This window comes from Balaenoptera acutorostrata, chromosome 13, assembly GCF_949987535.1.
Source record: "Balaenoptera acutorostrata chromosome 13, mBalAcu1.1, whole genome shotgun sequence".
NCBI lineage: Eukaryota > Metazoa > Chordata > Mammalia > Artiodactyla > Balaenopteridae > Balaenoptera > Balaenoptera acutorostrata.
In genome coordinates this window covers 75,112,291-75,399,371 of record NC_080076.1, presented here as the reverse complement: position 1 = coordinate 75,399,371, position 287,081 = coordinate 75,112,291, and the positions used below count along the sequence as shown (strand labels likewise).

Below are 287,081 nucleotides of genomic sequence, written 5' to 3'. Positions count from 1 at the left end.
AATAGCTAAAACCGAATTGAAAGAAAGTTCTGAGTCAGATGTTGGTGTTGACAAGCTCAGATTTTGGGCAGGAGAGAGGACCTCTGAGACCTCTGGTCATCAAAAAGGTAGTCCAAGTCGAGGATGGCAAAACGAAGAACTTACTGAAACCAGGAGGTAGAGTGTGCAGTTCTCTCATTTTCTGGATTGGTATCATCAGCTTCCTGAAAAACCTGTACTGAAATGGCACGTGAGGGATTAATGTGGGGGCTGTGTCTTTGGCTTTGAAGGCTGCACAGTGGAAGAGTGTGTTTGCTCTGATCCAGGACCCACATCTCACTATGGAACAATCACAGAAGGCTGTGCATGATTCAGGCACACCAAAGGTTATTCCCGACAGCCTTGTGGGCTGGATAAAAGGCCCTGTGAAGTCTGTTTCCCCTGAGAAGAAAGACTGTCTGACTCCCCCTATAAATGCCAACTAGTACATCTCAGATGAAGCAGCTGAAATGCTTTGCACACAAGCCATGCCACACTGGCTTTATGGAGATCAGGATTTTAATCCACAGAGTATGCCCCTTACCCAAGACATGGTAAGTGCTGTGATTAAAGGGCCTCTTTTGCATGGACACGCCATGTAACCTAACTGCTGCCAAATCAAAGAGCGCCCCAAAATGATTTATGAGATTTTTCTGTCTCAGTTTCCCCTTACGGGTCTTATAGATGCTAATTAAAAAATAGACTAACTTTAAACAATGGCAAAAGGCAGAAGGGAGAGTCAAGGGACTCATTCCAGCAGAATGGAAATCTTTGCATGGTTTTGAGGAATGGGATGAATAAAGCTGACCTTAATGGCATTGAAACAAAAGTCTTAATGGAGCACCATCAAACGATGAGTGGACCAATGGGACGCGGGTCCTCAAACATGTCTTTCCACTCTATTTAACCCAGTTTGGAGCAATTTTAAAAGTCAGGAGGCAAAGACTACAGTGAGAAACCCAACTGGGAGTCACCTGGGATGACAGTCAAGCAGACTCACCTAGATAAAGACTGACAAAGGGGCCAGTGTATCTTGGCTCAAGGCTCTGCTGGGGGACCCAAAGCCTTATGCACATGAGTGGGTGGAATGATTGGGGAGGGAGGAATGGAAGTTTCCTGGGCTCCTTGACAAAAGAACTTCATGAACTGTGTAGCACCCAAATCTGTGGGTGAGACAGGACCTCAAAGAGCCTACAATTAAACTGAGAAAATAACAAAAATGCATGAGTTAATCAGATTAAGGTGGAAAGTTTGGATGAAAACTGGAATGTTTATGCAGGCTCTGTGTGAAGTGGCTGTGTCTGTTTTACCTGAACATATTATGGGGATGGATATTGGGTCTGACTGAGGAATGTTTCCCTTGCCTGGCATAAAACAGAAGGCACATAAGTCCACCCTTCAAGCAATACTAATTGCTAAACGGGAAGCAGTAAAAATGTCAGAACCTACAGAGTATAAAATAGAAGCTTAAGTGTTGGTACAGACGAATTCTCGCTACAGTAGACCCATGTAGAGTGTAGACTGGGGTTTATGGCAAAACCCTGTGATCCCCTCCCAGTGACCACTGCTGGGATAACGGACTAGAGAATTTCCATATGAGGAGCAATTATTATCTTGCTATCGGACATTAACTGACTCTGCCCTACAACTGAAGGACATAAAATAATCTTGAAACCTGAAATACCCATAATATCTTGGGTGACAGTAGAGGGACATTCTAATAGGGAGGGCAAAGCCCAGATGAGTTCCATAATAAAATGGAAATGGTTTGCACAGGAGCATGCTGTGAGGGGATTGCAAAGACTTGTTCAGTGTATTCGTGGGGAAGTACACTCATTTTCTCTAGGACTGACTTTGGAATCACATGAGGAGCTACTGATTCCATTGCCACTTGGGACAGGGCCCTACAAACAGCTCTTGACTGACCAAAAAAGAGCGGCTTAGCTTTTAGATGACAGTTCCAAGATGAAGAGATAGTTTCCTGTTTGGAAGACCATCACTCTGATCAAAGAAGGTAAAAATAAACTAGCTCCATGCCCCTATATTGCATGCCGTTTGGGTTTTTACTGATGCATGGGTGGTGACCAATAGCTTGGCCATATGGTCAGGCCAAAAGGCAATGGAAAACTGGCCTATCAGAAGGATGCCCAGATGGGGCATGGCCCTATGGAAATTTGAAGACTGAATTAAAGTAGGATATGTCAACGCCCATCAGAAAAACCAATCTTCAGATTTGTAAGATGACTGGAATCGATGAGTTTGGATATACTAATGTGCTTGCCTGAGGTGGCCTCCTCAGTCCACGGACTGTAGTAATGGACTGAATCTGCATGCATTCCTCTTGTGCCCTCTGAGACACAAAATGCCAAGAAGAACTGTTCTGTCTGTCGACAAGAGAGACACAGACTGCTGATGGCCGTGGAGTGGATTCCCCAGGGGGAAAGCTGGCAAGTGGATTACACTGGACTAATGCTGGGGCCCCCGTGGGCTATACCTAAGTCCTGACAGGAATAGATACTGACTATGGACTGGAGTGATGTTATCAGGTGGTACATGCCAATGCTCACACTACAACAAAAGAGTCAGAACAGAAGGTCCTGCACTGAGCAACACAATGCTCATCCTCAGAGGAATGGTTTGGTAGAGAACTGGAATAGGCAATTAAAGCATTGATTTGTCTAAAACAGGGGGAGATAGAGGCATTAACAGACTTGCTTATGTGCCCTCACAAGTGTTTGCTCACACTCACTGTGACAGGCACCAAAGGCATTTCCCCATTAGATAGATCCTTCTGCTTTTTTGGTGGATCTGAGGGAGAGGGCGTGGGAGAGGATGCTGCTTTGACTATGCAGTTCTCCCCACTGGGGGAAGATGATGGTAGGATTATATATTTTTCTTTTCCTCACCCATCACCTCAACTTTCTTCCCCTACCTGATGTAAACAGTAGTCACAGGACTGGGCTGCAACTACAATCAGAAGCAGGCACGGGTCCTAGGCAAGAAACTGTAACTCTACTTTTACACGTTTATGTCAATTTTCCTAAGGGCCTGATTGAGTGAGTCCTGCTTTCACTCCCTCAAGCCAAAATGGGGTTAATGGTGAATGCGCTTATATTGCCCAGTGGTAGAAATAGCCCATTCATTCTGTACAAATGGAGAGAAGCAGAAATAATAGCCGAAGGTAAAGGAATGAATACATGGGTTATGCAGAGAGGGAAATCCAATATTCTTCTAAAAAGGCCCTTAGCTCAATTATGCCAGATGCCTAAAAGGCTGAAGCCACATAGAGCTGAGACCACTCCTTCTTTTGGAACCTGACAATCTCAAACAGAAGCCTGCAAACCTGTGTGGCCCTGGCCCAGGAGACATTTGGTCATGTAATATGATGACGGGCTGGACTATTTATTCATAACTAAAAGGAACTCATTTTTCAGGTTACATCTATAATATTGAGATGCGGTCTAACACTGGCATTGTTGGCAAGATTATAATACTGATACTGATAGTTAAATGTATTGGGAAATACATTTGAGTTAAAAACCTACTATCTGTACCCTACACTTGCTCCTCCAAACATGAGCTATATTCACATCAGTACTATTGCTGTATCTATTATGTAAATGCTATTCCAAATGTAGATGCTCAGACAGGTATGATCATTTTGCTATAAGGTAACCATGGTCAAAGACTAGGAGAGGGGAGGGCAGACAGAGATTGGCTTCAATCAATGGGCCAGTGTTTAAATCAATTATGCCTGCAGAGTGAAACCCCAATAAAAATTACGGACACCAAAGCGCGGTGGAGTTTTTTGTTTGGGGAACAGACAGATGTGCTGGGACGGTGACGTGCCTGACTCCACAGGGAGAGGGGATGGGAGCTCTGCTTCCAGGACCCCCCCAGGCCTCGCCCTATGTGTATCCTTTATAATAAAACTGTAATAACAAGTATAGCACTTTCTTGAGTTTTTTGAGTCATTTATAGCGAATTATCAAACCTGAGGGGGTCATGGGAACCCCTGAATTTACAGCCGGTCTTTTGGAAGTTTGGGTAGCCTGGGAACCCACAAAATGTGGCTGGTATCTGAAGAAACGGCAGTCATATGGAGGACTTTGTCCTTAACTTGTGGGATCTGATAGTAACTCTTGGTGGTTAGCGTCAGAATGACATTGCAGTGCACCTAACACATATATCCGTGAGGCAATGGCAATGGGATATTTTACCGAGAACGTTGACACCTGCAATTTTGCTGTGTAAAAGGAATATAGGGGAAAGACACACACACGCACACACACACAAAACTGCACCACACAGACTCACATACAGACACACCCCACCCCCTAGGACACAAACCTGTACCATCTAAAGGGATTACAATGGCTTGCAGAAACACGGCCAAAGTTCTTTACCTAGAAAATTCACCTATATCCTCCTGTTTGACTAGATATCTAAGGGCTTGAGATTCTATAATTGTCAGAATCATAAAGATCTTTTAAATATTTTAAAAATTAAATGTAGAACTAAAAACATGGAAAGGAATCACAGATGATCAGAAATGTCCAGACAGATTATTAAAGGAAACAACAGAACTACTAGAAGTGAAAAATACAGAAATTAAAATTAAAAACTCATTTAATGAGCTATAGCAGAAGATTAGAGATAGGTGAAGAAAGAAACATAGAAATGGACATTAGGTCTGACATATTTTCCCAATTCAGTATACAAAGAAATGGAATGTTCAAATAAAGAGGTAAAACAATATGAAACACAGAATGAGAAGCTCTGATCATCTTCCAACTTTATTCCAAGGAGAAAATGAAGAGAATGGGAGAAAGAAAACACTGGAAGTAATCACGGCCGAGCATTTCCTAGATTTGATAAAAATATGTGAATTCTCACCTTCAGAAAGCAGGATGAAAACCCTAGCACGTGAATCAATAAAAAATCCACGTAGAGCTATATTGCGGTGCATCTCAAGAAAAACAAATGGAGCGACCAGAAAGGGCTATTCTTATCCTGTAAGAACAACCAGCAGAAGTACAAACAAAAGGAACTGAAATAACACTTTCATATGTTAAGATTCAAAAGAAGATCAGTGTAGAATTATAGACTTTTACTTGTATTCAAATTACAGTGAAAAGAAACAGTAAAGATGATTTTTCAGAGACAAACTGAGGTAATTAAAGGGACAATGATCTCAGAATGAAAGTTTGAGATGTTGGGATGTTTAGTGAAGACTGGTGAGCAGAAATGAAGTACTCACCAAATGAAATAATAGTATTTTCCAAACTGGGAGTTAAAAAAAAAAAAGAAGCAAACTACTAGACAAAAGTAACATGTAGGGTGAGAAGGATGGCAATCAGATTTGAAGAGTTCTCATTTTGTTCAGAGTGAGGTAGGCACAAAGATTACGTTGCATTGTAAGCTAATTCTGCATGTTAAACTTTTAAGAGTAACTTTAAATACACAATAGTACTATGGTAAAAATTACAGTTGGTCAATCCAAAAGAAAAAAGAAAAGGAGAAAGGAAGCATCAAACCATCAGGACAAATAGCAAAAAACATAGTAGAAATAAATACAAATATATCAAAATTATAATAGAAATAAATACGATTATAAAAATATTCACTCATACTAAATTTAAATGGGCTTAACATGAGAGTTAAAAAGCCTGTATCCAGATTAGATAAACCATACAAGACATGACTACATATAAGTAGTCCACATACATACTTTTGATTAAAATGTTGGGAAGTTATACTAGGCAAACACTGGCGAAAGAGAAAGATTATTGAAGCTACATGAATAAATAGCAAACTAAATATGGTTGGAGACCAAAAGCACTGTTTTGTCTTTAGAAGGTCAATACCTAATAATAAATTGTGTGATTCAAAAAAAAAGAATCGTAATTCTCAACTCCAACACCAACTAGCTTGGACAAATCACTTTCCTTCTCTGGGCTTCATTTTCCAGATACAACCCTTGGGGATAACAGCACCCATAGCTTGGTGGTGGTGAATGAAAGGACACAGTGAGTCCCCTATAGTAAGTGGAGTAACGGACGGCTTGTGTGATGGAGAATGAGCTCTTTGGGGGCAGGGGTGGCTCCTACTCTCCCACCCGCCCCTCGGGCCCCACTCAGTGCCAGGCACACAGTAGGTGCTCAGATGCCCGAAGGAAATGAATCTTGTTTCAGTTCTTTGTGCTGCAGCCCCAGAGAGCCAGCGCCAGCTCCTGAGCGCCCTCCCCTCCCAGGCCAACTCTCCTGTGTTTTTCCATCCCATTTCCCATGAGGTGGAGACAGAGCACCAGCCCCGCCCCTGCCTCTGTGCTGAGCCTGGTGGAGGTGGGGTGGCAGCTGCTCCTCCAGGGCACACCTCCCAGTGGAGGCTGGCAAGGAGGGAGGAGGGAGGGGGAGAGGAAGTCCCTCCAGAGTTAGCCCTGCTTTCCCAGGGGCCCAAGGTCCTCAGACAGGAGAGTGAGGCTTCAAGCCCACCACCCCTACTCCTAGCTGTGTGACTGTGGACATGTCACCTCACCTCTCTGAGCCTCCCTTCCTGTACAGTGGGGCTGTTGATGACACTGGCAGCCCCTTAGGATTGTGGGGAAGGTGGTGAAGTGTGGAGCATACCGTTGGCACTCCATAAATGCACCAGGCACTGCTGTCTCTCATTTTTTACAGTACAGCTCTTGTCTTCCACAGATGGAGAAACTGAGATCCAGAGACGGCCAGTGTCTTGTCCAATGTCGCTGAGCCTATACCTTGCTGGTTCCAGCTCTGGCCTTAGCCATTCTCCCTGCGCAACCCCAAACAACCAGCAGGGCTGGGCCTCCGGGTAGACCAGGCAGGGGTCTCCTGGGCTGAGGGAGTGGGGAGGGTGTGGCGTGGAGGAGAGCATCAACAGTAATACCGCCTTGCTGAGGGCCTTACTTGTATTCTCATTAAATCCTCAAAAAGCTATGAAAGTGGTGTTACTGTCTTCTTCATTTTACAGATGAGGAAACTGAGGCTCAGAGAGGTGAAGTCACTTGCTCAAATCACACAGTGGTGGGAAGAAGGTCTTACTTAACCCCAGCCCCAGATCTATTTGTTGAATGAAGGAAGAGACAGTGGATGATCCGGGGACATACAGTGAATTCTTGGTTTGGGGGAGTTCAGCCTGCCTCCCCCAACCCTGAAATGGTGAAGGGCTACAATGCCAGCATCTTCTGGGCTTCTGGCTCTTTTGAAGCTCTCAGAGCTCCAGAAGAGGACAGCCCTAACCTCACCCCACTCCCCATGCCCACCTCTAGCTGGCAGAAGCCTCCCCTGCACAAGCTCAGCCCCAAGGAGCAGCAGCAGGGCAGCATTTAGAACTGCAGGGGGCCACACCCACACGGCACCTGCCCAACCAACGTCTGCTCTGTGCAACCAGGCAACGTTCAGAGGCCCATCAGTCTTTCTCCCCAGGACTGCTCCAGCTCCAGCCATGGACCTGGAGTCTTAGCACCTGGTCCCATTGTATATGTTGTCTCCTCCAAGCCTGGCACCTCCCCCCACCCCCCAGTCTCCTACAGCCCTCCAGCCTCCAGGAGGAGGGTCCTGGCTGTGGACCCCATGCGCCTGCAGGCCTCCAGGTGCACTGTTTGCAGTGCACCCTCAAGGAGACACAGGGAGGTGTCTCAGCCTCTGATTCCCCAAGTGGGAAGGCCAGTCCCAAAGTCTCATAGGAAGAAAGCAGAATCCCCCACCTGAAAAGATATTCACAGTAAGCCTCCCAGGAGGTGCTGTGACCCCATTTTATGTGAAAACTGAGAGTCACGAGTGAGTGGATGAGAGTTTCGGAAATGGAAACTGGAGTCTCCCACCCCCTGTCTTATCAGTAACTGGCCCTGCTTCATGGGGCTGGGGATGTCAGCAGGGGCCTCACCCTGATGATGTAGTGGAAAGAGACTGAACTGTGGCTCCACGGTTTCAAGCCAACCTCACTTTCTTCAGTCTGTAAAATGGGAGGATAAGGTTTCTGTATCAGTTTTCTAGTGCCGTGTAACAAACCATCCCAAAGTGTAGTGATGGGGTCCTAAGTAGCAATAAAAATAATAGCAATTATTTGTTCATAGTAGGAACTCAAAACGTGTTACATTAACAATTCTCATTTTACAGATGAGGATCAGAGAAGTTGAATAACTTACCCAGGGTCACACGGCTAATTAGTGGAAGAGCTGGAATTTGCACCCAGGGCTATCTGATTCCCAAGCTCATGTTCACGGCTGCTATCCTCTGCAGCTGTGCCAGAGCGTGTTATTCAGTTCCAACATTAATAGGGATTAATCATTTACGGTACTTATTCTGGGTTGCAAGCCCTGTTTCTCCCTTCTGACCCTCTCCCTCATTGTTCTCAGACAATGAGAATGTCTGGCCACATTTCAAAGAAGCCAGTTGACTGCTCTGCTTCTCATCTATATCCCAGGGTCAAGGGCAGTTGATCCAGGCACAAAGTAGAAACCAGGGGTAATTAGTCTGAATAAGTCACCCACCCATACCTGCAAAGACTGAGTAAATAAACTCGACTTCCACTCTCTCCAGGCTGTAATGAGGCACTCCAACCCCCTTCTGGCGGGACAGGGGTATGGTGGTGCCAGAGAAGGCTGAGTATGGAGTCAGGACTTTCATCCCTGCCAGATGATGAGGAAGTCCTCCACTCCTCAGTGTCAGTGGATTTTGGAGAGAGCCTGGACTTCCAACAACACCCAGACATAAAGAGGTGGCCTCCCTCGCCCCACTGGGGTGATGTCAGAGGAGGCTTTTACCACCACTCAGTGTTACTGAGGCCACTCTCCCTACCCTTGATGTCAGTGAGGTCACATGGGGAGCACTAATGAGGCACTCATACCCCTCCCTCCCACCGATGTATCACTGGAGCCCTAGTGGGGAGCTGGAACTCCACTCTCCTGTCCCATCCTGACCAGCAGTAAGGAGAACCTCAGCCCTCGAGGGTTAATGGAGGCCAACTGGGAGACCTGGATTCCACACTCAACTGGCAGTAATGAGGCAAGACCCTCTTCCCCTTGAGCAGGGCCAGAAAATCCAGCTAAAACAGAACATTTAAATAAGATCCAGAGTCTCATCATACTCATAATGTCCAGGTTTCAACAGATAATTACTCATCACATCAAGAACTAGGAAGATTTCAAACGGACTGAACAAAGACAATCCGTCGATGCCCACACTGATGTGACAGGGGTGTTGAAGTATCTGACAAGGATTTTAAAGCAGCCATCGTAAAAATCCTCAAATAAGCCATTAAGAATATACTTGGGGGCTTCCCTGGTGGCGCAGTGGTTGAGAATCCGCCTGCCAATGCAGGGGACACGGGTTCGAGCCCTGGTCTGGGAAGATCCCACATGCCGCGGAGCAACTGGGCCCGTGAGCCACAACCACTGAGCCTGCGCGTCTGGAGCCTGTGCTCCGCAACAAGAGAGGCCGCGATAGTGAGAGGCCCGCGCACCGCGATGAAGAGTGGTCCCCGCTTGCCACAACTGGAGAAAGCCCTCGCACAGAAACGAAAACCCAACACAGTCAAAATTAAATAAATAAATTAATTAATTAATTAAAAAAAAAAAAAGAATATACTTGAAATCAATGAAAAAATAGAAAATCTCGGCAAAGAAAGAGAAGATATAATGAAGAACCAAACTAAAAGTTTAGAACTGAAAAATACAATAATGAAAAATTAAAAGAAATTAATGGGTGGGTTTAAGATTAGGATAATGGAGACACAGGGAAATATCAATGACCTTGAAGACACAGCAATAGAAATTACTCCATCTGCAGTCAAATGCTCTACCACTGAGCTATACCCCCAGAAATTACCCCAACTGAACAACAAGGAACATAGTCTCAGGGACATGTTATATTCACATCATCAGAGTCCCGGAAGAAGAAAAAGAAGGCGGGGTGAATAAATACTTGAAAAAGTAATGGCTGAAAAGTTCTCAAATTTGACAAAAGACATAAACCTATAGATTCAAGAAGCTGCGTGAACTTCAAGCTGAACAAACCCAAAGAAATGCACACCAAGACACATCGTAGTCAGATTTCTGAGAACCAATGACAGAGAAAACAGTCTGGAAAGCAGTGAAAGAGAAATGACACACTATTTATCAGTGAAAAACTAAGTGATGGCGAATTTCTCATCAAAAATCATGCGAGCCAGAAGAAAGTGGTACACCATTTCTTGAGTACTGAAAAATAAGAACTGTCAACCTAGAATCCTAGATCTAGTGAAAATGTCCCTTAGGAATGTATGGGAAATGAAAACATTCTCAGATGAAGGAAAGGAAGAATAAAAGTGCTTTATTTGCAGGTGACTTGATTGTCTATAGAGAAAAATCCCAAGGAATCTACCAAAAAAGAAAAACCAACACAAAACAAACAAAAAAAGCACAACAACCCAGAGAACAACAAAACTCTAGAATAAATAAGTGACTTCAGCGGTTTGCAAGATAGACATAAACTTACATAAAGATTAATTAAAATCAATTACATTTCAATAAACTACTATCAAAAATCCAGAAGTAACAAAAATAAAATCACCGTATCAATAAAATAGTAATTAGGAGGAGGTGATCGGTTTATCCTGCACATAAGAACAGTCTGTGAGCTGGAAGCATTCAGACCCACAGTGGAATGAAGCTCAGAGTTACATTGCTATAGAACTGCTTATACAGTGAAAATGCAGAAGCTGTTTATTCTTTACAAAGGTTGTTTATAGCATTGGGGTTTTTCCTAATGACAGGGGATTAGTTAAAAGCGGTTATCTTATTCCAATTTTGGAAAACAGTTTGTTTCATTTATGATTTTCAGAGGCATTTACAAGAAACAACCCAAGTTGAGTTTTGGTTACACAGCAGGATAAGCTAATCTAAGTATCACTTATGTGGCTTAACAGGTTTTGTCTACTCAAGAGAATTTTCAAGTCCAGTCTCCATTTTGTATTTAATTTTAACACCAGCAATGAACACACGGACAAAATTTAAAAATATTGATACAATTAACATTTACAACAGCTGAAAAAAAGAGAAATTCTTAGGTGTATTTCTAATAAAACATACACAGGACTTGCATGCTGAAAACCACACAACACTGTGAAAGAAATCAAAGAAGATGTAGACAAAGGAAGCTGCATACCATGGTCATGAATCGAAAGAGTCAACCTAGTAAACATATCAATTGCCTATGGACGATTTACAGGTTTAATGTAATTCCTATTGAAATACCAGCAAGATTTTTATCGTTATAGATGAGATTATTACAATATTTATATGGAAAAGCAAAGGAACTAGAATAGCTAAAACAAAAATTTTTTTAAAGAAGAAAATGGGAGGAATCAGTCACCTGATTTCACAACTTATTTTATAGGTACAGTAATCAAGACTTTGTGGTATTGACAGAAGAACAGGTGCATAGATCAATGCAAAATGATAGATAACTCAGAAATAGACCCATAGCAATATTCCCAACTGAGTTTTGACAAAGGGCCAAAAGGAATTAATGGATGAAAGATGTTCCTTTTCCAGAAATGATGCTGGAGCAATTGGACATCCAAAAAAAAAAGAAAAAAAAAAACTACAACCTAAGTGTCACATGATATACAAAAAGTAATCAAAATGGATCACAGATATAAATGTAAAACTATAAAACTTTTTGGAAAAACTTCTGTAAGAAAATCTTTAAGATGTGAGGCTAGGCAGAGGCTTAGAACTGACACACCCAAAGCAAAAACCTTAAAAGGAAAAACTGATAAACTGGACTTCATCAAAATTAAAATATTTTTGCTCTGTGACCTTGTTAAGAGGAGGAAATAAACTGTAGATTAAGAGAAAATATTAGCAACAAACATCCAAAAAAGCAGTATTGTCTAAATATGTAAAGAACTCCAGACATATCAGACATTACACTGAAGAACTGACAAGTACAGATTCTTTTAAAGCATAGATGTTTCTAATTAAAAAATCTTATAATGTTTTAGGTCATAAGGAAAGTCTCAGTAGATTCCAAAGACTCAGCATCATACAAACACATTATCTGTGTATAAAATAACTCTCAAATATCAACAATAAAAAACAAACACCCCAATTTAAAAATTGGTAAAAGACACGAAGAGTCATTTCACCAAAGAGGAATTTACAGAGAAAAAATAATTTTTGACATTCATTAGCCATCAAGGATGAAAACCACAATGAGATACCACTATATATCTATCAGAACGGCTAAAATAAAAAATAGTGAGAACACCAAATTTTGCTGAGGTTGGAGAGGATCTGGATCATTCATAGATTGCTGGTAGAATGTAAAATGGTACAGCCATTCCAGGAAACATTTGGGCAGTTTTTACCAGTAAACTAAACATGCCCCAGCAATTGCGCATCTCTTTTTTTCCCAGAGACATGAAGACTTATGTTTACACAGAAACCTTGTACATGGATGTTTATAGCAGCTATATTCATAATAGCTAAAAACTAGAAAGAACCCACATGTCCTTCAGTGGGTGAAAGGCTAAACTAACTGTAGAACGTCCATACTACCAAATACTAGTTAGCCATAAAGAGGAAGAGACTATTTATTTACCTAACATCTTGGATGAACCTTCAGAGGATTACGTGAGTGAAAAAAGCCAATCTCAAAAGGACTGTATGGTGTATTTACACAACATTCTTGCAACTACAGAGAAAAAAAAGTAGTGGAATCCAGGGGTTAAGGAGAGGCTGCATGGAGAAGGGAAGGGGATGTGGGAATTAAAGGGATATGAGGGACCCTTGTAGTGATGGATCAATTCTGTATCCTGACTGGACCAATGTCAATATCCAGGTTGTGACATTGTACTATTGTTTTGCAAGATGTTACCATTAGGGGAAACTGGGTCAAAGATCCGTGGGATCTCTTTGTATTATTTCTCACAACTGCGTGTGAATCGACAGTGATCTCAAAATAAAAACTTTGATTACAAAAAAATGAGGCATCTCATTCGCAGCGGGATCATTCGGTACTTTTCCAGCCCCCTGTTTTCCAGAAGGAAGCACCCCCATTGCAGTGAGACTCCAAGATTATTAAAGTAGGATTAATTTTAATATTCTCCAAGCTTTGTCCACGTCTATCACTCAGTGAGGCGTCCTGCCTACTCAAATTACTCTACGGGCTTCTAGTCTCTCATTTATGTCATATTATTATTCGTTAATGCATCCAAAGGACTAATTGACTCACCTTCCAGGGTCCAGGACTGTTGAGGAGATTTCAGGTGATTACGCAAATAAAGTACTCAGCGTAGCATCTGGCACATATAAGTAGAGCTTAATGTTAGTCAAAAAGGGCAAAGTCTAGCTGGGGAAAGCCTGCTGGGACTCCATTTGGGCCCAGCCTTCCTCCTTGGCACACCTGCCTCCCTCAGACAGACAAGAGCCGGCGCAAAATGGCGCGGGTCTTGGCGGAGGAATTGGCCTTCTCTCCGGGATGCGGGCGGGGCGGGGTGGGGCGGGGGCGGGGACGCCCCAGTCCAGCCCCAGTCAGGAGGCCCTGGTTGGACAGGGTGTTGAGGGGGCGGGGCCTCAGCGCAGGGCGTGGTCTGCATTGCCCGCGCTTTTTCGTCCAGGCCCTCAGCAGGGAGGAGGCAGAGGTACCGCTTTAAAGTAGCCCACCTAGAGTCCGTCATACAGAGTGAAGTAAGTCAGAAAGATTAAAACAAATACGGTATGCTAACACATATATATGGAATCTAAAAAAGAAAAAAAAAGGTTCTGAAGAGCCTAGGGGCAGGACAGGAATAAAGACGCAGACGGAGAGAATGGACTTGAGGACACGGGGAGGGGGAAGGGTAAGCTGGGACGAAGTGAGAGAGTGGCATGGACATATATACACTACCAAATGTAAAATAGCTAGCTAGTGGGAAGCAGCCGCATAGCACAGGGAGATCAGCTCGGGGCTTTGTGACCACCTAGAGCGGTGGGATGGGGACGGTGGGAGGGAGACGCAAGAGGGAGGGGATATGGGGATGTATGTATACGTAGAGCTGATTCACTTTGTTATACAGCAGAAACTAACACGCCATTGTAAAGCACTTATACTCCAATAAAGATGTTTAAAAAAAAAAAAATCTCCTGACAAAAAAATAAAATAAAGTAGCTGAGGCTTCACAGACGACGCCTCAGGCATCTTGGCCCTTGTGAACGGAAAGCGCTGAGGGGAGTGTATTGTGGTGAATGATAGTCCTGTGAACTGAGGGTTGAACAAAAACCGGTATAAAGGACAGGTACACACCTTTTGACAAATGCGAAATGCCTTTGTTTTTGAATGCCCGTGGAACGTTCTACATTAAAGCCTGATAATTTTACTTTTCTAAATTTTTAAAAAACTTTTTTATTGAAGTACAGTTGATATATAATAAATACCATATAAGTTACAGGTGTACAATATAGTGATTCACAACTTTTAAAGGTTATACTACATTTATAGTTATTCTAGAATATTGCCTATATTTCCTGTATTGTGCAATGTATCCTTGTAGCTTATTTTATACATAATAGTCTGTACCTCTTATTCCCCTACTTCTATCTTGATGCTCCCCCCTTTCCCACTGGTAACCATCAATTTGTTCTCTATATCTGTGATTCTGTTTCTTTTTTTGTTATATTCACTAGTTTGTTGTATTTTTTAGATTCCATATTTAAGTGATATCATATATTTGTCTTTCTCTGCCTGACTTACTTCATCCAGCGCAATACCCTCCAAGTCCATCCATGTTGTTGCAAACGGTTCTTTCTTTTTTTATGGCTGAGTAGTATTCCAGTATTCCTGCACGTACATACCACGTCATCTTTATCCGTTCATCTGTAGACAGACACTTAGGCTGCCCCCGTGTCCTGGCAGCTGTGAACAGTGCTGCTGTGAACACCCAGGTGCATGCATCTTTCCAAGCCTGATGAATTTTAATAGATACATGGCCATGAAATATCACTGCATGCAGTGTTGAATTTTCATGATTATTGGTTAGTTTGCCTGCTGGTTGCACTGATCCGCATTTATGTCTGTTATTTTATACATGGTTTAGAATTAGATTCAGGGTCAACAAATACAGTAGCCTTTTTAACACACTTTTGATTCTTCTGAGTTTTATCCTTAAGCATCTGTCACTTCCTGGAATCCACTCCAACCAGGAGGAAGAGAGGCATTCCAATGCCTATGAAATGGAATCTGAGTTTTTAAAACTACAAATTTGCATGATTCAGTTCTTCATGATTGCAAAACATTTATTTCTTGATATTTTGGTTTTTCGAAAACTGGTGCTTTCGAAAGAGATGTTAATTGAGCTGTTTTAATTTGACATCATTTTGACGTCAGTAATAATTTGGATAGCAGTAGTGAATTTGGGTCCAATTTCATATTCAGGGTGTAGGTTCATGTAATCGGAACTTTTCCACTTATTTTCAATTTGATAACTTCCCTGTGTTACCCTCTCCCTGAGTTATGATAATTCTTTTCTGACACTTTTGAATATGTTTTATTAAACTTTAGGTGACTTTTTTTTTTTTTTTGGTAAATTAAAACATGGAAATCCTCATGAGTATTTCAGTATGTCATAGTGCATTGAACATTAACTAAAAGAATTCCTCTGGGGTTTCATTGCCCTCGTTTTGGTCCTTTAAACTGAGTGAACAAGATTCTGTACTCTCTTCTGGGGGCTTACTTTATATGTTGGCAATACATAATGCAGTCTTTTAATCATTGTAACAGCTTTATTGAGATACAGTTCACTTACAATACAAGTCACACTTTAAGGTGTGAAATACGTCATTTTTTAGAATATTTACAGAATGCTGCAATATCACCACAATCAATTTTAGAAGCTTTACATAATTCCCCCCAAAGAAATACCTTACTCATTAGCAGACAACCCCTATTTCTCCTAACCCCTAAGGCCTAGGCAAACACTAATTTACTCTCTATTTCTGTGGATTTACTTATTTTGAACATTTCATATATATGGAATAACGCAATGTATGACCTCTTGTGTCAGGCTTCTTGGCTTAGTGTAATGTTTTCAAGATCCATCCATATTGTAGTGTGTATCAGTACTTGATTTATTCTTTATTGCTGAATAATATTCCGTTGTATAGCTAGAGCACAGTTTACTTATCCATTCCTCAGTTGATGGACGTTTGGGTTGTTTATACTTTTTGGCTATTATGAGGAATGCTGCTGTGAACATTCATGTACAGGGTGTTGCGTGAACATACGCTTTTATTGCTTTTGAGTGTATACCCAGTAGTGAAATTGCTGGGCCATATGGTAAATCTCCGTTTCACTGTTTGAATGAATACCTGCAAGACTTTTTTCCAAAGTGACTGCACCATTTTACATTCCTGCCAGCAGTATGTGAGGGTTCCAATTTCTCCACATCCTCACCAATACTTATCATCTGTCTTTTTGATTATAGCCATCCTATGGGTGTGAAATGATATCTCATTGTGGTATTGATTTGTATTTCTCTGATGGCTAATGTTGTATTACATCCTTTCATGTGCTTAAGGGCCATTTGTCTATCTTCTTTGGAGAAATGTCTGTTCAACTCATTTTCCCATTTAAAAAATCAGGTTATATGTCTTTTATAACTGAGTTGTAATAGTTCTTAAATATTCTAGATTTATTTTATCAGGCATATGAGTTGCAATTTTTTCTTTATATTGGGGGTTGTCTTTTCACTTTCTTAATGGTGTCCTTTGAATCACAACGGTTTTACATTTTAGTGATGTGTCATTTATGCATAAGGGAGTCTTACTGGCTGGGAATTATTTAGACATTAAATCACATCCTCATCAGTATTTTGGTTATATAAATTAAAAGCTAAATGTGAAAGGGTTAGGGAAAGATTTGAATTAGTTCATTTCAAAATTTGCTATAGATGCTAAAGAACTCATCAGGGACATGTCATTCCCCTGTTCAAACATTTCTTTTTTTTTTTTTTTCTTATTTACAATGTTGTGTTTAATTTCTGCTGTACAGCAAAGTGACTCAGTTATACACATGTATAGTCTTTTTCATATTATTTTCCATTATGGTTTATCACAGGATATTGAATATAGTTCCCTGTGCTATACAGTAGGACCTTGTTTTTTATCCATCCTATATATAATAGTTTGCATCTTCTAATCCCAAACTCCCAATCCTTCCCTCCCTCACCCTCCCCTTGTCAACCGTAAGTCTTTTCTCTGTATTTGTGAGTCTGTTTTTGTTTCGTAGATATGTTCATTTGCGTTGTATTTTAGATTCCACATATAAGTGATATCATATGGTACCCTGTTCAAATATTTCTTGATTATCCTTTTAATGTCCATGTGATTAGTAATAATAGTCCCTCTCTCACTTCTGATATTAGTAATTTGTGCCTTCTCTCTATTTTTTTTAAAAGTTTGCCTAGCTAGTTTATCAATTTTTAAAAATCTTTTCAAAGAACTAGTTTTGGTTTTAATGATTTCTCTATTGATTTCCCATTTTTTCAATTTCATTAATTTCTGCTGTAATTTGTATTATTTCTTCTTTTTTGCTTTGGGCTTAACGTTGTTCTTCTTCCTCTAAGTTTCAGATCTTTCTTTTTTCTAATATATGCATTTAATGCTATAAATGTCCCTCTAAGTGCTGCTTTTACTGCATTGCATAAATTTTGATAAGTTGTATGTTTATATTCATTTTCATTTAGTGAAAAATATGTAAAATTTCTCTGGAGACTTTTTTTTTTGATCCATGTGTCATTTAATCTCCAAATATTGGGGCATTTTGCAGGTATTTTTCTGTTTTTGTTTTCTACTTTAAAGTTGTGTGTTTTTTTGTTTTTTGTTTTTTGTTTTTGGGTTTGAGAACATATTTTGTATAATTCATATTGTTTTAAGTTTTTTGAGGTGTGAGGGTTTTTTTACCCAGAATGTGGCCTATCTGGTGAATGTTTCATATCAGCTTGAGAAGACTGTATTCTGTTGTTGTTGGACGTAGTATTTTATTAATGTTAATTAGATCTAGTGGATTGATGATGCTGTTCTGTTCATCCTTACTGATTTTCTGCCTCCTGCATCTACTCGTTACTGAAAGAGCAGTGTTTAGTGCTACGATAGTAGATTTGTCTATTTCTATGTCTATCCAATATGATAGTGGACTTGTCTCTTTCTCCGTGCAATTTTTAAAAACTTATTTATTTACTTATTTATTTTTGGCTGTGTTGGGTCTTCGTTGCTGCGTGCGGGCTTTCTCTAGTTGCGGTGAGCGGGGGCTGCTCTTCATTGTGGTGCGCAGGCTTCTCAATGCCGTGGCTTCTCTTGTTGCGGAGCATGGGCTCTAGGCACGCGGGCTTGCTTCTGTAGTTGTGGCGCACGGGCTCAGTAGTTGTGGTGCACGGGCTTAGTTGCTCCATGGCATGTGGGATCTTCCCAGACCAGGGCTTGAACCCATGTCCCCTGCATTGGCAGGCGGATTCTTAACTACTGTGCCACCAGGGAAGTCCCATTATTTTCCTTTTCCTTCTCTGAAGAACTTCTTTTAACATTTCTTTCTTTCTTCCTTTCTTCCTTCCTTTCTTTCTTTCCTTCTTTCTTCCTTCCTTCCTTCCTCCCTCCCTCCCTCCCTCTCTCTCTCTCTCTCTCTCTCTCTCTCTCTCCTTTCTTTCTTTCTCTTTCTTCTTTTCGTAGTCCCTTTACACAAATGTTACCTGTTATAATTGTTCCACAGTTCCTTGATATTCTTTTCTATTTTCCTCAGTCTTTTTTTCTCTTGTTTTTTAGTTTGAGAAATTTCTGTTGCCCTATCTTCAGGCTCACTGATTCTTTCCTCAGTCATATCCAGTCTACTCAGGAGCTCATAAAAAGCATTCTCCATTTCTGTTACAGTGTTTTCAACTTCTACCATTCCCTTTGATTTTTTCTTAGAATTTCTCTCTCTCTGCTCGCACAGCCCATCCGTTCTTACATACTGTCCAGTTCTTCCATTGGAGCCCTTATCATATTAATTTTACTTATTTTAAATTCCCAGTCTAGTAATTCCAAAATCTCTGTCATATCCCAGTCTGGTTCTGATGCTCGCTCTTCAAACTTTTTTTTCTCTTTTTTTGCCTTTGAGTATGGCTTCTGATTTTTGGTTGAAAGCTAGACATAATGTACTGGGTAAAAACAACTGAGGTAAATAGGTCTTTAATGTGAGTTTTTATGTTCTAGGGATTAAATTGTTTACCATTTGTTGCTAGTCATAGGTGCCAGAAGCTATCGTTTCTTCTGGGGTCCTTTGTTTTTTTCAGGGGTTTCTTTTTTTCAGTTTATTTTGTGTTCCCTGTTCTCTTTGGGTTTTCCTTGAGACTTCTTCATTAAGATCTGAGACTTGAAGTTCTTTCCGTTGAAATCCCATTTTGATACAGGAGCCCTATTAATGCAGTGGAAGGGGAATGTAGGGGAAGGGGAAGTGTCTACAGTTCTGTCATTAGATCTCAGCCTGTGTCCCTGGGATTTAACCTTTACAGGTGCTTTTCAAATTATTTTTCCCATTAGGTAAGAGAATGCTAGAGGGAGCTGGAGTTGAGTATTTCCTTTCCTCCACATGGAAAGCTCAAGAGGACTAGATTTGGGGACTTCCTTTCTCCAGGCTAGTTATGATCTGATAGAAACTAGGGTGGGTGCTCTGGTAAAACAGTTTCCCTTGAGGGAAGGCTTTCTTACGGAGAACAGACTGCGGTGGGCTGTTGCTCTTCTTCTCTCCCTGCCAGAAGTATGAAGGACTTTTCTATGATCTTCACCCTGAGAACGTGGTGGGACTCCTGGTGGCATAATCCATGAAAGGGTGGAGGCCCCGTAAGACTGCCCCCTCCCCTGGAGTTTTTAAGCATGTCCACAATGAGCCTCCAGAAATTCATCAATTGCAGTTTAAGTTTTGTTACCCAGATCTAGGCTCTAGCAGAGTCCTGTGCTTTGTGAAGGTGTGATTCTCTGTATTCACTTATCTAGTTCTTGTGGTGGTAACTTGCCATGTGATCTCAGTTCTCTGAAGGATTTAAGAACTGTTGATTTTCAGTTTGTTCAGCTTTTCTCTTATTGTGATGACAGGAACGATGATCTCTAAGCTCCAAACATATTGGACCACAAACTGGAAGTCTTAATCTTTTATAATTAAAATTAATGTTTGCTTCTTTCCTCTGCAAATAGTTCCCTTTCATCTTTATTTGTTGGAAAAGGGAAGAGATGTATTCATGGAGTCCTTCTGCTTTTTTTAAAGCAGAATGTCACAGATTGCTCCAGGAGATGTCACATCCTAGAATTAAAGCTTTCCTTGTTGGCCCCATTCCAGAAGCTTTGATGCCAAGCCCATACTCTTTAGGGCAGATATGTATGTAGGTGATTTGCCTAGGACTCTAAAAGTAAAAAAGTAGAAAATAAAAAAGAGATTTGCTGCATTAGAAAAGACTAGTGTGTAGAGTGTGGGCTCCTGTTGTACACTCGGGATGATCTAGCCCCCTCCAAGTCAGAGAGGTGGGTGAGAAGTAGCAATTCCAACAGACAAGGATGATCCTCCCTATTTATCCCTACCTTGGGCTCATTTTATCCTGGGCTGCATCACTTAAACTCAAAACACACTTTTAATATTCAGGGGTCAGTCCTTGTAGCCATCACATTGTGCTATTCTCCACACCCTATGAATGGGTCCACAGGAAACTGGAAACAGGTCTGGCTTTCCGTGTCACCACTCATACAAGCCAGTGCTTTTCCACACTTGATCTACAGATCACACACAGGTGAGGATTATGCAAAAAAACAAGAACAAAGCTTTATTATAAATTATGAACACAACACAAGGGTTCTGGAAGGAAAACAGGGAGAGGGGAGGACTCAGCTCCAGGCAACAGGGGGCATCCCCTTGTTCCAGGACTGAAGGAGACGAGGCTAGGGCCTCTGTCTACTGTCCTGAGGGCTCTGACCGCTGGGATGGGACAAGAGCCTCAAACCACCCACCTTTGGGGGGAAGACTGCAGGCCGGGGGTGGAAAGGAATGCTGTATCTCTGGGTGCCCAGTTTGCTCCATGATTACAGAGGTTAGGGCTAAGATGTCCGTTTCACATGGAAACAGGGTCCACACAAGGCCCAGCCTGGGAGGAGGTGGACACTGATGGCTTCTCCCCAAAATTATTGGCTCAGGCCAACTTTCTCTTCTTACACCTCAAGGTAATGAATCCCGACCTGGAGGAGAATGACTTGGTCGATGGTCCAATGGTTTTCTGTCCCCTGGGCAGGTGATGAGGGGGCCCTAACAGGAAGGCTGCACCTTGCTGTGCCCACCGCGGAGGCGGGGCTACTAGGAGTAGAGGCTGGAACCGACATGCCCCTAAAGGCAGCCTTGGCTGGCATGGGCTGGGCCCTCCGCTGGAAGTAGGCGCGCCCCCAGAGATGTGACTTAAGATGGGGGCAGTAGTGCCTCCAAACCCAGGCTTATTCTTAGTGCTGGGTCCCGTGGTCACCATGGGGGTGCTCTGGTGAGGAGGGCCCCAGGAGTTCAGGCCCACGCTTTCCCCATTGCTGTGTGTGGTGCTCGGGGGCCCCCTGGTTCCTGCTGTGATGCGGAGAGCTGCAAAGATGCAGCTCAGATCTAGGGCAGCCGCTCCACTCCCAAAACCCAGCTGGGTGCTGGCATGGGTGCCCACGGTGGAATTTGTGGATGATGAACTCCCAGAAGATGCTTGTGTGGGGCTGCCCGAAGCTGGGGGGCCCGGAGCAGAGGCTAAGGCTGGAGCTGTCCGTTTTCTATGGTGGGGAGAGCTGCCACAGGCGGTGGTTCCTCGCTGCTGCCCATCAGGGGCCCCAGAGATGGGCTGGGTAGTGGCTCCAGGCTGAAGAGGAAATCTCAGAGTCTGGGCAGGGCCGCAGAACCTGAGTGCAGGCAGGCCTCTGGTGACTGTGACTGAGGGTGTGCTGTCACTGGGTGGGGCGTCTGCAGGGCCTGGGTAGACAAGAAGAGGTTCCCATTGGAGCCAGGGGCGGACCCCAAGAGGAGAGGCTGGGAGGGTGGAGGGGTGTCCATGGGGGTGACCTCAGGGTCAGAAGCGGCCTGGGGAGCCAGGTCTGCAGATGTGCTGGTTGAGGGTCTGGAACTGACAGTACACATAATGGGCAGGCTGCGGGGGGGGGCAGTAGGGTTGGTGACGGGAGGGAGGCTCTGTGGGGTGAAGACAGGAGACCCCACGCACACGGGTGTGCGGGACTCCATTCGGGAGGTGCTGGGAGCTGCAGGGAAGGCAGGTCTGGCATCCACGGCAGCTGTGACGGATGCCTTGGGCTGTAAACGGCCTCCTCCTGCCCCATTCGTAGGAGGCCCCGAGATGAGCTTCAACTTGAAGCAGGGAAGGGAAGCCGCAGCAGCGGCAGGAGCGGGCCAGTCAGGAGCCAGGCTTCTGATCGCACCGGCCATGCCTGGCACGGGGGAGGGAGTAGGGGCGGAGGGGTCTGGGGGCCTAGCACACAGGCCAGCCCTGCCTGATACTGGGGGGGGAAGCGGGGGTCAGCAAGGTGAGAGGGGCTGAGGGCCGTGAGTGTGAAGAGGTGCCTGGAAGAGGCTGCGGCAGGGAGAAGAGGCGGCCGGGTGAGCTGTGCTGCCTCCCAGACAAGGGATGCACAGAGGAGGCCCCTCCAGCGGATGCCGGGATGTCCACTGGGGCTGGGGAGTCCTGCTTCCTACCGCATCTCTCCAGCGGTGGATCCCTGCTGGGGTCTGGAGGGACGGCTGGCGGAGAAGCAGCCCCTGTGGCAGGCAGGGGGAAGGGACAGGAAGGCTGCGTGGCGCCGAGGCCCCCGATGGCCTGGGTCTCACCTCAGCGCACTGTTGATGCGCCGGAGCGCTGCTTCCTTCTCCGCGTCTAGGTGTTCAGCGGTGACCCGGAAACCCAGCTCAGGGGGTGAGGGCAGCCTCAGAGGCTCGCCTCGCCTGTGCAGCAGCAGAGGAATCCTGCGTTTTCGGGGCCTGGGACTGTCAGATGTGGGTGAGCAGTTCCTCCAGGTCCGTTTCTGCCCTCTTGTTGCCTCTGCATCCTTGTCAGGCTGGCTTTTGCTCTGGGAAACCACCGGAGCTGCAGAGGGCGATGGACGGCCCTCCTCGCTCCCTTTCTTTGAGGACTTCTGGGGCAGCCCTTGCGGTATGGCGGGACCCCTCCTTCTCTGCACTGGCGGGAAACCTCGGGTGGAGCTATATGAGCTCGTGATGGCGTTTCTTTGGCGGCAGGAGCTCATAAAAGAGATCTGGAGTTTCCTCTTGTACCTGTCTTCTGCCCTCTTGGCGTCGAGGTGTATCTGCAGAGGTCCAGGCCTGGGCACGAAGAAAGAGACCCCCAGGGGCCTAAATGCAGATCGTGTGCCCCCGGTGCCATCGGGGCCGCTTCTCCGGTCGTCATTCCTCCCGGTGACTGTGGGGACTTCCTCCTGCTTGGCCATCCCTTTCCCGCTCTCTCCCAGGGCCCTCAATGCCGTCTTCTCTGTGCACCGACTACTGTTCGGAACACACCTGGGTGTCGTGGGCGGCACTGGCTGCCCCCGCGCCACACTGACAGGGACTGTGTCCACTGCAGACACTGAGCTGCGGGACATCGTGGAGCTGTGAGCACCCATCACTGCCTTCTTCCGATGGCCTCGCCTGCAGATGGCGATAAGGACCCCCAGAAAGGAGCGCAGGGTCTGCGGGATGCTGTAATGTGGTCTCAGAGACTCTGTGGCAAAGCGCAGATGCAGAGTCACTGGACACTTGTGGGCTGGCCTGCGAGTGGATAGCGGGCCATGGACAGCTGGGTGACCCGGGCCGGCCACGGGAAGTCGGTGGGCGCGGGGAGCGGGCTGGGGGTGGCCGAGCCCTCCTGGGAGGTGCTAGTCCCCCAGTGCCCTGGGCGGGGGTGAGGGGCAGGGCCTGCCTAGGTAACTGTCCCTAGAGAACTTGGGTGAGGTCGGTCCTTGGACAGAGAGCTGGGCTCCGAGCGCTCTCCTTCAGCTGCCAACTCGGCCAAAGGCGAAGTGCGCACTGTTTGGCCTGTTGCTGGGACGCAGCTCTGGAACCTGTGAGCGAAGAATGGGCTCGCGTTCGCGGAGCGCAACAGGTTAGGGAGGGGTGGCGCATGCGCAGAGGACATGTGAGGCCCTGGGGCGCACAGGTGAGGATGCGCCCCTGGACCGTCTAGCGCTTCTGAAGCCCCCGGGGTCTGAGGGTTGGAGGTGTCTGCCTTGAGGGTGATGAGCTTCTTGGCAGGACAGCTGGCCCTTCTCCCCTGGCCGGGCCCCAGTGCTGTCGGGGGAACTAACTGTACTGGACGGGGTCCCTGCCCAGCAAAGTGGAGCAAGGTTGCTGGCTGTGCAGCTCCCACAAGAGGCGGCAGCTTTGGCAGCAGCGCCTCTGCGTCCTCCTGCCCTTTCCCCTGGCGGCACCGGAGGGGAGAGCCGCTAAGAACAGAAGTGCCCACACCACCCAGATCCTGCTGGGGTGACACCTGAAGTGGTGGCCAGGGCTGGCTGAGAGGGCCATACTTACCATATGACCCCAAAACCCACTCCTAGGCAATTAACCAAGAGAAAAACTTTTCACAAAACACGTATGTGAACGTTTTAGCTATCTTGTCCACAATTCCTAAATATAGTACTATTGAGGTTACCCAGTTTTCTTGAGTTTGTCATTTTTTAATTGTTCTTGGAATAACTCTATGTATACATATTGTTTCACAGTCTAGAGTTAATATTTTACCAATTAAATAAAATTCAGAAGGCTTACATCCATATAGATTCTTTAACCTTCCACTCTTTGTTATAGTTGTCATATGTGTCACCTTTATATGACTTGAACCCCACCCTCTGAGACTGTGGTATCCTTTTTTCATACATATACAGGGAATTCCCTGGCAGTCCAGTGGTTAGGACTCAGCACTTTCACTGCTGGGGCCCTGGGTTCAACCCCTGGTAGGGGGAACTAAGATCCCGCAAGCCATGCAGGCACAGCCAAAAAAAAAAAAAAAAAAAAAGTCATACATATATAAAATAATGTAAGAGGATAATTTTTCCAGATACTTGCCATTTTTGTTGCCCTTCTTTTGTTTCTGAAGTTGCAAGCTTACTTCTTTCTTGTGTCATTTCACTTCAGCCTGAAGTAGTTCCTTTCATGTAATATTTTTATAGCAAATTGTCTGGTGATGAATTCTCTTAGTTTTCTCTCATCTCCATCAGCCTTCATTTTGGGTTTTGTTTGGCTTTCAATCTTTAAGGATATCTTTGCTTTAAGGATATAATATCCTGGGCTTCCCTGGTGGCGCAGTGGTTGAGAATCTGCCTGCCAATGCAGGGGACACGGGTTCGAGCCCTGGTCTGGGAAGATCCCACATGCCGCGGAGCAACTAGGCCCGTGAGCCACAACTACTGAGCTTGCGCGTCTGGAGCCTGTGCTCCTCAACAAGAGAGGCCGCAACAGTGAGAGGCCCGCGCACCGCGATGAAGAGTGGCCCCCACTTGCCGCAACTAGAGAAAGCCCTCACACAGAAACGAAGACCCAACACAGCCAAAAATAAAAATAAATAAATAAATAATAAGGATATAATATCCTGGTTTGGTCTTTTCCCTTAATGCTTTAAAGATGTTATTCCATTCTTTCCTGGTCTCTATGTTTTCTGATGAGAAATCACAGTCCTTCAAGTTGACATTCTGTGATGTATAACAGGTCGTTTTCCTTGACTGCTTTCAAGATTATTCTTCACCTTTGCTTTTTTATCAGATTGTGTGTCAGGGTGAGGCTTTCTGAGCTTAGATCTGTGTCTCTAAATCAGTGATGTTTTCAACCATTCTTTTCCTCATATATTTTCTTCTGCACCTTTCCTTCAGACCCTCCAACGGCACAAAAGGTAGAACTTGCAATATTGTTTCACATATCTCTGAGACTTAATTTTTGTTCATTTTTCCTCTTTGTTTTTCAGATTGTGCCATTTCTATTGATCCATTATTTTTCTGAATCTTTCCTCTGTCTTCTCTGTTCTGTTATTCAGCCCATCCAGTGAATGTTTGCTTTTGGATATTGCATGTTAAGTTCTAAAATTTCCATTTGCTTCTTTTTCATAGTTTTTACTTCTCTGTGAAGAACTTCTTTCCAGTAATTTCAAGAGGATTTACCTTTACCTCATTGAGCATGGTTGTAATGGATGCTTTGTCTGCTAATTCCTTCATGTGGGTTATTTCAGGGCTGGGTCTGTTGATTGCCTTTTTCTCTTGAGAATTGGTCACATTTTCCTAGTTCTTTGTATGCTCTGTTGTGTGATTTTGGGTGGTATCCTGGAAAGTTTGCTTATTATGTTTCAAGACTCTGGTTCCTATTAAAATCCTCCAGAGATTGTTACTTTTTCTTTTTCTGTTGTTTTAATGAAGCAATTCATGAACAGTAAGTCAAACACGTATTGTGCCTTGTCTTCTGAGTTGTTCCAGTCTTGGTGCAGTTTTCAGGACACTGCTGTGCTGTTTGTGTCCACATGGTGCACGTACCACTCAGGGGTTAATCTGGGAATTGAGTGGCAGTTTATACTGTAGTTCACTTCTGCAAGCCTCTACTCTGCCTCGTTGGGTCTGTCTGTGCATGAGGCTCAGGGGGATCCCAGGACTTATGTTGGCTCATACACAGACCTAAATGGTCTCCTCCTCTAGCTCTCTCCTCTTTGGGCTTCTACCCACATTCTCAGGCTTCAGGGACCGCTCCTACATGTTCCTCAAAGTGTTTCAGCCTCCATGCTGTCATGTAGTTCCATATGGCCAGGTTGACCTTTCAGGTGAAATAGCAAGAGAAAAGAAAGGAAAATAACAGGCATTCCCCCACACTCTTCAGACAATAGGAGCCTCTTTACCTGTTCCTTTGTCCAGAGACACAGGTCATTTCTCAGTGAAGGTCTCTGCCATCACTGAGGTTGCAGGGGAGATGTGGTAACTGGGGAGAAAAAATCAAATGGGGATGACCCCCTCACTCCTCAACATGCAAGCCCCCCACTATCTCACTTGTCTGGCTAGAAATAAAGGGTTGATCCCACGGTTTTAACTTTCAGCTGCTGCTGGACTTTGCATGCCTTGCGTAAGCTGGGAGACAGAGGCAGGAAAAAAGCCACCATAATCACCCTGTTATGGGCTGTTATTCAACTTTGGACTTTCAGGCCCCATCTGCCTATTAGTGTTCACTTCTCAGAGTTTCAAGTGCATGCTTTTTGTCCTCTATCTTGAGTTTCATTTGTAATCTGCGTGAGAGAGCTTGTATGGGGCTTTCTCCGTCTTGGCCCAACCAGAAGTCTACCGTTACTTTAAAAATAAATATATTTAGGTTGTCGCATATAGCAAGATAGCCTCCTCTTTTTAGGCTGAATAGTGTTCCATTGTGTGTATGCCACATTTTCTTTATCCATTCATCTGTTTATGGACATTAAGTTGTTTCCATACCTTGGCTATTGTGGCTAATGCTGCCATAAAAATGGGAGTGCAGATGTCTCTTTTGAGATCCTAATTTCGATTCTTTTGGATATAGACCCAGGAGTGGGATGGCTCGATCATGCTACGTGAAATAAGCCAGTAACAGAAGGAAAAATATTGCGTGGTTCCACTTTTATTAAGTATCTAAAATAGTCAAACTCACTCCAGTTGATAACACTGAATTGTATAACTGATATTTGCTGAGAGAGTAGAACTTAAATGTTTTCACTCCCACCCCATTAACTTGATGGGGGAAATCCTTTCACAATGTATCAAATCATCGGGTCACTGAACAAGGGCTAGCTGCCTGATGTGCGTAGAAGCCAATACTATGGCACTGGGTTTTGAGGAGAGAGCTTTATTGTGAGGTCAATCGACAAGGAGACAGGAGGCAAGGCTCTCAAATCTGTCTCCTTGATCTAGGGTTTGGGGTGAAATTTAAGGAGTCAGGGGAACTTCAAACTTGGAAGCTGATCAGCTAGTGTTGAATCAGTCCATAGAAACAGCTACTCCTGCACCTGGAAGCCAGCTTTTCCTTACTGAAGGACTCCTCGCTTTGTAAAGGGCTCTGGTGGCAACATTTCTATTCTTTAAGTTCTGTAGACTGAAGATTCTGGGTCATGCTGGAGACATGGGTTCCCATCTTCTACGTGCACAGTGCTGTCTCTGTAAAATAACTCAAGGTTTGATTACTCAACCTATATAAGGAGGCAAAACCAGTTTAAGCTGGTATTGTTTCAGTTTGATTATTCAGCAGTCTCTTTAAGGAGGCAAAACCAGTTTAACCAGTTTAATGTTTTACATGCTTTTTCAACCACGTTGTAAGTGGCTCACAACTGTGTTTGTCAATTATACTCCAATAAAGCTGAAAAAAAGGACCCCTTCCTCCCAAAAAAGAAAAAAATGTCAAACTCATACAGAGAGTAGAATGGTGATTGCCAGGAGCTGGCGGGGGCGGGGAAATGGGGAGTTGTTGTTAAACAGGCATAAAATTTCAGTTCTGCAAAGCAATACGTTCTAGAGATCTGCTGTACAACATCTAACAATATCGTTTGTGCATTTAAATATTTAAGAGGGGAGATCTCAAGTGTTCTTACCACAATAAAAAATGTTAGGCAATTTCTGGTTATCACAGAATGCTTGGAATATATAACTAAAGCAGTAATATGCTAAATATCAAACTCGATAATGAGGTAATTCCCAAGAAATAAAAATTAGGATTGTTTGACAATAGAAGAATAAGTATGTCTCTCCATGTGCACTCTGAAAAAAAGATGTTTTTATAAATGCATGTGAAAGAAAATGTTTCATAGTTATTTCTATTTTAATATGATCATGGTACATTAAAATGTATTAGTGCTTGCCTGTGAACACTAAGGTCACTTGATTTGAAATTTTCTATATTGTTCTATATTTTTGTGACTAAAGGCATTACTTGGGGGAATTAAAAGAATATCTTGAAGCGATTTTGGCTTTGGATCTGCCACTAATTCCTATTTAACCTTAATTCAGGGGTCGGATTGTTTGACCCAAGGAAACAGAATAGTATAAAAAGAAAGAATGTGAGTGTCAGATGGTGGCAGTGATTAAGTATAGCAAGAGATGTCTTTGCAAAAGTTACTGTTGGTCCCAGAAGACTCTCACTTAGCTGTGTGACCCTGGGCAAGTCACTTCACCTAAATCTGTGAATTATAGGGCTGTGGTGATGATTTAAAAGTAACTGGGCACGGTGGACACTCGGAAATCCTGGGTTCTTAATAAAGCCACTGCCCTGCTCCTTGGTCCTTTGGAATTACTATATTAGTAAAATGTATACTTGACAGTAATTTTAGCTTAAAGTTTATTTTGTCTATTTCGTCTCAGCCTTTTGGCTAAGATCAAGTGTAGTATCTGTTCTTGTCAATTTAAAGTTTATTTTCTCTGATATCATTGCAGCTGTTCCCACTTTTGCTTTCCACTTGCATTGACTATCTTTTTCCATCCCTTCACTTTGAGCCTATATGTGTCCTTAAAGCTGAAGCGATTCTACTGTAGGCAGCATACAGTTGCATCTTTTTTTAAAATCTATCCATATGCCTTTGGATTGGTGAATTCAATCCATTGAATTTAGAATTATTGAGAACTTACTAATGCCATCTTACTGTTTTCTGGTTGTTTTGTATTCCTGTTGTTTCTTTTCCCCTCTGTTTCTGCCTACCTTTGTAAATTGGTTATTTTCTGTGGTGGTGTGCTGTTTCCCCTTTCTTTATCTTTGGTTCATCTGCTCTAGGTTTTGCTTTGTGGTTACCATGAAGCTTACGTAAGACATCTCATAGATTAAAATCGTCCATTTTAAGCTGACAGCGTCTTAACTTCAGTTGCCTACAAAAACTTTACCTTTTTACTCCCCACTCTTGTTTTTGATGTCGTTATTTACGTCTTTTTATATTGTGTGTTTGTTAATACATTACAGTGGCTATAATTATTTTAAATACTCTTTTCCTTTGACCTTTATAATTAAGTGGCTAACACACCTTCCTCTTACAGATTTAGAGTTTTCTGATTGTATATTTACCTTTAGCAATGTGTTGTATACTTTTATACGTTTTCATGTTGCTGATTACTGTCTTTTCATTTCAGCTTGAAGAATTCTTTTCAGCATTTCTTTCAAGGCAGGTCTAATGGTGATGGACTCCCTCAGCTTTTGTCTGCCTAGAAAAATCTTTATTTCTCCTTCATATCTGAAGGATAACTTTGATGGATAGAGTATTTTTGGTTGGCTTTTTTTTTTTTCTTTCAACATGTTGAATATGTCATTCCACTCTCTCCTGGCCTGTCGGGTTTCTGCTGAGAAATCTGCTGATAGTGTAATGGGGGTTCCTTTGTAAGTTAAAATCTTTTTCCCCTGACTGCTTTTAGAATTCTTTATCCCTTGATTTTTGACAATTTCATTATAATGTGTCTTGGAGAAGGTCTTTTGCATTGAGATAGTAGGACACTCTTTTAGCTTCAAGAACCTGGATGTTGTTGAGATTAACCTGGTATAAATTCAAGTTAGAGTGTTTTAATTTTAGGATGTTAAAGGTAATCCCCATGGTAAACACAAGGAAAATAGCTATAGAATATACCCAAAAGGAAGTGAGAAAGTAATTTAAATATTTTACTGTAAGAAATCAGCTAAACACACACAAAGAAAGATAGGAATGCAGGAAATGAGGGGCAAAAAAGCTTTGGGCATATGGAAAACAAATAGCACAATAGCAGAAATAAGTCTTTTTTTTAATCAGTAATTACTTTAAATGTAAATGGATTAAACTCCCCAATCAAAATACAGAGATTGGCGGAATAGGTAAAAACATATGATCCAACTATATGCTGTCTACAAGAGACTCACTTGAGATCAAAAGACTCAAACAGGTTGAAAGGATAGAAAAAGGAATTCCAAACTCAGTGAGAAAACTCAAATAATAACCAAAAGAGAGCAGGAGTGTCTATACCAATATCAGACAAAATAGACTTTGAATTTAAAATGGATCAAAGACTTAAATATAAGAGCTATACAAATTTCTGAAAAAAAAAGGGATAAATCTTCATAGTCTTGGATTTGGCAACGAACTCTTAAATATGATGGCAAAAGCACAAGCAACAAAAGGAAAAAGAAATAGTACTTTATCAAAATTAAAATCCTTTGTGTTTCAAAGAACACGACATAATAGAGATAGCCTCAACCACCAGAGGGCAGACAGCAGAAGCAAGAAAAACTACAATCCTGCAGCCTGTGGAACAAAAACCACATTTACAGAAAGATAGACAAGATGAAAAGGCAGAGGGCTATATACCAGATGAAGGAACAAGAAAAAAACCCAGAAAAACAACTAAATGAAGTGGAGATAGGCAACCTTCCAGAAAAAATTCGGAATAATGATAGTGAAGATGATCCAGGACCTCGGAATAAGACTGGAGGCAAAGACTGAGAAGATGCAAGAAATGATTAACAAAAACCTAGAAGAATTAAAGAACAAACAAACAGAGATGACCAATACAATAACTGAAATGAAAACTACACTAGAAGGAATCAATAGCAGAATAACTGAGGCAGAAGAACGGATAAGTGACCTGGAAGACAGAATGGTGGAATTCACTGCTGCAGAACAGACTAAAGAAAAAAGAATGAAAAGAAATGAAGACAGCCTAAGAGACCTCTGGGACAACATTAAACGCAACAACATTCGCATTATAGGGGTCCCAGAAGGAGAAGAGAGAGAGAAAGGACCAGAGAAAATATTTGAAGAGATTATAGTCGAAAACTTCCCTAACATGGGAGAGGAAATAGCCACCCAAGTCCAGGAAGCGCAGAGAGTCCCATACAGGATAAACCCAAGGAGAAACACGCCGAGACACATAGTAATCAAAGTGGCAAAAATTAAAGACAAAGAAAAATTATTGAAAGCAGCAAGGGAAAAAAGACAAATAACATACAAGGGAACTCCCATAAGGTTAACAGCTGATTTCTCAGCAGAAACTCTACAAGCCAGAAGGGAGTGGCATGATATACTTAAAGTGATGAAAGGGAAGAACCTACAACCAAGATTACTCTACCTGGCAAGGATCTCATTTAGATTTGATGGAGAAATCAAGAGCTTTACAGACAAGCAAAAGCTAAGAGAATTCAGCACCACCAAACCAGCTCTACAACAAATGCTAAAGGAACTTCTCTAAGTGGGAAACACAAGAGAAGAAAAGGACCTACAAAAACAAACCCAAAACAATTAAGAAAATGGTCATAGGAACATACATATTGATAATTACCTTAAACGTGAATGGATTAAATGCTCCAACCAAAAGACACAGGCTTGCTGAATGGATACAAAAACAAGACCCATATATATGCTGTCTACAAGAGACCCACTTTAGACCTAGGGACACATACAGACAAAGTGAGGGGGTGGAAAAAGATATTCCATGCAAATGGAAATCAAAAGAAAGCTGGAGTAGCTATACTCATATCAGATAAAATAGACTTTAAAATAAAGAATGTTACAAGAGACAAGGAAGGACACTACATAATGATCAAGGGATCAATACAAGAAGAAGATATAACAATTATAAATATATATGAACCCAACACAGGAGCACCTCAATACATGAGGCAAATGCTAACAGCTATAAAAGAGGAAATCAACAGTAACACAATAATAGTGGGAGACTTTAACACCTCACTTACACCAATGGACAGAGCATCCAAAATGAAAATAAATAAGGAAACAGAAGCTTTACATGACACAATAGACCAGATACATTTAATTGATATTTATAGGACATTCCATCCAAAAACAGCAGATTACATGTTCTTCTCAAGTGCGCACGGAACATTCTCCAGGATAGATCACATCTTGGGTCACAAATCAAGCCTCAGTAAATTTAAGAAAACTGAAATCATATCAAGCAACTTTTCTGACCACAACGCTATGAGATTAGAAATGAATTACAGGGAAAAAAACGTAAAAAACACAAACACATGGAGGCTAAACAATATGTTACTAAATAACCAAGAGATCACTGAAGAAATCAAAGAGGAAATCAAAAAATACCTAGAGACAAATGACAATGAAAACACCATGACCCAAAACCTATGGGATGCAGCAAAAGCAGTTCTAAGAGGGAAGTTTATAGCTATACAAGCCTACCTAAAGAAACAAGAAAAATCTCAAGTAAACAATCTTACCTTACACCTAAAGAAACTAGAGAAAGAAGAACAAACAAAACCCAAAGTTAGCAGAAGGAAAGAAATCATAAAGATCAGAGCAGAAATAAATGAAATAGAAACAAAGAAAACAATAGCAAATATCAATAAAACTAAAATCTGGTTCTTTGAGAAGATAAACAAAATTGATAAGCCATTAGCCAGACTCATCAAGAAAAAGAGGGAGAGGACTCAAATCAATAAAATCAGAAATGAAAAAGGAGAAGTTACAACAGACACCACAGAAATACAAAGCATTCTAAGAGACTACTACAAGCAACTCTATGCCAATAAAATGGACAACCTGGAAGAAATGGACAAATTCTTAGAAAGGTATAACCTTCCAAGACTGAATCCCTATCAAATTACCAATGGCATTTTTTACGGAACTAGAACAAATCATCTTAAAATTTGTATGGAGACACAAAAGACCCCGAATAGCCAAAGCAGTCTTGAGGGAAAAAAACGGAGCTGGAGGAATCAGACTCCCTGACTTCAGACTATACTACAAAGCTACAGTAATCAAGACAATATGGTACTGGCACAAAAACAGAAACATAGATCAATGGAACAAGATAGAAAGCCCAGAGATAAACCCACACACCTATGGTCAACTAATCTATGACAAAGGAGGCAAAGATATACAATGGAGAAAAGACAGTCTCTTCAATAAGTGGTGCTGGGAAAACTGGACAGCTACATGTAAAAGAATGAAATTAGAATACTCCCTAACACCATACACAAAAATAAACTCAAAATGGATTAGAGACCTAAAGTAAGACTGGACACTATAAAACTCTTAGAGGAAAACATAGGAAGAACACTCTTTGACATAAATCACAGCAAGATCTTTTTTGATCCACCTCCTAGAGTAATGGAAATAAAAACAAAAATAAACAAATGGAACCTAATGAAACTTCAAAGCTTTTGCACAGCAAAGGAAACCATAAACAAGACGAAAAGACAACCCTTAGAATGGGAGAAAATATTTACAAACGAATCAACGGACAAAGGATTAATCTCCAAAATATATAAACAGCTCATTCAGCTCAATATTAAAGAAACAAACACCCCAATCCAAAAATGGGCAGAAGACCTAAATAGACATTATTCCAAAGAAGACATACAGATGGCCACGAAGCACATGAAAAGATGCTCAACATCACTAATTGTTAGAGAAATGCAAATCAAAACTACAATGAGGTATCATCTCACACCAGTTAGAATGGGCATCATCAGAAAATCTACAAACAACAAATGCTGGAGAGGGTGTGGAGAAAAGGGAACCCTCTTGCACTGTTGGTGGAAATGTAAATTGATACAGCCACTATGGAGAACAATATGGAGGTTCCTTAAAAAACTAAAAATAGAATTACCATATGACCCAGCAACCCCACTACTGGGCATATACCCAGAGAAAACCGTAATTCAAAAAGACACATGCACCTGAATGTTCATTGCAGCACTATTTACAATAGCCAGGTCATGGAAGCAACCTAAATGCCCATCAACAGACGAATGGATAAAGAAGTTGTGGTACATATATACAATGGAATATTAGCCATAAAAAGGAACGAAATTGAGTCATTTTTTGAGACGTGGATGGATCTAGAGACTGTCATACAGAGTGAAGTAAGTCAGAAAGAGAAAAACAAATATCGTATATTAACGCATGTATGTGGAACCTAGAAAAATGGTACAGATGAACCGGGTTGCAGGGCAGAAGTTGAGACACTGATGTAGAGAACAAACGTATGGACACCAAGGGGGGAAAACTGCAGTGGGGTGGGGATGGTGGTGTGCTGAATTGGGTGATTGGGATTGACATGTATAAAGTGATGTGTATAAAATTGATGACTGATTAAAAAAAAGAAAGAAAGACATAATACAACCTTCAGAATGAAGGGAAATGTTTGCAAATCATATATTTGATAAAGCCTAGTATTCAGAATATGTAAAGAACACTGGCAACTCAACAATAAAATGTCAAATAATCCAAATTTTAAAAATGAGAAAAAGAATTTGCATAGATACTGCTCCAAAGAAGAGACACAAATTGCCAATAAACACATGAAAACATGGCCAACATTATTAGTCAAAATTATGCAAACTGAAACCACAGTGAGATACCACTTCACACCCACTAGTATGCATATAATTTTTTAAAAAACAAGGGTTGGCAATGATGTGGGGAAATTGGCACTTTCAAGCATTGCTGGTGTAAATATGAAAAAGAAAATACTTTGGCAGTTCCTCAAAAAGTTAAACACAGACATACAATATGGCCCAGGAACTCCACTCCCAGGTATATGTCCAGGAGAAATAAAAAACATATGTTCACACAAAAACTTGTACATGAGTGTTATATTGTCGTATCATTACTCATAATAGCCAAAAAGTGGAAACAACCCAACTACTCGTCAACTGATGAATGGAAAAATAAAATGTTTTATATCCATACAATGAATATTATTCAGCCATAAAAAGGGTGAAGGACAGATACATGCTACAACCTGGATGCATCTTGAGTACATTTTGCTTACTGCAAAAGTCAGACACAAAAGTCCGCACATTGTGTGGTTCTATTCATATGAAATGTCCAGCATAGGAAAATCAATAGAGACAGAAAGACCCAGGGCTGGGGTGAAAGGGGAGGAGAGAATGAGAATGACTGATACTAGGTATGAGATTTCTCTTGGGGATGATGAAAATGTACTGGAATTAGAGATGTTGATTGCAAAACCTGAGTATACTAAAAGCAGCCGAATCACACAGTTCAAAACAAATGTGAATTGATGGAATGTGAATTATATCTCAATAAAAAGATAATATGACTTAACATTTTTATAGTCATTACTCTTTTTTTTTTAAAATAAATTTATTTATTTATTTTTGGCTGTGTTGGGTCTTCGTTTCTGTACGAGGGCTTTCTCTAGTTGCGGCGAGCGGGGGCCACTCCTCATCGCGGTGCGCGGGCCTCTCACTATCGCAGCCTCTCTTGTTGTGGAGCACAGGCTCCAGACACGCAGGCTCAGTAGTTGTGGCTCACGGGCTTAGTTGCTCCGCGGCATGTGGGATCCTCCCAGACCAGGGCTCGAACCCATGTCCCCTGCGTTGGCAGGCAGATTCTCAACCGCTGCACCACCAGGGAAGTCCCTATAGTCATTACTCTTGATCAGTTTCATGATGGAATTCCCACAGTGACTTCAATGGAGTGGCTTGTATGGGATGATATTTGAGGCTCAACCCTTTGGGACCAGATGCTCATCTTGAGCTGTTGAATGACAGTGAGGGCCAGCCAGTATATTTTCTTCACTGAGGATCAATCCCCATATGTATCCTTGGTTTGAATCCTTGTCTTTTTTTCTTCATATTCCTGAAGCAAGTTCCTAGGAAATACATTCACAATAGCGAGAGGGGTTGACATCTTCCTGGCAAAAGTCTTAACTTATTCACAGGTCAAACTTCAGATCTCCTTATTACTAGCTGACCGGGGAGCCCCCTGAATCAAAGTAGAGCTTACGAAGATGGACCTTGCATTTTAGCGTGCCCTTAAAATACGCAACAGGCTGATCGCATGGGGAAAATAACTTTATTTACATGAGACAAGTACAAAGTCAGCACAACACAATGAGGGAGAGTATGGGTGCTGGTGCCTGATGGCCTGAAATCAAATCCTATTTGAAAGCCACTTGTACCTGGGAAGGTTAGTTATTTAGCCCTTCTGTTTCTCAGTTCCCTGGCCAGTGATATGGAAACTTTAATAGGACCTGCTTATTTGTATTATGTTCTGAGGCTAAAAATTAGTAAATACAAAGCCTGAAGAAAAATGATGGGTACTTCATAAGTGCTACCTACATAAATGTTCAAGTATTAAATGCCTGGAAGAATAAGCAGGTTGTCTCCAGAAAGGGAACCTAGGAGGCTACAAACAGGAGGATAGAGCCTACTTTTTCACATTGATGACATGAGTAAGAAGTTTTAGAGCTCATGGAAAGAATATTATTTCTTGTGATGCACTGTGGGGTGGGCAGAGTAGGGGCTGTGGCCCATATTTTATAGTTTAGGGCACTGAAATTTAGAGAGATTGAATAACTTGCCCAGAGTCACAACACTGATGAGTGATGGGTCTGAGGCAGGGGAGGGAGTTGATTTCCTGGGGATAGAGATTCCTGAACACATGGACATGAGATCATGCCCTGGATACACAAACCAAGAACTCTCCTCACTCCCTTTCCCACATCCTCCTGCCCCAAGGATGCTGCAGGGAGACAGCTGGTACCTGGAGGAGGTGCCTGGCCCACGAGAATGGCTCAAATCTGGACCCAACTCCTGGCTCTACGTTTCAATCCCTGACCCCAAATACAATGCCTTTCCCCCAAATGAAGACCCCCTGATGGACCGGGGTATCCAAATATGTGTGCATCTCCCCTCCCTTCCCCCTCAGCACTTGAGTCTAGCAGCTGATTTGCAGTGACACTTCCTGGTGGTCAGGTAACCACCCTGAACGACCAGTAGTCTTCTTGACTCCCTAACTGACTCAGAACCCAGCACATTCCAAACCAACTGCCCACATGACAGTTGCACAGAGAATCAGCATCATCTTCAACTGACCAAACCTGGATGATGAGCAGTTAATATTCATTAGCTGGGAACAGGGTCTACTGGGCTGGTGTTTTGGTGGCTTAACAGATGAAGCTTACAGGCCCCCAGGGTCTCACTGGCTAGAAACTGACCAGCTGAGCAGCTTGGACTAAGGCCTGGCTAAGAGCGGGCAGTGGCTGCACGGGCTCTGAGTGGGCACCTTCCCTGCCCAACCCTCCCTCAGCCAGATCCAGGCTCTGCTGCACAAACTATAGCCATTACTCCTGAATCTACTTACTGGTATTACTTCCACAGTACCTTCAATGGAGTGGTTAGTGGGGGTGATATTTGTGTCCTTACCCTGTTGTTTGGCCAGATGCTGATTCTGATGTGTCTGAACCACCGCTGCGGATGGCCAGCAGATTATCTTGATCGCATCTGATATGATATTCTTGTGCATCCTGTGTTTGATTCCTTTATAATCTTCCTTTTCTTCTTGGTACCCAAGTCATGATCCTGGAAAACACAACAAAAATTGAGAGAACTATTGATATGTTGCTGGGAGAAGACCATGCGGAGGTGTCAATTCATTCCCAGGTCACACGTCTGTCCTCTTTGTTCACCAGCCTCCTAGGGGAGTCTAGGGGAGTCAAGTGAATCAAAGCTGGCCTTGGGAAGAGGGTGTTGCAATGTGGTGTGCACTTAAAATAGCCAGCGGGCTGACTGCACGGGGACATGACTTTATTTAGTGAGATAATATAGAAAGGGAGCACAGCACAGTGACCGAGAGAGTGGGGGCTGGTGCCTGATGGTCTGGATTCAAATCATACCAGAAGCCACATGAACCTGGGAAAGTTATGCAGACCCTCTGTCCTCAGTTCCTTGTTCTGTGATAATGGAAATGTTAATAGGGCCCACTTATTAGTATTACATGATGAAGCTTAATACAACAAATCAGGTAGACCCTGACGAAAAATGATGGGTACTTCGTAAGTGCTACCTAAATGTTCAAATATTACATGTCTGGAAGAATTAAGCAAGAAATGTGGTAGTGCTGCCTCCAGAGAGGGTACCTGGATGCCACAGGGCAGGGGAGCGGGGAAGGTTATGGGTGTGATGCTTTAGAGCTTGTGAAGAATATCTGTTATCATCTCCTGTGGTCCCCACATCAGCCCCGTAGGGAACTCACGGCACGTGCTGTGATCCATATTTTATGGTACATGGCACTAAAATGTTGAGATTTTAAGTGACTTTCCCGGAGTCACAAAGCTGATGACAGATGGATGTGGGACAGGAATGTAGTTGGTTTCCTGGGACAGAAATCCCTGAACCCCTGAATCCTCTAGATGGTGCCCTGGACTCCTGAGCCCAGGGCTCCCCTCCCTCCATCCCCCCAATCCTCCTGCCTGCCCCATGGTTGCTCCAAGGACAGGAGGGGTCTGAGCCAACAGGAGGGCCCATGCCTGACCCAGCTGCCTCCCTTACATGTTGATCCCTGACCCCACAGCTGTTAAATATCCCTGAAAGAAGGTCCCTTGAAGGGTCAGGGGGTCCCATCTACGCCCCTCCTCCCTCAGCATCGTCACACACCGGGTGAGCCTCCTGGTGGTCTGACCAGCGGTCGGCTTGTCTCCACGTGGCTCAGAGCCCCGGTCTCTCCAAGCCAGCTGCCCACGTGGCACGTCTCTAACAAATTAGCTTGGTCTTCAACAACCAGCCCTGGATGCACAGTTACTGCTGATTAGTGAGGACAGTGGCCTGCTGGGCCGTGCTTGGTGGCTTAGTGGGTGAGGCTGGCGTGCCCCACTGTCGCCTGACCATTGATGTGAGCAGCTGTCAGAGCAGCCTGGGCTACGGCCTGGCTGGGGAGGGGCCGTGGCTGCACTGGCTCTGAGGGCGCACCTTCCCTGCTCATCCTTCCTCATCAAAATCCAGCCCCTACAAACTCCTCATCCATCCGTAGACCCTGCAGCGGCACAGGAGAGAGGCCCATGTCCTCCTGGAGGGACCCCTCCATAGCCACAGCCTAGAGACCCCATCCCAGGACTGTCTCTGAGGATGACTCAGGCCCTCCTAATCTCTGTCACCAAACGTTCATTCCACTAACCCGATGGCATTGCCCCTTCTCTCCACGTTCCCAGGCAGCACCCAAACACCCAGTGATCCTGCCCACATCAACCACTGGAAATACCACCATGAAATCCCAGCTTCCCCCCTTTCTAAAAACCTCTAGATTTAGACGGCTAATATTTGCTTTTGGATTTTGACATCGACATTCAGAAGTGTTTAGCCTGTAATTTCTCCTGTCCTGTACTATCTGCTGCTGGTATGACATCAGTATTCTCCTGGTCCGATGAAAGCAGTGTGGGTACGTTCCCTCTGTATCTGTTCTCTGGAAGAGTGTGTAGCAGACGGGCATCATTTGTGTCTTAAATGTTTGGTAGAAATCACAGGAAGCCACCTGGGCCTGAAGTTTGTTTTGTGGGAAAATTTTTTTTGCATCTCTTTCTAATTGAAGTTTACTTGGTGTATTGTACAGGGCACAGATCTTAAGCGTAGAGCTTTATGGTTTCTTGTAAATATAAACACATCTGTTACTAACACTCAGTTCAATATACAGGCCGTCCCCAGCACCCTGGCAGCCCCCTGTAGAAGGGGAGAAGAATTAAGTGCTAACTTATTCGGTTATAAGCATGACATCAGTTACTCCATGTATATTCCAAGTGCAATGATTTACACACAGATAACTCAAAATTAGTGTGGCAGCACACTCAGAAAGTAGTGGAGGGCGCTGGAGGGCTGGGAGAATCCAGTCCCTTTGGGATTTCCGCTGTGGAGGTCTGGGGCCAGAGTAAGGAAGCTGAGAGGAGCTTCTCAGAAGCATCTGGGCTTTTACAGAGGGAAAAACTACTGCTTCCCAGAGTGGAGCGCCCATTGTAATTCACTGAGCCCTCCCTTTGCTGAGGGTGCTTTCCTATACTTGTGTGTTATTTTACATAGAAATGTTTAAAAATTAAACCAAGTAGGAGATCAATTTTGCTTGATGTAAAAGCCTCCAGTGTTAAAAATAAAACATATATCTAAAATTATGCTGAATCTGTACAGTTCAGACAGGCGATAACTGGCACTAAATAGCTGACTCAGGAGAGGAGGAGCAGAGAGGCGGCCCTCCTTCCTTGGCCTCGTGTCTCATTTAAGCTTCCAGACACTGTACAAGCTCCATCCCCTCTGAGTCTCAGGCTGAGGCCTCCAGGTCACGGTCTTCACAGGTGTCAGACCAGAACCTGCCGCACAAAGGCAGGGACTGGAGTCAGCGGGGAGGTGGGCTCCCTCGGGTCGGTGTGTGGGACCCAGGGGGCTACTCAGACCCTGGAAGTGACTTTGGGCCCTGACATCCCCAGGGGTCACATCCCCAGGGCACTGGGTGCGGCCTGTTTGCTGCTCTTTGCCAAGTGCGCTCTGGTAGCAGAGAGACATGTCCTACCGGGGCGATTTAACCTGGGCATTTGGCCGGGCGGCGTTCAAGTGACTGGTCCCCTGAACAGTGAAAGTGATGCAGAGGAAAGGGAAGGCTCTGGGGCTCCAGGGTGAAAAGTGTGGGTCCCTCCCACCTGGGCACTGTGAGGAGTGGGAGGTCTGATGACACAGGTGGGAGTAGTGACCCTGTCCCTCCAGCCCTGCTCAACCCGACCCATCAGGAGACCTGCACAGTGGAAATGAACAATTGTTAAGTCACATTTTACCCCCAATAATTTTTTTCCTAACATCCCCACCAAGCCTTGCTTGCTTCATTCAGTTCTGAGATAGATTATTCAGTGGTAATAAAAAAATAAGGCTTATGGCCTAAGTACTCCAATGTGAAAAGGTTATAGGAAACACTGCTATGTAAAATATAATGAGGGCTTCCCTCATGGTGCACTGGTTAAGAGTCTGCCTGCCAATGCAGGGGACACGGGTTCGAGCCCTGGTCTGGGAAGATCCCACATGCTGCGGAGCAACTATGCCCATGTGCCACAACTACTGAGCCTGTGCTCTAGAGCCTGCGAGCCACAACTACCAAGCCCACATGCCACAACTACTGAAGCCTGTGCGCCTAGAGCCCGAGCTCCGCAACAAGAGAAGCCACCGCAATGAAAAGTCCGCACACCGCAACGAAGAATAGCCCCCGCTCGCCACAACTAGAAAAAGCCCGCGTGCAGCAACGAAGACCCAATGCAGCCAATAAATAAATAAATAAATAAATAAAATTTATTTTAAAAATAATAATAACAAAAGAAAATAAAATATAATGAAATAGGGACTTCCCTGGTGGGCCAGTGGCTAAGACTCCGTGCTCCCAATGCAGGGGGCCCAGGTTCGATCCCTGGTCAGGGAACTAGATCCCACATGCCCCAACTAAGAGCTTGTATGCCGCAACTAGGAGTCCGCATGTCACAACTAAAGATCCTGCGTGCTACAACTAAAGATCCCACATGCCACAACCAAGACCTGATGCAGCCAAATAAATAAATATTTAAAAAATAAATAAAAAATGAAATATAATCAAATATATAATTTTTTTTTACTTATTTACAAATTTGGAAATTAAAGAAACATAAGCAATTTATAATTCTGCCCCCTTACCCTGTCCCAGATGAGTATGGCATTGAGTTTCTTTCCATTTTTTTGTGTGTGTTTTGTTTTTACATACATGTGACCAATCTACAGAACCTCAGCCTGAGAAACGTGGCCATGAGGTGACTCAGGCCCTCCGCAGGGCTCTGTAGAGGCTGAGGGGCCCCCAGGGGTTGGCTCCCTCCCAGCTGGGTGTGGATCCTGCAGAGTCCCCTACTTGATGCTGAGACTACTACGGGCAGACAGGGCTCAAAGCTGGCCCAGGTGAGCTGTCCTGATTGCATGAGAAGGAGTCCCAGGTGCCTCTGTCCTTCTCACCCTTTTCCCAGGAAGCCTGAAGGAGGGGGAGGGTCAGGGTCACGCCATGCTATCTCATCATATCCAATGTTAGCGGATCTAGCATTCAGCCGCTGAGTGGGGGATGCCCCCTTGCTGATGTTAAGGGGGTTGGTGGAGCAGAGCTGGGTCCCGCACGACCAAGATATTAAATAAATCCTGGAAGACTCTTACAAACGTGTATGATGTGAACAACGCAGCCTGGAGTCAGGCACAGGTGGCCTTACAGTAACCTACAGCCCTCTCCTCCAAATGGAGGAGCCATTGGAGGCTTTGGCCCAGCAACCTTAAAAGTTTATGTGGAGTGGGTTATCGCTTCCAGGAAAGATGTTCTCAGGGCACCCTTCATTTGTCTGCATGGGTTTTTACCATCCTCTTGTCTCCCTTGCATGCAATACTGGTCACCCCAGTGTGCTCCTCAGTTTTGCTGGTTCTACCAAAGTGCCAGAAAGAAAGTTAGGAAGCAATGGAACCCACCTGCCCTTATTTGCCTCCCCTTCCCTCCGCAGTTTACTTGGTTCATACTCCCATTTCCTCTTTTTCTTCCACTTTATCTCCTTCCTTCATTCTAATAGAGTAGGAGAGAATTTCTTGACAGCTGGAGAGAAAACAATGGCACGTGTCAGAGGCGCCCAGGGCAGGACTACACCCATCGGTGGTAGTGGTGGGAGGGGGCAGGGCAGAGCCAGACTTCACAGGCGGGGCTGGGGTGGCTCCAGCAGGGTGGGCCCGGTCCTTCTGACTCTGCCCTGCCTCCTGCCCCAGGGAGGGCGGCACTCAGGGTTGCTCAACACGATTCAGTGACACAGACAGGGTGGTGGGCGGGGACTCTGGAGCCAGGGCAATGCTAAGAAAGTGGAGGAGGACGGCTGCAGAGGGTTTGTACAGATTTTATAGAAGATCCCAGGACCTCAAGTGCCTGGATGAGAACAGGTCCTTCTGGATGAGAATCATTAAAAAGAAGGAAGGAGGGGACGGGGAAGAGCTACATAGAGGAGCTTATGGATTAGAAAAAGAGAGAAAATGTAAAGGAGATGAAAGAGTAAGTAAGTTACATGCAGATTGTTGCCCTCCCGTTCAGAGTCTTCACTGTCAGCAAAGGAGTGTTTTAGTGCCCAAGGACAGCAATGATGCTGGGGGTGGGGGCATGCGAAAGGAGAGCTGAGAATCAGAGTCAAGGTCAGGACTCGGGGCCCCTTCTGTCCCCATCTCTCCCAGGGCCTTGATGGCTTCACCTCTGCAATGAGGGAGAGGGTCTAGGATCTCTAGGGCCCCTTTTCCAGCCCTCGAATTCTGTAACTATGACCAGGACGCCATGCCTGTGTCCTCCTGTGCCTCCGACAGCCAGTCACATCTCCACGGCTTTCTGTGCATAACACTGCCCTCCTCCCAGCTCCCTCCTCTTCCTTCCTTCTTCCCTGCCTTGTCGGCTTAAAGTCCCTTCTCCTTGACAACCTCCACCAACCATATTGTTCTCCAACATATGGGAACATTGCAGGAACAATTGTGGGTGTCCTGCCACTCTCCCTAATCAATCAATGGATCCATGAACCAATCCAACCAAATGCAGGAAGCACCTGTCATGGACCCAGGGTTTCGATGGGCCTCCTGGGAGAGAATGGCAGCCAATTCCACGTACAGTTTATCTGTCCTGTGCCTGAGGCGATGACCTTAGCTACTTGCTAGATACTTAGTCCTCACAACAACCCTGTAAGTTTTCTAGCTCCTTAGAGGGGATGAACACAAGATTAAAGGTAAAGTAACTTGTCCAAATTCTCTTGGTCTGCAAGTGATGCAACAAGAGTTCTCCAGCAGGAGGATATATGCCCACATGAGTAAACAGTACCTGCTAGATTCTCCCGGAGTCCTGGAAGGACTGGGGAGAAGGGCACAGGGTGGGCATGGCTGGGGTATGGGGGAGCAGGGGCAGCGCTGCCGGGCTGCAGCGGTGGGTTCTGAGAGGAGAAGCGACCCCCTGGCCCTGCCTCCCAGATGCTCTGTCCTGGGGCAGGTCAATCCCAGAGGACCAGGTCAGCAGGGCTATGAGGGCAAGTGTGTGGAGCCAGCCCGGCAACCCTTCACAGCATCCTCGAGAATTCCTGCCAGCCATGGAGGGGCTCGAGGGGCAGCTGAACATGGGCCTTATTCCTGGTCCCAGGATTTGCGTTGTAGGTGAGGAGTGGAGGTGAGAAATGGGTTCCAGGGTGTGCTCCCCCCTCACCTCTCCAGGAGGACCCAGGAACCTGTGCAGGAAGCTGGGAGGACATCATCTCTAACCTCCCCACCCCTGGGAGCGCCCTTAAACCAGGAGTAAACCTGAGGGCAGGACATGAAGGTGCCGCCACAAGACCTGAATGTGCAGAGGGAGAGCGTCTGCTTCTCACCCAGCACCGGGATCACACACGAAGAACTGTGTCTCCAGGTTCAAGTGTTCGTGGGGGAGTCGTGTCCCACCAGATGGCCTCATCCCAGCTCAACCCCCAAACCCCAACCCAGTAACACTTGTGCTTTATTCCCAAGAGATGCGAACCAAATGTAAGCAAAGGCTTTACTTTGGCAAAGGCAGAAAAGACCAATTCTTATGGGAAAGATAATCTTAAATAGCAAAAGACATTTGAATGCCATAGGCTTAGTATCTCCCACTATTATGTCATGAATATATGAAAAGAGCAAAACAAGCCCTCACACATATTTCCTTCTTCTTTCTTATTTCATATGCATCTTCCTCAGTCTCCAAAGGGGCATGTGTAACCTGATTGCTGCTGGGGACCCTCACCCATTGGATTCTACCTGAGTGGTTCCCTACCTAGAGAGTCTTCGTCCTCGCTTGAGTCGTATATGCTCTCCACAAGCCATTCTTTAGATACATAAACATGAGCAATAAAGTTATTAGAGAGAGTGGCTCACCCGTGCCTCCCCCTCCAGTGCAGGCCATGCTGGCTCACTCAGCATCACCCGGCTCCTTCCTCTGGGTTCTCAGCCTTCCCTGGGCTCCCTGGAGCCAGAGCCCTTCACCAAGACGTTGACCACATTTGCAAACCCTCACTGAGAAAGAGGATCCGCTTTCAACTTGTCACTTCCCCGTTTCCACCAGATCCTTCTAGCTCTAGCTTCCAGTCTTATTCGCCTGCAAATCCAACTGTGATGCACATGCTTTGGGTTAAATGACTTCAAGGAACAGATCCAGTGGTGGGCAGCTGCCCAAGAGAATGTTCTGTGAGGATGGAAATGTTCTCTATTGATTGGGCCCTTGAAACGGGGCTAGTGTGATGGGGGACTGAATGTTTCATTTGATTTGCTTTCATTAATTTAAATATGAGCAGGCATCTCTGACTCGTGGCCACCATGGGACAGTGCAATACTAGAGATCAGAAGATGAGGAAGACACAAGCTCCCCTCCCCTGGTTGCTCCTTGCTTTGGAGTAGTTAGATGGCCTGATCTGACCATGCATTTGTAGGTTCTTCCTGGGCTCACGTACACATGCCAGGCACTAAGTGAAGCCCTGGGGACACAGACAGTAAGGTCAACACCCAGGTCCTAGAGGATTCCCAGCAGGGGGCCCACCTGTCAGCAGAGATGAAGAGCAAGGCCGGGCACACCTGTGCTAGATGTAATCAGAACAGCAGGGTCAGGGGTGAGGGAGGGATGCTTCAGGAGCCCACCCGTCTCATTCCTGATCTGGATTAGAGCCTGGGCAGGCCCCTGGCTTGGTGTGGACCCAGCAGGCCTGGACAAGCTGAGGAGGGACCCTCTCCACCCCTGAACTGGATCCCAGTCCGGGGTGGGGGGATGTACATTAGACATTTTTGGGGCCTAAGATGGGTTGTCCAGGGCTGAGCACTGGGGTGAGAACTGATGAGGAAGATACAGGCAGTGCCCTTGCAGTGGTCACCTACGTCCAAGGTTCCTGTCCCCACAAGTGGGAGGACACAGAATTTGGGCCTGAGAATTCCAAGACAATTTTGAAGAAACTCTCAGATTGATGCCTCTTGGTCATAGAGAAGAGTAGGAAGGACCACCTCAACTCTGGGATCAGCCCCCATCTCTTTCCTGAACTCCACTGGGGCCCATGCCTGTCTCATCTCCTTTGCAACTAGAATGTTCTATAGCTGCCCTGGCCACGCAGTGTGAAGGCTCTTCAGTTTAAATGTGTTTCTGAGCCAGACAACACTTGGCCAACAGTGTGTAGACAAGGACTGGTTGTCAGGCAACTTCCAGAAACAGGTGAAAACTAGAAACTTGTCCTTCCTAGCCCCAGGCGGAAGAGGCCTGGGGAATTCCATGTCTCTGGCCCGACCCTGTATTCTGACCCATCCCTGTGGACTCATCTCCTGGCCAATCCCAGCTGGAACCTGGATGAGGCCAGCTCTGCCCACGAAAGCCAGCATGTTTTTTTTTCCCAGCAAGTGAGTGACTCCAGACTACGTTGCACTTTCCCTTGTTCCTGACACCACCTGCAATTGCAAAGAAAACACAGTGAGGACCTGTTCACACAGGTCTTCGTTCTGTTCTCTTGGTGACTTTAGGAAACCAGATGGGAAGCTGTGGTCAGGTCAAAGGTCCCAAAAGCAAGGGTAGAGGACACCTTTGGAAAAGGCACAAGCTTTCCTGAAGGATGTGTCTCTCGAGTCCAGTTTGGTCGGTGATGCCAAAGTTCTTCATCCAAGGAGGAATATTGCTGCCAAGCGAAAGTTCCCCCACAGTGTAGTTTATGACTGATGCTGTCATTTGTAAATGCCCTCTTGGATCAGGTATCAGTCGGTAAAAGACTCTCATTCAATACTCCCCTTCCCTGCCCACCATGGAAATGGTATATATCATCCCTAATGTACCTGGTCAGCTTTCAAATTTGATTGAAAAGGAAAGAAACCAAGAAAGCAGCGTTTCTATCTCAAAGAGAGGCGAGCTTACCTTGGCTCTAGACGGGGCCTCTTCCTCTGCTCTGTCACTGGGAAGATCCTCTAACAGGTCCTGCATGGGGTCGGGGGGGTCTAAGAGAACCCACAGTGACCATCAGGACATTGGTGGTGCCTCTCAGAAATTACTCAGGGGGCTTTGCTTGATGCGGACCCGGGGTGGGGGGTTGTGGATATGGTTGATTAACAAGTATGGACCAAGGTGCTGCTGGGCCATTCTTCTTGGTGAATTGAAGGAAGTCAAAGGAGAGGAACGTGAAAGAAATGAGAAACAGAGCCCTTGGTTTGGCTTTGTTGCTCAAGGTGACCTAAAGCAATGCGAATGAATCAGTCTACGTGTGGTCCTGACCTGCAGGCTGTGATTCAATGGCGTGGTCCCCATCGCCTCTCCTGCCCGTTCTGAAGCTCATCTCGATCACCACTGTCTTCCTCACCTCTTCCAAGACCATTTCAGTCTCCACGATGCAACGATGGTGCAACGACATCGGCCATCTGTGGCATGGGATCTCACACTTGTTTAAAAGACTTTTCTTGGTGGGAGAGATTTAATTGTAGGCAGTGCATTCTACTGTTCTTGAGAATCCTCTGCCATGAAGACACTCAAATTCAGAAGATATGAGAACACTGACATATTGCCACTTAAAAATAACCCATGGGACTTCCCTGGTGGCGCAGTGGTTAAGACTCTGCGCTCCCAATGCAGGGGCACCCGGGTTTGATCCCTGGTCAGGTAACTAGATCCCACATGCATGTCGCAACTAAGAGTTTGCATGCCACAACTAAGGAGCCCGCGAGCTGCAACTAAGGAGCCTGCCTGCCGCAACTAAGACCTGGTGCAACCAAATAAATAAATAAATATTTTTTAAAAATAAAAATAAAAATAACCCTTATTAGCCATATGTTATTTTTACCTCCAGTCTTCCTTTTCTTTGTCACATGTGTGTATTCATTGAGAGAGGTGGCTATCCTTGCTCGGGTAGCAGTCCGGAGGTGGGCTAGTGCACTCTGGAGGGGAGATGGGGGTGAGCAGCAATGCTCTCCAACATGGCTGCGCTAGAGAGTTGTGGCAAGGGGGATGGGCACCAGGCACCTTGAGTTCTTATTTGTCACTGTCTCCAGGGTGCATAGCTCAAGGATTTCAGGATTTCTAGGGCTCCCGGTGATAATGCTGCCAAATGCACTAAACTTATCTGCGTTGGGCTGGCTTCTAAGGAGTGATGACCCAGAACTGGCAGAAGGTGACCCAGTTGTCCTAGGTTCTGCCTTCCGTGCTCAGCATCTATGAGCTGACCAGAAGCATGTGGACCCTCTGCGTGCTTTTCGCACTAACGATGATGCCCAAGCCTGAGTAAGACGCACCTGTAGGGACTGTTGGGAAAGCACCACTGAAAGACCCACAGCCTGTCTGGGATTGCGGGCTTGGTGCGCTGGGACTGGAACAGTCCCCCCTGTGTCGCTTCGCCCTACATTCTTCTTCCTTATTAGGAGAACCTCTCCCTGGTCTGCGTGTGCACTGAGCCTCCTCGTGTTGCTTACCTGTGTGGTCATATGGCACCCGGCCAACCCCACTGGCATACGTGCGGTCCACTGCTCCATGACGGCCATCAGGAGGGACATTTCAAGTACACGGGTTTCTCAGTGAAGGCCAGGCACACGGGCCATGTGCTTGTTTCTTCAAAGTGTTCAGCCATGGAGGCTGCCTGGAGGGGTATCCTGGGATATCCTAAACAGCACCATTCTACTTTGTCTCTGAATCTGACTAGATATCTGACTAGGTATCTACCTCATGTAAGTGGAATCATACAGTACTTGTCCTTTTGTGACTGACTTCTTTCACTTAGCATAAGGTCCTCAAGTTTCATCTGTATTGTAGCATATGTCAGGATTTCCTTCCTTTTTAAAGCTGAATAATAATATCCCATTGTACGGATAGACCCATTTTGCTTATCCATTCCTCTGTCAGTGGACACTTGGGTTGCTTCTACGTTTTAGCTATCGAAAATAATGCTGTTATGAACACGGGTGGACAAATATCTCTTCAAGACCCTACCTTGAATTCTTTTGGGTAGATAGCCAGAAGTGGAATTGCTGGATCACATGATAATTCTATTTTTAATTTTTTGAGAAACTGCTATCCTGTTTCCTGTAATGGCTGCACCATTTTACATTCCCTTCAACAGTGCACAAGGGTTCTAATTTCTCCCCAATTTTGCCAACACTCTTCTGTATTTTAATATTTAATATCCCAATATATGTGTGATGGTATCTCATTGTGGTTTTGATTTGTATCTTCCTCATGATTACTGATGTGGAGCATTTTTTCAGGCACTTATCGGCCATTCATGTATGTTCTTTGGAGAAATGCCTATTCCAGTCTTTTACGCATTTTTAAAGTCAGGTTGTTTGTTTGTAGTTGAGTTGTGGGAGTTCTCTATATATTCTGGATATTAACCCCTTTTCAGATATATGCTTTGCAATGTTTTTTTTCCATTCGTGGGTTGTCCATCATTAGGCTGAGGTGGAAGAAATGTCCAGACTCACCTCCAGCTACCCTACAAGTCCTCTTTGGCTGAGACATTAACCCAGAGCAGGGCTGAGAAGTTTAAGGAGTTGGGGGGAGGGGCTACAATCTCCCATCTTCCAGATCAGAAAATTACACACATCTTGAATCTCCTTAAAAAACATATTGGGGGCTTCCCTGGTGGCGCAGTGGTTGAGAATCTGCCTGCCAATGCAGGCGACACGGGTTCGAGCCCTGGTCTGGGAAGATCCCACATGCCGCGGAGCAACTAGGCCCGTGAGCCACAACTACTGAGCCTGCGCGTCTGGAGCCTGTGCTCTGCAACAAGAGAGGCCGCGATAGTGAGAGGCCCACGCACCGCAATGAAGAGTGGCCCCTGCTTGCCACAACTAGAGAAAGCCCTCGCACAGATACGAGGACCCAACACAGCCAAAAATAAATAAATAAATAAAAAATAAGTAAAAAAAAAAAAAGAAAGTAAAATCAATCCCCAAAATATTAAACAAAACAAAACAAAACAAAACAAAAAAACAAAACAAAAACAAACAAAAAAAAACATGTTGAAGGGACTTCCCTGGTGGTGCAGTGGTTAAGAATCCGCCTGCCAATGCAGGGGACATGGGTTCGATCCCTGGGCCGGGAAGATCCCACATGCCGCGGAGCAACTAAGCCTGTGCACCACAACTACTGAGCCTGCGCTCTAGAGCCCGCGAGCCACAACTACTGAGCCCATGTGCCACAACTACTGAAGCCCATGCACCTAGATCCCATGCTCTGCAACAAGAGAAGCCACCCCAATGAGAAGCCCGCGCACCACAACGAAGAGTAGCCCCTGCTCTCCACAACTAGAGAAAGCCCGCACGCAGCAACAAAGACCCAATGCAGCCAAAAAATAAATAAAAAGTATATTGGAAAAAAGAAAACAAAAATGGTGAAATAAACGTAAATCATATATTTTTAACTTAATGTATCTAAAATGTTGGAATTTTTACAAATGTGGCCACATTGGTAGGGCTCAGTAGTCACACGGAGCCAGTCACTAGCATATTGGGCAGGTGACAAAGTTGCATACATATTGCCAGGTGTAGAGTTGGTACTCAGTAATGGTTTAGTTATCAATGTCTAAATTCTAGCCACCCTTTTTAGAACTTGAGAAAATTTAAAAAAAGAAATTTTTTTGGAAGCCTTCCTCCTTGGCTTGCAGACGGCTGTCTTCTGTGTCCTCACATGGTCTTTCCTCTGGACTTGTGCACATTTGGTTTCTCTCTGTATCTCTTAATCTCCTCTTCCCATAAGGACACTAGTCAGATTGAATTAGGGCTCACCTAATGGCCTCATTTGAACTGAATCCCCTCTTTAAAGGCCTCCTCTCCAAATACAGTTTCATCCTGAGATACCGGGGGTTAGGGCTTCGAACATATGAATTTGGTGGGGCGGGCAGGGGGGACACCATTCAGCCCATAGCAGAATTAAAACTGCTATAAATTTTCATAGTCTTGTGAGGACCATGTAGTTAGGATAGCTAGTTGTCAAGAGGCAGGGGTTTTTACAAAACTGAGCCGTCACAGGATCAGATGGGTCCTTGCTTTCTAGTGAGCATTTCAGAAAGTAGAATCTAGGAGGCAGGAAACCTGGATCAGAACAGGGAAGAGCCAAATCCTTTCATAGACTTTGACATAGTGCCACCTAGCGGGTAGCTGTGAGATGGCTGGAGCCTTTTATGATCACTTCATTAATCAAATGTTAAATATGTCTGCAACTGTCACTCAAGAACTAAAACCTGTCCATGTTTTTTATATATGAAGAAAGAAGGTCAAAATATGTGGGGAAGTGTCTAAAAACAACAACAAATTCTCAAACTTCATTGAGTGTTCAGTAATATGGGTATTTAAAATATGTACAATTTATGAACTGCTATTATGACCTCATATTTTGAATCTCAAAACTATTTCAAATCAGCTTCATGATTTTTGCTACATCTTCACTCTTACATTTTAATGCACAGTAAAGCAAGGTGGCAATTTGCAATACCTTCTTTCTAGTCATTGACTGACAATAAAATCAAGACGAAGAATCTATCTCATAGGATGGGAATTAAGCACGGCCAAATCCCATCTCACCTTCCCTTGGTACCACGTGATTCCCTGGAAAATAGGTTGTGTGTCCATCAAACTGGACCCACATATTCTAAATAGTTTAGCTGAAGTGAGAATTTACATCAGGTATTAGTGAAGGGTCAATATTAATTAGCAAAGCTGAATGTTTTAATCTTAAAAATGTATGAGTCAGAGTAAATGAGAATTTTACCTACCATTGTGTGGTTTACAGATTAAGCATGACATATTTACAAATATATGTGAAGTAATATTAATGAATTGTAATTAATTAATGCAAGTGCAATTCATTTAAAATGTTGAGTAAAAATGCTTGTGATAATTTACATCAATAAAGAATGTTTGTGGTAACTTCTTTGTCTTTAGTAAAAATCTCATTTTTGCTAGAAGTAAATCAAAATACAATCAGATTAAAGAGGCCTGGTATGAATAGGGTGGGAAGAGATCCTTCAGTATAAAAAGCCCCTTATAGAAGATATGGTATATACATACAATGGAATATTACTCAGCCATAGAGAATGAAATTCTGTCATTTGCAACAATTGGATGGATCTAGAGGGTATTTATTATGCTTAGTTAAATAAGTCAGACAGAGAAAGAGAAATACTGTATTATATCACTTATATGTGGAACTAAACAATAATACAAATGAATGTATATAGCAAATCAGAAACAGGCTCAAAATATAGAAAACGAACTAGTGGTTACCAGTGGGGAGAGGGAAGGGAGGAGGGTATGGGATTAAGGGATTAAGAAATACAAACTATTATGTATAGAATAGATAGCTTTTAATGGAGTATAATCTGTAAAAATATGGAATCAGTATGCTGTACACCTGAAACTAATATTGTAAATTAACTATACTTCAATAAAAAAATCAATTTTCACATCCTTCAGCAAAGTGTTACAGATTTTACCCTGTACAAGTCCTATACAAGTCTCATTAAATGTGTAACCAAGAATCTTCTAAAAAATTTAAAAAATTAAAAGCCCCTTGTAGGTGGATCTCACTCAAGAGCTGAATCACCTTCAGAAGGAGTTGGAGGCCAGAGGAGGATCTAGTAGAGAGGCAAGTCCAATCTTATGTAATTTCTTTTTTGCTTCTCAGTTTTCTACAAAAGGCAAATATGACAGAACAAAGTTTGGGGAATGGAGTAATTTATTAATAGAGCAAGTGTTGCCGAGGCCAGCTCAATCCCAGACCTAGTGTGTACACTTAGGGACCCTTGGGCCCTCTGCTCCAGGAGCTGTAGGCAGGACTAGGTTTCAGCACCCAGGCTGGAGAGATGATGCTCTTTTTCCTTAATCAGATCCTGGTTGGAGTCCTCTACCACATGGTGAACCGAGTTTCCCCCGTTGACTGATTCAACCTCTCAGCTGCTGCTGGGGATCTGAGCCACATCCCAGCTGGCGGAAGTTGGAGGGTCTCTGAGTCTAGACCAGGATGTCCAGGAGAATGTAACCCACATATCTAATTATAAATTTTCTAGTAGCCACTTTAAATGAAGTAAAAGGAAACAAGTCAAAATAATTTTAATCGGCAAAATGTTATCACTTCAACAAGTATTTACACTGATGATACAAACATTGTTTAAAAGATCTCAATGAGGTAGTTTCAATTTGCTTTTTCTTATTCTGTCTTCAGAATCCATTGTGCATTTTTACACTCAGAGCACATCTCAGTTGAAATAAGCCAAATTTCAGATGGTCAGTTGCCACCTGTGGTTGGTGGCTACAGTACTGGACAACCCACGTCTAGTCCATTCACCAACTCAAGTTGAAGCTAAATGATGGATTGAGTCTTTCTTTCCTTTTCTTTCTTTTTTTTTTTAAATGTAATGCATCTCTCCATCAATGCACTTAACTTTTTTTAAAAAATAAATTTATTTATTTATTTATTTATGTTTGGCTGCATTGGGTCTTCATTGCTGCGCCCGGGCTTTCTCTAGTTGCAGCGAGCGGGGGCTACTCTTGGTTGTAGTGTGCGGGCCTCTCATTGCGGTGGCTTCTCTCATTGCAGAGCACTGGCTCTAGGCACGCGGGCTTCAATAGTTGTGGCATGCTGGCTCAGTAGTGGTGGCTCACAGGATCTAGAGCACAGGCTCAGTAGTTGTGGCGCACGGGCTTAGTTGCTCTGGGGCATGTGGGACCTTCCCTGACCAGGGCTCGAACCCACGTCCCCTGCATTGGCAGGTGGATTCTTCACCACTGTGCCACCAGGGAAGTCCCTGGATTGAGTCTTTCATTCTAACTAGCATTCCAAATATCAGAAGTTCTGGGGCAAAGGTCAGTTATATTTATATTTATAGTTACATTTTATGTCATTACCTAGCACAATGGATGGCACATATTAGGTACCTGATATATCTATACAAGTAAAAAGGATAGAGCCCCAAGCAGTAATGGTCATTCAACTCATGGAAACATCTTGCTCATTTTTCCACAGAAAGTGACTATGGCCAAACATTTTAAAGAAGCAAGTAGATGTCTCATCTGCCTAGGTTATCTTGAAAAACTTACGTACCTGAAATGCGGATATGTCTGCTGCCTTTGGTGCATCGATTCAACACAGAGGGAGTCCCATGGACGCGTTCATTGTGCCCGTTCTGCTCTGTGGCCACTGAGAAGAATGAGACCAAGACAAATGGTCAGTTGAGGAAACTGGTGTCCAAGATCAAGGACATGGAGCCCCACCTGAGTAATGTTCCACAGTTTAACCCAAGGATGCTGAAGCTCCAAGGGGAGGCATCTGTCCTAACTACTCCTCCCCATGGAGGACCCAGGAGGAAGCAGCTCTGCTAAGGTCTCCATTAAATATGGGCATTATTTGAATCCTGGCACCTAAATTTTTATCCCCTAAACAATGGCGTTTCTCACCCTGAGTATGAATTAGAACCACCTGGAGATTTTTAAGAGGATATAGTATTTAGGTCATGCCTTGATCTGTGTTGTTCAATAGGGTAGGCACTGGTGGCCATTAAGCACTCAAAACAGGGGTAGTGCCATAGAGAAATGATAATATTTTGGATATATTGAGCTTAATACATATCTTATTGAAGTCGTTTTTGAATAAGTTTACAAGAAACTTTAGAATTACACCTGTGACTCATGTTCTATTTCTATTGAGAAGCACTGCCTCAACTATGGCTTCTCAAACTTGAATGTGCATTTAATTACCTGGGGTCTTCTTAAAATGCAGATTCTGATTCTATAGGGCTGGACTAGCCTGAGAATCTGCATTTCTGACATGAGCCCAGGATGATACCTCTGGTTCCTGACCACACGTGGAGAGTAGCAAAACCGGCACTGTCTGAATCTGCAATGTTTCTGAGACCCCAGGTGATTCTAACCCACACTGGGTGTGGGCAACCACTGTGATGGATGAATGTATGTTTGTTAAATATCCCAGTCCACAATATCACTTGTGAGAAAAATGAATGGTTGATTTTCTAAGTGAGTTTACTCTTTGCTCCATGCAAACTTGTATTGGGGATAGCAAAACCGGTCCCAGACATTTTGTCCTTGACAACCCACAGTCTGACTGTCAGACATGTCCCAGCATCTTCCACTGAGCCAGTCATCAGAGAGCCTAACAAAGTGAGTGGCACTGTTCCAGACAACAGGGGCACTTCTGAAGCTTCCTGTGCCTCCATCCACAGTCATGTTAGAATAAGCAGTTCTGCTCCAGACTCTGATAATTAGGGCCAGCTGGAGATGCTGGCAGTCCAGAAAGCCATTCTTCTCCAGTTTCCCTTCTCCTCTGAGCAAGTTCTAGTTCTAAGTTGCCATCAAGGTCCAAAGGCATCCCTACTCGTGCCCAAGGAAATCTCTGATTGGCTGGGAAAGATGCCTCTTTCTCTGTCTTGACGTTGGCCAAGATAACCCATTGTCTCAGGACTCCTAACATTACCTATTCATTTGTTGTAACACTAGGAAAATGAAAACCTGGAATCTAGCCAGCAAGATGAAATGAGAAAGGGAATTGTAAAGACAAAAAAAAGTTTATTATTTCAATATTATTCTGCAATAAATACAATTACTTTTCCTTGATTCAAAATAGATGCGATGTCTATCTTTTGTTATGATCTAGACTAACATATATTAAAGAGCAAACACAGCTATGGTGTCTGCTTTCATGAATCTAACACATGAAAGAGAGGACAGATCTTTAATCAGCGGGCCACAGAACAATATAAAAACTCCTACTATCAATATTAGGCCCATGTTTCTAGACACATAGGATAATTAGACCAACTCAGGGAAGCAAAGGAAATTTCCCCCAAGAAAAGTTCTGATTAGGGAATAAAAGCTGATTTAAAGAAGCTAAAATGAATGAAATCGTTGGGTTTTCATAGTAGAAGAGTTGGCCTAGCTCTGGTCCATTTGCTAAGCTAGTTATGTTTCTCTCCACAGTGGATGCTGATTCAGTCAAGAACCCCCTCCTCATTTCTGATGGCCTGAAGAGCCTCCAATAGAGGTATATCAAAGAATGGGAAAGAGCTTCCTGAGAGATTCAGCTACTTGGTTGGCATCCTGGGCTCCTCTTGATTCACCTCTGGCCGCTGTTACTGGGAGACGGATGTGAGAACAAGCAGAGAATGGGGGCCTGGGAGTTTGCAGAGAATCTGTTCACCGACAAGGAGAGTCCAACTGTGCTCAGAACTTGGATTCTGGACACTGAGCTTGAGAAAGGGAAGCTACTTTGAGGCCAACACAGCACCTCAGACTGCCCTCTGGGTGACCCCTGGGGTACACAACTGGGCATTTTTCTAAATATGAAAATTGGAAATATTTCCTTTTTTTGATGTTAGCGATGGAGCCCATATTTTCTCATTCACCAAAATTTCTGCTGCAGACTCCGTGCCCATTCTTTTCACCTTCAGGTCCAAGTACGTAATAGTGATCAGGGTGCCCTGAGGATCTATCCAGTGTTGGATCCAGGTTAAGTAATCCCTCCAATGCATGCTAGGGAAGACCAGTGAAACTCTTAACCACAAACACAAACAGAATACTTGGGGGGAAAAATATGTACGTGATACAGAAGTATTCTGCTGGTTTTACATATTAAACATGTCAGAGGACAAAAATGTATGGAACCTTTTATGAATCATCAACCTAGATTTTAATAATTTAATAATTTGTATCTCTTGAACATTCAGATCAAGAACGTGCATTGTAATTATTTTGTTCTAAGGACTATCTAATGTATTACAGAGATTTTTTAACTCAAAGAAAATATTTTATAAGATCTAAGTACGTCGTGATTTATTAAAATGATAGTAATATTGGGTTGGCCAAAATGTTCATTCGAGTTTTTCTGTAAGATGCTATGAAAAACCCGAACGAACTTTTTGGCCAACCCAATATTAGGCCCTCTTATAAACCAGTAAATAAAATTTATGTACTATAAAATTGAGAAATGAATAAATAGATTACAATTTATATTCTTTTTTCTTTTCTTTTCTTTTCTTTTTTTTTGGTCACAGCACACGGCATGCAGGATCTTAGTTCCCAGACCAGGGATCGAACCCTTGCCCCCTGCAGTGGAAACGTGGAGTCTTAACCACTGAACCTCCAGGGAAGTCCCTATAATTTATATTCTTAAATAAACATTTTCACCATTATGAAGTCATGGAGTTTTTTTCTAACGTTTCACTACACCTGAGTGTCTCAAGGTTAACAATGACCCTTAGGTGATGCAGACATTGAATGCTGTTGTCTAAAGGCTACTGTTGGAAATTCCCTGGTGGTCCAGTGGTTAGGACTCTGTGCTCTCACTGCTGAGGGCCTGGGTTCGATCCCTGGTCAGGGAACTAAGATCCCACAAGCCACACAGTGTGGCAAAAAAATAAATAAAATAAATAAATAAAGGCTACTGTTGTCAAGTTGGATATTATCATCATTCCTTCGCCCTCTAACTTTCTGCTGTTGGCTTCCCCATTGCTGTGCCCTCCTATAATTTCCTTACTGCACCACTGGTCAATTGAAAGGTAAGATTTTTGGGGGTCATTTTTTGATACTCACTTCCCAAATTATGACCTTCCACCACAGATAAAGTGAACTCAAAGTTTTCCTTCAGGTCTGCAGATATTCTTTACAGTTTCAGAAATCTAAGAACTTTCAAATGCAAAAATTACACCTGAGAACTTTCAAATGCAAAACTCAGCTATTATTTAAGAAGAGATTTGAGATTCCTGTTTCCAGAGACACTGAGGAGCCCGTATTTCCGTTCACATAAGAATACTGGAGATCTATCGCTAAATTATTTAAAGATGCACTTTCAGTCGAGTCAGGGAGATACGAGGACCCAGATACGTGCCAAGAGCTAAATGTGGAGCATTAATTATCAAGTGCTGTTGGCACGACCTTGAGCGAAGCCTGTGTCGGAGCAGATCAGCTCCACGCCTCAATCTTGGGTTCCAGGACACATGTTCAGGGACAGGAGGTGGGAATTTGACCCCTGCTGAGTGAGATCTTGAAACACGGGGTCCAATCAAACATAGGAGACTTTTAAAGTCCAGAGCTGCCAATGAGAGTGGGCAAGGAAAGCTTTACCACTGACCCAGGGGAAGGCAGGCAAGCCCCTCTCTGTGCAAATCTCCAACTGGGAAAAATATTGTAAGTAACTCCAGGATCAAAGGGCCGAGTCCCACCCACCTGGACCCTGTGAGGAGCAGGAGGTCTGATGACACAGGTGGGAGTGGTGACCCTGGTCCTCCCAGAACACACTCAACACGACCCATCATGAGACCTGCACAGTAGAAATGGGCAGAGACCTGGAATGCACCTTTTCCCCTAAAAATCATTTTTCTTTCTAACACCCCAGCCAAACTTTGCCCCTCAATTAAAAGAAAATTAATATGCTTTAATAATAAAACCATAAATGTTTAATAATAAAACCATAAATAATAAAACCATAATATGTTGAATAATAAAAACACATTCTTACTGGAATAGACTGAGTAAGGTCACAGAAGATACTGCCTTTGAAAATAGAACACAAATTATATTTGTTTTCTTTATTTACAAAATTGGAAAATAAATGTAAGTAACTTAGAATCCTAACTCCTTAACATACCCCCAAGGTAGCATTGCACTGAATTTCCTTCAAATTTTTGTGTTTTGCTTGATTTTTATTTGTTTATGAAAAGTCGACAGAACCTCAGCCTGAGAAACGGTGCCATGCGCTAAGCCAGGCCCTCCACGGGGCTCCACAGAGGCTGAGGGGTGCGCAGGGCAGTGGGAGACTCCCAGCTGGGCTTGGATCCTGCAGTGTCCCCTACTTGATGCCAGGGCTACCGCGTGCCTACAGGGACGCAGCAGCACTGGGCCAGGCGAGCTGTCTGCTTGCATGAGAAGAAGCCCCGGTGCCTCTGTCCTCCTCACCCTTTTCCCAGGAGGCCTAAAACAGGGGAGGTCAAGGGCATCCCACACTGTCTCACCACACTGATCAGCTGAGGTGCTCCCTGTTCACCTTGAGAGGCTTGGGAGGGCAGGATTGGGTCCTGTGGGACTAGGATGTTGAACCACTCCAGGGACACTTTCCACAAAAAACACAACGCAACCTGCACCTCCCAAAGTCGTGCATGTGGCAGCCCTACAGCACCTGGAGCGCTCTCTTTAGGGCCTTGTAAGGACTGGTTATCCATTCCCTGGGATACGTACTCAGTTCATCCTTCACTCGCTGGCACTGATATTAACCATCATTTATCTCCCCTGCATGGTCACATGCAGTAGTGGCCACCCCAGGGCGCTCCTCCGGTTTTTTGGTTTTCCTGAAGTGCCCTTATTTGCCCTCTGTGCTTCCTCATGCCCCCTCTACACTCACATTTCCTCTTCTTGTTCTTTTTCATCTCCTTTTACTTTCTTGATTCATTCTCTTGAATCCAGGATGAGAGGATTTCTGGAATCAGATTCCTGATGGGATAATCCTTTTTTAAAAAATTGTGTAATCTTGAGAGCTGAAAGGCAGAAAACAACTGTGCATGTCCAGAGACATCCAGTGCAGAAGAACCCCCGCAGAAGAGGGTACACAGCTCTTCTGACGCCCAGCCCACCTGTATGCCTGGGCCACTCAGGGTTGCTCAACATGGCTCAAGGGTGCAGACAGGCCAGGATGACACTGAGAGAGCGGGGAAGGAGGGCTGGAGAAAGATTTTATAGACATTGAAGTTCCCAGGACCTCAGGTGCCTGGATGAGACCAGGCCCTTCAGGATGAGAATCATAAAAAGAGGGAACAGGGAAGAGCTACAGAGAGGAGTCTACGGATAGGAAATAAACAGAATAAAAAGAGAGACATAAGTAGGAAATAAATTACGTGCCGATTGCTGGTCTCTGTATCCTAATCCTCAGAATCTATAACACAGGCTTCAGCAGGTACCAGGGCAGTGATGGTGATGGAGTGGCCTTGGGAAGAGAAAACACAGAGTTAGGGTGGAGGTGAGAACTTGGGTCCCTGCTGCCCCCTCTAACTTCCCCACCCCTGGCAGTGCCCTTAAACCAGGAGTAAACCTGAGGACAGGACATGAAGGTGCTGCCACAAGACCTAAACGTGCAGAGGGAGAATGTCTGCTTCTCACCCAGCACCTGGATCACACACGAAGGACTCTGCAGGTTCAAGTGTCTGTGAGGGAGTCGTGTCCCACCAGATAGCCTGCATTGTAAGTCAACCCCAAAACCCAACCCCAGAACGCTAGTGCTCAATTCCCAAGAGATGCCAACCAAACACAACCAAAGGCTTTGGTGTTTGGCAGTGGTCGAAGCAGAAAACAGCAGGTCTTGGGGGAAAGATAAGCTTTAAATACTAAAGCAAGAAAAGATAACTACAAACAGTACATCCAAAGCCCCCAAAGCAAGAGACATGAGAGATCTTATTCTTATGTCATGAAAACATGAAAAGAACACACATTTCCTTTTTCTCTTTGATTTTCCTTCCTTCCTCCCCAGTCTCCAAAGCAGCAGCTTCTCCCAGGATCCTTCTCCCCTTGAATCCTACCTGAGTGGTTCCCTACCTAGAGAGTCTTCGTCCTCGCTTGAGTCGTATATGCTCTCCACAAGCCATTCTTTAGAGACACAAACATGAGCAATAAAGTTATTAGAGAGAGTGGCTCACCCGTGCCTCCCCCTCCAGTGGAGGCCATGCTGGCTCACTCAGCATCACCCGGCTCCTTCCTCTGGGTTCTCAGCCTTCCCTGGGCTCCCTGGAGCCAGAGCCCTTCACCAAGACATTGATCACAGTTGCAAACCTTCACCAAGAGAGAGGATCCACCTTCAACTTGTCACTTCCCCGTTTCCACCAGATCCTTCTAGCTCTAGCCTCCAAAGGGATAACCCTCAGATTCCAACTGTTATAGATGTACTTTGTATTAAAGGACTTCAGTGAACAGACCGTGAGCCAGGCTCAAAGCTGCCCAAGAGAACATTCTGTAAAGATGGAAATATTCTGTGTTGGAAACATAGGGCTCTTTTTTTTTCCAAGTCTATAACTTTAAAAAAAAATTTTTTTAAACCTTTTATTTTATAGGGGAGTATAGCTGATTAACAATGTTGTGATAGTTTCAGGTGCACAGCAAAGTGACTCAGCCATACACATACATGTATCCATTCTCCCCCAGGTGCCCCTCCCATCCAGGCTGCCACGTAACATTGAGCAGATTTCCCTGTGCTATACGGTAGGTCCTTGCTGGTTATCCGTTTTAAATATAGCAGCATGTGCATGTCAATCCCAAATTCCCTAACTATCCCTCCCCACCACGCTAAGTCCATTCTCTAAGTCTGCGAGTCTGTTTCTGTTTTGTAAATAAGTTCATTTGTATGAACACAGGGCTCTTGGGCACTTGAAACGTGTCTAGTGTGATGAAGGAACAAATGCTTAATTTGATTTAATTTAATTAATTTAAGTATGAACAGGTGCATCTGGCTGGTGGCTACCACACTGGCCAGTGCAGCTCTAGAATCCAAAGAGGGGGAAGATGCGACCGCCTGTCCCCTGCTTGTTCCTTGCAGAGTAGTTCACTAGCCTTCCCACCGCTGATCCGACCAGTGACATTTTTCAGTCTAGCAGTTTCATCTTTTTGTTTTGTAGGGAAAAATATTGACGTCTACAGGACTATCAGATTCTATTAAAATACAATCTATTCCACACAAGATTCATGATCCAAAAGGAAACCCAAACCCTACTTTGTCTCATTTTATATTGACTTGAAACAACTTCTTTGACTTGTTACTTGTTAAGGCTTCAGAAGAAACCCAGACCCTATTTCTTTTGGCAGGTTTAACTGAAAAATTCCTGTCCCACTGTTGAGTTCCCCTTTCCCCACTTCACAACGCATAACCTCCCCTTCATCCTCCCAGGAAGGGAGCTCCTGATGCTCTGTCCCTGAAGGAGATCTCTGTCCAGTGTTTCATGCCTAGCACACAGAAACTAGGCCTGGCATTAATGATGGCTCTGATTTTCCACACGACAATGGCACTTGCTACTCTCGGCAAAATTTTCTGAAGCAAAATATGAGATCTTAGTTGGTGAAAGTTGGGGTGAATCTCTTCCTGGAGGCTCCTCCTTTCTCAGATTCCTTCAGAACCAGGAGTGACATGTGGGTTCCCCCCAGGGCTCCTGAAAAAGGAAGGAACCCTGCCCCAGCACCCTAGCCGAGGTGGGGGAGGTTTAATGCTGAGACCACCTGTAATCTAAAGGTTTGGGGGAAGAAGGGAAGGAGCAGGAATGAAGCATCATTGGGAGAAATACCCATTTAATACTAAAGTATCTGAGCGATCAAGGGCTGGGGTTACTGCATCTCAGGTCCTGCGAGCATCCCACACAAAGAGGCTTAGGAACAAGGATTAAAATCATAATTGATGCCAAACTCAAAGGAGAAGTTCAGTCTCTCCCAGGCAGTAGACGTGTGGGAGAAAGTGCAGAGGCTCTGGATCGAAGGCTCTAGACTGCCTCACCCAGTTCCCCACCCATAGGCTGTGCGACACCCCATAATTCATCCACCTTCTCCAGCCTCTGTTTTCTCTTATGTGAAATAAGGACAATGATGGCTGCTTTTCATTCACCACCAATCAAACTGCCTGAAGGGACTATAAAGGGCTGGATGGAGGTGAGAATTATTAATAGAAGTTGTTATTGACTCAATCACAGTGATTCTGAAACACACTTTTGTCCACTTGGAACCCTATGAACATTTGCCTAGCTGGTGATGGGATTTTTCCCCTGAGCTTACTGAGGTATTCCTGCCATACAAGAACTGCACACATTTTAAGTGTACAATTTGATACATTTTGAAACACATATAATCACATGAAACAGTAGTGATGGGATTTTTCATTTAGAAGCTGACACTGGCAGTTGCCTTGCTGGAGGCAACCTAGGGAAACACACACACAGACACACACATGTGCACATGCACACTCAGAATCATACCACCCAGATCACACAGACAACAGCCCACTGCTATGCACACAATCTGTCACCACTTAAAGGCAATGAAACTGCTTCTTGAAAAACAGCCATGGTTCTTTGCCTGGGAAATCAGCTTCTTTCATCACATCCTCAGCCCTTGTTCCCAGCAGGAATTCAGAATCAGGGTGGCTCTCCAGATGAAAGCCAGAAAACAAAGCCCACCTTCCTTATCATCAGCCTTTTTTCCCCAAGCAAATGATTGATTCCAGAGTACCAACCATTTTCAGTTACCCCTGAGGCCACCTGCAATTACAGAAAAGAAAACACTATGAGTATCAGATCACGCTGTGTGTTGTTGACATGGATCTTTTATCCAATTGGTGACTTTAGAAAAACAGATGGGAAACTGTCCAGTCAAATGTCCCAAAAGATAGTATAGGAGACACTGGTGAAAAAGGCACAAGCTTTTCCTGCACCATGAATCTTTCAAGTGCATATTGGTTGCCCCTTGCAAAATTCTTAATCCACTGAGGAAACACCTTTTTTTTTCTTTTTTTGGCTGTGTCGGGTCTTAGTTGAGGCACCCAGGATCTCCGCTGAGGCATGAGGGATTTTTCACTGTGGCACGCAGGCTCTTCTAGTTGAGGCATGCAAGCTCAGTAGTTGTGGCACACAGGCTTAGTTGCCCCACGGCATGTGGGATCTTAGCTCCCTGACCAGGGGACCAGGGATCGAACCTGTGTCCCCTGCTTTGGAAGGCAGATTCTTAACCACTGGACCACCAGGGAAGTCCCCTGAGGAAACATTTCTGATGAGGAAAGGTCCCTGCGTGATCTATAAGCTGATGCTGCATTTGTGAATGGCTTCTTAAATCAGGGGTCATTGGGGAGAGACTCAATGCTCCCCGACGAGGTAACTGTAACTCCCACCTATAATGCACATGCTCAGATTTTCATACGTGAATTCAACCGAATTAAAAAAGAAAGAAACCAAGAAAGCAGCACTTCTATCTCAGACGAAGAAGGGTGAGCTTACCTTGGCATTAAATGGACTCTCTTCCTCTGCCCTGTCCCTGGGCAGCTCCTCCACCAGGCCCTCGGGGGGAGCTGGAAGGACACGTAGTGACTGTCAGTCATTGGTGATGCTGCTCAGGAACCACTCAGGGAGGTCTGCTTGATGTGGACCCAGGGCCAGAGTCTATGGCAGCGACTGGTTAACAAGCAAGGACTGGGCATTAAGGGCCACCCTCCTTGGTGGATGAAGGAAGGCAAAGGAGAGGAGCAGGAAAGAAATGAGAAGCAGGGTCCAGGCTAATAACAAAGCCATATATTGAGTTCTTATTTGTCACTGTTCTGGGGTATGAAGCTCACACAATCTGACACTTGCAGAGCTGGTGGTGATACTATTATTGAATACACTAAAATATCTCCCTGATTCTTATATGCTTGGGGCCAGAGGCTGAGGAGCGACCCCAGCACTGACAGCTGTTGACCTGCATTGTCTACATGGAGCCTCACACCTCTCAGAATCTATGGACTGACCAGGGGCGCAAGGCTCCCGATGTGCGTTCACACTCATGACTGTGCCCAAGCCGGCTGTTAAATGCACCTATAGCTGCCCTGGGCTCCGGGACCACTGAGACCACCTCCTGATGGTGGGCAGTGTCTGGGACCCCTGTAGATGTACACAGATGCTGCGAAGCTCCTGCCCTGAGACGAATGACCCCGTGCCTGACTGACAAGTGCAGGGCAGCGATCTAGAGCACCAGCCACACGCCCAGGCTCCCACATTGTCTCTTCCATGTAGGAGCTCCTGAGCTTGGGTCAAACGTCTCAGCACCTCAGCTTCTCTCCCAAGGGAGTGGGGATAGTAAACCAATGCCCAGGCACAGCTGTGGGGAGGGTTGAACGAGACAATGTACATAAAGTGTGCAGTGGTGATAGGACTTTCTTTGAGAAAGGTGACGCCTGTGATTGTGATGTGTTAAGTGGGACATATCTACTGGGGAAACACGTATTTTTAACCGTATGTATTGCCCACACATTCACAATCACATCACACAGACCTACACACAGACAACCCTAAAGCCCCATGGACACAGACCCACACCACCTCAAGGGAACACAGCTGCTCCCAGGGGCTGCAGACCATGGCCATAGTTCTCTACCTGGAAAATCGGTCCTTACCCCACACCCGTAATCCTCATCCCAGCAGGAAGCTGGAAATAGGGTGACTTTCTAGACTAAAACCAGCAATAAAGCCCCACCTCCCTTTTCTTCTAGATTTTTCCTCAGCAAGTGAGTGATTCTAAAATACGTACCCTTGGGCTTCCCTGGTGTCGCAGTGGTTGAGAATCAGCCTGCCAATACAGGGGACACGGGTTCGAGCCCTGGTCCGGGAAGATCCCACATGCTGCAGAGCAACTAAACCTGTGTGCCACAACTACTGAGCCTGTGCTCTAGAGCCCGCGAGCCACAACTACTGAGCCCGCACACCACAACTACTGAAGCCTAAGTGCCTAGAGCCTGTGCTCCACAACAAGAGAAGCCACCGCAATGAAAAGCCCACACACTGCAATGAAGAGTAGCCCCTGCTCACTGAAACTAAAGAAAGCCCACATGCAGCAACAAAGACCCAACACAGCCAAAAATTAATTAATTAATTAATTAATTAATTTAAAAAAACATGTACCCTTTTCACTGGTTCTTGAGGCCACCTGCAAATACAGAAAAGAAGACGCTATGAGGGTCAGATCATGCTGTATACTGCCTGCACAGGTCTTTTGTTCTCTTGGTGAGTCTAGAAAAACAAATGGGAAACAGCAGTTGACTCAAGGGAAACCAAAGCAAAATAGACCAAACCTCCTCACGCCAAAAGGCACCGGCTTTTCCTGGAGAACATGTCACTAAAGTCCATTTTAGTTGGCAATCACATAATTCTTGTCCAAGGGGGAGAAATTGCTGCTGGTGGAAATGCTTGGTACCGTAGAGTTCTGTAATTGATGCCACCATTTTTGAATGACCTCCTGAATCACATGTCAGTGGGTAAAAGACTCCTAAGTGACACTCTCCCCAGCATGGAAACATTACATACCATCTATAATCTTCATTGTCAGATTTTCAAACATGAATTCAGTTGAACGTGAAATAAATGAACAAAGCGACATAATGATCTCAGACAAAAACAAGCAACCCTACCTTGGTGTTAGATAGGGTTTCTTCCTCTGCTCTGTCATGAGGGAGCTCCTCCAATAGGTCTTCAGGGAGGTTTGGCTGACTTGGGCAAGGAGACAGGCTGCATGGATGTGGTTGGTAAACAAGCATGGATAGAGCTGCCGCAGGGCCACCTGCCTGGTGGAAAAAGGAAGGCAAAGGAGAGGAGCAGAGAGACAGGAAAGACACAGCCCTTGGCTTTTCAGCGGAAGGCAACCTATATCATTGTGAAATATTCAATTTACAAACGGTACTAAACTATATGCTATCACTCATGACAGAGTCTCATCACTCATCCTGCCCATTTTGAAGTCCAGTTAAATTACTGCTACATTTTTAACATCTTCCAAAAACCATTTCAGCCTCCATGGATCACATATGCTATTACCACATTTATCATCTGTTGTATAGAATTTTGCAAGTGATGAAAACCAAACTTTTATTGGGGGGCTGGATTTAATTCCAGACAAAATATTCTATTATATTCATTCACTAACATTTTGTCATAAATACAATCAGTTATAGAAGTTTTGAAAATACTGATATCCTACTATTTAAAAATGACCACAATTAATAGATGATATTTTTGCTTCCAGTCTTCCTGTTCTGTACCATTTATGTGTATTCACTCGTTACTGGCTGTCCATACTCATACTAGTCAGACAACTGTGGGAGAGTTTACTAAGGAGTTCATCCTCCAACATGACCCCCATGGCAGGCAGCCATTACCAGCATTCCTAGATCAGCTTGTGGGAGCTACAATGGGCAATAAGAACCTTGCGCTCTAAATGCTGAGGATCTGTGTTCTGATTGTGGATTACTGCTTTCTGTAATGGAGGTGCAGACATAAAGGCAGGCCACTATTGTTACAAACCCCACCAGCTGAGTGGCTTCCAGGGTATTTAAAGGGAAAGCATCTTTTTTTTTCCCTCTCTTTCATTTTTTCCTTTCCCTTTTTGGGGGAGCCAGATATTTAAAGATAAGGATATTCAAAATTAATCGTATGTATGGGAGAATTTAGAAAGTGAGTGCACATTCCCAGAGAAAGACACAGCCTCAGAAAAGACCTGAGAAAACCTTAAGCTTATACCACAGAGTGATTCCAGCACAGAAACACCCTATAACAATTAAAACACACACACACACACACAAACACGCACAAAACAGCAAACACTGAGGAAGAGAAAGAATCAGATTTCCATAGATACCACATTATAAGATTCAAATGTCCAGTATTCAACAAAAAAAGTACAAGGCATAAAAAGAAACAAGAAAGTATGTCTAAAAAAATAACGACAAAAACCATCCCCAAGGAATACAATATGGCAGATTTACTACACACTATCTTGAGATATTCAAAAAGCTGAACGGAGACGTGGGCAAAGTCAGGAAATTGATTATGCAATTAAACTAGATATCACAACAAAAAATATAGTAGGAAAATCCCCAAATACTTGTAGATTGAACAATACACTTCTAAATAAAACATGGGTCAAAAAAGGTCTCAAGAGAAAATTGCAAAATATTTTGAACCAAATGAAATGCAAATACAGTTTGTCAAAATGTATGGAAAGACTGTCCTAAGAGGGAACTTTATAGAATTAAATGCAACATAATGGAAAATAAGATATAAAATTAATCATTAAGCTTCCATCTTAGAAAGCTAGACAAAGAAATGTAATATAAAGTGAGCAAAGAAATAATAAAAATTATTGCAAAAATCACTGAAATTGAAAACAAAAAATCAAAAGAGAATATCAATGAAACCAAAGCTGGCTCTTTGCAAAGAACAATAAAATTCATGAACCTCTAGCTGGGCTATCCATAAACAAAAAAAAGAAAAAAGAAGACACAAATTACTAATATCAGAAATGAAAGAGGGAATGATCATTACTGATCCTACAGACATTTAAAGGTTAACAAAGGAATATTTTGAACAACTCTATGCCCACAAATTTGACAGCTTAAATGAACTGGACTAATTCCTTGAAAGACACAAACTACCAAAACTCACACAAGGAGAAATAGATAATCTGAATAGACCCAGTTCTACTAAAGAAATTAAATCAATAATGAGTTATCTCCCCAAAATAAGAAAACACCAGGCCCTGATGATTTCACTGGTGAAATTCTACCAAAGAATTCTACCAAATTCTTACAAAGCAAAACATGCTTTTACTATATATTCCAGAAATCATGCTCTTAGGTATTAATCCAGTTAAACTGAAAAATTATGTGCACACAAAAACCTGCATGGGACATTTTATGGCAGCTTTATTCATGATTGCTAAAACACTGGAAGCAGACAAGATACCCTTCAATGGGTGGATAGGTTTTTTATTTTAAATAATTTTGGTACAACCATGCAATGAGTTATTATCCAATAATTTTAAAAGGAGAAGAAGAGCTATCAAGCCGTGGAAAAACATGGATGAAACTTAAATGTATATTACAAAGTGAAAGAAGTCAGCCTGAAAAATCTACATGCTCTGTGATTCTGACTATTCTGGAAAAGGCAAAAATATAGAGACAGTATTGGAAAGGGGAGAAGGATTAATAGCTGAAACACAGGGGCAGTGAAACTATTCTGCGTGACACTGAAATGGTGAATAAAGACATTATGCATTTGTCAAAAACTATAGAAACATATAACACAAAGAGTAAACCTTAATGTAAACTATGGACTTTAGTTAATAATAATATATCAATACTGGTTCATTAATAGTAACACATATACCACACTAATGTTAAGATGTTGATAATAGGAGAAACTAGGGTGGGGGAGGGGAGTATATGAGAACTTTCTCTATTATCTGCTCATTTTCTATGTTAATCTAAAACTGTCCTAAATACTAAAATCTATTCATTAAAAAAATAATCTGAAAAAAAAATCTGGCTGCACTGTTTCATGGAAAGACCTACTTCTGCTAATGTTCAGCAATCAGCTAATACCCAAACATTAGCTAAGACCTTGTTTACTATTAAATGTAAACCAAATCTGAGTTGTAAATGCATCTTTACTTCTCTGGTCATAGCATAAATTACTGACTTAGTATATCTAAATTTTCACACAATGGAAAAAAAAAAGAATATGGCTTAGCATTTCTATACTTTTACATATAGTACACTGAATAAACTTCAATCATTATTCTTCAATCTACTTAATGACTTAATTTCCAAAGTACCTTCAATTGACCCATTTGTAGGGTGCACTTTGGGGTATGGCAGGATGCCCATTTCTCTGACCCACTTCTGGGGGTGAGATGCATATCTTCTTGAATGAGGATCAAATTTTCTTTTTGTATCTATCAGGCCAGATTCTGGGAAATGCATTCACAACAAAGAGAGCTGCTGACATCTTGCTAGCAGAAGAGCACAGGAAAATTAGTGATAACTTATTCACAGTTCAAACCTTTGATCCCATTATTCACCAGCTGCCTAGCAGAGCCTCCTGAATCGAAGCTGGGCTTTAGGAAGATCTTGCAGTTTGGCGTGCACTTAAAACACCCAAGAGACAGACTGCATGGGCAAATACCTTTATTTAGATGGGGCAATATAGGAAGGCAGCACAGTACAGACTGAGAGCATGGGTGCTGGTGCCTGATCACCTGGGTTCAAATCCCACTAGAAGCTGCATGAACCTAGGAAGATTATGTACCCTTCTGTGCCTGAGTTCTCTGCACTGTTCTTAAACAGAACCTATAGCATCATAGTATATGAGGCGTAAAATGATTAAATACAAGGAAAGATTAAGAAAGAGTACTTCAGAAGTCCTCTTTAAGTGTTTGATCACTAAATGCCTGGAAGGATAAGTTAGAAACTAGGTAGGGTTGCCTCCAGAGAGAGGACTTGGATGGCTATACGACAGGGAAGGGTGGATGCTTACTTTCCATCCTTTACGTGGGAAGGGCACTTTACAGCTCATGGAGAATATCTGTTATCATCTCCTGTGACCCCCACGTCAGCCCTGTGGAATGGGCAGTGCAGGAGCTGTAAAACCCACATTCTGTAGTTCACAGCACTGAAATTTAGAGATTTTAAGTGCCTCGTCCAGTCACATGATGCACGATGGAATTGGGAAAGGAATGTAGTTGGTTCCTTGAGGACAGAGATCCCTGAACCCCTAAGACTTCTAGATTGTGCCCTATACACAAATCAAGGGCTCCTCTCCCTCTTTTTTTTCAAAATACCCTGCCCCAGGGTTTCTGTGGGAGAGAGTTGATGCCCTGGAGGAGAATCTGAGCTACAAGAAGGGCTTAAACCCTGACCCAGCCTTCTGCCTCTAAGTTTCAACTCCTGACCCCAAACATGGCAGATTCCTCCAAACAGAGCCCCTTTGAAGGACAAGGGGAAGTATTACAACCATGTGTCCATCCTCCCCCAGCATCTTCCCACTGTCAGCTGTCTCACATTGAGCCTTCCTGATGACCAGTGGACTACCCTGAACGACCAGGGGTCTGTTTGGCCCCCAAGCTGGCTTGGAACTCAGGACTTTCCAAACCAACTGTCACGTGACAGCTCTGCCAAGAATTAACTTCCTTTCAACGGACCAACCCTGGATGAGCAGTTCATGAGACCTAACTGGGAAAGTAGGCATCTAGGCTGGTGCATTGGTAATTTAACGAATTGAGTCTGTGACCCTCAATGTTTCACTGACTATTGATGTGAGCAACTGTCTGAGCAGCCTGGCAGGGGAGGGGCCCCAGCTGCACTGGCTCTGAGTGCACACCTTTTCTGCTCATCCTTCCTCACCAGAATCCAGGCCCTACAAGCTTCTCATCGTCCCTAGATCCTGCAGTAGCAGAGGACAGGCTCCCATCTCCTCCTAAAGGGACCCCTCCATAGCCCCACCCTAGAGACCCTACCCTAGGACTTTCTCTGAGGATGACCCAGGCCCTCCTAACCTCGGTCACCAAATGTTCATTCCACTAACCTGATTGTCTCTTCTCTCGACTCTCCCAGGAAGCATCCAAACACCCAGTGATCCTTATGGAAATGCTGCCATGAAATCCCAGTTTCTTTCCTTTCTAAAAATCTCTGAATCTAGACTGCTAATAATTGGTATTGGATTTTGGCATCACCATTCAGAAGAGTTTGGCCTGTAATTCCCCTTTCGTGTAATGTCTATTGCTAAGATGGTATCAAAATTCTCCTGATCTGATAAAAACAGTGTGGGTGTGGTTCCTCTAAATCTCTTCTCTGGAAGACTGTGTTCAAGACTGGCATTATTCCTATCTTAAATATATGGAAGAATTCAGAGGAAGACACCAGGGCCAGAAGTTTGCTTTGTGAGAAAAATATTCTCGGTATTTTTTTTTATTTGATGGCTGCTTTACATATTATATGGTGCACAGATATTAAGTATACAGCTTGATGACTTCTTATAAATATAAATGTGTGTACTGCCAAAATCCAAATCAATATAAAGAATTTCTGAAACACCTACACAGCATTGTTTTTGCTATTTCCCAGTCAGCAACCCCCAAAAGGAACCCAATGTTCTGACTATGACCACTATATTTTATATTTCTCTGCTTTCAACATCAAATAAATGGAAACACAAGTATGAACACCTTTGTATCTGGCTGAATATTATGTCTGAATAGTACTGGAATTCATCGATGTTGTTATGAGAAGCAAGAATTTATTCTGAATTGCTGTCTCAGTATATAACATTGTACGTATAAGCACAATAAGTTTACTTCCTCTACGTCTTACATACCCTGTGTCATTTCCCATGGTGGTTACTCAGAATGATGCAGCGATGAATGATTCTGTACAGCCCTCCAGGTGGACATAAGCATGTCTCCTTCATGTGTCTGAGGGAGAGAAGCCAGTCAAAAAATATATATAACATATCGTATGATTCCATTTATATGAAATGTCCAGATTAGGCAAATCCATAGACACAGAACATAGATTAGTGGTTGCCTGGAGCTAGGGGGAAAGGAGAATGTTTCCTGTTGATTGAAAGTGTTTAGTGACATGGGCTTCCCTGGTGGCGCAGTGGTTAAGAATCCACCTGCCAATGCAGGGGACACGGGTTCAAGCCCTGGTCCGGGAAGATCCTACATGCTGCGGAGCAGTTAAGCCCGCGCCCCGCAACTACTGAAGTCCGCGTGCCTAGAGCCCATGCTCTGCGACAAGAGAAGCCACAGCAACGAGAAGCCCGGCAACACAACAAAGAGCAGCCCCTGCTCTCTGCAACTAGAGAAAGCCCGCTAACAGCAACAAAGACCCAACGCAGCCAAAAAAAAAAGAAAAATTAAAATAAATTTATATTAAAAAAAAGTGTTTAGTCACAGATTCCAAATGGTTTACTAGTTGTAGGAGTTAGTTCCTGAGTCTTTTTTTTTTTAATTTTATTTATTTATTTATTTATGGCTGTGTTGGGTCTTCGTTTCTGTGCGAGGGCTTTCTCTAGTTGCGGCAAGCGGGGGCCACTCTTCATCGCGGTGCGGGGGCCTCTCACTATCGCGGCCTCTCTTGTTGCGGAGCACAGGCTCCAGACGCGCAGGCTCAGCAATTGTGGCTCATGGGCTTAGTCGCTCCGCGGCATGTGGGATCCTCCCAGACCAGGGCTCGAACCCGTGTCCCCTGCATTGGCAGGCAGACTCTCAACCACTGCACCACCAGGGAAGCCCAGTTCCTGAGTCTTAACACAAACTTTGGAAGGTCATTTATGTTCCTTTACACAGAAATCCCCCTGGCCAGGGACATAGTTCTCTGGAATAGAATTGTGACTCAGTGTCATCAAACAAACAAAAAAAGATGCAACTTTCAAAGTGCTTGAAGTAGATGTACTCAAAATGATGGAGGGCAAAAGTTGCCAAGTTGATGGCTTTAAAATTAGAATGTTAATGAAGCTAAATTTCAGCCTGTCTCAGGACACAGGAGCATAAACATGATTCTGTTTGAGGAAAATGAAAAAGGCAACCTTGATTAACAATAAAAAGGACAAATGGTACAGGAGAGGACAGCTGCTTCCCTGCTCTAAATGTAGGTGAAAATATACATTTTGCAGCTGTATTTTAAATATATAACTTTCTTGGAAGCCAGTCTCTTGTCATTATTTGACACTCTACTTCTGCTGGGGTTTTAACATTTTGAAAATGCAATCTCAAGTGCCCAAGTAAGAAAAATGGTCTAAAAGGACATGAAGGTCATATGTGGAATTCCTGTTTCATGTCAACATGCACTGAAATGAATTAAGGACATGAGAGGGAGGAGGTGAGAGCAAAGATGGCTGGGTCCTACTTCAGCTGAAAGGACAGGTCAACAACTGAGACAGTCACTCCCTTTGCTAAAATAGTTGGGATACTTCTTGTTCAACTCAGGTTTCTGCAGGTCTACTATGTCAGGATCCTTTGGGGTGAAAATCACAGCCACCTGACTCAACAAAGAAACTAAAGCAAAAAAAAGAAAGGAAGGAGGGAAGGAAGGAATGAAAGGAAGAAGGAAGAAAGAAGAAAGAAACTTACTGGGTCAAGTGACTGCAAAGTCTAGCCCAGGTGTCTGGGGCTAGATGCTCAATGTCATCAGACTTCATTTCCATCTCTGCAATCATCTCAGAGTTCCTTTCTTCTGTGTTGGTTTCATCGTCTCAGCGAATGGTAAAATATGCAGAACAATACCTAGGTAAACAATACCTTGACCCAGGTATTATTCTGTGCAGCATTGGGCCAAACACTTAACTAAGCTGTTTCCTCATTTATTCAGCCAACATTCATGGAACATAATATGCTACTCTTCTAGGCTATGAAACAACAGTGAGCAAGAACAAATCTCTGCCCTCATGGACCTTACATTCTAGGATGATAGCAGGTACCCAGTGCCAACTAAAAATTGTCTCTCGCCATCTGCCTCTATGAGGATGATGTCACTAGCCACTGCAGTCACTGACCTTCAACACACCCTGAAAGGAGTTCCGGTAAGAGATCAGGAATGTGGCACTCTGTGCTCTGGGAAAAACTGGCAGAACAGGCCTTCAGGTAGTTAGATCTTTTTCAGAAGACTTTATAAGCCCAATTTCTTGCATCTTAAATCTAGGAAAGCACTAAAATCATTGACAGAGACATCTGCTCCTCGTGACTAGCAGCAACCTTCTGCCAAAACGTGTGCTTGATTGCACCTATCCCCCTTCACTAAAATCATATATATAGCAACCTGCCCCCCCCCGCAACCTCTTCAGAGCAGTTCCTCAGAGCTATCTGAGAGGCTGTCTCCTGGGCTATGGTCCTCATTTTGCCCCAAATAAAACTTAACTCACAACTCTCACATTGTGATTTTTTTTCTCCAGTCAACAACACAAAATAACAAAATTCAGGTTAAATGTATAGGGTAAATGGGGAGAAGTTAAGAGGGGATGAAAGAGACAAAAGAGTAGGAAGTGTATATATAGAGGGAGTGGAAGGGCTGCAATTTCAGAAAAAGATGTCCAGGTAAAGACTCCCTGAGAAGGTGGCATTTGTAAAATAGGAATACCGTGTCTATTTCTCAGGTCTGTGGTGGAGATTTAGTAAGAAAATACACGGATTTGTAAAATACCTTCAATAGGTCCAAAATGGACCTAAGAATCCTCTCTGGAAAGAGGCCCGCCTAGAACTCAAAGAAAGAGAAACTTTGGTCAGGGCGGAACTGGGACCGAGGTGGACGTTGCCGCGACGGAACGGTGATCCCCCTGAAAATTGGCCCGGGCGGAAACGTTGGTCCTGGAGGAACGTGGATCCGGGAGGAAGCTTGGTGAGGGCCGAACTCTGGCCGGGGCGTACAGTTACCCTGGCAACGCCGCGCGCCCGGTGCGACGGAAGGCGGTGCGTGAGAGGTAACAGGGGCGGGGCTTCCGGCGGAAGTGGGTAGCTCTCCACTGCTGGGTAGGGAAGATGCTGCGTCCAGGTTGGCGGTGGCTTTGCCTCGGACTGTGCAGCCTCCTGCTGGGACAGGCGGAGGCCCCGAGCCCCGTGGAGCCGCCGGAGCGGAGCCGGCCGTATGCGGTGCTGCGTGGGCAGAACCTGGGTGAGCGGCCGCGGGCGGGCGGGCGGGTGGCGAGTTCGGTTCTGTGCTTTTGCCGCTCCAGGCAGCCGGAGCTTCGCACGCGCGGGGCGGACGGCGGGAGCCGTGTGGGGGCAGGCGGTGCAGGTGCGACCCTCTCTCCAAAGACCTGGGACAGAGGCCTGAGCTGCGGTTCAGCGAAAGGCCTGGTCCTCGGTGGGCTTGATACATTGCTGGTTGCATGAATGACCCGGGTCACAATCTGGGTCCCCTCCTCTGTGGCTGTGTGGGCCCAAGCTAGGCAATACGGCGCATGATATATACCCCATCCCCTCTTATTTTCTAATGGAATTAATAGTCATAGTCATAATGATAATTGGCATTTGTTGAGCATTTTCTGTATACCGTGTTGTACTAAGCGCTTTGTGTACATGAGTTTATTTCAGCCTCACAGTAAGTTAATCAGAAAGGTACGGTTTTCAGCCCTGTTTACAGATAAGGGGAATGAAACTCGGAGAGGTGAAGTTCTTTGTCCAAGGTTACACAGCTAGGAAGTGGTGGAGGCCAGTAGGAGAACCTAAGTTTTGTGGGGCTTGAATCATACCTTTTGGGAGGATGTCATCAGCATGCACATATATATACACACATACATACGTACGTGTATGGACGTACATGGCTTTGGAAGGGGCCCTGGAGCTTAAAGCTTGGCAAACTTCACAATAACTCTCTACATCTTGTTCTGCCATAGTCCTTTCTTTGTGCTGAACGTCATTGGTATGTCTGTATATCTGCAAAGCTGCTACATAGTATTGTTTCTGGATTACCTTGACTCTCCATGAACTCTTTGTCTGTCATGTATTGACCACTTACTGTGTCCGTAGCACTCTGCTAAGTGGTTTCCATACATTATCCTGCTTAATCCTTCAGAACAGGATTTCTCAACCTAGGTACTACTGACATATTGGACCAGATGATTCTTTGTTAGGGGGTGGGGAACATACTATTCTGAGCACACACTGTTCTGAGCACTGTAAGATGTTTAGCAGCGTCCCCAGCCTTTACTCACTAGATGCCAGTAGCACACCCCACTTCCGGTCCAGATAATAAAAATGTCTCTCGACATTTGCCAAATGGATTTTGCCACTGGGGCAAAATCCCGCTGGTTGAGAACAGTACTATTCAAAGTGTGGTGGCAGAGCAGTGAAGTCTGCAAACTATTTGTTATCTGCAAAGAGATGTCTTACAGCACTTGAGATTGTTTAGAAATTTAACGGTTTGACATTGTTGCAACATCCAAGCAACTAGAAACCACTTCTAGGTCCCTAAACCGGAATGCTTTCTAGGTAGAGGGAGCTGCTAATTAGTCATACACAGTAGGGCTAGGTAGTGGCCTGGGACAGACTAAAAGTTACAAAAACTAGTCCTTTACCACAGCTTTGTTTGAGAAACACTGCCCTAGGCCATTCTGTGCAGTGGGTATTTTTATCTCCATTTTTAAAGAAGAGGAAGCAGACACAGAGAGACTGTGTAAATTCTGTAAGGTCACGTAGCCTGTAAGTGTAGACAGGAACCCAGACAGTCTAACCCCAAACCCTGCGTTCTTGACCATTGTGCTGCACTGCCTGTCTTGGTGATAATAATGGCTTTCATTTATCATGGGCTTATTATCTGTCTGGCACTGTGTTGAGCGCTTTTCATATGAAATATGAAAAAATTTTTGAGCTCTAAAATGAGATTTATTTGAATAAGATACAGTTGATAGATAAAACAGTAATGATGTGGATATGCTTTTCTAATTTTCCAATATTTTGGTTGGTTGACAAACAAATGTCACAGAAGTATTCCAAATAAGAGTTGGAACTGCCAGGAATATTGTAGAAAAAATGTTCACATGCAGTGAAAACCTGGATCAAATGCCTTTTGGGACCCTTCCAAGGCTAAGATTTTCGGATTCTTTTAGAATATGCCGGCCACTTTAATTATTATATTTAAAACAATAGATTCCATGTGACAGTGTTAACTCAATATTTAAAAAAAAATGCAGTATTAGAATAGTTCCAAAACACTACAAAAACATTTCACTTGGGACTTCCCTGGTGGCGCAGTGGTTAAGAATCCGCCTGGCAATGCAGGGGACACGGGTTCGAGCCCTGGTCCAGGAAGATCCCACATGCCGCGGAGCAACTAAGCCCGTGCGCCACAACTACTGAGCCTGCGCTCTAGAGCCCACGTGCCACGACTACTGAAACCCGTGCGCCTAGAGCCTGTGCTCCGCAACAAGAGAAGCCACCACAATGAGAAGCCTGTGCACCGCAACGAAGAGTAGCCCCCACTCGCCGCAACTGGAGAAAGCCCCTGCACAGCAATGAAGACCCAACACAGCCAAAAATAAATAAATAAAATAAATAAATTTTAAAAAACCAAAACATTTCACTTGAAATTCACTATTTTAATGACATTGATATTTAGGCCTTGGGAGATGGGTTTCATTTGCCCCATGTTATAGGGTAGAGAATGAGGCTCGAAAAGGGGAAGTGACCATAAGGAAGGACCTAAGTAGTCTTAATGGTTCTGCCAGGGCCTGCCATTCAGGCAACTAAGGGGAGGGAGAAAAGATAATGATGAAGAGTGGAAGATCAAGGCCCAAAAGTATAGCTATTCCAGTGGATATCATGTACCTAACAACTCTTGGTTTTAAGCTCATTTTTTGTATTTTTTAAACTTTTTTTAAAAATTAATTAATTTATTAATTTATTTATTTTTGGCTGTGTTGGGTCTTCGTTTCTGTGCCAGGGCTTTCTCTAGTTGCGGCGAACGGGGGCCACTCTTCATCGCGGTGCACGGGCCTCTCACTATCGCAGCCTCTCTTGTTGCGGAGCATAGGCTCCAGACGCCCAGGCTCAGTAATTGTGGCTTACGGGCCCAGTTGTCCCGCGGCATGTGGGATCTGCCCAGACCAGGGCTCGAACCCGTGTCCCCTGCATTGGCAGGCGGATTCTCAACCACTGCACCACCAGGGAAGCCCCATTTTTTGTATTTTTTAAGAAGACTTCCATTCTCCAATTCTAGTCCCCTGCATTCCTGCTTTGGGAGGTTTTTGGTTTTGTTTTGTTTTTTTAGAGCCTTTCCAAAACGCAAAAAAAATGGGTTTAAATGGAATAAGACAGCTTTAGGTCCAATTGTAGTCAGAGCCTTAGAAACTCATGGAATTCTGAACTTTAAAAATTATGGCAGGGACTTCCCTGGTGGCACAGTGGTTAAGAATCCACCTGCCAATGCAGGGGACACGGGTTCGATCCCTGGTCTGGGAAGATCCCACATGCCGCAGAGCAACTAAGCAACTTATTTATTAAAATAAATAAATAAGTTTGTTACAAAAAAAAATTAGGGCAGGTATTTAGGTAACAAGGGCTATTTTGAGATACGACATCCAGCTCATATAAGTCATAGATTTTGTTTAACAGAGACCTTTTTTTTTTGGCTCCATCGGGTCTTCGTTGCTGTGCGCAGGCTTTCTCTAGTTGTGGCGAGCAGGGGCTACTCTTCATTTCGGTGCATGGGCTTCTCCTTGTGGTGGCTTCTCGTTGTAGAGCACAGGCTCTAGGCACGTGGGCTTCAGTAGTTGCAGCACATAGGCTCAGTAGTTGTGGCATGCAGGCCCTAGAGCGCACGGGCTTCAGTAGTTGTGGTGCACTGGCTTAGTTGCCTCGCGGCACGTGAGATCTTAGTAGTTCCCTGACCAGGGATCGAAGTCGCGTCCCCTGCATCGGAAGGCGGATTCTTAACCACTGGACCACCAGGGAAGTCCCAGAGGGATCTTTTTCTCCGACTAAATCAGATCATGTCACTCTTTGCCTACAGCCCTGTCTTTAAACAGGATTAGAACAGGATTTATTAGAATAAAATCCATGTTTCCTTCATGGTCTACAAGGCCCTGCATGAACTGTCTCCAGCCTTCCTCTCTGGCTTCATTCCCCACCTTTCTTCCTTCACTCTTTCCTCCCAGCCACACTCGCCTCCTTCCTGTTCATTGGCTTTCTGGCTTGTTCTGGCCTCAGGGGCTTTCATTAGCTGATCCTTGGGCATGCAGATCTCCACATGGCCGGCTCCTTCCTCCCATTAAGGCCCCAGTTTGTGTGTCCCTTCCTCACTTGCTTCCTCCATCACCACTCCCAGCACTCTCACATTACCGTCTTCCTAATGGCACTTAAAAGCTGTGTGAAATGCTCTCATTTACGTTCTCTCCTCACGTGCATGGAGACATCCCCAGAGAGGGTCTGTCACGGCTGCTTCCCCCACACCTGGCACAGTGCCTGGCACCAAGGGGCGTTTGGCAAATCATTGTCAGTGGAGGACTTACAGAACCTGAAGCTGCCGTTAGGAGGTAACCTGTTTTCCTTTTGCAGTGTTGATGGGAACTATTTTCAGCATCCTGCTGGTGACCGTGATCCTTATGGCATTTTGCGTCTACAAGCCCATTCGGCGCCGGTGATGGCCAAGCCAGCCCTCCCACGAGCATCTGGGAGCAGAATAAGTCATGTTGCACATGGGTCAGTGGAGAAGGTGGAATCAGAACTTAACTGCTTGGAAACGATCATCGGTCTGGACAGTTGGTAAATGCTGAATGATTTAGAAAAAACATCTAGCCATTATCTTATCCTAACACTGTAATGCAAGTATTTGGCCACTTGAGCCTGCTTCTCAGCGTTTCTTTTTATATCCGGCTGTACCTGTTGAAAGTAAGACCTGAAGCTCCAAGGTTCAGTGTAAAGATGGAGTGTTCACGAGAAAGAAAACATGACTTTGTGAGTGATGTAAAAGCCACACTGGAAAGGAATAATCATTAATGCTTGAAAATATTAAGAAGAGTAAGACTTAACATGTAGACATTCCCTGCTTAAGAACCATTTGGTCACAACGGGTTAAGAATCCCAAATGTTTTTAATTATCCCGAGTTGGCCTAGATGCCCCGTTTGCAAAGCAGTGTCAGCTGTGGGGAACATAGGCCGCCACTCCTCACTCTGCACGGAGCTCTGCACTCAGATGCCCCCACTGAAGTCGGGGTCACACCAGCTAGGCCTGTGACCACGGGCACCCTTGGGCTGGGAGGCACTGGGGGTGGCTGGAAGTGTTAGCACTTGGCCCATCTGAAAAAGAACTGGTCCCATTCAAACATGTTGATCTCCTTGTCCTGCACTTAAGTCTTCCCAGCCCTTGGCCTAGAAGTCAGGGCAGCTTTTCTGATTCAGAATTGAAGAGACTCAGCAGGACCTCTTTTCCGCCCTGGGTGGGGTGGGGCTACAGAAGTGCGTGTTCACTGTGGCGGGTGGGTGTGTGTTTACACAATTTAATTTCAACTTTGAAAATGCTGCTATTCATTTGCACTGTTGGTGAACTGGAATTTTCCCCCATGGAAATGATACTTTCGTACATACAGTATTTATTTTATTTTAAGGGTGCTAGGTTTAACTTTGTTGTTAAATTAAAATGCTTATCTTGTTTGTGCTCCATTCAAGCACAGCACTGACTTTTTTTTTTAACAACCGGCACTTAATGTGAAATAACTGATGTGGGATACGGTAACTGACTTAAGGATTTTGTTTGTAACCCTAACATTGAGCCACTGAAACGTGCTTTTGAGCAAAATGTCCATTAAAACGAAAGTAAAATCTTACGTGCTGTTTTATTCCTAGTAATTATTTTCCAAGCGTTTAAAATGCAGGTAGGGAGGGGTGTGTGTGCGCACGTGTGCACACTTGAATCTGATTTAATCTCTTGAGGCACTGTGAAGTGGAATTTTAAATTGATATGTGAAATAACACTACTGCCCCAAGGCAAGCTATTGATTATTTCAGAAAGCTGACTGTAAGTAATCTCTCAGGCTGGGCCAGGGCCCAGAAGACCTGGATTCTTGTCCCAGCTCCAGTTATAAACAGGCTTAACTTCTCTAGAGCCTCAGGTTTTCTCATCTGTGAAATAGTGATATACACACTTTATCTTTCTTTATTATAGTGAGGATCAAATGATGTGAAAACTAACACAGATGGAGATGGGGTTACCACAGTCGGCCTGTGCCTTGGAAGCCTGTGGTTATTGACCGGAGGGAGGACTGGCGGGGATTCTGAGACTTTGGCACGGACAGAGTTAAGTCCCAGGAGCCCACATCCCCGCCTCATATGGGATGCCATGTTTTGATATCTGCCTAAAAACTTACTGCCATTTGTAGAATTTTAAAAGGAAACGGTAAAAACTTGTCAGGCCCATAAACCTTGTGACCTGCCGTTTGCCCAGTAATCACCAGCCAGGTAATTGGATCATGTTCAGTTTTCTGAAACAACCTTGCAATAGTTATTCCACATACAGATCCAAAACCCAGCCTGCATCTTCATCCCAGTGTTACCGTCTGTTAAGTATGAGATTTCAGTCAAAAGTAGGACAAAGAATAACCTTTGTAGAAAAAGGCTTATTTCAGAGAAATGAGTAAAGATGAAAACATCAATTCCAGGAGCGAGAGAGCAGTAAACTGAAAACTTGTATGCACCAGAGGTTGACCAACTGCAATTTTCCAGTGGAATTATTCTCCTGACCTTCATCTTCAGGAGTGCAGAGGGGCAGTGGCTGAACCCTAGTTTTCCTAAACTGAACTGTATTCCAGATACCATGTCCCCTAACAAACACATTCGACTAATTTACACCAATCATAAAAACAAGTTATTTTAGCAAACACTATCTTAACTTTCTTTAAAGTTGAGATTAAGAAGTCTGCAGGTGCTGCTTGCAATTAGGGGCTTGGAGTCTTATTAGTGGATTACAGTTTTTCCCACAGGATCTCAATCTTATAGCCACACTCATTTCTAGACATGGGCCTAGCTTGGACTTTGAACTCCATCATTCACGGCACTGCAGCCATTTGAAGTTGCTGTAGTCCAACTCATCATCTTTGATGTCATCTGCGTGCAGGAGGAAACTGGGACCAAGCTGGTGGTTATGGTCTTTCTCTTTCCTGTCATTATTTAGAGCAGACTTTGCCCTGACACCTCTCATCAAGTATGGTGTGATGGGCTTGTTTGTGGAGCAAGTATCTTAGGAACTTTGTTACCCAGTCAGCCCCCTGTATACCACATCCGTGGATTCACCCAACCACAGATTAAAAATATTTTGGGGAAAAAACATTCCAGAAGGTTCCGAAAAGCAAGACTTGAATTTGCCTCACACCAGCAACTATTTACATTAGCATTTACATTGTATTTATAACTATTTATATAATTTACATTGTATCAGGTGTTATATGTGATCTAGAGATGATTTAAAGTATTCAGGAGGATACAGTAAGTTACATGCAAATACCCTGCCACTTTATAAGGGACTTGAGCATCCACAGGTTTTTGGTATCCATGGGGCATCCCGGAAACACGCCCCTGCAGATAGTGAGGGAGGACTGTACTTAATTCCCAGCACTGTCTTATGTGCAGAAGTTGCTCGATGAAAGTTTACTGCTGGTAATGGTCCACCCAAGCTTTAATAAACCCTGAAGATAAAGTTAGAAACTATTACTTTAATGAAATAAGCCATAGGTATGGCTTGTCTTGACCTAAGAAGAGTAACAGTTTTCACAATGTTCAAAATATTGCTTACTTCCCGCCCACCCCCCCCCCCCCCCAAAAGCAAAGCAGATCCTTCACAACTTCTGGAAATACCAAGGCCTCATTTCCGGAACCCAAACATTTTTTACTGGTCACTGCCTTTTTTGTTTTAATACCAACATATTTAGGTGTACGGCAAGTCCAGGAGGCTGAATCATCACCTGAGCTTCCAAGAACAGCCTCACAAAGCACTTCGGCTTCAAAGGAGAGAGCAGATTTACTGAGATTAGATCTAATGTTGGTTTGGCTTCCAGCACTCCACAAGAGACAGTCCCTCTCCAGGGCTGCAGAGGTGCTCAGAGCGGCCGGATGCTGGCTGTGGAGTTTCCATTTGAAAGGAGTAGAGTGTGGGCGTGTGGACTGTGTGACTTGGGCAGGACGCCGAGAGGAGTGTGCCACCTTTGTCACGCACGAGCGAGGACTGGGAGGAATTCTAATGTTCCAGTAACATGCATAACAGGAAGGGGCTAGAAAAATGTGAAGAGAAAAAAAGACTCAAAGGCTGTCTAGAATATTGTACGAGCACCCTCTAAGGAAGCAGTCTTTATTTGTATTTTAAGAGTGAACACATATCGAAAACTGCTGTGACGGTGACACAAAGTTCAGTCCCTTGTTAACTGACCTCCTGGGGAGAAAGTCAAAGACATGGGGAAGCAGAACAATGGAATGCAAACAGAGAGATTACCGCGGCCTAACTGCAGCCATTCCCAAGATGTATCTTCCCTCAAGGTAAACGCCAAGTAAACAAAATGCCAACTGTGTATCTGAAACAAACATGATGCTGCATATACTGGCCTCGTGTGCAGAGAAGGAATTTTGGTCAGACCGTGAAAAGAAAGGCAGATGGTCATATGGAATCAAAAGCACAATTCTTTGGGAACGTTTCACTGGCAACGCTAACTGTATATACAGCTGTTAAATGGAACGGTAGTTCCTGTTTCCCTTCCCGTCCCCAAAGCAGCACAACAGACAGGAAATGGACGCAGGACAGAGGAGGAGGATGTTGTTACTAGGTGACTTCAGTGCAGCCTGTGGGGATGAATCCATGGGCCGGGCTGGAGTGAGGGTGCCCTCGGCCGCATTCCCCAGGTTCTCTAGGTTGTGCGGTGGTTATTTACAGAAGGGTTAGACAAAATAGTTAACTACTGAGGGTATCCAAAAAAGGCCTGAGAAAATCTGGTTAAAATGTATAACCTTGTATTGCTACTGATAGGAGTAGTCATTTTTATATCTTTTAAAAATAATAAAAAGATTCTGTTAAAAAATATATTCATCCAGAAAGATGTTGATTTGAACTCTAAAAAGTAACGTAGAATCATCATTTTCCCTTTTGAATACAGAGCCACTGAGTTCCGTTTGTAGCTCCCTTTCTAGTTTCAAGCCCACCCCTTCCTCTCAGGTGCCCCCAGGGCATGTAGTGAGGTCTTCCTAGGCCTCTGCGTGGAGACCCTTCACCAGAGAAGGCCTGGAACACACCCCTGGTTTGGTGATCCTTTGGTCAGCCTGCCCACTTCAGTAACAAGCCTCGGGCTCTCCTAGCTGCTCCTTCAGGGCCAGGATTAGCTGCCTTGGATTTAGCCTGGAGGATCCTGCTCTCAAAGGAACTGCCTTTACAAATTCAAATCAGATCCCTCAAAGTGGAGTGAGGTGGTTTGAAACCATTAGTAATTTTTAAGGCTAAGGCAACATCTGTTGTCATCTGTGTATCTTAATTTGATGCAAATAGTTAACCCTAATATAAAATGGATCCTGTACTTATCTCCTCTTTAGCTGGGTGTGGAAGGAATGGAATAAGGAGGGGATGGAGTAGAACAGTGACAGTGCCCTAGAAACCCCGTAGAAAGGTAAAAACAGAAGAGCAGAACGGCACAGATGATCCATTTCTTTGGTGAACTGTACAGAAGTGTCTCCCAAGTTCTCTTACACCACACTCTGCAAAGGCTGCTGCTCTCGTATATAAAACACCCTGACTCCGCAAGAACTTGTTTTGTTATCACTCCTTGATAAAAATTCATCCACAAACCTGCGGGGTGGGGTTGGGGATTGGGTTTTTATCTAAAGCTGGTAGTAAAAATGTGACCTGCAAGCCAGTACAGCTATGGAAAGTGACGACGCTCTCCTCCCCTCAAGCCTGGAGATGGGGCCGCTGGCCCCCAGCCCCTTCACCGGGGAGCCCCGGCCCCGCACCTCTGTGGAAAGCAGGGGACGGCTGCCGTCCGCTGCTGCATCGTGTGAGGCGCAGCCCCTGGGCCCGCGTGCAGACAGAGCCTCCGGGCGGGAGGCAGGAAGGCCTACTTCTCGGTGAGCGACAGCTGTAAGACCTGCTGCAGCTCCGCCTCCTCCTCCCGCAGCCGCAGCTCGTGCTCCTCCAGCTCTTTGGCGGAGAGCTCCATGGCCAGCTGCAGGTCGCTGTCAAAACTGCTGGTCTCACGGGAGGCGCCGGGGCACAGGCCTTCAGAGCCGGTGGGGAGGCTCTCCTGGACAGCCCTGCGTGAGAACGACACGGGGCAGAGAAACAGTGTTTTAACATCGTCATCGTGGCAGCAACAGCCATATTTCTTAACCGCGGACCCAGTGTGCGCCGAGCCCGGCGCTTCCTATACCCTCTTGTACACGATGCCATCAATCCCACGTAACTCTGGGGGTGTAGGTGCTGGGTGCAGGTACATACCTGCCCGAGATCACCCAGCCACTAAGTGATGGGGCTAGGAATTGAACCTGGATCTATTTTAAAGCAAAACCCAACTTCTTCAGCAGGTTTTCATATGTGCCCAGGCTATAGGAAAATGCTTTGTAAAATGAATCTTTCCAGTTTAACCCCTTTTAAAACGGATAATCTGGGAACTCCCTGGCAGTCCAGTGGTTAGGACTCCAAGCTTTCATTGCTGAGGGCGCAGGTTCGATCCTTGGTCTGGGAAGTAAGATCCCACAAGCCACGTGGTCCAGCCAAAAAATCATCATCATCATCATCTAATCACCTCTGTAGCCCTTCCCCAAAGTGGCACCATCCTTAACACTGTATAAACTTCCCACTGACGGCACCGAGACCCTCTGTGATCATACGTTCTTCGCAGAAGATCAGACCGATCAGAAAACATTTACTGAGTGCCTTTCTGCCCACGGCAATGGTTAGTGAACTGGTCAGCAATTCTATCACCAGTTCCTGGAAGCTCAGCCCCCGAGAGTTCAGAGCTCCTTTTATGAGGAATTGCCCCAAGAGGAAGCAGGAGAGCTGACACTGTATCAAGTCTCTCTTGCCAGGCCCACTGCCGCATGTCCTAAGCGCCTGTGCCAACCTCGGGTCAATCATCAAGAGTCACATCAGTCACCTCTCGTCCTGGGCGTCACAGGTATGTGCCTGGCCAGTGCCTCCACTAGAAGCTGGTCCTGAAAGCTCCTAGGAAAGACATGTGACAGACACGAATACCCCTTAGAAGAAATAAACTGTTGTACTGATAACAAAAGGAAAGCAGCAAGAACAAGATTAAAAATATTTACAAGTCCGTTATCCACAAAGCTGTGTGAAAAATTAATAGACTGGGGTTATCTCTAAAATGACACCCAAATGTCAGATAGTATATGGTCCACTACCCTGCTTGATTTGATATCAAGTATGAGAAGGTGGTAGCTGTCAATCTATTAAAAACAACTCAACCTCAGGCAAAGTCTCAATGAACAAAGCAGATAATTCTTCTAGAGCAAGATTGGAATACATAACTCATTATTTGTCGTCTTTGACTTTGGCTACTCCTCTTCTCAAAATGTATGGCTGACAAGGTTTATGTAGCTATTGGGGGAAAAAATAAGCTCACTTATAACAGGGAAAGGAAACACATACTGGATTGACAGTGATGGCTAGGAGAGGGAAGCCTCTCAAGGGGAACATGCTAGCACTGGGGTCTGGCCCTTGGCCCAGCAGCCTCAGAAAACAGAATGGCTCTAAGAATGGGTCCATGGGAGGCGGGGCTCATGTTACCCAAGCTGAGACTCCAGAAAAAACCAGGATGCCAAAAACCTCAGCTGGGGGGACACTGGAGTGTGGGTACCATTCTCAAAGCTTAGCGGCCCCATGACGGCAGGCGCTGGGGCTGCTTCGTCAAAGAACTCCCAGCACCTGGTACAGAGTCTGGCACAAAGCAGGCACTGTGCAAACATCTGCCGAATGAACAATGGAAGGACAGAAGAAACCAATGAACAAACAAATGGACAACAGGAGCCCAGGACCACACCAAAGGGCAGTGGAGGGAGAAGCAGATCCCACTCTAGTAGAGCAGGAAGCCACAGAGGGAGGGGACGGAGGAGTTATTGTCCTCAAGCCCTGGACGGTCCCAGGAAGGTGAGGCCTTGAGGAAGAACCACATAGGAAGACAAGAGGCAACTGTTCTCAGGCTGGTCTGTTCTATCCTTAGTACTCAAGAGTTTGGGATTATGCCCCTTACCACAGAATGAAACATCTGAGTAAAAAACAATTTTAACAATGAATCAACCATCCTTTTCATCACACACTTATTGAGCAACCACAACGCAAAGACTGGTCTTCATTGGGGAGGAAGTTGGGATTAAAATCCACATACCTTTGTATGAGACTACTGACACATAGATAACATTCTAGGGAAAAATACGATGGCGTAAACTAGCAAGAATTTACTGTTTCACCACTGGGAAGTTATACAGCACGCTCCGAAAGATACAAGATTATTAGCTACATCGGTGAGTATAAGGAAAAGACAAGTCTGTCAGGCTGTATCCTGTGAATGATGCTGACTGGGGCTATGCAGATGGTCTCATATAATAAGCTTTTATAAAAGACCAGGTGCATAAAATATAAAATAACCCATGTAAATACCATGAATATGCCAAAGTTGTCATTTAGAGTAAGTCTGTCAGGTTAGCCAAAGACTGAGGCCAAACTGGACGGTAAAAGTTTCCAAGCCCCGCCATTTATTCTGATAAATGCACCTGGCTTCTTCTGGACTCCAGTAAGCTCTGCTGGATGGCAAACTGCATTATCTCGTAATCTTCATCCTGCAAATACACGTTTCTGCCGTTGTCTTGAACGTGGTAAGATTCAGGAATTTCAAACACAGATTGATCAACCTCAAAGTTTGTGAGAGTGGAAGCTGAAACACAAAAGGTGACAGTACAGTGCCTGAGTTAGTAAAATAAATTTCCACTTCAACTTTTTATAAAAATTTTTTTAAATTAAAAAAATGAGCAAATTAAAATCAAGGTTGGCTACTATGTAAGAGAGATTTCAAGGAAGAATAATCTTGACAGAGAAAAGTACCAGAATACTGTTTTTTTCTTTTTGCCTTCACTTTTTTTTTAGTAATAAAATGCATAGTCACACAAAAAATATACAGAAGACTGTAAAATGAAAAGTGAAGATCTCTCTCCCTACACCCTGTCTCTCCTATTTCCAAATTCCAGAGGTAACCAGTGTTTACCTGTGGGTCCTTTGAGGAATGTGATGTGTATGTGTATATATCACACAATCACACCAATGTGTTTTTTTTCCTTTTTTATTATGAAATATAGTAAATATATGAAAGAAGATATAAGATATCTGTAAACTTAAAATAAAAATGATAATAATAAAACAAAGGCCTGTATATCCCTCAACTGGCCTAAGACACAGAACACTATTTTACCACAATTAAAAAAAAAATTCAATTACGTTTCGATATACTAGCAATGAGTAACTGGAAGATAAAATTAAGAAATAAGTCCATTTACAGTAGCATCCAAAATCTGAATTGGATTGATGGCAAAGGAGCCTGAGGAAATTTTGGGGGGTGATGGAAATGTTCTGTATCTTGCCTGTGGTAGGGGTTACGTGGGTGTATACATTTGCCAAAAGGCATTGAACCGTCACATTTAAAATGGGAGTATTTTATTATATACACGTTACACCTCAATAAAGTTGTTTTTTAAGAATAGGCTGTCTTTTTAATTCAAGTGGGGTCATACATATTCTGCAAATTGTTTTTTTCACTTAATCGAAACTAAATCTAAAATTTTATTTCATTCAAGACAGAGACAGAGATCTACTCATAAGATACTCTAATTTCAAACTTGAATAATTACTATAATGACTAAATGTATGAGGTTTTTTTTAATCACATAATCCAACTTTTTTTTTTTTACCTGAATCAGACGGGGTCCCTTCCACATTTTGAGATACAGTTTCTTCAGCAGTGCTACAGCCATTAACATTTCCAAATGTAATCCGTGCATTTAAGACATGAAACAAGGGAATTTCTAATAAAATAAAAGCTTTTATAAATAAACTTTACTGAGAAGAATAACAGCCACCATTTACTGAGCGCTGACTATGCTGGTACCATGCCAAGTACTTTTTATAAGTATGATTTCATTTAATCATCATAACAACCCTTCCCAATATACAGATGGGAAAACTGAGATTCAGAGAGGTTAAGCGACTTCTCCTAGATCACAGTAAGTGATCGAGCCAGGATTCAAGTGGATACAGGATACAGGAGCCAGGATACAACTATCCAAAATGTAAATTCCTCACAAGTAATATGTATTATATGTGGTATCATGCACACTAATTCAAGCCCAGAAACATATTAACGTATCAAAGGATCTTAGTGTCAATTGTCTTCCTCAAATAATAAGTTTAATTTGAAGTTTCACTTAAGTAAGGTTTCATATTAAAACAATGAATGTGTCACATTTTTATGCCTTTTTCATCTGTCAGCACCATCTGTAAATAGAACTGATGGCTGGGGGGATCTCCTAATTTTAATATGCAAAATGAACTAAGAATCATGACACTTCTTTAAACCAAATTAAACTAGAGGATAACTCTGCCCTCCTCCGTTAAGTCTACTGTCTGCTTCTTTTGCCTCAGGTGCTCCAATTCCCTGAAGCACACTCTGTCTCCCGCAAAAACAGGCAGAACCTATGGGCACGCCTGTCTGTGGTTTATTGAACGGTACCTATTTTGACAGGAAATCCAGGTGGGAATTCCAGTTTGATGAAGTCTCTCAGTCGGGCAAAATGAGCGCTAGTTCGGGCCATCAGGTCAATGATGGGGATGACCTGCTCCACGAGAGAGAGAGGAAACTCCTCACACATCCACAGCATTGCTTTAAACCTGCCGGATTGGATGAGAAAAGACTGAGGCCATCTCCCTCAGACAGGGAGACTGCGTTACTTCTACGCAGTAGGCTAGACAACGCCAGCTTCCTTACGCCCCACGCCCCAGCCTTCCCAGTCATCTTACCTCCTCTAAGTCTGAGCTGGGAAAGGATTAGAGCCACAAAGAGCTCGCATCACCTTGAAATCGGGCAAGCAGGGGAAATGATTTGCGCTACAAGCCTTTATCGATAGCAAGCAGGAAGAATTGGTAGCTGGTGGAAACCATTTCATTTGATCAGCTGAAGCTTGTTGGCAGTTAAAAAAAATAAATAAGGAATTCTTATATCCAATCTATATTCTATTTGGAGAAGGTCGAATAATAAGATGGGCAATCTACTGTTACCTTTCATCAGATAAAGTAATTTTTGTTTTTTGGGGTTTTGTTTTTTTGGTTTTTTTTGCAGCATGTAGGACCTTAGTTCCCAGACCAGGGATCAAACCTGTGCCCCCTGCAGTGGAAGGGTCTTAACCACTGGACCGCCAGGGAAGTTCCAGTAATTTGAAATTATTTTTAAAGGAAGGACCAAATTATTTTTAGAGGAAGGACAGAACATGACACTGGAAAACAGCACGACTTCTGAAACAAACGAGAATCCGTTAAGTTGACAACGGCTGCTGAGTCTCTCTTACTTTTGTGTTCTAATCGTCAGCTCTTTTGGCCTTCCGATGTCTCTGTCCTTCAGATCAAACTCTTCGTTGAAGTACTCGTCAGGCGTGATGGCTGTGGGGTTGTTGGCGGTGGCACACTCTGTGGTGAGGTCCTGCCGAGCCAGAACTCAGGGGAGTCAGAAATGCCAAATGATGCTGACAAGTGGAGGCCTAGGGCACCCAGCCTCTGAGGTGGACACGTTAACCAGCTACAGAGCAGGAAGTTCTAGTCATTAGCTTTTTTTTATTAAGTTAACTGCACAGAACAAGAAAATTGACAAACAGATTGCCAAACTACATGACCAAGTCTAATGGATTTCTCCATTTCAAATCATTTCTCCACTCTCCTTTTATCTCCTGATTATAGAAAGGAAAAAGAGAGACAGACAGAAATATCTGAAAGCACATGGGATCTGGAAGATTTGGAGTTCAAGTTCCAGCTCTGTCCTTCTCTAGCCTGTGACGTTGGAAAGGTAATTTCATTTTTCTGACCCGCAGTGACCTCCACGGCGGCAATTTCATATGGTTATTGTGAGGACTGAGAAAGAAAATGTTTGTTCAGGTGCTCTATTAAAATATAAAGTCCTGAATCCTTTTTTCAGTTCCATTTTTATAGTGAGGGCCTAGTTTAAAACAGGAGAGAAAGCACCTGATTTCTATAATCACTACCTGCCTCTAAAACCTTTATTTTCAAAGACTCACTCATCTTATTCTCTCCAAAAGAATATCTCAGATTTCAGCTGGGGAGTACTCTTTAGCCTTTTCAAATCGAGTGGTCTGCTCAGGATTCAGTAAATGCCCCCACAAGCAGAGAAAAGTCATCTCCTGTTAAACCATGCTGGAAGCTCACGCTTCGACTTACCCCTTGAGCACCAAATTGGTGTTCCACAGTCCCCAGCAAAGACTCCAGTGGGTTCCTGTCCGCTACAGAGGAGGGAAAAGTTGAATGTCGAATATTATACCTTAATTATGATTATAGAAAAAGATTCTCATCCTACCTTCATGTTTCTCCATCGTGCATTAGGAAATCCATCTATGGACAGGCCAATAAAATCATCCCCAATAGCCATCAGCTAACTTATCCTTTTTTTGTTTTGGTTTTTTAAAAAAATATTTTATTTATTTATTTATTTATTTATGGCTGCGTTGAGTCTTTGTTGCTGCATGCGGGCTTTCTCTAGTTGCAGCGAGCGGGGGCTCCTCTTCCTTGCAGTGTGCGGGCTTCTCATTGTGGTGGCTTCTCTTGTTGTGGAGCATGGGCTCTAGGTACACGAGCTTTAGTAGTTGTGGCACGCTGGCTCAGTAGTTGTGGCTCGCAGGCTTTAGAGCACAGGCTCAGTAGTTGTGGCGCACGGGATTAGTTCCTCCACGGCATGTGGGATCTTCCTGGACCAGGGATCGGACCCGTGTCCCCTGCATTGGCAGGCAGATTCTTAACCACTGCGCCACCAGGGAAGCCCTAACTTACTCTTTCTAGCACACTTTTTATTAGGATCTCTAAGCTAGATGAACAATAGTTATAAGAATTCAAGGGCTTCCCTGGTGGCGCAGTGGTTGAGAATCTGCCTGCCAATGCAGGGGATACGGGTTCGAGCTCTGGTCTGGGAAGATCCCACATGCCGCGGAGCGACTAGGCCCGTGAGCCACAATTGCTGAGCCTGCGCATCTAGAGCCTGTGCTCCGCAACAAGAGAGGCCGCGATAGTGAGAGGCCCGCACACCGCGATGAAGAGTGGCCCCCACTTGCCGCAACTAGAGAAAGCCCTCGCACAGAAACGAAGACCCAACACAGCCAAAAATAAATAAATAAATAAATAAAATTAAAAAAAAAAAAAGAATTCAATCAGCATAGTAGAAAAAGTTTGGATTTAGGAACGAGCCAGATCTGGATTCTAACTGCACCTTGGCTGGTCGGAGGCCTCAGCTTCCTCACCTGTCAAACTGGACTAATGGGAACGGTAGTGGAGGTGTGAGTTAACAATGGCCACATGCTCACCACACACTGCAAGCCCCAGTCTCAAGGTTTATGTGTAATAACTCATCTAATCCTCCCGATGACTCTAAGGCAGGTCTGGTAGCACTCATTTCACTGCTGAGGAGACCAAGGCACAGCAGGTAGGTAACTTCACAAGGCCCTGAACCGGCCTCGCACCAGCTGGGATATGGCAGCCATGTATTGGCCATGTTTTGGCTCAGAGCCCAAGTTCTGTCCAAATCTCTCATCGTGATAGTTTGGACTAAATCACTCATTCCAGTGATAAATATTCTCCAATATCCTTATCTACAGATTTTTTTCAACCGAATCCAACAATTGTTCTGCATAACACATAAACAAGCCCTGTGAATGGCTTTAATTACAACTGGAGCCAACCACAGGGGAGGACCTCCAAGAACGAGTCAGACTAAGGAAAATTTTATAAAAAGGAAATTTGGATTGGCATGACCTGATCACATTAACCCCCAAATTTAACAGAGGCAACAAAGACTTCCTCTAGGCTAAAAAAAAAAAAAAAGGGGGGAGAAGGGGGACTTCCCTGGTGGCACAGTGGTTAAGAATCTGCCTGCCAATGCAGGGGACACGGGTTCGAGCCCTGGTCCGGGAAGATCTCACATGCCGCGGAGCAACTAAGCCCGTGCACAACTACTGAGCCTGCACTCTAGAGCCTGCGAGCCACAGCCACTGAGCCCACGTGCCACAACTACTGAAGCCCACGCGCCTAGAGCCCAGGCTCCGCAACAAGAGAAGCCACCTCAATGAGAAGCCCGCGCGTAGCAATGAAGAGTAGCCCCCGCTCGCCGCAACTAGAGAAAGCCTGCGCAAAGCAACGAAGACCCAACGCAGCCAAATAAATAAGTAAAATTAAAAATTTTATTTTTAAAAAAAAAGGGAGAAGGGAAGAGATTACCTTTATATCTCTTTTTTTCTTCCTCAGTCAGATGTTCTGTCCGTATTTTGGTTATCACACTCACATTGTTCACTGTATAAACCTTGAGAGATGTGTGCGAAAGGAAACAGTGACACGGGGAATCAAAACTCAACAAATAAGCATAGCAAGAGCAAGAATGCTGAAGCCAAAACAAAACAAAACCCAGCAAAATAAAAATGAGAAATGGTTAACATTCATTAGAACCCTTCAGAGAAAATACACAGCTACCAACTTAGAAATGCATCAGCAGTTACTTTGCATCTCTGACATTTTTAATTACCCCTGAGTAGTTAACGGTGACAGGCTGCACCTTCCAACTTGCCCTTCTTGTTGCTAAACACTCTCAAAGAAGGTCCTGCAATTTAGGCCTCCCAGCTGGATTTCTACTAAGGGGCCCAAACCTGCATCGTGTACTTGGACTGATTTGTGGTAATCTTATACTCAGACCGACTTAGACAGCCATCTGCTGGACAGAAGGAAAAAGGAAGGAACACAAGGTTCTCTACACTGGTAAGATTTAGAGAAAACCAGCAAGCCACTATTTGAAAGGTATTCCGTATATTGACCTCAAATTATTTTAACTGCCAGGGTCAATGCTCTGTTTTCAAGGTTGATTGAAGAATACTGGGGTCTGGAAAATCACACATCACAGTTCACAGAGAATTAACTGTATATGCCAAAACGTGGATTCCCAACGTTTAAAGATTCAGGAAACACACCCAGCACTGGAAGGGCTATTTCTAAGTGCATCTCACTAAGCGTGACGTAAGCTTTCTTTGCTCACTCAGAGGTCACCAGAGGACCCTGCAGCTGCTGGCAGCACCGTTGTGAGCCATCAATCCCCGCTGCACTGCAGGGCTAACGAGAGGCCAGGAAACAGCTTTCCCGCTGACACAGTGCCAGATGACTCGAGCAACTCTCGTCTCCACTATGACAACTATCTTCTAAATTCACTGACATCATGTAAGTGGGCTGGAAGCCTACTGGTTACAATTAGGCTGACTAAAAATATTGGGAGACTCATAAAAGCTACTTTCCAATATATATTGTTTAAACCCACTCAGGTGATAAAAAAAGATGAACAAGCATGTTAAATCTAGTCCTTTCTTTTTCTTTTCTTTCTTTTTTTTTTTTTTTTTTTTTTAAAGAATTAAAGGAATTGTCACTCCCACCAGGACAACTGGTACCTGGACTCATTTCTCTACAACATAGTTTCTCTTTGCCATAACGAGAGACCTCCTTGGGACATGCTATTACATTTTCTGAAAGTCAAATAAGATACAAATCCAAGGAAGAGACACACTAGACAGAACTTATTCCCCAGAGCACCTCCACGGCACAGATGCATGACAAAATCTGAACAGAATCCTCATTTGCATAGAAGCTAAATAGCTATATTAAATCTTATTTTAAGAGTTTCCTTTTACCTTTGCTTCGTAACCATTAACAACTTCTGCTTTATCTGTCCTCCAGCCCCAGAATCCGGATTTAGTTCTGATAAAAAGTGAACACCACAAATTTCCACATGTACAATATGCCATTCAGATTTATCCCTGCAGCCTTTATAGGTTTTTTCCCCCAGCTTAAGTTAGTGAAGGACACTTGGAAATTAGGGTCCTACTGTCCACAAAAGGATGTTATTAATGACAGATGGCTCAAGCATCCCCCACCCCCTCCCACAGTTATTAATCAATTTGCCTCACCCCCGGCAAGAGAAAGCCTCCATTCTTGGCTTCTTTACGAAAGCTGCCGGCAGAGGCAACAAAGGTGGTGACATTTATTGGACAGCTGTCCCCAAGAAGTGAGTGCAGATGACCAGCGTCCAAGGGCTCGCCACTAAGGTGGTATCTCGGCCAGAGCATTCATCTGGGTCATCCCAGCTGTGGGCACCGATAGAGTCAGTGGCTCTATCCCCATAAGCAGCAGTATCTCAATCGAGGAATTCTTAGAACAGTGAGGCACAGACCATCATGCTCCTGGGAGAACATGGGTTGGGCAGGAACTCATCACTGTGGAGAGCTGCTTGCAGAAACCATTAGTGCCTGCGAAAAGGCTTGGGAGTTGCGCGCGTTATCAGGTTTGGTGCAGCGGGGGAAAAGAATATCAAAAGCAGTTTTTCAGCCCAGCCGTTGAGTCCAGCTCTGTGGAACTGCTTGTAAAGCAGCCCAGCACTTCAGCAGCAGCTGTAGCATTGGTAAAGTGCCCAAACACCCAGTTACTCAACTCAATATACTCCTGGAAAAAAAAAATGCATTTAGGAGCCAAATGCGGCCAAGAGGCTCTGATTCTTTTTCAAAGCAGCTCACCCTGGGAAATGCTCCCACTCCCAGGGGAGCCCTGCCCAGACTGCCCCTTTGTCTAGGACATCACATCCCAGCTCCGCTGTGACTGCTGCACTCGGGCCGGTGTCAGGCAACTGCCTGCCTCCTGCTCCGACCCCGGGGTGAAGCAGGACACCGCGCAGGAAGCTCCAGAACGGTGGCCGGGAGGCGGTTATCTACGTGTTGTGTTTCCAAACAGTTTGCTTTTCTTCTAATGAGATTTGGTAAATGCAATTAGTCCAGACAGGGTATGCGGAGTTTTATGTGTGTATTACAGTCCATCAGAGAAAGGAGGGACCAGAGCTTTAACTTTCCTATTCGTTACCCACAGTTAGCACAACGTGACCGATGGAGGGAAAGAGAGGACTCCTAAAGGGATGATACCACATGCTAGCTAACTCCCAATTTACATTCCAGAAACAAACTTAGGGACCGCACCTGCCTCATTAACGAACCTGAGTCCCCTTTTAGTCAGCGATCAATGAAAATCAAGATATTCCTTTGGGTGAACAGTTCAATCCTCAGTTCCTGTCTTTCACTAAGAACTTGGTATCTTGGCACGGGAAGTCATCGCTTTCTGGCACTCGGACTGAAGGATGACTAGGTCTGCTCCACTTCATCCTTCGTGGATGCTGAGAAATCAGAGGCGCACTTTCTCCCTGGGAGCTGCCATGCTCCTCACTCACCCACATCTGCTCTACCTGCAATCCTGGCTGCTCCATTTCCTTCCCCACATCCACTCTCTGACAGCTTAGTTATTAAACTCAACATCTACATCCTATTTTAAAACCAAGATTCTAATAAATCCTTGGCTCCTTGATTAACTGTACATGCAGAGGCATCTGATAATGATAGGAGAAAACCCAGCTTCCTCTTTTGCCATTTTCACCTCTGCCCGTCTCCACTGAGACCACTGTGCCAAAGGCCACTTAGCACACGCTGGGACTCGGAGGCTGCCACACGATGTGGAGAAAGGCTCTGAGGGTGGCAGGGAATGCTCTGTTTAAGGTGGGCAGAGCAGAACCTTTCAGAGGAGAGACAAATCCAAACTGCAACCAGAGGGTATATATCCACAGGCCCAGAATTCACTCGGGCAAAAGTATTACTTTGCAAGCATCAAGCTCAGAGTAAGATTAGGAGAAAGAACGGGATAAAGAAGACTATCATAATATAACAGGCCCACATCTTCCAAATTTAATCAGCTGAACACTAGCTCACACCTCGGGTAAGAACCAGGCAAGCACACTTTTTCTAGCAGCAAACCTCACCCTCAAGAGGGGCCCAAGCCCTTGCTTGAACCACGAGAAGCTCACTGAGCACCTATTTCATTCCAAGCACCAAAAACAGCAGGTGCCTTCTAGAAATTCTCTCTCAGCAACTCTCTGATGCTCGCAAAATGAGGGTTAGCCTGAACCATCTGAAAACCCCGGGACCACAGGAATACAAAATGCAACTCAGTACAAATGGAAGGGGGGCTGTCTACCCTCCGCTGGGTAACAGCCAGTAACCATCACATTGTCTGTAAATTACACTTCAGAGCAAACAATGACGCTACAATGACGCTCTGCTGCTGAACTAGGGGGAACAGTGGCTCCTCTCATGACATCTGAGATTTCATCTCGAGATTCACTCCTTTTTTCTTTTCAGCTGAGGAAAACAGGAACCTGAAGATGAAGCCGCTTGCTCGAAGCTGCAGTTAGCAGCCCTGCCGATGGCGCCCGCTTCCTCCAGCCCTCGGCTCCCCTGTCTTCCAGCTTTACGAGCAGAGCCCTAAGCTGGCGTGCCCTCCCGGCCTGCAGAGGCGAATGCTGAAGCCTGGAGGTGTCTTCCCAAGACCCTTTCAGGTAAAGCCACGGTCAGTCCCTAAACCTTGCTGTCCCTGGAAGACAGCGGCTGTCACCTGGTGAGGCCGGTGCGAGGAGGCTGGCGACAGGGGACTGACCCTGCCTCAGGGGGTGTCACTCCCAAAGCAGCAGCATACCTGGCATTTTCTCTTCTGCTACCAACAAATACCCTAATTCCACAGCTTGATCTAAATTAGGGGAAAGGGGCACTTAAACCTTATGTTTGATTAAACCGAAGACTCTCAGTTTTATTAATAAATTTTATACTGGAAACAAAGAAGAAAAGGAAAAGAGAGAACAGTCAGTATATTCATTAAGAGAAAAGAAAGCCTAAATCCAGAAGAATAGTGTCCATGTCAGCTCAGGCTATGCTGCTTTGGTTTACAGAGAGCTGGATGTGACATCCTAGGCAAACACTCAGGGCTCTTACAGACTCCCTCAGTTCAGTGTGTTCTATGGTAGAAGCACTCAGGCCAACAGCTATGACAGCCTTCCCCCCCTTACAAAGGCCCTCCCCGCCTCGGCTCCGCCCACAGGCAGAGGCCCAGAGATGGTGTTCTCACCTGGGTTAACCGAGGCACAGACCTCCCCAGAGGTTTCTCCAGATAAAGTCTGGAATAAAACTGAAACCCCTCCAGACTCTTGCTCTAAACTATTAGGCCTCATGGGGAAGCAGGAGGCGGATGAGGGGGAGGACCACATTTAATTGTATGCTAAGTGTGTATTTGACTGACTAATATCAGTATAACCACACTCAATACTGGACCGATTCTACCTCGGAAACTCCAAGCTCCATGATTTGGGACTAGGGAGTCTTGTGGATTGCCAAACACAGAAATAAAATGCAAGCAAAATCCATTAGAAAAGGGCCCATAAAAGAATATGAAGACATTTCTCCAAGATTTAACCAATGTGCTATAAAAATGATACATGGTGGAGGATGTCAGCTGTGGTTTGTTTGGTTACAGCAGAGATCAACTTTAAAACACACTAGTGTTTCTTACACCATATTAGAAAAATCCCAATCCACCCATACTTTCCAGTTAATATATGCATGGCACTAAAGATGGCAGTAAAGGGATTAGACATGAAAATGCAGAACCTAAATCCATACCTTTCAAAAGCAATGTTTTTAGTATCAAGGCTGGTGTTAATGACTGGGCTTGTGAGCCGCCTCTCAACCTCCCTGCCTTTTGGCTTCATCAGGTCCAGAGTGAGGCGCTCCATTTCCTGGGAAAGGTCAAAGTGTTCAGTGGTGACCACTTTGTCATCGTGGTTGACTTCCATCAACTCTGCCCAGTTGTCTGCTCATGGAAACAAGGGCGTAACTAAGCACAGTGCAAGGAAGATGCAAAACCAAAGAAGCTTTGTATGTTAAACTGCATCATCTTTCACACACACCCCATCCCCCCCACCCCCTGGTGCTATCTGATAAAACCTAAAGACTATTGATTATCGATTACCTACTTGCCCAGGAATGATCTGGCCAACTTTCCGTAACTCAGAGGAGGCTCTGGGCCATCTTCCCCAAAGATGCAGACTTTTTAAATAATTTGTATTTTTTGTTAGCAACACATTTCATCTGTGTACTTCTTTAAGTATATGATTACTTAATTAACGTAAATTATTTATGCACAACACTGGGTTAGCCACACCATTTCTCACCCTCCATTAGGGGACCATGCCTGATTATGGAGGCAATATAAAGAGATACAAGACAGAGTCTTGCACTCAGAGGTTTAGGAACGTCATATGTCAAGAGGGTAACAGTGTTGGGTGGTAAATGATATGTGCAAGAGAACTATCCAGATAAGAAATAAGATATAGGAATTGAGAGCTGAATAACTAATAAGAATAACAACAACAAAACATGCCCCAGAGACAGGCACGGAAAAGGCACATAAACGTGAGTACATTTTGATGGTTAAAAAATCACTCAGAACTTAGGAAGAGCAGTGATTACTAAAACAGAACCACTCACCTTCTCCCTTAAAGATGAAACTCCGCCTCCCTCTTATCCAGCTCATGTTCTCAAATCCCAGCAATGTGATATCCACACGCAGTTTGGCACCACTTTTCCAAATGCGACAGACATCATTCGGGCATATTCTGGAAACCAAGGGCACTGGAGAAGAGAAGTGTACTACTGAGAAAAGCCCGAGGGCCAAGCAGAACAGCCACGGCCCAGAAATCAGGGTTCTGACTTCAATGAAAGGACAGGAGTGGCAAGATGGCGTCGGTCATACAGAACTGGGCTTGGCTCCCACACTTACAATATAAGGAGTCATTCTTAAAAAATAAAAATGGACTTTCTGTTCTACAGCTGTTTATAAAACTGCAGATCTCTGTCTTGTCCAGAGAAAACGCTAAATCAATTTCCCAAGAGTATCCTCAATCCCGAATGAACCCTTCTCATTGACTACCATCAGGGCTAGAGTGCATCCGTCTGGCTGTCCTCATCCACATATGCTACTCTCGCCATCTGGCTGAGGCCCCCCTATACTGTCAGGCCCACCATTCAAGATATCAAATGTCTAAAATATGCTGCTTTTTAAACAAAAACTGAGATCAGAGTGGTTATTTGCATTAAAAAGAACTCAGTTTCATAGAAGAACCTGAAGTTCTGTTCTTTCATATACTTTTTACTTCATTTAAATGTTTTATTACAAATATGACTTCTTGCCTGAAAGGGAAGTCTGGAAGTGAAAATAGCTGAAAATCTGGGAGTTAGAAACTGTCATTAACTGATCTACAAGGAACAGAAGTAGAACATCTAGGAAAATTACTGTCAGTCAATTTGCCTTACATAAGATTTTGGAGAAATACATCCATTTTGTTAAAAACAAGCTATTCCAATATTCATCTCATCTTCTTCCTTAGAAAAACAAGTTTAGGACTTCCCTGGTGGCGCAGTGGTTAAGAATCCACCTGCCAATGCAGAGGACACGGGTTCGAGCCCTGGTCCGGGAAGATCCCACGTGCCGCGGAGCAACTAAGCCTGTGCACCACAACTACTGAGCCTGTGCTCTAGAGCCCACGAGCCACAACTACTGAAGCCCGCGTGCCTAGAGCCCGTGCTCCACAACAAGAGAAGCCACTGCAATGAGAAGCCTGTGCACTGCAACGAAGAGTAGCCCCTGTTCACCGCAACTAGAGAAAGCCCGTGCACAGCAACGAAGACCCAACGCAGCCAAAAATAAATAAATAAATAATTTTTCAAAAAAAGAAGAGAAAAACAAGTTTAAAAGGATCGCGTTGAACTCCACAAGGAAATGAGTAACTGATTTATGATAAATCTTACTAAGATTTTAGCCATTTAAAGTGAGATATTAAAAAATGAAAAATATGGATAAATATCAGCGATAACTGATAAAAGGAAGAGACAAAATTGTCTATATATTGTACTGATGAATGCTTGGGAGAAAAAGTCTTATGCACGCAGGTAAAGGTTGGAAGGAACACACCTAAAGCATTAACAACAGTTGTGCTTATGTGGGACTGTGGGTGACTGTCTTCCCTTATTCTCATCCATTCATTTTCTAGATTAAAAAAAAAAATACATATAACTTTTATAAAAAGTTATATAAGCCTATATTCAAGCTAAATAAATTTCAAGCCCACAGCCACTCACCCCAGCTGGTGAATTCCCACTTCATCTGCACGTAGAAATCCGGAGCCTGAAGGACAAAGGTTTAAAATAAATTACCCCTTACAGCGGAAACTAACACAACATTGTAAATCAACTATACTCCAATTAAAATTAATTTTTAAAAAATAAAATAAAATAAATTACCCTTGGTACCATTAACTAAACACAAACACAGTAAGGTTTATTAGGGTTGTTTAAAAGGGAGAGGGAGAAAGAACAGAGAAGATAAGAAGAAACATGAATCGCAAACCCATCAAACTAAATCCTTATTTTATGTTCAGGCTGTTATTTTACCTCAATATAAAATATGTCTAGACAGTTAATAAAGTTAACTGCAAGTGACAAGGTTGGAGGGAGATAAAGTCAACGTTGATTTAGGGGCTCAACCGTGTTCCTAACAGTAATGGCCCATGAGCCAGGAGGATGGGCTCAAGCACCACCACACGATATGGGCCACAGGCTGGTCTAAGCAGAGAAAAGGGAGCATGGACCCCATCTGTTCTACGGGGAACTTGACTGTGAAAGGCTTTGTGTGCTGGGAAGTGCTTGGTGTTTATCGGACCACTCTGAAACCAAGAGGCTGCGAGACATCACTGCCCCCAGAAAGTTGAGCTTTCCCTCCGGTTAACAGAAGACTTTTGCCCCGCTTTCCTCTTAAAGTTTTAGGATTTGGCTTTTTGAGGTTTCACACCACCACAGCAGGCCTGTTTAGGATGATTTTCTGACCTACCATGATTTCCTACAGAAGGTTCTTGGAGAGCTACTTAAGAAATCCAACAGTTAGCATGAAGGAAGAAAAATGCTAGAAATTCCAGGTGTTTGTCTGCTCAAGAAAAAACAGATTCCAATGATGGGTGAAGACACTCCGAGGGGCAATGGATAAGAAATGTGGACACGTAACAAGGAGATGCTGTTGAAAGAGAAGCCGTCATGCACGGCCTCTGGTGCCACCAAGCACCATGTTATTTGTGGGCTGTCTATAACCTCCAGCAGAGAATACAACTCAGTGCACTTCACTGCTATGGATCAATCCAGGTAAAAAAAAAGAAAGTCTTTTACACTGAATTTTTTAAGTGTGGGTGACTCCATGTTAAAGAAGTCACTTTCTGCTTTGTCAAATGGACAAATGATGTTTTTAGTTCCTCCTACAGTGAGTTAGATAAGAAAACAAATCTATGTGATCTTTGTGCACTCAAACACACATCTATTTTAAAAACAATGGATACAACAATTTCATACTTCATGGACGGTTTTTTTGTAGTATGCGTAAAATGAATGTCTTAGGCAGGATTTAGCTTGTGTCACAGAAATTTGTTTTAAGAAGAGTGCTCAGATAACAAGCCGTGATTGTCTCACTGCAAAGTTATTCCTTTTCTCAACAGAATTGTTAATTTTTCTCAAGAAATGTAGAAAGCTGATTTATCTAGCAAATATCTTTGGAAATACTTGGGGAGCTCACTTCTGTGTTTAAACTGAGAATAAACAACATGAAAATAGAACCGCTGGTACTTTCTTGTCTCCTGCTGCCTCAGGAATATTGCACATGGTTGACCAATAAGACGGTTATTGCCAATGACAAAGGTTATCTGAAGAATGGTAACCATCATCCAAAACAATCCAAGAGCCTAGAAGTAAAGTCTTTTAAGAAAATTCTCTAAGTGTCAAAGAGCCCATACATCATTCACAAGAGAGAGAAACTGCCCCAAAGCCAATAACTATAAATAAATTAAGGGAATGGATTAGAAGTCACATAATACGAATGGCTAGAAGTGACAGGGGTGTCAAGGAGAGCTGCACACAGACTTCTGAGCCTCAACAGGCCCTGAAAATCCCCATATAGTCACGATGTTCATTACAATTTCCCCAAGATGACCTGAGCTCGGGATGCTGCTTGTAAGAAAACAGGCAGCTAGACAAATTAATTGCTTGATGTCCATTTGTCTTTAGTTCTAATTTTTAAATAACACTTAAAAGAGTAAGTCTTAATGACCTGGAAACGTAATTTGTGAAAGACTTCATACATTTAACAAGTTGGAAAAGCAAGGAATAATGCTATTTGGTATTCAATACATCGTATTCACGACTCATAAAACTCTTTAGGAAGGCACACAAGGATGTCAAACTGTGTCTGCAGCTGCTGTGTCAGCATTTAACTCCAATGATGGCATTGTCAATTTTTATGGCTACCTCGAGAATTTTCTGGAGCAGCTCGGGAACTCCCTCGAGGGCCATGGATGTGTTGTGGAAGTCCCGATGCTGAAGGACTGTGTACACCATCTCGGGATCACCGGTGCTCACAGCCTCGTGCAAAACTGGAAGGCAAAAAAGTGAAATTGGATCCCCCTGTATTCTCACACTTTCTGACAAATTCCAAAGCCACTATGAAAAGTATCTATCTGGATCAAAGGCCAATATTCTCTTCAAAGTGGGACACAGGCTGCAGCACCCCCTGATCTTTATGACCATGACTACTTACCTCTAGCCCTTACCTGACTGAGAAGAGAAGAGAACATAGCACTCTTAGCCTCTTGAGCAAACCCTGCCATCGTTCCCTTTCCCCCCTTTCTTACCACTGGCTCTGAAATACTGACAGTGTCTTCAGAGCTGGCTTTCATTGTGTGATCACATATCTGTGGAGATGGGCAGGTAGGGTTTGTGTTGTGTATATCCTTGCTCAGTCAACTCAAAATTACTCTGACCAGTAGTACAAGAGTGTGCAAAACAAGTGAAGTGCCAGGATTTCACTGGAAAATACTACTACTTTCAGCTATAATTCCTTTTTGATTTTGTCTATCCTGATGGATTCGCTGGAGTTACCACCACATTCCTCAGGGGAAATCCGGCCTTCACACTCATGTCTGATTCACGTAGAGCCGCTTTCCGGATGAGGAGTCACCCTCTACCCAGGGCTCTTGGCCCAGGACATAGTTCGGACCACTGTGCTGACGAGCCAGCAGCATCCGAGGCTCTCAACTTCTCGCCCAGCCCCAAGTTCCAAGAGAGAAACAGTCTTAAGATAAAGATGACTTGGGACAATGAGGATTGAAATTGGCCTTTATTCACAAAGAGAAAACGAAATGAAAGGCTTTAAATTATTTTACAAGTATACTTGCCTGTCCATCCCTCGCAATTTTCTTTTGTAACGTCTGCTTTATGTCGGAGCAAGACTCTAGCAGATTCCAAATGTCCCAAAGAAACAGCAAGATGCAATAAGGTTCGACCTCGCGGATCCAGAGCCTCCACATTCTGTAAAGTAAACACTGGCATTTATATAATTGGATATATTACATAAAAACGTGGAAAGGAGTTTGAGAGATAATATTCAGTATAAAAATTAAAAATCGGAGGGTCTGGGAGAACCCTGTTGACATAGCATCACACAGAAGGGATTTGGCATGTTCACGATGGTGGCCGAAGAATCTCTCTGACACATCTGGGCCAAAAAGCAACCTCAGGCTACTGAGACAGGACTCCCCATTCTCCTGCAAAGGTAAGCCCAGGAGGCTTGAGGCAGTACCCTCAATGTGCTGTGGATGGTAAATGTCATTTAATCCTAAGACAGTTCAGAATTAAATATGAGAAAGATGAAATACACCAAATCCACAGTATTCATTTTTGTGTTAACTTTAGTAGTATTCTGTGTAATACGGCATTTTCAATGTTTGTAAGATTTAGATAATGTATTAGAGAATCTGACAAATTAGCCTGTGATTCTAATGTAAGATATACCATTGAATAATTGATTTTGGACTCATATTAGAGATTTTTACCAGTGTGCAAATAATATTGAAAGAGAGGAGGATTGGTTCAAGATAGCGGAGTAGAAGGACGTGTGCTCACTCCCTCTTGCGAGAGCACCAGAATCACAACTAACTGCTGAACAATCATCGACAGGAAGACACTGGAACTCACAAAAAAAGATGCCCCACATCCAAAGACAAAGGAGAAGCCACAATGAGACAGTAGGAGGGGCACAATCACAATAAAATCAAATCCCATAACTGCTGGGTGGGTGACTCACAAACTGGAGAACACTTATACCACAGAAGTCCGCCCACTGGAGTGAAGGTTCTGAGCCCCATGTCAGGCTTCCCAACCTGGGGGTCTGGCAACGGGAGGAGGAATTCCTAGAGAATCAGACTTTGAAGGCTAGCGGGATTTGACTGCAGGACTTCAACAGGACTGGGGGAAACAGAGACTCCACTCTTGGAGGGCACACACAAAGTACTGTGTGCATCGGGACCCAGGGGAAGGAGCAGTGACCCCAGGGGAGACTGAATCAGACCTACCTCCTAGTGTTGGAGGGTCTCCTGCAGAGGCGGGACAGACGTGGCTGTGGCTCACCATGGGGACAAGGACACTGGCAGCAGAAGTTCTGGGAAGTACTCCTTGGCGTGAGCCCTCCCAGAGTCCACCGTTAGCCCCAGCAAAGAGCCGGGTAGGCTCCAGTGCTGGGTTGCCTCAGGCCAAACAACCAACAGGGAGGGAACTCAGCCCCACCCATCAGCAAACAAGCAGATTAAAGTTTTACTGAACTCTGCCCACCAGAGCAACACCCACCTCCACCCACCACCAGTCCCTCTGATCAAGAAGCTTGCACAAGCCTCTTAGATAGCCTTATCCACCAGAGGGCAGACAGCAGAAGCAAGAAGACCTACAATTCTGCAGCCTGTGAAAGGAAAACCACATTCACAGAAAGATAGACAAAATGAAAAGGCAGAGGACTTTGTACCAGATGAAGGAACAAGATAAAACCCCAGAAAAACAACTAAATGAAGTGGAGATAGGCAACCTTCCAGAAAAAGAATTCAGAATAATGATAGTGAAGATGATCCAGGACCTCAGAAAAAGAATGGAGGCAAAGATGAAGAAGATGCAAGAAGTGTTTAACAAAGACCTAGAAGAATTAAAGAACAAACACTAAAGAACAAACAAACAGAGATGAACAATCCAATAACTGAAATGAAAAATACACTAGAAGGAATCAATAGCAGAATAACTGAGGCAGAAGAACGGATAAGTGACCTGGAAGACAGAATGGTGGAATTCACTGCCACAGAACAGAATAAAGAAAAAAGACTGAAAAGAAGTGAAGACAGCCTAAGAGACCTCTGGGACAACATTAAACGCAACAACATTCGCATTATAGGGGTCCCAGAAGGAGAAGAGAGAGAGAAAGGACCAGAGAAAATATTTGAAAAGATTATAGTCGAAAACTTCCCTAACATGGGAGAGGAAATAGCCACCCAAGTCCAGGAAGCGCAGAGAGTCCCATACAGGATAAACCCAAGGAGAAACACACTGAGACACATAGTAATCAAATTGACAAAAATTAAAGGCAAAGAAAATTATTGAAAGCAACAAGGGAAAAACGACAAATAACATACAAGGGAACTCCCATAAGGTTAACAGCTGACTTCTCAGCAGAAACGCTACAAGCCAGAAGGGAGGGGCATGATATATTTAAAGTGATGAAAGGGAAGAAACTACAACCAAGATTACTCTACCCAGCAAGGATCTCATTCAGATTCGACAGAGAAATCAAAAGCCTTACAGACAAGCAAAAGCTAAGAGAATTCAGCACCACCAAACCAGCTCTACAACAAATGCTAAAGGAACTTCTCTAAGTGCGAAACACAAGAAAGGCAAAGGACCTACAAAAACAAACCCATAACAATTAAGAAAATGGTAATAGGAATATACATATCAATAATTACCTTAAACGTGAATGGATTAAATGCTCCAACCAAAAGACACAGGCTTACTGAATGGATACAAAAACAAGACCCATACATATGCTGTCTACAAGAGACCCGCTTCAGACCTAGGGACACATACAGACTGAAAGTGAGGGGATGGAAAAACATATTCCATGCAAATGGAAATTAAAAGAAAGCTGGAGTAGCAATACTCGTATCAGATAAAATAGACTTTAAAATAAAGAATGTTACAAGAGACAAGGAAGGACACTACATAATGATCAGGGATCAATCCAAGAAGAAGATATAACAATTATAAATATATAGGCACCCAACACAGGAGCACCTCAATACAAGAGGCAAATGCTAACAGCTATAAAAGAGGAAACTGACAGTAACACAATAATAGTGGGGAACTTTAACACCTCACTTACACCAATGGACAGATCATACAGACAGAAAATTAATAAAGAAACACAAGCTTTAAATGACACAACAGATCAGATAAATTTAATTGATATTTCTAGGACATTCAACCCAAAAACAACAGATTACAGTCTCTTCTCAAGTGCACACAGAACATTCTCCAGGATAGATCACATCTTGGGTCACAAATCAAGCCTCAGTAAATTTAAGAAAATCGAAATCATATCAAGCATCTTTTCCGACCACAATGCTATGAGATTAAAATCCATTACAGGGGAAAAAATGTAAAAAACACAAACACATGGAGGCTAAACAATCCGTTACTAAATAACCCAGAGATCACTGAAGAAATCAAAGAGGAAATAAAAAAATACCTAGAGACAAATTACAACGAAAACACGATGATCCAAAACCTGTGGGATGCAACAAAAGCAGTTCTAAGAGGGAAGTTTATAGCAATACAAGCCTACCTGAAGAAACAAGAAAAATCTCAAATGAACAATCTAAACTTACACCTAAAGGAACTAGAGAAAGAACAAACAAAACCCAAAGTTAGCAGAAGGAATGAAATCATAAAGATCACAGCAGAAATAAATGAAATACAAACAAAGAAAACAATAGCAAATATCAATAAAACTAAAAGCTGGTTCTTTGAGAAGATAAACAAAACTGATAAACCTTTAGCCAGACTCATCAAGAAAAAGAGGCAGAGAACTCATATCAATAAAATAAGAAATGAAAAAGGAGAAGTTACAACAGACACTGCAGAAATACAAAGCATCATAAGGGACTACTACAAGCAACACTATGCCAATAAGATGGACAACCTGGAAGAAATGGACAAATTTAGAAAGGTATAACCTTCCAAGACTGAACCAGGAAGAAACAGAAAATATGAACAGACCAATCACAAGTAATGAAATTGAAACTCTGATTAAAAATCGTCCAACAAACAAAAGTCCAGGACCAGATGGCTTCACAGGTGAATTCTATCAAACATTTAGAGAAGAGCTAACACCCATCCTTCTCAAACTCTTCCAAAAAATTGCAAAGGAAGGAACACTCCCAAGCTCATTCTGTGAGGCCACCATCACCCTGATACCAAAACCAAAGATACTACAAAAAAAGAAAATTACAGACCAATATCACTGATGAATATAGATGCAAAAATCCTCAACAAAATACTAGCAAACAGAATCCAACAGCACATTAAAAGGATCATACACCATGATCAAGTGGGATTTATCCCAGGGATGCAAGGGTTCTTCAATATATGCAAATCAATCAATGTGATACACCATATTAACAAATTGAAGAAGAAAAACCGTATGATCATCTCAATAGATGCAGAAAAAGCTTTTGACAAAACTCAACACCCATTTATGATAAAAACTCTCCAGAAAGTGGGCATAGAGGGAAACTACCTCAACATAATAAAGGCCATATACAACAAACCCACAGCAAACATCATTCTCAATGGTGAAAAACTGAAAACATTTCCTCTAAGATCAGGAACAAGACAAGGATGTCCACTCTCACCACTATTATTCAACATAGTTTGGGAAGTCCTAGCCACGGCAATCAGAGAAGAAAAGGAAATAAAAGGAATACAAATTGGAAAAGAAGAAGTAAAACTGTCACTCTTTGCAGATGACATGATACTATACATAGAGAATCCTAAAGATGCCACCAGAAAACTACTAGGCTAATCAATGAAATTGGTAAAGTTTCAGGATACGAAATTAATGCACAGAAATCTCTCTCATCCCTATATACTAACAATGAAAGATCAGAAAGAGAAATTAAGGAAACAATCCCATTCACCATTGCAACAAAAAGAATAAAATACTTAGGAATAAACCTACCTAAGGAGGTAAAAGACCTGTACTCAGGGCTTCCCTGGTGGCACAGTGGTTAAGAATCCACCTGCCAATGCAGGGGACACGGGTTCAAACCCTGGTCCAGGAAGATCCCACATGCTGCGGAGCAACTAACCCCGTGCACCACAACTACTGAGCCCACGTGTCACAACTACTGAAGCCCGCACGCCTAGAGCCCATGCTCCGCAACGAGAAGCCGCCACAATGAGAAGCCCGCACACCACAATGAAGAGTAGCCCCTGCTCGACGCAACTAAAGAAAGCCCACTCGCAGCAATGAAGACCCAACGCAGCCATAAATAAATAAATAAATAAGAAAACCTTTACTCAGAAAACTATAAAACACTGATGAAAGAAATCAAAGATGACACAAACAGATGGAGAGATATACCATGTTCTTGGAGAATGCAAGAATCAATATTGTGAAAGTGACTATACTACCCAAAGCAATCTACAGATTCAATGCAATCCTTATCAAATTACCAATGGCATTTTCTACAGAACTAGAAGAAAAAATCTTAAAATTTGTATGAAGACACAAAAGACCCCAAATAGCCAAAGCAGTCTTGATAGAAAAAAATGGAGCTGGAGGAATCAGACTCCCTGACTTCAGACTATACTACAAAGCTACAATAATCAAGACAATATGGTACTGGCACAAAAACAGAAATATAGATCAATGGAACAGGATAGAAAGCCGAGATAAACCCACGCACCTATGGTCAACTAATCTATGACAAAGGAGACAAGGATATACAATGGAGAAAAGACAGTCTCTTCAGTAAGTGATGCTGGGAAAACTGGACAGCTACACGTAAAAGAATGAAATTAGAACACTCCCTAACACCATACACAAAAATAAACTCAAAATGGATTAGAGGCCTAAATGTAAGACCGGACACTATAAAACTCTTAGAGGAAAACATAGGAAGAACACTCTTTGACATAAATCACAGCAGGATCTTTTTTGATCCACCTCCTAGAGTAATGGAAATAAAAACAAAAATAAACAAATGGGACCTAATGAAATTTAAAAGCTTTTGCAAAGCAAAGGAAACTACAAACAAGACAAAAAGACAACTCTCAGAATGGGAGAAAATATTTGCCAATGAATCAACAGACAAAGGATTAATCTCCAAAATATATAAACAGCTCATGCAGCTCAGTATTAAAAAAACAAACAACCCAATCAAAAAATGGGCAGGGGAAGCTTCCTTGGTGGTGCAGTGGTTAAGAATCCGCCTGCCAATGCAGGTGACACAGGTTCGAGCCCTGGTCCAGGAAGATCCCACATGCCACGGAGCAACAAAGCCCATGCGCCACAACTACTGAGCCTGTGCTCCAAAGCCCGTGAGCCACGACTCCTGAAGCCCGGGCACCCGGAGCCCGTGCTCTGCAACAAGAGAAGCCACCGTAATGAGAAGCCTGCACACCACAACGAAGAGTAGCCCCCGTTCACCGCAACTAGAGAAAGTACGCATGGCAACAAAGACCCAACACAGCCAAAAATAAATAAATAAAATAAATAATAATAAAATTAGAAAAAAAATGGGCAGAAGACCTAAACAGACATTTCTCCAAAGAAGACATACAGATGGCTGAGAAGCACATGAAAAGCTGCTCAACATCACTAATGATTAGAGAAATGCAAATCAAAACTACAATGAGGGGCTTCCCTGGTGGCGCAGTGGTTGAGAATCTGCCTGCCAATGCAGGGGACACGGGTTCGAGCCCTGGTCTGGGAAGATCCCACATGCCACGGAGCAACTGGGCCCGTGAGCCACAATTACTGAGCCTGCGCGTCTGGAGCCTGTGCTCCGCAACAAGAGAGGCCGCGATGGTGAGAGGCCCGCGCACCGCGATGAAGAGTGGTCCCCACTTGCCACAACTAGAGAAAGCCCTCGCACAGAAACGAAGACCCAACACAGTCATAAATAAATAAATAAAAGAACGTGAATTTCTTAAAAAAAAAAAAAAAAAAAAACTACAATGAGGTATCACCTCACACCAGTTAGAATGGGCTTCATCAGAACATCTATAAACAACAAATGCTGGAGAGGGTGTGGAGAAAAGGGAACCCTCTTGCAGTGTTGGTAGAAATGTAAATTGATACAGCCACTATGGAGAACAGTATGGAGGTTCCTTAAAAAACTAAAAATAGAATTACCATATGACCCAGCAATCCCACTACAGGGCATATACCCAGAGAAAACCATAATTCAAAAAGACATATGCACCCCAATGTTCATTGCAGCACTATTTACAATAACCAGGTCATGGCAGCAACCTAAATGCCCATCGACAAAGGAATGGATAAAGAAGATGTGGTACATATATACAATGGAATATTACTCAGCCATAAAAAGGAACAAAATTGGGTCATTTGTAGAGACGTGGATGGATCTAGAGACTGTCATAGAGAGTGAAGTAAGTCAGAAAGAGAAAAAATATCGTATATTAACGCATATATGTGGAACCTAGAAGAATGGTACAGATGAACCGGTTTGCAGGGCAGAAATAGTGACACAGATGTAGAGAACAAACGTATGGACACCAAGGAGGGAAAATGGCAGGGGGATGGTGGTGGTGGTGGGATGAATTGGGAGATTGGGATTGACATATATACACTAATATGTATAAAATAGATAACTAATAAGAACCTGCTATATGAAAATATTAAAAAATTCAAAAAAACATTAAAAATAGTATTTGCACATCATGACAGCACTATATGGGAAAATGAATACTTGCAAGTGGGCAAGACTGAAACATGACTCTGGGAGCTATACATAAAGTTGACAGTTACTCAGTTCCTTTTTCTATAAAGTTAAGTGCCTCATAAACACTGGCTATAGGCCTCAGATCATTGAACACAACCTTAAGCACGAATGGCACTCAACACAACAGCACTTAAAATTAAGGCTAAATAAGGCTAAGGGCTTTCATGGAAATGCAACCACCCTATGATGCGGAACATGGGGGATTTCTCCAGCACATCTCAGCATTCAAGTCAAGAACAGGAAGTGCAGGACTTTAATCAAAACCGAAAGTACAGAAGATAATTTGAGTTAGAATAAAATTACATTCTCTAGCTGGATTCCCACCAACAACAACACTCTCATTATTGTGTGTTGAGTTCCAAGTGCCCCGAAGCAGCAGCACCCACGGGTCCCACAGACAACCAGCATGATCCACCAGGCATGTGTGTGGACATATTTGCAGATAAATGTCCATTTGGCTTTGACTCTTCATTCCTATCTTGGCCCTCCTCCCGGCACCTGTGCTGGGTCTCCAGAGCTCAGTCTGAACAACTGGGTGCTGCCTTCCAAAGATGGCTCTGGATGTTCTTCCAAGGACACAAGAAACGGCCATGGGGCTTTTGGAATATAAAAACTTTTACGTGCCATGATACTGCTTAGAAAATGTGCTTTATGTTGATTTGAGATGCTAGTTGTTGTGCAGCCTCCAGAGATATCCAGAACAAGCCACTATTGGCCACAGGAAAGGAAGGTAAGCGGGACTGTGGGTAAGCAGCTACTATCCAACAGCTACTGAGCTTCCCTGTTTTGCTAATTGTATTATGGCTATTGTGGAGTGAAGACAGGAACTGCTACAGAGGAAAAATAGAAGTGGTCGAAGACATTCTGCTAAGTGAACACACGTCCTCCTGGATCAACCCCAGGCCTCAGCGTTCTCTCAGGTGCTGAAATGCCAACAAGTCTCCTGGAACGGGGCCCACACCACCTCCTGGGATTCCCTGACTTTTCCCAAGGGGACAGCCTGTCTATCTCACCAAAGCGTCCAAAGGGCAGGATCCGAGTCTCATATTTCTTAGCTTCTGCCACCGTAGACTCTGATTTGCATTAAATCATTGTTCTTTAAAAAAGTAATATGGCTTTAAACTATTAACTAAGCTGAAGTTTATTAGGAAAGAAATAATTAGCAAATTCATTATTTTCTTTCATGTCTCTTACAGATACTGTTTTCTTACTCAGCAAGTTCAATGTACTACATGAAAGGTGCTAGGGTTAGCATACTGCCCGACACAGGAGATGCTTAACAATATTTACCACACAAAAGGGGAAACTCTACTTACTTTAATTCATACCCCAGAACAAAACTAACATCTCGGACTAAGCTCCTGGGCAAACATTAAGATACGATGTATAAAATCAAAGCCAAATATATTTTGTTGACTTTTTTCTGTTTTGGACCACAGGGAAAACTGTATGTCGGACCCACATAGCTGCACACTTTGCCTAAGTGTTCAGAGCCTCCTGTGCCTCTCCTCATTTGAAAGGAGAGAAGGAAGGAAGAATAATATAATATATTATGGTGACAGTGTGATTTAAAACAATGGATGAATAACAATTAGAGTGGAAATTAGTGGAAAAAAAGGATAGAAAATCAATAGAGAAAAATCAACAAAACCAAAAGTTGGCTCTTGGAAAATATCAACAAAATTAACAAAATTTCAGCTAGACTGACCAAGGAAAAAAAAAGAGAGAAGACTAAAGTTACCAAAATCAGGAATGAAAAAGGGGATATTACTAACAACACTACAGAAATAAGAAGTATTATAAATGAATGCTATGCACAACCGTATGCCAACAAATTAGAATTTAGATGAAATGCACATACTCCTAGACAGCCACAAACTAGCAAAACTGACTTAGGAAAAACAGAAAACCTGAAAAAAATTTATAACAAGAAAAGAGGTTGAATCAGTAATTTTAAAACTTCCCAGGAAAAAAACCTCATGCCTAGATGGCTTCACTGGTGAATTCTACCAAACGTTCAATGAATGAATACCAATTCTTCACAAACCCAAAAAAACAGAAGAGGAAGGAAAACTTCCCAATTCATTTTATAAGCCCAGTATTATCCTGATGATGAACACGTCACAAAAAAAGAAAACCAGAGACCAGTATCTCTTATGAATATAAGTACAAAAATCCTCAACAATATTCTAGCAAAGTAAATTCAGCAACATATAAAAAGGGCTATTGTACACCATGACCAAGTGAGTTTATCCCACAAATGCCAAGGGTGGCTTAACATCTGACAATCAATTCATGTAACACAGCATATCAATAGAATAAAATAAAATAAAAAACACATGACCATCTCGATAAATGCATGCTGTGGTCTGAAGGTGAAGTGTCCACCCAAACTTTGTATGTTGAAATCCTAACCTCTAAAGATGATGGTATTAGGAAGTGGGGCCTTTGGGAAGTGCTTAGATCATGAGAGTGAAGCCCTCATGAATGGAATTAGTGCCTTTATAAAAGAGGCTCCAGAGAGCTTGCTAACCCCCTTCTACCATGTTAGGACACAGTGAGAAGGCACCTGCTATGAACCAGGAGGAGAGCCCTCAGCAGCCACCACACCAAACCTGCTGGCACCATGATCTTGGACTTCAAGGCTCCAGAACTATAAGAAATAAATTTCTATTGTTTATAAACTATCCCCTCTATCATATTTGTTACTGCAGCTCAAATGGACTAAAACAATGCAGAAAAAGCATTTCACAAAATCCCACACCCCTTCATGATAAAAAAACACTCAACAAACTAGGAATGGAAGGGAACTTCCTCAAACAGCATCTGCCTGTGAAAACCCCATAGCTAACATCATATTTAATGGTGAAAGACTGGATGCTTTCCTCCTAAGATAGGAACAAGACAAGAATGTTCTCTCTCATCACTTCTATTCAGCATTGTACTAGAGGTTCTAACCAAGGCAATAAGGCAAGAAAAATAAATAAAAGGCATCCAGATTGGAAAGGAAGACATAAAACTATCTCTACTCACATACAACATGATCTCATATATAGAAAATCCTAAGAAATCTACTTAAAAACTATTAGAACTAATGAGTTCTGCAAGGCTGCAGGATACGAGAGCAATACAGAAAAATCAATTGTATATCTATACACTTGTCACAACTCAAAAATGAAACTTTAAAAATTCCTTTTACGGGGCTTCCCTGGTGGCACAGTGGTTAAAAATCCACCTGCCAATGCAGGAGACACGGGTTCGAGCCCTCGTCCGGGAAGATCCCACATGCCGCAGAGCAACTAACACTGTGGGCCACAACTACTGAGCCCACGCGCTTAGAGCCCATGCTCTGCAACAGGAGAAGCCACCGCAATGAGAAGCCCGTGCACCGCAACGAAGAGTAGCCCCCGCTCGCTGCAACTAGAGAAAGCCTGCATGCAGCAACGAAGACCCAATGCAGCCAAAAATGAATGAATGAATGAATTAGTTTTTTAAAAATTCCTTTTACAACAGCATTGAAAAGAAAACATTTGGGAATAAGCAACAAAAGAAGTATAAACCTCATACTCTGAAAACCATAAAGCATTGTTGAAAGAAATTAAGATCTAAATAAATGGAAAAGCATCCCATGTTCATGGTTCAGAAGACTTAATATTTTAACATGTCAAAACTCCCTAAACTGAGCTACAGAGTCAATGCAATCTCTATCAAAATTCCAGCTGACTTTCTGCAGAAACGAACAAGTTTATACTAAGATTCATAGGAAATGCAAGGAACCCGGAATAGCCAAAACCATCTTGAAACAAAGAGTAAAATTTGAGGATTCACACTTCCCAATTTCAAAACTTACTACACAAAGCTACAGCAATCAAGACAGTGTGGTACTGGCAAAAGGACAGACATATAAATCAATGGAATACAATCTAGAGTCCAGAAATAAACTTATACATCTATAGTCAATTGATTTTCAACAAGGGCACCAAAATAACTCGATGACGAAAGAATAATCTTTTCAACAAATGGTGCTTGAACAACTAGATAGATATCCACATGCAAAAGAATGAAGTACTGTATATACCATATGCAAAAATTAGCTCAAAGTTGATCAAAAACCTAAATGTAAGAGCTAAAACACTAAACCTCTTAGGAGAAAACATAGGATTATATCTTTGTGAACTTGCGTTAAGCAAAACCTTCTCAGATACAACACCAAAAGCATAAGAGACAAAAGAAAATAAAGATAAATTACACTCCATCTAAACTGAAAACTGCTGTACTTCAAATGACATAAAGAAAGTAAAACCTAAAGAATGGAAGAAAATATTTGCAAGTCATATGCTTAATAAGGGGCTAGTATCCAGAATATATGAAGAACTCTAACTACTCAAGAATAAAAAGACAAATAATCCAGTTTTAAAATGGGCAAAGGATTTAAATAGACATTTCTTCAAAGAAGATATGCCAATGCCCAATAAGCACATGAAAGATGCTCAACATAACTAATCATTAGGGCAATGCAACACAAGACCACAAAGTGATAATACCTCACCCCCATTAGGATGGCTACAATCAAAAAGACAGACAATAACAAGTGTTGACAAGGATGTGGAGAAACTAGAACCCTCATACACTGCTGGTGGGAATGTAAAATGGTGCAGTCAATTTGAAAAAGAGTTGGCAGTTCCTCCAAAAGTTAAACACAGAATTACTATAAGACCCAGCAATTCCACTTGCAGGTGTTTACCCAAGAAAAATAAAAATATACAACCACACAAAAACTTGCACACAGATATGCACAGCAGCATTATTCATAATGGCCCAAAGGTGGGAAAAAGGAAATGTCCATCAACTGGCAAATGAATAAACAAAATGTACTCTATACATACAATGGAATATTATTCAGCCATTAAAAGGAATGAAGTACTAATACCTCCACAACATGGATGAACCTTGAAAATATCATGTTAGGTTAAAGAAGCCAAACACAAAAGGCCACATTTTGTATGATTGCATTTACATGAAATTGTCCAGAATAAGCAAATCTGTACAGATAGCAAGCAGCTTAATGGTTGCCTGGGGCTGAAGGGGTTGGGGGGAAATAGGGAATGACAGCTAATGGGTGTGGGGTTTCTTTCTGGGGTGATGAAAATGTTCTGGAATGTGATAGTGGTGACAGTCACACAACTCTGAATATACTAAAAAACAGTGAATAATATACTTTAATGAGTGAATTATATCTCAATAAAGATGTTTGAAAATCAACATATGTATGTGCTTTATGTAAGACATAAAACTCATCTACCGTCTATATGCTGTTTGACGAGTTGCTTAATTTCTCTTGAGCTTCAGTTTGCTCCCTTGTAAAACGGGATTAAAAAAAAAAACAAAAAACCCACCTACCTTACAAAGTTCTTACAAGGGCAAAGGCACAAGCCTAACCCCCATAGAAAGCACTTGGAAGAGCCAGCACTTATTATCATACACCTACATTACATAGTTTCACATAAGCCGTCACTTTCTCCCTAAAAGGGATTTGTTCAAATTTCCTTACAGTTAATAGTGGAGCTTAGGGTCTTCAACTAATGACGTTAGTTTAGTGAGCAAGAGCTTTCAGAATTTAACTGGAATTCACTGTCGAAGCTGACTATGTAAGTTTTTCCTTTAAGTTTCTTCAGTCATGAGCCGTACCAAATTAAAAATCCCCACCCTCTTAACTATCATCATGCCCCAAAAGGAAAAGGAATGAGATTTCTACACGTCTCCTTGTGTGATAATGTAAGCCCACCGACTTTTCTTGTCCAAGCCCTCTTTGCCAGTCCACTGTCCTCCAGCTGCAGTCAAGGCGCAGCTGAGTGCGGGCTGCAGAGCCAGACAACCGGGCCCACTTCCGGACCCCTCACTAGCCTTGGGTGGATTACTCAACCCCTCTGAGCCTTGGTCCCTAGCGCACAGCCAGAGCTTCAGAAACTCTCACAGGGGCCTCCTGGGGAGGCCTCGGGCAAGAGGCTGCTAAGCAGCCCTCCATTCGCTTGAGAGAGTCAACCACCCTCATTCCTGTGCACCCTCAGACCGCCCTAGTCCTCTGCGGCTGTGGCCCGAGCTGGTTCTCCCACTCCGAGTCGGGGGTCGGGGGGAGGTAGCCATACAGGCCTGGTTCCTCAGGTGAGCCTGAGCCCCTGAGGGCTGAGGAGGAGCAGCTGAGAGGAGGCTCCCGGCTCTTCCCCTTGGATGCAAGGCTCTGGTTCACAGCGGGCCTCTAGCCGACAGGCACTGGCTTGAACGTGTGCCCGGTGGCCTCACCCAGCCTTGCCCCGGGCTGGGATGAGACCCCCAGGGTGGTTCCCTGTCAGGCTCCGGGCACTGCTGCTGCCTAGAACATCCTCTTCCTCTTGCCCAGATTTTGTGCTTTCACTGCTGGCACCCTAACCGGGGGCTGGCCCTGGAGTCAGGCATCATCTGCCACCCTCCACCCAACTCGATCCCAGGGCTTTCTCTCCCCTGCTAAGGTGCACTGACTGACCTTTGCATTTGTCCCCTTAAATTTTCATTCATTCTCCCAGCATCAGCAGGAAGGCCAAAAGATGTTGAACAGACCTCTCTGGCTAAGTGACAAATGACATAACCATAACACAAATCATTTCAACTGCACCAACCAACTTCAAGGCCCCGCTGAATATTAAAGGCAGTAGAGCTGATGGGTTAAGAGGCACTTAATAAAGTGCCTCTGCTGAGTAAACGCTGAAAGCGTGAAACAATCTCATCACTGGCAAAGTTACACAAGCAGTGAACTCCAGCTATTAGCAAGACGGTGGCACTGGGGCTGACTCACTCACACTCAGAAACACGTGCTTATCCTCTTCATCTGGATAAACTTGATTCTTTCTGGGTCACTGTTCCTAGAACAAAATAAAATTCTTACAGCTACCAGTGTGCCTGCTTCACGTTCTCACTCGTGGGATGGAAGGAATGAAGGAACGGACAGCAGAAAGTTACTGGCAAACAAAGCCTCAAGTGAAACAGCTGGTTTTATTGCTGGGGTGATAAGAATTTTTTTGTTTTTAATTATGCAACCAATACGTGTTCTTTGTAGAAAAATTGGAACATACATAAAAGAAGCTACATTCCCAGGATGATTATAATAACAGCAGCAGCAAGTATGGTAAATGTACTGCTCCCATTTACTAAGTGCCTTTGCTTTCTGATCTGTTCTCTGCTTCATTCTCCAGAATCCTGAAATGGAGGCACTTTCACTGAAAGAAGTAAAGGGGAAGGGTTAAGAATACAGGATTAAAGCAGACTGTGACTTTCTGGGTTGACATCCTGGTTCGACTACTGGGTCAGCAGGTGACTGAACCTCTCCACCTCTGTTTCCTCATCTGTGAAATGGGAATCACAATAGCACTCACCCCAGGGGACTGATGTGAGAATTAAATCTAAAACTTCACATAAAACACTTCAGCACGGTGCCTGGCAAAATAGCAAAATACCGCGTTTTGACAGGTGATGAACCAATTCGGCAAGGGTAAATTAAGCACCCAAGCTCACAACCTAACCTGCGATAGCACTGGACATTAACCTAACTGCCTCCAAGGCACAGGTGTAGGCAGCTGTTTCTCGTAATTAACAGAGGATCTCGATAAATATGAAAGCAGCAAAATATTCCCTGCCTTGTACTTTAATGACATCAATTATCAACTTCTTGACCCTGAAGCAGTTACATAATTTGTAGGACCCAGAGAAAAATCAAAATGCAAGGCCCCTTATTCAAAAAAAAAAAAAAAATTTAGAATTTCAAGACGATAACTGCAGAGCATTAAACCAAGCATGAGGGACTTCCCTGCCTGGTGGTCCAGTGGTTAAGACTCCACGCTTCCACTGCAGGGGGCACGGGTTCGATCCCCGGTCGGAGAACTAAGATCCTGCATGCCACACAGCGCAGCCAAAACAAAACAAAACACCAAGCACCAGCCACTTCTGAGCACAAGGCCCTGTGCAACTGCCAGGTCGCACACCCTTGAAGCCAGCCCCATGTCCACCCCTTCAATGGCCAAGTTTCAGGATCGAAATTGGATTGCGTGGTCATGACAGTCAAGCTTCCACGGTCAAGATGTTCTTCCTGAATACACTTCAACTATCCCTTCCCCAGAGAAAACAGGATCCTGTGGAATGACCTACAGTGATAACCAATAACAAAGTCAAAACCAAATAATTAGCACAGATGAATATTCTTTCCTGACCTCCTTGCCAGTCAAAGGCATTAAAGATCAATTTACTCCAAGACAACCTGCTGCAAAGTTATAATTCTCTAATCGCAAATGTCCTTAATGTTTTTCAAGGTAAGAGGCACAGCGAACTTTCGATGAACATGTCTATCACAGCTTGCAGGAAAAAGAAATAATTCAACCATGCCACATTGTAGATTATAAACCAAGACTTGGTCTTATCGAACAAGTTTTTCTATAAAGAAAGACTACGCTTCATTTAAACTCTTTTCCTCACTCCAATGAACAGAAAGCCTGCTGCTTTCAGAAATCAGTATTGAACGTGTGTGTGGTTTAAAGACAATGATGAACCTCTCTATCAAATAGGATTTTAGTTTTGTGACTTTCCTTGTACTTTATCTCAATATTTCGTAAGAAGTTGGGTGGCCCCGATACCGAGGAAGTGCAGAAGCAAAACATAGCAGACCTAAAAACAAGACTGTCCGGTCATTTTTAAAGTGTCCAAGGTGAGACTGAAAGCTGAGAGCAAAATCATGGAGGATTCTCTCTGAGCCACGTTTAGTAAGAGAAAGGGAATTAAATCATCAGGTATACTGCAATGCCTAATGGTGAATCATTTACTCTGGGGGCATGATCTAATTAAGAGCAATGACTCTTACAACGAAAGTTTATTCTGTCGGGATAGAGAATTTAAATGAAAAAAGAGCAACTTTTGACTTCCAGTGGGTGCTCAACAGACTTAAAAGGGAGACGTCAAGGTACAAGAACACACTTAGCAGTAACCGTTCATCAAATGGGGGGATGCTGACCTTGCTCAATTTTTGCCAACCATAAGAAAACCAATGCCCCTTTTCCTCTAAAATTTCTTGACAATTACAGCATCAAAATGGAGCCATTCAAAAACCAGAACTTTAGCACACTGGATAAAATGAAGTCAACCAGAACAATTATACCAAATAATTACAAATCCCCTTCCTAACTGCTAAGTCTGTTAGTTTGTAACTTGAGGATACCAATACCTCCCAGAATTGCTGGGATGCCTTTAAGGCAGGGTTTCTCAAGCGAAATGCTACTGACATTTTGGGACAGATAAATCTTAGGTGGGGAGGGGGGTGTCTTACGCATTTGTGCATTATAGGATATTGAGCAGCTTCCCTGGCCTCTACCCATTAGATTCCAGTAACACCCACTCCCCACTTGTAACTACCAAAAAAGTCTCCATTAATTACTAGATGTGTGGGATGAGGGATGAAATCACTCCCAACTGAGAACCACTGCTTATAAAGATGGGAATAAATAAAAGGTAAGGAATCAAAGCACTTTAGAACAGAAAGTGATTTTAAGGATGCTGTGCACCAGTGATTCTCAAACTTGACCTATTGATAATAGTCAAGTACAAGATTTGCCCACATGGGTATCAACACCTTCATTCTACAAATAAGTGGACGTGGGCCAGAGAAGGAAAATGCCTTGCCCAAGGTCACAGGGCAAGTTAGAACCTGGACTCCAAACCCAACCAAGCCCTTCCTTACAAAAAGGATGGGTGGGGTGACAGGTGTGTGTCGCTCATACGTTTTGGGGAGAGTCAGGCCTAATTGGTTAAGACGGTGCACGCTGGAGCCAGCTGGCCAGAGTTAAAAATCCTGATTTGGTATTTACTAGGTGAGGGACCTTGTGTAAGGCACATAACCTCTGAGAGCCTCAGTTTCCTTCTCTGTCAAATTTAACGATAGTACCTACCTCCTAGGGTTGTTGGAAAGGCTAAGAGAGATAATATATATAAAACCTCGACACAGGGCCTGGAACACATTAAACACTCAATACATGTTCTGTTGTTATTATTATTATTATTATTATTATTATTATTATTATTGTCCCACGACTGCAGAGTGGAAGGGGTCTGCGGGGCCCCGAGGGCAGAGGGCTGGAGATGGGCTCAGGGAGGCGATGCGACCCCCGACTCCCCCCTCCTCTCGCCGGGGGCGGACCCCCGCCTCGCCCCTCACCTGGCCCTGCAGCTCCTTCTCCAGCTGCCGGTAGTCGTTGTTCCAGACCAGGACGTGCAAAGGGAAGTGGCCGCTAGCGTCGCGGGCAGAGGACATGGCGAAGAGGCCGCAGCCGGGCCCTCACAGCCCGGTTGCCAAGCCTCAGCACCGGCAGGGTCTCCGGCGCCCGCCCGCCCGCCCGGCGGCCGGCGAGCGAGAGAACCAGGGGAGCGAGCGAGGGGCGCGGTACGAGGCAAGGGGGACTAGCTGGCCAGGTGAGGGGCACGCGCGGGAGGTCGGCGATCGCGGGCCGGGTCGGGGACGGGGTCGGCCGCGCCCACCCCGCCCCGCCGCGCTCCCGCCCGCGGTGACAGCTCCCGAACCGACTTCTGTGGGCAGAACTGCCCCAAACAGGGAAGTGCGGGGAGCGAACCACCGCGCGCCGTGGCGGGGGGGAGGAGAGGACAACCACCTGGTCCGGGGTCCGCCCAACCCCACACACCTGCAAGTCCACATCGGGAAACACAGTAATGCCCAAAACAGAGCTAAAACTCTCTTCTTCAGCCCAGAATCTCTACATGGAAAACTCGGTCTACCCTTCATCACCCCCTTTCCCCCTGCTCCAGCTTTCTCATATGGTTCGGTCCACAACTGGGCCTCTTCCACCGGCTCTGTGGTCACGGGGTGACAACAGGCGCCTGGACCAAACCATTCTAGTTACTGACTCCCTAGCCTTTTTGGACCTGGGCAGATGCTTCCACGATTGGTCAGGAGCCATTTTGGAAGTGGGCAACACCAAACAATTTTCAGGGGGGAATTATAAACTCTGGAGAAGTGGCATTAAATAGTTGCACAATAAGAGGATGGTTCTATCTCAGGATTTCTCAACTTCAGCACATTTTGAAGCACATAATTTTTTTTTTTTTTTTTTTTGCTATTCTGGTAGCTCTGATTCTTTTTAATTTAATTTATTTATTTTTTACTTTTCTTTATTTTTATTTTTTATACAATTTTAAAAAGTTGCTCTCCGGGGCTTCTCTGGTGGCGCAGTCGTTAAGAATCCGCCTGCCAATGCAGGGGACACCGGTTCGATCCCTGGTCTGGGAAGATCCCACATGCCACGGAGCAACTAAGCCCGTGTGCTGCAACTACTGAGCCTGTGCTCTAGAGCCCGCGAGCCACAACTACTGAGCCCGCGTGCCACAACTACTGAAGCCCGCACGCCTAGAGCCCGTGCTCCGCAATGAGAAGCCACCACAATGAGAAGCCCATGCACTGCAACGAAGAGTAGCCCCCACTCGCTGCAACTAGAGAAAGCCCGCGTGCAGCAGCGAAGACCCAACACAGCCAAAAATAAATAAATAAAAATTTTTTTTAAAAAGTTGCTTTCCATTTACATTTTTTACTGAATACTGGCTATATTCCCAGTGTTGTACAATACATCCTTGAGTCTAACACCCAATAGTTTGTGCCTCCTCCCCTACCCTTATATTACCCCTCTCCCCCTCTCCCCAGTGGTAACCAGTAGTTTGCTCTCTATATCTGTGAATCTGCTTCTTTTTTGTTATATTTACAACTTTGTTGTATTTTTTAGATTCCACGTATAAGTGATATCATACAGTATTTATCTTTCTCTGACTTATTTCACTTAGCATAATGACCTCCAAGTCCATCCATGTTGCTGCAAATGGCAAAATTTCATTTTTTTTAATGGCTGAGTAGTATTCCATTGTTGAATACTACATAAAGGGAACATACCTCAACATAATAAAGGCCATATATGACAAACCCACAGCTAACATCATACTTAATGGTGAAAAGCTGAAAGCATTCCCTCTGAAATCAGGAACAAGACAAGGATGCCCACTCTCACCACTTTTATTCAACATAGTTTTGGAAGTCCTAGCCACGGCAATCAGAGAAGAAAAAGAAATAAAAGTAACCCAAATTGGAAAGGAAGATGTGAACCACATAATTCTTTCTGTGGGACTTGTCCTGTGCCTTGTAGGGTGTTGAGCAGCATCCCTGGCCATTCTATCCACTGGATGCCAGTAACACTACCCCCAAAATGTCTCCAGACATTGCCAAATGTCCCCTGGAGGATGAAAATCCACCCCCCACCCCTCACTGAGAAGCACTGTTCTACCTGAACTCCAAACTGGGTTATGATTCAAAGTTACCTAAGGTGGTGGTTTATTCCACATATGAATGTCATCTATTTTTGAAGCTAACCATTTGAACTTGGGGTTATGGCCAAAAGGACTAATAGATAATACTTAGACTTGACCACAGTCAGCCACTATTAAGTTCATTTTTTGGGTTTCAACCTAAGGCACTATAACTCCTTGATTCAATGAAGAACCAAGTCAACTTACAGCTACTCACCAGCCTGAGCTTTCTGCACAGCTGGCTACAACTAGACCACATAACTGGGCAAAGTTATTTAATGCATCCTGAAAGCATACCCTCTGCCTTCCCTGCTCGTGCACATCCAGCTTTTCAGATTCCTGAAACAACAGCTGTTCAAGAATCCTGGCCTAATCCATTCTCCACATGTGTTGAGTCCAGAAGATTTGTTAGTCTGCAAACCAAAACAGGATGCAGGAGCATCAGGATGGAACCCAGAGGCTCTAACTGTGGAATGTGTGGGAATTATGTGGTTATGCCCATACCACACATTTATAAAAATGGAGAGATGAACCAAAGACCAGTGCTTCTGAGACCTCTTCCAGGACTTCTATCTTTTCAGAAGCCTTGTGCAATTTAATTTTCTCTTCATCATCCTATGTTTATTGAACATTTCTCTTAATTCATTAGTCGGAAAACTCCACGATGACTGCTCACCAGAGTACCTAAAGTTAAAACAGTACCTGGCCCACAATAGGCATGGAATATTTGCTGAAGGGAGATCATGGTTGTGTTTACATATAATACATACAATATTCATTAGCATTAGGGTCACATCTCTGCTCTTCTTCACACTGCTTAAACTCATATCATTGTGTTTATCTCACACCATCCTGTGAGTTAGATTATCTATTCTTATCCTCAAGACAAAAAAAAATACTTGTGATTAGAAAATAATAGTGATATCAAATTCTAGGGCTTCCCTGGTGGCGCAGTGGTTAAGAATCTGCCTGCCAATGCAGGGGACACGGGTTTGAGCCCTGGTCTGGGAAGATCCCACATGCCACGGAGCAACTAAGCCCGTGCGCCAACACTGCTGAGCCTGCGCTCTGGAGCCCGCTAGCCACAACTACTGAGTCTGCAAGCCACAACTACTGAAGCCCGCATGCCTAGAGCCCATGCTACACAATAAGAGAAGCCACCGCAATGAGAAGCCCGCGCACCGCAAGGAAGAGTAGCCCCCGCTCACCGCAACTGGACAAAGCCCGTGCGCAGCAACAAAGACCCAAGTCAGCCAAAAAAAAAAAAAAAATTCCAATAATAATAGGAGCTACTATTATTGAGGGCTTACTATGGGGCAGGCACACCACACTCTTCTGTAAATTATCCCATTTGTCCTGTCCTTAGCCAGACAGTAAATATTTAGCTTTGCACGTCATATATGTTTTGTTGAATATTCTTCATCCTATCCCTCCTCTCCTTTTTCTTCTTCACAACCCTTTAAAAATGTAAAAATCATTTTTAAGTAACAGGCTATACAAAAGCAAATCATGGGCTACGGGTAGATACACATTATCTCCATTTTGCAGATGAGATTAAAACTGCAGCATAAGGAAACATGTAACATATTCCTGTTTTACTTATTGTAGATCTAGTGCAGTTGAATGTAAGCTCCATAAAGACAGGAAATTTCGTCTTCTTGGCTCACTGCTCCTTCTCCAGTGCCTGGAGCAGTGTGTGGAACATAGTAGATGCTGAATAAATATTTGCTGAATAAAGGAATGCATAAATAAGTGAACTTGGCCAAAGTTATGCTAAATGACTTGACTATTGATTGCCTCAGGAAGGTCTCTTCCAGAGAGGGAGACACCAAATCAAGGAAATTTGGAAGTAGGACACAAGACACCTGCCCTCACTCAAGATGGCGACAAGGCAGCGTGCCCTTTCCGGTCACATGACCTGCCCGTCGCCGAAGGGCGCCTCCCCGCGCGTGCGTGCTGCGCCGCGGCTGTGAGGCGCTGAGGGGAGAGGCGCCGCAGCCAGCACCACCGTGGGGACCCGTTAGAGCGGAAGCGCCGCCGCCGCCGCCTTCGCTGTCCCGGGCCACCAGGTTCCCGGCAGGTGGGAGGCGGGAGCCATGTCGAAGCGGCTCCGGAGCAGCGAGGTGTGCGCTGACTGCAGCGGGCCGGGTGAGTCGCACCAGCCGGGCCCGCTCCCTTCAGCTCTCCTGGCCGGGACCCCTGTCCCGGGGCCGCCCCCTCGGGCCGGGCGGGTCCCGGCTGTCGAGCTCTGCACCCTATGCCTGGGGTCGGGACGAGGAGGAACCTCGGCGGCCTTGGGGCGGGACCGTCCCGGGCCTGTCAGAGCCGGAGCGGGCAGGGGGTCGCCGCCCTCCCGTCCCTTCCTTCCCTCTCGTCCCCTCTGTCCCAGGCCGGGCGGGGAAACGGCGGGGTCGGGGCCGCTTTCCCAACAGGAAGGGGCTTGGGCAATCCGCAGGAAGGCCAGTTACAGAAGTGAAATGCGAGCGTCCTCCCGGCTGCGGCCCCCAGAGGCTGCAGGTGTCAGCCCCCTCCCCACAGCTACCCAGACTCCCGCCCCAGGAGGGGGCCCTGGGGCCCTGCCCGGAGTGGGCGACACTCGCCGCTTCCCTCCACTGGGACTCGCCAGAGGACCCCCATGGATGAGTTCCCCGCTCCTGACATCCCTACTCCCACTCCACCGCGGAGAATCTCCAGGATGTCGGGGTCTTGCAAATGATCCCAGCACTTAGGAGGCAATGCTGGTTTCAAGTTCTGAGATCTGAACGAGCTGAGTTCAAACTAAATTTTGCCTCTGGGTGACCTTGGGCTAGTGACTTCATTTGGCCGAGTCTTGATTTCCTCATTTTTCCGATGAGGATAATTGGGAGTACAGTGCTCAGAGGTAGGGAGACTCAATGAGGATCATCTCATTTAAGGCGGTTTTTTTCCTTTTTTTCTTTTTTGTATTGTGTACAGAACCTTTACAGTCCCTTAAAGCTATAGTTGAATTTCTAAATCATACATTAATCACAGCTTACAAAGCAAACACACACCAAATCACGGGCAAGTATACCCATTTGTGCATTCAGGCAGTAGAGGCATATGGGAGCATTGAAAGGCCAAAACCATTCCTCCCATGCATAGTTTTCAGATTTAGAGTTCAGATCCATCTTAGCGGTTGGAACTGGGTTGACAGGTCTCTATGCTGTTTTCAGTGTTTGGATTTATCTGCTTTGAATTTGAAGTAATTCAAAAGGTAAGATGGCTTCTTTGGCGCAATAGCGTCCAATAAACGATCTTAACGAAAGGAGCACCAGTGTTTTTGCAACTGTTCGGAACTTCATCTTGTCCTATGGAAGTGGAGACTGATTTTAAATAGTATTATGATAACTCAAACCTTATGTGGTTATTTCATGGCCTGTATACTGTAAGTGGGGTTACCAGCTTCCTTTGAAGATAGGGAGACGGGTGGAGGAGTTTAAAAAGAAGTGTTTCAGAAACCAAGTTAGTGTGTTATACGAACTCCATTGTATTCTCTAAAAATGTTATTTGTTCCACTTCCTTATTTTCTTGCCTGTTTTCAGTTGAACTTTCTGTGATGTTTGATTCACATGAATTTAGATTCAAACTTCCTGTTGAAATGCATTTTCTTTGCTTCTCAGTGGATGGTATGGGGCAAAGGAAAACTGCATCTCCATTGCCACACTAAATACTCAACTAAATAATAAATACTGTCTTGCACTTCTCTGGCGTTTTGTGCATTTCAGAACATTTTCTCTTCCATTGTATCTTTTTAGTTGTTGTCTCATATGCCTAATCTACAGAGACTTGAGTCACTTCCTTCCTGTTGTGAATATAATTAGGCTACCTTGCAATGTTCTGAACTTGAGCAGCTGGGAATTTGTGCTGCCTTTTCTGCAAAGCCCTAGTGAAAGAGTTACCTTTAGGGTTGGGGATCCCTTTGAGATTCTTTTTTTTTTTTTTTTTTCTAATTTATTTATTTATTTTTGGCTGTGTTGGGTCTTCATTGCTGTGCGCAGGCTTTCTCTAGTTGCAGTGAGCGGGGGCTACTCTTCATTGCGGTGCTCGGGCTTCTCGTTGCGGTGGCTTCTTGTTGCGGTGGCTTCTCTTGTGCGGAGCACGGGCCCTAGGGGAGCGGGCTTCAGTAGTTGCGGCACGTGGGCTCAGTAGTTGTGGTTCGCGGGCTCTCGAGCGCAGGCTCAGTAGTTGTGGTGCACAGGCTTAGTTGCTCCGTGGCATGTGGGATCTTCCCAGACCAGAGATCGAACCTGTGTCCCCTGCATTGGCAGGTGGATTCTTAACCACTGTGCCACCAGGGAAGTGACCCTTTTGAGATTCTGATGAATGCTCAGGCCTTTTTCCCAGAAAATGCACACATGCTTAACTCTTTCACACAGAATTTATGTTAAGATTTCTCAGAGGGGTTATAGACATTTCTGAAGCCCATTGGTTGTGTTCCTAGAACCCAGGTTAAGAAGCCCTGGAATAAAATGTTCAGATAAACTGGAAGGGCTTCACCCACCCTCAGTCATACAAACTCGATTTGGATTTTACTGTGTTGTTAACATTCTGATATTCTCTCCATGGGATTCTGATTCATGATGTTAAGGTGATTAATATAGAGCCTTGCTTAGTGTGTGTTAAATCCTTGTTGTCTTGTTCCTGTTTAATTTCCTCCAAGAAGATTGTGAATCCTCTGAATGATATGTGAAAAGCAAAGGTAATCTTCAAAACGAATAGTCTTTTTGTATGTGTGTCATTAGTCGTAGTACCATACTGCAAAAAGCAAAGTTGTTATGTATCTTTGCAGGGATCCTTCATCTTGGTGTTTCCAATCTTTGTTTTTTAGAATGGCTTAGTAGTACTGACATAGTTGTACTTCATTGAATAATTTTCTGTTTTATTTCATGGCAAACATTTGACTAACTATGATCAAATCTTAGTATTCAATAAATAGTTTACCTTTTTTTTTAAAGTGAATCTAGTTCATATCCTACTCTGAGTTCAACTACCTGAAAACTCCACTGAGATTTTTCACTGTAGTAAGACAGGGTTCATGTGAAACACTCAGTGTTTCATGTATTAGGAATCAAAAACTTTCTCTAGTGGCCATGATTTCAGTGGACTCTTGAAAATATTTGAATGGTACTTAACAAAATAATTTGGAAATATTACTATATGCAAGGAACTTCACTTACTCTTTATATCCTCACCACCCTGAGATGTGTTGTTCTTCCCATTTGATCCATGATGAGGACCCTCAGAGAAATAACTTGCCTGAGATCATTGTGCAAGAAGTGGCAGAGTTGGGGTTCAAACCCTGGACTGCTTGTCTCCAGAGCCAACCCTCTTAACCACTACACTCTTTGACTCCCAGTTTGTCTTTGATTGAAATCCCATAACTTTTCATTATATGGTTGGAAGGGGTTTGAATAAACTGTTAGAAATGGTAAAGATGGTGTACATGCATTTTAGAGATTTTTGTGGACATTGAAGAATTTTTAAATATACCCCTTAAGCCAGGCAGCTTGAGCGGCACCTATTGTCACCCCATCATGAGTCTGATGAAATGTAGAAGGTCTGTCTGTATTTTGAGTTTCTAAATATTCAGTTTACTTTCACAGTGTGAGTTATTCTTACTGCTTACCAAGTGTGAATTATTCCTTGTTTCAAGGGATGTCTAATGAAGCTCTGTGGGACTTCACAGGAAAAAAAGTATTGTGCACACACCAAAAATATTACTCACTTGTATTTTACATCTTTGCTTATGTGAAGCCGCTGTTTTTACAGCTCTGTCCTTTCAGATCAGTGGCGAGATCAGACTCAACAGTTTATTTAAAATACCTAATGGATATGGCAGCACATTTCCTAGTGCAGGAGGTCAGGTTTCCCAGTCTGTGTTCAGAACCATAGCAGCTGAGCAGTTGTATAGTTGTGTCACTTGCAGCTTTCTGCTAAGCCCAGTGGCATGTAGATGTGTAGCAGTTGTAGGGTGGCTGTCTTTTCACCATTCACTTCACATAATGCTGTGTGGATTGTTCATTGACACAGTTATGTTATCTTGCTACTTGTGGAGTTGGATTCGAAATGATTCAGGTGAATCCTCTCAATTTGCTTCTCTTACGTTGATTGAAGGAGCACACATCTGAGATGGTAGATCTCATTAGGGCATCAGACAAACTCGCCAGCTTGATATGTTGACTAGCATACTAAAACAACAGAAATGTCTTGTTTTTCTGAAAAACCAAACCTCAGTCATCTTTTGCCATCTGGCGGAATAGCAACCACCTGGTATCCTTGCCACTGATCTCATTCTTCTTTCCAGATCCTTCCTGGGCATCAGTAAATAGGGGAACTTTTATATGTGACGAGTGCTGCAGTGTCCATCGGAGTCTAGGGCGCCATATCTCTCAAGTAAGGCATCTTAAACACACACCGTGGCCTCCAACGTTGCTTCAGGTAAAGAATAAGAATTCTGCTCATGGTTTGTAATTTAAGTTTTTAGGGTTCACTGTTTTAGCACTAAAATTATACTTCTTAAATCTTACAAAAAGGTTTGACTCATAATTGAGCAGAGGTGCCATGCTTATTGATGCTATATATAATTATTGAATTCATCATTTAAGATTCTTTTCCCTCCTAATGTAAATCTTGTCCCAAAATCTGAACTATAGGTAGACAGTCATTAGAATTTCTTGCTAATATTTCACTGCTGACTTTCTAGAATGTCACCAGAAATTGTTTTTAAACCGTCTGTCTTTTCCACATACCATGATGAATGTTTCTGAACGTGACTGCCTTAGAAATTTTTCATTAAGTTGTCCACTTTGATAGAAGCATGGACTGGGATTCCTCAGAAATTTCTGAAACATCTGATTTAAGTTCTCTTAAAGTTCTTGTAACCTGTTAGAGACAATTAAGTTCTGTTTTGATTGAATGCCTAACACCCTACTAAGTGTTCAGGGGGCCCTTTGTTTTATTTGGGGGTCCATTGTCATGTCACCGGTGCTTCTATTTTGGGGTACACATTCTTCGAGTTCTGTTGGAACTCAGACTTACACATGTGTTTCGCCTTCATTTGTTTTGAGTACATATTTTACTAAATCTGTGCCAGCTGCACAACATGTCCTTAAAACTTGCCTGTGTGTACCAAAGGATCAGAGCAAGTGAGTGTGGATCTCTGATGTGACAATATCTTCACTAACGTAAAAAACAGATGGGGCCATGTCAGGAGTCATGCTTTGAAATGAAATTGGGAGACATGGTTTATTAATAACTTTTGCTGAGAAGTTTCTAACAGCTCATTCTCAATGAGAAAATGGATGTTTACTGCTGTCAGATTATACAGAGTACTCATTATATTATAGGATCTGAATAAAGTTCAGAGATGAGTAGTTTAAAATGCCAGATTTGACCCTAAAACAACAATTCCCGGAGTATGGCACGTGAATCACCAGTGGTACTCAAGGTAGATATAGGTAATACTCAAATATTTATTTAAATGGTTGCCTAAAACTGTAACTAGCACATCAAATTATAATTGCTAGTGAAAGTTTTAGAAAGTAAGTGGAGTTAAAGAAAAATATTAAGAATCTTGAAAATAGTATTTGGATGCTCAGGCTTGGGAAATACCTTCCTAAAGTGTCAAAGTACTCTTTCTTCATCATCTATAAGAAAATGTAATCAAACCCATTTAAGTACTTAGCTATCCTGCTGGTCAAACCTGAATCCTGTGTACAGGTTCATCTTTCTCGTTCTAAAACAGAAGATAGTGACGTGTGTGATTTCCCAGTCATGCTAGTGTTTGTGATAGGGCTTTGTTTTCCCAGTTCAGTCACTGGTTCCCACTGGATGTTTGCAGAAAGAAATTTAAATATGATTTTATACTGCTTGGTTTTAGATGGTTGAAACCTTGTATAATAATGGTGCTAATTCTATATGGGAGCATTCTTTGCTGGACCCTGCCTCTCTTATCAGTGGAAGACGCAAAGCTAATCCACAGGATAAAGTACAGTGAGTGAAATGTTTATAAATACTCTTATTTCTTCGTAACCCCTGGGGCCCGCTGAAAGGAGTGCAGCTGTTTTTGACCAGCCCCTACAGGGGCAGCACGGGAGGGTGTCACCCAGTTTTGCATTGACCTCTTTGCTATTAGGAATGCAGAACAAAGCCAGGCATGGGACCAGCTCTTTTGCATGGTTACCCAGCACAATTCAGTGGTTTCTCCGGTTTAAGACTAAGGCTTGGTGGCTTTTGATGTAATCAGATTTGAGCTTTGGCACTCAAACAGTAGGCAGTCAGACCAGAAATCTCGGTTCTGGCCTCTAGTCTGCCTGATGCCTCACTTATAAGATGGGATGAAGAGCTGCTTCCTCGCAAGGTTGCTAGGTCAATTAAGAAAATTACACAGAGCAGAAAGATGCTGTAAAAAGCAGGTATTCTGCAGTCCTGGCCATTATAATGACTAATGTATGTTTTCAGACTTCAGGCCTGACAACACACTGCTGAAACTTACTTCAGTATTGTTCATTCTATTCTTGAGTGGGGGATGTGGGTCACTTCCTCTTCTTTTTACAGTCTGAAGAATGGGGAATGTCGTATCTGAACTGCAAGTGAACTGTTTTCTTTTTTGTTTTCGAACCAGCCCTAATAAAGCAGAATTCATCAGAGCAAAGTATCAGATGTTAGCATTTGTCCACCGCTTGCCCTGCCGGGATGACGATAGTGTGACTGCCAAAGATCTTAGTAAGGTGGGTCACACCTTTTAAAATCCCTAAAATTGCTGGATGAAGCAGCATATCGTCTCATTTGAAAAAAACTTAGAAGAAAAGAAAAACAAAAACTCCTTTCTGTACACTAAATAATTAGTAACAGCTTTTTTTGCAGTTGGTTTCTTCTTTCATCTTACTTCAAATGGCAACCATTCATGTTAGTGGAGGTATAAGGAGCAGAGGAACAAATAAGTATCCAGAAAACTATTTGCGTTTTTCAGATATGGTTCTAAAATTGTATTTCTGTAAGTTTTTGTTTGTTTAGCTTTGAAATAGGAGCCATCTCAGAGTTTGTTTCTAGGAGGGACTAGAAGGTTTGTGGGGCTTCTGCGGGCTTCTAGGTTGCCTGCTGAGTGGGATCTTCAGGAAGCAGGGTGTGACTCAAAGCTGTAGTACACAGGATGGTTTATTAAACTTGCAAAATGAGTAGATGGTTTTCTTTATGTGAGCCTTTACATGTTTTTGAGAGACGCCATGAAAATACATATCCTTCTTTTCAGAGCACTGCTTTTGGCAAATGCTCACACAGATCATAGGCACTCATAATTCAGAATTTTAAACTTTACATGGAAATGTATATGATTGTTACTTCCATTTATTAATAAGACTTGGTATGTGTTTTTTACCACAATTTTAAAAAATAAAATTAATTAAAAAATAAGACTTGGATACAGATGTTAGTGTAGATTTCTCCATTGCTATGATAAGAGTTATTGCATTTTGGACAATTCTAGGTTAGACTTGAAGGAAGGCAGCTCATCTTCTGAATGTATAAGGGCATTTCTGTAGTGGTACAGAATTTGGTATAGCACAGGCCTATTTCCCACCCTGAAAGACTTCATTAAATCATTGTATACAAGCCCAAGAATACTGTTGTGGAGAGGGTGTGATATAAGGCAGAATCCTGTGATTTACACGGTATAGGATATGAAGCTCTAAAGCCCTAGGTTCAATAATAACAACAAATAACAACATCAACAATAATAATAGCAGCTATATTCTTTGAGCATTTCCTGTGTACCAGGCTCCATGCTTTGTTATATCATTGAGTCCTCATAGTAACCTTGTGAAGAGGTGGCATTATTATCACCATTTTAGAGATAAGGAAACTGAGGTTCAGATTGCTTAAAGAACTTCCTCAAGGTCACACAGCTTGAGGGGTGTATGGTTTGAAATTCAGACTGAGCCATGCTCAGCCACCTCTTCACACTCCCTCTCACTCAAGGTCTGGTTGTGCCACTTAGATGATGCATTTGGGCAGGTCAGCCTTCCCAGCCCTAGTTTCCTGTCAGGAAAATGGGCCTGACCCTGCCTTAGAGCCCAGGGATGGTTGTGACCAGCAAGGGAGAGACTGCTTCATCCACCTTACTGAGCTAAATAAAGATGATGTAGTACTACTATAATGTGTATTAAAATAGTCTGCCAGCTGCTCTGCTACGTCATTCTTTACATTTTTAACAAATATTCTTTCTTGTGTGTGTATTTTTCAGCAACTCCATTCAAGCGTGAGAACAGGGAATCTTGAAACCTGTTTGAGGCTATTATCTTTAGGAGCACAAGCCAACTTTTTTCACCCTGTAAGAAAGCATGAATTGATTCAGATATTAAATTGAAACTAAATGGGTTGCATTCATGTAGCCTTTAGTTTATTTAATTTGCTTCTTTTTGTATACTTTTTATTAATGATTCTTAGGAGAAAGGAAACACCCCACTCCATGTTGCCTCCAAAGCAGGGCAGATTTTACAGGCGGAATTATTGGCAGTATATGGAGCAGACCCAGGCACACAAGATGCGAGTGGGAAAACTCCTGTTGATTATGCAAGGTAAGAGACTAGATTCTTGTCATCTCTCTCTGTTTGGGATTATTTCTGTTGTGTATGATTCATTGTTAAGTGGCTAAATTGTGTATGATTAACATTTAACCCCTTCAGAGGTTTGCATGCTATTATTTTGCAGATGAAGGTGTTTCAAACGCATATGATCTTAGAGCCAGCTAAAGTCAGGGAGGGTAGAACCATTAACCGTTGTGCTTAGCTTCCAGTCTTTCATTTCTTTTTATCCTTTAAACGCGGTGGTATTTGAGCCATAGTTGGAGTACAAATCAAGTATGAAGAATTGCAGAACCCACTCCTCAGTTTTTTAATAGTTTTAGTCATTGCTTGAACTTAGAAACAAATCTATATGGATAGATATGTGGTTAAACAAGTATAGTAAAATGTTAATTGCAGGATTTAGGTAGTGGACATCTGGGTGCTTGCTATAAAATTCTTTAACTTTTTCTTTGTTTCAAAATTTTGGCTGTGAAGTGCTGGAAAATAAATAAATACATCCATAGATTAGTCTTGAATATCATTTAAATGATAGAAGATGGATCATCTTTCCTTCTTTTTCCAAATTAACTTTATTAACTGCAAAGAATTATACTCTGCGGAGGATAAAATGACAAATGACAACTTGAAAATGGCAAGTGAAATGACAGAACTCTGCCCTCCTAGAATTTACTCTCTCAGGGAGGAGAGGGTTCCTAAATGCAGGTAAGAGTTAAATGAGGCACAATAATGTAGAACTCATTACCAAAATGGATGCATATATAGGATTTCCTCACTGTGGCCCAAATCATTAAGAAATGTCTTTAGTTGGTCTTTGAAGAGTGGATTGGATTTGGGCGTGTGAAGAGGAGCTAAGGTGTTCCAGGTGAGAAGAAGGGCGTGGGTCAAGTTCAGGAGGGAGGGATGGACGGGGCATGTTCGGCACAGCAGGAGACCTAGTTGGATAGAGCAGAGTGTGTCTGGGAATAAGAGCTAAGGTACTGAGGAATACAGTATTTCATCAGGTCTAACACTCCACTGTTTATATGGGTCATCATTATTTCATATACCATTAAAAAGGAAAAGACTCAACCAATTAAATGATGATGTACTATCAACTGTAGGATACTTCCTGATTTCACAGATGTTAAAAAATGAGAAAAAAAGATGCGCATCACAGAAATCAAAGATGTGTGGGTAGGTTGGAGAATATTTTTGTAGTGCCTTGTATGTGGGAAGAGAAACTGGCAGAAACTAGACTTCATCTTTTAAGGGGAACAGAGCCCTCAATAAATGATACTTATCACTTATCTTGGAATTTCCTCATGTACCTTGCACATAATAGTCTCTCAGGGTAATGATTTATTTATATGCCTTGTTACTAAAAGGATTTCAGGCAGCTTAAATATTTGTTTCAAAGGCAAAATTAATATTTTCTGTGATGGAAATTAAAGACAAGGAGGTGTGAGCTATGCATTAGGTTGGTCTGTCTCTCCCTGAATCAAAGGCCTTGAAGTAGTTACTGAACTCTAATCCAGAAGTCAGGCTGGCTGCATGAGAAGCATCTAGGGGAAGGACCTTTTTCAAAATATTAATGTCCACACTGCTCCCGTTTTTATTGATTCAGAATTTCCAAGGGTGGGTCCTGGACATCTGTATAATTTTTTAAGCATGCTAGTTAATTTTTGAGAACCTCTACCCTTGACCATTTATTAATTTTATTTTCTACCTCATTAGATGAAGTTATTCTTTGTCCCTCTCGTAAGTCCTTGAATTCCTTATTAAGTACTCTGTCTTATAAATTAATAAAGGAAAGGCGATAGTTGAGATTGTGAAAACAGTTTTTATAAAGGTGGGAATCGAAGTAGACCTTGACAGTTTACCTCACACAAAAAGGTTGATTATTCTAAAAAGTCACGTTTGATAAATCACTCAGGTATCTCAGGGGACGTCTCTGTACTTTTCTATTCTAGCTCCAGTGGCCAGCGAGCAATATAAATGGTACTTTGTTTTCTCTTGGTAGGCAAGGAGGGCACCATGAGCTGGCAGAACGCCTCGTAGAAATACAGTATGAGCTGACTGACAGACTAGCCTTCTATCTGTGTGGCAGGAAACCAGGTGAGTTGAAAGGACAGCAGCCTCTCCACACCTCCAGACAGTCAGTCTCTGGAAAAACAAATTGGGACACTATTATTTACGATCTCTGCTTTAACATATCCTTGAGAAAATTGCAAATAAGGATTTCTATTTGCAATGATAGCTACAGCATTTTTTGTTATATGTGCAATATGTAACATCGGTCAAATCTTGAATTTTAGTTTTTAAAATTTTAGCTCTACAGTAGTGACTGTTTCAGGAATCAAAGAGCATAACTGAACCCAAACTGAACGTGCACCACGGTTCTTGTGATTAATGGGAGTAGGAATGGAAGAGCAAAGGATTAACTTTTGTAGTTATTTGCAGAATTCTGCTATCTAAGGAATGGGAAAAAGTAAAAAAGTGAACTTTACCATTAACCAGCTTTGCTCATGAGATAGAACTGGGGTCAGCAAACCATGGTCCATGGGCCAGATAAGCCTATCACCTGTTTTTTTTTAAATAAAGTTTTATTGCAAGATAGCCATGCCCATTCATTTACATATTATCTACAGCTGCTTTCACACTACAGCAGCAGAGTTGAGTAGGTTGAGTAGTTGCAACAGAGACCATACGGCCACAAAGCCCAAAATATTTACAGTCTGGCCCTTTGCAGAAAAAGTTTGCCAACCCTTGATATAGAATATCCACATACATGTATACAGTGGTTCTCCACCCTGGTTGTACAACAGAGTTAAGAGCCCTTGGTGTGGTTCCAGTTTGCAGTGAGATGGAATAAGCACACCCCCACCCCGTCTCTCCTGCTGAACACAATTATAAACTCTGGACCAAGTGCATGGAGTAGCTATCTGAGGACTGTAGCAGGTGGATTAGGGAACTCAGAGTACCATCAAGCTGGTGGTGAGTGTCCCCTTTATTTTGCTTCTGATATGGCATCCAGGACAGCCTAAAACCTGGAACTGCATAGCAGGTGCAAAGAAGCCTTCTCTGTGTGGTCTGAGGAGCAGGAAATGGGATTCCTACGGGACAGAGAATAGGGGAATTCCCCTGGGTATTTTTTCTCTTCCTTTTTTCCCCACCCTAGTCCCTAGGCAATCCTATGGCTTCAGTAGTGGCAACAGCAGTGACAGCACAGGTGCCTAAATCTCTGACCAAGAGCCTGAAGGGAATCCTGATTGCTTTTGTTTTTCTCTTTATTCTCTCACCACTTGGCCCCAGAGACAGAACCTCACCTGGTCAGGTGCCTGCTAGAACAAAATATTAACATTCTCCATAGAGTTTAAGGAAGATTCAGAGTCTCCACAACGTAATATGCAAAATGTCAGGGATACCACCCATAATTACTCCACATATGAAGAACCAGGAAAATCCCAAAGACTTGCATGGGAAAAGGTAGTTAACAGATGCCAACCCTAGATGACTCAGATGTTGGAATTATCAGATAAAGATTTTAAAACAGATAGTAACATCATGCTCTGAGAAGTAAGTGTGAACATTCTCGAAACAAATCTAATATAGAAAGTCTCCGCAGAGAAGTAGAAGATATAGAAAAAAACAGAACAGAAATGTTAGAATTAAAAAATCCAATAACTAAAATTTTAAAACTCACTGGTTGGGCTTAATAGCAGATGGAGATGGCAAAGAAAAGAGTGCATTGAAAATAGATCACTAGAAATAATCCAGTTTGAGCAACAGAGAGAAAAAAGAGTGGGAGGAAAAGAAACTGAGCAGAGCCTTAGGGACCTATGGGACAAAATCAAAACATTTGTATCATCACACTCCCAGAAAGAGATCATAAAGAATGTGACGCAGACAAAAATACTTGAAGAAATATTGGCTAAAAACTCTAAATTTGGCAAAAAGACGTAAGCTTACAATTCAAGAGTCTCAGAGAACTCCAAACAGGATAAACTCAAAAGAAATCATCACTCAGGCACATCAAAATCAAACTGCTAAAAAACCGAAGAAAGAAAATGTCTTGAAAGCAGCCGAGGAAAAAAATGACATACCATACAAAGGAACAATTATTTGTATGATTGTGGATTTCTCATCAGAAACCATGGAGATGAAAAGGAAGGAGAACAATTTTTTTTTTTTTTTGGCCGCACCACGGGGCATGCGGAACTTCCCCGACCAGGGATCAAACCTGCACCCCCTGCAGTGGAAGCGGGTGTCTTAAGCACTGGACCACCAGGGAAGCCCCAGTAGAACAATTTTTTTTTTTTTTTTTTTTTTAAGGATTTTCTTATTTATTTATTTATTTATTTTTGGCTGTGTTGGGTCTTCGGTTCGTGTGAGGGCTTTCTCCAGTTGCGGCAAGCGGGGGCCACTCTTCATCGCGGTGCGGGGACCGCTCTTCATCGCGGTGCGCGGGCCTTTCTCTATCGCGGCCCCTCCCGTCGCGGGGCACAGGCTCCAGACGCGCAGGCTCAGCAATTGTGGCTCACGGGCCCAGCTGCTCCGTGGCATGTGGGATCTTCCCAGACCAGGGCTCGAACCCGTGTCCCCTGCATTAGCAGGCAGATTCTCAACCACTGCGCCACCAGGGAAGCCCCAACAATATTTTTTAAGTGCTGAAAGAAAAGAACTGTCAACCTAGAACTCCATTTCCAGTGAAAATAACCTTCAAGAATGAAGGAAAAATAAAGACTTTTATTTTATAAATTTATTTTATTTATATTTTTTATTTTTGGCTGCATTGGGTCTTTGTTGCTGCACGCGGGCTTTTCTGTAGTTGCGGCAAGCAGGGGCTACTCTTTGTTGTGGTGTGCGGACTTCTCGTTGCAGTGGCTCCTCTTGTTGCGGAGCACAGGCTCTGGGTGCACGGGCTTCAGTAGTTGTGGCACGCAGGCTCAGTTGTTGTGGCTTGTGGGCTCTAGAGCATAGGCTCAGTAGTTGTGGCACACGGGCTTAGTTGTTCCACGGCATGTGGGATCTTCCCAGACCAGAGCTCGAACCTGTGTCCCCTGCATTGGCAGGCAGATTCTTAACCACTGTGCCACCAGGAAAGTCCCGAAAAAATAAAGTCATTTTAAGATGAAAGAAAATACGAGAATTAGTTGCTCTAACAGAAATACTAAAGAAAGTTCTTTGGGTGGAAGGGAATTGATACCAGAGGGAATCTTGGAACTTCAGAAATGAAAGAAGAACAACAGAAATGATAAGTATCTGGATAAATACAATAGGCTGTGTTTTCTTCTTGTTTTCTAAAATATGTATGACAGTTTAAAGCAAAAGTTATAGTATTGTATGGTGGGGTTTTCAGCATGTGTCAGTGTAATGCATTTGACAATTATAAAAGGGAGAGGGTAAAAGAAATATGGAGGTAAATATTTGCATTCTTCTTAAAATGGTAAAATACTGTTTCAAAGTAGATTGTAAAAAGTTATGTATATTTTAATCCCTAGCACTGAAAAAAGACTATACAGTGCTATATGGTCAGAAACTCTAGAGATAAATTAAAATGGAATGTTAAAAATTACCCAAATAATCAAAAGGTGTTTTGATTCAAAATATTCAAAAAAAGAGAGGAAAGGGGAGAGAGAGGAACAAAAAACTGAGGTCCAAATAGAAACTAAATAATAAATCATAGACTTAAATCCAAATGTAACAATAATTACATTAAATGTTAATGATCTAAACACACCAATTAAAAGCAGAGATTGTCAGAATGGATTAAAAAAAAAAAAAACAAGCCCTAACTGTATGCTGTGTCCAAGAAACCCACTTTAAATATAATGGTATAGGTAAGTTAAAAAGCAAAAAGGGGTAAAAAGATATACCATGCCAACACTAAGTAAAAGAAAGCTAGAGTGGCTATATTAATATCAAACAAAGTAGACTTCAGAGCAAAGAAAATTAGCAGGGATAGAGAGGGACACAACATGATAAAAGGGTCAACTCACTAAAAAAAATAACAATTCTAAATGGGTACACACCCAGCAATAGAGCTGCAAAATATAGGAAGCAAACTTTGATAGAACTGAAAGGAGAAAAGGTCAAATCCACAATTATTGTTGGAGACTCAACAGTCTTCATTTAGTTAATAGATAGAACTAGAGGTAGAAAATAAGCAAGGATATTGAACTGAAACCATCAACCAACTGCATCTGGTTGACATTTATAGCATCCTCTACCTAACAACATCAGAACGTATGTTCCTTTCAAGTACGCGGTCAGACATTCCAAGATAGACCATATTCTGGGTCATAAAACAAACCTTAGCAAATCTAAAAGAATTAAAATCCTACAGAGTATATTCTCTGACCATAATGGAATTAAGCTAGAAATAAATAATCAAAATATAACTGGAAAATACCCAAATGCTTGGAAATTAAACAGCATACTTCTAAATAATCCATGGGTCTAAGAAGAAGTCTTAAGGGAAATTAGAAAATATTTTCAGATGAACAAAAATGAAAATACAGCAAATCAAAATGTGTGGGATGCAGCTAAAGCAAGGCTTACAGGAAATTTTATAGCATTAAATTATTATGTTAGAAAAGAAGAAAGGTCTCAAATCCTAATCTAAGCTTCCCAACCCTCAAGAAACTAGAAAAAGATGAGCAAAATAAACCCAAAGCAAGCAGAAGTTAAGAAATAATAAAGAGTAGAAATCAATGAAATTGAGAAAGGAAAACAGTAGAGAGAAATCAATGAAACCAAAAGCTTATTCTTTGTAGAGATTAATGAAATTGGTAAATGTCTAGACATACTGACAAAGAAAAAAGGAAAGAATACACATAGGAAGATATCACTAAAAACCCCACAGACATTAAAGGGTAATGCAAAATATTGTAAATAAATGTACATATAAATTGGACAACTTAGATAGAATGAACCAATTCTTTGAAAGCCACAGACTACCAACACCTATCCAAGAAGAAAGAGATAATGTAAATATATAATCCTACATTTTAAAGAACTTGAATTTGTACTTAAAAACATTCCATTAAAGAAAACCCTAGCCCAGATGATGGCACTGGTAAATACTGTGAACCAGCTGAAGTGGTATTGCCATACAGCAATACAATCAGTGTGGCTTATGACTCACATGGCTTGCTAGCTTTGCAGTTATAATTCTTAACAGATATTTTTAAGCGTTTGGAATTCACATTTCAAGTTTTGCACATAAAATGAGACTATCCTACCAAACATTCAAAGAAGAAATAACATCCGTTTTATGTGATATTTTTTAGAAAATAGAAAGGTACGGGGAACTTGAGGACATGGGGAGGGGGAAGGGTAAGCTGGGACGAAGTGAGAGAGAGAGAGGCATGGACATATGTACACTACCAAATGTAAAATAGATAGCTACTGGGAAGCAGCCACATAGCACAGGGAGATCAGCTTGGTGCTTTGTGACCACCTAGAGGGGTGAGATAGGGAGGGTGGGAGGGAGACGCAAGAGGAAGATATGGGGATATATGTATATGTATAACTGATTCACTTTGTTATAAAGCAGAAACTAACACACTATTGTAAAGCAATTATACTCCAATAAAGATGTTAAAAAAAAAAAACAGTAAAAAAAAGGAGGGGCGGAAATGCTTCTCAAGTCATTTTATGAGGCCAGCATTACCCCGATACCAAACCCAGCAAAGATGGCACAAAAAAATAGCCCTCACTAACAGGGACACCAAAATTCTCAACAAAGTATAAGCAGATTGAATCCAACAATATGTAAAAAGGAGAACGTAACATACCAAGGGGGGTTTCCAGATATATGACTGATATTTGAAAATATTTGAAAATCCATTAATGTGATTCATCACATTAACAGACTAAAAAAAGAAAACTATAATCTTACCTGTTGATGCAGAAAAAGCATTTAATAAAATTCAGCATCCCTTCACGATTAAAGAAAAAGAAAAACCTTAGCAAACTAGGAATAGAAGGGACTTCCTTAATCTGATAAAGAGTATCTATTGAAAAGCCACAGCTAACATCATCCATAATGATGAGAGATTGAATGCTTTTGCCTGAAAATCAGAAACAAGGCTAGGATGTCCACTGTCACCACTTCTATTCAACATTGCACTGGAAATCCTAACCAGTGCCATAAGGCAAGAAAAACAAACAAAAGGCACACTGATTAAAAAGGAAGAAATACAACTGCCTGTATTCATAATGAAATGATTTCCATATAGAAAATCCCAAGGAATCTATAATAAAATTTCTAGAACTAATGAATGAGTTTAGCAAGGTTGCAGAATGCAAGATGAACAACCAAAAATCAATCATATTTCTATAGACTAACAGTGGACAATTAGAACCTGAAACTAGAAAAATAATAACATTTATAATAGCTCCAAAGTAAATACTTAGGTATAAATCTAACAAAATATATGTGGACTCTATATGCTAAAAATTACAAAATGGTGATGAAGGAAATCAAGGAAAGCCTGAAAAAGGGTTTCTACTATGTTTATGGATTGAAATACTCAATATAGTTAACATGTCAATTCTCCACAAATTAATTTGTAAATTTAATGCAATTAAAGGATTTGCTTATTGACATGGACATCCTGGTTCTAAATTTTACATGGAAAAACAAAGGAACTAGAATAGCCAAGACAGTTTTGCAAAAGAACAGTAGTAACATGGGAGGAATCACACCACCCAATTTTAAGACTTGCTGTAAAGCTCTTCCATACTCAAGACAGTGGTTATGGTGAAGAGGTGGACATACAGATCATTGAAACTGTATAGAGAATCCAGAAATAGACCCACACAAATACATTCAATTGACTTTTGACAAAAATTGCAAAGGCAATTCAGTGGAGGAAGGACAGTACAATATATGGTGTTGGAACAACTGAATATCCATGTGCAGAAAAATGAACTTCAACCTAAACCTCACACCTTGTATAAAAACTAACTGAGGGCTTCCCTGTTGACGCAGTGGTTGAGAGTCTGCCTGCCAATGCAGGGGACATGGGTTCGAGCCCTGGTCTGGGAGGATCCCACATGCCGCGCAGCAACTGGGCCCATGAGCCACGATTACTGAGCCTGCGCATCTGGAGCTTGTGCTTCGCAACGAGAGGCCGCGATGGTGAGAGGCCCGCGCACCGCGATGAAGAGTGGCCCCCGCTTGCCACAACTAGAGAAAGCCCTGGCACAGAAACGAAGAACCAACGCAGCCATAAATAAATTAATTAATTAAAAAAAAAAAACAAAACAAAAACTAAAACTAACTGAGGGGACTTCCTTGATGGTCCAGTGGTAAAGAATCCGCCTTCCAATGCAGGGGACGTGGGTTCAATCCCTGCTCAGGGAACTAGGTGCCTACATGCCACGGCAGCTAAGCCCGCATGCCACAACTACTGAGCTCGCACGCCTCAAATAGAGAGCTCGCGTGCCTCAAACTACAGAGCCCACACGCTCTGGAACCCGCGCGCCAGAACTACAGAGCCCACGTGCCCTGGAGCCTGTGCGCCACAACTAGAGAAGAGAAAACCCGCACGCCACAACTAGAGAGAAGCCCGCGTGCTGCAACAAAAGATCCCGCATGCCTTAACAAAGATCCTGCATGCCGCAACTAAGACTCGATGCAGCCAATCAATCAATCAATCAATAAATAAATAAATAAATAAAATATTTTTTAAAAAACTAACTGAAAATGGATCATAGATCTAAATGTAAAACTTAAAACTTCTAGAAGAAAATATAGGAGAAAATCTTAGTGATCTTGGATTATATAAAGTACTTAAATGTAACACCAAAAGCACAATCCGTAGAAGAAAATATTGATAAGCTGGCCTTTGTCAAAATTTTAAGCTTTTGCTCTGCAAAAACTATAGTTAAGAAAATGAAAAGACAAGCCACAGACTGGGAGAAAATATTTGGAAATCACATATCCAACAAAGGACTTGGATCCAGAATATTTATACTTAAATACTTAAAACTTTACAGTAAGAAAAGAAACAACCCAATAAAATCTGGGCAAATATAATATACAAATGGCAGACACATGAAGAGAGAAGTTCTTTAGCCATTAGGGAAATACAAATTAAAACCCAGTGAGATACCACTAAGTACCTATTAGAATGACTGAAATAAAACAAAACACAAAAAACCAACACAAGTGCTGGGGAAGGTGTAGAACAATGGTAACTCTCATACGTTGCAGTTAGAAAACAAAATGATAGAGCTACCCTGGAAAAAAGTCTAGCAGTTTCTTACCAAGTTAAACATGCATTTACCTATAACCCAGAAGTCCTAGGTATTTACGCAAGAGAAGTAAAGACTTACGTTTATACAAAAACCTGTATGTGAATGCTCATAGTGGCTTTACTCACTGGCACATGATCAGTGCCCTCCACAAGCTTGATTAGGACTCAGTCAGCATTGTAGGAGACAGAGCCCGTGCCTGGACCTGCCCAGACCACCTGGGCCAGCCCTGACTGTTTTATGCTAATTGATTAATTTGAAGGTAAGCCACTGAAGCTCAAGGAAGCCCCACCATCCCACATGGGAGAGCAGATGGAAGCCTGCTCCAAGCTACCTCAGCTCCCTAAATGTCCTTTCCATGGCTGAAGATCATTGGTTATACTGGGGACAAACAGCATAAGGACAAACAGTGTAAGGATTAGGAGACAAAACATATACTGGGGACAAACAGCGTAAGGATTAGGGTGAGCATAGGCTTTCTGCTTAATGACGTTGGGCCCTTTGTACCAGAAGAAAATGAGGAAATGATCCTTGCTACTGGCCAGATTTTGGGAAGTTGTAGTCAACCTGGCAACTTCTGTTTCTCCCACATAGTTCGTAATTATGGGAAGATACTAATTGCAAAACATAAATTGAGAAAATAATGATGGTATTCCTTTACAGATCTTATCAATATTTATATGAACAAAACTTTGACTTGGTTTCTGTTTCAGATCACAAAAATGGACAGCACTTTATAATACCTCAAATGGCAGACAGGTAAGGCCATTGAAATAACAATACTATCTGTCACTAGTATTTCCTTGGTTGTATAGTGTTTAAGTGTATTATATTTTGTGTTTAACAAAGCCCATACATTTTTCTCTTTTATGGCTATGCAATTTGGAAATAAGATGGCTGTAAGTAAACCACCATATAAAACTTAAGTTTGAAAAAGCACAAGTAAGAAATTTGCTAATAAAATTGGAGTTAGAGATACTGTCACAGTTTTAGCTAGTTGTGACAGTATATTGTGTCTCTGGATATATCACAGAATATTTCTGTGTTATAAGAGAGTGTAGCCTTTGTCTATGACAGGAATCAGCAAATTTTGTTGTTGTTAAGGGCTAGATAATAAATATTTTAGGCTTTTTGGGCCATACAGCCTTTGCCACAACTACTCAGCTCTACCAGTTGTAAATGAAAGCATCCATGGACAGTATGTAAATGAAGGGCATGTCTGTTCCAATAAAATTTTATTTCTGGATACTAAAATTCGAATTTCATATAATCTTCACATATTATGAAGTATCATTTGTTGGGTTTTTTTTTCCAACCACTTAAAAATGTAAAAACTATGCTTAGCTCATAGGCCGAACAAAAAGTGGGTTATAATCTGTTGCCCCTGGTCTATAAGGTCAGATGAGTTCATGGCTGCAGAAATGAACTTTAAACCCTTATTTAGCCAATAAACTTTGCATAAATACTGTCAAGAGTTTATGAAATGGTTAATTGCTATTCCATATGTAATCTTGCCATTCTGTTTTTTAACATTCTGCCCTTTTTGTATTTTCCTCTGCATGCTTTTTTTAATACTTTAAAAATTATGACTTCTCACATAAAGGGCCTGGGGACTAACCTGGCAATAATTTTGCCTTTTGGTTAGTAGGTGATTATTTTTCTGTTTGCCACTTTGCATGATTATGGTATTTCTAGGAGATACTTTCACTAAGTTCTGTTCAGTTTCCTCACTGACGATTGGGCTGTAGAATTTTGGCCTCTGACCTTGTCCATGAACTGTAATTAATATCTTAATCCCTTGGCTATCTTAATCTTCTACAGAGCTCATGAAAATGGTTTTATTTATTTGCTTATTAGTTTTGTACACTTTCTTAGCAGCCTGGATTTGTCTGAATTGGCAAAAGCTGCTAAGAAGAAACTTCAGTCTGTGAGTATCTCTCTTTCCTAGTGAACTCCAGTATGGAAAACCATGTGTCCTGCTAATACCTGTTCTTAGCCCATTACCTAGTACATCAAATGACTTTGTTTCGTGCTCTCAGATGTTAAATCAGAAGCACCATCGAGTATGTAGCAAGGAAGAATGAAAGTACTATTAAGTTTAGTATATCCAATTTATTGGCTTGGCTTCAAATAATGGCATTTTTCTCTGTCATTTTAAAAGCGAAGACTGTGCCTTTGACATTAGGAAGTTGTTTCTCCCCGTAAGAGTTCCCTAGTTTCTCTCAATGTACATGAATAAGTGGGACACCCTTCTTGGGATTACTTCCTGTAGCCTCATAGGATGCTGGAGAATGATAAGAGCTGAAGCTGGAATGGTGAGTACTGCAGATTGACTCGCTGCTATTTGGGATCCAGCCACCCCTAACTGTCATGAGTGTCCCACGCCATTCATCAGAGTTTTGTAAATGTAGGCTTTTAACTGCTGGTTCTGCCTCAGCTATGTGCTCAGAGTTTGCCCAGTTCTGCAGGTCACAAGCTCACTTTAGTATCTGTGTTTCTCTTCAGCCTGGCCATTTCAGCCTTAGTCAGGACCCTGAGAAATCTACTCCTCTGGGAACAATTTCCCTCTGTTTAGTCCCCACAAATGAAGCCTCGCCCGGTGCTTCCCCAGCCATTCTAACCACCAGATTACCCGCCTCAGCTGTTCTCATTGCTCTCAAGATCAGAACCAAGGTTCTTAACTTCTTTTCGTAGCCTTTATGGGAGTCATCCCACTCTCACCCTTCAGTTCTTGCCCTGCTTCCCATCTGGTTCTCACTGTGTGGGTGTGGGTGTGGGTAGGTGCGTGCGTTTAAATATTTCTTTAAGGGTTAGCACCGTCGGAGGCCACCTTCAAGTCCTCTGTCAGGAATTCTCTTTTGCCTGCTGTGCTTTCCCAGCTACCCTCCCTTTCATCATTCGAGTAGCTGAAATCTGACCCCCTTCACAGTGTAGGTAGGAGTTTTCCCAAAGCCTAACTCTGAACTTGCAACTCCCCTAATTTATGTCTTACTCTTCATTCCCCTTTTCATAGAAGACTCTTTACTAGAATTTAATATAATATTAAGTACTAAATATTACATAAAATGAATTTCTCATTACTAGCATTTAACTGTAATATGAAATAAATGTATTTTATGCAATTTGGTGTCTCTGTGTTCTCTATATGCAGTTTTGTGTGCATGTGTTTTTATTGCCTTTCTTAAATTAAGGAGGTCATATAGTAAGATGATTAGGATGATAAGCTTTGGAGTCAGCATTGAATATTCTGTGATTTCCTTTTAATTACTTAACAGTATGTAAGCCAATTTTTATTGTAAATAATTCAAACATGGATAAAATCCAAGCTCCCGTTGACTATCCTATTCTACATTTGCTAGGCTGAAAGCTGGGGTTATGTCTGTAATATCTCTAGCGTGTGGCAGGCACTAGATAAACATCTGGGACAAAGTTGAGTATAGCTCTCAAGAACTTGGGCTCTGGGTCAGACTGGTCAGGTGTGGATCTCAGCTCTGATGAGCTCCCTCACCTCTCTGTACCTTGGTGTCCTCTCCTAGAAAGGGAGGTCGTGATCCAGCAGAGGCAGCAAGTCAGAGCTGCCCAGTGAGTGTGAGCTGCCCCCACCCTGTGGTCTCCGCCTCCTATCAGTGCCAATTCAGTGTTTATCCTACAATATCTCCCTCTCTCCCTCCCTCCCTCCCTCTTTCCTTCCCCCCTCCCTAGTGAAAAGCTGGGAGAAATATAAGACCACTAATGTATTCCTTGAATTCGTAAATATTAACATTTTAAGAGAAACTTGCATCCCAGGTCCATCACTTCTTGGCTTTGTGACTTTAGGTAAGCTAACTTCTGTGCCTTGGTATCCTTCTCTGTAAAGTGGTATAATAGTGGTTCCTGTCTTCAGAGAGGTGTTGTATTTACAATGATGATGGTATTAGCAAGGTGCCTGGGATGTAAGCCCGCAACAGAGTTGCTGCTGTAGTTATTGTTAGTAATAATGACATTAGCTTGTAGCCCCTTAGAGGAAACAGATTGGGTGTTTATGGTACAAGTTCAGTTTCCCAGTCCTTCATCACCTTATCCAGCAAAAGGCTCTCAGAGTTTATTTTTAAATATAAATGTAATGTAACCACACTAGATAAAATTTGGAAAATACAGAAGGGGAATCATCCTCGTTTTCTATATTCTTAATGGGTTCACGCTCCATATTTTGGTATATTTTTTCTAATTCTTGTTTCAGATGCCTACCTTTTTTTTTTTTAACTGAAGCGTAATTATAGAAGTTTATATCCTGCTTTTGTCACCTAACAATGTATTGTACCCATTTTAACGAGTTGAATGAGGTGTGTGCAGCCAGCTTTAAATTCTGCATGAAGTACCTTCTGGTCAGTGTGTGAATGGATATTTACTGGGTCCGATCTTGGTGCCAGGTATTGTGTGGGGATGTAGGGAACAGGAGAGAATGGAACAAAGTCAGCATCTTCCCTCACAGAGTGGGGAAGCAGTCAACTCAGAAGTAACAGCCACCGAGCAGCAGGGTTTCATGAGGCAAAAAGTGCAGAAAGAGCTGGAGCCAGCATGCTAGGGGCTTAGCCTCCTCTGGGTTGAGGAAGAGCCGGTTGTTGCCAGGAGGGCACCCCAGTCTGTGGGGACTGTTTTGTTGGGACACTGCACAGTGTACTGATTAGACGGGCTGTCCTTGGTAGGGGACGCTCAGGTAGTTTTTGGGGGGTTTGGGGGACCCCTACTGAGGAAGACAGCAGAGAGACTTAACCGAGGTCTGGGTGGTATTTTCCTTCAGTGGCACGTTTTATCCTCTCGAAATGGTGTGTTTTGGCTTCTTTATCCTACCAAGGGTTTCAGATCCCCTATACTGGGGGCAGAGCGGGTACTGGCAAACATTCTCAAAAGAGCAGAAGAGACTTTAAAAAGGTGATGTCACACGAAGAGCGGAGAACTGGACCCTGCCTTTGAGATACGCACTTTAGATGCCGCTTGCTTCCCTTAGGGCACAGCCCTATCTGCATATCAGGAGGGAGGCTGCTGTGGGTGGCAGGTGTTTCTAGAGGATCTGTACTATTTTGGAAATGTTACTGTCTGTTTAATAATGGTGGGCATTTACTAAGTAAGCACTGGCTTTGGATAAGACGTTGGAGGTAGAAGGGTGAATAAGTCGCAGTCCCCACTCATTCTGCTAGTGTTAATCCTTGTCCCTTGTGTTCCTGATATTTTTTTACTTTCAGCTAAGTAATCATTTGTTTGAAGAACTTGCCATGGATGTGTACGATGAAGTTGACAGGCGAGAGACTGATGCAGGTGACTTAACATGTGGCTTTATCTGCTAAGCTTCTGTTATCAGTAGGCAGCAACAAGCTGCCAGCCTCAGTGTTTTTACTTGCCCAATTTCTACTGTCCTGATAACACGTGTGTCAACGTTGACTCTTGTGTATGCTGGCTTCAGAGTGTGCTGCCCCTAGTCTACCTAGTAACGCGAGAGCTGCGGCTCTTAGAGGAGCAGTGGCGCCCGTGGTGATGAGATTCTATCTCTGGCTCTTTCCTCTGGCTAGTCTGGCTTGCCACGCAAAATCACAGCACCCTGGTGACTGAGACAACCGTCGTCCCCTTCCTTCCAGTCAATCCCGAGTACTCATCGACACGGAACCAGGCAAGTGGCCGAGTCCAAAAACTCACTAGTAGTGATATTTGGGGAATGGCTGATATCATGGTATTTTATTTTCCCAGGACAGGTATGTAAGATTTTTTGATTGATTAAAATGTTAATATCCTTTACACACACATACCCTCACAAGTTGATAAGAAAAGCAATAGAAGTTAATAGATGACTGGGAAAGAATATAAAACAATTCACAAAAGAAATACAAATGGCTGGAGTTCCCTCACGGTCCAGTGGTTAGGACTCCGCACTTTTACTGCTGATGGCACGGGTTCAATCCCTGGTTGGGGAACTAAGATCCCACAAGTGCAAGGGCAAAAAAAAAAAAAAAGAAAGAATAAATGGCTTTCAAATGTGAAGAAATGTTTAATCTCATTAGTAATCAAAGAAAGCAACCTGAAGGCATTGATGAAAGTTTTATCAATCAAATTAATAAAGTATCAATACATAATAAAGGATACTCCAGACTGGTAAGGATGTGGCAAGATGGGCTTTCTCATGCTACAGATAAGAGTTTAAATTGCTGCAGACCTCAGAAAAGCAATCTGTTAACTGCTTTCAGAGGCCTCAAAATTAACTGCATCCTTCCACACAGGAATTCCTCATTTGGGAATATGTTCTAATAAAATAAAAATACAAAGCCTTATGCACATTTTCATCGAAGCACTGTATGTAATAATAGAGCACTGAAAAAAGCCTAACCATCCATCAAGAGCAGTGAAGCTGAGTAAATTATGAAGCTCTTTTCATTTTTATTGATTATTGGTTATATATAATGATGGAGTCCCAGCCTCTAGACTATAACTTTATATTGAAATTTTAAAATTTGTCCCTTCAAATTAATTTTTGATTAGTAGGCCTACTTCAAAACTGAATTGATATTAGAAAGAAAGCATTAAGAGAACCATTTTGTTTCGGTTCACAAAAATAGATAATGCATTGTGAGAACTTAAATGTTATATTGTTCTATTATGTAAATGGTTTTAAACTGTTCATAAGGAAAATGTTAAATTTGATTCAGTTATGGCTGTGATTGATGATACTTTGAGCATGCTGGAAGGTCTTTGCCGAAGTCTAACAGTAGTCTGACTAGTTTTATGTGAATATGTGTGTATTTTTACATCTGGGAATATTTCCAATTATTTTCTCACCCTCAGGGCAGACAGAAACTAGCTCGGTTTAACGCCCATGAGTTTGCCACTCTGGTTATCGACATTCTCAGTGACGCCAAGAGGAGACAGCAAGGCAGTCCTCTCTCTAGTTCAAAAGGTAACTGTTTCAGACCTCTAAATGTTTGCTTCTTTGGCCTTAAAACTTCACACAAGTGTTAAAGTTATAAAAATAATTAAAGCAATCATTGACACCACAGCTTAGTTAAAGCCCTGTAAGTTTTATTGGTACTATGTTGTGACGACAAGTTTCTCTCTTTGAGTCCTGGTGAATTATAAATATTTCAGCGTTATTAACTGTGATTCAAATTTATCTTATATATGATTTTTTACCTCTTGGGTCACCTGTCTTCCCTAAAAAATTGCATTCTGAAATTAACTCAAAAGTCTGACTTAGATCTTGTTAAAGGACATGAGAAACTAAACCCTCTTGATTGAAATTCCAGCTCACCTGCTGTGGTTTACCTACAAGACCGAGTTCTCCATAATTAGAATTTGTCGCTATAAACTTTAGATGTCTACAGCAAGAATTATTGTGGTTTAAAATTGTGAAGAGAGCACCAAGCACCTATTTCCGAGGTGCCCTTTGAGTCTTGTTCAGTAGCTCAGGGTCCTGTCTCCATGCTTGGGAACATACTTCCTCCCCAGCCCTGATGCTGTATTTTTGTTGTTTTTTTCTAATTGTAGAAATAATACATTTTTAAATTGCAAAACATGTAAACAGGAAAAATACATACCATAAAGATCCAGTTTTCAGTCAGCATCGCCTTCCCCAGAGATAGTAATCGTTAACTGACAGCGATTTGGTCTTCTTGATTTTACTTATTCAACCAGACATAAACAAGTTCTAAGAAACGTTATTAAATTTTGGTGAAGGTGCAGTGATAAGGGTCCTTTAAAGTCTCAAAATGTACAAATTCTTTGATTTGGTGGTTCCATTTCTAGGTGTTAATTGAGAGGAAATAGAGATGTTACATGTATGTTATATATAGCACTGGAAACATTAGAAACAAATAAGCAATAATAGAGCAATTATTACTTACATATTTGAATAGTGCACACTTTTTTTCAGAGACTATGTAATGACATAAAGTAATAAATTAATTTTTTAAAGCTTTAGTGTAATCCAAATTTTGTAAGGAAAACATTTATATATATACATATGTACAAGTGAATATATCACATGTAAATGTAAACATACCACTAATCCCCATTACTCACGGATCTCATATTTGCCAATTCACCTATTCATTAAAATTTGTTACCTCAAAATCATACTGACAGCACATTGATGGTAATTTGTGGATGTATGCAACATGCTGAAAAATTTGAGTCACCCAAAATGCACGTTCCCAGCTGAGATTGAACAAGGCCATGCTCTGCCTTATTTCAACTCTTATACTCGAAACAGGTGTCCTTTTTGAGATTTATTTAGTGCCACAGTTTTCACATTTTTATGCTTTTTGTTGGTGATTTCACTATTTGAAGTGGTCCCCAAGTAGAGTGCTGAAGAGCTGTGTAGGATTCCTAAACGCAAGAAGGTCGTGTTGTGCCTTGTGGAGAAAATACATGTGTTAGACTAGCTTCGTTCAGGCGTGAGTTATAGTGCTGTTGGCCATGAGTTCAATGTTAATGGATCAACAACATATATTAAAGATGTCTTTAAACAGAATCGCATGTAAAACGAGGTTATATATTTATCAGTTGACAAAAATGTGATCAGAGGTTTGCAGGAACCTAACCCTGTGTTTCCAGTCAGAACAATGGTTTAATATTTGCTAATTTGTCTTCACAGCAACTTTATAGACTGTAACTGCTACAAATAATGAAATTGACTGTATATATGTGTATATGCTTAGGAAAAAGACTGGAAGGAAATAGAACAACATGTATCAATAGCTATGAATGATTACTCTATCATTAGTTTCATTTTTTCTATATTGAATCTTTATCACTTCTATAATCTGATGGCATGTATATGTATATATTTTTTAAAATTTATTTATTTCATTTATTTATTTTTGGCTGTGCTGGGTCTTCGTTGCTGCGCACAGTCTTTCTCTGGTTGCAGCAAGTGGGGGCCGCTCTTCGTTGCAGTGTGCATCTTCTCATTGCGGTGGTTTCTCTTGTTGTGGAGCACGGGCTCTAGGCGCGCAGGCTCAGTAGTTGTGGCACGTGGGCTTCAGTAGTTGTGGCTCACGGGATCTAGAGCACAGGCTCAGTAGTCGTGGTGCACGGGCTTAGTTGCTCCGAGGCTTGGGGGATCTTCCTGCACCAGGGCTCAAACCCGTGTCCCCTGCATTGGCAGGCGGTTTCTTAACCACTGTGCCACCAGGGAAGCCCCGGCATGTATATTTTAAATATTAATTTAAAAAATTAAAATTCCTTTTAAGTAAACATAATTTATCACCAAGATATTATCCATCAAAATATCCAGAAACAATATTGGAAATTAGAGGTTTGCTTGAGTTGCCTGAAAGAAAGTGGAGAGACTTGGATAATTTGTGAAATCTTTCATTCAAAATGTGTTGGAGCCCATGGAGTCATCCCTGCTCCCCTACAGACCATACTTTCCTGGTGTGCACGTGTGTGTCCAATGGGTCATTCTCCTCTTTCTCTCTCTCTCACTGGCATTCAGCTAATGAAAGGCCGATGTGCCTACTCTTTGATCACCTAGTTTCTAGGCTCCACTTTAACAATTTCCTTTCTGTTTTGACTTGACATTACCTTGTAAACAAGGTACAGTTATAACTGAATTGCAGTTAATCTTACATTAGTTACAGCTTTATTTTCATGATTTCGAGCTACACCCTGTTTCCTTGAATGATTACAAATTTGGGAACCTGTCCCCTTATCTGAGCAGCTTTTTCCTAAACCGTCTAATTAATTTGCCCACATTTGGCAGGTCGCTCAGAGGGATGCTTACATCTGTCTCTGCAGTTTTTAGTAGACTCTCTGTCCAGTTGATAACTTGCTCTGTTATCCCTTTTTGGTGTGAATATAACCTTGCTATTTCTGTCATTTTCTTCCAGTCTTTTAAGTGGCTAGTTTTTTAGGAAAAAAAGTTTTTTGCAAGCCTGAAGTAAAGCTTTTTGCTTCTATTGATAGACAATGTGGAGCTCATACTGAAAACAATCAATAACCAGCACAGTGGTGAGAGTCAGGACAATGACCAGCCGGACTATGACAGTGTGGCGTCAGATGAAGACACGGATCTGGAAGCCACTGCGAGCAAGGCGCACAGGCAGAAGGTGAGGTGGCACACCGCACACAGAAAGAGACTGTGTTTTCTTTTCAGATCTTTCCCCCTGAAAATTTGCCTGCTTTGTAAATCACTTGAGGGCTAGGCTTGTGAAAAGTGCTCTGGAAGTAGAGTCGGGTTTTCTGCTAGCTTGGGCCAAGCAAAGGTCAATGAGGGAAATAGTTTTAAAATAGGGGGTCTGTGGTCCCTGAGTCAGTTGTTGACTCACAGCCCTTCTGCAGTTTTGACTTTATAAAACCTGTGAGGAAGGACTGGTGGGTTTTATTCTTTCAACAAATGTTTACTTTTGTTGGATAGTTATCCAGACTTCCCTGCATAATATTCTCCTGAGTGAGGCCTAGTCCCTTTCCTCTACGAGGCCGTCACCGCCCAGGAGGAGAGAGGACTGCAGTACAAGGGTCATAAACACAGACACAAGCAGAGGGTGGGGTGGTCAACGGAGACACAACTTGTCACTGAGGAGGAGTATCAGGGGAGGCTTTAACGTGTGTCTTGAAGAATGCCTGGGATGTGGGTGTGTGGAGAGGCTGGGGAGGGTGGGCTAGACAGAGAAGAAGTGAGACAGCGGCGTCGGGGGGGAAATCTGGTCACCTGTAGAGTCAGCCTGAAAGGAGTGGGAGTCAGAGCTGCAGCAGAGGGCAGGGGTCACACCATATGCAGGAGCGTGACGCCAGACCAAAGAGCCTGGACCTTGGCCAACAGTGCAGAGCCCAGGCAGCTTTTAGGCAGGGCAGGAGGGCGATGTCAGCCATGTTAGGTCCTCTGTTTTGGGAGGACTGTTCCGGTGGACCAGGGAGTGGAGGAAGGGACCCCAAGTAGGAGGTGCTGACGAGGTCCAAACAAGAGGTGACACAGGTTCACCTCAGGGCCTCGGCTGGGAGGGTCTGGATGGAAGAACAGTTACTGTAGCAAAGTGTGAGCCCAAGGACAGGGCAGCAGGGGCCTGGCTGGTCCACCCACTGCTGAGTCTCCCAGACCTGGCCCACAGAGGAGCCCAGCAAACATTTGAGAATGGATGAACAGGAGGAAGATAAAAAAGGCAGGGCTTGGCAATAAGTTGGATGTTTGAAGTGGGAAGGTAGACTTACTGGAGTTGTGTCCAGAGTTTTCCAGCTTACACAGCTGTGAGAATCAGTGGTGCCACTGGCAGATGCAGGGAATGTGGAGGGGATGGCAGGAGTCACCTGTTGCATCTGAAACATCTCTGCCCGGTCTCCACAGAAGCGCTGGGTTCACTCGAGTGAAAGCCGGGTCATGACAGGACCCTACACGACGGGGTCCCTAGACTGGCCGGCCTCCTCCTCCTCTCCGCCTTGCACACCCATTCCCTCCAGCTGAGCCCTGCCACTGGCTGTAACACCCTTCCTCCAGACAGCCATCTGACTAATGACCTCCCCTCCTGCAGGCTGTTGCTCATGTCCCACCTACCCACCTGTCAGGTTAAAATGCACCCACCTTCACCCCAACTTCAGCTCCCCAGCCCCTCACTCTGATCCATTCTATTTATTTTCCATAGCACTTATGACCTTTCACCGTACTATATAGTTATTTATTTTTATTTTTTCCTTCTCTCACTCTGTTGGGATGTAAACACCATGGAAGCAGGAATCTTTGTCTATTTTCTTTTCTTATGTATCCCAAGCCCCTAGAACACTGCCTGATGCTTAGTAAAAAAGCATCAGAAAAGTTGGAATGAGTGAATTAATGAAATAATGAATAAAAAAAGAAAAATGAATGAGCAAGAGAAAGGCAGACAAGGCAGATGTGCATAGTCATTGTCAGAATAGATTTGTAGCCCCACTGTCTGATCTATTAGAAAATACTGGCTTAAAAATTTTTCAAATACTTCAGTAGCCCTACCTTTATGTTTTATTTTTGCATTACGCTTAGAAGCCTTGATTTGGTTTGATTAACTTTGCGATCCAGCTGGCGTGGTCAGAATTTGAAATTCTTTAGCAGTTAGTTTTGAATGTTATCATCGTCTCAGATTGTGAACATTTTCCCCAATTTATTTTTAGAGCCTAGATTCAGATTTATCAGATGGACCAGTCACTGTGCAGGAATTTATGGAGGTCAAAAACGCTCTAGTGGCTTCTGAGGCCAAGATACAACAGCTAATGAAGGTGAATAACAACTTGAGTGACGAGCTGAGAATTATGCAGAAAAAGGTAACATGTCAATAAATGCCAGGATGGTTGCTCTTTAACCCCATAGTATAAGGAAGAATCCCAGGCATGATGCTTGTGGTCAGAGGGAAGAAACACAGATCTAAAAATCTTTGGGCCAAGCTGTCTTTTTGGAAGCAGTATGTATTTTGGATATTTTAAATGAAGTAACTTAGATCAGAAATAAATCCAGTGTAAGTTTCCCAGGTAGGAAAACATTACAGCCTATTAAATGTTTGTGTCAGTTGTAGAAACCCTTGCACTATCCTGTGCTTCCTGCGAAGCTAGACACCACTCCATGGATGTGATTCTTCCTATTTATTGCTTGTTCTAAAGAATAATCACACCATGAAGACAGGGCAGACGGAAGCCCAGGACAGGTGTATGTGTTTATCCACATTCCAAACCCCACACCACACAAGGGGTACTGTCCCTGTTCACTCTAGTCTAAGATATTACCCACCCCTGCCCTGGCAGCCCAGTCCCACAGCCCCACTTTTTTTTCACCAGTAATTACCACTAATTTATGATGTCCTCAGAGCCACAGAATAGGTACTTAATAAATGTAAGAAAACATTGCGTTTGCACCAGCGAGAACTGTACGCTGGTAAGAAACAATCCCATTTGCTCGGCATTTCCTTGTTTGCCTCCTTTTGAGAGAGTTAGAAATATATATATTAATCTCTATCTCTAAAAAAAGTATGGCTAATAGTAGCAAGGAATATGCTTCAGAGGGGATTACGTATATAACTTTTTATAAGAATGCTAAGAAAAAGAAGTGGAAAGATTCTAAATTCTGCCCAAGACTTTGTGGGTACTGCTCCTATCATTCAGTGCTCTACAAAATGAGATTCTGTACACTTCCTTAAACAGAAACAAAACAAAGTATATATCTGTGTCTTCCTACTATCATTTGAAGAGTGATGCTTCAGAATCATTATCAAGAACAGAGGACATGGTGCACCTCATTTGTGGCTGGGCCCTTTTCAGTGGTGCTTCCTAAAGGAAGGCTGAAGATCTAAGAAGAGGTCCGTGCCCCTCTGCTTGTCAGGGAAGAACACTGCAGTGCACCCGCGCCTGCGGCTTGGTCCAGAATTCTTTTGAGTTCTAGATCATTTTTGGAGACGTTTTGAGATAGATGGCCTCAATACCTATAATAGAAGGGGACAAGAATGCCTGAAGATCAATCAGATTTTAATCAAACACTGGTTCTGTGCCACCCTGGCCCTATCACCGGCTGGTGTGCAGCCATGAACAAGACAGACAAAGTGCCCTTTTGCCATAGCATACAGGGCTTGCACCACTTCTGTCTTTAATGAATTACAGTTTGTCTCATTAATTGAACTAATGCATTTTTTTGAGGCGACTTTTTCTGAAACATGCTGACTTTGCCACTGCAAATCAGTCTGCTAAGCATCACCATTTTTGTTCTTATTATTCTCCTGTTAGTATTTGTAGAAATCACCAGAGATAACCTCGAATCTCTGAAAGCAAATGTCTCGAGCTTCTTTAAGAAATGCAGAGTGGAATTATTTGCCATTGTTCATGGATTATCTCCTCAATTCTTAGAAATGCTTTTTGATTTCTGAACCTATTATCTGTAACTTTTCATGTCCTGTTATACTCCTTCCGGACAAAAAAAGTGTAGTCTGGTTCTTATTAAGATAAGCACCATCCAGATTTATCTGAGGACATCTTGCTAAGTACAGAGTACTAAAATTTAAAAAAATTGAGACCAGGAACTAGTGGTCATCAAAGCACATTCAAGCAAAATCCAGGCTGGATGTTTTAGCGTGAAAAGTGTGAAGATAAAGTTTAAGATTTCAAGACCTTGTCTAAAATACTCTAAGAGGTTTTCACATAGACACACAAGCATGTGACCAGGTCCCCCAGCCCTACATTGAGGACCGTGTGTCAGTTATGCTCCTCACTGGTTGGACCTTGACCATTTCATCGTAGAATATGAGTTCCCTAATAAGTAGTTTTGACAGGCAGTTTATGCCTGTCTGTTTCCTGGAATGTAGGAATTTTCAGTAGCTGCTTGTCACTTTGCAGCTGTTCTTTCTTTGGAAAGGGAGTTGCAGATATAAGTTATGCCCTGAAAGCCTTTCTGGTGTAGAAGCAATCTACCCTTTCTTAGGGATCACGCTTTGAGAAAACTGAGAATGAGAGTATTTCTGTTGCAAAGACAGTAAATCAGACTTTCACAAAAGTTTGGCACTACTAATATAAAGTATGTGGAATTTGTTTATTTAGCGAAGATGCATTGATTTTATTTCAAAGTTAGGTAAAGTTTTTTAATATATATAGTTGACAAAGTAGCATGATTTGTGTCTGATCTTTCACATTTAACAGTTGCTTGGAAAAGATGCTAATTAATGAAGAGGAGCAGCCACTATTGGTGTATTTTTCACAGATCGGTGCTTTCTAAAATAGAAATTGAAAGTAACTCCTAACACTGAATGGGCTTGCTATTGAAAAAGTAATGATCTCCTGGTGCAGACACAGTTGCTTGTGGACTTAAGCCTTGGCCCTGGTGGGGAATTTGGTCACATTTTACAATCTGTGTCAAAGAGTAGACAGCTGAACTCACACCACACCCAGCTTATAAAATGTCCTGGAAGATGGAGGAGCACCAGAGGGGAAGGACGTTGTGCAGCCTGGACTCAGTTAATTGTGTTTAAAATGCCAGATGCTAAAGAGTAACTCGGTTCCTTGCTGATCCCTTAACTCTAATTCATCCAGCACCATGAAGCAGCCTGCATGTAAGGAATGGAAAGAGCGTTCAGGGTCTCCAAGTGACAGCCTCTAACTAAAACGGGGTGGTGCCAGGCAGATTAGAGTGTTTAAAGCTGACACCACCACGGTCGCATTTTTGGGCGACAGAGCCAAAGGAGAGAGAGGCCAGGTATTCCGGCCCTGGCTGAAAGATGACCGATCACCAGAGGGCAGCGCGCGCTACGTGGAGCGTTCAGATGAAGATGTTGATAGTTCAATAGGTCTCCGGTTTTCTTCGTGATATGTTAATATAGCAAACTTAACCAAGATCTGGTTCCCTCTCTTTTTAAAAAAGTGCTAAATTGTTTGGAATTTTAAAGAGTATTATGTAATAAAAACTTGTTGATCTTATTTTTTCTTGTTGGCTTTTTGGGAAGCAGTAGCTCATCTGATTTTTCGTAAGCTGAATTTCACTGTCTTTCTTGCTTTGCAAAGCAACTCTAGTTATCTTTGTGCTGCTTCCATGGTGTCTGCTGACATTTTTGGCATTTGCAAATTGCTCAGGGCTCATTTGAGAAGCAAGTTACCTAAGTGATGTCTTAATGATCTCAAGCTCTTGCTTGAAACAGCCTTAGAATAATCCAGAGTGCAGCTTGCCTGCAAACATTTCCGAGGCCCACCATGACCAATTTTTACGTGGTTAGACAGTTCGCTTTTAAAAAGTCCAAACTGCAACGGTTTCACATTCAGAAATTAGCTATTTAATTTGCTTAAGTGACAAAGTGAGTTGATTGCGTTTCACTCATTCTAGAAGAAAGAGTTTTGGTTTGTAGTTGCCTTTGACTTTCAACCCAGCGCACTGTTACTGTTCTTATTGTTAGAGCTGGTAGTTGTATGCGTTTACTTGGTGTTTGCTTTTTCTGCTTGCTGTAGAAAAACACAGTCCCACTGCCAAACATGTCTTTCAGCTTCAAACACTCCAGAGTGAAAATTCGAACCTCAGGAAACAGGCCACAACCAATATATATCAGGTGCAAACTGATTCTGAGTACACAGACACTTCCAACCACTCTTCCTTAAAGAGACGTCCATCTGCCCGGGGCAGTAGGCCCATGTCCATGTACGAGACGGGATCAGGTCAGAAACCCTATCTCCCAATGGGAGAAGTGAACCACCCCGAAGAGAGCAGGACGAGACTCCAGCCTTTCCCTGCGCACGTAAGTAACACCACTGGCGCTTCTGCTTTTCACTCTGTGTCCAGCCTGACTCCTGCCTTCCCTCTTCTGAACCTGCAGATCCCCAGTCTCTGCTTTGCCAAATTGGGCTACAAGAGTCGTCCTTGTGTTTGCTGTATTAACATGTCGACAGGTGCTTGCGGTGTTCCCACAAGCACTCAGGGCCACTGGCCGAAAGTTTTCCAACTACCCTGGGGATTCTGGCTCTTGCTCAGCCCCTCTCCCCTTTTTCTCCCCCGTATCCATAATATCTTTACTGGCCAGCCACTATTGGAACTTTTTTGGTAACAAGCTTCCTTCCCTATTTCCAAAAACAAAAGCAAATTATAAAGTTTACTGGCGGAAGTAAGTACCGTCTTCTTCGAGGTAGACGGGCATGTGCCCCCTTACGCACAGGAGCCCTGAGAATTCAAAGCGCCCCCTCTGCTCCTCCCAGTGGAGCGGGTGGCGTCTGTGGCCTGGGCATGCAGGCCAGGTCTGGAAGCCTCTGGGCCTCCGCAGCCCCTGCACCTGTGGTCAGTGTGCCTGCTTAGCTGCATCCTCTTCCCTGCGTGGAGAAAGTGTTGCTTTTTCACTTCATAAGAATGAGATGTAAGAATTCTATATCGACCTTACAAGCGTTACATTCCAAAGATCGTATTGTGTAACAGGATACTAATGCTTCTATTTTACAGTGGAATAACTATTGTGTTGTGAGGGTTTCAAATATTATATTTCTTGGGGATTAATTTGTTTTAAAAAACCTATGTTTTGACAAAATGTTGCAGGCATTTTGAACCTATGTGATGTTTTCTCAAAGAGTAATATTTATCTTTTTGAATGTCAGAGTTATTCTTCAGTCCACTCTTATAGGAGTTTCCAAAAAAATTCTCAGAGTAAATAGAGAGTAAAGGGTATGGTCTAGGAAATTAAGCCCTAGTTTAATTTTGTCAAGCTTTAATGTGATAAAATTACAGTGTTGTTATATTGTAATTGGGAGTCTACTACTTCAACTTTTTAAGTTGTTTGGGCTGAACATTCTAAAGCAATTGATTTGATACATTTGGTGTAATGGGAATGCCATTGAACTAAGTTAAGAATCTTATTTTTGTATAACTGAAAACAAAATTTAGGAAAAGCCACTTTGTTAGTTTTCACAGTGTACTTTTTTATTTTAGAAACATTTAAAATGTAAGATCGTCTTATTGTAAAAGTTCTATATCTGTACTAAGGAGCAGATTGATAGCGTATACCAACTTTAAATCATTTGTATAGTTTTTCATTTCATATCATCTGTCCTGGTTAAAAAACAAATATTTGTTTAAGGCTGTCTATTAAAAAAAAAATTGGCAAATTTGACAAATTATGCTAGGTATTGTCTTTCCCTCATAGAAAAGTAACCTTATAAATTCCGAGTAATTTCCGAGAGGCATTTCACTAAGGGATTAAACATCTCTGGGGATCTGTCATTGGCTAGCATGGAAGTTTCAGCACTGATCTCACGTGTGTAGTGAGTTGCTTTTTAGGATTCTTTTACTGGAAACCTGGGCCGAAGCCAGGGTAGGTGGTGGGGTTTTTTGTTTGTTTTGTGTTTTCCCGAGTGTGTTTCTTTTTCCCCTTCCAGATTGGGAGGAGTGCGCTTGTGACCTCCTCTTCGTCTCTGCCTTCCTTCCCCTCCACACTTTCCTGGTCGAGGGACGAGAGCGCCCGAAGGGTTAAGTACACTCTGAATGCTCTGCTCTCTGGAGGAGGGGCAGCGCTCCTGGCGCTCTGTGCTTCTCCCAGCCCTCCCTCCCTCCGCTAAGTGCTCTCTGTCCTGCATGAGGCAGCGCTTCCCTCCTGGTGTCTCAGCTCTCAGCACTCACACACGCATGCATGTCTGCAGGAGGTGGCCTCCGTCTCCTCGAACTCCACATTGCTCAGTCTCACGTGACATTTAACAAAGTCTGCAGTTCACCCTGTAACACTGATTCTGAGCATTCTGTCTTTTCAAACAATCAGAAAATTAGCTGGCTGCTGGTTAAATATTATAATAGGGCAAATCTGTCCAAATTTGTTCAGAGAACTAGTGTATTTGGACTAACGGAAACACTAAGACATCGTGCTCTTTATTTTTTATTTTTTTTTACCTCTTGACATATTTTACCTCAGCACCTTACTTGACAAACCAAGGTTTTGCAGTCCCTGCGTTCTGCACCCGGATTGCAACACATGGCAGCACTGGAGGTGTAGGCACCTGTTAGTACGAAGCTGTTCACTTTGTTCTTTGGTCAAGTCCAGCTTGCCGACGTATAATTTACATTCCCAGTAACAGCACTTGATACAGGTAAGCTCCTTTTAGAGTAGCCAGGCAGCAAGTATTTATCAAGCACCTTGTCCACACCCAGCCTTTTGGAAAGTCAGTTAAAGGGTCCTGGGGACTTAGGTGACCTCCCTGCTCCCAAAGGCACTGTCAGTTTAAAAAACAGTTTCATGCATGAAGAGTACATGGCAGCAAGCTGGGAAAGTCGTGACAGAGCACAAGCTTTGCAGGCCTGCGTTCAGGTCCTGGCTCTTTTGTTTTTTACTGGAAGGGCAGTGTGGCTAAAGTGAGAGGAGGGAGGGTGGGTGTGGGTGAGGGACCACCTTTACAGACCAGGGGGATTTGCACTGCCCTTTGTCCGTTCCCTCCACGTTGGCAGGAACAATGGAGAGTCTTGCCCACTGCCAGTGCCTTATGGCTCGTGGAGGCCCTTTGGGGGTTCCTTTCTGCACTTCTGAGGTAATCTATTTAAAAAAACCTCTTGACATATGCTGCTATCTTCTGAGCAGTTCTGAAATTGAACTGCACTGTTTATATTACAGTATTTCAGTTAAAGTAAGGGGCAGTTAAATAGAAATGAATATCTTATTTGAAATGTTGTTGCTAAGAGTCAAGTAAACCTCTTTTTGTCCACTGTGAAAGTTTTTAAAAATTTGTTGGTAGTTTTGAGAATTATTGCAGAGACTGCTTACTGAGACAGTGTTTTGTGCCAGTCATTTAAACTGATGATCCTGATTGCTCCTGACAGCTTCATCGTGAGTTTAGGTTTTTATGGCATGTCTGTATGCAGAGAAAACTACAAATCTATTAAATAAACTGAACCAGCACCAGCTATAAGGTAACTTTTCTATTAACAGCTTTGAGAGAGCAGCACTTTTAACTAGTAGACCTTAGTTCTGCATGTTTACAATAATTTTCATAAAATTAATGCTGACTAATTTGAAATCCTGAAATATGCTTTTGTTGATAACGATGAAGGATTTAATGTAAGTAATGGATTTCCTGGGTGGTTATTGTTGTACGTTGTTTTCTGTATTTGAGAAACATTTCCTGAGTACTTTTATTAGGTATATGAGTCATTACTCTTCTAAAATGTTTCAATGAAACTTGGTACTTTTGATCATTGTGGAGGTAATGCATTTGATTTGTAATTATCAAATTTACATCAAGGAAGGCAAAAAGATGCATTATAAAAAGGTGGGATTTTTCTGGGTTTAATTCCGTTTTCTAGCTTTTTCCACCGGAGCAGCTCTGGACAAATGTCCCAGGATAATTATTTAAATGCAGGTTTTTAATATTCCATTTTATGCTGTGTATGTGCATGTACACACACAAACATACACTCATCTGTGTGTGTGTACGTATATATAAAAACTAAAGGAAAAGAAATTTATTAGACATTCACTGTGAAAGGTAAGAAGAGATTTTTTTGTTTTGTTTTGTTTTTTGTTTTGTTTTGTTTTTTGAGATCATCTCTGCAAGAGCCTGGTTTCACTGTTCCGTGCCTGCCTTTGGTCTTCCATGTAGATAGCCAGTAGCCAGTAACTCACTGATTGATCCGTGAAGCCAAACCAAAAGCAGCAAGTGAAGCAGAACTGCTTGCTGGTAGGAGATATAAACAAAGGGATCTTAAATGTTGTAGTAGTTTTTACAGAACTTAGCTTTACAGACTCTTTATAGCTGCAGGCCAACATTTTCAGTCATTTGCCAGATGTATTTGAGTGGTTTCAGTACAAACTCGTATTGAACTTTAGGAGCCCAGTGCAAGTGTCTTACGTTAAGTGACTGGGACCAAATAGAGCATTTGGGGGAAACATGAAAGACCTCAGCAGACAGAGAAAGTGTTCTCCCTGGGAGAGGACAGAGAGGGGTCACGGGGATAGTAAGCAGCACGTGGTGTGAATAAGGAGCCTTTCCCCATCTCAGGGCTGGCTGGCTGCCTGCCCGCCTGCCTGCCTGCCCGCCTGCCCGCATAGGGCCTTCAGAGGGCCAAGCAGCATTATCAGTAAGGAGCAAACAATTAAACTTTATAGAGACTTACTTAACTGACTCACTCTAAGGGAGCCATTCATTTGAGTGAAGCTACAGGGTCTCCGTATGTTTAAACAGGGCTCTGAATTTACAGGTTCTATATCTTTAGCCACATTTTATTGCAGCAACAATAAAATTTCTTAGGCACATGTTTTGATTAACTTGGATTAAATTCAAGTTACAGAGCTAGAAATAGCTCATATTTGTCTTTTGCAATTGGTAATCAATTTAGGTTTTAAATCAGCTTCCACTGATTTCTGTTCAAATGAAGAAATTCCCAAGCACTATGGGTAAAATAAATACTGAGGGGAAATCCTTTGTATTAAATACTCCAGAACTAACATAGTCCCTTTCAAAGGAATGTGGTCCCCTTCAAATGTTGTCACCTCAGAATGCCCTGTACTTAGCAGTGCTGCCATTTGCTCAAAACAGTTGTAGGGTTCCTGTGTCCCATTTTTGTTGCACCATATCTTTATGTTTTAAGGGATAGATGTTTTGGGAGACAGATGAAAGGTGTTGGAAACCAAGTGTCACACCGGGTTAATCCATTTTGGTTCACAAACAACGTGTGGCAATGAATGAATGGTTTCTGGTTTCCTTGTGTGGCTCACACAAGCCGTCTCTGAGGATAGTTCTTGGAGAGCTGTGTTGTGAGCAGTGGAGGTCCTCAGGGCCCCAGGTGTGGGGTATTGGAGGTAGCAGGAGACAGGAAGCCCAGGTTCTTAGTCCAGGTTTTCTGCTGACTCTTTGACCTTGGGGGTGACCCCCAGCTCTTTTGGCCCTTCCTTTTCCCATCTGGTATTAGACTAGCTAACCTGCAGGCAACTCCCAGTGCTGACGATCTGTGGATATATGTGCGGACCCATTTGCTTCTTAAATGGGCCCCATTATATTATAGTTAAACTCCATACTCCTCAGCTAAACGTGAGCGTTGCCTTGCATGTCTGTTAGTTTGTACCGGGGATCTGTGTATGGAGCAGCTAAGAAGCAAAGAAGAAAATGGGGCAGAGAAGGAAAGAAACCGTTTCTGGATCCACTATTCATCTCTTACTAAATTTTAAAAAAAATTTTTGTTTTATTTTCTGGCTGCGCCACGTGGCTTGCAGGATCATAGTTCCCTGACCAGAGATCAAACCCGGGCCCCGGACAGTGAAAGCACCGTGTCCTAACCACTGGACCACCAGGGAATTCCCTGTTCCTAAATTTTTAATAAAGCATCGGCCCCCGTCCCAGATGAGATCTGGGGCATGAAGGCCACGTAGCCTGACAGGTAACAATTCCTGAGAAGGCACCCAAGAAGTGTCTGGTGCTCTCAACTAATGGGGTCGCCTTTTCTCTTGTAGGCATCCAGGCTGGAGAAGCAGAACAGCACACCTGAAAGTGACTATGACAACACTCCCAATGACAGGGACCCGGATGACTTGGGGTACATGTGCAGGAAGAATGCCCTGGGGCTGGGCTCTTCAACCAGAGACCGAGCAGCGTGGTCAGGAGGCACACTTCACCACCTGCACCCGCTTCTCTGTTTTCAGACCCATAAGGTCCTCAGATATTAAGGCATAAGTTCATAGTTCACACCTCTTCCCATCTCACATTATTGCCACAGGGGCCTTTTTTCCTTTTACCAGCAGATTAGACTCATCTCTGAGTCTCTGTAATGCGCTTAAAGTCAGTTCTCCATTTCATTTTCGAGTCAACGTTAGGTTACATCCTGCATTTGTATCCCAAGGAATTGGCTCGATTAGGGTGGCTTCATAACCACACACCCTCCCTGTTCCGGTTGTTGCCTCCCTTTCCCCGTCTTCGGCCTTCCTACGAGGGTCATCACGTCCACCCCCGTGGTAGAATGAAGCAGCCTCCCTATGAGCTGCGGCTGCCTGCTGATGAACCAGCCTTACCCTGAGTCTCCTGCCAGACAGGATAAAGGAAACCACAAAAGCAGCCTTCGGCACATGCACATGCTGTGGGTCCTAGAAGCAGAGAGGCAGCTGATCAGTACCTGTCACATTTAACCACTTCTTCAATGCTCACAGGCCAAGCAGGAAGGGAAGGCAAAGAAGTACAGTGTGGCAAGGTGATGGCTCAGGCCCAGATGCAGCAGAGCCCCACGCGGCCCCGAGCCCCGTCTTCCCCAGCACCGAAGACGTCATCCGGAAGACTGAACAGATCACTAAAAACATACAGGAGCTCTTAAGAGCAGCCCAAGAAAATAAACACGACAGGTAAGGGGGCTTGACTGTCCGGCCTGGCAGGACGTGTGCACGTGCTCTGGAAGAGATGCTGCTGCTCCCTTACAGGCGGGGATTTTTTTTTTAATGCGCTCACTTCAAAAGTTGTTGAAAATTTCAGGTTTATGTAACAGGCTTAAAAACAAATTTGTAAATTTGTCTTTTTTTTTAATGTAGTATTTTTAATCTTTCATCTTCTTATGAAGTGCTCTGAATATAGCTGCCTCTAGAGATAGAATTGCAGCGTATTTGGGGTAGTGACATTCCTAGTTCTCGAGGTGAAAGAAGCTACCTCAAAACTGGCAACACATTCTCCCGGCCACACTGCTGTCTGTGGTCTCTTTAGCTGGGGAGAAATCTGCTGCCATAGAAGGTATCCTGAAATGAACCTGATTTCTTACCTTTTTCCCTCATGCATGTGCACGTCTAAGAAGCAAGTGGTTTTTAGAAAAGTTTATCTAATTGTCACCCAAATCATTCTGTGCTCCTGAATGAAGAGTCTGCTCGCTCTGGGCAGAACCATATCTTGCAGAGTTATTTCTTACTGCAGAGAAGGGCCCGGCTCTCGTTCTAACTCACCCCTCTGTTCTCTGGCAAGTTGTTAGCTGTTGCAGGTGGTATCCTAGTCTCACGCGGCCGGCCTGCTCCAGACACAATCATGACACGTTTAACATCATCCCACTGAGTTTATGAAAGCGGCTGAATTTGATCAAAACCCAAGAACAATCTCATTTTTTTCATTAGGTCAGCAAAGTTTAGGGCTTCAGTGAAGAACTTCTCTCCATGCCTTTGCACAAACAAAAGTTGTTCAAGGAACACAGTACTGCTTCTTCTTTTTCCTGTTCTCTTCCATGAAAAGATGCACCAGTGTCTTTTGCATTCTCCGTGTCCCTCGCACTGCCATGCTCACCTCCCCATTTTCTACCCTTTTCCGTTTTGCTGTACAGCTCAGACTTCTCCCGGTGTCATTATTTCCCACTCAGTAGGAGAGGAATGGTCAGTGTTTATTGAAGGAGCAGAGCTAGTCTTCATGGCTGGACTGCTGGAGGCTCCTCAGAGAAAAGGAGGAACCTGCATAATTTCTCAGCCTCCTTCCACGAAAATTATATAGCTGTTTATCTCCCCCCTCCCCCGGACTTCCTCTTTATCACACGCCCTTCCTGCCTCACACGCTACAGGTGTGGAGTTCCTCTGCTCAGCACCACAGCCTTGGCAACAGACAACTTCATTACCACAGTACATAAAGCAAAACGTTTCACACCTCAAATGTATCAAGGCACCGTGATAACCAGATGAACTCCTTCCCTGGGGCTCTCCCACCATTGAACAACATGCTTCGCTTCTCATTTCCCCTGGCTCAGAAGTGCCTTGCTCGTATTTCAAACAGTAACCAAGAACTATGCTTACATTAAGTTTCTCTCTTTGATGGTTGTCAAAAATATAAATATCTGCCCTGGAGCTGTTTCTGGCTTCAAAGATCACAATATGTGGTGCTTGGTACAATATGGGAAGTTTCTTTTTTTTTTTTAAGATGTACAAATCCATTCAATATATGTCATGATCTGTTTTCTGTAAGAACCATGAGAGAATGATGCAGAGATTTTTAATCATCAACTCACTCTTTTGGTTTAAACTAGAATTGGTCTAGAGAATTTATATTTTATAAATTGTTCAGTGTTCTCTTAAAATCTCTGGTTCCTTGCATATCTGAGACACTTTCTCTTTTTTTTGGCTGCATTGGGTCTTTGTTGCTGCGCGCGGGCTTTCTCTAGTTGCGGTGAGCGGGGGCTACTCTTCGTTGAGGTGCGCGGGCCTCTCATTGCAGTGGCTTCTCCTGTTGCAGAGCACGGGCTCTAGGTGCGCGGGCTTCTGTAGTTGTAGCACGTGGGCTCAGTAGTTGCGGCACGCAGGCCCTAGAGTGCGTGGGCTTCAGTAGTTGTGGCCCGCGGGCTCTAGAGCACAGGCTCAGTAGTTGTGGCACACGGGCTTAGTTGGTCTACGGCATGTGGGATCTTCCCGGACCGGGGCTCGAACCCGTGTCCCCTGCACTGGCAGACGGATTCTTAACCACTGTGCCACGAGGGAAGTCCCGACACTTTCATTTATAACCTTGCATTATACGAATTAAACCCATGCCTTTTTCTCTTGTTTTCTCCTCTCGATGATCCATTGCTTGTGCTCGTCCTAAGTGGACCAGTAGCCCATGCAGGCACGGTCAGGCCTAGTCCTGGTCCCCTGGGCTGAGCAAGCTCCCCACAGCCCCTAACCTTCCCTCAGCCTGGTCCCATCCCCTCAGCCTCCAGCCTCACTCCCTGCCTGTCTCTGTTTCTGTCTCTCTCTCTTACACACAATTACACAGTCCAGGGATTACTACATATTATGCGCAAAAGCCTTTTCAAGGAAAGATAACAAGTTGTGAACGTGGACCCCCTCTGGTAGAGAAGGAGGAGGACTTTGTCATTAATCTGCATGTGCTTTCTTTCGTGGCTTATTGAGGACTTCCTAAAATATGTCGTAATGAGTGAGTTTTTGAGAGATGTCCTTAGGAAAAATGTCTGCTCTGTGTAGCAGGAGGAAAGGGTGAATTATATTTCTGGGTCAAAATGAAAACCATAACCAGCAAAACATAAAACTCTTAGGTGTGGCTCTCAGTTAATGCTCAAGAAACATTTATGGCTGATACAGTGGTTGCTGTGGACATTGCCTTTTTTTGAGGGTCTTTGTCACCAGATGGGTTGTTGCCCCTTCACATTTGCAAGTTAAATAACTCCTATGCATTGGTGTTTTTGTTATTTCATGGTGTATGCTTCTAACTGCTCATAAAGGTAAAAGTCGGGAATTCCCAATTGGAAAGCATTTTGGTATAATTCAAACCAGTTTCTTGAGACGCAATGATTTAATTAAAATGTAGGCAGTCTTAATTTGAATGACCACCTTGAGGAGGTGTAGATATCTTTACAGACTGACTGTTCTGTGGCTCCGCCTGGCTGGTAGTGGACGTTGCCTGCATTCAAACCTGGAGACTGTTTTTGTCTGACTGAGTGAACTTTCCAGAAAGGATGGGGCCCCTGCTTTACCACAGAGCGCCTCCTGTTGATGGGGATCCACAGCAGGTTGGCCATGGCCTCAACCCCTTTGTTACGGGAATGTAAACGGGACCTATTCTTAGCCGAGTATTCTCTGTCTCTGAATTATTTTCACTGTCTTTGAATAACCTCTTCAATATTCTTGCAGTTATATTCCCTGCTCAGAGAGGATACACGTAGCTGTTACAGAAATGGCAGCATTATTCCCCAAAGTAAGTCACTCCCTGCTAACTTGGTTCAGATCCCTTTTAATGAACCGTAAGAAATTTCTTTATGACCTTTACATTATATTTATCTTTTTGTAGCACAGAAAGTTTTAAATATGCAAGTAGCCATATAGGGCTTTGAAATATTTTTTGTGCTACATGAGTATTGATTTGGGTTTAATAAGACAAGAATGTACAAGCCAAATGCTGAAAGGTAAAGCATTAATAGAATGAAATTTTATCTGGAATATTTCACCCAAGTGGATTAATGTTTTTCAAAAACCACTTCAGTATAGCACTACTAAATGCATACTACTAAATACACTGCATGCACTTTGACATTTGAGACAGAGCCCTTCAGCATCCGCCACACTGTGGGTTGCCAAGCTTGCAGTGTTCCGAGCACCCTCAGTGAAAAAGTGCTGGACAGAACTGCTGTTCACTGTGGAATAGCTTGAGTTGTTTTCCGAGGAATGCTTGTCCCTGCTCTCGGATACATCCACCCTGCAGTTCATGGCGAATGCCTGTGTTTTTCTGTTTAGAAACCCAGGTCCGACATGGTGAGGACTTCCCTCCGCTTACTGACATCCAGTGCCTACCGACTCCAGTCGGAGTGCAAGAAGACCCTCCCAGGCGACCCGGGCCCGCCCACGGACATCCAGCTGGTCACACAGCAGGTCATCCAGTGTGCGTACGACATCGCCAAGGCCGCCAAACAGCTGGTCACCATCACCACCAAAGAGAACAACAACTGAATGGCAGGGCTGGCCCGGCCCTTCTGTTTTCGAGGCTTTTCTAAGTCCGGTTTCCAATTTAGACATGGAACTCTTCCGATTTTTACAGAAACAAACGTTTAATGAAAATTTAAAACTTTTTAAAAGAAAACTCAGTATTATTTTTGCATGTTTTCTAACAAATTTTCAACTGTTAATTTAACCCACTTGCCTTATTTGTGCCTGTTTGCCAGTTTACCTTCTGACGTGCTGTTGTGCTGTCCGTGACCGTCGAGTTAATGATCATAGATATCCAAAAGCAGATCTTCATTTTTTAAAGTATTTTAGAACTTTTCCATCCCTTCAGACTCCTTGCCTATGGCTAAAACTATAAGTGAGAGTTTTACTGAAACATTCTCCGGAGAGAGTTGGGTTAAAAAAAAAAAAAATCAACATTGTCTGTTCCCTATCAAGCATTGTGCAATAAGCAGATTTTCCAGCCTCTACTGCAGAATCTCTAAGTTTGGGGTATCTCCAAGCAGGCATGTTAGAGAAAGGACTTTGCCACTTTCTAAAAATAGTGTAACGATCTCTCTTGGAAGGAAACAATGAAGTGTTCAGTATCTTTTAACTGTTCTATCATATTAGATGTTCTCTCATCTAATTCTTCAATCCTATCTCTGTCTATTTCTATTTTACTATCATCCTGAAGTCTCCATGGCATCCGATAAGCACTCATGCTCCCTGTAGTGTGTCCCTTGGCCGTGTTATCACGCACACTCTGAAGAGCCTCAGTCCCACAAGCCGTAACTAATTTCGTCCCTCCCCATTCAGATAGCACTGCCATAAACGGTGACAAGAGCAATGATCTGCTCCCCTTACTCCTCTAGCCGCCTAAAGCCTTCCCACACGACCTGCTTCGCATATCTCGCCACCTTTAAGGACTTCTTATGAGGTAAGATGTGTACAATCACCTGAGTTCGCTTCTCTTCCATTATCTCACTGGTACTTCACAGTTAGACATCACCTTTCAAGGGACTTCCAATGCAGGGGGTGTAGGTTCGATCCCTGGTTGGGGAGCTGAGATTCTACATGCCTCATGGCCAAAAAAAACAAAACATAAAACAAGTGATATTGTAACAAATTCAGTAAAGACTTGAAAAAAAATGGTCCACATCAAAAAAAAAAATTCTTTAGACATCACCTTTCAAGAATTCCCTGGAGTGCTCTCGCTGACTACCCACTATTCCAAAACTACGAAAGCATGCAGGTGTAAATTCTGGAACGTACCGAGATTAAGTTAATCTCAACTGAGCCTTTTAAGTTACTAAGAAGAGCTTTGTTGTTCTAAAAGCTAAAGCATATTCCTTCCTGCTTGTTGCCGCAGTTTTGTGTGGGTGTGGCTCAGACCCTGACCTAGACCAGGAGGGCCAGGGGGTACTGACATTGGTGAGTGAGGCGAGCCAGGTGCCCAGGGCAGGGGACGGTGGGGGAGCCCGTGGCATATCAGTGGGCACAGCAGCTCCCTGGCTCCACTCAGGCTGCCACGTGGAAAAGTGGGCCTGGGGTTGCTGGAGCTTTGATTTGTCAGGAGACACCAGATATTTTTTGTGCCGTCTCCCCATTTGTAAATGTTCGCGACTCATCTAAAAGTGTTCACGGCACACGTGTGGGTGAGCTTCGGCCTCTACGCTGCCAGCTCACAGCTCTGCTGTGTAGTGTGAGGGCCTGGCTTCCCTGGTCTCCCCCTGTTTAGCCTCTGAGCCTTACGTGGAGCGTGGCCACCGTGCCCTGTGATCAGTTGCTGTTAGTCCTTGTTTCACCCATCTTTTCTGTCCCATAGCGCTCGTTCACACACGTGAAAAAGTCAAACTAATCAAAGTTGCCTAAAAACATCCTCAATAAGCCTGTATTTTCACAGAACTGTTTGATTCACAAACACCTTTGTAGTGTGACCGAATGCTGTCGGAGAGGAGCACCGCCATGGTGTTTGGTTTACTAAGTCACTGTGAGTGGGTGCTTTCGCCGGCTTTTGCTGCACTGAGTAGTGTGGGGAAAGGGTCCACATCTCCAAGACTTGTCTGCACAAACCTAAGTGCCATGCTCTTATTGGATGCTGAGGGGACACCTTCTCAAAGGATGTCTTCTACCTTAAGTTCAAGCAGTGTCTGAGAACCTTTTCTGCATGCTGCATGTACCGGGCTGTCCCTCCTCTTCCTTGCAAACACGTGCCCTCCTGCCAGGCTTACATGGGCTCCTCGGGAAAGACCCAGCGGCAGTCCAGAGTCAGTGCCCTTGGCCTCCCGGGGAGGACGGGCTTCTGGATAATGAGTCGCCTGCGGTGGGTGAAGTGGTGTCTTCACTCCAACACTCAGGACCTGCAGTGATGGACGCTGTTTCATGCCGCTGGAGAAAGTCAAGGAACATGGGGACCACCAAAGCATTTCCAGTTGTGAGAACACCGCAGGAGGTTGCTCTGTTAACCCACAGTGCCAAAACCCGGGAAGGAAGTTCCCAGGTGGAGTGACAGGAGGGCCACAGCTCGTCCTTCTCATCAAAGTGCCCTGCCCGTTTCCTCGGCCCTGAGAGGCCGGGGTTAGAGGTCCCCGGGGCCTGCAGACAACTCGCACCTTGTCTGAACGGTCGTTCACCGTCTTTTGCACATGGGTTCCACAGCCTTGCACTAGTGTCTGAGTTCTGTAATGTCATTCTCTTACCCTTGATTCTCAAATCCCTGCCCCCTCAAATGCCCCTCGGAGCTGAGAGGTCGGAGGTAGGAAACCGGCATTTGCCACTTGCTGGGGGGAGACAGCTCCACCCCTGGGCTCCTTCAGCTGAAGTCATCTTCTGCCTCGGAACGCAAATAGTTCGTACTTGCCAAAGAACAATGAATCGGGCCCAAAGACCAAATACAGCATCTCATCAATTGGAACTACAAACGCACAACTTCAGGAGCTGTCCTCCGATCCCTCCAGCAGTTTAAGCTGCAGAACCAGAGTGAGACCGGCATGAGTGTCCTCCGCAGCCACCCTGAGCTCCCCAAGCAGAGAGTTTTCCTTCTTTCCTTGTCCTGGTTGAAGGTCACCTTGATTTTACAAAAGAAAATGCTGCATAGGAAAAATGAAATGCCTTTTATTCCAATGTGTTTTATCCATGTCACCCATTATTCTGTACTTATTTTTCCTGTTTGTTGTACATTCTATTCCTGTAATTATTGTTCAACCCTTTAAGCGTTGTAAAATCGTTTTGGAATTTGTGCCTGCTACTTATGCAATAAACAGGCTCTGTAAGTGTCCTTGTGGTAATTCTATGCTTCCCATCAATAAGTTGATGTTTCCAGATACTAGGTCAAAGTTCCTAGAAAGTTCTTCCCACAGAACCCCATCTTTGATGAGAGACGGTATCAAATGTGCCTCCACCCTGGGGGGGCTCTGTCTGTTTTCAGAAAGGATGACCTTTTCCTCCTCTGTGCTCAGCAGATAGCTTTCTTACAAGAAGTCTTGCATCAAGGAATCAGTTCCATGTATCTTATCATGATGCATTTACTCCTCACGTTAAATTTTGTAAATTCAGCGAAAGCCAGCCGAGCGCAGGCGCCCTCACTTCTCCTGGGCAGGTGATCGGGTGGCGAAGTCAGTTGGGTCTCTCGAGGCCCCCAGTCTTCTACTTTCAGAGCCAGGCTGTTGTGCGGGTTCACATGGGGGGGCTGTGGGATAGATTTACACCGGGTTCGACAAGGATACCCACAGTCCCCGACAACTGTCCTCCCGACGGGTGACTTGGGGCACTTCTCCCAAACGGAAGAAGGGGTGGGGCAGCACGGGTGCCTTTCTAAGCGAGAACCCCGGGGAAGACGGGGCATCCTCTCTGTGTGATCCAGCTCGTCCGAGGACCTCGCAGTTCAGACCCATCATCAGCTCACTCCCAGAGACAGCTCCTAGGGCAGGGGTTCTCCAGTGAGCCAGCATCAGAGCCCCTGGAGGGCTTGGGAAAGAGTCTCCTGTTCACCTTTGCTTCAGCAGCTCTGGGGCAGGGGCCCAAGAATCTGTGCTTCTCACGGGGTCCCAGGGCTGCTGCTGCTGCTGGTCCAGGGACCGCACTCTGAGAAGCACCGCTGTAGACCATTTTCAGGCCCCGCCACCAACACCGCACAGCTCCTTGCCTTCTGCTTTCGAGACACGCCTGGGACCCGGGACCGTTTACTGCAGTGTTGCAAAGCTTGCACCTGGACCCACCTCGCCTCAAGCTACAAAATAACAGAGAAACTGTATTCGACTAAAAATAACTGTGTGCATGGGCAGTTGGGGCAAATTCTGGACCCAAAAGATACAAAAAGAAAGACAAAAAAAAAAAAAAAAAAACTGCCATTTCTGAAGACCCAGGAGCAAAAACAGCGTGTTGGGAGCAAAAGTAGGGTACTGAGCATGCCCCCTGCACTCAACACCACCTAAGGGGGAGGTAGAGTACCTAAGCCACCCCTCCAGCCAGACGTCTGGACACAACCCTACCCTCACCCCATATAAGGAACAGGCTTGCCCCACCCGTCAGCTAGCGAGCAAGCCAGGGAAACTGTTGTTTGTTCTTGCTCCCCCCTGCTGCAGCAGGGGCCCCAATAAAGCCTTGCCTGAATTTCATGTCTGCCCTCTAGTCAATTTCTCTTGATTGGGGAAGGCCAAGAACCCTGGTCGGTATCACTTTTAGCTGTGTTTTTATAATAATTATAATTAAAGCTCACATTTATCAACTATTTACTCTGTGCCAGGCACCGTGCTGGGTTCCTTATGTATATTAACTTGTTGAATCCTATCTGCAGCCCTGTGAAACAGGAGGAGTTGTTCCCATTTTACAGATGAGGAAGTTACACTTGAGGAGGTTACGTCCCGCATCCAGGGATGAGGGAGAGCGTGTGAGTTATTGTCAGTCCGGTGTGTCTTCCTCGTAATCAGCCAAGGTGGGTTTTCATGACCCTAGAGGGGTCTGTGACTAAGGAGCTCAGAGAACGTGGCCTCTGTGCAGAGGTGAAGCCCGGGGAGGCTGCATCCCTGAAGGTCCGCGTAAGAGGTGATGTGAGATGATGTGAATAAAGGGCATTAGTAAGTAACCGGGGCACAGTCTTCTTGTGCCCATAAGACGTGTCTCACCCTTGAGCCCCAGGCACCAGGACCCCTCCAGCGTTTGTTGAGTGACCGACTGGCGGGACTGTCCACTGGCTCCCAAGCATGGGCATTGCTTTCCCAACCGTGGGGCTGCACAGAGGCGGCCTCACCACAGGGACAGCTTGGGGGCCATCTGAGGTTGACATTCTGCGAGGCTGTCCAGGAGCCGGTCCCCGTGGCCCACGGACACCGGGCAGAGGTGGCCACCAAACCAGAAGCCAGAGCCACACCAGGTGGGACGGATTCCTTTATAGCTTTACGGGGGCATGTGGCAGCTTACCACAGAGTAGGTCCCCGGGGAGGGGCCTCTGGGGACAAGGAAAGGCACAGTGAAGCCCTGCTTCATCCTGCCCCCCCAAACATACCATCCTCCCTCCCCCACACCCAGGTCCTTGTTCACAAGCACAGCTTCCCTGGCCACCCTCCCCAAACTTCCCAGCCCATTTCTTGCCCCAGTGCCTCTTCTCCCCCAAATCCCTTTTCACCCCTCACCCCTTCCCAACACCTTCCCCTCTCTTCCCTCTCAGGCCCCTCACTCCTCTCCCTTCCTCTCCAGCCCTTGTAGCACCACCCTCTGTGTCCTGCCCCTGCCCTCAGCCTTCTCTCCACCTCCTTTCCATTTCAGATCCCCAGGTAATTACCTCTCACCCAGCCTTGGCCTCTTCTCTTGCCTTAGTCCTGTAAGCTCCGTCTTTCTCCCAGGTCCTACTTTCCTCAGGAGCCCAGGACACATTACAGACAGGAAGTCTGGTCTTACAATTTGCACACACATCCCCACCCACACGATGGCCTAAGAGTGGCTCTTAGCCCCCCTCGCCCCACACCTTGCTATCTGCTTCCCTCTCCCAGCCCTCCCCTCTCAGGACCTCTCCCTCTTTCAATACTTCCCCACCCTACCCCACCCCGTTCCTTTCAGACCAGAGGGGCTGAGTTCACACTGGCACTCATTGTGTGCAGTCACTGGGCTAAGTGCAATTTTCTACGGTAGCAACTGAAACAACCCCCCATTTTGCAGATGAGGAAACTGAGGCCCAGTTAGTGGTGGTGGAGCAAGTCAGAGCACGGGGCCTGTGCTCAACCATGGAGCACTTCCTGGCACAGTGGACCCTCCAGGATGAGGGCTGCAGGAATGTGGCAGACAGCAGACCTTCTGGAAGCAGAAGAGGGTGAGGAATGGCCACGACCTGGATAGAGGTAAGGTGGGAGGGAGGTGTGGGGCAGACTCAGAGGCAATCCTCTTGCCTGGGAGCATCAGAGAGGAAGGCCGGGATGCTGGTCTCTGTGTGGTCTTCTGCCCACCCTGGGTGCCGGGGGAGTTTAAAGGAATGTTGAACACTGAGTTTTTGTTTTGTCTTCCAATTCCGTGTTTGCCACAGTATTTCTTGTCTTTTCTCTGTTTCAAATTGAGACATTTGGTAACCGCTACTCAAAGTCAGACTCGGATCTATGAGTGGAGGATGTTGCCCAATTCAGCTGTTTCAACAGTTCAGGGCCTCACAGATCCCACAGGGCACGTAGAGGCGCCCAGGTCGGCCATTCTGGAAGGAGCAGCCCTGTGCCTGCTGCTGGAAGCCAGGGGGGCTCCCTCCAGGGGACTGGATGGGACTCCCCGCACTCAGGGAGGGAGGGAGGAAGCTGGCTCAGTGGAGGAACGCAGCCTATCCGGCCTGCTGCTTCCTATTCAAGCAAGGTGGAAATCCTGCCGGAGTCCAGCAGCAGAGATGAGGGTGCTTCCACCACTGGCAGGTTGTCTACTGGGCAGGGGAGGAGGCGGGGGATCCTCTTGACAGGAAAAATAGGTCCATTTGAGCTTGGTGGTTTCGGTATCTATCTTACCCATCCTCACATCCCCATTCTCCACTTTTCATGGATGAAGAACTGGCCCAAAGAGGGGTCACCTGGCCCCTAAGTGGTGGGGCATCAGGACAGGAACCCAGGCCAGCCTGGGCCACAGCCTCTGCCCTTCCCCCTCCATTCTGTTCACCCCACCTCCCCCAACTTGGACTCTTACGTACAGAAACGTGTCTAACGCATCCATGCAGAATTATAAAGTGGCCCCCTGTGTCTCCGCCACCAGGTCAAGAAACAGAGCATTGCCTTTGCATTAGAAGGCACCATGGGTCCTTCCTTCCCCAGACTTTAGTGCTAATTGCTTCCTTGCTTTTGGTTGAACACCTGTGTGTACCCCTTTTTAAGTAAGAGCTTTCTTTTGCCTGTTTTCAAACTTGTAACCGGAGCCACTGATGTATGCTTTTCTTCCTTCACATTGAGATTCAGCGTGCGTGTGTAGCTCTATTTAGTACATTCCCCATGTTGTGCAGTCTTCACTGAACGTATACACCATGATTTATCTATCTAGTATTTTATGGATGGACGTTTGAGTTTAGTTTTTGGCTCTTATGAAAAAAAACTGCTTTGAAAAATATATCTTCTGGTACATGTGTTGTATGTTTCTGTAGGGTATATGTATACCTAGGTGTGGGACTCCTGGGTCATAAAGATGTGCATCTCCAAACTGTAACACTGTTTCCATGCTGTCTTACAAAGGGTTGTACCAGCAGAAGATGAGATTTCCCCCTGTTCTACATCTTCATCAGCAGTGGTGTAATAAGCAGTTTTAATGTTGCCAATCCAGTGGGCTTGTATCTAGTAGTTTTAATTCGCATTTCCTGATCTATAATTCAGCTGAGTGCTTTTCCATGTTTATCATAGCCATTTAGATTTCCTGTTTGGTGAAGTGCCTGTTTGAGTGTTTACCTATTTTTCATTAGGTGCTGTTTTTTTTTCTTTTTCAATTATTCATAGGAGGGTTTTTTTTTTTTTTTTTTTAATGTTCTGACCATTTTGTTGCTATCTGTGTTGCAAACATCCTTGCCCATTCTGTGGGCATGCCTCCCTCTCAGGTGTCTTTTGAAGCTTTTTTAATGTAGTCAGATTTATCAATCCTTTCCTTATGGTTAGTGTTCCTTGGGTCTTAAGAAACCTCCCCTACACTAGATTACTATTACGTTTTACTTTGATATAATTGTAGACCCACAAAATAATTGCAAAAACTGTCCCCCGTGCCCTTCACTCAGCTTCCCCCAGTGGTGACATCTTACATAACTATAGTACAATATCAAAATCAGGACACTGCTTTTGGTGCAATCACAGACCTCATTCAGATGTCATAGATTTTAGACGCATTTGTGTGTGTGTAGTTCTTGCCATTTTACCACGCAAGTAGGTTCCTGTCACCACATGAAGTTACAGACCTGCTGCATCACCAGACACCTCCCTCCTGCTGCCCCTTGAGTCATACCCATCTCCTGGCAACCATGAATCTGTTCTCCCTCATTTTCTCCTTTCAAAAATGTTATATATGTGGAACCATATAGCGTGTGACCTTTTGAGACTGGCTTTTTCACTCAGCGTAATACCCATCCAAGTTGTTCAGAGACCGAGGTCATGGGGAGGGGGCCCAGAAACCACTGTAGGACTGTGTCCTGACCAGAAACCTTCCACACCCATATTTGGAAATGGGTCCTTAATTTTTTTCCTGCCAGAGGGTAGGAAATACCTCCTTAAGGAATAGAGGCTGGGTTATTTACTTTTGGTTTATCTTGTAGTTTTGTTAATTATCTAGTATCTGCCTTTTTCTTTGTTTGTTTTTTTAATAACATTTTCCCTCATTTCAAAAATGTTCTCTGTGGAAAATATAGAAAAGCACCCAAAATGAGAAATACCCATTATCCCAACTTTGAGAAATACCCACAAATATTATGTTTCCTTAAAAATGAAGTTACGGGGCTTCCCAGGTGGCGCAGTGGTTGAGAATCCACCTGCCAATGCAGGGGACATGGGTTCAATCCCTGGTCCAGGAAGATCCCACACGCCACAGAGCAACTAAGCCTGTGTGCCACAACTACTGAGCCTGTGCTCTAGAGCCCGCGAGCCACAACTACTGAGCCCGCGTGCCCCAACTACTGAAGCCCGCATGCCTAGAGCACATGCTCCACAACAAGAGAAGCCACCGCAATGAGAAGACCATGCACAGCAATGAAGAGTAGCCCCCACTCGCCTCAAATAGAGAAAGCCCGCGGGCAGGAACTAAGACCCAACACAGCCAAAAATAAATAAATAAATAAATTTATAAAAAAAAAAAAAAAAAAAATGAAGTTACGTAGCTATTGCTTTTGAACAACTTTTTAACACAGCATGAATATTTCTCCAGAACTTTCAGAAAATTTTAAGCATTCCATTTCATTTTAATTCACTGTATAATACCCCAAACTCAAACAGCCTCCTGGTGTTGGACATACAGGTTATCAGTTTTTGCTACTCTAACGAATGCTGTGAGGAACATCTTTGTTCCAGTCTGATTGTTACTTATGCTCCTGGGCCAGGAGGCAGCTTGGTGCATTTCGGGAGGGCTCCTGGAGGGCTAGCCACTATGGGGCCTGGTAGGCCAGGGGAGGATTTGGGTCTTGGTCCTAAATGCAGAGGGACACCATTGAAGACAGTGGAAGATTTTCATTTCAGGTGTGTGTTTGTAAAAGATCTGCAGGATGGAGAGAAAAGTGAGGTGGATGGGTGACTTCAGGCAGAAGTCAGTGGTAGGGATGAAAGATAGGTAGATGGTGGTGAGAGGGAGCAGAGTGGATGGACTCAGAGATTTCAGGTCAAAGTAGCAGGACTCAGTGCGCTGGGGTGTGGCTCCTGCAGCGGGCAGGTGGATGGCAGTGCCACTCACTTCCCTGAGGACGCCGCAGGAGGGCCAGGTGGCTGTCGCTGTTGTTTCGTTTAATGATGGCAGTTCAGGAGAGGTCTTTTGATTCTTCTTCTTGTGCTGAGTTTGAGGCATCTTTGGGGCATATAGTGGAGATGCCAGAGCGCTAGCAGATATAGGAGTCAGGACCAGAGATACAGATCCAGGAGTTATCGATGTGTACATGGCACTGGATGCGAGGGACCTGGCTCACACACATCATGTAGGAAGGGCCTGTGTGGTGCCTGGGCCTGAACGGCTGGCAGAGGCCAAAGTAACTCTGCATAGGTGCCCAAAGAACCCCGCTTGTATCGTCAAGAATGTGTATGGTAACTGTAAGCCAGGCTGTTCAGTTTGTCTCAGGAGTGACAAGTCAGCAGCATGAATGACAGTGCCACACGGCTTGGTTAATCTCACACATGGGGAACTCTCAACACGGCAGTGTTCTCTACCATAAATGGTGCTGCATAGAAATGGAGGATTGGGTGTTTAGGGGGAAAAAAATGAGCAAAAGGGAATTCTTTTAGGTCAGCTAATAACCAAAATGAGAAAAAGAGTGCCAAAGCACTACAAGGACAGTGTCACAACATAAAACAAGGCTTTCCCATCATCATCACTGTAAGGCTGAAATAGTTCTTCTAGCTATCTAGCCAGAGATCATCTTGAATGTGTGCAACAGAAGTTATGTGTCAAGATGTTTATAGAAACACTATTTTTATTTTTATTTATTTATTTACTTTTTGGCCTCGCTACACGGCATGTGGGATCTTAGTTCCCCGACCAGGGAGTGAACCCGTGCCCCCTGCATTGGAAGCACGGAGTCTTAACCACTGGACTGCCAGGGAAGCCCAAGAAACACCATTTTTTAAAAAATAATTAATTAATTAATTAATTAATTAATTATTTTGGCTGTGTTGGGTCTTCGTTTCTGTGCGAGGGCTTTCTCTAGTTGCGGCAAGCGGGGGCCACTCTTCATCGCGGTGCGCGGGCCTCTCACTATCGCGGCCTCTCTTGTTGCGGAGCACAGGCTCCAGACGCACAGGCTCAGTAGTTGTGGCTCACGGGCCCAGTTGCTCCGCGGCATGTGGGATCTTCCCAGACCAGGGCTCGAACCCGTGTCCCCTGCATGGGCAGGCAGATTCTCAACCACTGCGCCACCAGGGGAGCCCGAAACACCATTTTTAAAAGAAAAAAATTAGAAGCCAAATGAGAATGAATAAATAATAATACCATCATTAATACCATTTATATTAGCACCCCAAAAATGAAATACTTATGTATAAAGTCAATAAAAAATTAACTTAAAAAATCACATGCCTATATCCTTTGAGGTAGATTTTTTTTTCTACCTTTTAGAACTTCTGAGTGATCATAACATTAAGTCAGAAAGTAAATAACCCTCTAAAATGAAGACATGACAATGTCAAACTCCTTAAAATAAAATTCCATGTGGCTTCATGGCTGAAGTTCGGCAAGGTCAGCAGGCACTGCTAACGTTAATGCTTTTGAAGGCATTATAATGATGCTTTATATTTTATGAAGACTGAAAACTACCTAAAAACCCAGATTGTGAAAAAATATTCATTATATTCATAAGGAAATATGGATATACTGAATATATTTGTGGCACACATGGTTCCTTCAGTCCCACGAGTTACAACTGGCTCTGTGCCCGCCAGTGACTCCTGCTTATCCATGCACTTGTTTGATTCCTGTGCCTGTTCTTGTTCAGCTTTTTAACTTCCCCAGGCCTCGCAGAGCATCCACCCTAAACAGGATATGTGCTGAGGGAGCAAAAAGACTGAGAATCGTTTACACACAGAACATGTTAGTAATGGCTTCAACACCATCTGTTCTAAAGGAATTGAACCTTGTAGAAGAATCTGCTATAGAATGATCTATAAATCATTAATTTTACAGTAAGTAGAAAAAGGTGCTTAAAACAATAAAACCAGTATATGTGTATATATATATATAGCTACAACACAATCCATAGATAAGAGCTAAGAAGAGTATGTGCTATGCCAGAAACAGTGGAATCTCTAAATCTGGAAACAAAGATTGAGGCCCAGTTTAGAGAGGAAACATTTAAATATATTAGGGTGTAGAATCAGTATAATGTAATTTTTAATGCTAATAAGATTCCTGCCAGGCTTCAAAAACAAAAAACTCAAAGAAATAAAAAATATTCAGTAAACCTGCAAGCCATGCAGCGTGGCCAAAAAAACAAAAAACAGATAATCTGGGGGAATTCCCTGGTGGTCCAGTGGTTAGGATTCTGCGCTTTCACTGCTGAGGGCCCGGGCTCAATCCCTGGTCGGGGAACTAAGATCCCACAAGCCACGTGGCGTGGCGGGAAAAAAAAAATTCTGTCCACATCGATTCTGTCCTGGAGCTTGGACAATGTATGACTGCTAATAATTCCCTGTAGTCTACTTAGAAGAGGCTCCAATGGAAATGAAAGACAATACCACTTTCACAAGAAAAATGAATATAACCTAGAAAACGTGACCATAGAAAATATTCAAACCTGTAAGAGATGTGGACTGAATCAGTAAAAACCTATCATTCTTTACAACCCACTTTGCAGCAATTAATAAAAGCAACAATGACAAAGCTTGGAAGCAATGCTCTCGAACCAGAACTTTATTTCACAATTAATGAACATCTGAAAGAAGGGAAGTAAATATGAGCACACATAATGAGAGTGGTGCTCAGGGGATCATAGCCAAAGAAACGTAAGACAAGAAAATGAAAAACAGGTTAAGGATGCAGTTCGCAGCTCAATTTGTTTTTACAGCACAATGGAAGTGAAAGGCAATGCAGCCCTTAGACTCGGGATTTTTTAATAAACTCTGTTTTAATAACCTGGAACCCAGCCCTGTAATTAGCTGTAATTTACTGAGATATGGAATCTTGAACACAATATAATGAAAACTGAAACCTCAGAGGAGGAACATGAAAAAAATACAAGTCATAAAAATACGATTATTGCTGCAAGGAACTTACAGCTATTTATAGAGATAAATCTAGGACTATGTCACATTGATAGAACAGTGGGAAGACAGACTTTTGGCTGATCTGTGGTTGAGTCTGATTTTGTTTTTTCAGGTTCAGTGCCCCTTCCTCTGGGCACATAAATCCCAGAAGCCTGCATATAGCTGAGCCCTTCCCAAGACACTAGAGGTCCAAGGTGTCATGCCAAAAGGTTAGCCAACCAGGTGACCTTCTGAGGTCCCCTTTTGAGGCTCAGTTACATACACGTTGGGATCATCGCCCCCTGCCCCCACGCAATGCTCTATGGAAATTCTACCAAAATGCTTCTTCAAGGAGGAAAGACTCATTTATCACCACCATTTTAGAAAGCATCCATGGGCGACATCAGACTGTCTCAGGGTTCATAGTTCTTTTCTTCCATAAAACAAGACGTGATCATTTTGGGACAACTAAATTAATAAATCCTGAAATTAATAAACTGTACCAAGACCCACAAATTTGTTTTCAGTAGAATAGTTAAATTTAAATGGCAATTTTAAAAACTGAAAAACTTCTCTATCTCTAGCTGGAGTCCTCACTGGACGTTGACAATTAGGGGTGAGACAACAGGAAACCATGTATCCTGTCGTGGAACACAATGTGTAACTCCTAGCATTGATTTAGAATCTACATTATTTATCAACATATTACAAGACTGTGACAGCACTGACAACGTGTTAACTATGAAGCCCCTTTCTAGGATAAGAAAGGCAGGAAAGGGCCTCCTGCTGCATGCTGCAAATCCATCACAGCTTAAAGTCTGGCCAGACCCTCTCTCTGTTTAATTGTGGAACTGAACAGGCTCGCTTAACTATTTTACAGTGACCCGAACGCTGGAACAGAACACGTAAAACGGTCTGGCGGCGGCACGTCAGAGGCCTCACCAACCTTGCTCTCTGTGTTTACAGTACCAACAGAGTCAGTTCCAAGCAATTCTGGGATGTCCATAAGGCTGAGAAGAGAAAGAAAACATAAGACTGATTAGGTCAGCAGTCTCTGGAGCACTGGAAATTAATCTCATTTTAAGAAAGAGCTACAAGCACAGTATAAATGGCTATTTTCATTTACAGCTGAAAAGTCTTTGACCCTAGGCCCTAAATGAGGCCCTCTTTTTTTTTTAAGTACCAGCCCTAAGTAACATTTCACGTGGCTCTTTGAGACCTTGATCTGAGACGCTCACTGATCCATGATGGAGTAAGTTTAGAAAATGCTGTTCCCTGCGCCTTGAGATCCCCGGCCAGTTAAGACACTGACGTTCTGCAGCAGGTGTGGTACCTGCTCTGTTTCATCAGCTTCCCAGAGTTTCTGACCACAGAGGAGCCGGCCTCTCTGTTAGAGCGCCAGAGTGGCCCTGCTAAAGGAGGGACAAAGGCGACACGCCTGCTGAGCCCTCAGTCAGTTCCTGGGTGCTTTAGTCATCAGCTCCCTTGAAGCAGGGGTGACGGCCTCTGCTTCTCTGTGATCCCCCAATGCCCCGCACTACTCAAGTAGTTCGTGAGGCAGGGAAAGAAGGAAGGAGAGGATCAGATGACAGGGAGGGGGCAACCGCAGGTGCCGAGGGCAGGAGAGGAAGGGAAACAAGCCTCTGGTCACCCCGGTCAGCTGGGCTCTGCTGTCTGGACAGTTAGGACCCAGCACCACTGCGCCTTCACCTCTCACCAGCCACGCCAAAGCTCTTCTTGGATTGTTCTCTATCCCGAACAGGGTGGCCAGGCATGCAGCTTAGCAGTCAGGACCTCAGTCCTTGGGCTGCAGCGGCAGGAGCCAGAGCAAAGTCGCCACAAGGGCTGCTTGAGGCCCAATGAAGGACCGAAACAGACGCCGTGTCAAGGTTCCCTACCAGTCGAGAAAGGAAGAAACACACAAGAGGAGGAGCAAGGAAGAACCTGAGCTGCTGGGAAGCAGCCCTGCGCCCTGGGCTGTGAGCGAGCCTGGGAGAGCAGGGCCAGGCTGAGCAGCACAGCAGTAGCGCCGTCCCCTGCGGCTCCCTACCTTGGGCCGGTAGCCCTGCTCGGCCATCATCTTCGCCTCCTGCCGCAGCAGGGCGTCTGTGAGCTGCTCTGCCTGCCTCGCCTCTTCTTCCTCCTCCTCCTCCTGCTGGTCCGCTTCCCACGCCTGCAGCTGGCGCTCTGCAACCTGGGCACGGAGGGCAAAGTCACCTGGGACGGGCCACAGGGCAGAACCCTGCCTCTGATCCAGGGGGACAGGCTCAGGTCCCCCCGCTGGAGCATCAGCGCTCGGCACTAGTGGTGGCAGTGCCCTCGTGGGAAGGACATTCATGGTACTGAATGGTACCATGGTACTGGAGAGGTTATGTGTGTGGTAAAATGCACCTTGTAAAAAGCTCTGGACGTAGCCATGTGTTGGGAGGATCCTTTTGTGTTAACTATTAGGTACTGAATTGAATAAAAAGAGACTTGTGGCCAGTGAGCCAGGTGCTTGCAGATGCAGACAGGAAAGAGGCGAGGGACGGTAACAGCAGCCTTGTTCCCACAGGAGACGGAGGACCCGGAGCGGGGCTGGAGCTACAACCAGGAGGGTCAGGGTTCCAGCGGGAAATGAAAAGGGATGCTCCGAGCTCCCAAACATGGGCTTCCTGGACAAGGTCCAGGCCAGGCTGTGGAAGTAAGTCAAGGGTCCCTGAACCCTGTGCCACGATGGCGCAGGAACCTCAGCAGGGCCTGCTGCCCGCGCGCTCATCCCAGGGCTCAGCCCCACCTGGGCTTCCAGCTCCTGCTTCCTGGCCGATTTCAGTTCTTCGCTCTCCTCTTTCTCACGATGAGCGGACTCTCTTGCCTCCTCAAGATCTCGAATAAGTTGCTCTCTGTGCCTCAGGGATTCCTCTTGCTCCCGTCGGTTTTGTTCAATCTTTTCCTGTATTTGTTGTCGCCTCCCTGTCAGAACCTATCCTCAGCGGAAAGGAAGAGGGAAGATTTTGGTTAGACTTTAACAGATGCCTGTTCTATCAGCCGTGGACAGTCTGCAGCTGCAGCTATACGGAGACCCAGCCTAATCCTCAGCCTCAGGCCCAAATAGACCAGACGAAGGCAAGCCCAGACTACGGGATCAGTCCAAACAATTGGCCACGTTTCCCACACGTCCCCATCGCACACAGAGTGCACGTGGACTGTGCATATGGAGACAGCCGAGCACCAAAGAGATCAAAGCAGGCAGGGATGGAGCTCCGTCTCCAGGGCACAGACACACAGCAACAAGGTGACTCTCACTCCCTATCAGTGAGTTCTAGAAAAAGTAAGAAACCACAAGCCACGTAGATGGCCAGAGGCAGAGTCTGGGTCATCCCACCAACCTTGTGGATTTAAATTTACTGCTCAAAGCAGCAGAAACCTGCTGTGTTTGATTCTTGGCCAGAGCAGGATTATGTCCAGATGATGGTCAGGACTTGGGAACGAGGAACAGCAGGAAGCCACCTGCCATACCCAACAGTCATGCTCTCTGGGGGGGGACATGTAAAGTGGCCACAATAAGGAGGAACATTTTAAATGGGGGAAAAAAAATAAAAAGATGCTGGAGAATATCTGGTATTCACAAAAGTGAAAAAGCACCAGTTGAGACCGGATTTCCCATGGGTTCTAAAATGTAGCATACTGGCATGCACAGAATATAATTTCCATTTTAAACCACTTTAAGATAACTTCCAATACATGGATAATAAAGACTTTTTTTCCCCCAAAAGATTTCCTTTGAATTGGGGTGTGTCTTATAATGCACTACTTATATATGATAAATAAAACAGTTATGTTCTTTAGTCTACTTTTGGTTTTGCACCCCAAGCAAAAAATCCTAAATGTGGAAAAGGCTTCTGCACCAAGATGTTCACTGCAGTAACATATAACAGCTCAAAATCAGAAAAAAAATGGATCCACAAAAGGAAATGGAAAAACGAACTACTGTATACCCACAAGATATATTACACAGCCATCAAAATGACATTTACAAAGAAGATATAATAGTATAATAAAATGATCAAAGTCAAATAGCTCAGTATAATATGTAGAAAAAACATTACCCATAGAAACAGAAGTGTAGAAGGAAATAAACAGTGGCTGTGCAGATGATGTAGATGGTGACTGTTCTTTTACTTTTTACTTTTCTGTACTGAATTTTTTCCTAGTAAGCGTATATTACTTTTATAATGATATTGAAAGTCCACTGAAAATGCCCAGAGGGGACTCTGTTCCCAGAACATTTGGCAGGGTCAGCACGTGGTCACCAACCCCCGACACCCGCCCAGCCACCTGCGCCCGTTCCCGGATTACCTCGCTCATCAGCCGGTCTCGAGCACTCCTCTCGCGGGCCCACTCTGCCTCTCTCTTTTCCCACATTTCCTTAGCCTCCTCCCTAGGGAGACACAGAGAGGATGACAGCTGGATCCTTACCACCGCCGGTGGCAGAAGAGAACCAAAGAACCAACAGGGCTCCAAGGCACCAGGTAGCACACACCTTCTGTGCGGCCGACCTCCAAATAAACTTTCAGCAGATTACAGGGAAGGACAACTTCACAGAAAGTATTACTATCGTAAGTACTTTAAGTTCCCTTTTTTAACACTCCATCTCCTTACAAAAAGCACTGGTGAAGACATGCACCCAGGACATTTAAACACTGAAGTGAATGGAACCATCGGGGCTGCAGAAGAGGAGGGGCACGCCGGTGCCTGAGCTCTGTCACCACGTTCCTGCGGTCACTCTAGCTCGCCCTGTGGCCTGGGGCAAGTGAGTGACTGCCTCGACTCCCCGTGACCCAAGTACTCTGTGACGCCAGCACTGGGCTGGATGTCAGGATTGAACAGGAGGAGGACCGGAAAGCACTTAGCACAGCCTCTGGCACACGGTAAGTGCTCAGCAAGTGTTACCTGTTATTCCATTACTTCCACCTACCAGATTAAGTTTTAGGATCCAGACCCATTCATATAGACCTAAGAAGCATTCAATGTCTCCATAATTTTATAACAATTTCAAGTTTCTGAGATCTCAGATGAACAGATCCTTACTCTAAACCCTAACGGCTTCCACCTTAAATAACCCGAGGGAAACACCCCACAAGCCAGGTCCATTAGCAAAGATGTGCTCCTCACGAATGATGGACAGAGGAACAAGGATGGGAGTTTCATCAACAGCAGACAACCCTCACGGCGACCTGCTGACCTGCGGGGATCGAGGCACGAGTAGAGGCCAGGAAGCCACCTCTCACCTCAACAGCATCTGCAGCTCCGCCTCCCGCGCCCTCTCCAGTTGCAGCTGCTCCTCGATGACCCGCTTCATCCAGGCCACGTCGGCCTGGGCCTGCTTCCTCCGGGCCAGGTGCGCGCGCTGGTTCTCGTCCTCCTCCTCCAGCAGCGCCTGCAGGATGCGCCTGTCTGCCTCCTAGAGGAAGGACGAGGAAGCGCAGTGGGCGCGGTGCCCAGCCCTGCAGTAGCAACAGCCTCAGCTCCGCCAGCCCCGCGGCACTGAAAGCAGGCGTTCTGGGAAGACGCGGGCTGTTTCCAGAGCGGGCAGGGTGTGATCACTTAGGGATGCTTTAGACGCCAGAGGCCCAGGAGCTTTTCTCTGCCGACAGGGAGAGACCCTCTGCCACCACACGCATGTCTCTGCCCTCGGACACATCTGGTAGCACAGCTTTTTAGAACACAATTTGCCAGAGGATATAAGCTACAGAGACACAAATGCACAGAGATTTATGCACAAAGTGCTCACTGCAGCTGCTCTGTAAGAGGAAAGCCGACTGGGGCGGGAGAGCAACTCGCCTGTCCAGTCTCAGTGAGGGAGCCCATCAACATACTCGCCAGGAATACCGACAGCTAGTCAAAGAGAACAAGCTCAGTCTAAGAACACTGGTCTGGAAGCCTGAGGTGTACTCTTAGGTACTGTGCTGTGCAATGCCACTTCAAGTACATTTAAAAATGAAACTGAAAACCCCCCAAACTCACCACTTCCCTGTATGTGTGTGTATGTAAATACAGTTGATTCCTGACCAACATGGGTTTGAACTGTGTGAGTCCACTTACACACAGATTTTTTTCCATAAATATACTACTTGTATTTTTATTTTACAGATTTTTAAATTAACTAAGTGTGGGGAAAGTGTTTGACGAGAGAGTACAGTACGTAGACTGAAATGAACTAGGGTTTGAGTCCTGATTCTAACCAAACATTTAGCTTCCTGCCCTTCAGTGGGTCATTTATCAATTCCTTTGTTTTTGAGGCAGAGAGAGCAGTACGCGGGTTTTCAACTCCGTGGGGGTCAGCACTCCTAACCCCCACGTGGTTCAGGGGTCAACTGCGTATCTAGAAAGAGGTATATCCAAACAGACACCTCTGGGAGGGGCAGGGATTGCGGGGGCTGCTGGTCAAGGGGGGGATCTCACTTGGTGTTCTCTTATGAGAACGCACCCATTACTAAGCAACGGAAAACATGCTTTTCAAAAAAAGTGAAGGAAACGCCAGGCTGTCCCTTCAGATTTACCAGTTCCTCTTGGATCTGCTGTGTACGTCTGTTGAGCTGCACGTTATACTGATGTCTCAAAAAGCGTCTAGAAATGAGAAAATATGGGTTGCCTTCAGTGTTTCCTAAAGAATTAAGCAGAGGTTAGACAGCTGCTTTCTGCAGATTGTATCCCGTTCGGTTTCAGGGTTACCAGTGCACGTCTGAGAAAGTGACAGGCTCGCCCGCTTGGGGAAGGCAGGCGAGGGGTTGGGGGTCCTTCTCACACGCACCCCAGCTCCGCCTTCTGCCACAAGGCTGCCATCTGCTTCCTCTCTTCCTCCAGCCTCTCCAGCTCCCAGCGCTGCTTCAGCAGATTCTCCTGCTCCTTCTTTAGTTTGGTGGCCTATGGGTACAAGACAGTAAACCCAGGTAAGCGCATGAGAATCAGAGCTTCCTTCATCCCTCAGCAGACACGACGCAACAAGGGTGGCCTGGCCACCTGGTGCCAGGATCCCCTCCCACCTCCGGGGCTCTGAGCCCCTTGGCCCAGCTCAATCATTCATCTTGCTGGGCCTTCCCAACCCTGCCGACAAGGGTGAACCCCTGCCTCGTGCTCCCCCAGGGCCCTGCACTGTCCAAGCTTACTGTAACTAAACATCTGTCTCCCTGACCTGACACAGCTCCCAGCTGTATCCCTAGCAGCCAGCCCGGTGCTCGGCACTTAGAATACGTAGTGGGCACAACGGATCTAGTTCTTGAATCATTCTGGCCTGGGGAAGGGGGGAGTGCTCCCCTCGCCTGAATGAGAAGATCCAGCCCCTCAGAGCAACTGTGCACAGTATTCTCAAAACAGCTTCCTGGACCAAAGATCCTCATGGTTTGTGCCTTGAGACCCCCAAACTGCTAGTCTCCCGCGAGAGCTGCGTGCTAGATCATCAGACTAAGTCAAGTCTACTAAGAGCACTTGAAATCCAAGTTCTCAGGAGGCTCTCAGACAGCAGGCCTCTCTACACACGTTTGAGAGGACAGGTGTTATCTCCTGATGGCTAACATTCTAGAATCTGGGCACAGAAAGAACCACAGATGGGAACACGTGTCAGAAGGAGAACCCAGCGTTGTTTCCCTTCTTAGAATCACCCCCCGGATATGATCTCTGTTTAGTGCAGCTTTTTAAACGCCCGTGTCCTAACAACAAGGAGCTGCGAGCGAGGAGGCCCTGGCGGCCGGGGCTCGCCCTCACCTCCATCTCCTTCACCTTCAGCTCCTCCATCTGCTGGCGCAGCGCGTCTGCCTGCAGTTTACCCACCAGTTGCCTCCTCTCCTCTTCTGCTTTCATCCGTTCCAGCGCTTCCCTTCGGGCTGTTTCATATTCATTTTCATACCGTTTTTCCTTTTCCTCTTCGGCGGCTTCTTGCTGCATGGAGCCAAAGGGACCCGGGGGTCAGTATCTGTAGCATGGAGCTGGCAAAGACCCAGCTCCCCACCACCGGTCAGCAGGCCTCAGGGCCCGTTCCTCATTCCAACACGTCTATACCCGAGGAGGCCACGCACTTATCAGCTGTGTGGCCCAGGCAAAGGTGCATCTTCCTGGGCTCGATTCTCACTGTGGGAACCATGGGAGGGGTGCTGCCCTCAGAGACGAAGCTGGGGAGGCTCTCAGCACAGTGCCTGGTACAGAGGAGGGGCTCAAGAACACCGGGGTTCCTTCCCTTCCACAAGTCAACAAAACACTTTCCAAAATGAACCCAGAGGTGAAGCAATGGGTCCACAGAGGTGTGGACTTTTATCCCCAGAGTTGCTGCTATAAACCAAGGTCGAGAGTTTACGTAAATTACATCAAAAGAGGGTGCTGCAACAGAAAACAACCTTTAAGGATGCATGTTGCATCTACCATCAACCAGCCCTGGACGCCTTGTCTTATTCTGCCCCTGGGAGTGATCACATAGGATTCTTGTCTGCATAAGAGCAACAAACATTCAGTTTTAACACGTGTTAAGTAAACCAAGAAGAAGTCTATTCCTGTATTGGAGTCATTAACATTGAAAACAAGAAACAAATTCAAAGACATGGAGACAGTCTCCCAACACATACCACACCTGTTTTTTTTCCTCTTTCTGTGTTTCCCAAGAGTTTATCACATGTTTCTTGTGAAGTTCCAATTCAATCTGAGGACGAGAAGGCAGAGAATAAACTTCCTCACTGATTCATTGGACACATATTCACTGCCGAGTACAGTGTCATGGCCTGGAATGTGGCCAGGTGTCTTATAAGGAAGTGCATGGTGACCCCAACATATACAGTCTGATTGCAAGTCAATTAGAAAACCAAAGGACCAGTCAATTCTAAACCATGTCAAGAATTGGAACAAAGTAACAAACTTTTCTTCCACTACCCTTGGGGCTGAGCGGGAACAGGTCAGCAGACACTGAAATGGAAATCTAACCTCAAAGGCCACCCTGGTAGGTCTAAAGCCTGCCAGGCCACAGGGCAGAAGCTGGATGAGGAACAGACGCAACCTTTGGCCTGGCTCCCCAGTACCCCCTCTGCAAAAGAGCAGCTGTAAAAACAGGCACTACCTGTATCAACAGATGCAACAAATTTGGGGTAATTAATACGAGATTTGGGTTTAAACAATCTTTTGGATCAGAAAATGAATTGTACCATTGTCCAAAAGCTTTTGTTTGGGAAATTGTTTATAAAAGTTTTTAATTTCTTCCTCAACTCACACATGTAAACATTTGCAACTAACTTGAATGTTCTGAATGAACATCTGAGTACATGACTTTGGAGGAGCCACTGAAATCTACAAATGGCCGGGGAGAGGAGTCCTCCTAGGTTTAGAGCTAAGCGCACAACACCCCAGAGCAGCCAGATGCTCTATTACTTGTGACTGGCAATTTCTACATGAAGTTATGAGTACATAAGTTAACACCACCAAGTGTATACACAAACCATAAACTGAAATTAATTAATTATATCCTTCATGGGATTCTCTCCCTCTAGCCCAATCTCTGCTGAATGATGTCACCCCAGCCAAGACGCCCCGCTCTCTCCTTGCCCCGAAGCCTGTGGATTTGTCCCTCTTTCTCCTACCACCCCAGTTCTGACCTTCACCATCACTTGCCTGGGCTGCGGCAGCAACCCCTCAATTGACATCACCCCTTCCCGCCCACCTCGACATTGCTGCCAAAGCTGCAGCTCCCCAAAATGCAGCTGGGACCCTGTTGCACCCCTGCTTAAAATCATGCAGGCGCTCCCCAGCACTTCCAGGGGAAGGCCGTATGAGGCCATCCAAGGTGGCCCCTTCTGCCTACCCAGCCTCTGCCCTTGGGGTCCCCCCTCCCTATAAGACGTCCCAACCTCACAGCCACTTGCAGCTGTTAACCGAATGAACCAGATCTTCTGTGTGGGGCTCCTTTTCAAGGTGGCTGGAGTGATCTCTGTTTCACCCCAGCACAAGATGCAAGCTTAAAAACAAGACGGGAAACATGACTTCATCTACTTAGGCAAATCAACAGAAGGATCTCCTTGGTTTTCACCTCTCGAAGTTTGGGGTTGTTCTTTTTCCAGTGTTCATACAAAAGCTGTTCAGCAATCTGTCAAGAAAACACAAAGAGGGAAGCCTGATGTCACTTTTCCAATCTGTCCACATTTTGGATAACCCACAATAGAAGTCAGCTCAGGCTAAGAGCTCCTCCACTGGCACACCGGCACCGTGCCTGCCCTTCAGACCTCCCACATGCCTCACACCCACGGCGCTGGGAGCCAGACACCTGATTGGAAGCACACAGTGCTGACAAATGACTCTTATAATAGTGACAAAAGGGGGCCAAAATCTGATGCTACAGATGGGTCCTAGATACTAAAGATCTGTTTCAAAATACACAACAGGCTTAAAAACAGAGTTTGGGGCTCACCATTGCACACGACTACTTTGGAAGATAAAATATACCAGTCCCAGCCCTTTGTGGGACCAGAGAACTAGAATAAAGAAAAAGGACTCAGATGTAATGATTAAGGGGCCAAAGAGAATAGAGATGACTCATGGAAAACACACATAAAGAACAACTCAGAGTAAGCACTTTACCCGACTGGCTCTGGAGTGAACTGCCGTCTCAACAGGTCAGAGCCCCCGAGGGGACCCCACGTGGCATCACTGACAGGCTGGGGACTCCCGCTCTGCAGCCTCCTAAAAAGCTACTTACCAGTTTCCTTTGCTCCTCTCGGGCTGACTTCAGATTCCCGTGCTGCTCCCGGATTCTTCTTTCCCTCGAGTTCATGCTCAGCCTCAGCTCCTCCAGTTCTCTGGCCAGCAGGTCCTGCTCCTCCACCAGAAGCTGCCTGAGTCTCTGCCGTCGGGCCTCCAGACGCTTCCTCCCCTCCTCCTTCATCTTCTCCCGCTGGTAGGCGTGCATGCTGGGTAAGAAGGAGCCACCATCAACCAGATGTGCTACAGCCGCACAGGGAACACGTGGCTGGTTGTGTGGGTGACAGAGGCTGAGGCAGACAGAATGTGGTGACCCGGGAAGGTTTCTTCCAGCCAAAGTGAACAGAGGTGACAGAACCACTACGCATAATAGAATCTTGTTTTTGCAAGAAGAAAATGTATAATGGGCTTATATATGCGTGTGCTATCAGTACCAGCTAATATTATTTGAGCAGTTACCATGTACCAGGTACTACATACCTGGACGGTTTTATATTAATCATCACATAAATCCTATAAAGTAGGTTCTGTTTTAGCCCCACTTCACTGATGAGGAAACTGAGCTCATTCATACAGCAAGTGACACAGTCAGGGTTTCTATCTAGGTCTGTCTGACTCCAAAACCTATGCTTTTAACTTCAGTGTTTTTACATGTATTTCTACAGAAAATGGGTGTATGTGTGTATATATATTTACACACAAACACAAATGGAGAAGAGTATGGGAGGATATGCACCAGACAGTTCACTGTGGTTCTCTCCTGGGGGTATGGGGTTACAAAGGAGACTTCCACATTCTACACACATTTCTCATCATTTTATCTTTTTCAGTGCGAATGTGTTACTTCACTGATGATCTTTTTTTCAATTTCCAGTTGGAAAGACATCACTGTGCAGGTAATCCATGCTGTCCAGCCACACTCCCCCAGGTCCTTAAGGTCACATCTCCTGACAGCAAGTGGCCCTCAACCCTAACCGATGGCGGTCACCACACAATTACCTCCTCTGGTAGGAGGCCTTGGAGCTCCATTCTGCCTGTTTGGAGCTGCAGACGTCAGACACCTTGAAGTAGCGGCTGTTCTGATCCCACTGCTGCCGAAGCTGGGCCTCCTGCTCCCGGTGTCGCTGTCGTGCAGCCTGCTGATCCGGGAGCCTCCGGCTGCACCAGGAGGAGGGCAGCGTGGGGAGTGCCATCTGAGGAGAACAGCAGTGGTAAGAAAATGAGCCTGCTGCAACCCCTCATCCCTTTAATGCGTGATCCTCACCCCTTGGCTGAACGCTGGAATCGCCTGGTAGAGCCTGGGTCCCACTCCAGACCAGTTAAAAAAGTCTTAGTGTAGGCCCCCAGGCACCAGCATTTTAAAAATGACTTGTCATCAGGGCTGCAAATCATCTACTTAAATAAGCGTGGACTGCACTGGGCTGTGAGCCAGACATCAAGAAGGGCACTGCAGACAGAGACGGAGAACCAGTCCTGGCAATGCTGGACAAGCACACTGGGGACTTCTATGCTCTGCCTAAGGTAACATAGATAATAATTTAAGGTATTCGTGTGTGTGCCAAGCCCTTGACATATACGATCTTTTTCATTGTTACTATCGCCCCATTTTTTGGCAGGTGAGAAAACTTAAGTTCAAAGAGGTAAAATGACTTGCTCAAGATCACAAAACCAGGAAGTGGAGGAAATTTATAAAAGAGCTGGGATCCTAATTCATGTTAGTCTGAGATGAGGGCCCGGACTCTGTAGACTGCAAGAGGCTGCCTGTTGGGACCAACATGCCCTGGCTTCGGCAACCCGCAGAGAGTGGCCCAATCCAGGTGTCACATCTGGAAGTGTTCTGGATTAGCATGGAGGGAGATCCCTCATCTTACGGATGGTGAAACCACCACCCAGAGAGAGGACTCAATTTGCATGGGTCAAGGAGCAATCTGGGGACACAGCTGGAGACTTGAAAGCAGAACCAGTCTCACTCCGGACACCTTTTCCCCTGGTCCAAAAGCTGCCCCATGTGCAGGGTCTACACAGTGCTTGGCTGTGACAATGCTTAAGGAGCTTCTGTTGAATAAGCAAACTCAGAGTCCTCCGATCCCGAAGGAAAACGATCTGCGGGTATGGGCCGAGTTTAGCCTGAGGCTGCCAGTTTATGATCTGTCTTCAGACTGTGGCAGGCTTGCCAAACTTTTTTCCTTGCCCTGTGAGCCGCCCGCGGATACATCTTTGCACCAGGAGTCAGAAAACTTAAGATTCCGGTCCCGGATCTGCCACCAAAAAGCTGGGCTGCTCCCTGAAAAAGTCGCATCCCTCTGTAACAAACGCGGTTACAGAGGAAAGTGTCGGACCCAGGGCGCGCGCGGAGCAGAGTGAGAACGGGAAGCCGAACCCCCGGGCGCTCTGCGATCGCGTCCCGCGACGGCGGGCGCGCTTCCCGCCAGCGCGGGGCCGACTGCAGCGGGGCTCTGAGGGTTCCGGGCCCAAAGCCGGCCCCCAAGCCGGCCCCCGGCCCAGCCCAAACCCCCGACTTACGTTTCTCTGCGCCCCGGAATTTTTGAAGGCTGTCCCAGCCCGAGCTGCAGCATGCCCCAACCGAGCCCAGCCCGGCCCACGGCGACCCTCCCGGATAGAGCTACACCTACGCTGGCCGTTTCCCCGCTCGTTGCCAGGGCAACGGGTCGGCGACGGAGCGCCGCGAGGGCCAAGCCTCCTGCAGCGCGATTACTAGACGCGCAGAGAGGAAAAAGAAGGCTGTGTTTTTCTCTGGTGCCCCCGCGTGGTGGGCGGGAGCTCAATCGCAAAGGTCGCTAGTCCTGGAAACAGGCAAGGAAAGAGGAAAAGAATCCATTCACTACACCAAATTCAGGATGAAGGTGAGGATGGGGGGAAATCAGAGGGATATGATAGGGGAGGTGATTATAAGCCAGTGGTTCTCAAACCTGGCTGCACATGAGAATCATCTCGGGAGCTCTTAAAAATCCAGATGTCCAAACCAAACTCCAGACAAATCCCATCAAGCTCCCTGAGGGTATCAGTGGTTGTCTAAGCCCCCCCGGTGCTTTCAACGTGCAGCCAGCTCGCAGAACCGCTGGCGTCAGTCGGGACGAGTTATTGGTAACTTTCTATTGTCTTAGGATAGTGGTGGGTTCAAGTCTGTTCATTCTCTTAGTGTGTTTTATAACTCGCATGTGTTACGTGTATTATCTTATGTATCAACTATTCCGTTAAAAAAATAAAAACATCCGCTCTTTGATTCATGCTCTTTTCATTTTCCCATTCTTGTCTTCATTTACTCTCTCCTTCATTCCTTCCTCCCTTTATTCCATTCTGTTTTCCCGGATGCAGCATAATGTCCAGTTGAACAGTGTGGCCTCTGTTGCAACCTCCACCGTGCTAGTCATGTGGTCTTGGACAGGTCACTTCATCACTCTGTGCCTCAGTGTCCTCGTCTGTGAAATGAGAATGTTAAAGTAATTGAAAAAGGAGGCCGTGAGACTGGGGAGGCTCTGATGCCTCCGTAGCCTATGCAAGCCAACCTAAACTGAGGCCAGAGCCAATGCACTCGAATCCGAGAAAATGAAACTTACCAATCACCAACAGCCAGCTAGGCATTCCCAACCAAGGCAACCCCTTAAGCAATAGCCAATCAAATGATTTCCTTGCTTTCACATCTTCTTTCTAAAAACCTCTCTCCTAGATTCTGCCGGTAGAGCGCTCCTGACCACCTTTTCTTTGGTGCTGCCTGATTCAAATCAGTAAGTCTTGAAATTTTTACTGTGCCTCAGTTTAGCTTTTAAAAAGAATACCATCAGGGCTGCTTTCTAGGGTTGCCCTTGTGAGAGGAAATGAAGGTTTAAATGGAGAGGGCCCAGCAGCAGAGCACCTGGTGCATCTCAGGTGAGCACTGTCTCTCACATCCCCCTTTACTTGACACATGTTTACTCAGCATCTGCCCTGCCTCGTGCATAAGATTCCCCAGGGTTAGCCTCCGATTGGTCCCAACCCCTTTGGCCAAGGTCACGGCCACTCTTCCATATTGTGTCCCCAGTGGAGAAAGGAAGCAGCCACCCACTCTGATCAACCCAGCCAGAGCTGCCCACACAACAAAAGAGCCCGATAAATAAATACTTGTTGATGGGCCTCCTTGAGTGTGGTAGGAACTTTAGAAACATGTGAATTGTATTGTGGGAGGCTTGCCTTCAGGTCCTGATTTTGTGCCTCTTGGGCAAGGGCCTTCCACTCTCTGGGCCTCAGTTGCCTCATCTGTATAATGGCCTTAAAGGACCAAACAAGCTCCACTACTGGGATCCAGGGCCTAGGGCTTGACTGGCCTGGTCCTGGAAGCTTGAGGCCCCAGGCCATAGCCTCTGGGCCTCTTCTTCTGGGATGGCACTTGCCCAAGGAACCACAGCTTGTAGGTGGTAGAGCCAGGACTTGAACCCAGCTCTGTCTGATTCCAGGGCCTGAACACTCTCTGAAGCACCGAGAGGGTAGGGATCCTTACCTTCCCCGCTGTGGCTCCAGTGCCTGGCACAACGTAGACACTTAATAAATATTCGTCGAGAACGAATGAGCAGATTCCCCCCAACCTGAGTCCCTTCTTTTTCTCCAAAAGAAAAAGGGAAAGACGGTATTGAAAGACAACAAAAAGAAAGACATAAAGGGACTAACATTGTTTGAATACCCACCATGTGTCAGATGCTTTTAGATGTAGTTTCCTGTTTAAGCTTCCCTCCAACATGGGAGGTTCCTGCCTTCATTTTGCAGATGAGGAAACTGAGACTCTGAGATCTCAAGCAACTCTCTTGGGGTCACACGGCAAGGACGACAAGAGCCAGGATTTACACCCAAACTCCAGAGCTTGTAAATCTCTTTTCAGTCTGCTTTTCCAGCAGCTTGTGACTTGCAGATGTAGCTCTTAGAAGAGGCCACCAGATGTGGGCCAGCTGGGCCATATAAAAAGTTCAGCATTATTAAATATTTAGTGACAGTTTGATGACTACGGCCCACAGGGGACTAGGAGGGAAAGCCTTGGCAGGCAACTATCGAGGTGGACGCTGCAAGCACTGGGCCCTGGGCCAGCGCACCATTCCTTGGGGCTGTTCTTGGACTTGCCTTTGGGTGTCCTGGCATGGGAGGAGAAAACAGGATTGGGGAGGTGGCATGAAGACACGGGAGCAGCTCCCTATTAGCTGAAACGTGACAGACTCGCTTGATGCAGGGTTGCCACAAACCTTCAACTTGTAAAGAACACAGTATCTGTGAAGCGCAGTAGAGCGAGATCTGCCTGTACTGATTTGCTCACCACCAGTTGATAAACACGTAGCCATTCTCCCAGTTTCCCTGCTTGAGCTGCACACTGATTGGGGTGGGGTGTCTGCTCCTCTCTGCGTGTGGTTCAGGAGTAAATCCTGATTTGTCCAAGTCAGCTATGACGGAGCCATGCCCTTGACCGGGCTGGCGGAGGGCTTGGGGCCCAGTCCTGCCCGATGACATTTAAGGGCACACCTCCTGGGGGTAAGGGGTGGTGGTTTTGCTGGGTCTGTGGGAGACCTGTGGTACTGCTGCGGCCCTCCTCTCCGGGAGGAAGCCCCTGACACAACTGACCGTGACCTTCGCAGGGCAGGAACAGAAGAATCTGGTCCTTGATGGTGATGTCAAAGACGGAATTAACCCGCCAGGTGGGCCCCCACCCCATAGCTTGGGATTCCTTTTTTTTCTTTTTTTTTCTTTTTTAAAGCGCATTTTATTTTATTTATTTATTTTTAAATTTTTATTTATTTATTTATTTATTTATTTATTTATTTATTTATTTATTTATGGCTGTGTTGGATCTTCGTTTCTGCGCGAGGGCTTTCTCTAGTTGTGGCAAGCGGGGGCCCCTCTTCATCGCGGTGCGCGGGCCTCTCACTATCGCGGCCTCTCTTGTTGCGGAGCGCAGGCTCCAGACGCGCAGGCTCAGTAATTGTGGCTCACGGGCCCATTTGCTCCGCGGCATGTGGGATCTTCCCAGACCAGGGCTCGAACCCGTGTCCCCTGCATTGGCAGGCAGATTCTCAACCACTGCGCCACCAGGGCAGCCCCCTTTTTCTTCTTTTAAGATTTTTCTTTTTACTATCTTTTATGGTAAAACAGCATACAACCTGAGATCTACCCTCTTAAAAAATCTTTACGTGTACAGTACAGAGTTGTTAATGGATACAGAAAACGTGATCTATGCATACAATGGGATTCCTTTTTAGAAGGTAAAATAAAGAGTCTTGTTGCTTAAATAATTTTTCAGTCAGCAGGAAGTACTCCCATACACAGACTTTTCTAGAGCAGCATTGCTCAAAGTACAATTCTTTTTGTTTTAATACGTGACATTTTTGGGGGTAAAATACACATAAAAATCAACATTTTAACCCTTTTTAAGTGTACAATTCAGTGGCATTAAGTATATTCATAATATTGTACAACCATCTCAAAGTGTGATTTTTTTTTCTGTTTCAACTTTTTAATGTAAAAAAATCAGGTCATGGAAATATAAATCATCATCATCATCATTCTGCAGCACACATCACACTGTGGGTATGGATATTTCCATGTATTATTGGCAAGAGAAACCACAAGAAAACAAAATAACTATTCAAACACTCCTCTCCCCAGGCAGGTTGGCAGTCAGCTGTGGCCCACATACAGAAGAGAATTCCAGAAGAATGCTGTTCCCGGCGGTACGGCAGGGGCATGGATTAGCGTGGCTGTTCTAACTCTGATCTTTCCGCGCTCGGGCTGGTTTCCTTTCCCACGGCTGAACTTCTGAAGACAGGCCTCACCACGTGCAAACGGCACACTTTCTAGAAAACAGGTGGTGTATGAGACCCTCGCTTTTAGAATCAAACTGTAATTCTTGGGCCATGACAACAGCTGGGGAAGGGATGTCAGAGGTTCTTCCCTAGCTCCCTCTGGGGGGGTGAGGCCCCAAAACACATCTCTGTGACAAGTTCCCCCTGCTGGATCTGATGTCACCACAGCTGGAAAACCACCTGGGCCAGTGTGGTGGAGCTCACCCCATCCAAATTCCTCCGTTTATACAGGGGGCTGAGGCCCAGAGATGGAGAGGTCATGCCCAAATGAGGTAAGTGGCAGAGCCAGTGTCTCTAGTGAGAGCAGCTGGTGGCCTCAGCATGTGGAGGTAGAAACAGAAGCTGCAAAGAAGAGAAGACTTGGCCAGCACCTGCTTAGCACGTACTGAACATCTACTGTCCTGTGTGACTTCCCCTTGTCCTCGGTGTCTCTAGGAATTATGGGTTATCGCAACTCCACTTTTCAGATGGGGAAACTGAGGCTTAGTGTGGTTGGCCTGTATGGTGTAAGTCAGATCTCACCACCCCAGAGCCCATGCCGGTTCCATCCTGCTGGGCTGTCAGATCTGGGCACAGTCCACCGAGATGGGGCCTCAAGCCAGTCCTGTGTTTTCCATGCCTTTCCCAAACGTGGGCACCCACTGGCCATGCCTGGATGGCAGAGAGCCTCCACTTCCTAAGTTCCTAAGTTCAAGGTGACTGGTGGATGGTGTCGGGGCAGCTCCCTTCTCTGCGTAACCTTGAGCCTTCCTCGGCTCCCCATGTCCTTCCACGTGAAGCCACACCGTGAACAAGCCACTGGACCTGGCACGGTCTGGGCCCTGGCCAATTCCACCAACCACACTAGCATTTTCTTTAAGTCTCACGGCCAATGTTTCTGCTGTGCTGTTCCCTCTGCCTAGAAGGCTGTTTCCCCTTCTAACTCTTCCTCATCCTTCAGGTCTTGGTGTAAATGCCCCTTCCTCTGAGAAACCCTCCCCCAGCCCCTCTGACTGGGTCAGGTCGCCTGGCCTCAGAACACACTGGATTTTTCCTCCATAGTGTTCACTGCAGTGTTAAAGAAATAATTTTAAAAATTAACATCCTGCCCACACTAGACCGTGAACTTCATGAAAGCCAGGAACCTGGCTGCCTGGTTCCTGCTGTGTGTCCCAGCCTCTGCTCTACTGCTTGGTACACAGTGGGTGCTTAATAAATACCTAGAGAGTGGGTGAATGAAACTATGGCAAGTGGGGCACTATGTCCTCATAGTCGGTGGGGGAGCGGGGACGTGGGCTAGAGGGCCACACCTCTGCTGGAGAGGTTTGCCGCAGAACCTGAACAGTGTACAGGACTGGTTCCTAAAAATTCAGTGCGACCTCTGTTGAGCAGGCACCTGGGACGTTCCCAGACTCCTCTATTGAGTTTCAGGAGCCTTTGTCCCCGAGAAAAGCTTTGCCACTCGTCCTGTCCACCGAGGTGTGCCTCCACTCCACACTCACTGGGACAGTAAAATTACTGGGCTGGGTCCTGCAGCAAAGCCAGCTGCCAGGGGGCAGTAGGAGTGAGGGACACACCCCGAGAGCCACTAGTGGAATTAGAAGGTAAAAGGGACTTTTTTTTTTATGGCCTCAGCTTAGCTTATTTATTTTATTTTTAAAAAATTTTTATTGGAGTATAGTTGATTTACAATGTTGTGTTAGTTTCAGGTGTACAGCAAAGTGAATCAGTTATACATATAGATATATCCACTCTTTTTTAGATTCTATTCCCATGTAGGCCATTACAGAGTACTGAGTAGAGTTCCCTGTGCTATACAGCAGTTTCTTATAGTTATCTATTTTATATATAGCAGTGTGTATATGTCAATCCCAATCTTCCAATTTATCCCTCCCCCCCTGCAGAGGGGGCTTTTGAAATCATCATGCTGGACCCATTCACTCAACACATGGGGAAACTGAGGCTCACAAAGGGAAGTAGAGTCTGGAAACCAGTCAACAAGAGTCAGGACCAGATCCTGGGTACCCTGAGAGGTGGGCCTGGGTGCTTTCACTCTGCTTCCACCCAGAATTACTGAGAGCTGGGGAGGGCATTTCTAGAACCATCAACATCCTCACCTTCAGCATCCCCATGTGACATATGCCGAGTGCCAACCTGTGTCCCAGGTGGATCCTTAAATTCTTAGGTGCCGTCTCCTTGAATATTCTCAGTACTTTGAAGGAGGGGCTATTAGGATACCCATTTTACAGATGCGGAAACCGAGGCTCAGAGAGATTATGTTCTTTGCCCAAGGTCACACAGCTGGAAGTGGTAGAGCTACTAATAGCAATGGTACTTTGTTGTGACACTGTCTTCGGTCAGTGACATGGTTGGGTTTCCTTATAGCATTTTTTCCCCTGAGGCTGCCGCTATAGGTAGAAGATGAGGTGGCATTTCTCCCTTTACTGTGTGCTGTTTACATGCCCAAAATACTATGTTCATGCAGCAACTGAAAAAAAAGTTCAAATATTTAGCTGTAGTATGTGGTGCTGTTTTCCTGGGATGGCAGGGAGTGGGCCTGCTGGTGTGTGTTGCCTTTGCATTAATTAGGGAGAAGCGGCAGACGGGCCCCGCGAAACAGCAAGGCAGGTTGGCATGGCAGCTCTTCACACCCAGGGGAGTTGGCTCAACAAAGCCAATTTGGCACATTTAATCCTGCTGAAAACCTGGCAGTTGGGGAGGTGACATCACTGGAATCAATTACCCCCACAATTGCCAGTCCTGGGTAGAAATAACTCAAGAAATCGATTCGTAATAACCACGCCATTCATCGAGGGCTGCCTGCCTGCCAAGTCACCAACTGCCTGATTTACATTAACCCATTAAACCCCACATCAGCCCTGAGAGGCAGTTACCATTATTACTATCCTCGTTTCACAGGTGGGATAACTGAGGGTCAGAGAGGGGAACTGTGGTAGGCTCAGTAATGGCCCTCAAAGAGATCAGGTGCTAACCCCTGGAGGCCCTCAGTGTGACCTGATTTGGAAGAGGGGTCTTTGCAGATGTGATTAAGGACCTTGAGATGGAGAGATCATCCTGGATTATCTGAGTGGGCCCTAAATGCCATCACAGGTGACATTAGAGAGAGATGGGGGACTTCCCTGGCGGTCCAGTGGTTAAGACTCCGCACTTCCACTGCAGGGGGCATGGGTTCAATCCCTGGTCAGGGAACTAAGATCCCGCAAGCCTTGTGGCGCGGCCAAAAGAAAAAAAAAGAAAGAAAAGGAAAAAAAGAGAGAGAGACAGAGAGAGACTTCACACAGAGGAGAAGGCCAGGTGAAGACAGAGGCAGAGACTGGAGTGATGCAGCCACAAGCCAAGGGGACCTGGAGGCACCAGAAGCTGGAAGAGGCCAGAGACAGATTCTCCTCTAGAGCCCTCCTAGGGGGTGCAGTGCTGCTGACACCTTGATTTTGCCCCAGTGATACAGGTTTCAGCCTCCTGGGCTGTGGGAGTATAAATTTCGGTTGTTTTAAACCACAAGGTTTGTGATCATTTGTTACAGCAGCCACAGGAAACTCATATAGAAAATGACTTGTCCACGGCCAAATAGCTATAAAGTGGAGGTGTGGGGCTTGAAACATAGTAAGTGCTCAATAAATGTTACCTGTTATTATTATTATGACCAGGTGCACGTGGGGAGGCTGATTTATAGGATGAAATGTCCGAAAGACCATGAACATGGTCTACTTTATCCATCCCAACAGTCTGAGTAACCTGGATTTGATGATTCAGTTTGGGAAGAAGCTATTGACACGGGGTGGAGCGGGATCAGGAAAATGATGCAACTTTGTAGCATGAACACCTCACTCCCACTGAGTCAATGCCAAGCACTAGGATTAACTCCACTGGCCAAGCTGGTCCCACAAATCGATTTGAGAGCAGGTGTGCAGCCAATGGAGCAAGTGTGATGGCCCAACAATTCAAAAAGATGAGGTGGCTCCTCTGTGTCTGGCAGTATTTCCCCCAGGACACTTTATTTGTTGTTGATTACAACCTCTGTCCTCTTTGGTTCAGAGTAAACACTCAACACATATGTATTGAGTGTGTGAAGTCTGCCCCATTACAGTCAGCTAAAGGCAGGGATTGATGGCTTATAGCTAAAGCCAGCTGGCTAAAGGTCTATGTGGTTCCTCCCCTTTTCCTCCCCTCCCCTCCCCTCCCCTCCCCTTCCCTTTCCTTCCCTTCCCTTCCCTTCCCGTCCCTTCTATTCTTTAATAATTTGATCCATTAGGTGGGTCCCAGCAAGGTAAACATCAGCAATGGGGGGAGGGGGAGAGGGTACATGCTGGTCCACAGAGGGGTGTCATAGCCCAAAAGGGATAAGAAGCGTGTCTGCATGGGGTGAGGGTGGTCCAGCACAGGAGGCCAGAGCTTGCGTGAGTAAGAAGGTCACCCTCATGGAAAGGCAGCTTGGTATGTGGTGTCAGAACTCGAGTGGGGTGTAGAGGGTATCCTTGTTGGGGGGAGGGCAGCATCAACAATAGGAAATTGTTACATATGGGGAGTTGGTCAAATAAGTGAACACACTGAAAACAATAAGAATACTAGGTTTCTCACTGTCCGAGCAGTGAGTTACCAGTATGGAAAGACTAGAATTAACCCTTTGGAGTTAGGCTGGAACTGGATCTATTAGGGAGAACTCATGGTTTTCAATATCGATAAAAGACTATAGAAATAAATATAGATAAAAATGTGTGTGCGCATGTGTGTGTATAACTCAGTCCACTGATAGAATCTAGGGGCAGTGAAACCCCCCAAACCATAAGCACATCTAGATCTTGGTTTCTAAATACCATTCTCTACTAAAAGAAACCTGGGTTCTACGGAGAAACGGCTGATTTCAGAGCTAGGGCAGAGAAAGTACAAGATGAGCCTGGAATATATTGTGTCAAACAGTAAGGAAGTGTTTAAAGAATGATGGAGACATGTCAAAAGGACACAGAAGCCAGATTAAAGGGGCTATCATGGACCAAATCTAGGATACACTGGGCACCCAAATAAATAATAACAGTAATGGATTGTAACCCATGGAATCGAGAGTCTGTACTGATGGAAGTAAATAAATGGAAAGTTTGATGAGAGATGGAATATTTACCTAGTCTCAGAGTACCTCCCTATGAAATATTTATTAATTTCAAAGAGGAAAAGAAGAAATTCAGAGTGAGAAGCCTGGAAGACACCATCTTATTCAAGTGATCACAATTAACATCATCCATAATCGGACAAATTGAAGTCACCTATCATCTGTTATGATGCAATAAGGACACAGCATCACTTCTGTGATATTTCATGATATACAGAATCCACAACTTGCATCTAATCTATGATGCATGGTCTGAACCTAATTGAGAGGAAACATCAGACAACGTAAACTGAGGGACATTCCCCAAAGCAACTGCCCTGCCTCTTCAAAAGAGTCCAGGTCACGAGAGCCAAAGACTGGGTAATGTTACAGACTGAAGGGAACTCAAGAGACAGGACCATTACATGCAACATGAGATCCTGAACTGGACCCTTTTGCCACAAAGGACATCCTTTGGACAAATGGCAAAAGTTGATGAGCTCTGAGTATTAGATACATTAAAAATGTATCAGTGTTGGGGGTTTCCCTGGTGGTGCAGTGGTTGAGAATCTGCCTGCTAATGCAGGGGACACGGGTTCGAGCCCTGGTCTGGGAAGATCCCACATGCCGCGGAGCAACTAGGCCCGTGAGCCACAACTACTGAGCCTGCGCGTCTGGAACCTGTGCTCCACAGCAAGAGAGGCCGCGATAGTGAGAGGCCCGTGCACCGCGATGAAGAGTGGCCCCCGCTTGCCACAACTAGAGAAAGTCCTCGCACAGAAACAAAGACCCAACACAGCCAAAAATAAATAAATTAATTTAAAAAAAATGTATCATTGTTAATTTTCTGCATTGATGGATGTATTGCGATTCTGTAGGAGAGCATCCTTGTTTGGAGGAAATACACGTTAAAGTATTAGGGTGATGGGGCATTGTGTCAGCAACTTAGGCTCAAATGATTCAGGAACAAAAAGCTATTTGAATTGTACACCTAACTTCTATGTAAGTTTGAGATCGTGTCAAAAGAAAAAAGAAAAAAAATGTTTTGTGTTGCTCACATAGCGTTAAAAAAGTTTTTAAAAATTAGTTGCCAACATCTAAAAATCAAGAGATTTTGCTGTCAGCTCTACGTTTCTGACTTCCCTTGAGAAATCTGAAAAGCTAGCAACTCCGGGAATGAGTTGGGCCACGGTGCCCTTTAGATGGTCTTTGTGATCCCCAGTTCTCCACAGTCCCCTCCACTCCTTACTGTGTAACCCTCAGCCCACAGCATCTATTTATGCTTCCAGCCTGGCCCCTGGGACCGGCCCAACCCCTGTCATAAGCTATGGGAATCCATAGAGCAGGCACTTAAAACATTTGTTGGATGGATGGGTGGGTAAACGGATGGATGGAAGAACTTTCAAGACATCGCATTAACCCAGAGCAACAACCTATCGCAGCACCTCAAACCCATGTTCCATGGCAAGACAATTCTTCCAGACTTGAATTTTTTATATCAGCCATAATCTCTGGTGGTTTGGCTGGGATGGAGCAAGTTGAGAAATCAGGGCATTGTCTGAGGATGGAGGTCCCCATGTGGGTTGTGATCTTTCTGTGGAATTAATGGCAGTGTCTGAAATGTAGGTGGGGTTCTGGCACTGGGTCAAAGTGCTGGGAGGGCTGGTGAGGGAGGCTTCAAGGAGATGGTATCTTAGGATGCCTGAGGGGGTGAGGTTGGGTGGGGTGGGAACAAGCCAAAGTTGATGGCTTGGGCTTCCTATTAGTGGGTGAACTGACTTTATGGGACATGTCAGGGTTTGGGTCATGGGTGAAAAGTGATGATAGCCTTGTCTCCCCCACGCCCTCTCATTTCCTGACTGTATGTGGGTCGTGTCCTTGGTTTGGAACAGCCTCTTCTCCCATTTGCCCCCTGAAAGATTAAATTGAAAATATTGAATAAGGTCTGGCAATTATTTTTCTGACACCGGTGATTTCTCATTGCCCTTAGGATAAAATCCAAACTATACCACCCTCTACCTAACCCAACAAGCCCCTGCTCACCTCCCTGAGCTCAATTCCTATCCCTCCACTCCTCTGCCTCTTCCTCTCACTTGCTCCACTCCCATTCCCTCCCCTGTTCCCCCTGGCTGCTTGCACACGCCAAGCTTTTTGCCACCTTAAGGCTTTTGCACATGTCCCAGCCACTCTGGCTGTCTCCTACTTCTCCCTCAGGCCTTGGATCAAATGTCACCACTTCATAGGTACTTACTGCCCCTAACTCCCTACATCCTATCCCAGTCACGTCCTCAGTCATCCCCTGGCACTCCACCTTGTTTTATTTTCTTCATTTACACTTAGTATTTGAAGTTGTCTTATTTGTGTATTGTGTTATAATGTATTGTACTGTGTTGGGTTGTATTGTCTCCCCAACTAGAATGTCAGCCTCACAGGAGCAGGGATTTTGCTATACGTTTCATCACTTTATCCTCAATGCTTAGCACAGTGCATGGCACATAGTAGGGGCACAGTTAATTATTTATTCTGGAATGAATGAGGAGCTCTCCACAACTGTGTGCTAGATTTTAGGACACAAGCATCTAGGTGGGTTGTGGCTGAGGTGAAGTGTGCTCCAGGTTGTGACAGGCATGTGCTCTGATCTATTGGGCTGAGGTCAGGTTTGAGGAAACAAGCACCTGTCAGGTGCTGATTGAGTTGGATTGTAAACTGGGCTGAATCCATCAGGTAATATCAGACTGTCGAAGTCAGACTCGACCCCAGATTTCAGGTAACAGGAGTCCTAGTTAGGCATGGCTGAGTTAACTTGTGACTTGAGCAGTGTCCAACAGGCATAGGATCACTCACGGAGAAGAATTATGCGTCCCCAGTGGTTGTAGCCAAAGAGAACTGTGACCACAGCAGTGTCCAAAAAGTCACTGGGGGCTGTTGGAGGACAGGCTCTGTTTGCGGGGAAACAGATGTCCTTAGGGACGATGGCTGGATTGGGCTGTAACCTGGGCTGGTGGATGGGTTGTGAGTTGTGACCTCGCCCATCAGGCGAGGACCCGGCCCGAGCCAGCCCGCCTGGTTGGGGGTGCCACGCCGGGGGCAGCAGGTAACACACCTGGAGACGGGTCACCTGGGAGCGGCTCACCTGGGAGCGGCTCACCTGGGCGTACCTGGATCCACGAGTCGGAGCGCTTTCGCGCCCGGCGGGCTAGCCCCGCCCCTCGTCCAATGGTGACGCTGAGGTCCGCGGCCGTGGGCGAGGATTGGGCGCGGGCGGACGGGCGGACGGGCGGGGCGGGGCGTCCGGCAGCTTAGGCGCTCTGCCTGCGGGCGGCGCTGAGTGCTCGTCTACGCGGGCGCGGCGCGGGCGGAAGTGGCGACGCTGGCGTCCCTTGAGCCTGCGGCGGGCGGCAGTGACGGCCCCGGCGCTGACGGCAGCGGCCCGGGGGGCGGCGTGGACGCCCGCGGCGCCGGCTGGGGCATCACCAAGGGCCTCGACCCCGAAATGGCGCTGCTGGCGGAGCACCTGCTGAAGCCGCTGCCCGCGGACAAGCAGATCGAGACGGGGCCCTTCCTGGAGGCGGTGTCCCACCTGCCGCCCTTCTTCGGTGAGCCGGGGTGAAGAGGGGGAGCTGGCCCGCAGCCCTGACCCAGAGCGCACCCGCATCCTTCTCCCGAGCACCCCTCAACTAGACACCGCAAATCCTAATTCCCCACGCACCCGAGATCCCCTTTTTCTCCAAGCACTCCAAATCTTCCCTATCCCGGCCCGCTCCCAAATCCTCTTTCCCCCGAACATGTCACATCCTTCATCTCTTCCCAGACATCCCCAAATCCTCCATCTCCCTCAGACTCTCCCAACCCTCTGTCTCCCCAGACACCTCACATGCCAACATGTCCTTCAGATGCTCGCGGTTCTCCACCCCCTTGTGCACCCCAGTCGTCCATCTCCCCACAAACACCCCCACTCTTCCAAATCCCCAATCCTCCAATCCTCCATCTCCCCGAAAACATCTCTCACCCTATCATCCCCCTCTTCCCTTTCAGAGTGGCTCTCAACTCCCTCCCTTAAAATGAATCCCCCCCCCATTTCATAAACCCCCTCTTTTCTGTAAATTCTCCCAGCCTCTCCCTCATGGGACCTTGTGAACACTTCTTTCCTTAGAATTCCCTCATTCCAGATCAGAGACACCACCCACCACCCCCACTCCAAGGGCAGGAAGCCTGGCAGGGTGAGGAGGGTCCTTTTGGAGACGGAGTCGCAAAACTCTGGGGCCCCTTCCTAGGGAGAACCACCTAAAGCTTTCCCGCCATTTAGAACAGGGGTCAGGACAGGGGGGCTGCTATGTGGGGCGGCATCAGACATGGAGTGCTTGGGATGGGGTCCCAAAGAAAAAGATCCCTCCTCTATATGTCATGCCCTGGGAGGTCATAGGAGCACTGAGCCGGTTGCAGACCTTCCTTTCTCCCATCCCTCAGCCCAGCCCACACCCTGGATGGAAAATGGGAAACAGAAGACAGTACCATCGGCCCCTGCCCGTTGCTTTGCTGGTCCTGAGTAAAGGGTGCAACCTGAGCTGTGCTTTTTCCTCTTCTATGTGGGCTTGCCCAGCGCCCCGCCCTGCTGTTTCATTTGGTGGCCTTGCAGGAAGAGACCAGTCCGGAGGGCAGAGTCTAGCTGAAACCCGCAAACTGACAGAACCTTGACACTGAGTTGGACTGAAGGGAAGTGGCACCCGGGGCAGTCACTCCCTTTCCCCCCGAGTGGGTGACCAGGACTCACGGTGGGCAGTAGTCCCTGAAGTGCCGTGGGCTCTGGGGTGGTTGTGACTACGTGGAGTCGTGTGCATGCTCTCCTCCTCCACCTCTTGAGCCTCAGTATCCCCATCTGTGAAATGGGCATGCTGATCTCCTAGGCTAGCGGCAAAGAGTAAATGAGGTGGTGTGTGTAAAGTTCTGAGGCCTTAAGTGCCAAATAGATCTTAGCTGTTGGCAGGGGGAGGTGTGTGGTTGTTATTCAAGTTCCTGGATTCAGTTTTGGTTCCTTCATAGAGTGGATGATTGATTAATGAGTAGTATTTGAGTGAGTGCCATTGGCTGGTTTGTACGATTCTCAGACCTGGCTGTTTTACACCCACTGTTACATCCCTGGTACCCAGAACAGTGCCTGGCACACAGTAGGTGCTCAGTCAGAACTTGTTAAATGTATAAAACATTCTTATTTTCTGTATCTCAGTGTTGAGATAACACTGACTCTCCAGGCAGGAGCTTGGGAGCTATCTGGTTTGAGCATTGAGGAGTTGTTGATTTTTGTGACAGGTTTTTCCCCCCTCCTTGGTTCTACGAGCATTTGCCCTGAACAAGGATTCAGAATCTGTTTAAGCTAGTCGTTCTCAACTGAGGGTGGTTTCGCCTCCTCAGGGGACATCTGGCAATATCTAGAGACATTTTTGGTTGTCACAACCTGGGCGGGGCGGGGTGGTGAGGGGCACGGGGAGGTGCTACTGGCACCTAGTGGGTAGAAGCCAGGGGTGCTGCAAAACATCCTCCAGTGCACAGCACAGCCCTCACCACAAAGAACTGATCCAGCCCCAGATGTTAGCTGGATCTCAAGGTGGAGAAACCCCGAGTTAAGCTCTGTGGCCCTTTCCTTCCTCATCTTCAGCAAGGTTGCCCATCAGTTCTGCATTTGGGGGCTCCTTCATTTGATGCGATTATTGGGCCGGTTAGAGGAAGGGGGTGGTGGCGGCTGGAGCTGGCGGTGATCTGGTGCCCCGGCTGGAGAGCACCCCCTCCTCCTTTCCCTGATCTCAAAAGACCCTTGTCTTTGCTGCGAGCCTGGTGCTGTGGGCCGTCACATCTGTTGACAGAAGCACCATTTATACAGAGGCCTCAGTGGGTTGGCCCACAGAGGATAATTCTTAGCACTATTAAAAAAAAGTGATAATCCATTTATTTATTTATTTATTTATTTATGGCTGTGTTGGGTCTTCGTTTCTGTGCGAGGGCTTTCTCTAGTTATGGCAAGTGGGGGCCACTCTTCATCGCAGTGCGCCGGCCTCTCACTATTGTGGCCTCTCACTATCGCGGCCTCTCTTGTTGCGGAGCACAGGCTCCAGACGTGCAGCCTCAGTAGTTGTGGCTCACGGGCCTAGTTGCTCCGTGGCATGTGGGATCTTCCCAGACCAGGGCTCGAACCCGTGTCCCCTGCATTGGCAGGCAGACTCTCAACCACTGCGCCACCAGGGAAGCCCCCGTGATGATCCATTTTGAAGCATTAGGCTCTTCTTGGGGGAGAGTTCCTCCTGAGGGTTTAAGCTTTAGGAGGTTGCTCCCACCAGTGGCTTTTCTCTGGCACTCAGGGGTCGATGGAGATCCGCCGTCAGCTCTGACACACGGGCTTTGCCTAGGTCTTGGGAACGTCTGGTCCCCTGGATGATCTGGGTGGCGTGTTTCTGGAATGGAGCAGGCCTGGGATTATGGACACAAGAAGTCTGAAAGGCATTCGGTGCCAGTTTCCTCCAAATCAGGGTTTCTCCACCGTGACACTGCTGACATTTGGGGCTGGGCCATTCTTTGGGGTGGGGGTCTGTCCTGTGCTTTGTAAGACGTTTAGTGGCATCTCTGACCTCTCTCTACCAGATGACAGTGGCATCCCATCTCCCCAAGTTGTAACAACCAAAAATATCTGCAGGGAGACCAAGTTACCCTTGGTTGAGAGCTACCGCTCTTGTTATAAATAGGGCAGAGGGCTGAAAGCTGTGTTTTTAAAAAGTATTTTAATTCTGCAAGGAAGATCTGTTTCTCAAAGGAAAATTGAGCAAGAAGAAATGATAAATTAAAAATCTCCCTGCCATTTATTGAGCATTTACTGTGTGCTAAGCATTCTATGTTGATTAATTCACTTAATCCTCTCACAACCTTTTGAGTCAGAGTTTGTTGTTGTTATTGTTATTTAAGAGAGAATCAATGCTGACATTTCAGAGTATTTTCATTCCAAACCCATTTATATCTTTATCTATGTTTAAGGGGAAATGTATAAGCTGCTTTTTTACACCCAACAATATAGCATAACCACCTTTACCCATCAGTCAGCATTTTTCATAGCTGCCTAGAACTTCATTGTTTGAATGTGGCCATAATTTATTTAACCAATCCCCTGCTGTTGGACATTTACATTGCTTCTTTTTTTTTTTTTTTGCTCTCGTAAACTGTGCTACAGTGAACATTCTTGTATATATTTCTTTGCATACTTCTTTGGTTATTTCTAATTTTTAGAAGGGAAATTGCTCGGTCGAAGGCTGTGAAGGCTTTTAACCTGTTAGCACAACCCCATTTCTTAAACCATCATCGGTGGTGGTTTGGGACAGAATTGGTTGGGCTTGATGAATGCTGATTCTTTGGGCTGCAGGTCAGATGTAGCTCAGAACGTCTGCATCCTAGGCTAACACTTCCATATCTCCAGCCTGAGTCTCCCGAGCTGTATAGGTTTTGCTATGTCCACTTAGAGGTCAGCCCTTTGTCCATCTTCTTTCTCTACCTTGACCCAGTAATTGGATCTCACCTCTGACTGATCAGTTTGCAGCTGACTTCTGTGAGGCCCTGCCCTCTCATCTTTTATGGTCAGTTATGCAGCTGTTCTAGAGCATTTGCAATTGGAGGATGGGGGGGTGGAGGGAGGGGGAGGGAGAGGCTTAATCATTTAGTCTGGCCATTCCCTGCCTAGAAGCCTCAGTGGCTCCCTGTTACCCCGCCTTGATATCTGTGCGGTAGCCTTTCTGAATGGCTTGCAGCCCCACAGAGGGTACCATGCCATCATCTGCCTCTGGCACTTTACCCGTGTCAGTTTCTCTGCCTGGGGTACCACTCCTCTCTGGCCCACCACCTTCCTTTCACCTGGCTGGGTTCCACTTATCCTTAAGGAATCAGCTTAGGGGTCACCTCATCCGGAAAATCTTGCCTGACTCCCATGGAATCTCCCCCATTCTGACACTTTGAGTTATTTCAGTGCCTAGCACTTGGCGAGCTAGTGATGTTTGTCGAGTGAATGCTTTTGGCTCCATTCCCATTTTTCTGGGTTCTTCTAAAAGTGTTTTGCTTTCTTCTCTCTTTCTAAGTTAAAATATAGGATCAAATTAAGATACATAACTCATATCCTGTACCCATGGCAGACGTTAATAATCAATCATGATGCTGTTTTTTGCCCCTTTAAGTCTAAACACAGCCTCGGCCACTCCGAGGTCCATTAGAATTGATGCATGAGGTGACACCTGTTTGCTCTCACTGTTTAGGGAGCAACCAAAGATGCAGGAGCTGAAAGTAATGATTTCTACCTCTTGGTTCTTGAGATCCAGATTCCAGGGGTGATTTTACTTCCTTCAGGCTTCTTAGCTTAATTAAATGGATGTCCATAGAATTGAGCCTTACAGATATCTGACACTCACGAAACAGTCCTAGAGTAGCCCCAGAAAGAGTGGTTTTGCATCACTTTGGTTCAATGCTAGCTCTATTTGGCGGGGAGTTGGGGGGGAATGGCAGCCCAGAGCCACAGAATTATCTTGTTTTACAGCCAAAGAAACCAAGGCCAGAAAGGTTAGGTGACTTGCCTAAGGTCACACAGCCAGCAATTGACCACAGAGCCAGACTAGAACTCAGGCCTCTGGACTCCTTATGCAGTGCTTTTGCTGTAGTGCCTGCCTGCTTTCCTGGCTTCCTGTCTGGTCAGTGGAGCCAGCCTTTTTGGCCACCGAAGTCCTGGAGCTCTGCTGGCTCCACTGTGGCTTATCCAAGACGCTGGGAACCCCAGACCAGCTATGCAGGTTTCCTTGGAGCTGCGTGCCTCATAATCATCTTGCCAAGCTGGGACCATATCTCTTGCCTATTTGAACGCAGATTTGATGGCCGGGGCATGGAAGTCATCCAGTGGGGAGGCCCCAGACAGCTCAGTTTTTCCTTTAATTGGGACACTGAGTTAACTGCCTGGGGACCAGCCTCACCCACACCCCTTGGCCTCTAAGAAGTTGTTCTTACCATTGCAACAAGCACCTTTCAGGACTTGGGACCACAAGTTTTTTGGTATTTGTTTTTTAAGTTGATACAAATATATGTTTATTTTTGGTTTTGTATAGAATATCCCAAGAAAGAGAAACAAGAAACTGTATTAACCCTCGTCCAATAGCAGGTTAGTTATCATTTTGGTTGAGTGTCTGTTGAGAGCTGGATGCTGTAGGAACCGGAAGTAGACCGCTTCTAGGAGGAAGAAACAATGTACTTTGCGGAGGGCGGTGGATAAGTCACTTTCAGCGATGGGTTTTGCAATTTTGAACCGGCCTGCAGACTCCTCTCATCCATTGGAAGTGTGTTTGCAAGTAGTGAGTGAGGATTCATTAGCCTTGAGGAGCACCTACTGCGTGCTGGTGAGACATACTCATGAGCTCACCTGGCCCAAGTTAGAGCCAAGTAACACCTGTATAGAGGGCTGCCGCTGGCCCTGTTGTCTTATCCCGTCCGTCTGTATAACAGCCCATGAGCTGGCTGCTTTGGAGGCTTAGAGGGAAGAAGCTGCTTTGAACCCGGGTCTATTGTCCACTGAAGTCCATGAATCGAAGTCTCTAGATAGATGGATATTGGCATCAGGCAGCCAGCCTGAGCTTGAGTGCTGGTTCCATGGTGCCCCAGCTGTGTGTCCATGCCCTAGTGCTTCCCCTCTCTGAGCCTGCAGCCCCAACTGTACAAGGGGGAAGCTGGGCCTCCCAGGAGGGCCGATGGAGGCGGCCTCCCCCAAATGATGTTGGCGCCCAATGCCCAGAATCACTCCATCTTTTTGCACAGGTGGGACAGACATCCTCAGACCTTCAGAATCTGCACTTCTTGCCACACAGCCCTTGGGAAACAAGGTTCTTGCAAAAAGAAGCTGCTTCTGGCTCTTGCTGACCAGCTGCCAGGGCTTGGGGCCAACTGAGCTGCCTGGCTACTGAAGCAATTCTCACTTATAACATCCAAAGGCCAGTGCAGAGCATGGACAAATGGTGCCCACCTGCTCTGTTCCCCCAGTGATAAGGATGAAATCCTCTTGATCCTCTGGGTTCAGAAAAGTCTGGCCCTGAGGTCAGGGACGGAGGTCTGGCCTCTGCTCCTGGAGGGAAGAGGATGGAGAAGAAAGAGGAAAAAGACCCGAACGTCCACTCTGTCACCTGCTAGCTCATCCAGCCCCCGTTTCATTCCTCATCTGTGGGGTGTCTGTCGCATAGGGCTTCTTGGAGGAACAGTGCCCCATTGTGAATCGCCTCCCAGGCCCCAGCAATGTGCCTGGCAGAGCGTAGGTGCCCAGCCAACATGGGACTTGAAAGGGAATGGAAAGAATGCGTGACAAAGGGCTTTGTAAAATATAATGCATGACCCCATCATAGCTAGCGTAACCCCTGTTTTGAGTGACTCCCATGTGCCAAGCATTGAACTAGCCGATATCTCATTTCCAGTCCTTATCATGACCTTATGAATTAGGAGGAATTCGTGCCATTTTACAGAAGAGGAGACCAAGGTTCAGAGTGGTGAAGGGATTTGATCAGGTCACACAGCTAGTAAGGGCTTTGTAGGGGGCCAGCCCTGCCACAAGTCTTCCAGAGCAGAAAGGGCCTTTTTGAGCTGTTTGTCAGGGAGGGGAAATGATAGGAAGTAAGTTCCCACCTGGCAGTGTGCTTATTTCAATGAGCTTATTAGAATGGAAATGTAGGTTGCATTGTTTCAGTTTTAAAATGGCCTGGATGGATGTTAACTTCTTGTGTTACATTCTTACAGAGTTACTGGTAACAGGGTTTTTTTGGGTTTTTTTAATTGTTACAGTGTTAACTGTATCTGAGCTTTTAAAAGTCATTACAACGGATCAGCCCTCTCCAGGGTCCTATAAAACCTCTGCTTTCTGTCCCTGCCATTGCGCAGCCAGCTCACACTTCCCCTGGCTCAGAAATGATTCACTTTCTGCACTGCTGTTCCCCCGAGTTCCTTTCTCCAATCGCTTCTGAGATCTCAGACATTAATGGTCAGGAATACATGGTCCTTATTTTATAACTGAAGGGCTCCTGTTAATTTTACCCATATCAATCAACTGATAACACCTTCTTTCTCTACCTCTCTCTCCTCCCTCCCTTCCTCACTTTCTCTTTTGTTTTCTTAATCATTGGAATCACTCTTTTCTGGATTTCTTCTCTAAAGAATGATGATATAATGTATAATAATAGTTATTATAATCATAATCAGAAAGAATACTTTTTTAAAAATTTAGCCAGAATGTATGAGGTGAGGCCTGTTATTAGCCTCATTTTACAAATGCGGAAACTGTGGCTCAGAGAGTTTAACTAAATTCTCCCAGGCCACACAGCAAGTAAGAGAAATCATTTTCCCATCTGCATTCCCGATTGAAGGCTGGTTTTTGCCAAAGGGGTCAATTTTGGATAAAGAGAGTTGGCATGTCATGGGGGTGATTTTTAAAAGCATCATTTTGTAAACATTCTTTTCTCTTAGATATTAGGATAGTAGAATTTAGAATGGGAACTAGTTTTAGAAAGGTGGGCATTCTCAGGGCTCTTATGCTTCAAAATAGGCCTTATTGCAGACTGAGCCATCTCTCTCACACACACACACACACACACACACACACACACACACACCACATACCCGTGGATTAATAAATGATTCATCTCCATCAGCTGTAATTTGAGTGCCTCCCATTATGATCCTTGTAACCCAGGGTCTGTAAAGTTAATCTGCCCCATGTGTTTAACAACAAAACCTTATTATCCAGCTATTGAAAAAAAAAAAATTGAATTTGAAATAGAACCTCCCCAAACCAGGCTCCTAGAGTCATGACACAGGTACCCTCTTCTTCCTTTTTCAAATAAGTATTTATGGGTTGGCTCTGGTATTCCCACACTGAATCACACAGGCTGAAAGTGAAGCTGTGCATCTTAAAAATGGAATGCTTTTTGTTCTTGAAGGAGAATTATTCCTGAGATGAAATGAGAGGGCGGGCCAGGGCGGGGGCAATTCTGTCACTTTCTTGCCTAATGTTGGGAACATCACCTGTGGGAAGATATGGTTGTCTGAAGAGGCAGGCGTTGAGGGGCAGCTTGGATGGAAATTTCCAAATATGTGCTGGGGGCTTGCTCAGAGCATGATGGCAGGTGCTTTCCAACTACGCTGAGGCCAGAAAAAGAGGAAGTGAATGTGATTCTGTGTGGCATATGGTGACTGCTGGCTTACGGGGAATTCTGCTGTCTGGGCAATCTCAACCATCTGAACTATGACAGAGACCCGGGCAGAACTGTCACAGAGGTCATGCACAGAATGCTTGCTTAGTGCCTGTTTCCTCTTATTTTGAAGGCAATGGTGACAAAGTTGGCTATTTGTTTTCCAAGTATCTAGCAGAATCAAAGCACTGCAGAGAAAACAAGAGGAGTTTTTAAAAAACTACACAAAGCTGTCCTAAATCCCTGAAAACATACCATGTAGAGCCATTTAGAGAAGACTTGAGGGGGCCTGTGATGTCACTGGGTCACACTTTTATCATAATTCCTGTTTTTGATGATGGCCCTGTTTAGAAAACTGCAAATGGCTTGCTGTACAAAAGCAGGGACATTTGAGTTACATTTTGAGACGTTCCATCCAGAATGGCTGAATGTGAAAGTTGGTACATTCATAAAATTTGGTAGATGGAAAATATTTCACTGTTTTATTTTCTTTTTATTATTGAGATTAAATGTCTTTTCCTTTCTTCTTTTAATTGTCCATTTTTCTATAAGGTGGTTGTTGTTTTTTTCTTATTGATTTGTTCGAACTCTTTACACATTAGGGATGACAGTCTTTGGTCTATGGTATTTGTTACACAGGTCATCCCCTCCCCCAATCAGTTTGCTCTTTGGCTTAGATTGGTGATGGGATTTCCCCCCACCCCGACCCCATCCCATATAGAAGGTTTCTGGGTTTTGTAATCAGACTTATTGGTCTTTTCCTTATGCCTTTTGGGTTGAGTAGCATGCTTAGAAAAGTCTTCTAAACAGAAGGGGCCATTTGCCAACGTGTTCCAGGTAAACAAGGCTTGACTGTGTTTGGAATCTGTGCCCATTAGAGTTGGTTTCATGAAGCGAGATGGTGAAATTGTACCTGATTTTTCTTTTGTTTCTGAGACAACTTCCTTTCACCCTGGAGGTAAGACGATGAATGAGAAAAGCGCCCGAGCGCCCCCGCCCCCTGCCCTTCCCTTCTGGCAGGTTCTGGGTGTCATTCTAAAGAGCCTGTTGGCTGACAACAATGAAAAACAAGTTTGGGTTAACTGCAAAACAGGTAAAACAAGAAAGGTAATAATTTTGAGGCAGGGCTGCATTCTGTAGGAAAGGTAAAGCTGGATAACCCTCCAGAAGCATGTCGCGTCGTATCCAGAGCAGCGGCCAGTTTGAGTTTCAAGGCTTAGGCCACGGTGTGCTTGGGGGTTAAAATCATTGCAGGGTTTTCCCGTCAGAGTCCTTTCGCTTTTGTTGAGTTCACACACACAGATAGAAACGTTCTAGAAAGAAAGGCTAGAGGGAGTGGTGGCACCAGCCTTGGCTAATTGTGTCTGCGTGCCTGACTCTCGCCGTGTGACCCTGGGCCAGTCACTTGGCTCTTCTGGGCCTGGCGGCCTCGGGCTGCGCCAAAGCAAACATAAACCCAGAGCCTTCCATGAGGCGTGTTGAAGCTGGCTTCAGCTTACCTGGAGCGCCTCCTGTTTGTCCAGCACTTCAGGGCTCTGGAAAGGGAGGGGCCTGAGCCCAGCGTGGTTCAGGCACTTGTCCAGACACTTGTCCAGACACCAGAGCTGAGAGCCGAACCCAGGACCGGGGCTCTGGAGCGCAACCGTGCTCCTCCCCTGATCACAGGCGGCCCACCCCCAGATGCTGCCAGCCCGACTCCTGTGTGCCCATCTGCGTGTACACAGTGACGCCTTTCCTGCCGGCAATCGCCCCCTCGCCCCGGCCCCGTGCAGCGGGGAAGTGGATTCCGGGGTCGGTCGGCCTCACCACCTCCCTCTGCTGGGGTCCATCTCCCAGCCCTCGACTCTCCCCTCTCTCGCTTCTGCTCTACAACTGGCTCCAGAAGTCCATCCAGACCCCACATCCTACCCTACAGTAGAGCAGAAGCTCTGTCCCTTCATGGTAGCCACGACGCACAAGAACAGCTGCCTTGGGGCCCGGCTCCTGCCAACCACGGCAGCCTCATGACCCGAGTGACACGCTGTCGGGAGAAGGCGAAACAAAAAGCCTTTCTCCCCGCCATCGCGGGGTGGGGCGGGCACTCAGAACCATAAAAGAGCCGTTTCTAGAGCCAGGGAAGCTGAATAACATTCTGTGCATGTCTAAAATGCATGCCCAGTGGCCTGAGTCGCTGGGAAAAGCTCGGAAGCCACCCACGCATGGTTGATGATGATCTGTCGCCAAGCCCTGGTTCCACATCTCCAACGTGGGATGGCTTTACTCGAACGTCAGCCGGCGGTGGGAATCAAATCACGGCCAGGCTCAGGGCCCTCACTTGGCACATATGGCGCCTGCCCCATCACAGCAACTCCACAGGGGTGGTCCCTTTCCAGGCGGGGAAACTGAGGCCAAAGCCCCTTTCCATAGCCTCTGCCTTGTTAGTCGCGTGGGTCCTTAGACCCGGTGCATTGGGTCAATCTTCACTACAAGAAAGTGGCTAGAAGAAGAACCTGGCAGGAAATGTGCCTCTAGATTCACGTTTCCTATTATCTGCCGCCTCGTTCATGCTGGGGTCCAGCTCCATGCCAGGTGCGGGGGGCACAGAGGGGGACTGAGGCCCCCTGGTCTCTGCCCTCTCTGAGCTCAAGTCCATGGCAGGGATGGGTGGAAAACAGAGTTACACGTGGAACCACCATCACGGTAGCAGTGCAGTGGACTTGGAGAAAAAGTGGAAGGAAGAAGTATGACTTTTATGAGCAGAAAAAAGTGACATTCTTTTTTTTTTTTTTTTTTACTATGTAGGTTTTTATTTATTTATTTATTTTTGGCTGTGTTGGGTCTTCGTTTCTGCGCGAGGGCCCTCTCCATCTGCGGCAAGTGGGGGCCACTCCTCATCGCGGTGCGCGGGCCTCTCACTATCGCGGCCTCCCCTGCTGCGGAGCACAGGCTCCAGATGTGCAGGCTCAGTAGTTGTGGCTCACAGGCCCAGTTGCTCCGCGGCATGTGGGATTCTCCCAGACCAGGACTCGAACCCGTGTCCCCTGCATTAGCAGGCAGACTCTCAACCACTGCGCCACCAGGGAAGCCCCCTTTTTTTTTTTTTTTGGCTGTGCTGCACAGCATGTGGGATCTTAGTTCCCCCACCAGGGATTGAACCCGTGCCCCTGCAGTGGAAGCACAGAATCTTAACTGCTGGACCACCAGGGAAGTCCCAAGTCTGACATTCTTTTCCAACTTTATATATGAAAAATTTAAAACATACAGTAACCCTGTTTGGGAAAAGCATCTTAGGAACTTGTGTAGAAATCAGCGATTTTTAGAAGATGGCTGCTATCATCTGCTGATGCTGGCTTTCAGCTGCCACATTTCCAGCCTCCAGCCAACCCTGCTCACTTCAGACTGGCCCCCACAATCTGAATTGGCTCTGGCCAGTCCATCCTGTTACTGAAGGCAGTGGTTTTTGTATACTGACAGACTCCCTCAGTTTGTCTCAAGTCTGAAGTCAAGGGGAGATTCTGTCTGCAACCAAAGACCTCTGTTCAGTCCTGAATGGCGGGGCAGGTTTGTCTTCCAGTTCCAGGGCTTGTTCCTATACTTGGTGATCCTAAGGGAATAGTCATACCCCTTCGATTGTCTAGTTGGTGAATATATGGTGCAGTGTTAAATACATCGCAGCCTTAAAGCTGTTTGCCCATTTTGTCTTTAAAAATCTGAACAGGGCTTCCCTGGTGGCGCAGTGGTTGAGAGTCTGCCTGCCAATGCAGGGGACATGGGTTCGGGCCCTGGTCTGGGAGGGTCCCACATGCTGCGGAGCAACTAAGCCCGTGAGCCACAACTACTGAGCCTGCGCATCTGGAGCCTGTGCTCCGCAACAAGAGAGGCGGTGATAGTGAGAGGCCCGCGCACCGCGATGAAGAGTGGCCCCCACTTGCCGCAACTAGAGAAAGCCCTCGCGCAGAAACGAAGACCCAACACAGCCAAACATAAATAAATAAATAAATAAAATTTAAAAAAAAAAAAAGAGAGAAAAAAAAATCTGAACAAATGGCTAGCGAACTCTTGGTGAAATTTAAATATTAATAAAATAGTATACCCATAAAAAAATAAATAAATAAAAAATAAAACGTACAGCAAAATTGAAAGAATTTTACGGTGAATATTCATGAATCTGCCACCTAGATTCTACCATTAATACCTGACCATACCTGTCTATCCACCTCTCCATCCATCCATCAATCCACCTCATGTCTTTGGACAACATACATTTTGAAAGATGTGGAGGTGAAGCCATTGGCCATCCCTTCGGAAGGGTTTTTTTTTTTTTTTTTGGCTGCGCTAGGTCTTCGTTGCTGCGTGCTGGCTTTCTCTAGTTGCGGCGAGCGGGGGCTACTCTTCGTTGCGGTGCATGGGCTTCTCATTGCGGTGGCTTCTCTTGTTGCACAGCACGGGCTCTAGGCGCACTGGCTTCAGTAGTTGTGGCGCGTGGGCTCAGTAGTTGTGGCTCGAGGGCTCTAGAGCGCAGCCTCAGTAGTTGTGGTGCACGGACTTAGCTGCTCTGCGGCATCTGGGATCTTCCCAGGCCAGGGATCAAACCCGTGTCCCCTGCATTGGCAGGTGGATTCTTAACCACTGCGCCACCAGGGAAGCCCCCCTTTGGAAGGGTTTTGCCAGTCCCTATGCTCCGCATCCATGGCACCTGCCCGACTCCTGTGAGGCTCGAAATTGGTGACCCTTGGTTGCACAGTCAAGAGGGGAAGAGTCTCCAGTGGTGGAGAGTCCTGGCTGTCTTGCATTATTATTATTTTTTTAAAGGAGGTTTCTTTTTATTTATTTATTTTTTGGCCACGCTGCTCAGCATGCGGGATCTTTGTTCCCCGACCAGGGATTGAACCCTTACCCTGAGCAGGGAAAGCGCTGAGTCCTAACCACTGGACTGCCAGGAATTCCCTGCATTCTTATTTTAAGTCTGGAATGCGTTGTCCTTTGGGGGAGTCAGTGGTAAATGTCCCGGGAGAGAACACATTGCAGGGCTAGCAAATTGCACAGCCTCCCAGGTTGGCCTTGCAGGATGAGGTCAGCGATACATCAGGGAAGATGAAAGGGTGGGTGGAATCATTACCTCATTAATGCCCTTGGCAGGTCCACCTGGGAGTCCAGAGCGCCCGGGATCAGGTGGGACAGGCAGCCTGCATCCCCCCACCCAGCAGCTCGGAGCAGCTCCTGTGGCCACCCCGGGGGAGGTCCAGTGTAGCCCCGTGGAGGGAGATGTGCTCCCACAGGCGTGAGAGAGGCCAGTAGCTGAGAGCGGTGGGCTCACCTCTCGGCCCGAGGGTTCTGTGCCCGGGAGCCTGCAGCAGGGCAAGGCAGCCGCCCCGGGCCCCATGAGGGCCTCAGTCGGGAAGCAGGAGAGTAGAGGTGGCAGGGGACACAGGCCCAGTGTTCCCACTCAGCGGAGGTCCTGAAGGACCTGGTGCCTTCCGAGCCTGGGTGACATTTGCTGGACCGTGGAGCCTGGCGCTGGTCACGCTACAAAGTCATAAAGATGGTCACAGTTCATGCACTGAGGGTTCCTGTGCTGGCCACTCTGCTAAATGCGTTCAGCGTGTGCATTTTAATCCCCACGTCAACCCTATGAAATAAGTACCACTGCTGCCCCATTTGACATGTGAGGAAACTGAGGCACAGGAGACTTGCTCAACTGGATTCAAACCCAGGGTGTCTGGATTTCTACCCGACCTTCTTTCCATTGGGTTTTGGGGTATTTCATTTATAACGTCCAATGCTGTTTCCCCAATGCACCTTTTTTGTAACGGCTGTGATTAGAATGTTCCAGATGGCCGGCCAGGTGTGCTGGGTCACCTTGGGTGGAATTCAGCCCACAGGTGTCCCTCCCCCAGTCCTCCGCCCCTATGCGGTCAGTTGGCACGCGCACCGAGGCCCCAGCCTGGCCAGCGGACAAGGGGAAGCTGGCGCTGGTGTTTCCCCGCCGTGGGTTTGGTACCCACTTGTGGCCTGCTTGGGCATCTTTGCCCCCTGGGCTCTGTATCGAGGACGGTGAGAGGTGTTGGGGAAGCACAGCTGTCTTCAGGCTCTGAGGTGAAGTCCTTGTTGAGTCTGCTCAGGAGAGAACCGGCCCTTCCCCATGCGTTTCCTCCTTGCCCAGCCCTTAGCAGGGAGCTCTGACCCGTGCGCTGTCTCTGGTCCCCTTGACAGCCTGCTGGGGGATCACAGAGGAGGGAAAGGAGGAGAGACAGTCCACAGTCAGCTCACATTTCCCATGGAGTCCTGAGTTCCAGGCACTGCCAGTTTCTAGGTCCACATTTCATCAACTCAAAGGTGCCACCTATTTTTAAATGCTCTGTTTTATGAACCACCAAGACAGGAAAAACGCCTCCAATTAAGAACATTCCGATTCCAGAGGTGAACAAAATATGTGTCTTGGAAGTGGGTTGTTTCACATCATCCTCACAGCAGCTCTGATCGGTTCTGTTGGCCCATTTGCTAGATGGGAAAGCTGAGGCTCAGAGAGCAGAAAGGACATGACCAAGCCCACACTGCCAGTGTGTGCAGAGCGGGTATGGCGCCCCAGTTCATCGAGCTCTGTTAAGTGACCAGAGTCCCACTCCTGGTGGGTTCTCCTGGGCTCTTATAAAGAGTCGCAGAACGGTGGGGCCTCTGGGTCGCCAGCTCACTTCTTCCTTAGAAGCTGGTGAATGAGGCGGGTAGGATGAATTGGGAGATTGGAATTGATATATATACACTCTGGGTACTATGTATAAAATAGATAACTAATGAGAACCTACTGTATAGCACAGGGAACTCTACTCAGTGCTCTGTGGTGACCTAAATGGGAGGGAAATCCGAAAAAGAGGGGATATGTGTATACGTATAGCTGATTCACTTTGCTGTATAGTAGAAACTAACACAACATTGTAAAGCAGCTATACTCCAATAAAAATTTTAAAAAAAAGAAAAAAGAAGCTGGTGAACGAGCTCTTCTTCCAGCTCGTAAGATTCCTCGAGCTGCCTCCTGGCCAGCTGGTTCATTAGTGGCCTCCGCCTTGTCAGCCAAGATGGTTTCTTAGAGTATTAGTTTTGCAAGATACTCTACACTGTGCTGTCCAATTTGGTAGCCACTGGCCACATGTGGCTATTTAAATTTAAATGAATGAAAGTTAAATCAAATTACAAATTCAGTTCCTCGATCACACTCACCACATTTCAAGTGCTCAATAGCCACATGTGGCCCATGTTAGACGGTGCAAATATAGAACATTTTGTCTTAGGAAGAGAGGGTGCTGTGGATAAAACGGTTTGCCGCCTAGATAGTCCAGTTGTATTTTTTTTTAGTATTTATTTATTTATTTATTTGGCTGCGCCAGGTCTTAGTTGCGGCATGCAGCCTCTTTTAGTTGCGGCATGTGGGTTCTTAGTTGCAGCATGTGGGATCTAGTTCCCCGACCAGGGATCAAACCCGGGCCCCCTGCATTGGGAGTGCGGAGTCTTAACCACTGGACCACCAGGGAAGTCCTAGTCCAGGTGTATTTTAAAGGCTCTGACAAGTCCTGCAGTAAGAAACTGGTCTCACTCAGAGCTCAGCACTCCAAATTGCCCGTGAACCATTTTAACACTTAACAAACAGCTCTGCCTTTCCTTAAACACACCAAGTGACCTCCCCTCCTGTCCCCATGGCCCATGGAGGTCCTGAATATCACTCTCGTTGGGAATCTAAATCTCTCTTCTTATTTTGTCCCCAGATTGCCTCGGCTCCCCAGTGTTTACTCCCATCAAGCTGGACATAAGTGGCAACATCACAGTACGTACTTGGCCCTGCAGCCCCGGTACCCAGATCAGGACTCTGTAATCCAGCCCCGTCACCAGTGCCCTGCTTCCTGCCACAAGTTCCCCAGGCCGAGGAACAGGAAGGAGGTGTGGAAATGGGCCTGGCCCCCAGCTTCTCTGACTTGGGGCTCCAGGTTCTTGGTCCTCTTTGCGGTCATGCCATCCGGTCATAGCCAAACTAGGACCACAGTCTGGAGGGTTGACCTGAGAAGGAACCTACTGGTTCTTGTATTCACTCTACCAAACAAAAAATAAACTCCAAGGTCCACAGGTGCACTGACCCTGCCCTTCCCTTCCCCAATGCTGAGAGCTCCAGACGGCATCCCCCAGCCACTGACCCTCCCCCCATGAGGATCCACTCTGAGGCTGGGTCTGTGTCATTATCCCCATTTTATAGACGAGGAAGCTGAGGCTCAGAGCTGTTGAGGGGCTCGTAGCACGGAAGTGGCAGAGGTGGAATTCACATCCAAACTGCCTGGCTCCAACTCAGGAGCCTTCTTCCTGGACATCTCAGAATCCTAAGAGCCTATTTCCATTGGTCCACAAAAGTGAAACTTCAGATGCTTGGGGTTTGAGGCGCTGTCAGTAGTGGTTGGAGAACGTGGACTCTGGGGCCTGGCCAGTGCTGGAACCCGCTCGCACCTGCACCAGCTATGTGACCTTGAGCACGTCATTTCCCCTCTCTGAGCCTCAGTTTCCTCATCTGCAAATTGGAATTATGACAGCAGCATCAGGGTTGCCGTGAGGATCAAATGAGGCTGTGCCCATAAAGTACTTCGCAAGTCCTGTAAATGCGAACAGTCATGGTTATTGTCATGACAAGCCCCGCTGCAGGTCCTGGCGCTGGGGGGCAGGAGAGCGAGGCTCTGGCGGGGCGCTCCTCCACCCAGCACGCGGCAGCCGTCTGTGGGGGCAGCCTTCCTAAGGGGGAAACCCTGTGTGCTCCGTTTCAGAAAATCAAAGCTGTGTATGACAACAACCCGGCCAAGTTCCGGACCCTGCAGAACATCCTGGAGGTGGAGAAGGAAATGTATGGAGCCGAGTGGCCCAAAGTGGGGGCCACGCTGGCGCTGATGTGGCTGAAGAGGTGATGGGCTCGGGTGGCTGGGTGTGTGTGGCTGGTGGGCCCGGAGGCCTGCTCTGCAGAGGAGGGACGGCCAACCCCGCCACTGCCCCACGGTGTCTGCTCTGATGGGGCAGGACGGGCACTTCCTGTCTTTCACATAGGCGCTCTTCTTGTGTAAAGCTAGTTAGTGACAGAGAAAAAGCACCCTGGGGGCCAGGGCCAGCCTGATGGTGACGCTTCCTTGCTTGTTCCAGCCCCACCAGAGGCATAGCAAGCCGGCGGGTACTCTGGCCATTGTGCTAAGCTGTTTAGACACCCAATCGCATTTCATGTGCTGTGAGTTAGGTGTGGTTATCCCCATCTCCCAGAGGAGGCCGCTGGGGCTTCTGGTGGCCAAATCACATGCCCAGGGCACAGGGGCAGTGCTGGGACTGAGTGGCTGAGCACAGTTGTGCAGGTTGTACACTGCACAAAGATGTTCCGTCTAGGGCCGGTCACATCACACACATGGTAGATTTGTATATTATGACAGCTTCTTGACAGAAATACAGCATCTTGAGGACAAAGAACTCTAATTTGCACAAAATTCGTCCTGTGGCCTGGGGGCAGGGTACCCCGATATGGGATATGAACTCAGACAGTCTTACCCCAGAGTTGACAGTGCTTGTAACCGTGATACATATTGTCCTCATAGCACATATTTGGAGCCGCATACAATTGTTCCATCTTACAGGTGAAGCCATTGAGGCTCAGAGAGGCCAGGCAGCTTGCTTGCTGAGATCACGCTGCACTCTACCAGCTCCAGAATTCTCCTTTAGCTGTGCAAACTGCACAGTCCCTGGCAACAGCTGTGAAGCCAGGGACCCATTCTCTGTCCCACGGATGTTCCCAATGTTGCCCTTTCTCTGGGGCCTGGAGTCAGGAGCCAGGAAAGGCGGTCTTCCCCTGTCTCTCTCTCCATTCCCTGAAGCTACCCCACCCCCACCCCCATGCACTTCTTTGGTGAAACAGAACAGAAAGAATCTGCTCCCTGGAGGGTGTGGCCTGTGTGGGCGTCTGGGGGTAAATGGGCTATAATTAACAACCTTATGGCCTATTTTATGACTCGCCCCCCACTGAGCTACCTACTCTTGTCTGTCAACAAGAGAATCACAGACCTGGAATAAGGAAAGCCCCTGGGTCTATCCATTGGCAGGTTCCGTAGGTTTCTCAGGAAGAGCAAGCCAGAGAGTGACGTTCAGATCAGTTAGATTGTTTGTGTCCAGATCAGACATGGGCAGAGCCAGGTGACTGGGAGAGCACATGCCGGTGGATGTCAACAAATCGAGCACATAATAAGCACCTGCTGTGTGCTGTGCATGGTGCCGGGTGCATGGGATGATGCTTGGAGAGGCATGGTCCCTCTTAGGGCATCACAGCCTGGGCAAGGGGTCAGGCTGGTGGGCAGATCCTGACAGCTGGATATCAGACCCTGGAGCAGAGAGAAATCAGAGAGGGCTTCCCGGAGGAGGATCGCCAAGCAGGGTCTCCAAGACTGAACAGGAGGGTTCCAAGAGGAAGAGGCCTTGCAGAGGCCTTGGGATGGCAGGAGAGGCACAGCATATCTGCCCCTCCAGGAAGATCTGGTCTAGCCAGGGCCCGGGATGCAAGGCAGGAGCAGGGAAAGATGAGATGGGATTGGACAAGGATGAGTTCCAGCCTCCTCAGGGGTGCTAGGGAGCCACTGAGGGGCATGAAGCCCATTGGCAACAGGGTAAGATGGGGCTTGAGAAGGAATCGTCCCAGCTGCTGGTTAGAGGGGGATCATTTGGGCTGGGAGAGGCAGGGGCTCAGGAGAGGTGGTCAGCCAGGGCAGGGCTGGGACTGGACCCTGAGCTCACTTCCACACCCCAGGCTGATCCCCGATGGTTGAGGGCTGTGATCCAAGCATGGAGGATTTCCCTTCACCTCATAGGTGATAAAGCTTAACTTTTATTCCTTTAGTCCTCGGGCCCAGAACTCTTGCCCCTAAGAACCCCCCAACCTGAATCCTACCGCCCTGCAGGGAGGGAGCAGAGGACCCCAGCTGGGGAGTGAGACAGGCTGGGTTCACATCCCGGCCTTTGATTGAGCTTTTGGGGTACCTCTGTGTTCCCTTCTGTGAAGTGGGCAGATCATGCTGAACTTAGTCTCACAGGGCTGAGGGGAGCAGATGAAATGATGTGGATTGAAGGGCTAGTACTGATCTGATTTTCAACTTGGTCACCCTGCCGTGACCCACACCCTTCTTCTGGCTCTTGAAGCATCATTCTACCCCAGAGGAAGGGCTCAAGTGGCCATTGGAGGATGCAGACGGTGGCTCAGGCAGTGATGGAGGCGGGGAACCCACAGGGTCAAACTCGCCTGTGTTCTCAGCATGTCCCTGGTGTATGGTCCCTGAGCCCTTTGAGGACCAGAGCTGTAGCTTCAACCCTGCACTGACTGGCTTCATCCCTCAAGCACTGATGGCCATGTGGCCATGGAAATAGGCAAGACAGGCCCAGACCCTGCCCTCATAGACCTTACAGCCCAACAGGGACTGGCCCCAGGCCTGGTATAGACGAGGTACTTGGGACATGTGACGTGAGCCGGGGAGTCACGTTACACGGAAGCTGTTGTAGACACATGACAGTAGAGGAATCATCACCCCCTTTGGGGTGTCCATCCCCCCCGGCTCACTGTGGTAGGTTAATACAGAGCACATCCGGGTCTCCGCGTGCGGCGCTGGTGGGTGGTGCCGACGGGGGCGTGCAGGGCGCTGAAGCGCCGTCTCCCTTCCGGCTGCAGAGGCCTGCGCTTCATCCAGGTGTTCCTCCAGAGCATCTGCGACGGCGAGCGGGATGAGAACCACCCCAACCTCGTCCGCGTCAACGCCACCAAGGCCTACGAGATGGCCCTCAAGAAGTACCACGGCTGGATCGTGCAGAAGATCTTCCAGGTGAGCCGCCCGCAGGCCCGGAAGGACCACCGGCTCGCGGGGCCCGCCCTCTGCCCCGCGCCCTGGAGCTGCGGTCCCCGCCCCCCTCCCGCCCCGGCTCAGGAAGGGCTCCCCTGTCCATCTGGGGTGAGGCTGGTGCTCCGAAGGACCCCTGCAGCGTGGCGGGCATTTTCCTAGATGCTCCGTGGTGGTTCTGATGAGGGGCCTGATTGGGAGGCCATGGGAGGAACCAGGGCAGAGACTGAGGCCGTCAGGTTGATGGTGGGCTGGCCTCACTGGCCCCTTGGATTCAACTGGGACCCTCGCACTGGGGTGGGGAGGGGAGGAAGGGCCCCTGTGCCCACGGGGGCGTCTGCTGAAAGAACATTGGCCCACGAGGCCCTTGGTGACTTGTGTTGGGGTGGTGATGACCACAGGCCTTCAGCACCAGCCCGGCTTTGGGAGAGGTCCCCTGGGGAGGTGTGGAGAGCCTTCGGGGTGCCCTGTACACTGTCATGCTGCCCTTCCTCCTGAAGCGCCCACCACCCGCTGTTCCTCACTCCCGTGAGAACCGGCATCTGAGGGCTGGTCTCTGTCCCACGTGGCACAGGTCGAGGGTAGGCTGGGTCGGGAATCTGCTGGATCCAGGCAGGAAATAGGGCCACATCTGGGCCATCTGCCCTGGCAGGGCTGGGGACAGTGCTCATCCTGGGTGGGTGCCGCAAGAGCCCTGTCCCCCACCACTCCCGGCAGAGCGTTGCCCCCCCTCCCCCGTGAAGGCCTCACGACCACCACCTCAGTAATAACCACGTGTCCTGGATGCCTGGCCTGGCGGGCTGCCCGTGGAGGGCGACCCTCACAAATGCACTGAGAGGTGCTGTCCTTGCCTCCGTTTCACAGATGAGGAAACTGACGCCCAGAGACGTTTAGGATCTTGCTAGAGGTCACACAGTAAGAGAAATGGGCAGCTGGGATTCTACCTCCTGAGCCTCGGTATCCTCATCTTGCAGATGGGTATAAAATAGGCCCTGCCTCACAGTCTCATTGTGAAGAGTCAGCGTGTTACTCCGTATAAAATGCTTGGCATGTGGTTTACACTCAGCAAATTGAAGCTATTTCTATTTTGATTCCTAATGATAACGTTATTATTTGTAATTTCCTCACCTTCTCAAAAGGCTTGTAGCCTAAGCTTTTTATCCGGTTGCATCCTTTTCCTTCTGGCTCTGAAATTCTGTGTATGTCTGGTTCTCTGGACTTTTCAAGTTGTCAGGGAAGCCCTGAAATTTAGGGAAGTATCACCCCCTGAAGGACAAAAGAGGAACAGCACAGATCAGCTGTCCTCTCCCCAGCTCAGAAAGGTGGGGTCTCAGGAGGAAGCTGTTTACTTTCTCCAGGGCAGGGAGCCCCGGGGGAAGAGGCTCATCCACACCGAGCACCTGCTGTGTGCCTGGAGCTGTGCTGAGCACTTTGCATGACCTCCTTAATCCTCACAAAGGCAGCCCGATTGGGTGGGTGTCATTATTATCCCCATTTACAGGTAAGGAAACTGAGGCTCAGAGAGGCTAAGTAACTTGCTCAAGGCTCACCGCTGGTCGGCAGCACAAGCTGGAATTTGAACCCAGGTCTGTCTGTCCCCAAAGCTTCCTGCTGTCTCTCACCGGGGTAGAAGGGGACACACGTCCCCCTTGGCCTTTCCCATCCAGCACCACGAATAGCACAGACCCCTGCCCAGCACGGACCTCTGGGGAGTCCCCTCCCAGAACCCCGACGGGCCTGGCCCGGTGGCTCAGGATCTCCACCTCCGCTAACACTGCGCACCCTCCTCTCACCCGTCTCAAGGCAGCACTGTACGCGGCCCCCTATAAGTCCGACCTCCTCAAAGCACTCTCCAAGGGCCAGAACGTGACGGAAGAGGAATGCCTGGAGAAGACCCGCCTCTTCCTGGTCAACTACACGGCCACCATCGACGTCATCTACGAGATGTACACCAAGATGAATGCCGAGCTCAACTACAAGGTGTAGGCCAGACCCTCAGCGGGCACCCCGGGCCGCATGCCCCTGACCACAGCCCCCCGCAGGAACAGGCAAACCCGAATCACTGTGAATCCAGCCGGCCGGCCACCCCCAGCCTGAGGCGCCCCCCGGAGCAGCCCAGAGACGGACCAGGGTCTGCAGGGGACCGGCCCTGCTCTTTTAAAAGTCACTTTTGGGGTCTGTCCTCCTGGAGCAATAAATAACGATCTCACTTCCGAATTTCATGACAGCACAGACTGACTTTATGCCTTCATTTCAGTGTGATAAAAATTGATTAATGTTTCTAATCAAGTCCTCGGGTTTTTTTGGTTTCCCACCACCACCCCATGCGGAGCGTGACTCTGGGGGAACCGGTGTCAGGCTCCTCACTTTAAAAATAGGCGCGTGTCCTGAGGATCTGGCTGAGTGATGTTTGGGGTATTTTAAGGACCATGAGGGGGTTTGATCTGAAATTATACAGGGCCCCTATTGTGGGATTTTTTTAAAGCAAACTGGCGTGTGTTCTCCGTGGTTTGTACAGCCCAACCTCACAGCACTGTCATTAGAGCCTGCTCTTTCTTACTGTCTTTTGCTAGACAGTGTTTTTATAGCTGAAACCAACCAGCAAGCCTTTGATGACCAAGGGGAGGGTTATTTTAAAGCTATCAGGCACAAATAATTGACCATAGATGACTGTATTTGCATTCTTCTCCATAATTATCTTCTTCAGGGACAGCTTTTCCAACCTAAGAAACTACCTACCATGTGTATTCTTTCAAGGGGAAGAGGATGAACCCAAGAACACGCCTTGCTGCCTTAACTGTCCTTCCTGGCGCTAAAAAGAGCTGTATTTTTGAAAGTGTTGGGGCGAACAGAACAACCCCCAAAGAACTGATATGTGTTAAAAACCCAGTGAGGAACAATTGGTGATTTTTATGTGGAAACTAAATAATCCTTAATAAATAAATCTCTATTTTGGAATCACATTGGTGTGCTGTTTTGGTTCTTGATTCTTTTTTTTTTTTTTTTTTTTTTCCGTTCTTTCTGGATCAGAGGTTACAACTGGGGATAAGTCAAGGACCTGTTTTCTGGCCTCCAGGTCCTATTTCTGGTTTAAAAAAATAGAACTGGTTGCCACATTGAGAAACTGGGGACATGTCACAGAAAAAGCTTGATTTCTAGCTTCTTTTGAAAAATCAGACTGCCTGTCAGGAGCTGAGAGATGACTGCCCCCTTGGCTGGATGGGAGGAGTGGGTGGATATATTTTCCACTTTGCCTCAGTCCCCACCAATCCCTGTTGCCTCCCCAACCCTGTGACCATTGGTTATTTGAGCTTTATTGTGGGCTGATGCTTTTTCTGTTACTAGGGTTAAATGTAGAAGGAAATATTTTACTTCATTCCTGCTCCTACAGAACTGATAGTCTAGTGGGCAAGATGGACCAGTAAATCACCAGTGATGATATAGAGTGGTCAGTGCCCAGAGGGAGCCTGGGGCTACAGGTGGGGGGAGCCACATCTTGGGATGACACTGAACCTCGATGGAAGGGTTGGGGTTGGGAGGATCCCGGTAGAGGAGGAGAAGGAGGGGGCACTGCAAATCATAGGCAATGTCCTGATGGCTTGACCCAGAGCAGGCTGTGTGTATATGAGACATCATGCCACTGAGGGATTTGAATTTGACCCTGAAAATTATGGAACGCCTTCAAGGGTCTTGCGCACAGTCAGTTGGATATCCAGTTCGGAAGGCTCCCTCTGATGTGGCCAAGGGTTGGACGCCTGAACTAAGTTTTTTGCTGTCTCTGATTTTATTATATTTTCTAAGGTTGCTGATAGTAGGAATGCCACTGATCTTTCTAAACTCTAACTGCTTTTTAGGATTTTTCCCTTTGGTTATAAAATTCTGCCAACAAAATGGTAAAATTCTGTGTATTCCTTTTTAAAAAGAGCTTTTCTTCATGTTTTCAACATAATACAGTGAGACCGGGAAGGCAGTTTCTTTGTGGAAGGTCAGAATATTCCCAGGAGAGCCTCCTTCAGTCCTGGTACCTGCCTGGCCCCAGGAGCCCTTTGGGTTTTTGACCCCAGAGACAAAGCCAGCAGTGCATCTATGCCTTCTCATTTCATCCTTGTCAAAGTGGGACTGAGTTCTGCCCGGGGCAGGGAGGAAGGAACACATTGAGCACCAGCTGTATACCAGGCCCTGCACAAGTGCTTCATATGCATCATTTTTGCAAGCGCCCTGACATGTGGGCATCAGGAGCACCATTTATCAGATGAAGAAACTGAACCCCCCAGGGGTTCAAGAGGACTCGGCTAGGGTGATCCTGCCAGGACTGGGGGCACTGGGAGTTCACATCTGACTCCATATCTCCCCCCAGCCATGCCCACTCCGGTGCCAGCAGACAGAGTGAGCCCGCCTTCCAGCACACATCCTGCCAGGACACTCCCACTGTGGGAAGCCCCACATGTAACCCAGGTTAACATGATGGTGCACAGAAACCTGAGCGAGCCCAAAAGTTTGACAACGGCTGACTCTTCACTCGTTGCTGCATTCAGTTAAACCTCATAAGCAATAGTTCAAATCCGTCTTAATACATCTCCATTACAGACAAGGAACTGAAGCTCACTTCTCCATAAAAAAGCCTCTGTTTCCTTTTCTGTACCACGGGGGTCTTGCTAATACCCATCTCACAGGTTGTGAGGCTTAAATTAAATGTATTTGTAGGGAATTTCCTGGTGGTCCAGTGTTTAGGACTCTAAGCTCTCACTGCCGAGGACCCAGGTTCAATCCTGGTCCGGGAACTAAGATGCTACAAGCTGTGTGGCAAGGCCAAAAAAAAGGAAAGAAAGAAAGAAAAAAAAAGGAAAAAAGTTACTATTTGTAAAGCAATTAGAAGTGTCTACAACGTAGTAAGCTGTCTTCGTAAGTGTTAAATAAAACTGCATGGATATTTTTAGTATGTGATGAAGGGCGTATGGCAATGTATCGAGTGTTGGAGTCCTGGCTCTGTTATTTATCAGCTGAGTGACCTTGGACAAATCGCTTCACCTCTCTGAGTCTCAGTTTCCTCATCCGTACAATGGGGATACTAACAGTTCCTAGCTCACTGAGAGTCAATGAAACTGCCCAGGCAGGCGCTTGGCTGCTAATCGTTCAGTGTTGATCCAATGATCATCATTTACAGAAGCTTAATAGGAGGACGGAGGAGGATTCCATTCCCTGGGTTTAGTTGGCTCGTTGATGGGTTCCTTTGGTTCATGCCGTTGCATCTTCGGACTGCGCGCCCCACTGCCCTTGCGCCTGCGCGCTGACCTCCTGCAGGTCCCACGGGTTCCGGTAGGTGGCGCTGTTAGCACCGCGCCGCTGCGACAGAGCTGGGAGTCCCGCCTGTCCGCACCTCCCGAACAGCAGCCAGAGCCCGAGGTGTGTGCCTTGCCTCCCTAACGTGTTCGGGGTGGTTTCCAAGGGCTACGTGAGGAGCCCTATTTGAACACTGTTGGAAAAGTTTGAAGCCTCTTAAGTGGGTGCTTTGGGATTCTGACTTCATGTCAGCCGCTGGTCAAAGGTATGTCCTATTACTTCTGCTACTACTACTAGTACTACTACTACTACTGCTGCTGCTGCTACTACTGTTGCTACTACTACCACTAGCACCATCACCATCATCACCTCACAATTTTGGGGTTCAAGTCCAGGTTCTATAACTTTGTAGCTGTGTGATCCAGGGAAGTCAATTCACCCCTCTGAGCCTCAGTTTCTGCATCGCTAAAATGGGACAGGAGCACCTCTACCTTGCAGGATTACATAAGATGATGTGTGTAAAATGCCTGCCACAGAAAATGTTCAATAACTGGCTTTTCTTAATATTTTTATAGCTACTTTATTTATTTATTTTTTTGGCTGTGTTGGGTCTTCGGTTCGTGCGAGGGCTTTCTCTGGTTACGGCAAGCGGGGGCCACTCTCCATCGCGGTGCGGGGACCGCTCTTCATCGCGGTGCGCGGGCCTTTCACTATCGCGGCCCCTCCCGTTGCGGGGCACAGGCTCCAGACGCGCAGGCTCAGTAGCTGTGGCTCACGGGCCCAGCCGCTCCGCGGCACGTGGGATCCTCCCAGACCAGGGCCCGAACCCGTGTCCCCTGCATTAGCAGGCAGACTCTCAACCACTGCGCCACCAGGGAAGCCCTCTTAATATTTTTATTACGATGCTATGGCCTGCCAGGGGCTCCTGAGGGGCAACCCGACCCCTAATGCAGTTAAACTGTAGCATGTTCACTTCTTGTTTTGAAAGACACGGCAGGGTGCACGGCAACACATCCACAGGAACACCCCAGAAAAGGTCGTGCAATATGGCTGGGATTCCTCGCTCTGCCCTAATCTGCTGTGTGACTCTGAGCAAGTGCCTTCTCCCCTCTGGGCCTCAGTTTCCCCATCTGTAAAGTCAGGAGATGGGACAGTTCAAAGCTCCTTTCTAGCTCTGTCAATCTACAGTGGCCTGTCGCTGCATCCAGTCCCTGGTTTGTATTCGTAATTCCAGGGAAATCAACACTCCACCCACAAGTGGGCACTTCAGTTTCTCCTTGTGACATCTAATGGGACCACATGTGCAAAGCACTTAGCACAGGGCCTGGCACCTAGAGGGTGCTTGATAAAGGGCAGCTATGATGATGATGATAGCAATCAGCTCTCCACCTAGCCCAGAGAGGAGTGTCTGGAAGGCAAGTCATTCAACTCCTGTTTGCTGAACACCTACTATATGGGAGCCCCGAGTCAGATAAGGCTGCACCCTTCAAGGGGCTCACGGTCCACGGGAAGAGATTTAGATGGGGGAGGGCAGGGAGAGCCCCTCTGAGGAGGTGACATTTGAGCTGAGATCTGAAGAGGGAGAAAGAGCAGACCAAGAAAAGAAGCCGGCTACAGCTGATGCAAAGGCCTTGAGGCAGGAGAGAAAGCACCATGTTCTAAGGACAGAGAGAGGCCAAAGTGTCTGGAGCCTGGTGATCGAGGGGGGAGGACAGTGAGGGAGGAAACCTAGCGATGCTGAGGCCAGTGTGAGTTTGGTTTTTATTTTAGAGCAAGGGAAGTCATAAGCCTCTGAGAGTAGAGGGTGACAAAGCCAATTCTCAGTTTAAAAAGCTGTTAGCTAGGATCTTAACGGGTCCCGGCTGCTCCCTTCCCTGCCCCAACCTCTGCCTCTTCCTGGCTGGGAGAATTGAGCCTTCATCACCTATGTGCTGGGGGGCAGGGGTGGAGGAGTGGCGGGGGAGGGAGTCCCAGACCTCTGTGAAAGTCATGGACCTCTCAGGAACGTGCTCATTCACCACCCCCCTCACAATTTCGGTCACCATCCCAGGGGCCTCCACGCGTCCCCAGTAGCCCACCCAGGGGCCCCAGCTGGGAAGCCTGGAATTACTCAAACCCCACTGGCGCCAAGGCTCCCCGCCCTCTCTAGGCCATAGCTCCAGATGAAGGCTAATTCCAAAATGCCCATGGCCAGCTGTGGCTTGGCCACACCCACAGGCCACCAGGCTTGCTGCCCAGCAGCGGACTGGAATCACGGCCAGTGGCTGAGGGCTGCGGGTGGCTGTTCCCATGGCAACGGATGTCTGAGGGGAAGGGCTTCCTCCCCACCTGGCCTCAGGTTTCTGCCCCAGGGAGAATTCCAGAAGAACCTAATGGTCTCTGGGACAAAGCCAGCTCTTTGTAGGACCGAGGTGAACAAACCAGCTGAGTGTCCCCAGCCTCTTGGTATCCTGTCTCTGTGGCTTCTAGGTAAATGTGGGGGGATGTGATCTCGTGGGGGGCCTGCTGTCCATTGGGGCAGCCCCCCAGAGGAAGACCATCAGACCCCACACCCTCCTGGCTCTGTGACCTTGGGCAGGTTCCTTCACCTCTCTGAGTGTGTTCCTCTCCTGTAGCTGGGAGGGATTGGTGAGGATCAAGCCCTATGCAGTGCCTGGCACACAGCAGGTGCTGCATAAATGCACATAGGCCAGCCCTGGTACTCCCCCACCCTCGTCCCCAATTGTTTCTTCTCCACATCATGACTTGAGCCCTTCCCTGGCACTCAGAGAAAAAGCCAAAAGACCAACCAGAATTCTCACCCCTACAACCCCATGTTCCCCGATCTCACCCAGGTGGATGTGAGCAGGGCTTCCCATGTCAGAGGTGAGGGGACTAAGGCACAGGGGGCAGTGCCAAGTGGCTGCTAGAGGGGCTGGAGAGTGTCGTTTGAATTCAGGCGGTCCTGGGTTCAGATCCTGACTGCATCACCAGCAGGTACCTCAGGCAAAGGGCTTTCACTGTATGGAGGCTCAGTTTGTCTATCTGTGAAAAGGGCTGGAGAAACCCACCCCTCTGAAGTGTATTGGGAGGAGGGACTGAGATGGCCAGGGTCTGCAGGAATCCAGCCCCACGTGGTGGTTTTGGCTGCATCCCTAACTCTGAGGAGCACTTCAGGCCCCTAGGAACCTAGACACCAACTCTTGGCCTAAGCCAAGCTCTGGAGCTACGAGGACACCAGCAGGGCTAAGGGGGTGCCCAGGGGAGAGAAGGAGGGGAGAGGGCAGAGGCAGAACAGCATGGGGTGTGGGAACAGAGAGGAAGGAAGTTTCTGCCTGGGAGTGTAGGGGAGAGCCATGCCAGGGATGCCTGCTGCCTGCTGGACTCAGTAGTTCTCATCTGTAAAATGGAGACACTAATGCCAACCTCACAAGATGCGGGAAGGAAGATGTGTAAGGGAGAGTGTAGGGTAAACATAAGAGCGCTCAGAAGGGGATGTTGGTCTTGGTGGGGGAAGCACGGTGCCCACACAGGACTAGTTACTGAGCGTTACTATGTCCTGGCATTGCCCGGCCCTCATGAGCATGATCGTGTTTAATCTTCCCAGGTAGGGGAAGGGGTAGGGACAGTTGCTATTCCCATGTTATAGACAAAGAAGTAAAGCTCAGAGAAGCAAGGTCACCTGCCTGAGGTCACACAGCTTAGAAATACAGTACAGCCACTCCCAGGTACTTTGGACTCCAGAGACCACATTCTTCTTCTTTTTTTTTAAAAATTTTTTGTAACAGCTCTATTGAAATACAATTCACATACCATGCAATGCACTCACTTGAAGTGAACTATTCAATGGTTTTTAGTATATTCACAGATAGATGCAATTCTTACCACAGTCAATTTTAGAACGTTTTCATCATCCTAAAAAGAAACCCCATACCCTTTAGCCATCACTGCTCCAAGCCTCTCCAGCCCCTTGCAAACACTAGTCTACTTTCTTTCTTTTTTCTGTTTTTTTGGGATGCATTGGGTCTTCGTTGAGGTGTGCGGGCTCTAGGTGTGTGGGCTTCAGTAGTTGCGGTACTTGGGCTCTAGAGCGCAGGCTCAGTAGTTGCGGCACGTGGGCTTGGTTGCTCCGCGGCATGTGGGATCTTCCTGGACCAGGGATCGAACCCGTGTCCCCTACATTGGCAGGCGGATTCTTAACCACTGCGCCACCAGGGAAGTCCCTAGTCTACTCTCTGTCTCTATGGATTTGCCTCTCCTGGACATTTCATATAAATGGAATCATATAATATATGGTCTTTGATGTCTGGCTTTTTTCACTCAGTATAATGTCTTCAAGGTCCATCCACTTTGTATCAGGTGTGAACACTTCATTCTTTTTTTTTGGCGGCACCACATGGCTTGCGGGGTCTTAGTTTCCTGACCAGGGATCGAACCTGGGCCCTCAGCAGTGGAAGAGTCCTAACCACTGCACCGCCAGGGAATTACTTCATTCTTTTTATTGTCAAATAATATTCCACAGTATAGATATACCACATTTCATTTATCCGTTCATCATTTGAGTTGTTTCTATTTTGACTAGTATGAATAGTGCTGCTGTGAACACTTGTATACAAGTTTTTTTGGTATTCATATGTGTTCATTTCTCTTGGCTGTATCCCTAGGAGTGGAATTGCTGGGTCATATGGTAACTCTGTATTTAACTTTTTGAGGAACTGCCAAACTTTTCCACAGTGGCTGCACCATTTTACATTCCTACCAGCAGTGTATGAGAGTCCCAGCTTCTCCACATCTTTGCTAACACATATTATGATCTGTCTTTTTGAGACCATATTCTCATTGACTTTGCTATACTAGAATCTGCCCAGCTTGGGTTCAAATGCTACCAGCTGTAGGATCTCAGACACGTGGGCTCTCTGTGTCCTTTTGTAGGAAATGGCATAGGAACCCCTCCCTTCCGGGCTGTCAGGAGGTGAAGTGGCAGCATCAGGGCTATGCTAACTGTAAAGTGAGGTGCTTATGTCTTGTTTTTATAACCGGGGGTTGGGGCAGATGTACCAGGTATAAAGTCCCTGAGATGTGGAGCCATCTGGCTCCCGATCTCTCCCCAGTGCCTGGCACTGATTCTGGCATACCGTAGGCGCTTGCTAAGTGTAGACCCTCGATGCTGCCGAGGAACCTCCCTTAGTGGAAGTGGCCGTGCCCCTGCTAGGGACTCTGGGACCCATGTGGGACAAGGTGCTGGGCCTGCCTATAGCCTCTACGGGACTCTCTGCCCATTTTAAGGGCTTTGAAAATTTTTCCTTCCCTAAGAGGAAAAGTTCCTTCTGTTGAAAGTCTCTCGTTCTTCCAAGGCAGAGGCTGGAGAGTTTCACCAGAGACAAAAAACAGTGAAATAATGGCAGTCACATTCTAGCAGTGGCCCTTGTTCATATTTAGTCAAACCACCGAGTGTTTGCTGGGTGCCCCGAGCACCTCACTTTCTCTTCCCACTCCCCCCTTTCCTGCAAGGCAGGCCTGCATGCTTTCAATCAGCCAGTATTTTTTCCCCAATTTTTCTTTTATTGCGGTAAAATACACATAACAAAATTTGCCATCTTAAGCCATTTGTAAGTGTACAGTTCAATGGCTCAAAGAACACTCACATTGTTGTGCAACCATCACCACCATCCATCTCCAGAACTCTTGTCATCTTGAAAAACTGAAAGTTTGTACCCATTAAACTGTAACTCTATCCCCCCCTTCCTCCAGCTCAATCAACCAGTATTTTTTTTTAAATAATTTAAAAAAATAATTTATTTGGCTGCGCCAGGTCTTAGTTGTGGCATGCAGGATCTTCGTTGCAGCGTGACAGATATTTAGTTGCGGCATGCAGGATCTTTTAGTTGCAGCATGCGGTATCTTTAGTTGCAGCATGCACGTGGGATCTAGTTCCCTGACCAGGGATCGAACCCGGGCCCCCTGCATTGGGAGCACGGAGTCTTAACCACTGGACCACCAGGGAAGTCTCAATCAAACAGTATTTTAAAAGCATCTATTAAGTGCCAAGGGGCTGGTCCTGCAGCTGCAAATGAGACAGACGTGGTCCTTGCCTTGTGGGAACTGATACCCATTTTTCATATGAGAAGACTGAGGCACTGAGAGGGAGAGGCTCTTGCTCACGGCTCCCACCTCATCAGTGGCAAAACAGAGTTTGAACCCACGGCTGGCATAGGGGCTAAGATCCAGCTTCTCGGCCCAAGATGAGTCACTTTTTTGCATGGGGCCTCAGTTGCCCCGTCCATGAAATTGGGTTCAGGAGGGAGTTGGATTAACCATACGGATGCTGAGGGCTCATGCCTCTTCCCCCTAACTTTGGAGAAGAGCAGACACCCTCCCCGACCCTATCTTCTCTCGTCCCCTCCATCACCTTCCTACTAACCTGAATTATCCCTGTCATTTTCTTTCCATTTGAGAAGGGTCTTTCTGCAGAAATGGGCTCCAGACTAGTTATGCCCATGACTCCTCTGCTTCCCAACCTGGCCCAGCCCCAGCCCCAGCCCAGAAGGCCCCCAACAGATGGGCTTTCCATCAGGGAAGTATGAGGGGCCCCCTGTTGACATTCCTCACTGCCAGATAGCTGCCTGTCTGCTCTGTTTAAGATCCTGGAAACCCAGAGTAAAAAGTTTCTCTTCCCCATCCCCTCATGGAGGGAGATTTAGAGAGGCCACACTACCTTCCAAGCCTCAGTTTCCCATCTGTAAAATGGGCACAGCAATCCCTACCTCATAGCCTGGTGGGAGGAAGGTTTACATGACACCCCCCCACCCCACCCCTTGCTCAGCGAGTTCATTATTAAGGTTTCTTTTTGGTAAATGTTTCACACTGGTGGTTTGAATTTTATTTTAATTTTTGGTCTGTTCGTTTTGGCGACAAGGCATGCAGGATTTTAGTTCCCTGACCAGGGACCGAACCCATGCCCTCTGCAGAGGAAGCACGGGGTCTTAACCGCTGGACCACCAGGGAAGTCCTCAAACTGGTGGTTTGAACACATCACTTCCATTAAGGTTCTCTGTCTCCAGTGATTCTCAAATTCCACTTTCTAGCTGCCGAACCGACGCCCCATGGTGTAGTAGAATAGTAGAACTATTTCTACTTGCGAGCTCAGGAGGAAGGACGTACCCCACTGTCTTCCCAGTGGGAGAGTTAGCTCAGTTTAGTAAAAACAATAACGATAAAAAGGGCTAAGAATGCTCCTTGGGCTCTGCACAGACCTGGTGCTCCCCGCATCTTCACTGTGTTGTGAGGTGGGGACATATCTACACCGCGCTCTACAGAGGGGACACTGAAGCACAGAGAAGGGACCAGCTGTTCAGTTAGTGAGTCACAGAGCTAGGGCTTGGGCTCAGGGAGTCTGGCTCGAGGCTTCCAACTAGTCCCAGCAGAAGTGAGCTGCCCGTCCCATGGAGGTATTCAAGTGTCTGGGTTAGAAGGTGTGTCTGGGTGGTGGGGCTTACTTTCGCCACCTGTTAAAAAAAAAGCACTCGTTGATCTCCTACTCAGTGCCAGGCTGCGTGCTAGGCGCTGGGTAGAGGTGAAGTTAAGAGGAGCTCACATTGATTTAGTCCTGGACCTGCACTGTCTGTAACACAGGTGTCTCCCCTCCTGGACGTGGACCTACCTGAGGGCCGGGACCTACCGCAGACCTGTCTCTGAATTGTCTGCTGAATGAATGAATGAGCGAAAGCGGGGAGGAATCAGCGAGATGCCCATTAACAGATGAGGAAGGAGTCCCAGGCTGGCGAGGTCAGCAGCCCATGATCTCAGGATTCCAGCCAGAGCCCCCTCCACGGAGCGCCTGCCCCTCTACCAGGGATCATGACGCCCACTTGCCAGGTGAGAAAACTGAGGGCCCGCCTCTACGCCCCGCAGGGGAGCCGATCCTGGGTGCGGGGTAGGCTCGGTGCCACCGCTGCAGGGCGGGCGGGGTGGGCGGGGTGCACTCCGCGGGCGGCGCGCGAGGTGGAACCTGAGCCCGGGGAGGAGGGACGCGGCGGCGGCGGCGGCGGCGGCGGCGGCGGCCGGCGGGCGGGCGGGAGCTGGGCCGGCTGCCGGGATTCAGGAAGCGCCGCGCTCCCGGCCGCCGGCGCCGAGCCCTCCCGGAGGTGAGTGGGGCCTGGAACTTCGGGGCGGGGACCCTGACAGGGACGGCCCAGCCGAGGACCTCGCGCGCCCCCGGGCACATCTTGGAAGCTGCGGAGTGGTGGCCTGGAGCGCGGGAGGCGCGGGACCCGCGGGGGGCCCTGGGGCCGGGCACCACCTCTCTGGGCTTCGGTTTTGTTACCTGCGAAGAGGGCGCCAACGTGGGCTCCGGGGATGCAGGCCCAGGTCCCCCAATATCCAAGCCCAGGAAGCAAACACAGAAGGCCCTGCAGCCCACCCCGGAGTCACCTCCTTTTTGGAGGGCTTGGAAGAGGGAGTTGGGGTCCTGAGGTTTGCCCCCCGCCTCTGGGAGGGAATTGGGAGCCTGGAACTTCCAAAGGCCACTTCTTAGTTACTGAGTCCCAGAGAGATGGCTCTTTCCCCGCAAGAGGCAGGAAAATCTTTAACCTCCCCTCCAGCTCTGCCCTGGAGACTCCTGGGAGGTCTCTGAGGACAGGGGGAGACTCCCCACCCTCCCCGCATGGGTGGCCGTTCCAACTACAGGCACCCCTGCCTGGCCCAGCCCCAGCGGGTTTCTCCATCTGTCTTCCCCATTTTGCAGATGAGGAAACTGAGGCTCAGGTCAGGGATGTAGCCAAGTGGAATTTAAACCCAGGGCTGTCCGGCTCCAACGTCCTCCCTGCCTGGTGCCCAGGGGGTGTCTTGGAAGTTACCCAGGACGGGGTGGGCTTATGGCTGCTGAGTGTCTACAACAAGGGCTTCTGCTGGGAGGGGGGGTAGGGGCGTGATGTCGTGTGTGAGCTTTGATCTGGGACGCTAAGACCCACTGGAGGGTTTAAGCTTTGCCACTTTATCTCTGGGGCGGGGACAGCGGGGTGAAGAGGTGGCCTCTTCTGAGAGGTCAGGTACGAGGGTTGGCCCAGGTCATCTGTGAGGTTAAAAGTGGGGCTTGTGTGGGCCCGAACCCTCACTCTGTCACCCCACTACTGTGTGACCCTGGGCTGCTCCCTCAGCTGCCTGAGGGACAGAGAGCTCATCTGGAAAATGGGGGTTGGCTGAGGGTGACCCCCGGGGCTGGGGTGAGGACAGCGGACGTGTGAGGGGGTCCCACGCCGTGCCTGGAGCCCCAGCTGTTACTATGCTCGTGCTGTTGTTGCCCCAACGTCTTCTTAATGGAAGGGGGTGAGAAAGGTGATTGGCCATTTCCGCATTTCCCTACATCATACTGTTTGAAAAATAGTGGGAACCAGAAAGGCTAGGGGCCCCTTTTCCCACCTTCATTGATCAATCGGAGCGGGGAGGGGCTCCCAAGACAAATGGCAAATGGCGGTCATGGGCCAGTCAGGTTCACGTTTGTGAAAGCAGGGTGGGGTCATTCCAAAGTGGAGTTTTCCGAGGTTTAGGGAACGGGCACCTGAGGAAAAAGCGTGCAAGAGAGCCCCAGTGAAGATGCCTGGGATTCCCCAAGCTAAATCCAGACAAGATGCCTTATATCCGGGCCGGGCCTGTGGACACCCCTCCCACCTCATCAGGTGTGAGCTGAGCCTCAGCCATTTCCTTTGTCCATCGAACCCTCCGGGAAAGCCATCCTATGCCAGCCCTGGGCTGGGCACTGAGGCACCTCAGACCCAGCCTAGCCCCAGCCCGAGGGGCGTGAACCGAGCGGTCCAAGAGAGCCGGTGAGATGGGAGGAAGGGCTGCCCCTCTCCCACGGCTGCCTCCCTGACCCTGGGGTTGCCCCTCGTGCCAGCTGTGGCTTCCAGCAGAAGCACCCACACCAGACCTGAGGGCGCCCAGCAAGGGAGCACTGTGCTGGATGCCGGGAAGGGTGTGCTGCCCGTGGATGGGGGCCAGGAGAGCACGCTGGGGGTGCACTGTGACGATCCAGTACCCGGGACGGCTTGATCAAGGTGGCACTTGAGCCTCACCTGGAGGAATAAATGCAGACGTTGGGCAAAAAGGTTTTTAGGTAAAGACCTGACTTCTACCTGTCACCAGGTGGTAAAACTAGGGTTTGGAGAGCTGAGACATTGTCCCCTTTGTCTGGAGTGTGTGACATGAACAGGAAGGACAGGGGATCAGTCAGGCAGGGGCTGGGTCAGACCTAGAAACCCTACAAGTCCAGGCTGGGAGGGACATGCCGGATGTGTGGTCTGGAAGGGTCCTCAGAGTGGGGGCCAGGCGGGGAGGCCGGTCCCCAGGCAGGGGAAGTCCTGCAGGCCAGAGGTATGAGGCCCCAGGTAGGGACTGACAGGGGCGGCTGGAAGGTGTAGGAGGAAGAGAACCACGCAAGCCTTGGCCTCGCTGCACCTGGCACGTGGTGCTCAGTAAATCACTGTTGCACGGTTGAGTGACTGAAAACATCGTTTTGAGAGGGCCTTCGTGTGTTCCCAGGAGGGAGGGGGCCACGTGGAACAGGCGGCTGTACCCCTCCCAGGCCCCCGGCCTGCTGTCTGCCTCAGTTTCTCCCATTTGACTCCAGGAAAGACACTCCAGGCCCCTCCCCAATTCATGGGGACCCAGGGACTAGCTCCTCTTCTTGTCACACACACGATCTGGGGAGCCAAGGGAACATTTCATGCCAGCAAACCCTCTGGAATGTTCTGCGTCACCAAGTTGGGGCAGAATTCACCTGTTAAAGATTAATTCAGATCTCTTGAGATGCTTGTGGTCCTGGGCCCCGCAGCTGCCGCTCTGAACTCTGGGTGCAAGATTCTTTCTGGCTTTAGCCAAGCGTGGGCTGCATTAGTGGTCATTACGATGGTTGCGAACATTTATTGAGCACTTACTCTGTGCCAGACACTGAGCCCAACACTCAGTACATTTGGATGCAAAGCTAGGATTGTACCCATTTTTGAGAGGGAGGAACTGAGGTCAAGGTGGTGAAGTTGCTTGCCCAGCTGGGAAGGGCCGGAGCTGGGATCTGAACTCCATTTATCTGATTCTGAAATCCATGCCCTTAACTTCCAAAGTGGCCTGTCTCCATTTGTCTGGATCTGGGGTCATGGGAAGATAGTCTGCAGTTTAGAGATAAGAACCTGAATTGTTCAGACAGGCCTGGGTTTAAATCCGAGGCCTGCTGCCTTCTCACCAGGGGAGCTCGGGCAAGTCAACTCATCTTTCTGAGCCTCAGTTTCCTCATCTGTCAAATGAGGCTGTCAACCCCCTCTTTGCAAGGACAGTCCTAGGCACACAGATGGGGCTCTGAGCATTATCTTCTTCCTCATCCTGTCCCCCGGCCTGTGCCAGGGTGCATTTTCCTCCAGCTCATCTCTCTGAGAACCCCTCTGTGCCAGGAAAGCAGGTGGAAGGTAGCAGGGGCAGAGCTAGACTTGCATTTGGACAAGGGGTGCTGCCTTTTCAGCTACAAAATATTTACGGGCATTGACTGAGCTCCAGGACCGTCAGAGTTTCCTGCTTTCCTAATGTAATGCTTAAAAACAGGGCCAGAGCCTGGCCAGTTGGTTCAGATCCCAGCTCTCAGTAAGTTCCCTTACTCCTTGGGCCTCAGTTTCCTCATCTGTAAAATAGGATGTTAGTGCCTGCTTCGTGGGGGTGGTTGTGGACAGTCTCCAGAGCAACACGGACTGTTCAATGTGTAACCAGTGTCTATTGCCTGACAGTCACCTTGATGGTGTCACGGCATCACCCCCACTGGCGGTGGGCAGGGCAGGAATACCGAGTCCCATTTTACAGCTGAGGAAACTGAGGCTCAGAGAGAGAAGTAATTTGCCTAGGGATTTCCCGCTGGCTTATGGAAGAGCTGGACCTGAAAGCCAGATCCCAGTGACTCTGGACGCCTTGGGTCCCTGAAAACTCAGTGGGTGGCTCAGCTTCCTTCCTGGAAGGCCACTGGACTCTCCCCTCTTGGAGTCTGACCCACCTCTGTTCACATCCCAGCTCGGCCACTTGCTGCGGTGTTCCTGGGGCTGCCACCCGGGGTTTGCTGGAGGTCAGAGCTCTGCCAGTTGGGGAGATTTGGGTTATTCTGGCTGCCACTCCTGCCCCGGCCTGGACTCCCCCTGCCTTGGGTGCCCTTGGGTCCCCCTGAGCTGTCACCCTGGCCGAGCAGGAATGAGGAAGGGAGGCCAGGCCCTCACTTTCACTGTGACTCTGACTTCCTTCCCACCTCTGAGCCCCTTCCTGGTCATCGGCTTCCCCTTTCTGCTCCGAGCCCTGCCCACTGCAGGCTGTGTGACCTCAAGCAGGTCACCCCATGTCTCTGAGCATGTTTCCTCAATTGTGAGGGATGGTCACAGACAGCACACCAGGGGCATAGGAGGCCCTCACAGGTCTGCTCCAGGTGAGGTCAGAGGGTGGGAAAGCCTACGGAAGGAGGTGGTGGCATGGCGGGGCAGACAGGAGGGCCATTGACCAAACGGGAATACGCTTATTTTTCTTGGGTGGTGAGTAACGGCCGCCCCTCCTGCCCCCGCCCTTGCCTGCCGCCACACAAAGGGCTCCTCAGTCTCACTGGACGCCTGTTTTTCCCTGAGGGTGGAGTGGCCTGGCTTCCACCCGGCTGACCTGGAGGGCTGACCACCTTCTGGGACAGCTCGTCAAGGGTATATATGGGGGGGCTACTTCCAACGTGTGTCCCCGATGGGCTCCACAGGCTCAGGGGGGACCCCGGTGGGCAAGGGGCCAACTGACCTCAGACAGGGACCGGTTTGCCCGGTTCACTCCTGTCCCTGTGTCCCTTGGCAGAGAGGAGGGGCTGAGGAATACCTGTGGACAGAGTGAATGGTAAAGGAAGGAAAGAATGAGTGATTGAACAGATGAATCAGCAAGGCAGGGGCATCAGGAGAACCTGCCTGCTCAGATTCAGACTCGGGTTTGGGCGAGTGTCCTGGCCTCTCTGAGCCTCAGTTTCCTCATCTGCAAAATGGACTCATGATAGCTGCCGCCCTCATGGGGGGACATTGAACCTCATAGGTCAGAGAACCCAGCATGCAGTAGGTGCTCAATAAATTATGTTAAAGGGTGGGAGGGAGCAAGTTAGCTAGCTGGGTAGAGGTTCAGCTGTGGAGATCTGTCTGCCCTGTGGAGAATGACTTAGCTGTTTGTGATTCCTTTCACTTATATCCATGCGTTCATTCATTCGTTTGTTCATTCATTCAGCAAGTATATCTTGGATAGATACTATGTGCCAGGCCCTGTCCTAGGCAGTGGGGACTCAGTGGTGACTGGAACAGAAGAGGTCCCTGCCCTCCTGGAGCTTGTGTCCGCGTTCCCATCATTGGGGGCTGCACTTTATGAGGCTCTGACACCCACAATGACCATGCAACCCAGCAGTGGGTGCTGTGATTAGTTCGCTTTTAGAAATGAGGAAACTGAGGCTCAGAGAGCTGAAATAATCTGCCTGGGGTCACACAGCTACTAAGTGGCAAAGCCACAATGGAAACTCCAAGTCTTTTTGTGTCGGCTTGCCCCGTGACTTCCAAGGGGCGTGGCATTTAGAAGGATGACCCCAGGGAGAGGGCTTCATAGACCCTGAAGGGATGAACTCAAATGGGCTTAAAAGCAGATGGTTGGAATCCTAGCCACATTCCCTTCCTGTTGAGTTGTGACCTCGGCTGGGTCTCTTGGCCTCGCTGAGCCTCAGTTTGCTCATCTGTGAAATGGGGATGAGAAGTAAACGCGAGAGTGCTCAACACATGATGGGTGTTGGATAAATGTCAGCCCCTCCCCTGCATTCTCCCCAGACGTGGTTTATTCATCTGACAATGGAGACGATGATATCTAACTTCTAGAGTTATATTTTGGATTAAAAGAGATAGAAGATGCTGTGTGACATGTACCAATGGGAGGGTAGGCACTGCTAATGTGGGATTTCAGGCCTTACTCTCAGCCATAATTCCAAGCAGTTAGCCAGAGACACAGCCTACTGTTGGCATAGGCTGGTGGTGAGGCCGGCTGGGGCAGAGAGAGGATCTCAAACTGGTTTTCTGCTGCCTGGGGCTCCCTTCCCGGCTCCTGCCCGACCCATTCATTCCACGGGTGTCTGCTCTCTTCTCTGACTTGGTCACCTTGGGACTTTTGCACGTGGGTATGAGGTGGAGGGGTGTGTGTAGGTATGGGTGGGTGGGTATCCTGTCTCCTCTGGACCTCAGTCTCCCAGCTAGGAAGTGGGGACGTGATGGAAGAGCGATGGAAACGAGGAGGGGAGAAAACCCTTTCAGAAGGCCAGGTCTTCGCGTAGAGTCACAAGTCCTGGGTCACGTCTCCCCAGCTGTAAATTGAGGGAATATTAACAATGAAAAGGCAGCTGCCTTTTGTTAACATTTACTATGTACCAGGCACTGTCTTAAACTCTTGAATTATCAACTCAATCAATTATCTTCCATTATCATTCAATCCTCACAATAGCCTTTTGGTGTAAGAGCTATCATTTTATTTTTTAATTCAAAGCATGAATGTAGAGTCCAACCAATAACTATAAAGCAAATATGGGTTCACCCCTCCCAGGTGGCAGTAATTGTTTCCCCCATTGTACAGATGAGGAAACTGAGGCCCAGAGAGAGATGACTTGCTCCCGGTTGCCCTGCCAGGAAGTGGCAGGTGGGGAAGAGGACATAGGTTGGGTAGTTTCTGAGGCCACAGAATCCTCTCTGGGGGGGCTCTCTGTGGCTGTGACTGTCCTCCAGGAGAGGGGCTGGGCTAGGGAGAAGGGGCCTCCGTCTTCCTAGCTGGATCTGGGTAGCATCACGCTCTGAGCAGGGCTGAGTTAGAGGGTGGAATCCAGGGCTGTGCTCTGATGGAAGGGGGCGAGGCAAGGGAAGAAGGAGCCGGAGCCTCCTGGGACAGGGACTTCATGTCCTTGAGCCCCTGCTGTGCTCCAGCCCCTGTGCTGGACCCTTTATGAGCGTCTAACCTCACGACGTTCCCTTGTTGCACTGAGGAAACTGAAGCTCTGGGAGGGGAAGTGACTTGTCTGAGGTCACCAAGCTGGGAAGTGTTATTGAGATGTAATTCACATGCAACTCACCCTTTCAACCTGTACAATTTAGTGGCTTTGTAGAGTGTTCAGAGTTATGCAGACATCACCACTGTTTAGTTTCAGTGCCTTTTCATCACCCCCAAAATGAACCCCGTACCCATTAGCTGTCACTGTCCCCCCCCCACCCCGACTCCCCCCAGCCCCTGGCAACCACTCATCTGCTTTCTGTTTCTATGGATGTGCCTATTCTGGACATTTCATGTAAATGGGATCCTATCACATGTGGCCTTCTGTGCTGTTCAGCGTGTGCTCTTAAACCATTTAGCCACACTGCCTCCTGGTGGCTCCCACCCTGGGGCCGGGGACCTTGGAAGCAAATGCGTGCCCGTGGGAGCTCAGAGGGGTATTTGTGTGCACTGTTGGAATCCCTCCGGCCAAGGACTTGCAGAATGACCAAGTAACTGCCGTGGTCACATTGGCCTTGCCCTCTGTGGGGCCCAGTGAGTCACCCCAGCCCTGCCCCGCCTGGGCACCCTCCTGGGTGGGGGGACCCGACAGGACACTGGGGCTCTGTCAGCCCTGGTCAGGCAGCCACTGTGCGGCAAACAGGAAGCGGGCTGGGCTGAGACCTGCTAGGTAAATACAGGCTGTCTGGGGAAGGTGCCCGGCATGGCGTGATGCCCCCTGTTGCTGCCACCCGCCAGGGCCCAGGGAGCCTCGGGCAGCCTGGCAGGCAGTGGGTTTTGCCTGGCCAAGGGGCTGAGCTCCCAGTGGCAGCTGCTCTGAGGTGGCTGCCAGAGGCCCAGGCTCTGGGCCCTGCCACTCTGCCCTCCCTGGCTATCATACCTTCCTTGGTCCTCGGTCTGTCTGTTCATCCATCTTCTAATAATGATGATGCAATGATACTGATGATGCTGACAGCAGCCATCGTTTACTGGGTGTGTGCTCTCTGCTGGGTGCTATCTCATTTAACCCTCTCAACAATCCGGAGATAGGTGCTATGATCATCACCATTTACAGGTGAGGAAACAGAGGCACAGAAAAGCCAGTGACTTGCCCAGGGTCACACAACTGGTGAGTGGGCAGTTTGCCTCTGGGGCCCCTGGTCCCCACCACTCACCCTGAACCACTCTTCTTCCACCCCCATCTTCCACCCTTTTCTTCTCGAGTCTCCTGGTCCTTGTAAAGTATCCACTGAAGGCATAGGTCCTGGGGCCACGTGGATCCTAGACCCGCTTCTGCCTCTAAGGAGCTGGGCAACCCTGTAAGAGTGACTCCACCTCTCTGAGCCTCAGTTTCCTCACCTCGAAGGTGGGGGGTTGGACAGAGCGAGTGTTTTCTCTCGGCACCAGCAAACCTTGGGACCCATCCTCATCCTCCTCCCCACCTCCCCATCCGCCCACCCACTCACCCATCTTTTCTTCCTTCCTACCTTTCTTCTCTGACGCCTCAGGCTGCACCGTTCCTCAGTGCCCCCTGCTCTTTCCCAGCTTCGTACCCTTGACCTTGCTGTCTCCTCTGCTCTTGTATCCCATTCCATTTGTGAAGCCCTCCTCCTTGCAGCCTCTCCCTGTGCCTGTCAAGTTTAGTGCTGCTTCCTCCCGCCTTCCTCCTTCCAGAACTTCAGAGGACCTTGCCTTGCAGTGTAAGAATTTACTGATGCCTCGGCACAATGCTGAATGCTGGGGAGACAGCAGACACAAAATTGTCCCTCCTTCATGGAACTCAAAATTCTAGAGGAGAAGGGAGAAGATGAATAAAAGAATGATATAAGTAAAGGTCAAAGTCTAATCATGAGAAGCGCTATAAAGAGAGGCACAATTTGCTCTAAGAGTGAACACAAGGGAGCCAGTTTAGACTGGGGGCGGCCAGGAGGGCTTTTCAGAGGAAGTGCTGGTTGAGATGACACTCAAAGAAAGGGTTAGTGGAGGAAGTGCATCCCAGGCAGAGGGGACAGCCCAGGCAAAGGCCTGGAGGGGGAAAGCCATCTGCCTTCCCGCCTAGACTGTGAATTCCCTGAGCTTCCACTCCTGTTTGCCCTGCAAGCAGGTGGCACTCGGCAGACGGAGTGCACTGACCCAGCTCCCTGGAATTCCTCCCTCTGGGGTAGAGCAGCCCCTGCACGCCTAAACTTGCCCCCAGATTTAAGCAGCTTTCCTTGGTCACGGAATCAGGAGGATGGGATTTGACATTACGTGCCAGGGTTTCCATGAGATCAGGCAAAGCCACGGGGTAACGGTGAGGATGGGTCCCTTCTTCTACCCTCTGCGTGGGGACAGGGGGATGGAGCAAGAGACTTCCACCCCACCCCTGCCGAATCCGGGATTCTCAGAAGGCACCTGCCATTCACGTAGTCTTGCGGTTTACTGTTTACTGAGGGCTTTCTCTGTGCCAGGTGCTTGACTCAATTCATATAATCCTCACGATGACCCAGTTAAGTTCCTCAAGGAAAGGTGAGGCAAGCGAGCCTCGGAGAGGCTAAGTAACTCTCTCAAGCTCATCCAGCTGATGAGCGGTGAGTCTGGGAGCCAACTCCCTGATCTGTCTGACATCAAAATGCAAGTTCTTTCCATGCCCCCTTAGCTCCTACCAGGTGCCCCCTCCTTAGGGGGGAGGGATTGTGGGTTTGGCTGCTCTGACTGAGTCTGCAGGGCCATCAGAGCAGAATGCATGACCTTCAGCCATGTTTCTGGAGAGCCTGGAGTCTGACCCAGGCAGAGAGGACGGCTTGGGGACCCTGGCTCAGCACTGTATCTCCTCACCCCACCCGGGACCCCTGCACCCCTGAACTCGGCCACTCCCGAGCCCTTCTGGTCTAACCAGCTCTTACCACCAGACAGGCCTCAGCTTCTTGCTTTGTCTAGTTGTTTCTTCTGTTTTCCCACCAGGTCAGCCCCAGCAGGGCAGGAGTTCTTTGTCTTGCTCATGTCTGTGTCCCCAAGACCTGGCACACAATAGGTGCTCAATACACATTTGTTGAGTAAATACATAGGTGAATGGTTTCCAGTCCTGCTCCTTGATGCTGAAAACAAAAACATTTGAAATCTGTTGCGTTAAATGAACACAGCGGTCACACAGTGTGTGGGGATGTCCACGCTCTGCGTAAATGTCCTTCACTGAGCCCCAGACATGCTCCTGGTGCCAGCTGGGTGCTACCCACTGCAGAGGCATGCCCAGGGGCTCACAGCAGGCACGCCCGCGTGTGCCTGATCACATGGGGAGAGACAGGAAGAAACCTACACGATATTTACACACAGAGGAGATGAAGGAGGGCTCAGCCTCTCTCCTGCCCTGTACCCCTCCTTCCCTCTAAATCTGGCATGGGTTTGGAATGTGTAATAACAGCCTACAGGGCAAATTAGAACCGGGAGTGAACTCTATCCCCAACCACAGAGAACAGGGCAGTGTTTGGGGAGGGGATGGCTATAGAGCAGGCTGTGTGTGTAGGTGTGTGTGTGTGTGTGTGTGTGTGTGCGTGCAAGCACGTGCGTGTACACGTGTATGTGTGTGTGGACGTGCACGGTGGTGTCTGTACACACTTGGGTTGTGTGGTGTGGAAGGAGTCCAAGGTTCGGAGTCCAGAGGCCTTCTTCAAGGCCATTCACTCTCTGTGTGGCAACTCAGAGTCAGTTTCCTCAGCTGTAAAATGGGAGCAGTAGCCCAGCTTTGCTCACCAGGCTCTGGCCGATTAACCAAGGGAGGGACTGGGAGGGCTTGGTGAATGTTAGCCTGGGCCGTGAATGCCAGGCTGTAGTACTACCACCTGTGTGTGCCCGGCAGGTGGGGTGGCGTGGAGGACAGGTAAACTGGGACCGTATCATAATGATGATGATGATTAAAGTATTTGTCAAGTGCTTATTAGGTGCCCAAGGGACACCTGACTTGCCCATTACAGCAGCCCTACGGGATAGAAGCTGTTTTGCAACCCTCATTTTATAGGTAGGGAAACCAAGGCTCAGAGAGATTAGCATGAGCTGATAGTAATAACCCTTACCTCCCGGGGCTGTTGTGCACCTTGAACAAGATATTCTAAGGGTCTGGTGTGGCGCCTGGCTCCCAGGCCATGCCTTCAACTGAGGGGTTAGGGTAGCCCAGGCTCCGCAGCCAACTGCCAGGATTTGAATCCTGGTTCTGTTGCTAACCTGCTGGGTGGCCTCAGGCAAGTCACTTAACCTCTCTGAGCCTCAGTTTCCTTATCTGTGAAAGGGGAATTATAGCAGTACCTACCTCCAGGGCAGGATTTCTCAACCTCAGCACTATTGACTTTTTGGGCTGGGTCGTTCCTTGTGGTGGGGACTGTCCTGTGCATTGTAGGCTGTCTGGCACTATCCCTGGCCTTGACCCACTAGATGCCAGTAGCCCTCTCTCCTCTGCGCGGTGTGACAACCAAACATGTCTTCAGGCGTTGCCGAGTGTCCCTGGGGAGCAGAAGGGCCCCCGGCTGAGAACTGCTGGTCTAAGGTTGCAGTGAGGACCAGATGAGAATGCGTGTATGAAGCACTTGGGCCCATCAGAGCCACATAATCACGATGATGATGGGAGTTTAGTTCAAAATTACTACTTCACCGTAATTAATATGCTCATATTGATCTCTATGTGTCTTGTCAAGGCTACGAGCAGTGTGTGAGTGACTGAGGGGGGATTTGAACCTGGGGCTGGCTGACTCCAGACCCCCTGTTGTGGAGTCCCCAGAAACCCTGGATGCCATCTGAGTTGAGATTTCTTAAGGCAGGGGGTGCAGGCGTGGCGGGGGTTTGAGCGGCTGCCTCCTCTGGCCCCCCCTATGGCGGGGGCTGTCCTGCCCCCGTGGGGCCCTGGGACGGGGTGCAGTAATAAGGAGGGTGTTGACAGCAGAAGCACGTGCCCAATGCCTCCTCTTCCCCTGACCCTGGGTCCCCACTGAGGTGAACAGGACTGTGCCGGGGGAAGTCTAATCTTCCCCCTCAATGCCTGCACCCCAGTGGACACCCTCCCTGCCTCCACGTACCCCCGTTCCTGCATCACTAAGCCCAGACTCGTGTGGCAGCCACTAGGGGTCTCCCTTTCCCACCTGGCAGGTGAATAGGAACTAATGTCTCCTGAAGTCGTACTAAGTGCTGGCATCAAGTGGGTGCTTCAAACTCCTGAGGGCACTGGCATTTCCCAAGAGCTTTAGGAGGAGGTGTGGTTACCCTGGTTTTACAGGTGGGGAAGCTGAGGCCCAGAGAGAGGAAGTGATTTGTCCAGGATCACACAGCTGCTAATTAACCAGGGCCAAGAAGGGAACCGGGTATATCTGATTTCAACAACTGTGCTCCTAACCCTTACTTACTCCTTTGATTATAATCATTGAGAGCCCCCAGTTTAATCCCAGGGTTGACACTGGACATGCCTGATCTCATTTACTTCTTGCTGCAAATGTATGAAAAAAGCTACTACTATTGTACCCATTTTACAAATGAGGAAACTGAGGCTCAGGTAGCTAAAGTCACTTTCTCAAGGTCATGCTGCACATAAATAGCAGAGCTGGGGTTAGAACCCAGGCCTGGAAGACTCTAAAATCTAGGCTCTCCCTACCCTCTGGTGCCTAGAAGGGGGTCTGTCCCCGGCAGGAGCTCTGACCCTCTGTGTGCCGTGCTTCGCCTGCCTAGAGAGGCCTCTTGCAGTGCCCTAGCCTTCCCTCCTGGCAGCCACAAAACAAACAAGGTGGGAACCAATCTTTATTTGTTTTTCTGCTAATGTGTGGGGAGGGAGAGCTATAGAAAAGAGGGCTTTCCAGACATTTTCCTGCAGCCCAGGTGGGATGGTAGGAGTTCCAGGAAACTCGCCCTTGGTGTCCAGCCCTCCCAGTGGCGTGCTGCAGAGGGCAGGGGGCTGACAGCCAGCAGGGCCTTGCCCCTCCCTTGCCCTTCTCCTGGCTAAAAGTTGGGCCTGGGAGCCAGAGAGAGCTGGGTTCAAGTCCAACTCTTCTCCTTATAAGCTGTGTGACTTCCCCTCTTAAAGCTCCATTTTCCTCATCTGACAAATGGGAACAAATAATACCTTTGTCACCAGGTCGTGTGTCCATGTGGCACCCTTCTAGGTGTCAGGGACACAGCAGTGAACGAGACAGATGCATTCCCTATCTTCTGGTGCTTACAGCTCAGGAATTAACTAATCTCATGAACAAATGGTCAGGGAGGGCTTCCCAGAGGAATGGACATGAGCTGGGATTGCAGGTGGGCAGGAGTTAGCCAGGCAAAGAGGGGAGGGAAGGGGTCAGCGCTTGGCACTGGGGAGCAGCGTTTGAGCACTGTGGGAAGTTAACTAAATTCTCGGAACCTTGGTTTCCTGTTCTGTGAAATGGGGTCATAATGATGGTACTGGGAAATTGAGGGCTACTGACTCCCACAGTGGGTTCATGAGTATTTCTGAGCACCTAGTGTCCCTGAAGCATAGATTTGATGGTTATGTTTTAGTAGGTGCTTACAGTGTGGCAGGCACGGCACTGGCCGCTGGAACACGTGCTCTCTGCTTCAGCATCCCCATTTCACAGGTGAGGAAACCGAGGCTGTGAACCATCCACTTTCGCATCACATGGTTGCTAAATGTGGAGCTTGGAACTTGAACCCTGATCTGGGGGCCCCGAAGCTGGCTTGGTTGGCCAGGAGTAAGCCCCAGGCTCCCGATCTGGGGACCCAGTGTGACTCTGACGCCCTTTCTCCTCCAGCTAACGTCCAGGGTAGCTGGACCCGAGGCAGACTCATGTTTCCAGGTCCCTGAAAGAGGCTCTGTTGCAGCTCCTGCCGGGGGTTGGCGGCCAACCACATCTGGGAGTGGCCACCCCGAACCCCTGTCATTACAACAGTGGCTTTGAAGAAGCTGGCAGCAGTGCTGTTTGCCCACGTGGGAGGGGGCTTCCTGCAGCCGGCCTGACTCCCCTCGTGTTCCCTTGCAGGCCGAGCAGTGCAGACAGGTCCAGGGGCAGCATGGCGGATCCCAGCGAAGGCCCCCGCGTGGGGCCTGGGGAGGTAGCCGAGCCCCCTGGGGATGAGAGTGGCATCCCCGGCGGGGAGGCCTTCCCCCTCTCTTCGCTGGCCAACCTGTTCGAGGGGGAGGACGGCTCCCCGTCACCCTCTCCGGCCGATAGTGGTCGCCCCGCCGGCCCAGGCGATGGGCGACCAAACCTGCGCATGAAGTTCCAGGGCGCCTTCCGCAAGGGGGTGCCCAACCCCATCGACCTGCTGGAGTCCACCTTGTATGAGTCCTCGGTGGTGCCTGGGCCCAAGAAGGCGCCCATGGACTCGCTCTTTGACTATGGCACCTATCGCCAGCACCCCAGTGACAACAAGCGGTGGAGGAGGAAGGTCATAGAGTGAGTACTGCTGGCTGCCTGGCCGAGGGTCTCCTCTGTATTGAATCCATCCATCCATCCGTCCATCCATCCATTCACCCATCCATCCATCCTTCTATCCATTCATTCATTTGTCTACCTATTCACTCATCCATCCATCCACCTATCTGTCCACCTTTCTGTATACTTGTCTATCCATTCATCTGTCTGTCCACTTATCCATCCATCTGTGTATCCATCCATTATCTGCTCATTCATTCATCCAGCTACCTATCTTTCCACCTAGCCATCCACCTGTCCAGTCCGTCCATCCATCCATCATCTACTCATTCAAGTATCTATCTACCCATCTATCCATCTGTCATCTATCTGGCCAGTCATCCACTCATACAACAAACCTTCCATTTATCCACCATATACTTACCCAAAATCCATCCATTCTCCCATCTACTCACTGTTTCTGTTCATCCAGCCAGTCAGCTATCAAACTATTCATAATTCATTCATTCATTTCATTTCCATGTCTTTCTTTTGTTCTCTCTTTCTCTGTCATCAGCTACCCATCTTCCCATCTGCCCATCCACTTGTCCCATTCATCTGTCCATCATCACTCATTCAAATGTCTATCGACCCATCTATTCATCTGCTATCTCTCTGCCCAGCCATCCACCCATGAAAACCTCTCTCAGGCCTCTGTGTGTGTCTGGAGGACAGTCTTGAAGTCTGCAGATGTCCTGTTGTCACCTGGTCCTCCTCTGTTCCCCCTTGCTGATCACAGACTCATTTATGCCCTTGGATGAAGCCCACTCACCTCCTCAGCCCTTGCTTTGTTTCCTTTATTTATTCACTGAGCCACCCATTTGTTCGGTGACTGTTTCTGGAGTACCCACCACATGCCAGGTAGGGCGGTTGGCCCTGGGGCTCCAGGGGTGAGTCAGACCAGCTGTTACCCCTACTCAGCTCAGACACTGAGTAGCTGTCACTGGTACCTTCAGTTTGGAGGGCAAGACAGGTAATAAGCAAGTGATTAGACAATTAACTTTGGGGGAGGTGCTGAGGTGGGAGAGGGGAGCTGATACAGGAAAGGTAGTCCAGGAGGGCTTCCTGGAGCAGCCGACATTTAAGCCCAACGCTAAGGGGTGAAAAAGGGCAGCCACACAGCGGGGGGGTGGTGGGAGGAAGGTATTCCAGGTAGAGGGAAGTGCGTGTACAGGGGCCCAAGGCTACAGAGGCTCAATGTATCCAAGAAATGGGGCCTCGCAGTCCACATGCTGTACTGGACAAATTGCATCACCTCCACTCAGAGGTGGAAACAGGCCCAGGGCAGCAAAGTGCCCTGGTGTCCCATCCCTCCAAGATCCCATTGGAAGCTGGTGGGCTCCCTGTCTCCCTTTCCCCTCCCTCAGATCCCCTCCTTCAAGCCCTCATCCCCACCATTACCCCAGACAGCCAGGGCTAACGGCTTTGGGAGTGCTGCAGAGGAGTTGGGAGGGGGGTAAGCGGCTGAGGTCTTCAGAGACCCCGAAGGCTGCCTCGGTGAGGACTGGGGGCGAGGGTGTTATTTCATTTCATTTTTTGGCTCAAAGGTCACAGTTCAGGAGCAGATAAAATGGGGACTGCCCTAGCCTGTGTGCCCCTGTCGTCAGGAAGCACCTCTTCCCCCTTCCCTGGCCCCCCATCACTGGAGGCGCTGCCCTGGGGTGTAAACTGGGGCCCGGGCAGAGGAAGGAGGGAGAGCGGCTGTCCACTGCCCCTGGTGAGCCGCTGGCTTTCTCTGCCCTGAAGCCCCTGCCTCAGTGTCCCTTCCCCCTCTGGCCCCGCCACCTCTGTCGTGGTTCACTCTCTGCTCCCCTACAGCCCCTCTTCTCCCTCCCCATCTCCGCCTCTTTTGCTTCTCCATCCTGTCTTCATTTCACAGATTGTTCTTCGCCCTCGTACGTCCCGGGCACTGGGTGTGTGAGGACACGACGCAGGGCATCCCTGCCCTCATGGTGCCCCTGGGCCACTGCTGTTCCAGCTCTTTGTCTCTCAAAACCTAGCACACAGTAGGTGCCCAATGAATGTTTATTGAATGACTGAATGAATGTGTGTTTTTTCCCTTTTTTCTTTCTCCATCGCTTCCTCTCCCCCAGCCCTCTCCATCTTGTTCTATCTCCACCTGCCTCTGTAGCTCGGCATTTCTCCCACACATACAGACTCTGGACACACAGTAGGCACTAAATAATAACAGGAATATCAGCTAACATTTATTGGGTGTTTACTTTGGTGGGGCCTGGACTAAGCACCTATGTGCATGGCCTCATTTGTCTCAAATGTTTGTTGAATGAATAAATCAAGGAGTGAATGATTGAATAAAAGATAGAGTTGCTTTATCTTTTAGTCTGGTGTTCCTCCTTTATTTTCTTAGTATCTTTGTCTCTTCCAGTCTCTGGATTCTTAAGTACTTAGTAAATGACAAATGGATGGATGGAGGGTGGGTGGATGGGTGGATGTGTGGATGGGTGGATGGATGGATGGATGGATGGAAGACTGGATGGGTGGGTGGGTGGGTGTGTGCGTGGATGGATGGATGGATGGATAGGTAGATGGATGGATGGGTGGATTGATGGGTGAATGGATGGGTGGATGGATGGATGGATGGATGGATGGATGAATGGATGGGTGGGTGGATGGATGGATGGATGGATGGATGAATGGATGGGTGAATGGATGGGTGGATGGATGGATGGATGGATGGATGGATGAATGGATGGGTGGGTGGATGGATGGATGGATGGATGGATGAATGGATGGGTGGGTGGATGGGTGGGTGGGTGGATGGATGGGCTGTGTGTTTCTTTCTGTCTCCAACCAACACACAGTAGGTACCAGGTAGAGTCTATTGGGATAAAACATTCCTTTGTGTCTCCAGATGTCTTTCTCCTCTCAGTCTGGTCCCTCCCTAGGGCTCCAGCTGCCCCCACCCCACAATCCCTGGGCCCCTAAGGCTAGAGACTGTGGGGTGGGCAGAGGATGAGCCCTCCTATCACCCGGCTTCCTCCCCCTTCAGGAAGCAGCCACAGAGCCCCAAAGCTCCCACACCCCAGCCGCCTCCCATACTCAAAGTCTTCAACCGGCCTATCCTCTTTGACATCGTGTCTCGGGGCTCCACCGCTGACCTGGACGGGCTGCTCCCCTTCTTGCTGACCCACAAGAAGCGGCTGACTGACGAGGAGTTCCGGGGTAAGCCACCCAGGAATAGCAGGTGGGCCAGCTGGGGGTTGGGGGAGGCCTGGCATTGGGGGCCCCCTTTCCCCTCAGCATTTTCCCTTGGGTTAGTGGGCTGCACTAGCCAGGAAGAGCACTGGACAGGGAGTCTGGTCCTGTGTGTCCTTTACCATATTACTTAACCTCTCTGCGCCTTTGCTGCCTTTCTTTGTTCATTCATTCAGCCTTCATTTATGAAAAGATTAGTGTCATAGATGAGCAGAGTCTACCTACCTGGATTCAGATCCCACCATTACCACTTAAGGGACGTGTGGCCTCTCTGGGTCTCAGTTTCCTCATCTGTACCCTGGGGAATAATAATAGCATAGTCCTGGCCTCTGAGGACAGAGAATTCCATAGTGCCAAGCACAAGGCAGCTGGGGTCCCAGGAGCTCCTGCCCCCTCTGAGGGGAGCTCTGGAGGCGGGAGCAGGGCATTCTTGCTTCTGCTTTGAGGCTCTGCCCCCCTCCCCGCCCAGCTTTCCGGCTCCCCGCTATAGGCTGGAGCCCAGCACCATTGCCCTGGGACGTACTCAGCCCGGACAGCTCACTCTCCAGCCTCGTCCAGGCTCAGAACACCCACCTCGGGGCACTAGCTCCCTCCGCTACCCCAGGGCTTCCCTGCAAATCGGGGAAGGTGGCCTGTGAGCCTCTCCATCCAATTCAGCCACCTGCTATGTGCCGGCTGCCAGGTGAGCTGTAATTAACTGGCCTAGTGACCCCACAAATCCATATAAGATGTCGAGAATTGTGGCACCTGCTAGGAAGGAGGGCCTGTCTCGGGTGGGCCGGCCATGGTAACAGCTCGGGGCTGACGAAGCTTCAGGGAGATCAGGGGCCATTTTTGGAGACTTTAGGTACTTCAAGTAAATTAAGTGCGAAAGTAGGCTGACCGGGTCTGCAGTATATTTTTCACATATACCTTTATCAACCAGATTCTTTGAACACCAAAACGATACGATGCTGTATCATTGTGTCCATCAGAAGAGAATTACCGGACTTATAAAAAATATTCATTCATGGTGCCCAGCCAGGTGGTGTGGCCTCGTTTGGGGCACGAGCTTAGAGTTGCGGAGAGGGTCTCTGTGATGGTGTGAATCTCATTTGGAGATAACCCACATTTAAGCCCTGGCCAAATGGCCCCACCTGGCCCCCCAAGTTCACCTGGCAAAAGGGGGGAGCTTTGGGGCGGAGTGAACACCTGTGAGATGGGGATCATGGTGCCTGTGCTTCGGTGGACAGAGCAGCGCCAGGCTGGGCTTGCCAAGGCTTCTGGCTTCTCCTGAGTTCAGGACTGAGCTGAAAGGGGGCTCTAAGCCTAGTCTGGGAACCCCCAGGCCAGTGTGTCTGCATGAGGGTGGGTGGGGGACCCTAAGATAGGCTGGGAGAGGGCCCTGAAATTGTACAGAATAATGCATCTGTAGAAGGGGCTTTACCGTGAGGCCCATTAATTAGGCTTCAGGCCCCTTGCTTGCTCTGGCCCCTTGTAGCCCTAGACCTAATCTGGAACTTGTAATTGTGTGTTCGCTTTCATTAACAGGATCCCCAAATTGTGTCTCAGGCTCCACAAAACCTGGATTTGCCCCTGTGGGTTTTTCTAGCCAGAGGCTCGTGAGCTCATTGATTCTTAGGGGAGTCAGTGACCAGCCCTCCCCTCCGCCCACACATAACCTCGAACTTGGCAGTTAACTTAGGGCCCTTGGTTCCAGCCTCCCCTCATCCCCACCGTGGGCAGAGCCACTTCGCCACCTGCTGGTGGAGTCCATAACTGCAACCCCTCCCCATTTCTGGGTAGCTGCCGTTCTTGGTGTCTTATACCAGGACCCAGGCTATCAGCCCCGGACCCTGCTACAGCTTGGGCCTGGGGGTGTGGAAGTCCAAATCCGGGGTCTAGTTCCACATCCCACACAAACCACTTGAGTTCCTGTGGTTTGGAATTGCCTGCAGTGCCCAGCTTGCCCCTTCGCTGAATGTGTATTAATTCAACAAGTGGTTATTGGGCACCTATCAAGTGTCAGGCTCTGTGCTGGTGTGGGGCAAAAGTGGTGAGTGAAGCAGATATGACCCTGTCCTCACGTTGCTCTCAGTCTTGAGGGTGAGACCAACTTGATCAAGCAATCACAGAAATAAATACACAATTACAAACTGTAATGTGTGTCCACAAGAGGCTGTATTGGACAATTTGACCTAATCAGGAAAATCTGGGAGAACTTCCGGGAGGAGGTGACACGAGCTGAGTCTGAATGAATTGCAGTTAGCCAGGTAAAAAGAGGTGGGGGAAGGATTAGAGAGGAGGTGAAAGAACAGCATGTGCAAAGGCCCTGTGGCTAACCATGACCAGAGTTGGACTCAGTCACTATGTGGAAAGTGGATTAAAGGACGTCCAGAGAGGCTGGTGGAAACCAGGAATGTGAGAGAAATGGTGGCTGGGCCAGGTTGGCGGCAGTGGAGATGGAGCGTGGTGGAGGGGTTGGAGAAATAGGTAAAATTTGTGGGACTTGCTGGTGGGGGGGTGGATGTGGGGAGAAGGGAGGACAAAGATAAGAGTGGCACAAAAGTTTTGGCTGGCTGGGGACACCATCATCTACGAAGGGGACACATGTAGACTGGTTTGGGGTTTGGGGAAGGAAAGATGCCGAGGTCAGCGTGGAGAATCATGAGTTGCCTGACAATTAGAAAACGGACTGATTGAGTGTGGGTGTGTCTGGACAGAATCCCCAGGGGCCTCGGCCAGCATTTGGGGTCCCCTCCCCCTTATGCAGATGGGGAACTGGAGTCCGTTATCATTCAGTACATAGTTACCTGGTGTCGACTCTGGGCTGGGCCCCAGGGGTGTAGCGAAAAGCAGCCAGAACGAGGCTTGTCCGAGCAACCTCACTCCTAGGAGCGGTGGGACAGAAATTCAGGTCTCTGCGTTTTCCCCACTTCCCAGCACCTAGGGAGAGGCTCTAAAACATTTCTCGTGGAGTAATAACTGCAGCAGTATTACTTATTGAAGACTCCTATCTGCCTGGCTCTGGGCTCATCAACAAATACCTATTAGCTCACGATTTCCCTTTTATATATATATATAAATTTATTTATTTATGGCTGCGTTGGGTCTTTGTTGCTGTGCGCGGGCTTTCTCTAGTTGCGGCAAGCAGGGGCTATTCTTCGTTGCGGTGCGCGGGCTTCTCATTGCGGTGGCTTTGCTTGTTGCGGAGTGTGGGCTCTAGGTGTGTGGGCTTCAGTAGTTGTGGTTCGTGGGCTCAACAGTTGTGGCTCGCCTGCTCTAGAGTGCAGGCTCAGTAGTTGTGGTGCACGGGCTTAGTTGCTCCGTGGCATGTGGGATCTTCCTGGACCAAGGATCGAACCCATGTCTCCTGCATTGGCAAGCAGATTCTTAACCTCTGCGCCACCAGGGAAGTCCCACAATTTCCCTTTGTAACCTCAATTTAGCTAGACAAGAAACTGAAGCAGAAAAGGTCACACAGAAATCAGGAGCAAAGCCCAATTCGAGCCCCCAAAGACCTGACTCCAGAGCGGGCCCCTCAGCCCACACCTGCCTCTCCCATTCCTCATCCCTTTCCTGATCCCCGTCCTGCATCTGGCCGTTTTGCCCCCTGCCTGATTCACAGGGGAGTTCTCTTTTCATTGACTTGCTCTTTTAAAGATATAAATCAACTCATGTCACCATAAAAATTAATACAAGGGAAAGAAAATTGCAAAGGAACAGTAAGCGTTAGTGGGAGGTGTTAAGGACTCATTAGGACAAAACGAAGACTGACTTCACAGGAGGGATTTGACAAGCGGATGAAACCTTGTACACATGGGTTTTTACTGTTATTATTGCTGCATCTGCAGAAGCCCCAAAATCCTCTAAGGTAATTTCACGTTCACTATGGCTCACGGCCTCCACTTTGGGGAACGCTGCACTCCCTTCTGCTCCCCTCTATGGGCACCAGTGTAATCGCTTCATGGGAAAAGGATCTATGTGCAAATAGGCAGGCAAAGACTGCCTCCTGGGTCTGCTTTTAGAGGTTCACAGTCCTCATTAACAGATTAAAGGTTCTGAGAAGTCCTGTAGTGAAGAAATACGGTTGGCTTTGTTTAACTCAGCATTCCCTCTTTTTATTTGATTTTTTAAAATTCTCTCCAAATATGCTTTGGTAAACACCAACCTCTCTACAGGCTGCAGCTTCCCACGTTTTAAAAAACTTCTGCTCCTCTGAGTTTATTTGACCTTCTCAGTACCATGGGGAGCAGATAGGGAACAGGCTCGGAGAGGAGGACCGACACGGCCAGGACGTCTGGCTCCCTGCCCAGTGCCCTGTCCCCAGCTGCCCAGCAGTTTGGGTCACGGGCCGAGCGCCCCTCTCCTGCACGTCTCTCCTCACAGAGCCATCCACGGGGAAGACCTGCCTGCCCAAAGCCCTGCTGAATCTGAGCAACGGCCGCAATGACACAATCCCTGTGCTTCTGGACATCGCTGAGCGCACGGGCAACATGCGCGAGTTCATCAACTCGCCCTTCCGGGACATCTACTACCGAGGTGAGGCCCTGGGCCGGGCGGGGGTGGGGGGCACCGTCTCCACTTGTCCAACCATCCCCCCAACTGAGAGCTTCAGTCTGGGCCCCAAGTGCCAGCACGTCCCCAGGAACCAATTGTTGAATGAATGAATGAACAGACGAAAGAACAATAACTACCCCTTCCAACTTTGATATTTTGAGTTTCAGAATCAAAGGTTCCAAGGTTCTCAGATGCAATGAGCCAAAGGGGCCATGAACTTGGAAATCTGGACCCAAGATGCTCAGGTTCTGGGTACTCTGAGGCTTTGTTGTAATAGTTCTATGAACCAACAGCTCAGAAAGGCACAGGTGTCACCAGTGCCAGCTCCCTGGGTCTAAATTCTGAGATCTATGAATCCAACTTGACCTTTCAGATTCCTGGATATGCAGATTCAAAGGCTGTGAATTTTATATCCCAAATTCTGTGAGACCATGATGCCGTTGTTTCCTCTAGGATGAAAGCCTCTTATGAGTCTGAAAAGTTCCCACATTTGGGACCCTCCAAGTTGGATATCCCTTGAGCCTAAGATTCTGCTTGCATGATGCAGCAGATCTGGGACCTCGGGCATCAGAGACTCCACATCCGGGAATGTCTGAAGGTCTATTTGCTGCCCTCGGGTGGATTTCTCCCTTTTGCACCCCAGTGCCTCCCACGACTGGTCGGGTCTCTGCCCCTGGTGACTGTCCCCCACCCCATCCCAGGCCAGACTGCCCTGCACATCGCCATTGAGCGCCGCTGCAAACACTATGTGGAGCTCCTGGTGGCCCAAGGTGCCGATGTTCACGCCCAGGCCCGGGGACGCTTCTTCCAGCCCAAGGATGAGGGAGGCTACTTCTACTTTGGTGAGGAGGGACCCGGTGGGGCCTGGGGCCCACGGGGGAGAGGCTGGGGGCGGGGGGTCTATGGTAGTGCTGGCAGCCCTGACCCCTCCCCAAACAGCCAGGGCTGCGCTGGCCACGGGCCCAGACAGCACCCGGTACACAGGCTGCCTTGCTGGTCTTGGTCACTGAGGTCTTGTCTTTGAGGAGTAGAGAATCACCACACTGCCCCGAGCCTCAGCTTCCCCATCTCTACAGTGGGGATCGTGATGGGATCCGAGGGCTGTGATGGGGTGTCCCCGCCCCTTAGCACTCGCACCCTCCAGTCTGACTTAAGCTGGGACTGATGGTCGCATTGCAGGGCCCAAATTCCATCACCGCCATGGGTCCCAGTTGGACCCATGAAAGATTTTAAATTTCACCCCTGCTCAAAGGCACATGTTATTTGGGGTTCAGGCACAAAGTCCCTTAAAGAATCCCTCACGGCCTCCAAGTCACACGCCCCCCCCGTCCCCCGCCCCCCCCCCAAATAGCTGCCTCCGTCTACCCGGGGGCATCGCCTCCAGACACGTGCAGTCGGCCGGGGCTCGTCCACGTTGACCGTGGGCACTGCGTCCATTGTCACGGCGTCTGCCCCTGAGTGTCCGCCCCCGGGGCCCCGTCACTGACCGCCCCCCCACCCACAGGCGAGCTGCCCCTGTCGCTGGCGGCCTGCACCAACCAGCCCCACATCGTCAACTACCTGACAGAGAACCCGCACAAGAAGGCGGACATGCGGCGCCAGGACTCCCGTGGCAACACAGTGCTGCACGCGCTGGTGGCCATCGCGGACAACACTCGCGAGAACACCAAGTTCGTCACCAAGATGTACGACCTGCTGCTGCTCAAGTGTGCCCGCCTCTTCCCCGACAGCAACCTGGAGGCCGTGCTCAACAACGACGGCCTCTCGCCCCTCATGATGGCCGCCAAGACGGGCAAGATCGGGGTGAGTGCAGGGCCGGGGGCACACACCCATTCTTGCCCCTCCATTCACACATACACACACACACACACACACACACACACACACAGGGGAGGGACTGATGCTGGCATGCATTATTATTAATATACCACCCACCTCCCATCCTGCCAACCCCATTGTGCAGATGTCCCAGCTCAAGAACCTGCTATGGCTCCCTATTGTCCAGCCAAGCTATTCAACCTCATCCCAGAGCCTCTCTGCTCCTCCCACCCCACTGGATGCTCACTGCCCCGTTCCCACCAGCCAGGGCAAGCCACTGACAGAGAACTGAGTCCCAGAGCTGCAGCCCTGCAGTACTCCCCTCTACTCCATGGCAGGGGTCCTGGCTCAGCCTCTAACCTGCTGAGTGGCTGTGTGCCAGTTGCTTCCCTCTCTGGCCTCACAGCACAGGGCCTAGAGCAGGATTTCTCAGCTTGGGCACTACTGACATTTGGGTCTGGATGTTCTGGGGTGTGGGGCTGCTCTGTGTCATTGTGGGATGTTTAGCTGCATCCCTGGCCTCGACCCACTAGATGCCAGTAGTACCTCCCACCGATTGTGACAACCCCAAATGTCTCCAGACATTGCCAAATTGTCCCCTGGTGGGGGGCACCCATCGCCCTGATTGAGAACCAAATCTGGGGTTCTCTAGAGTCAGGAGTACCTGGGTCCAAGGCCAGGCTCTGCCACTTCCCAGCATGTCACCTCAGGCATCTCACCTCTCTGTGCCTCTGTTTCCTCATCTGTAAAATGGGGATAACAATAGTGCCCTGTGGTATAGTGTTCTGACAACTCAATGAGGTGATCCACTTAAAGCTGTTAATAAAGATCCTGGGATGGGTAATAAGTGCTCAATAATCGGTAAGGTTTATTATTCCTCTAATAAAAATATAGCAAAAAATTACTAAAATCACAATTATACCAGAGTCCTGAGGCGGTAGAAAAGGCCTAGGTTTAAAATCTGTCTTTGCCTATTGGACTCTGTGGCCTGGGGGGACTCCCACCTGGATCTGTTCCCCGGTTCCCCTGTGTGTAAGCCAGAGATAGTAGGAGTAGCAATAAGAAGGACCGAATAGGATAATTATTACTAGATTTAACTGATCAGTAAGATTGATTAATTGCTGTTTTAATTATATAAAGAAGATACTCATGACAACTCAGGTTTTTAAGGCTGACCTGGGTTCAGTCTGGCTTCAGTGGGCTGTGTGGCCTCAGGGGACATCCTTCTTTTCTCTGAGCCTCTGTTTGCTCATCTGTCAACCAGGATGGTAAGGGTAGGAATTAAACAAGATGATGTGAGGAAAGGGTCCAGCATACAGCAGGTGCTCAGTAAATATTTTACCCTTCCCTCCATCCTGCTCTCTGGGGAGGTGCTATTTGATGGACTGGCCCAGCTCCCAGGGTCGCTCCAATGTGTGTGGCCCAGCAGCAGTGCTCCCTGCCCCCCAGAGGACCCCGTGACCCTCCCTCCTCCCATGCAGATCTTTCAGCACATCATCCGTCGGGAGGTGACAGACGAGGACACCAGGCATCTATCCCGCAAGTTCAAGGACTGGGCCTACGGGCCAGTGTATTCCTCACTCTATGACCTCTCCTCCCTGGACACGTGTGGGGAAGAGGCCTCTGTGCTGGAGATCCTGGTGTACAACAGCAGGATCGAGGTAGGCATCAGGGCAGGAGATGGGGCCCAGTGAAGGAGGGGCCCAAAGTGGTGGGTCTGTGAACTGGATGCAAAAGAAGAAGCCAACTAAGTGCCCAGAACAGCATCTGGCACTGGGGGGCAATGGGAGGTTGTAAGGGTTGGGCTTCAGGGGCAAGCAGGACTGGTTCAGGATCCTGGCTCTGTAACTTACGTGCTGTGTGACTCAGGACAAACGACCCAACCTCTCTGAGTTGCAGCTTCCTCTTTTGTACCATGTGGATAAAGATAGAGCATTTCCCATTGGGTTGCTGGGAGGACCAAATGAACAGCCTGGCGCAGGGTAAACATTAGGTGTCAGCTATTATCATTAGCATTTGTTATATGAAGTTTTTAAAAGCTCTTTTTTTTGACTTAGGAATATCTTATGAACATCGTTCTGCACCATTAAATATTCTTCTGCAATATCATTGCTGCGTGGAAATGTACCACATTCTAATTAACCATTCCTCTATTCTTGGTCATTTGGGTTTGTTTCTGCACTTAACTATCAGGAGTAACACTGCAGTGACATCTTTGTGACTACATAATTGCACAAATCCTTGATGATAAAGAGACTCAAGTCGTTAAAGGGACAGGATACTGTACAAATGGGGCAGAAAGTGCTGGGGCCTGGGTGCAGAAGGTCTCCCTTCTAGCCCCGGCTCTGTGAGCCTGGACAGATGCCTTTCCCCTACCAGAGCTCACTTCCCTCATCTTTGAAATTAGTGACCAACTTGATTTAGATTGGGGATGGTGGGAAGTTTAGCATCTCTGCTGCAAACTCTGATTGATTGGTAGTGTCTGCCCAGGGAACTGTATAGAGAACTATTGTGTGGGACTCAATTATTGACGTCTGTCCTGGGTTCAGAAATGGAAAATTGTGGTGAGTCAAGTATTTATTATCCTTGGGCTAAATTTCCAAGTCCCACTTCCTGAATCAGAACTTCTGAGGTTGAAACCCAGGGATTTATATTTTTAACAAGCTCCATAGGTGATTTTGCTGCCAGCGGCTTGGCACCATCCACAGATTGGAGTTTGGGGACTACAAGAATAGATATTCTTTAGGGATCTTTCTAGCTCTGGGTTCTATGAGTCTAGAACAGGCTGGAAAGGTAAGTTGGGGCAGAATTGGGCAGAGCCTCGAATGCTGAGCCCAGAAGTTTGGGTGTCGTTGAAGAATGAGTTAGGAGGAAAAAGTGCTCCCAGGGCAGAGGGTGGGGGAAGGCGTACTGGAGTCAGCCTGTCTAGCCCCCTGACCACCCCGACTTCCACAGAACCGCTATGAGATGCTGGCCGTGGAACCCATCAATGAACTACTTCGGGACAAGTGGCGAAAGTTCGGGGCCGTTTCTTTCTACATCAACGTGGCCTCCTATCTGTGCGCCATGGTCATCTTTACCCTCACCGCCTACTACCAGCCTCTGGAGGGCACTGTGAGTGACCGCGAGCCAGGCAGAAGCTGGGGCACAACGGGGTCCCCCGTGGGAGGGACTGGAGAAGGCTTAGGGATGGATAGGGGGAATTCCCTGGCAGTCCAGTGGTTAAGACTCCGTGCTCTCACTGCTGAGGGTCTGGGTTCAGTAAATCCCTGGTCGGGGGAACTAAGATCCCACAAGCTGTGTGGTGCAGCCGAAAAAAAAAAAAGAAACGGATGGGGAGGTGCCTACCCCACACCGAGGGGGAAGAGGGTGAGGGAGGAGGCTCCACAGGGCATAGATGTTCGGGGCATTGGGGAACATATGGATCTGGGACCGGATGTTGGTGGGGCTGGGGGAGGACTTGCATGCTCCCTGCCCCGCAGCCGCCATACCCTTACCTCACCACGGTGGACTACCTGAGGCTGGCCGGCGAGATCATCACGCTCTTCACCGGGGTCCTGTTCTTTTTCACCAACGTGAGTACTTGGCCTCCCCCCTCATCCCCCCGCCCACCCTGCCCGTCCCCCTCCTCTCCCTCCACCTCTTTTAGCTCCATTCTCCTCCCCTCTGCACTTCTGTCGGCTCCACCTCTCTCACATGTCCCCTCCCTTCCTCCAGATCAAAGACTTGTTCATGAAGAAATGCCCTGGAGTGAATTCTCTCTTCGTCGATGGCTCCTTCCAACTACTCTAGTGAGTAGAGGTCCCTGGGGTGGCAGCTTCTGGGTGAGGAAGGTGGGGTTGGGAGGGACATCATCCAGGTTTGGTGGTGGGATGGGGGCTGACTCTGTTAGGAGTGAATTCACCCAGCCTGATCAGGACAAGGCCAGTGTCAAGCAAAAGGGTCTTCTGGTTAAAGCAAGATTCTGATTGCTAAAGAGTTATCACCATATACACCATGGATAGAAATAATTTAACCTCTTATGCTTGTGATTAATCGCTAATGTCTGCCAGGAGTGCCCATGTTAAGAATCTTGAGGCTGTGTCTGTGTTTAGTGGGAAAGAGTGCTGGGATTGATTAATGATGTCTGCCTAGGGCACAGGATGTGTTGTTACGTGTGTGTTACTTCTTTTCCCTTTTCCTTAGAGTTAGAGAACAATGAAAATTCACTTAGCCACAAAATCACCACTGAACACCCCTGAATCTTTCTCTACCAATTCCAAAGGACATCACTTTGGGTTCTGGTAGGGCCTCAGGGCCATTACACACGTATCAGTTGCCAATTAATTGAGCGTTCTGGTTAACAGGATGCTGGGGAACCCAGTGAATCCACATGGTTTCTCTTCCGGGTGTCATTGGGCTGTCCTACTACCTAGAGGGCTTGAGGGCATGCCTCCCCCTCCAGGGCCTCATTCTCCCCTCTCCCCTTTGGCCCCTCTTGTGATCTCTGCTGCCCTGTAGCTTCATCTACTCTGTGCTGGTGATAGTCTCGGCAGCCCTCTACCTGGCGGGGATTGAGGCCTACCTGGCCGTCATGGTCTTTGCCTTGGTCCTGGGCTGGATGAACGCCCTTTACTTCACCCGTGGGCTGAAGCTGACGGGGACCTATAGCATCATGATCCAGAAGGTATGGGGTGGGGGGGTTCCCTCTGGACTTGCATGTCCTCGGAGGAAGCCACACACACCACATATGTACAGACAGTGCTGGCGGCCTTGAGGCTGTGGGGTGCTGTGGGGGCAGTGGGCAGGGCCTGGACATCGGAGAGGGACAGAGTGGAGCTGGAGAGAAGATTTGGGATGAGGTGTTGGGAAAGCGAGAAACCACGTGTCTCATCTTTGCCTCCATATTCCCGCCGGGGTCTTTAGATCCTCTTCAAAGATCTTTTCCGCTTCCTGCTGGTCTACTTGCTCTTCATGATTGGCTACGCTTCAGGTGAGCTCCGGGTGCCCAGGTGGGCCTGGCGGGGTGGTACCGGGACTGGAGCGGCCACCACAATGTGTGGAGGAAAATGACCAGCGTTTGTAGAGTTCTCATTGTGTGCCTGGCACTGGGCTAAGTCCTTTCCCATTCCTGCCTCATTTAATCCTCCCAACAAGTCTGTAAGAGAAGTGCCTTTCTTATCACCTTTTACAGATAAGGAAACCAAGGCTTAGAAAGGTTAAATAATGTGCCCAAGTTCAAAAGCTAGGGAATGGTAAAACTGGTGTCTTAGCTATTGTTGCAAAAGAAGCCACCCAAAACTTAGTGGCTTAAAACAATTACCACTGATGATTACGTTCAAGTCTGTGGCCCAGCTGGGTGGTTGTGCCGACCTGGGCCAGGTTTGGCTAATCTTGATGGGCTCCTGTGTCTGTGCTCAGCTGGCGGGTTGGCTGCTGGCTGACTGGTGTAGCTAGGGGGTGGCCTCTGTTGGGGGTGACTTCGCTGTCTTCCCCAGGGTCACTCATCTCCAGCCGGCTAGCTTGGACTTGGTCACATGGTGGTCTGAGGGTTCCCAGAATGTGAGCAGAAGTGTTCAAGGTCACTGCCTGGCACAGCATCAATTCTGCTTCACCCTATTGGCCAAAGCAAGTCTTAAAGCCAGCCTTGGTTCAAGGAGTGGGGAAATAGACTCTACCCTCTTGGTGGCAGGAGCTACAAAGCCACATTGAAGGGGTGTGGTTACAGGGGAGGGTGCCTTTTAATCATTCATCTACCAGCCCAGGTCTTTCTTTTTTTTTTTTTTTTATAAATTTATTTATTTTATTTTTGGCTGCGTTGGGTCTTCGTTGCTGCGCGCGGGCTTTCTCTAGTTGCTGCGAGCGGGGGCCGCTCTTCGCTGCGGTGCGCGGGCTTCTCACTGCGGTGGCCTCTCTTGTTGCGGAGCATGGGGTCTAGGTGTGCAGGCTTCAGTAGTTGTGGCTTGCAGGCTCAGTAGTTGTGGCGCATGGGCTTAGTTGCTCTGCAGCATGTGGGATCCTCCCGGACCAGGGCTCGAACCCGTGTCCCTGCATTGGCAGGTGGATTCTTAACCACTGCGCCACCAGGGAAGCCCCAGCCCAGGTCTTTCTTAAGGCTCAGCACTGGCTCCCTCTAATAGGCTTTCTCCTTGATGACCTGATGCTGTGGGACCTCAGTGGCACAGACCATGGGGGAAGGACCAGGGATGGGGAAACTAATCAAGCTGTTGGGCTGGTTCCCAAGGGGTGGGTGATCTGCCATCCAATGCCCAGTCTCCAAAAGGGAGTGACCAACTCAGGCTTCACCAGGCCACATTCACATCTGAGGAGGTTGGTCTAGGAACCAGCACTGGCAGCAGGAATCTGATGATGGTGATATTTTAACCCAGATGGTGCCAAGGCTCTGTGTGGATTATTTTGGAGAAGGAGAACTGTGGCCTTAGCTTAGCTGGGGAGAGAAGGACAGGGTCCAGCTGCCCCTACCAGGAGTAGGACTGGAAAGAACTAGACAGATTGTCAAGGGTTCTCCAGTGGTTTGAAAGTCATATCAAGAGTCCAGCCGTACCACAGTCCTAAATATAGAAACTGAGGCAGAAACCTAGCGGTTAAAGTAGCAACTTAGTGGTCAGCTTGGTCCCAGGGCTTCTCCTGCTAGGGAACACTAGATCTGCATTCTGAGGCTGACATATCCCAAACATGGTATGTGTGCTGCTGTTTTCCACTATTGTGCCCATGACAGACATTGCTAATGGATCACAGAATCCTTCTCAACACATATTTCAGCAGTCGCTACAGAATTGAATAGCAGTAGTATATGAGTTGGAACCTGCTTACTGTAATCCCAGGTTGAAGGCATGGTGACCGTCTATGCCCCACTGACTGAAGGGGCTCAGCCCCCTCGTGCTCCCTGCTGTGAATGGTGTAGGAGCAGATGCAGATGTTGGTGCTAAACTGTGTTGAGAAGGACTCTGAAGCTTCGTCTGGGTTTAGTGGGAAGGGATGAACACCACGATCAGTTTGAGATGTCTGGAGGGGGTGAGGGCCTTAGTGAGAACGGCTTCTTCCACCCTTCCTCTCTGAGCTGCCGTGAGCTGGGAAACAGGAGCATGTGAGAGAGTCTGCCCCCAGAATGCTGGCATTCCAGGCTCCCGAGACCTCTAAGGACAACAGGCTCGATGAGGTTTTTCTTAGCCTTGGCACTGCTGACATTTGGGATCAGATAATTCCCTGTGGTGGGAACTGTCCAGTGCATGGTGGGATGCTGAGCAGCATTGCTGGTCTTTTTAAAAAAATTTTTTTGGCCATGCCGCATGGCACGCGGTTTCTTAGTTCCCTGACCAGGGATCGAACCCACGCCCCCTGCAGTGGACGTGCGGAGTCTTAACCACTGGACCACCAGGGAAGTCCCAGCATCCCTAATCTTTACCCACTAGGTGCCACTAGTGTTCCCCCCTCCAGCTGTGACAACCAAAAATGTCTCTAGACCTACCAAAGGTGCCCTGGGGGAAAAATGACTCCTGGTTGAGAACCACTGGACTAGGTCCTGGGAGCCTCTTCCTTGTTAACAAGAGTTTGTGGACAGAGCAAAGGCTTTGCATGCAGAAGGGCCCAGATGTGACTGCTGGCTTGGCTTCCACGCTCAGTAACCTTGGGCCAGCGCTATCCCCTAACCAGGCCTCAGCGTTCCCCTCCATCAAATGGGAAGGGTCCTCCCCACTTCTCAGCCGGCGTCCTCACCCTCGGTGAACATCACCGCCGTCCCTCCCACAGCCCTGGTCTCCCTCCTGAACCCGTGTGCCAACATGAAGATGTGCAGCGAGGACCACACCAACTGCACAGTGCCCACGTACCCCTCGTGCCGTGACAGCGAGACCTTCAGCACCTTCCTCCTGGACCTCTTCAAGCTGACCATCGGCATGGGCGACCTGGAGATGCTGAGCAGCACCAAGTACCCCGTGGTCTTCATCATCCTGCTCGTCACCTACATCATCCTCACGTTCGTGCTGCTCCTCAACATGCTCATCGCCCTCATGGGGGAGACGGTGGGCCAGGTGTCCAAGGAGAGCAAGCACATCTGGAAGCTGCAGGTGAGGCCCCAGGGCTCCCATCCCCACCCTGCCCGCCACTCTTCTCCTTCTAAGATGGGCCCAACTGACCCGCCTCACCTCCTCGGCCTTGTGCTCTAGGCGAGCCACACCATCTCATTCTGCCTCCACTGCCCTGTCTGTAAAATGGGCACCGAAGACTGCCATCTGTTCCCCAGAGCCGCCTAACACATTTCCAGGTGGCTTCTTGCCTGACCACTAGCAGTGGGCTCAGATTCCCTCGTGGTCCGGTTTGTGGTATACAGTCAGCTTCACGCGGCTCCGCTGAGTGAGCTCTGTCGGCACAGGAAATGCTCAAAGAGCATCACATTTCACATTTCAGTGAGGGTTCTGCAGTGAGCATGGGGTGGGGCAGCTTCCGTGCCCCACCCTGGCCCAAGAGACAAGGCTGGCATGTGTACAGGCCACCCCAGAGCCGGGAAGCATCAGCAATCCCATCAGAGGGGCTTTTACCAGCCCAGGGGGAGCTTCCAGGTTCCCCACCTGCCCCCCGCCAAGCAGATGTGGTTGGATATAGGTGTGGGCCTCGTGGGTGCTGGGGAGCTGCTGCCTTTGCTTCCCACAGGTTGCCGTGCAGTCCTAGACAGCAGAGGCCCTGGGCGTGGGGGTCACAGCCCGCCTGGGTGCATGCAGTTCGAGAACTGGGGTTCCCAATAAATTCAGTGTCTCTGCAAGGCCCGGGAACGCAGCGTCCACATTTACCATCACGTGGTACATTTCCAGGAAAAGGCGCAGTGAGAAAAAACTCCAAGGTCCTCCTCCCAGGTCTGGGTCTCAGGGAACCATCTGGACCTGCTCTTAACCTTTATCCATACCGCTTACTTCCCTGGGCCTCAGTTTCCCCACTGAGTATAACTCATAAGATGCCACTGGCAGCCTATGGACTGGATTTGACCAGCCCAGATTTATTTTTTTCCTGCATCACCATATTTTTTTTTATTAATGCAAAACTTTTAAATTAAGAGATGTCATAGAAGAATCCAGATTTCTGGCCTTTCTTGAACGGTTGGAAGCCTGGCAAGGTGAACTCACATTCCTGCCTGGCAGCGCTCAGATAGATGAGAGGTGGCTGCTTCCTTTACACGGGGTGGGGGACCTGCACCCCCCGGTCTGCCCCAGTCCCCACCCCTCCCTGGGGATGCCCAGCACCGAGGGGACACATGGTGTCCTGGGGCACAGGATGTTGATCCTTCTTCATTCATTTTCTTCTGCCAGGCCCCTGTGGGTATTTGAGTTTTTAATCCAGAGGCAGTGGGAGCTGGGAAGCCTAGTTCTTTACCCAGACTGGCCCACTGAATCATTCCTGCCTTGAGAGCAGTTAGGCGAGGCTGGGGGCGGCTCACCCACGCCTGCCCACCGTCCTCCCCTCCCCGCAGTGGGCCACCACCATCCTGGACATCGAGCGCTCCTTCCCTGTGTTCCTGAGGAAGGCCTTCCGCTCCGGCGAGATGGTGACCGTGGGCAAGAGCTCGGACGGCACTCCAGACCGCAGGTGGTGCTTCAGGTGAGGCCGGGTGAGTGGGCAGGGCAGGACCATTGGGCCTCCTTACGTTTTCTACCCATTGCCACTTCCCGAGCCACTGAGGCCCCCATGGGCCCAACCAGAACTCAGTTCCACCGGCTGATCTTGAGCCAGTTGGTTTAGTTCTCAGCCTTGGTTTCTTCATCTGTGAAATGGGGACAATGATAGCATCACTCCCTCAGCCATCTGTGTGGATTAGACAGGTTGGCACGTGAGATGTGCGCGGCCAGCACCTGACGCACGTTGGGACAGACTCCCCCCCCACCCCGCCCCCCCACGCAACCAGTGTTACTGCTCTGTCCTTTGCTGGAGGAAGCGGACTCAGAGGCGGGTTCTCATCACAGGGCACCACCCTCTGTCGGCGAACCAATGGGGTGGGTTTCAGGTCTCCGGCTGAAAGGGGGAATCTGAGTTATCAGCAGCTTCCAGGGCTTGGGATGTTACCCAGATGCACAGGGAATGCCAGCTTCTTAGGGGAACCCCTGGGTGAATCTTTTCTTTTAAGGGGACTCTGTAATGTGGTTGCCAGCACAGAGCGTAAGCATCATGTTTGGAGTCAGGCAAAGTCAGTTTCTGCTATGATAGCCCCCACCTCACAGGCCAGCTAGTCAGTCCTGTTCAATTTGAATTTGAAGTTCAAGCCCTGACTGTGATTTATCAGCTTTGTAACCTTGGATGAATAGTTCAAGCCTCAGTTTCCTCATCTGTAAAATGGGAACAGAGAATGTATCTTCCTTGCTGGGTCCTGACCCATAGGAAAAAATGCTCAAAAAATGGAAACTGAATGAAAATAACTTAAAAATAATTTTAGAAAGGAAAAATTATCTTGAGCCCATTTGGGCCCAAAAGGGTATAACCTTACTTTAGGAGGGTGTCTCAATAATAAGAGTGAGAATATCAAGAAGGAGGGTGTCCATCTTCAGATGAATGGATATATACCCGTACAAATAAGGTCTTTCCACACAATGGAATATTATTCAGCCATAAAAAGGAATGCAGTACTGATCCAGGGTACATTGTGGATAAAACTTGAAAACATGATGCTAAGTGAAAGCAGCCAGACACAAAGGCCACATGCTGAATGATTCTACTTACATGAAATGTCCAGAATAGTTAAATTCATAGAGAAAGAAAGTAGAACAGAGGTTACCAGGGGTTGGTGGGAAGGGGAATGGGGAGTTATTGCTTAATGGGTACAGAATTTCTGTTTGGGGTGATGAAAATGTTTTGGAAATAGATAGGGGTGATGGTTGCACAATCTTAGGAATGTATTTAATGCCATTGAATTGTACACTCAAAAGTGGTTGAGGGGAACTTCCCTGGCGGTCCAGTGGTTAAGACTCCGTGCTTTTACTGCCAGGACAGACACCTGGCAGGGAAACTAAGATCTTGCAAGCTGCGTGGAGCAGCCAAAAAAAAAAAAAAAAGTGGTTGAAATGGCAAATTTTATGTTATATATATTTTATCAGAATAAAAAAAAGGAGGGTATGCCGGGAGGCTGGAACAGGGATGCCGCCTGGGGGTGGGGAAGGGGTGCTGTCTCTGGGGGGCTCCCCTTGACCCTCTCTCCGCTGTGGCCCCACCAGGGTGGACGAGGTAAACTGGTCTCACTGGAACCAGAACTTGGGCATCATTAACGAGGACCCCGGCAAGAACGAGAACTACCAGTATTACGGCTTCTCGCACACCGTGGGCCGCCTCCGGAGGGGTGAGTGGAGGGCGGAGTGGAGGGGTGGGGGACATTCAGGGGTGCAGAGCGGGAGCCCTGGTCCTCCTCATCACTGGTTTGTTTTGAGCAGTCCTGTTCCTTTTCTGGGACTCAGTGTTCACATCTGTAGAATGGAAGGGTCCGATGGGCTGGCCACTGAGCTTCCTCCGCTGCTTGTGAAGGCCTGGGGCCCCTCCGTTCCACTCAGCTGAGTGCATGAGATGCAGTGGAGAGGTCATGGGCACTCAGGCCTCCTGACCCAGGCTTGAATTCTTATTCTTTCATTTACTCCTGTGTGTTCCTGGGCAGACTCTGTGACCTCTCTGAGCCCCACTTTCCACCTCTATAAAACAGGGATAATATACCTCCCCCTTTAGATCACTGTGGAGTGCCCGGTACACAGAAGGTACTCGATATATGCATGTGCACTCTCCGCCAACCCTCACCCTTCCCTCCGCCGCGCTCACTACAGATCGTTGGTCCTCGGTGGTGCCCCGCGTGGTGGAGCTGAACAAGAACTCGAACCCGGACGAGGTGGTGGTGCCTCTGGACAACGTGGGGAACCCCAGCTGTGACGGCCACCAGAAGAGTTATCCCCCCAGGTGGAGGACTGACGACGCCCCCCTCTAGGGGCTGCCGGCAGGAGTAGGGTCCCCTCCACTGCCCATTTCTAGTCCACCCGCATTTCGGCGGCGCCTCCTGGGGTGTCCCCCGCACCCTCCTTCGACCCCCAGAGGTGAGGGCCAGATGGAGATGCCAGGGGGGCCCCAGGACCCTCTGGTCCCCAGGCTCCTGCCTCCAGCCCCACCTCCCCACCCGGGCACGGGGCTCCTGGCCACCTGTCTCACTCCCATGGAGTCACGTAAGCAACACCAGTCTCTCCGCCCACCGGGGCTCAGACCCTGGCCTCTCCATTTATTTATTTGCTCTGTTCTCAGGAAAGTGGCACAACCTCCGCCCCCAACTGGAGCCTGGCAGAGGCCTCAGGCCCCCGTCCCAGGTGCACTGCCGCCGGCTAAGCCCCCGGCCCCGCCCCACGCCCTGGCGGCACAGGCCACCCTGGGCTGGAGCGGGGTGGCTTTGCTGAAGGGCCGGGCCGTCGGGGTGGGGCTGCGCCTTCTGTGTGTTCTGTAGGGGATTGTTGGTGCTCAATAAATGTTCACTGATTGTGGAGACGGTGGGGAAGACGGTAACAGGCACGGGGATGACAGCACAGAGATGGACGAGCTAAGAGATGCTCGCGTCGGGGGGATGGGGCGGTGGGGATGAGAACAGAACGAGGGTTAGTAGTAACGACCAAGGTGATGTTTAGGGTGATGGTTGGTGGGGGCTGGACAGGGGTGGTGGCCTGAGAGATGGAGGTGAGAGTGGAGTGTGATGGGAAGGTAGAGACAAAGGGAGTGAGGAGAGGAGGAGTGCTGGCGGAGGGATAGTGATGCTGGGGGGAGATAGTAAACCTATCGAAATGCTGGGAGGGGGTAATGACACTGGTGGGGGAGAGTAATGCTAGTGGGGAGACTGTAAAGCTCATCATGGGGTAGTGATGCTGGTGGGGGAACACTGATGTGCTGGTGGGTAGGAAAGCTGCTGGGAGAGGGCAGAGCAGAGGCGGAGATGACAGGCACAGAGATGGGTGAGCCATCCAGTGTCAGCAGCGGGGTGACGGTGAGGATGAGAGCGGCCTTAGTAAGGACAGTGGTGGTGACTGGAGCCGTGAGAGTGCTTGTGGATGGGACCGCGTGCCGTCGGGGCTGTGAATGTGAGCTGGAGTTGAAGGCCGACCTGCTTCCCTTCTGAGGGCAGCCATTCTTCCCAGGGTCACACGCCGCTGCTGATCAAGCCCCCAGGGCAGCTCCAAGCCTCTGGGCATGAGGAGGGGGCCCCAAAATACCCCATCCTGCTGCTCCACGCTGAAGTGGAGGAATCTGCAGCCAGCTGAAGTTTCCCTCTGACCTCCCAGGTTCCTGGTCCCGGCTTGGACTAGGTCTTACTTCCTCTCTGATGCTTCAGTTGAGAAGAGCTTGGGTCTCTGAGGACCTGGCCAAGGGCAGCTGCAGTGGGAGACGCACAGGGCGTGGGGTCTATAGACCCGAGTTCACACCCTCAGCCGAAACTGTGGCAATGGGTCACTTTACTTTGGGCCTCCATGTCCCCGTCTGTCAGAAGGATGTCATATAGTCTGTTCAGCTATATGAGAATGAAGGGGAGACTCATTGTATTACCGCTGAGGGTGGCTGAGGGGAGCCAACCTTCCCACAGACGCATTCTTTCCATCTCCCTCTACGTTGCTGATGGGCAGGGGCTGATGGACTTCCAGGGGCTGATGGGCTCTCCTCGTGATCCAGGGATGACCCAGCTCCTCCCAGGGCTACTTGCTTCCTCATTCCATCATTCTCAATGGAGGTCCCAAGAGCCACTCTGATTGGACGGACTTGGGTCACATGTCATGCCTGAGCCAATCCTGTGCTGGGGGATGGGATGCCCTCCGGCTGAGCCAAGCCTTCTGGGTAACCGTGGGTAGGACCTAAACGCTGATCCTCAGTGTCCTCATCTGTAAAATGGGGCACAGCTTTTGTGAAGGTCAGGTGATTCCCTGGGCTTTTCAAAGAAGAGAGGATTGTGGTTGTGGTGTTCAAACAGTTATGTGTTTGGGGCAGCAAGTCAGAAAACTTACACTGGCTTGAAGAAAAGAATATTTATTGTCTCGGCAGGAAGTCCCAAGTTAGGGAGGGCAGTAAGGCTGGTTAATTGAGTCTCTGTGATTCATTAAGGGTTCTGCCAGCTCATTTATCCCTTCAAACATTTATCAGGCACTGTGCTAGGCACTACCCACCAGATGTGCTGCCTTTTTCCTCACACAGGCCTCCATCAAAGAAACAAGATGGCGCCACTGTTTCAGGAATCACATCCAGATTCGGCAGCATCCAGAGGAAGAAGGAGAAATGGTTCTTCCTGTGTCTCTTTTTTTTTTTTTATTTTTTTTTTTTTATTTTTTTTTTTAATTTTTATTTTTTTTTTTTTATAGCTACTTTATTTATTTATTTATTATTTATTTTTGGCTGTGTTGGTTCTTCGGTTCGTGCTAGGGCTTTCTCTAGTTGCGGCAAGCGGGGGCCACTCTTCATCGCGGTGCGGGGACCGCTCTTCATCGCGGTGCGCGGGCCTCTCACTATCGCGGCCCCTCCCGTTGCGGGGCACAGGCTCCAGACGCGCAGGCTCAGTAGTTGTGGCTCACGGGCCCAGCTGCTCCGTGGCATGTGGGATCTTCCCAGACCAGGGCTCGAACCCGTGTCCCCTGCATTAGCAGGCAGATTCTCAACCACTGCGCCACCAGGGAAGCCCCCTGTGTCTCTTTTTATGAGGGAGGAAACCTTTCCCTGAAGTCCCCCAGCCAACCTCCCCTCTTGTATTATTGGCCAGAATTGTGTCATGTGTCCCATGCTTCAGCCAATCAGCAGGCTGGAAGCAGCAGTTGTCCTAAAGCAGCAGAAGGCAATATGGAGAAAGGTAGTTTCCCCAGCCAGGTCTCGGTTCTGTGGGAAAGGAGGATGGGGAAACCAATATTGCCTAGGCAGCCAGTAACATCTGCGACAATCCTTCTCCCAGATGCCCACCCTCTGCCCCATCTGGGCAACATTGTCATGGAAAACGGCTCTGACTTATTCTGGGGCTATAAAGAGGTCATTTCTCTAGGGGGTTTTGTGATGGGCTGGCCCACGAAATCAAAACACCCTCTCAACTCAAAGAGACTCCATAAATTATTGAGGTGAATGTTTAATTCATTCATTTTTTAAAAAATAACGAAATAATTGTAGGCTATGAATTTTCCTCTGAGAACATTTTCAGCTAAATATATAGTAACTTTTTCAGCTGTGATTTTCTAAATATTTGATGGTTTGGGTGTTGATATTCTATAACTCAAAAGCTGTTTAGGGGGAACTTGAAATATTTTCAGGCCATTGAGATTTTGTTTGTTCCTGTAAGATCTGAAAGATGACCTTTCCCAATGTCCTTCAAAATATAGGGCATGTACTGGTGGTATGTCAAAATATTTTCAGGGGACACATTGGACATAGAATCACTTAGAGGAAGACGTCCCTCCTGATTAGGACATGGTCTCAGTTTGATGTTTCTGGGCTTTTGATACCTTCCTAACACTCACTAATCTCTCTTTAATGGAGAAAAACCTGAGGCTCAGAATCTCTGAAAGGCAGAGCTAGAACCAGGGATGATGTTAGCTTCTCCCGGACTACAGGGACTGAGGATGGGGAGGGGGAGTTCCCGAGGAAAGTTGGAGTGTTGATACCTGTGCTAGACTGCTTCAGTGGCCCTGACTCTTCCCTTTAGCCATTCCTTTGCAGTACAACTTTGTCTTTCGCCTGTGGGCAAAGCATAAGTTTGCATCCCTGGGCTTAACCATGTGACTTGTTTTAACCAGTGGGATGTTAGCAGACGTGCTGGCGCCAGCACCCAGGCGGAGGATGAGAGAACGTGGAATAGAGCTATGTCATCCCAGGCAAGCCTCACAGAGATCAGAGGGACCCCACAGATGCGGGACCAAAAACATTTTTTTTGTATGTCATTGAGTTTTGTGATTTTTTTCAAGTGCAGGCATCAATCTTGTGGCAATAGCTAATGAATACAGACAATAGAAGAAAGAGTAACTAGAATCTGGTGAGGCCAAAAAGAAACAAAAAACAAAAACCGAAAAACTGAATGTTCACTGCACTCCATGTTATAAATGGGGAAACGGAGGCTCAGAGAGGGGAAGACACTTGCCCAGGGCAGCTGGCTGGTAAGTGGTGGAGGTGGGATTTGAACCCAGGCATTCTGCCCTCAGACCCCATCCTGGAGAGAAAACACTCTGACCCCTGAGGGGTGAGAGGTGGTGAGGCCAGATCGCTTCTGCAGTGGGGTAAGGCCCTGGCTGTTGCCCGCCACTTCTGCTGAGCCCTGGAGACTGTCAGTTTGAACATACCCCTAACTTTATTCCAACAAGGATTTCTTATTATGTGCGTGTATGTGTATTTAATAATGTTAAAGCACTTGTATGTCATATGTGGCAGCAGGCTTTTTTTCATCCCAACTTTAAAGCGCTACTGGGAAATAATTAGTGCTACCAGAGGCAAAAACAATGGGACCCCATCAGAAAAGACAGTCTCAGAAACTCTTGGATCTTAATTGAACAATTACCTCTTATGCCTGTGAATAGTTCATTATTACATGCCCTGTTATTATTAGCTGTTATTATTGTTTTAGATGAATGCTGGGGATTTTTTTTTTTAATCAAAAGTCATTTTCAAATATACTGTTCATCTCCTCCCGGCGTTTGCACGCTTCTGACATTTCCGAATGTAATAATGTCGTAGTTGGCAGTCAGTCTCCACACCTTGCCTGGATAACGGTGTATTCTGATCACTCTGGTTGTTTGGACGCGGTGGTTAAATACTCCAGGCCTCTGTTTATACTGTTATTAATTTTTGACTCCCTGGCAAAAGCATTTGCATGAGAATCGAGCACTACCCATCTTTTATTTTTTAGGAATCTGAAGTCATGGGGGACAATGTTCCTTGTTCAATGATCCTTGTTCATCCCAAGCTTTTGAGACAGAAACAAAAGGAAGTGGTGGTGATGGAACCAGAGGACAGTGTAGAAGGGGCATTGGGCAGTGGAGACCCCAGCCCCAGGGATGGAGGGCGGGAGGCTGGGTCAGGAGAGGCCAGGCTGGGAGTCTTGTATTTTGGGAGGGAAACGCAAAAAGGAGAGAACAAATGAACACACATAAGGCACCTGCCCTGTGTTAGGCGCCGTGCCCAGTGTTTGGCATTCATATCTCAGGAACCATGTGTGGGACCTCATGGACTGGTGTGGATGCTTCTCCAAAAGTCATGACTCTCTTCCTTATTCACAGCACCTCGTTTTGTTCAGAGTTCTCCACTCTGCTCTACAGTCATGGCCTTTCGCCGCAACCACTGTGACTCTATTTCCCTTACTAGGTATTGGTAT

General features: G+C 46.5%; 6 protein-coding genes, 2 long non-coding RNA genes and 1 pseudogene across 20 annotated transcripts; 5 read left to right on the top strand and 4 right to left on the bottom strand.

Annotated features, from left to right (window-relative positions):
• Positions 1-29,377: 29,377 nt before the first annotated feature.
• On the top strand, positions 29,378-29,476 carry LOC130704683 (U2 spliceosomal RNA; annotated as a pseudogene).
• A 24,054-nt stretch (positions 29,477-53,530) lies between these two features.
• LOC130704678 (uncharacterized) lies at positions 53,531-68,533 on the bottom strand. Its single transcript, XR_009005134.1, has 6 exons — positions 66,937-68,533; positions 66,431-66,455; positions 61,347-64,845; positions 60,163-60,741; positions 54,859-54,954; positions 53,531-53,830 (listed from the first exon to the last, which is right to left on the bottom strand). It is a non-coding gene; the product is annotated as an uncharacterized LOC130704678 (long non-coding RNA).
• A 4,100-nt stretch (positions 68,534-72,633) lies between these two features.
• Positions 72,634-75,606, bottom strand: LOC103002841 (uncharacterized). Its single transcript, XR_450829.2, has 3 exons — positions 75,499-75,606; positions 74,433-74,600; positions 72,634-72,770 (listed from the first exon to the last, which is right to left on the bottom strand). It is a non-coding gene; the product is annotated as an uncharacterized LOC103002841 (long non-coding RNA).
• Positions 75,607-75,800: 194 nt separating this feature from the next.
• On the top strand, positions 75,801-81,606 carry C13H12orf76 (chromosome 13 C12orf76 homolog). Its single transcript, XM_057526751.1, has 2 exons — positions 75,801-75,966; positions 80,349-81,606. The coding sequence occupies exons 1-2, from the start codon at positions 75,834-75,836 to the stop codon at positions 80,432-80,434; spliced, it is 219 nt and encodes a 72-aa protein (XP_057382734.1). The 5' UTR covers positions 75,801-75,833; the 3' UTR covers positions 80,435-81,606.
• Positions 81,607-84,094: 2,488 nt separating this feature from the next.
• On the bottom strand, positions 84,095-123,525 carry ANKRD13A (ankyrin repeat domain 13A). The gene is made up of 15 exons (XM_007180117.2): positions 123,153-123,525; positions 105,254-105,386; positions 104,328-104,452; positions 102,123-102,168; positions 100,473-100,616; positions 99,606-99,795; positions 95,754-95,820; positions 94,306-94,387; positions 92,263-92,324; positions 91,383-91,513; positions 90,551-90,708; positions 89,733-89,846; positions 88,545-88,705; positions 86,915-86,982; positions 84,095-86,072 (listed from the first exon to the last, which is right to left on the bottom strand). The coding sequence occupies exons 1-15, from the start codon at positions 123,246-123,248 to the stop codon at positions 85,877-85,879; spliced, it is 1,773 nt and encodes a 590-aa protein (XP_007180179.2). The 5' UTR covers positions 123,249-123,525; the 3' UTR covers positions 84,095-85,876.
• A 3,738-nt stretch (positions 123,526-127,263) lies between these two features.
• GIT2 (GIT ArfGAP 2) lies at positions 127,264-176,190 on the top strand. 12 transcript variants are annotated; one of them, XM_057526402.1, is made up of 20 exons: positions 127,264-127,447; positions 131,625-131,758; positions 133,200-133,312; positions 133,944-134,049; positions 135,561-135,647; positions 135,764-135,894; positions 137,903-137,997; positions 146,862-146,907; positions 148,027-148,075; positions 151,371-151,443; positions 151,695-151,792; positions 152,959-153,070; positions 156,079-156,221; positions 158,251-158,400; positions 162,084-162,332; positions 163,954-164,043; positions 168,006-168,088; positions 168,696-168,884; positions 172,125-172,188; positions 172,725-176,190. In XM_057526402.1, exons 1-20 carry the CDS (start codon positions 127,396-127,398, stop codon positions 172,935-172,937), a joined length of 2,277 nt encoding a protein of 758 aa, XP_057382385.1. In that variant the 5' UTR covers positions 127,264-127,395; the 3' UTR covers positions 172,938-176,190. The 12 variants fall into 12 exon arrangements, with proteins under 12 accessions (XP_057382385.1, XP_057382386.1, XP_057382384.1 ...); XM_057526403.1 differs by having other exon boundaries at positions 148,024-148,075; positions 158,251-158,355; XM_057526401.1 differs by having other exon boundaries at positions 148,024-148,075.
• A 7,365-nt stretch (positions 176,191-183,555) lies between these two features.
• On the bottom strand, positions 183,556-199,147 carry TCHP (trichoplein keratin filament binding). 2 transcript variants are annotated; one of them, XM_007180114.2, is made up of 14 exons: positions 199,010-199,147; positions 197,486-197,679; positions 196,485-196,695; positions 195,819-195,875; positions 194,376-194,444; positions 193,520-193,693; positions 192,570-192,682; positions 192,319-192,385; positions 191,047-191,219; positions 190,115-190,196; positions 188,553-188,738; positions 187,827-187,970; positions 186,723-186,786; positions 183,556-183,947 (listed from the first exon to the last, which is right to left on the bottom strand). In XM_007180114.2, exons 2-13 carry the CDS (start codon positions 197,677-197,679, stop codon positions 186,754-186,756), a joined length of 1,503 nt encoding a protein of 500 aa, XP_007180176.2. In that variant the 5' UTR covers positions 199,010-199,147; the 3' UTR covers positions 183,556-183,947; positions 186,723-186,753. The 2 variants fall into 2 exon arrangements, with proteins under 2 accessions (XP_007180176.2, XP_007180175.2); XM_007180113.2 differs by lacking the exon at positions 183,556-183,947 and having other exon boundaries at positions 185,430-186,786.
• Positions 199,148-211,751: 12,604 nt separating this feature from the next.
• On the top strand, positions 211,752-235,459 carry GLTP (glycolipid transfer protein). The gene is made up of 5 exons (XM_007180111.2): positions 211,752-212,001; positions 228,375-228,433; positions 229,413-229,546; positions 232,331-232,481; positions 234,300-235,459. Exons 1-5 carry the CDS (start codon positions 211,899-211,901, stop codon positions 234,480-234,482), a joined length of 630 nt encoding a protein of 209 aa, XP_007180173.2. The 5' UTR covers positions 211,752-211,898; the 3' UTR covers positions 234,483-235,459.
• Positions 235,460-245,811: 10,352 nt separating this feature from the next.
• Positions 245,812-282,213, top strand: TRPV4 (transient receptor potential cation channel subfamily V member 4). The gene is made up of 16 exons (XM_057526750.1): positions 245,812-245,899; positions 259,754-260,170; positions 263,199-263,371; positions 267,773-267,925; positions 268,645-268,785; positions 269,448-269,746; positions 271,243-271,422; positions 272,717-272,875; positions 273,244-273,336; positions 273,479-273,552; positions 274,262-274,427; positions 274,667-274,733; positions 277,511-277,827; positions 279,222-279,349; positions 280,954-281,075; positions 281,548-282,213. The coding sequence occupies exons 2-16, from the start codon at positions 259,785-259,787 to the stop codon at positions 281,703-281,705; spliced, it is 2,616 nt and encodes an 871-aa protein (XP_057382733.1). The 5' UTR covers positions 245,812-245,899; positions 259,754-259,784; the 3' UTR covers positions 281,706-282,213.
• Positions 282,214-287,081: the final 4,868 nt, after the last annotated feature.

Coding starts and splice junctions, on each gene's coding strand:
- C13H12orf76 (XM_057526751.1), top strand. CDS start 75,834: ATGCTGCGTCCAGGTTGGCGGTGGCTTTGCCTCGGACTGTGCAGCCTC. Junction 75,967..80,348: donor GCTGCGTGGGCAGAACCTGG/GTGAGCGGCCGC, acceptor TTCCTTTTGCAG/TGTTGATGGGAACTATTTTC.
- ANKRD13A (XM_007180117.2), bottom strand. CDS start 123,248: ATGTCCTCTGCCCGCGACGCTAGCGGCCACTTCCCTTTGCACGTCCTG. Junction 92,325..94,305: donor AGAAAAAAAGAGATATAAAG/GTAATCTCTTCC, acceptor CCTCCTCTGTAG/CGGACAGGAACCCACTGGAG. Junction 91,514..92,262: donor ACCAATTTGGTGCTCAAGGG/GTAAGTCGAAGC, acceptor CTGGCTCGGCAG/GACCTCACCACAGAGTGTGC.
- GIT2 (XM_057526401.1), top strand. CDS start 127,396: ATGTCGAAGCGGCTCCGGAGCAGCGAGGTGTGCGCTGACTGCAGCGGG. Junction 137,998..146,861: donor TCTGTGTGGCAGGAAACCAG/GTGAGTTGAAAG, acceptor TTTCTGTTTCAG/ATCACAAAAATGGACAGCAC. Junction 151,793..152,958: donor ACTCATCGACACGGAACCAG/GCAAGTGGCCGA, acceptor TCTCACCCTCAG/GGCAGACAGAAACTAGCTCG.
- TCHP (XM_007180114.2), bottom strand. CDS start 197,679: ATGGCACTCCCCACGCTGCCCTCCTCCTGGTGCAGCCGGAGGCTCCCG. Junction 196,696..197,485: donor AAGGCCTCCTACCAGAGGAG/GTAATTGTGTGG, acceptor CTTCTTACCCAG/CATGCACGCCTACCAGCGGG. Junction 190,197..191,046: donor GAGCTGCAGATGCTGTTGAG/GTGAGAGGTGGC, acceptor GTGTCTCCCTAG/GGAGGAGGCTAAGGAAATGT.
- GLTP (XM_007180111.2), top strand. CDS start 211,899: ATGGCGCTGCTGGCGGAGCACCTGCTGAAGCCGCTGCCCGCGGACAAG. Junction 229,547..232,330: donor GCGCTGATGTGGCTGAAGAG/GTGATGGGCTCG, acceptor TTCCGGCTGCAG/AGGCCTGCGCTTCATCCAGG. Junction 232,482..234,299: donor TCGTGCAGAAGATCTTCCAG/GTGAGCCGCCCG, acceptor ACCCGTCTCAAG/GCAGCACTGTACGCGGCCCC.
- TRPV4 (XM_057526750.1), top strand. CDS start 259,785: ATGGCGGATCCCAGCGAAGGCCCCCGCGTGGGGCCTGGGGAGGTAGCC. Junction 260,171..263,198: donor TGGAGGAGGAAGGTCATAGA/GTGAGTACTGCT, acceptor CTCCCCCTTCAG/GAAGCAGCCACAGAGCCCCA. Junction 272,876..273,243: donor ACCAGCCTCTGGAGGGCACT/GTGAGTGACCGC, acceptor CCTGCCCCGCAG/CCGCCATACCCTTACCTCAC.